The following is a 265,502-nucleotide window of genomic DNA, read 5'->3' as shown; positions in this document are numbered from 1 at the left end:
GATGCTCCACAGGGATGCTGGGCTGGAAGGTGCTCCTTCAGCATGTTTGTTTCATGGGCCCTTTGACAAGTCATATCCAAGTCCTTTTGCTGCCTTAGTGACCCAGTGTGTTCAGTAATGAAAGTGAAAGTGAGGGATACATAAATTTTACATAAATTTCTCCATGCTTTTAATTCTTGAAACTTCCCAAATTAGCTAAGCTTAAGATTCCTGTAAAAATTATGACAAAATATTCCTTCTTCAATTTAAATCAGTGAGAAATTAATATAGGCATTGACATGTGATAAACACAAACTTTCTATATTGCCTTAAGGAACAAGCATCCCATTCCACAGCACAATTGTTTGAAATGAAACAACACCTGAATTTGACAACAAAAATGTTTTTTTTCAGAGATGTCTTCTATTATTTCAAAGTAACAGAAACAAAGCTGGAAGAAAAGCTTTGTGATTGCATGTGTGTGTGTATGTGTGCATGAACATGACAATCATCCACTGGCCTCATATCTGCCTCCCCTCCCCCTGCCCCGGGTTAAGAAACTCTGCGATTCATATTGACTAATCACTGATGCTTATACAGTGTAAGGGGACATGCATTTCGAGGAGGGATAGTCAAACAATTGCAGAGAACTGTTCTGAGCAACCAGACTGAGGGACCAAGAGCTACAGTTGACATATATTTCAAACCCGGACTGGCCCATACTTCCCGCCCTTCCCACCATTTTTATGCTTTAATATTGTCCAACTCCTTGTTTATAGGTAGGGCCCTCCACTGATAACTGAGATTCCCTTTGTGACATTTGAGGAGCCCAGATTGTTAGAGCTGCGAGTTCTCCCTTCCCTCCCAAGAGTCAGTGTAGCCTCGTGGTCAAGTGAACAGATTTGGAAGTCACGTGGGCTTGAGTTTGACTCCTATTTCCACTATTCATTTTATTTCTTTAATAGATATGTGTCCTGTTTAATCCTTCTAAGGCTATTTACCTCATCTGTAAAATGAGATAGAAGGAAACGATGTATCTGTAATAAAGAGTTTGACTCCATTTTTTTTTACTTTGAGTGCCAATAGCTTTCAAGCTCCATTCTTTCAGTCCCCTTCTGCCTCACATCTGAATAAATTGATAAGAAAGCCTGACTGTTCCTTCCTTTGGTGATGGCAGGAAGTTCAAACTGGGACTTCCCTGGTGGACCAGTGGTTGAGAATCTACCTTGCATTGCGCGGGAACATGGGTTTGAGCCCCAATTGGGGAACTAAGATCCCACGTGCCACAGGGCAACTAAGCCCATGCCCCACAACTAGAGAAGCCCATGTGCTGCAACAGAGACCCAGTGTAGCCAAAAATAATAATAAAAAAAGAAATTCAAACTACACCAGCCCTGACATGTGGGCAAGAAACTACACCCCAGCCCTACCCTCAAACTACCATAAAAGCCAAACTAGCCTCCTTTCTTTACTCTCGAAGATCTCTTTGTGAAGGTTATCCAGCTCCCCAGAAAGCCTCATCATGTGGGTAATAAACCTTGTCATACCTTCTTGGGGTGTGTGTGGTGTATGAACCAAATTTGGGGTGATAGAGCTCATCCCAAGGCTTCAGGGTGACACAGGATCTCTAGACAATGACCACCACTCAGGGTCTGCCTTCACCCACGCTGACCTGCTCACCAGCTCAACTGTCTGCTGGAGAGGTTGCTTCATGAACTGCTCCTGGCCAGCCTGCTCCTGAGCTGTGCTGCTGCCTGCTGGCTAGCTCACACTGAGCTGTGCTGCAATTGCTGAGTTCTTTCAAGCTTCTGTTATATTTAACCAACTTAAAGTCAGAAATTTCAATAACTGGCATGTAGGAACAAGAGTATGACACTGGGACATGTGTCTTGGCCTGGACCCATCTGCACGTCTCCGATTGAATTGCTCATCTCAATTCCGGCTTAAGCCATGACTGTCACTAGGTTGCAAGGAATGACCCTCATCTTGTGACCACTGTATCTGTCTCCACTAGGCTTTAGTCCCCATTTAATGGAGGGCTCAGGGGAAAGACTGAGACCCTATACAATGTGCATGCCCTTTGGGTGATCACTCACATGGAAGAACAGACTATGGTCACACTCCTAAAAGCAAATGGCCCACTAGGACCCTCAAAATGCCTTTGCTGCCATCTGTGCCTTCATCATAACAAAAATTTTTATCCTCATGATTATAGGAAAAAACACTCGTGGCCCCACATGGCACAGCCAAAGGGTTTATTCAAACCTGACTTAATCAGTGAACCCTAAAACTCAATAAAGCCACCACTTTCTTGGGGGGAAGCCCCTAAACCTGATGATATTATTTTGAGGTTCTCTGGAGGAAGAAATTTTTAAATATGAGCAGGATAGAGAGGACCCCCTCCCCCAAAGTAGAGGTAGTAACCACCACCAAATAATAATAAAAACAACTCCTGGGGAGGAAGAGACAAAGAAACTGAAACAGAGATCCACAATCTGGCTCAACTGGAAACCTAAAATTCACTAAAAAAAAAAAAAAACCCTTGCACAATAAGAAGATAAACACGTGCAGTTTGGGGTCTGCAGCCATATAGCATAGGCTCTGAATTAACTGTGACACCTACTGAGATGCACTAGTTGGCCAGCCTTCACAGCCTTAATCAATATTGAGACCCAAATTATAGTTATGCCTGGGGATCCCATTTAACTTAAAGAAGGTACTCCCTATAATCTTAGGGTAGCTACTGAACCTAAAATAGAAGACAAAAAAGTGTGCCTCTTCTTAGCCCTCAGAAATACTGCCTTTCCTAAGTTCCCAATAGTCAAAGGGCCATTGCCCAAAAATATCCCATAATGGACATGGAGGTTCTGACTCAATTTGGGATAAAGTTAAGTCTTCAATATATACAATCATTTTAACAAAAATAGGAACCCATAGACCTCTCCACTGCTGGATAAAATATTTAATAAGACCCAATATAAATCAAAACAGGGCATTTGAGATTGAAACCTATTATGCAAGACTATTTAGAGAAGGGGGTGATTATCCTCACTACTACTCTGTTGAATAGGCCAATTTGGCCTTTTCTTAACCCAGGAAGGAATGAATGGCACCTCACCATGGATACTGCAATCTTAATTCCGTGATCCCACACACTGAGGCCCCCCACACCAGGTATTATTTAAATTGCTGACTTTGTCCGATCAGCAGCTCATAAACACTTTGCGGTCATAGATTTGGCTAAATCTCTTCTATTCAGGGCCTATTTTAACAGCTTCTCAGTTGCAGTTTGTCATCACCGTCAAGGAATGTGATACAGCTTTACCTGGCTACCCATGGGTATCTCAAAGCCCTGCTTTTGTGCACAGTCTTTGCAAGAAAGATCATAATCACATTGTGATGGAATGTGCTAGAAAGCTGCTGGTCTCCACTTCACTCCAGGATATCCCTGAAAAAGGATGGTACCAAGGATCAGTACCCAAGGATCAGTACCCAAGTTTAGGAACTTATCCCAGCACTGCAAGCAGCATCTGCACAATTTTATCCTCACGGACCACTGCCAGCACTCTGACTATCTGGTCTTACTGATGGCAGAAACGATTCCTTGGTATGTTTGCCCTGAATCTCTTGCCTCACAGATCCCCAAAATATATGAATGTAAGTCTTACACGCATGTGGGCTAAGTCATTTCAGGCACGTCTGACTCTTTGTGACCCTCTGAATTGTAGTCCACCAGGCTCCTCTGTCCATGGGATTCTCCGGGCAAGAATACTGGAGTGGGTGGTCATGCCCTCCTCCAGGAGATCTTCCCAACCCAGGGATCAAATCCATGTCTCTTACATCTCCTGCGTTGGCAGGTGGGTTCTTTACCACTAGTACCACCTGGGAAGCCCATGTCCCACATCTCCTTATAAACTAAAGCCAGAGTACAAGGCCTCCACAAGACACTTCTTATCTCCTTCGGAGTTTCGACCAAACTCTCATTTCACTTCTTAATACACACAATGCTGGGCTCCTTAATGAGTCATTCAGTGGAAATTTCATCTCCCTTGCTGATCTCAAGATACAGGCTCACAGACAACCACAATGGTTTAATTAAACAAGTTCAAACTCAATAAAATGAAATATAACACATTTCAGTCATTAGTCAAACATCAAGGATGAACTGTAATAAAGAGTCTGTCTCTGTTTTTGAGGTTTGATTTCTGACATATTCCAAACCCACCCCTCCCTCTTCCACTTCTGCCCCACATCTGAGCAGGCTGATAAGAAAGACTTGATGTTGTCTCTTTGGAGCCAGCATGTAATTCACAGCCTTAACCCTCACACAGATCCCTCACTCCAGTGCCACCCTCAAACCATTTTAAACACTGGCAGTCACCTTTCCCTGTCCTCAAGCCATTTTTGAACCTGCTTGGGAAACTGCCCTGCTCTCCCTAGAAAGTTTCATTATGTGTGAGCAATAAACCTTTGGCATCAGTTCAGTTCAGTTCAGTCGCTCAGTCGTGTCCGACTCTTTGCGACCCCATGAATTGCAGCACGCCAGGCCTCCCTGTCCATCACCATCTCCCAGAGATCACTCAAACTCACTTCCATCAAGTCAGTGATGCCATCCAGCCATCTCATCCTCTGTCGTCCCCTTCTCCTCCTGTCCCCAATCCCTCCCAGCATCAGAGTCTTTTCCAACGAGTCAACTCTTCACTCTTGATATCTGAACTGAATTGGGGAATGGGAGTCCCTGTCTTCTTTGTGGGATGACCACAATAATACCTACCACATTATATGTTTAGTAATTGGAAATTTGAATATTCGTTGGAAGGACTGATGCTGAAGCTGAAGCTCCAATACTTTGGCCACCTGATACAAAGAGCTGACTCACTGGAAAAGACCCTGAGGCTGGGAAAGATTAAAGGCCAAAGAAGAAGGGGACAGCAGAGGATGAGATGGTTAGATAGCATCACCGAATCAATGGACATGAATCTGAGCAAACTCCAGGTCATAGTGAAGGACAGAGGAGCTTGCATGCTGCAGTCCTTGGGGTCACAGAGTCGGACATGACTGAAAAACAGCAACAACAAAACTGAAAATTAGTGTTATTTTCATTTTCCCATTTAAATGGATGGATATATGGAAACCTGATCATTACCATATTTACGCTTGGATACAACAGAGTCAGTGTATGAATCTGTTACCCTTGATGCCAAAGATGTCAGAGACCGTCTGTGCCAATGGCAGATGCTTCATGCCCTGGGATGCTGAGAACCCAAAATTCAACGCACTGAATGAAAACTTAAAGGATAAACATCTCCAGATTGAAGGGGAAAGCTGCACATTTGGGTGTTCAATAAACATTTGTTGAATGAATAGATGAGCCCAGTGTGTGGGATTTGAGAACTGATTAGATACAAGGCAGAGAACAGGAACAAGTCAAAATATTTCAGAAATCAAGAATGAGAAAACTGCCCTGAGGTGCTCATCCCTGCACTTGGCACACTTTAGTGATTGAGAAAACAATGGTTTCCAAAAAAAAAAAAAAAAATGTTTGGGTGGTGAGACATTCAGAAAAACCTATCAATAAATAGCAAGCCTGGTCCTTTTTAAGACGCCGTGTAGAAATAATTCCAAAAAGATTAAAATCAGTGCAGAAACCAAGGAACCATTTTTTCTATATCATATTGATCATTCCAAGTGGAACTGTTAGTTATCTTAGAAAAATTGTGGTTCTGAATTGCTTTTGCCTCTTCCTCTGAACCTCTATTCCTAAAGGATTGTTTCCTAAAGGAAAACATTCAACCAGAAAATTTCAGCACATCAGAGTCTCTCTAAAGATGAAGAATTCTCTGTGAAAGACTGAATGTCTAAATTGAAAAGTTTTTGCTGTCACATTCAGGTAGAAGTGAAATAGTTCTTCATATCCCTTTCCTTTTCTGTCTGTAGTTCACCTATGACAACTTTCCTCACAGAAGTGAAATAAAATTAAAGCCCATGACACTGAGTGTCAGTCATGAAGGAACATGTGCCCAAATCTACCTTTGCTGAAGTGTTTCCAGAGACACCTGTCTCACAGCAAGCCTCCACCACACTTCTTTTCTACTCATTTTCACATAATCCAAAAGTCACGTTTCAGACTCACAGTTTCCACTGGGGTCACCTCATTAGGCCTGGCCACTTCTGTAATTCTCTGAGAAGTCTCTTATTTAAAGGTTTGTTTCCCCCTCTCCAGCCTGTGTGGGTTGAGATTTCCCCCATCTGGGTTGCTTGGAACAAAAATAACTACTTCAACACCTCGGCACTAAAGTGAGAGGAAATGGCATCCGGCTTCTCCGAACAGGATATCATTCCCCTCTGAGCTAAGGTAGGACGTTGGAGTGGCCCTCCCTCCACTGACCTTGCCACACAGTCTACCCACATCTGGCGTTTGACCTCCGGAATGCCACCTTTGAGTCCAGCAACTTCATGAGGCTAGAACACAGGAATCTGAGGCCCCAACTTAAGTGATTCCATTGGTTTCTTTTATGCAGTTCTGCTTCCACATAACCGAAAGAGGGCCTTGCAAAATGGCGGCCAAAGGGACTTGCCTGTTGGTCCAGCGGTTAAGAATCCACCTTGCAATGCAGGAGGATAAGGGTTCAATCCCTGGTCGGGGAACTAAGATCCCACATGCCGCAGAGCAACTAAGCCCAGAGGCCACAACTGCTGCGCCCACACACTCCACAGCCTGTGCTCTGCCACAGGAGTGTCTGTGCGCCAGGACAAAAGGTCCACGTGATGCAACTAAGACCAGCCGCAATAATATACGAACGATGTTTTTAATGGCGGCCACCTTTCTCAGTCATTGGTTGATCTGCATATGTAAACCTCATCTCCAGATCCAACAAAAAGTCAGCTATTGACTGTCCTTCACGGGCAAGCTCAGGTTTGGCAGCTACCTTTGGAACCCAGCACACATGGGACTGTAAGAGATGCAAGAAATCTGACTTAAAGGCTTTTCTAATCTTCTCTCTATCTTAATTCTTCATTGGAACCAAGGTAATTTTCCTGCTTAAAGAGCTATTTTCTTAGGGCAATGGGCAGGGTGCACATGCTTAACTCTGTTTTCAAACTTCCATTACATACCACCTTCACTATTGTGGCTGTGTAAATAGACGGGAGAAAATGGAAACAGTGATAAACTTTACTGTCTTGGACTCCAAAATCACTGCGGGTGGTAACTGCAGTGATGAAATTAAAAGAAGCTTGCTCCTTGGAAGAAAAGCTATGACAAACCTAGACAACATATTAAAAAGCAGAGACATCACTTTGCTGACAAAGGTCTGTAGAGTCAAAGTTATGGTTTTTCCAGTAGTCATGTACAGATATGAGAGTTGGACCATAAAGAAGGCTGAGAGCTGAAGAATTGATGCTTTTGAACTGTGGTGTCGGAGAAGACTCTTGAGCGTCCTTTGGACTACAAGGAGATCCAACAGTCAATCCTAAAGGAAATCAGTCCTGAATATTCATTGGAAGGACTGATGCTGAAGCTGAAGCTCCAATACTTTGGCCACCTGATGCAAAGAACTGACTCATTGAAAAAGTATCTAATGCTGGGAAAGATTGAAGGTGGGAGGAGAAGGGGATGATAGAGGATGAGATGGTTGTATGACATCATTAACTCAATGGACATGAGTCTGAGCAAACTCTGGGAGACAGTGAAAGACAGGGAAGGCTGGCGTGCCACAGTCCATTGGGTCACAAAGAGTCTGAGCAACATGACTGAGCGACTGAACAACTGTTTGTTTCATTATTTGCTTAGCTTTGTTCCTTAAGTCACTTGTAACTTAATCTTAAGCAATAATATCTAAGAGATAATGAATTTGATGTGTTATATATTTCTTTTCCTAATACACACTTCAGTTCAGTTCAGTCGCTCAGTCGTGTCCGACTCTTTGCGACCCCATGAATCGCAGCATGCCAGGCCTCCCTGTCTATCACCAACTCCTGGAGTTCACTCAAACTCATGTCCATAGAGTCGGTGATGCCATCCAACCTCTCATCCTCTGTCACCCCCCTTCTCCTCCTGCCCCCAATCCCTCCCAGCATCAGGGTCTTTTCCAATGAGTCAACTCTTCGCATGAGGTGACCAAAGTATTGTATACCCATGCGAATTTTTTTTTTAATGTTCAACATAGTACCATTTAAGATAATCTTATATACTATAGGTAGGGCTTCCCAGGTGGCTCAGTGGCAAATAACCCACCTGCCAATGCAGGATATGTGGGTTCAATCCTTGGGTTGGGAAGATCCTCTGAGGAAGGAAATGACAACCCACTCCAGTATTCTTGCCTGGGAAATCCCATGGACAGAGGAGCCTGGCGGGTTATAATCCATGGGGCCACAAAAGAGTCTGACATGACTTAGTGACTAAACACATACTCATTTACCATATATCACAGTCAAGAGTCAGGCAGGACAACAGAAACTGCACACGTTTATTTTATCAGAATTATTTAAACAGAGAACTAACAATGCAAAAAGGGAACACTTGAGTTAACACAGAAATAATAAATGCTGGAAGCAACTACCATCCTGAAGGAACAGAGGGGAGTGTATGGGGTTATTAGCACTTAGAGGCTTGAAGCAGAGCCCCTGAAAGCTGGAACTCAGAACTTTGAGAAGGAGCTGATGCCCAGACAGTGTTGGTGTCCGTGAAGGGGCTCCCGATTCTGGTTCTGGGAACGTGAGCGACGAAATCAGAAACTGGAACACCTGCCAGTGTGATCAACTGCCATTGCCAAGGTGTAGAATCATTACTGGAGTGATACTGGCCGGAAAAGAAAGCAAATAAGAAGGAAGGCACCCTTTCTTCTTCCTCCTTCCTTCCAGTCTCCCTGTTCACAGAGCATCCAGCGGGCAAAGGAGAAATGTGGTTCCCAGGTCCCCAGCCCCAGCATCGCAGAGTGGAGTCTAGAAGGATGGGTTAATTGAGAGACAATAGCTTAACAACCAGCACGCCACACTTGGCAAAATACTTCCATACAAAAAGAAGTGCTCAGAAGAGAAATGCCTGTTTGGGTAAACATGCTTGTGTGTTGTGAGAGAGAGACAAGTTGTAACAGGCTTTCCAGACCCCCTCGAGGCCCAACAAACAAATTACAGTTTAGACAAGTCTGGGATTCTTCGCAGCTCAGCTTGCGGTGAGGATATTAGCTTCGCAACTCCAAACAAGCTAAGCTGTCTGTGTGAAAGCCCCTCAGCAGCACCTCACTGGAAAGCCTGGAGGTGCTGAAAATGTGAAGCTTCTGTTCCTGTTTCCAGCCACAGGGGTTGAGCTGGCAGATGGATGCTGTGTCCAGCCCTGGCCCACCATCCGTGTGGTGAGACAAGACAAATTCTCAGAAGTTTCCACCGTAGTGCAGCACAGCTCACCTTGGCACGTGCCCAGTTATTGCCAGTTCCCGCTTTAAAATCTCCTGTGCCTTCCAGTCACACAAATTCCTCACTCGGTTGTGAAACCGCCCTTAATTGTGCACCCCTCCCTACATCCCGCCGTCTATCATGTGACTTTGCAGCTCCTCCCATCAGGAATTGGAACATATTTCCTCAGCCCTTGTTTGGGCTGGCTGTGTGACTTGCTTTGGCCAATAGAATGTGGCAGAAATGGTAGTGCCCGTTCTGAACAGAGGTCTTGCATGCTTCCACTTTCCTCTTAGAACCCCGCCACCAGGGGAGCAAGCCTGCCTGAGCTAGCCTAGGAGAAAGATGAGAGACCAGATGGAGGAAAGGCCAGGTGGCCCAGCCAACAGCCCACTGACCCCCAGAGGCCCCGGCGCCTGCGGGTCCTTATCTGACTGCAGATGCAAAAGGGACCTCAGCCTAGATCTCAGAAACCACGAGCTGAGTCCAACCTAAACTGTCGATCTGCTGAATCATGAACCAGTAAATGACTGCCACATCAACTCGCTACATTTTGGAGTAGTTTGAAAGGCAGCAATAGCTAACTGCGAAACATGGCCGACAAGGCAGTAGAAGAACCTCTCCTGCCACTCTCTCCAGCCACATATTTCATTTCTCTCCCCCTCATTCACTATTCTAATCCCTCTACCTAGACCACCCTTTCCTCTCCCTCATCCACCACCCAACACCAACACATTTAGATCTCAGTTTAAATATTCCTCCCTCCAAGACCTCCCTCAACCTCTAATATAAATTAGATCCATGTCTTATACACTTGCACAGAATATTCTACTTTTTCCTGCAGGGGATGCATCATGATTTGTAATTATACATCTACCTGTGGGATTCTTTGTTTAATGTCTATATCCTCCAGGCTCCTGGAAGCTTCATGAGGACCTCTCTGCACCCAGCACCTAGGCAACGCCTGGCACACACAGGAGGTGCTCCATTAATTCAGTAATGAATCATTGATGTCTTCCAAGTTAAACGGCTGAGAGCCCTTCATATCACATTCTTAAGGAAAGAAAAGAAGCCTATTTGAAGGATTAAAACAGAAAGTGGCATCTCTTCTTCCTCACTGTTTTTCCCATTCGTGTCACCAAGTCAGGCTGCTTGGAATGGATGTGACTGATGACAGGTGCAGACTTATTGCCATTCCTGAACCATGATTCTGCCAGACTCTGAACCCAACTGTCCCCAAACCCAACTGTCCCCAAACCCAACTGTCCCTCCTTCCTTTTATACTCCCCTTATGGGGTTTTAGGAGAAGTCAATGGCACCCCACTCCAGTACTCTTGCCTGGAAAATCCCATGGGCAGAGGAGCCTGGTAGGCTGCAGTCCATGGGGTCGCCAAGAATTGGGCATGACTGAGCGACTTCACTTTCACTTTTCACTTTCATGCATTGGAGAAGGCAATGGCAACCCACTCCATTGTTCTTGCTTGGAGAATCCCAGGGACAGTGGAGCCTGGTGGGCTGCCGTCTATGGGGTCGCACAGAGTCGGACACGACTGAAGCAACTTAGCATGGGGTTTTAACAGGGTGCATGGCCACCTATTTTAACTGATAGGCAGGGAGTTAGCTGAGAGCCAGGAGATACAGACCCTTCAGTTAGCCATGGAATAGCCGCCTAACTCCAACAAGCTATTTACCAGTCCTGCCCCAGTATTCCAAAAATAGTCAGTGGGCCCAGAAAAACCTGGGACTTTCCCTACTTTAGCACATGTGCACATTTCCCACTGTCCTGTATTGAGGTAACCTTTGGCAGCCATTGGACTCACTAACTGCTCATAAAGATTCTTGAATGTATACATCTAATTATAACAGACTGAATTATGGGAAAGACATGCACATTCGAACGTCTTGGTATATAACCCGCAGCAGTCAATAAAGGCTATCAATCAGTGACACCCCCTCAATGTGCAAACGACCTGCTTTAAAAGCTCTGTAACCCAGCCCTTCAGGGCTATTTGCCTCCCTGGGCGTGACCCACCTCTCTCTCAAGGTGTTTTCTCTGTTCTTTCCTCATGTGTTCTCAGGAGTGTCCAACTCTTTTCCACCTGTTCTTTCTTTCCTTATTGTTAATAAACTTTCTTGCAACAGGTATGACCTTAGATTCTTCTTTGTGTCCTTACTAAGAACAGAAGCCCGCAGGAGGAAGGGTCTCCAGACGCCCTTTCAATGTATTAGGGTTCTAATGGAATCTCAGTTCTCAGCAAGTAGGTATGACCACATGAGTAAATTCTCACCAAGGACGTTTGAGTATAAGTGATGTATCAGCAGCTTTACCATTTTACTTACAAGAAAATTATGGGTCCTCAATTTCCTCTCACCCTTCCTACGAGCTGGACCAACGATGTGGTGCTGGTGCATCAACTTTAATCACATGAATAAAGATGACACCCCAGGGGGTGACAGAGCAGTAAGACAGAAGAAGCTTGAGTTCATGGAATCAGCCTGCCTACCCAACCCTGGACCAAACTGGACCAGAATATGGAAAAGAATTGTAGGCTTTAATCACATTCTTGAGGCATTGTATTTTAGGGTTTCTTTGTTATATCAGCTTCACTGGTGGTCTAACCAATACACCTCACCAAGCCTCCGGTTCCTGGGGGACTCAGGAAAGGGAAATAGATATAAAACATCAACTCCACCAGCCTCTAGTGGGTGACCAGAGCTCAGAATCTCACAGTGTTCCTTCTCCACATCTCCCCACCTAGTTCTCGTCATCAGATAGGACAAATTCCCACTGTCTTTTTCCATCACAGATTTTATTTTAGAATAAGAGCTTAGCCTCCACTGCCTGGGTCCTCCTAAGACTCACTCAGAAAAGGAGGAAACATAAACAACACTTTATCTTGCCAAGGCTGACGGAGTTTAACAGGGGTAGGAATTAGGGCATTCTAATCATTGACTCATGATGTCTCACACCAAAAAAAAAAAAATTTAATTCATTATACATTTTAAATGAAAACATCCTTAATGTCTTAACCTAAACAGATTCTGTACCCAGGAAATTCCTTACCCAGGTGGAGGACTGGTCTCCTGAACTTTCAGAAAATCTCATCACACCAGCATCAGGATTTCCCACACTTTTCTATCCCAGTCTCCTCAAACTGCACCAGGAAGAGAATTTGAACCCAAAAATGTTTAGGGATTTAGCACAAAATAGCCCTCCACAAGCAGGAGATTTCTTTGAAGTGTTATATTTTATCTTTAAAAATTACAATGCAAATTACTTACATAGTCTGCTTGTTTTAATATGAAATAATGTTTTCTTTTGCTTGCCATCATTTTAAAGCTGTTGAAAATACATTCGACCTCACTCACAAGAAGAAAAACAAATTAAAATTACGATGACAATATTTTTCACCTATAAAATTGGGTACATTGTTAAATGTGATCATACACTCTGTTGACAAGAGTGTGAGAAAACAATTCTCTCCTTCCTGCCTGGTGGGACTGTAGGCTGGCACAGCTGGGTGGGAGGAGGGGGTGTTTAGACATTATGCATCGAAATTTTAAATACAAAATTTAAATTCAACCCCTGGGAACTCATTCTCCAGATATTCCTGCATATGCGTACAAAGACACATGTGCAAGGATTTCATTCAGCACTACCTGTAATAGCAAATAAACGTAAGCAGCCTCCATGTCAATCAGTAGAAGACTGGATACATGAGATGTGGTGTGTGGGTGGGTGTGTGGCAGTGGGTTCTAGATGGGTTCTCTGAGAAGCAGATATCCAGAGGGAGTATAAAGGGTTCATGAGGGAGTAACAGTTATAAAGGAAAGGAAATAGGATTGAGAGGGTGGGGTGCCATTAGAGCCCAATTTAGAGCTAAGAAGCTCCCCACCAGCCCAGAGAAAGCCAAGATTGACTGATAGAAAAATAGCCAGGCCCTTGTACCACCACCTTACTAAGTTCTGGGTTGGAGGCTGCCCCAAGAAGAGTGTGACCCCAGCTCGACACTGAGGAGGACCCTGAAAAAGCCCCAGCTTAAGGCTGTCAGCTCCCTCCTCCTCACAGCTAGGCAGCTAGCCCTTTCTCAAAAGCTGATCTGAGCTGCTCATCTCCAGGTCTGGCACAAGAGTCGCCGATAGAATAAAGAAGAAAGAGAGGAACTTGCACTTCCTAGTATGGAACAAGCTCCAGGATGTACCCTTGAGTGAGAAATAATAACAATAAAAAGTGAAAGAAAACACAATGTTTTGGAACTAGACAGAGGTCTTGGTTGCACATCAACATGAGTGTACTAAATGCCACTGAATTTTGTTATGTAAATTTCACCTCAATGTTTTCCTTAGAAAGAGAGGGAACGCAGGGTGCTACTATTGTGCTAATAATAAAGGGAATGCATTTATGTGCACAGATAGGCATGGACAATCTCCGGAAGGAGCTGCAAAATACTGGTGCTGAGGGGAGAGACTTAATTTTCACTGAATACCCTTGGTACCGCTTAAATTTTTACCATGTGCGTGTAATTACACCCCTTCTAAAAAGAACAGCATTAAAGAGGGCGTTTAATTGTTCTCATGAATGAATAAATGACTTGCCATCAGGAAACACCAATGAAAAATTCCCCATGAGATTCTGATTCGCAAGACCCCGTCATATTGATCTTTCCATTTCAGAAAATGCAGCCTCTGTCCAGGTACAGGGACATCAGAGCTTCAGGGTTGTCCTTTCTCTCAGGGTCAGAGAACTCCAGGAACAGAGACACAGTACATTTCTGAACCGCATGGCAAATATCAATACTGCTAGAAAAGGAGAAAAATTATATCTTGCTGAAAATTGTTCACCAGCTGCTATCCCATTCAGCACTGAGCAAATTAGCACACCGGCATGGCCTTCATTATTTTAAAACGTAATACAGTAAAATGGCCAAGCCACTGACATTTCCCCTTTCATCACACATAAAGAGCTGGCTGCCCCTGGGTCTCTCCACCAATTGCCGAAGTGCGTCTTTTGAACCCATTTGATGGCATCACTCAATACGGGCACCTTTTTCAACCTGGCTGCCTCTTTTTGACCCAAAATAATTTCAACCATTTCTACAGCTCCAGGCTCCACCAGGTTTTCTATTATTACATGTACCCTTTACAGTGATTCTAAACTGACCTTGAATGAAGAGACAAGCAATTTTTATCTGTTTGTTTGATTGTACTGCTCCAAGCCAAGACTTTGTTTTTTGAGTTGCAAAAACACAAGCACTTTGCCTCCCAAGTCACACAAGTGGTTTTCCAATGTCTCTGCAAGCCCTTTGTTTCATGCAATCAGTGCTCAGACTTTTCTCGATGGAGACATATGGTTTGGGCCCATTTTAGCATTTCCATAATAAAACCAATTATAAAAATAAGCATCTAAGAATATCTTATGCTTTTAAGATTGACACCACCACTCGCTACTCGATTGCTGGTTGTGGTTGGCAGTGCACTCAGCGTCTTTGTGGTCAAGTTCACTGGCAAACTCAGAGGCAATGTCGTATCCCAGATCAGAGACTTTGGGTTGTAGGGACATCCATCAATCCATAACACAAGTCATTGATTTTGAGTTTTTGCTTCAAACTCTTATACCTTCTAGGTGAAAGTATAGCTTTAAACATTTTGCTGTTTAAGAAAGTAAGTGGAAAATGATACTGAAAACCAAAAGCTAGAATAGTCAGCAATCCTACGTATCTTTCTTCATTCATTTATTCAAGAAGTATTTATCAAGTGCCTCTTTACATTCCAGGCACTGTATGGGAAATACAATCAACAGTGAGCAATAAAAACAAGGCCCTGATCCTGAAGCTTATGATCTAATAGGAAGACACAAATGTTAAATAAATCATCACACAAACAAATAATTACATATTGTGGAAAGTGTCCAGAGAAAAACGAACCTGTTTCAATTTGGAATGTTAGAGAAGTGATATTTTAGGTGAGACCATGTCTTAGTCTGTTTGGGTTAATAAAATACCAGACAACAACTTATAAACAATATAAATTTGTTTCTCATAGTTCTGGAGGCTGGAAATCCAAGATCCGGGTGCCGGCATGGTTGAGTTCTGATAAGAGTCCTCTTCCATGTTGTAGATGGCTGACTTCTCTTGTGTCTTCACATGGCAGAGAGCGGGGATAGAGTGCAAGCTTTCTTGTGACCCTCATAAGGGCACTAATGCCATTCATGAGGGCTCCACCCTCCTGCCTTCATCTATTTCTAGTTACCTCCCAAAGGCCCTACCTCCTAATACATACGAATGTGGGGGGATGAGTGCTGGACACGGACATTTAGTCCATACCAGACCTGAAAGATAAGTCATTTCACTGGTACAAAGTGGAAGGAAAAGTGCTTAAGCAGAAGGAACAACAAGAAGGGGAAAGAATCAGAGGATATAGTCAAGGAAATGAAGGAAGGGTCAGCATGGCTGGGGTACAACGATGGAGGTGATGATGGAGGGACCTGGCTGGGCTTTGCAGGCCACAATAAGAGTCTAGGATGCTTACAGTAACTTTAAGGGAGCCTCTGAAGGTTAAAATGAAGGGACTCACATTAGCAGATATGTATTTGTTTGAGGTGTCTCTGGCTTTTGTTGAAAGAAAACATAGTCTTATGCAGGAGGCAAAAGAGGAAGTGAGGGGATCAGGTACTGTACAGGCTGTTGGAGGAGGTGGAAAGAAGTAGAGGAACTAAAGGTATGTTTTGAAAGTGGAATAGACAATACTTGGAAAGACAGTGACTGTTCAGAGGCGGAGGAGTATGAAAGGCAGTGTTGAGAACGTCAGTAGAGCAGCTGACACATCCCCTTTTTAGAAACTGGTCTTCCTGACAGTCTCCAACATCATATCCAAGTCTCAATTTCCTCCTCTATGAAAGAGGACACCACTATTTACCTCTTCAGGTGGCTGTGCTGATCGAAGGGGATAATGCATGGACAGCACCATGCTCAAAAAATGGCTTTCTTATGATCATCCCCTTTTTGCCCTATAACTTCAACTTTGCCCTCTATAATATTGCTATTCTTCAGGTGGGCTAGATTTAGTCCTCTCTTTGCCCATGTCCCCACCTCCACCCACATTTCCTCTCTTGGAATTCCCTGGCAGTCCAGTGGTTAGGACTTCATGCTTCTACTGCAGGGGACACAGGTTCGATCCCTGGTTGGGGAACTAAGATCCCACTTGGCATGTGGCACAGCCAGAAAAATTCCTCTCTCTATTCCTTTTGTGCAATACTGAGGTTACCCCTTCTCAATCCATTGTTGTTGTTCACTCACTAAGTCATGTCCAACTCTTTGCAACCCCATGAACTGCAGCACACCAGGCTTCCCTGTCCTTCATTACCTTCCGGAGTTTGCTCAGACTTACGTCAATCCGTAAGTGCCCCCATTATCAGAGTTCATGTCCAAGGTGATATTTTTCTGGGACGCTGAGCAAAGAGTTGGGCTCTCCTTTATTATCAGCACATCCTTGAGGTTCTATGATCTATTTAACAGGGGCTTCCCAAGTGGCTCAAGTTGTAAAGAATCCACCTGCCAATGCAGAAGACAGGAGACACCAGTTTGATTCCTGGGTCAGGAAGATCTCTGGAAGAGGAAATGGCAACCCACTCCAGTATTCTTGCCTCAGAATTTCCATGGATGGAGGAGCCTGGCTGGCTACAGTCCTAAAGAGTCGGACACAGCTAAGCATGCATGCATGCGTCTTTTATTATTTTTGATGGCAAGTAGGTTAGCTAGACTTGTCCCATCATGGTTGCTAGGGCATTGATGCAACCAAATGAAGAATAAAATATCCTCCAACAAGGTATTCTGGATATGCTCCTGGCCCACACAGAGTACTCAAGGAAGAGTCCTCTCTTCCTTTTGATGAGGAAAATCACATCAGGCCCCTCACAACAAGGGGATGTCATCATGGAAATTTCTAACATATAATCTGTTTACTGTTCTCATAGAGCATAGTTGCAACTTCTCGGGCCCAGAATTACAAAGTTTGTGGTAGCTGCTTCTGGACAATACCCCAATTAAGTAATTAATCAATAAAGCTTAAAAATCAATTGGAATAGTACTAAGCCAACGTCAATTTCTTGTTTTTGACAATGTAATAGGATTATATAAATATCCCTGGGAGAAGCTGGGTGATGAATATTCAGGACATCTATAACTCTTGTACATCTTTCTTGTTTTAGTCGCTCAGTCATGTCCAACTCTATGTGACTCCAAGGACTCTAGCCTGCCAGGCTCCTCTGTCCATGGGATTTCCCAGGCAAGAATACTGGAGTGGGTTGCCATTTGCTTCCCCAGGGATTGAATCTGTGTCTCCTGCATTGGCAGGCGGGTTCTTTACCCCTGAGCCACCAGGGAAGCCCTTGTACATCTTACATTGTTTTAAAATAAGAGGTTATAATTTTAAAGATCAAATGCAGCTTAAAAAATTATACAGCAATCCAGTCTTGAAACACTCTGCCATTGTACTTCCACACACTCTGAGGAGGAATAAAATGCTTCACAGACCATCAGAGCTGCAAAAGCAGATGGAAGTCACGTGGAAAGTCAGACAGACACAAAGCAACAAAAATACCTCATTGGCAGAGTCTGAGTTTCAAGTTTATCCCAAATTCTGAGTGGTAGCAGTTGTCCCCAGGTCTGCTGGCAAAGGTTATCTTGTATCCTGGGGCTTTCAGGACCCCAACACAAGAGCCCTCCATAAGCCAGCCAGCCCCAGGGCCCTCCCCACCTTCTTCAGCCTAAATCCTGAAAAGTTCACTAAGTAGAAAGATCAACCATGAATTTATTCTCCGATAACCCTTGGTACAAACGCCCTCAGGTGTGTCTGGTAAAGCTCACTTGTGGTGCTGAGAATAATAGCAGCTAACACTGGGCACATCCAGTATCCTAATTCCTGTAATAAAATCAAGAGTGAGATCAAATAGTTAATGGGCACAATAAAGGACAGAAACGGTATGGGCCTAACAGAAGGACAAGATATTAAGAAGAGGTGCCAAGAATACACAAAAGAACAATACAAAAAAGATCTTAATGACCCAGATAACCATGACGGTGTGATCACTCACCTAGAGCCAGACATCCTGGAATATGAAGTCAAGTGGGTCTTAGGAAGCATCACTACAAACAAAGCTAGTGGAGGTGATGGAATTCCAGCTGAACTATTTCAAATCCTAAAAGATGGTGCTATGAAAGTGCTGCACTCAATACACAAGCAAATTTGGAAGACTCAGCAGTGGCCACAGGACTGGAAAAGGCCAGTTTTCATTCCAGTCCCAGAGAAAGGCAATGCCAAAGAACCTTCAGACTCCTGCACAGTTGCACTCATCTCACACACTAGCAAAGTAATGCTTAAAATTCTCCAATTTTATTTATTTAATTTATTCTCCAATTCTCAGTATGTGAACCGAGAACTTCCAGATGTTCAAGCTGGATTAGAAAAGGGAATACCATCTTACCTGCCTCCTCATAAATCTGTATGTAGGTCAAGAAGCAACAGTTAGAACTGGACATGGCACAACAGACTGGTTCCAAATTGGGAAAGGAGTACATCAAGGCTTTATATTGTCACCCTGCTTATTTAACTTATATGCAGAGTACATCATGAGAAATGCCAGGCTGGATGAAGCACAAGTTGGAATCAAGATTGCCAGGAGAAATATCAATAGCCTCAGATATGCAGATAACACTACCCTTATGGCAGAAAGCAAAGAGGAACTAAAGAGCCTCTTGATGAAGGTGAAAGAGGACCATAAAAAAGCTGGCTTAAAATTCAACATTCAAAAAATGAAGATCATGGCATCCATTCCCATCACTTCATGGCAAATAGATGGGGAAACAACAGAAATAGTGACAGACTTTATTTCCTTGGGCTCCAAAATCACTGAAGATGGTGACTGAAGCCATGAAGTTAAAAGACGCTTGCTCCTTAGAAGAAAAGCTATGAACAATCTAGATAGCATATTAAAAAGCAGAGACATTACTTTGCCGACAAAGGTCCGTCTAGTTAAAGCTATGGTTTTTCCAATAGTCGTGTATGGATGTGAGAGTTGGACCATAAACAAAGCTGAGCACCAAAGAATTGATGCTTTTGAACAGTGGTGTTGGAGAAGACTCTTGAGAGTCCCTTGGACTGCAAGGAGACCAAACCAGTTCATCCTAAAGGAAATCAGTCCTGAATATTCATTGGAAGGACCGATCTGAAGCTAAAGCTGCAATACTTCACATCTTCCTGATGTGAAGAACTGAGTCATTGGAAAAGACCCTGATGCTGGGAAAGATTGAAAGCAGTAGGAGAAGGTGAAGTCAGAGGATGAGATGGTTGGATGGCATCACCGACTCAATGGACATGAGTTTGAGCAAGCTCCGTAAGTTGGTGATGGATAGGGAAGCCTGGTGAGCAGAGTCGGACATGACTGAGCGACTGAACTGAACTGAAACCAACAATCCTTATCCTAAACCAGTGTCTTTTCCATGCAGTTTCCTGCTCCCGTGGTAATTAGGATGTGTCTCCCCACCCCCACCTTCATTTCTAACCCTTCTGGCCCCTCCTCTAATGTCAAAGAACTTGTAAGTAAAAAACACCCCACCTTTTGAGATGTGGAGTGAGGAGAGCAATCACTCTTGCTTTCAACCAAGATTATGAAAAATAAACTTAACCAAACTCGAGATAAATTTTGAATGCTTTTGAAAAGATTCATAAATCAAATAGCATTTGCTCCTCTCTCTGCTCTCTAAAATTATCATGCATGCACCTGAAGTTTAAGCAAAGAAATGCATTAAACAAACAAACCCCAAATCATAAAGATTTAGAGACTTATCCCTTCACTCTAATGAATGTCCAATTCAGAATAACATTTTGTCTTCAAAGAACCCTGAAGGTTCTTATCTTTGCTATCTTTCTGTACTGTTAGCAGAAATATTACATCTTTGAAAAGAAGAAAAACATTATTCCCATAGCTAAAACAGAAAAAGCTTTGAAGTATTTAGGGATAAATCAACTCATCGTTACCAATAAACCAAAAAGAATGAAAGAGACTATTTAAAACCAAGTGGGCCCCTCTTACATACACAGTATTCAAGTGTTAATTTCCAAATCGGCCTTAGAATATGCACATATACATTCAAATTCTGCTGAAATATCACACAAGCCCTGGTTCCATCAGATAAACAATTTAATTCTTTCTCTAAGAAAAGAAAATTCAAGTAAAGCTTCTGGACCCTGATTCAGGTAGATTGTACAGGGTTCCATCTAACCCCGTTCGCCCGGATGGCATTCTTTATAACTTATACACAAATTTACCTTAACTTCATTTAGATTTTAAAATGCTTCTCTGAGCTGTCCAAGTGGCTGAGTTTTGTAATAAGGAAGAATAGCAAGCACCCTCAGGGCCTTCAAGCACAGTTGGGCTGTGCGTGCACTTCACAAAGCATCTGACCAAGGTAATGAATGAGGTCAGAAATCAAGCCCTCCCTCGGATCACTAGGTAAGCCATCTGGCCAAGTCCAGAGGGCTTCAGCCAAAGGAAGGGATGCCTTGCGGTAACTGGTCCACTCTACCCAGCGGAGGAACTTCTTTTAATCTACCTGTATAGAAGTGGTACCTCCTTATAACTCATCTAAAGGAAATGCCGATGCCAGCTGTGGCCCTGGACTCCACGCACTGCCCCAGGTGATGCATGCACTCTTGTGGGGAGAACCAGGCTTTTGTCCACAGCCCTCCCCAGATCCAACACTTCCCTGCTATTGTCTCTCAGACTTCACCTTCATTTTTCTTTTTAACAGTTCACTAAATTTCTTTAGGCTGTGCAGCACGTGGGATTTTAGTTCCCCAACCAGGGCTCGAACTCACACCCCCTGCAGTGGAAGCACAGAATCCTAACCACTGGACCCCCCAGGGAAATCCCCCTTCACCTTTATTTTAAACTTTTAGCTTACAGTTTCATATATTCCAAGACCCATTCTTTCTGATTCTTATTTAACCTAGAATTGTTTCCTGGAATGCTCGGCCTTTGTCATGTACAGACATATAGAGTAAAACGCACAATACAATTTCAGAGGTGAAGAAAATGTCACATTACAGATGAGTGCACAAAGTAGTCTGGTGCCCAGATGGATAAACCAAAGAACCTCGGTATATGAAAATTTAAAATTAAGTTTCTGTCTTATAGGATCATGTGAAAATGGCTGGACAGATTGCCAACAAAGTTAGGGGGAATGTTTGTGATAGCTTTCATTTAAAATGTAGGAGACAGGGCACATTGGGAATACACCTCAGGGGCTGCTGGAGGATCTCAAATAAATAGATCATTATGTTCTAGAGTTTTGTGAGAGCCTTTCTGATCAGGAGGCATGGCCCATATACATCAAGATGCTGTCAATTCACACTACCATACTTAAAATGGATAATTAATAAGGACCTACTATACAGCACAGGGAATTCTGCTCAATGTTATGTGTCAGCCTGGTTGGGAATGGAGTTTGGGGAGAATGGATATATCTGTATGTATGGCTGAGTCCCTTTTCTGTCCCCCTGAAACTATCCCAACATTATTAAGCAGCTAGACTCCAAAATGAAATAAAAGTTTAAAATGCTGTCAATACAGAAAACCAGCAGACTTTCAAATAGAACTCCTCAGATGTCACCTGGTCAGCCTCTCTTTTTCTGTTCCTTTTTTGTATAATATTTTTTCCGACTTTATTAGGGTATACAAATAAGTGACAAATAAAAAGTCATATGTCTTTAAGGTGTGCAAAATTCTCCAAGCTAGGCTTCAGCAGTACGTGAACAGAGAACTCCCAGATGTTCGAGCTGGATTTAGAAAAGGCAGAGGAACCAAAGATCAAACTGCCATCATCCACTGGATCATAGAAAAAGCAAGAGAATTCCAGATAAACATCTACTTCTGCTTCATTGACTACGCTAAAGCCTTTGACTGTGTGGATCACAAAAAAACTATGGAAAATTATTAAAGAGATGGAAATACCAGACCACCTTACCTGTCTCCTGAGAAACTTGTATGCAAGTCAAGAAGCAACAGTTAGAACCAGATATGGAACAATAGACTGGTTCCATATTGGGGAAAGAGTGCGTCAAGGCTGTATATTGTCACCCTGCTTATTTAACTTATATGCAGAGTACATCATGAGAAATGCCAGGCTGGATGAAGCACAAGTTGGAATCAAGATTGCCAGGAGAAATATCAATAACCTCAGATATGCAGATGACACCACTCCAATGGCAGAAAGCAAAGAGGAACTAAAGAGCCTCTTGATGAAGGTGAAAGAAGAGCGTGAAAAAGCTGGCTTAAAATTCAACATTCAAAAACCGAAGATCATGGCATCCATTCCCATCACTTCATGGCAAATAGATGGGGAAACAGTTGAAACAGTGACAGACTATTTTCTTGGGCTCCAAAATCACTGCAGATGGTGACTGCATCATGAAATTAAAAGACACATTCTCCTTGGAAGAAAAGCTATGATCAATCTAGACAGCATATTAAAAAGCAGAGATATTACTTTGCAGACAAAGATTTGTATAGTCAAAGCTATGGTTTTTCCAAAAGTCATGTATAGATGTGAGAATTGGACCATAAAGTAGGTTGAGCGCCAAAGAACTGATGCTTTTGAACTGTGGTGTTGGAGAAGACTCTTGAGACTCTCTTGGACTCAGTCAAGACTGATCTCTTGGAGATCAGTCAATCCTAAAGGAAATCAGTCCTGAATATTCATTGGAAGGACTGATGCTGAAGCTGAAGCTCCAATATTTTGGCCCCCTGATGCAAAGAACTGACTCATTAGAAAAGACCCTGATGAATGAAATGAAAAGCAGTGTGCTTTTTATTTTATTTTTGGCTGCTCTGGGTCTTTGCTGCTGTGCATGGGCTTTCTCGAGTTGCAGTGAGTGGGGCTACTCTCTAGTTGAGTGCTCGACATTCTCATCGTGGTAGCTTCTCTTGTTGCAGAGCACAGGCTCTAAGCACACAGGCTTCAGTAGCTGCAGTGAGTAAACTTCTCATTGTGGTGGCTTCTCTGGTTGGATTTCCCCTGTGACTCAACTGGTAAAGAATCTCCCTGCCAATGCAGAAGACGCAAGGGATGCAGGTTCAATCCCTGGGTGGGAAGATCTCCTGGAGAAGGAAATGGCAACTCACTCCAGTATTCTTGCCTGGAAAATTCACAGAGGAGCCGGGTGGGCTACAGTCCATGTAGTTGCAAAGAGTCGGACATGACTAAGAGTGCACACACACACACTCTTGTTGTGGAGCATGGGCTCTAGGACACGCAGGCTTCAGTAGTTGTGGTTCACAAGCTTAGTTGCCCCGAGGCAGGTGGAATCTTCCCTGACCAGGGATCGAACCCATGTCCCATGCATTGTCAGGCAGATTCTTATCCATTATACCACCAGGGAAGTCCAACAGTATGTTTTTATAGGAGCTGGTCAGGGAGGTGGCCAAGTGGTGACGTTTGAGCAAAGACCTAAAAGAAGCGAGTACACAAGCATGCAGGCAGTGGTGTAAGCTCCTTCCAGGCAGAACAGCCAGCGCAGGTCTGGGGACTGCAGGGACCAGGAGGGAACTGAAGTGGCAGGAGAAAGGATGGGGAGCGGGAGCTTGGACAAGTCTGGGTGGGAGATAGCATGTGCCTTGTAGACAGAGTTAAGAAATCGGGGGTGGGAGAGAGCATGTGCCTTGTAGACAAAGCTAAGAAACTTAGTTTTTACTTATGTGGAAAGACACTGGAAGGTTTTGAGCAGAGAAATGTCGTGATCTGACTTACTTTTTTTTTTCCTACATCCCTGAAACAACATCCTTCTTTGGCCCCATCAGGCTCTCTACCTTTGGAAAGACTATGGTGCGTTGCTGGCTGTAAATGGGCTTATACAATGGGTGGCCATTTGTGACTGATGGCTTTCACTTAACCTAATGTTTTCAAGGTTTATCCATACTGTCGAATGTATCCGTGCTCCACTCCTCTGGATGGGTATATGATGCTTCGTTTATCCACTTATCAGTGGATGGACATTTGGTTGTTTCTCCAGTATGTTTCTCCAGTATGAACAATGCTCTGACTTACTTTTCCAAAGGATCATTCTGATTGTTGTGTTGAAAATAAACCCCAAAGGGGCAAGTCTGAGACAAGAAGAAAAGCCGGGAAGTTCTCACAGGGATCCAGGTGAGAGCTGTCAGAGCCTCACACTTTCAAAAGTGAGAAATGGCCATGTGCTGATGTATTTCTTTATAGTTTGCTCCTGAAGTTTTCCCTGTATCTTTTTCTTTTTTTAATTATTACTACTATTCCTTCACTGCATTTTTGCCAACATATTGGATCACATGTTTAAAACATTGATGTAAACACCTACATTTATCTTTCTGGCTTGAGTATATGTTAGGTATTTAGCAAGGTCTTAGCTCACCCAGGGTTTGCCTACATGAACCAACCAAATCAAAAAGTGCAAAACAGGAAATCTACAGTTTCACTATAACAATTTCACAGCCTTCGCAGTAAAGAACCCTCCTGCCAAAGCAGGACGTAAGAGACGCGGGTTCAATTCCTGGGTCGGGAAGATCCCCTGGAGGAGGGCATGGCAATCCACTCCAATATTCTTGCCTGGAGAATCCCATGGACAGAGGAGCCTGGCGGGCTACAGTCTATGGGATCACAAAGAGTCAGACACGACTGAAGCAACTTAGTACACAGTCTCTAAAACCATCTCAAGTTCAAAGAGTGTGTGTTCTGGAATTCTTTTCTAGCCCATATTTTTCCAACAATGGTACCAACTATTTTTCTGTTGCAATATTCATGTCTAACATACAAGGTGAAATGTTAAAAAGCATAGGATTTAAAAGGCTTTTCTCCAGCAGCATGTACTTCTCCTTCACATGCCACATGAGAACTTGACTCAAACAATGTCATACAGGCATTTTCTCTGTTAAATGGAAATATTGTTTGTGCATTTTTCAATAGCTTTAAGCTCTTGAATAGCAATATATGCAAAAAAAGCTAAGAGACTTATGTAACAGATATCTTTTAGATCTATAACCCACACTGCTCCCCGAGAAAGGTGGGCTGTGTTGACAGAGAGGACATTGTTCTGCTGGAAACTTGGGGGAATTTGTCAACAAGTTAGGGAGTAGAAGTTAGTAAGCAGTAAAATTCTCTGAAAAATAGAGAAAGAATTGAAAACCTTAAGTCAATGAAGCTGCTGCTGCTAAGTCGCTTCAGTCGTGTCTAACTCTGTGTGACCCCATAGACGGCAGCCCACCAGGCTCCCCCGTCCCTGGGATTCTCCAGGCAAGAGTACTGGAATGGGTTGCCATTTCCTTCTCCAATGCATGAAAGTGAAAAGTGAAAGTGAAGTCGATCAGTCGTGTCCGACTCTTAGCCACCCCATGGACTGCAGCCTCCCAGGCTCCTCCGTCCATGGGATTCTCCAGGCGAGAGTACCGGAGTGGAGTGCCATTGCCTTCTCCAATCAAGCTAGGCACTGCCAAGCTGAAGAGTGATATCAAGGGAGAGCAAGACAGAGGATCCTTCATCACTGACGGGGCTGAGGATGCAGGAAAATGCCTGCTGGACCGCTCCATTATTTGCTGTGCAATGCAAGTCCCACTTTGGCCTCTCCACTGAAATCATCAGTAAAGTTCACTGTGCTAGATGTTTAGATTAGATTACTGTGTTAGATGCTGGAGAAGACTTTTGAGAGGCCCTTGGACTGCAAAGAGATCAAACCAATCAATCCTAAAGGAAATCAACCCTGAATATTCATTGGAAGGACTGATGCTGAAGCTGAGGCTTCAATACTTCGGCCACCTGATGTGAAGAGCCGACTCATTAGAAACGACCCTGATGCTGGCAAAGATTAAAGGCAAAAGGAGAAGAGGCAGAGGATGAGATGATTAGATAGTATCACTGACTCAATAAACATGGTTTCTGCAAACTCCAGGAGATAGCAAAGGACAGGAAAGCCTGGCTGCTACAGTTCGTGGTGTCTCAAAGAGTCAGACACAACCGAGCAACTGAACAGCAGCTGTGCTAGATGTATATCACTGTGTAACAAATCATCCCAAATCTTAGCAGCTTAAGACAACACATATTTACTATCTCACGGTTTATGTGGGTCAGGAATTTGAACCTGGATTAATGGGGCCCTCTGCTTCAGGGTCTCTCACATGTTGCAATAAAGGTCTCAGCCAGGTTTTATCCTAAGGCTAGACTAGTGAAGGAGAAGGCAATGGCACCCCACTCCAGTACTCTTGCCTGGAGAATCCCAAGGATGGAGGATTCTGGTGGGCTGCAGTCCATGGGGTCGCTAAGAGTCAGACACGACTGAGCGACTTCACTGACTTTTCACTTTCATGCATTGGAGAAGGCAATGGCAACCCACTCCAGTGTTCTTGCCTGGAGAATCCCAGAGACGAGGGAGCCTGGTGGGCTGCTGTCTATGGGGTCGCACAGAGTCGGACACGACTGAAGCAACTTAGCAGCAGCAGCAGCAGCAGACTAGGGAACTCACTCACATGGTTGTTGGCAGAATTCAATTCCTCGTGAGCTGTTGGCAGAGGCTGCCCTCAGATCCCTGCCATGTGGTCCTCTCCCTAGGGGAACTTACAAGGTGGTGGCTTGATTTATCAGAGTGAGCAAGAGGGAGCATGTCAGAAAGAAGGAAATCCCAGTTTTTGTAACTTTATCTCAAGGGCAACATATCGCTACATTCTACTGATTAAAACAAGTCAGTGGACCCAACCCACACTCAGGGAAGGGGATTACACAGAGATGTGAATACCAAGAGGCAGGGGTCGTTGGGGGCTATCTTAGAAGCCGCCCACCACAGTTACCACCAGCGCCTTATGTGAATGGGTTGTCTGAGATATTTCACACCCGAGGCAATGAACGAATCAATAGTATACACGTGGGAGGATCCTGGGCTTCGCAGGTGCTGCAGTCGTAAAGAATCCGCTTGCCCGTGAGGGAGACACACAGGTTCAATCCCTGCGTCAGAAAGATCCCTTGGAGGAGGAAATGGCAGCCCATTCTGGTATTCTTGCTGGGAAATCCCATGGACAGAGGAGCCAGGTGGGCTACAGTCCGTGCGGTCACAAAGAGTCGGACACCACTGAGCACATTTTAGTCTTTTTAGGAGGACCCCAGAGGCATTGCTTCACCAGGAATTCACAGAAACCCAGATAGGGCTTTGGTTTTTCCCTGGTCATGAAACTCGGGGGCTCCTCACAGGCTGGATAGATTCAGCTGACCCCAGATTAATTTGAAAATTGTATCCAGGGTCATTAACAACAGATGCAGTGTCCAGCTAGCTATTCCTGAGTCAAATGTAACAAGGATGCATCTTCATGACATCAGTAACAAATCTGATCAGATAAAGTAGGGCAGCATTAATTGACCTGATTCATCCCTACTGGAGGTGGACAGCCACCCCAATCAAAGGGAGATTGGAGAAACTTCTTTGGGACTCCCTTTGCAGCCTTTGGAGAGTGCATTTTTTGACACTGGATGTTCTAAACGGATCAGTCTGGTCCTGGAAGGAAAGGCATAGCACACTCAAATGGGGTACTTGAAGAGAGTTCAATGAAGGGAAGATTGCAGAGTTGCAGGCAGGGTTAAGAGAAAATACGGGATGTAAATTACCCTGGAATTGTCAACAGTGGCAAGTTCTTACCACCGGGCTTAAAGGGGAATGGAGAGAGAGGCTTCTGGAATCCAGAGAGAGTTGCAGCTGTATGAAAGAGTCCCCCAAAAGAACCATGGCCTTCAAGGAGGATGGGACCCTCGGGCTGACAGAATGGGAGTCAGGACCCTCCAATCGTCTGCCACGCCCCACTGCCCAACCCAGGTGGAAACCAGAGACAGTGGAGCCTACCCAGGATCTGGGACAGAGGGGAACTGATAAGAGTGGAAGGTGGATCTGGAGGTATGAGCAGAAAAATATCCAAACAAAACACCAGGCAGCTTGTTCTGAGCTTCTAAAAAGTGCAGAAGTCAAAGCAATTCTCCTGGGAAGGAGCAGACATCAGAAGGCTCTCCACAGCTGGTATTCCAACCAACATGGAGAAACACAAGGTAGCTTTTAAAATAAAGCCAGACTGAACTGGAGGCCTTGTTGGTAAGTGTAGGACAGGCAAGAGCAGGGCTTTGAGCATGCTTCTGGATGCTGTAAGAGTGTCAGTCCTTGGGGAGCGTCGGGGAGTAAAGAACCATAATATCATGTTCCCAGGGATCCAATGAGCAGCCTTGCCTCTTAAGCTCCGTTCTTTCATTGCTACAGCCCAGTACTTGACAAGACTGGCGTGGGTGTTTGACTATGGAGACAGTCGTGGACTATACAAACAAAGAGAAAAGCCCCCCCTGTGTAAAGACCAGGGAGGCCTTTATAGGAAATCATACGAGATGCAGCTGGATGCCAGTTAGAAAATCAGACTTGCTAAGAGCAGGCTGCATGGGAGAACTAAAAGCCCCTCTTCTGTACCCAGAATTCGTGCCGTGCTTGATGCTAAATCAGGAGGAAGAAAAGCAGGAGGTGGTACTGGCTGCCTTCGGGGGACAGGAGGCACTATCCCATTGGACAAGCACATCCAGACTGGTATTTGGAGTCAGCCGGATATGACTCAGCCACCTGAGGCCAAATTCCCAACAAGGAAGGTCCCTGGAGGGTGAGAGGAGCAAATCTCCCACCTCAGATGAGTGTCACCTCCAGAACAAGACCAGGGCTCAAGGCAAAAACCTTGAACATTAAATCATTACTTTGTCATCTATGTAAAGAATAGTTTTCAAAAACAGGGCCCCTATAAACCCAACAGACACTCAGGTGCATCTGAGCCAAATTCAGAGTAAAACAAAGCTGTTAGGGGCCCTGTGAAGCCAAGATACCCATAAACAATTTGTTATAGAGGAAATGACACCTTGTGATCTGCTATACCCATAATAAAAAAACAATTTGCAGACATTTGGAAATCAAGAAAAAGAAAGAACAGAGAAGCTATTCAAACCAATTGGAAGCATCAAAAAATCCAACCCAATTTTGTTCTTGTAACTGAACGGTCCAAAGACAGACATGCAGGTATGGTTTGATCCAGGCTCCAGAAAATTCTACCAGAACCTGGGTTTTCTTACGTCATCACTCTTTTTTAAAAAAAGTTTTTGTTTGTTGTTTCTCACATCCTCTCTCAACTCTATTCTTATTCCATTTCTCAATTCCATTCCTTCATACAACCTCTCTTCTCACAATTTCAAGATGGCTGAACAGCTTGAGTCCAGAACAAAAGAACATCCCCCTTGCTTTCTCCCTCTCCTTCTCCCTCACTCTTCTAAGAGTTGAATAAAAATCCCAGACCTGGCTCTCACTGGCCCATCCCTCAATCAATTACTGTGATCTGGGAAATGGGATATGCTGATTGGTTTCAGTGCATCAGAGCCCAGCACTGGAAGTGAAGGCAGTATTGATCCCACCTAATCCATGTGAGTGAAAGTCCTAAAGGAATGTTCTCAAAGGAAATTCATAGTATTGTGGAAAAGGAGGAAATGAGGCTAAGTGAAAGTCGCTCAGTCGGGTCTCACTCTTTGCAACCCCATGGACTATATAGGCCATGGAATTCTCCAGGCCAGGATACTGGAGTGGGTAGTCTTTCCCTTCTCCAGGGGATCTTCCCAGCCCAGGGATCAAACCCAGTTCTCCCACATTGCAGCAGGATTCTTTACCAGCTGAGCCACCAAGGAAGCCCAAATGATGCTCAGTCACTGTCAATGACAAATGCAGAAAATAAACACACACACCAGGCCTCCCTCCTGCCAAGAAGTAAAAGAGGTAGAATGGCGGGGGGAGGGCGGTAGGGGGTGTTCATGCTCAAGGATATGTTTCCAGGCTAAGCTTAAATTCCAGAGCTGGTCTATTTCAACCAGAGCTGACCACTCGGCTTTCAGCTCCTCAGACACCTCAGTCACTTTGCCTCCCCTGCCTTCATTTCCCCTTATTCTGTGTCTTGGTATTCCATTGCTACAGAAGAAATTGACAGAAACGGAGTGGCTTAAATGACACACATTTATTATCTCGCAGTTCTATAGGTCAAAAGGTGCAGCTGAATTCTCTGCTCAGAATCTCACTGGGCTGAAATCATGGTGCAGCTGGGGCTGGGGTCTTGTCTGGGGCTGAGGTCCTCCTCCAGAATGGCTGGTTTTTGCAGACTTCATTCCTTCTGATCGTACGACCGAGGTCTCTGTTTTCCTGCTGGTCATCAGCCAGGGCCCTCTCTCACCTTCTTAAGTGCACCCTGGGTCCTTGCCTTGTGGTCTCCCCACATGTTCTCACATTCTGAACAGCTCTGTCATCAGGAAGGGCCTGGTTCCTTTCAAGGGCGCACCTGATCAAGTCAGTTCCACCCAGTTGACCTCCCTTTTGAGGAACTCAAAGTCAGTCGATCAGCATCCCAGTCATGGGAGTGACATCTCCCCACACGCACAGGTTCTGCCTGCACTTATGGGGAGGAGGTTACATGGGGCATGCACTCCAGGGAGTTTGGGGCCAGCTTAGCATTCTGCCTGCCATGGTTTGGTAACTGAACTCTCCTGGAATCAGCCCTCTGCTGTTTGGTCACTGTGATCTGGGGTAGGGTTTGGGGTCACCTCCTGACCTAGCCTTGGCCAGTTGGTGTACTTCACCATCTCGGCCACAGGGGTCAGCTCAGCGATGCCACCTGCCTCAGGTAGGTTTGATTAAAGTAAATCCAGGGACTTCCACTGGCGTGACCAGGAAAGACCAAAGTCTCTCTCTCTCAATAATGCTAACATGTTAGGCTATGAGTCTAAATGCTGATGGTGGCCACTGTGAAAGGGGAGCCTGCCTAGGAAAGAAGCCAGGCTTAAAGGCAGAGTCAGAAGATAGCAAGAGGGAAGCCCACTCCCGGGGATGTTGTCACAGCTCCTGGATCCAGCCAGGCCTGAATCCAGAACGTTTTCCAGCTCTCAGAAGGCATATAAGTCAAGAGGGTCCTGATACATCACCTACAGTGATGCAGAGAGACTCCTGTGGCTGACCGCTCACCTGGCTGTGTGGGGAGAAGGAGATGTGCTCTCAGGGGTCATCAGCATGGGGCGGGAGGGAAGGGTCAGGTCTCTCCCCACACCGAGGACACAGCAAGGAGCTTGGAAACAAAATCCTGAGTTAAATCTTCTAAGATTAAGATAACGCTCACCAAACTGAACTGATGCAAAGACTCCTTTACAAGGAAGCAACAGGATGAGAACTACAGGGAGTGGACAATACGTAAAGGAGGCAAGACAGAACCCACAGGAGTTCTGGAGCCACAGCCACTTTTTCTGAGTTCCCCTTGTGTCACGGCAAAAGGGCAAAGATCCCATGGGGTTCAACCTCCTTCCACTTTCCGTTCATTCAGAATCAGGAGACTAAGCCCAGTGATGCCCCCGAGGCCTTCCCTGATCTGGCCCGTCATCTCTCCAGCCTCATCTCCTGCCTTTCCCCACCCACCATGCCACCTGCTGGTCCTCAGACACCCGGAGCTTCAGTCCTGCCTCTGGGACTTCACACTTGCTCCTCTTTGCTACCCAGACCGGATACAGACAGAGATGATGACATCAATGTAGATATGGATGCCAATGTGAATATAGATGGAAATACAGGTATAAGTTTAGGTATACGCATGCCGCCCCATACCGCCTTCCAGTCTCTGCTCAATCACTATCTTTTCCATGATCACTTGATTTTTACCTAAAGCTTGTTCTCTGCCCTCACCCCCACCACCACCAGATTGACTTCTTTCCATTGTATTGATCACTATCTGATCACTGTCTGCATGTGTCTATTATGTGCCTCTTCTAGCTCCCAGCACAATGTGGCCTGCATGAGGACAGGGCTGTGTGTGTTCTGCCTCCATCATGACTAGCACAGGGGCTGGCAAAAAGTGAATTCTCAATATGCTTTTTTGTTAAATGAGTAGATTCTTATCACATCTCCTCAGCTCCCTTGGAGCTGAAGTTTACCAACACTTGCCTGACCAGAGGTCCTACTGAGTTCAGTCTGATGTGAGGGGGAAAGTACTTTCACCTACATATTCAACAAATATGCAGTGAACACCAACCATGACCCAGCCCATTGGGGACTGCTGAGCAGGAAGAATGCATCATTGAACAAGACGGTCAGGGTTTCTGCCCACGGGAACTTACATTCCAGTGGGGCTACATGCTTGTCATGTTCATTCCTCCAATTCCAAATCCTTCCTGGTGTGAGAGGTCCTGAAGCTGACTGGACACTAGTGGAAAACCACCAGCCTGCCCATCAGTCTCAGGATCCCTGACCCAAGATATCAGAGAGTGGGGTCTCAGTGGGCCTGACATGGCAAGGAACAGAAGACGACGGATGCAGCAGGCCCCCAAGGGAGAGTAGCTCAAAGTCAGACTTGTGGACCTCAGCCACTTCAGTGGGGCTTCCAGCTTCCAGTGTGAGTGGAGATGACACACACCTGGAGGAGAGCCCGATGGCTTCTCCAGCTGGGATGCTCTCCCCTGAGGATGGGCCGGTGCACCTATTCCATGCGCTATTACCTGACCTGAAAATCCATCCCTCTGGGAAACTCCAGCTAACAGAGCCTTGATGGTATCAGGGGGTAGAGCTAAGCTGCAGAGCTGGAGGCAATGATGTTGGATCGGTGAGTGCTCCAGGTGAAATAGTTCGATGAGCCATTAGATATGAAGGCTGCCATGGCAGAGCAGATGGAACAACCATGTTATGGGCAGAAGCTCTGACCCCAGAGGAGCAGTTACCTGATTTCTACGGCCCCTGGTCTTGGAAACGGGAAGTAAGCGGCAATTAGGGGCCATGGTGTTGTATCAAGAAGCACAGCATTTGACAAAGAGCTTCCCTAATGGGCACAATCTCCAGGGCAAATGATGGGAATGTGATGAAAGGGTCAGAGTGCACCACCTTCCTATCCCCAGCACATGACCAGCCCGTGCCAGGGAGGCATGTGGAAGTCATGGAGTACAAGTCAGCTTTGGCTACAGCAACCATCAACCCTAAATCTCAATGGCTTCCCTTAACAAATACATACTTCTCACGTATGAGTATTCAGGTTGGCTGTGGCTCTCCTGGGCTTGGCTGAGCTCAGCTGGGTCCTGCTGGTCTCAACTTAGCTCCTAGCTGTGCACTGGGCTCAGGTCTGCTCCATGTCTCCTCACCCACAGGTCTCCTCACACACAGAAGCAATTACCAAGAGGTCAAATCACACAAGCGCGTGTAAGACTTCTGCTGGAGGGGTGGTGTCCTGTCTGCTCAACGGCCAAAGCCAAAGTTAGCAGGTGGAGAAGCAGACTCTACCCACTGAGGTGCACATGGAAGCCACATGGCAAGAGCCTGGCTGTTGCATCCTAATAAAGGGAGTGAGCAGAAGAGTTGGGAACCACCGTCTAGCTGCCCCCAACACAGGAGTGTTCCAGAGGGTCTCGGAGACTAGAAGGAACTTCTCAGGGCCAGAGTTCTCCTGGGAAAGGACAGCCCCTTCCCCCACATTTCATCGGCAGGCATTTTGTTGGGCTCGTAAAAGGTCAGAATGAAGGTGAAGGCAAATAAGGTCTTCACCTTCTGGTGAGTTGCCAACATTTCAAGGATCAGACAAGCTATGTCCCTTTCTGAAGTAATCAGTTCCTGGGGCAGGAAAGGCAGAGAAGTGGACAACGACCCTCCTGCAGTGGTTGAGAATCCTAGGAATTGCTAGACGTCCTGGGTGGATTTGTAGCAAGGACACTCACTTCAAGAAGATTTCAAGATTTGCACTTTGAAGACATGCCACTTAGACACCGTGTGGGCTGGAGTTCTGCCAGGCCTCCCTGTTCATTACGGCAATATAGATGTGTTTAAAGGAGGCAAGGATGGATGAAGAACTTTTAAGGACAAAGAAAATACCTAATATTTAATATTAAGTTGTTTACTGCCTCTTCCATGACAGCATTTCTTCAGTAAAGCCAGGTAAACACACACTCACACATGTTCACACACGCACCAACTCACAGCCACCTTTCATTGGCAGTGGAGCCCATCCCAGCCACGGTGGCTGAACCCCCGGGTACCAGGACTAGAGGGAATAGCTTAAATCTAAGTCCCATTGGATGACAGACTGAAGGTGCAGAAAGACTCCCAGCCCCCATCAAGCTTGATGGTAGGGGATCTGTAAAAGGATCTAGCTGAGCAATGTTCAAAAATTTGAATAACCGTATGGCAAGGCTCTGACCGATCAGAGCCATAACCAGCACACCGTGACCCGCACGCCAGGGACCGTGATCTCTGCAAACAGCTGGGGGGAGTTGCAGAAGGTGGAGGCTGGGAACCCAACAGCATCGCTGACGTTGAAAAGGTGAACAGGGAGCTGTACCTGCGGTGTGACTGCTGCTTTTCTGCGTGCAGAAGGCTGCACACTTCAACCCGAGACCCCGGGGGTCCTGCAGGGCATAAGCTGGATTTGTCTTCCTGCCTGAGGCAATCACCAATTATATGAGCTGTGAGGCAAGCTGGCCTCCCGCCAGAGGAGGAGGGGAAGGGATCTACAGAACCTCTCTCTGATCTAACTCATTAGAGAAGTTCAAGAATATCCATCCAGGAGGCAGCAGAGGGCGAGACGAAAAGTCAGAATCCAAATCCTCGCTATCTGAGAGGTCTTAGACAAGAGTTCCTTCACCTTTCTCAGGTTCAGTCACCTCATCTGGAAAATGGGAACCAACAGCATCCACCTGGCGGGATCATGATGATGATGACGTGAACTAATGATACAGGTAAAGACCTCAGAGCAGCTCCTGATGCAGACTGGACCTGCAGAACGGGAGCCGTTACTGTCATCCACAATGGGAGGAACAACCCAGAAACTAACCCAAAAACAAATGATCAGAAGCGAAAGTGAGACGCAAAGCTACTTGGCGTTGGCAGCATGAAGTCTGACTCATAGGAAGTTGTGGTTGCCCAGGATAATTCAAGGCTGGAAGAAAGTGGGACTACTGAGCAAGGTCCAAGGCCTCTCTGATGGGAATCTGGGCAGACACATTCTCAGCCAGCATCCCGCTCGAAGCAGCCGGTCCCGCCCAGCTAAACTGGGGCTGGAGTTTGTAATGAGATAAATGATCTGGGCTCCAGAAGCAGCACTAGCAACCACTTCCCCACCAGGATGAAAGAAAATCAGATCAGACCCCAAGTAATACCCACAAGGCCACACCCTCCACACCCCAGTCTTTTAATTTTCTGTAATAACCACACAAAACTTCTGAAGACCCGCCAGCCTCCACAATATCTACCTGTATTAATAACCAGTACAGCACAGGTCCTGACCGATCAGAGCCATAGCCAGCACACTGACTCACACGCCAGTGACCATGATCTCTGCAAACAGCTGGGGGAGTTGCAGACGGTAGAGGCTGGGAACTCCCCCCCCCCCCAAAAAAATTGCCACCTTAAGCTATGTCGAGAGAAACAACTTTGATGGCTGAATTTGAGAAGGCATAACATCCAGGAGGTAGCAAAGCACCCCTTCCTAAGCTCTGCCTTCCTGAGCCAAAGGTCACGAACATCTTGCAAATTTCCAAAAGGACTGTGCCACTGGGTACATTTGCTTTGCTCCACCATAATCGCAGGAGTGACTGACTTACACAGTGTATTTTTCTTTTATTTCAACCCATCCCCAAAGCCCAGAGCACTTAAAACCTGGAAGAGCCACCACCTCCACCAAGAAAGGTATATTTTTGAAAGTTTAACAGCCATTCATTCAGCTGACTCCCAAGGAAGTGGAAGGTATCTGGAAAATGTATTTTTAAATTGATTTAATGTTGAGCCATGTTAAATGTTTTAATTTCCAAGCAATGCAATGCCCACCAAAAACATCAATTAGTCCCAACAATCAGGCAGGAATATCGGCGTCTATTACGGGATTCATTTATTTCAGCTCTGCTAAATATCTAAGAAGGAGAAATCCAATATGGCCTATATCTCCGAGGAAGGGAAATTAAAACCAGAAGAGAAGCCAGAGCAGGCCTTGGTGAAACTGGGGGCCTTGGCCTGCACCCATCGCTGGCTGGCATCTCCTTCTAGAGGGAGGATGTTAACTTGTACTAATGTCTTCATGGTGTTGACAGGAAATGGTCTCCCCTCCCCAGCGTCCCTGTCTCCAAGCTGGAAAACTAGGGACACTGAGATGAGGTCTCCCTGCTGAGGATGCAAGCCAGTTTAAGAAGGTGTAAGACCATATTTTAATAATTATTCTTCCTTCAGTGCCTCTTCAGTTCCAAAGTCCCAGGGTCTCCTTGCCCTCGTTGAGACTCTGAGTCGGGGTGGGGGACTCCCACCCTCTGCAGCATCCTCGGGGTCTGCAAGCGCCTTGGCCAGCTGCCTGGGCCCCAGGGCGATGCGCAAACACCACTCACCACACGAGCTTGGGCATCAGGACCAGGAGAAGGTAGCCCAGCCCAAGACCCCTGGAGACCCAGGCTCCTACAAGGAAACAAGACAAGAGTTGACAGGAGGTCTCAGCAGCCCACAGAGGGTGGGCACATCGCACCCTGCACCTCCCCCCTCTCTAGGTCTTGGCTTGCTCAACCCTAAACAAGAATAATGATCCCAAATAGCAAAGGGTGGGAGGGCAAAGTATATGAGACTGCGTGAATTAGCAAGTACCAGAACTGACTCATAGGAGTCATCTGGGGAGATGGCCAAAAATGCAAATTTGGGGATCTTCCCCTGAAAATTCTGATTCAGCAAGTCAGGTACCAGGCCAGGGGATCTGGATTTTAAGTATCACACCCAGGTGGTTCAGATAACAAAGCAAGATTAGGAAACAAGATTAAGTGCCTGGCCCCCAGGAACGGTTCACCGGGCTGCCAGGACCAGCTCAGGCCAGTGGGGTGAATGGAAGGAAAGAGGATCTAGGCTTCTCCTGCATCAGAATTTCCAGATGCACCGACCCTCTGACCCCCCCAGTCTCACTTGGAAGAGTTTACCCTGCAGATATACTTGAACAGATGCAAAGTATATAAAGTCATTTGCTGCAGCATTGATTGTAGCAGTATAAAAATAGAAACAACTGAATTATCGTCTATAGAGATCTAGTTAAAGACAGTTACAGCATAGCCAGAAAACCAAGAACTGCACGGCTCCTAGATATGGACATGGAACTGTCTCTAAGGTAAATTTTCAGGTGAAAAATGCAAGTCACAGAACAAAGTATATAATAAGCTTTTGTAAAAGTGCAGGAATAATCTATGGATATGCATGGCATATCTCTGGACAGATACACAACTGGTAACACTGGTTGCTCTGAGGAGGGGAACTGGGTGACTATGGAACAGCGGGTGGAGGGTGGATGTTTCACTTCACAGCTTTTCAGACTTCTCATATTTTAAACCATGTGCATGGTCTACTGTGTGCATTATATAAGACCCAAAACACTGCAGCATTTTCAAATAACTTTTACATGTATGCAGATTATATTTCAATGAAAAAGTTTAAAGATAGTAATAAATCAAAGGGCATGGCTCCCATCTGCAGAAATTGGGCATCCTCCCATCCCCAAGGCGGGAGGAGGAGGAGGGATACCTGGAGACGGTGAGGCCCCAGCTCTCTTTGAACTCTGGGTATTTGCATCTGCTCTTGCCTCTACCTGGGACACTCCCCACGTGGCCGGGGTATCTCTCCAGCTGGGTTTGCAGCTTAGATATCAGTCTTCAGGAGGTTTCCACCGCCGCTTCCCCTCCCCGAAGCCCAGGAAGCTGCCTCTCCCCAGCGATCCCCGTGTCCTGCGATCCCTGGGATCACAGCACCCCTCGTACTGCCTCATGGTCGCCTGGGTGCTGGGGCTTCCGTCACCCCCACCCTGGACTGGGAGCTCCACAAGGACAGAGGACACATCTGGCTTGTTCACAGCTGCCTCCCCAGAGCCGAGCACCATGCTTGGTCCAAAGACGGTGTTCACTAAAGACAGGAGTCATAAAGAAGTGTGAGGGCGAGGGGAGGGAGGGGAGACAGGCAGGGAGAAAAAAAAAAAAGCCGGGAAAGAAAGCCACCGCCACCCCCACCCCCGACTCCTCCGCTCAGCTCATTTCTTCGTCACCACCACTTCCTTCTGCTGCTTTCCTTCCCTGGTCTTAATCAGATTTGAAATCTCCTTGTTTATTAGGAGAGAGCCTCACCTGCCTTACTCACCAGCTCCTAAAGCAGGCTTAGCACATAGTAGGTGCCCAAAATATATCGACTGAATTTATTAATCCTGGACGGTGAGAAGGATGGAGGAGCAAAGGAACCACTGAAAGGGCTTAAGTCCTGAGAAATTCTGATTCAGTGGGTTCTGGGTGGGGTCCGTGGGGCTGGCAATTTTTAAGAGCTCCCCCCATCCCAAGACTTGCAAGTGCTCCAGAGTTGACCATTCTTTACATATGCTTGGTACGGACTGTGGGTTTTTCTCTGAATGCAGAATCTTCAAGGACTGTCAGAGACCCCACCCTGAATTTTAGGAGCCTTCTCGCCGTCCCATGTCAGGCGGGGCGGACCGAGAGACTAGGAAGGGGGATTGGGAGTGGGAGGTGGGGCTGGGTCCGTCCCGCTCACCTGGAGGAGAAAGAGAGGAGGGGGTCCGGGCGGGGCTGGCGCTCGGAGGCGCATCCAGCCAGGAGCGAGCCTTGGCGCCATCTATCGCCCGCTGGAGGCTCTGCAGCTGCAACATGCTGAGCTGCCGGCGCTGGGCTGGGGTCACCGCCGCCGCGTTTTCAGGGCCCAGGGAGGCGATCTGCTCCGCCGACAGCTCCTACAGGGGGGAAGGGGACAGCGCCCTCAGAGGCGCCCCTCCGAAACTTTCCCAAATCTCGGGCATCCGCCCTGGGCCCGCACAACTTTGCGGTACCCATGTATCTCTCATCTGTGCTACTCTTCAGGATTTTTCCTTAAAATCAGACCACTCTTTCACTACTAATATAGATGTATTATAAAATGAAAAAAAAAATTAATGGCAATTTCCAAAAACGGAAACAGGATGACTTGCAATAAGTACTCGTTTAAAATATGCCAGAAGAAGCAAAACAACTCTAGCTAGATCTGTTGGCCAACAATGTTTGATCCTGGGGCCTCTTTTAAATATATATATATAATATATATATATTTTTAGCTCCAAAACTGAGATTTCCTCCTTGAAGTAATCAATAGTGAAAGAGAGTTTATAAGGCGACTTAATGTGGTTTAATGCAGTGCAAGTTACCCTGCCCACAATGCTTCAAGTCCCCCACCAGAGGAACACTGAGGTGGTGGAGAAAACACACGCTTAAAGGGCAAAGCTTTTAATCTGTGTCCCAGCTCTGCCACACACTAGCTGTGTGACTTGGGCAAGTTTCACAGCCTCTCTGTGCTTTTGGACTAGATGTGGGATCGCACAGAGAACTTATATCCTATGTGGATTCTCAACTCATCGCAGGTGAGTCCGGTAAGGGTTCTACAAAGGTAACTGCAGTGATCTATTAGTGATGTGTGCCATAGACACACAGCAGTGGGAATTCTGCTCAAGGGCCCTGAACAAGATTCTTTCTGCAATCACTTCTGCCTTAGAGGACTCGGTGATTAGTTCCAGTGGGTGTGAAATGAGATGGGATGTCAGGTGCCTCTAAAGTCATCCTGCTCGTTTTCTAAGGGTCCCAAAGATTCTGAGAAAGGGGGTTCTGCTTTCTCACCCTGACTTTACTCCTTCACATTATTCTTTCTTGTCCAAGTTGGTGCTTCCCTGGAATCATGTCATTCCCTTGCTTAGAACCCTTTCTGCCCCCGTCCAGGATGCAATTCAAGCTCTTTACACAATAATAAGGCCTTCAAGCTCTGAGTCCTGCCCCCCTCTCCAGCACCCTATCCCTCACTCCTTGCTGGCACACTTCACTCCTGGAGAATGGACAGCCATATGTGTAACCCCCAGGAGGCAATACATCCTTCTGCCTGGAACACTGTCCCTCCCTCTCACCTAACTAACCTGTCCTGCAAAATTCAGCATCACCTCCTCCCTCTCACCAGACACACACACACAGCAGACATGCACTTCTGGCTTATACCTTACATCTACCATTAACACAGAGTCTGCATTATAAAAATTATGTATTCTTCCAGTGTTGCTGCTTGCAACCCCAGGTCTATTGAACTGTTTTTAAAAAATAAATTCAAAGCGGTTCCAACATTTAATTATCAGGAGATGTTACATGAAAACGAGACTTCAGGATTCTAAAAAAAAAAAAAAAAAGGACGATCTGGCAGCAATGCTAGGCCCACACAGTCACACTGCATTGCATCCTGTGCCAGAGATGAGAAGCAGCTTTCCCAGCTTTAGACTGGCTCTCCAGTTCACCTTAATCCCTACCCAGGCCACTACATTCTTTTGTTACTTTTTCAAGCCCCTGAAGGCACTGCATTATATGCCTTCACCAGTGCCATGCCATGGGAACCTAGTCTGGTACCTACACCCTAGCACCTAGGCTGAAGCCTACCACAATGTAAGTGGCCGCTAGGAATTTTCAGAAAAGGTAAGCTGCAAAGTACATTCCAAACAAGACCAGGAGAGCGTGCTCAGCAACATGCCAACTTCAAGGACCAAGCTGCCTACCCCATGCAGAGCCCCCAGAAAAGAAGCTGAATGGGCTTTAAGGACAGCTACTTGTTTATTTCCCCTAAACAGCTTTCCTGGTAGCTCAGCTGGTAAAGAATCCACCTGCAGTGCAGGAGACACCAATTTGATTACTGGGTCAGGAAGATCTTCTGGAGATGGGATATAGGCTACCCACTCCAGTATTCTTGGGCTTCCCTGGAGGCTCAGACAGAAAAGAATCCGCCTGCAATGTGAGACCTGGGTTCAATCCCTGGGTTGGGAAGATCCCTTGGAGAAAGGAACGGCTACCCACTCCAGTGTTCTGGCCTGGAGAATTCCATAGACTGTATAGTCCATGGGGTCGCAAAGAGTCAGAGAGGACTGAGCGACTCACTTTTCAAACCGCTCAAACCTGGTCTGTGCTGGGAACTGTTCTTGGTCCTGAAGTGGTTCAAGATCTGTTCTCTTGTCTTAAAAAGAACCAATGACGTGGCATCATGCAAGCTTGTCTAGCCTGGTGTGCCTTATCCAGTTTTGGTGGACAAAATATGTTTCCAAGTTACCCAAACAAGAACACCAGAGTCACTCTTCATCAGAGCAGACTCCCCCACCAAACCCGCTCCTAAACTTATACATCTGCTTCCCTATCCTCAATAGATCCACTTCAACCCTCTCAATTTTTTCCATAGCTGTTTGTGGCTTTCTTAATACTTTTCTTTAAATCAATTTAAATGTTTCATTTAAATTTATTTTAAAAGAAAATGTTAATGGAAATATCATCCCTCATCTACAATTCTGAAGTCCAAAAACAGTCTGAAACCTGTAAGTTTTTCCCAGAGTTTAAGACAAACTCATTTGCCAGCAAAATCTGACCTGAATTGATATGAAACCATTTATAGTCTCTATTTATTCCAATTAGTGTGCTTTGTCACAGATTTCTTCACAGAAATATTCATGTACTTGCTTACAAGGTGCTTCCCCCAGACACTGCTGAAGGTGTTCGGTTACAATACTGTAGATTCACAGAGTGATCTTTCTAAACTCTGGAAAATTCCAAATTCTGAAATATCCCAAGGGTTTGGGATAAGGGAATATACACCTGTCATACCATCATAAATAGAAAATTAGTGCCAGTGGCTGTGAAGAGAAGGAAACCATAAAAATAGACACAAATAAAAGATAAATTAAAAATTGAAGAAAAAACTTTAAAAACAAAAACAGCTAAAATTATGTTGTGATCCATCCATTGTTGGCACATAGCTCTCCTCTGGCCCCATTTGCAGAAGCAGGTTGTAGGTCCCTAGAATCCAACACCCACCATCTGCTTCCCTGTGTGATTTGAAATGGGGTCAGCTCCCATTCTCCTTGAAGAACTGAGTACTTACTTTGAATATCTCATCAGGAAGGCATTTGATTGCTGATGGCTGGAAATATGGCATCAAATCCTTATCAAGCATTCGGAGCTCTTCCTTAGTTAATCCAGCTGGGGAGAAAAAGGAATCAGAGGGTTTAATTCAAGCCATCAGAACTCCGTTTGTTTTATTAATGGCACTGCGTAATGTACAGATCTGCATGTTCTAGGCAAACATCATTCCTTACAAAAGGCCCTGAAAGTCACACTGGGGAATTAGGTTCCTTAATCAACTAAGGAAGAAAATATGTGGGTCACATTAGCCCTGATTGGTCTCCTACAAGGAAATTTATGCCCAGAAGGAGCTTCACTTTACACAAATTTTAAATTGTGTATAAATCTATTTTGGAGCCAATTAAATAACATTCTAAACCACTTTAGCTACACAGAATTACCAAGAGAGCTTGTTTAAAAAGCAGACTTGCAGATCCCCACCTTCTGCAACTTGAAGTCATGAAATCTAGGTTCTATCATAACCCTATGGATGTTCACTATATGTGGCCAAGGATTTTGTTTGTTTGTTTGTTTTTGTCCCCAGATTTAAGGTTGGAAAGGGAGAGAAAGGCATGCTCAAAGTACCTCTTACCTGCAATGGTCCCAAGCTCCTGCAAGACAAAGCTGGACCACTCGGTGGGCTCCCCAAACACAACTTCTGCCTTCCTCTTAAACTCTGCCAAGACCTGGGTACTGCAGAGCAGGGTCCCGATTCTGGCCACCACCACCCTGGTTACAAGGGAGGAATATAGTGTGAGCCCAGGAGACTCTCCAGTCAAAATAGATATGCAAAAGGTAGGTAGGCTCAGCATCAAGAAAGGATCCAGCTAATCTCACTCCCTATTTTATCCCAGAAAGGTTGCAAAGCAGCAGGAAGCAGAGAACAGCTTGATGAATAAATTAATGAATGAATGAACCAACAATCAATCATTTGCCACTCTGTGCACTAGTATTTTGGTTACCTGAATTCCAAGATCTTTATAAGTGAGATTTCAGTGATGTTCATGGCACACAGGGCTGCACCAAGTCCTACCAAATGGAAGCTCTTCAGATCCTGGACCCTATAGCCTGAATCCTCCAGAAACCCTTGTAGAATGGATTTAGCCTATAAAAATGTGGAAGGACAAGAAATGAACCATCCAGAGATGATCAAGACCCCAAGATCCAAGGGGATAACAGAGCCAGCCTCCTGACTGATTGCTCACGCTTCTCCTCTGGACATATTACCCATTCCAAACTATCCTAGCCACTCATCCAGGTTATCCTCCCGATGGTGCCGCTTCTACTGAGCATGTCCCCTGATCTATAAAAGCCATGAAGTTCTTGTATCCTTCAACATCAAAGACATTGGTACCTTGGGTCTGGTCTGCTGGCTTATTCCCCTCATCATTCATGACTTTCAGATAGTTTGGTCACTTAAGTTCTTCTGCATTAGGATCCAAACTTTTCCAGCCTATGTTTTCACAATTTTCTGGTAAAACCTTGTAATTTTCTGCCTTTACACCTTAACTCAAGTCAGTGCCTCAATCTGAAATGTCCTTCCTACATTCCCAACTGTTAAAATCCATCCTTTTATTTGGGAGTTCAAGTCAGATGTTACCTTCATGAAATCTACCCTGAAATACATTTGCCTCTCACTCTTCAGCTCCAGAGGGTAGTACATTAAATGCTCTGGCATTTAAAACCACACGGAAATCTTTCCAATTAGCTTTGATTTTAGGGGTTGATGCGTAGTGTAGAGTCCCCTTAATTTAACATAGTGGCTATTAATTGTTCATGACTTTCCCTGGTGAGCCAGCCCTCCCACACTCTTACTTCATCTGGTCCAACTGGAGCTAACTGCATTCTGAGTTCCAGGAGTGTTTCTGGCCAGTCAGAATGCCTCTTAGCCTGACTATAGTGATTGTTTCCAGATTGGGCATGTGGTCCAGTCAAAACCAACCAGGACTTTGGCTGGAGCAATTAGAAGAGCTGAGCCTTCTTTACTCTGGACTGGACCTTGGCAGACAAACACCTGAATCTTCTAGAACTCACCACATGGAAAGAAACTCCCTCTGAACAAAGCCAACACAGAAGAAAGCAGGGTCAAAAATGGTGAGAGACAGTCCTGACGACAGTGTTGAAGCCCCTGGATCCAGCCATACTTTAATTCCACTCTTGACATCCTCTGTGATAGGAGTCAATACACTCCATTCTTTTTAAAAAATTTTTATTGGAGTAGAGTTGATTTACAACACTGTTAGTTTCAGGTTCACAGCAAAGTGAATCAGTTATACATATATGTATATACACACACACACACACACACATATACACATATGCTAAGTCACTTCAGTCGTGTCCGACTCTGTGCGACCCCATAGACGGCAGCCCACCAGGCTCCCCCGTCCCTGGGATTCTCCAGGCAAGAACGCTGGAGTGGGTTGCCATTTCCTTCTCCAATGCATGAAAGTGAAAAGTGAAAGTGAAGTCGCTTAGTCGTGTCCGACTCTTAGCGACCTCATGGATTGCAGCCTACCAGGCTCCTCCATCCACAGGATTTTCCAGGCAAGAGTACTGGAGTGGGGTGCCATTGCCTTCTCTGATATACACATATATACACACATATATACATCTCTCTACTCTTGTTTAGATTCTTTTCCCATATAGGTCTTTACAGAGCACTGAGCAGAATTCCCTGTGCTACACAGTAAGTCCTCAGTGAAAAGTGAGTATTAGCCGCTCTGTCATGTCAGATTCTTTGTGACCCCATGGACTACAGCCCACCAGGCTCCTCTGTCCATAGGAATCTCCAAGCAAGAATACTGGAATGGGCCATTCCCTTCTTAAGGGGATCTTCCCCACCCAAGGATCGAACACAGGTCTCCTGCATTGCAGACAGATTCTCTACCATCTGAGCCATGAGGGAAGCCCGACACTAATTCCTTTCAGTTATCAATTTTATATATGGTAGTGTGTATATGTCAACCCCAGTTTCCCAGTTTACCCCTCCTCCCCTTTCCGCCTGGTAACCATAGTTTGTTTTCTACATCTGTGACTCTATTTCTGTTTTGTGAATGTGCCTTCATTTACACCATTTTTTTAGATTCCACATATAAGCGATATATTTTTCCTCCTCTGTCTGACTTATTTCACTCAGTATAACAATCTCTAGCACCATCCATGGTGCTGCAAATGGCATTACTTCACTCTTTTTATGGCTGAGTAGTATTCCATTGTATATATGTACCACACCTTCTTTATCCTTTCCTCTGTGGATGGACATTTAGGTGGCTTCTTTTTCTTGGTTATTGTAAGTAGGGCTGCAATGAACACTGGAGTGAGTGTATCTTTTTGAATTATGGTTTTCTCTGGACATATGCCCAGGAGTGGGATTGCTGGATCATATGGAAATTCATATTTAGTTTTTTAAGGAACCTCCATACTGTTCTCTATAATGCACCAATTTACATTTCCACCAACAGGGTAGGAGAGTCCCCTTTTCTCCACACCCTCTCCAGCATTTATTGTTTGTAGATTTTTTGACCAATGTCAGGTGACACCTCATTGTAGCTTTGATTTGCATTTCTCTAAGAATTAGTGATGCTGAGCATTTTTCCACGTGCTTTTTGGCCTGGTGTATGTCTTCTTTGAAGAACTGTCTATTTAGATCTTCCATTCATTTTTTATTGGGCTAACAAACTCCATTCTTGCTCAAGTCTCCTTGAGTTGGGTTTTCTGTCACTTGTAACTGGGTGAATCCTGATTAATTTCGTCTCCCTATGTTGGACTTGAGGAAGGACCCAAGTCAATCCCCTAAAGATGAGCTGCATAATAGTGTGGATTGTCAGGGATCATGGAGACAGATTATAAAGATTACAAAAAGACCAGAGCTCACAAGGCAAAGGTGGGGAGGGGACATCCAAGGATGAACATCTCCTGAGTGGGAGCGGAAGAGTCACAGTGAATCTTCCCATCTCCCTTTAATGTCAGTCCATCCTATCACACAATATGGATCACTCTAGTGTTAAGAGAAAGTGTTGGCAAACAATGTGAAACATTGCAATGCGATTCCACTTTTTAACGCAGCTGTTGCCTTTCTATCTCTCAGGTCTGTTTAAATGCTACCTGCTCAGAGAAGACTTCCCGGATTCTCCCATCCCAAGTAGCTTCCCTCCCCACTATTTCCATGAGAACCTTGTCCATCTTCTGCTTATCCCTTATCAAAATTTGTTAAATGTTTCCTCTTGATTGCTCAACTTTTTGTCTGTATCACCAAACAGAATCTCCAAAGATGAAGACCCTATCCAGATAGTTCACTACCATATTCCCAGTGCCTGGCACAATGCCTAGCCCACAGTAGGGTACATTCTGAATAATAAGTACTTTTTTAATGAATAAATGGATGAACATCTAAGTGAGTGATTTACAGAAGCCATAGGCAATATATATTCCTTTGAAATGACATCGAATTACTGCTTCTCTAATCCAATCACATGATGGATTGGCTTCAGAGAGATTTCCTACATTTCTGCAAATCAGATTGGTCAATGTCTTCATGAAGTTTCCCTCAATGATTACAAAGCTCACAGGTGCTATAAGGGAACTTCAGTTAATACTGTGCTTAGATTTAAATGTCCTTGACTGAATGGAAATGTGCATCCCAAATAATAACAGGTAATATTTACTGAAAGCTTACTGTATGCCAACACTCCTTTGACCATTTACACATACTATCTTTTCTAATCCCCACAACCCTAGGAAGTAAATATTAATATTATCTCTATTTCACAGATGCAGAAACTGAGGCACAGAGAGGTTAAGTAACTATGCCAAGGTTATGCCAAGGTAATGCCAAGTATGCCAAGATGACTTGAATGACTGGTTCTAGGATTACAACCCAGACATTCTGACTTCAAAGCATCTACTCTAAGCCAGTGAAGATGTTTGGGGATGAAGGAGAGGTAGAGATTCAAGTTAGCTTTTGAACTTTTCTTTATTAAGTCTTCATAAGCAGGTTTCACTTGTTGACTCATAGCAATCCGTGCTCCCCAACTATCAGGCATGCCCATTTTAAAATGAAAGTGCAAAAATACAATTCAAATAAAATTACTTTGAAGATGCAATATTAAATTGTTTTGCCACTGGAACCTGGAAAATGCAAGCTCAGCCTGCAAGATGATAAGCCAAAATATATTTCCTTGAATGACTGGGCCAGTGTATCTGTAATGATTCCAAGACAATTAATACCAACACTTTCAGGCAATATTAACCGCTGAAAGTGAATAGCTGTAAGATTTCAATCTCTCTGTTCATCCCTCTGGCTTCTATAATAGTTTTTTTCCTTTATATTGGTTTTTAAGCTGAACTATCTGTTAATGCAGTTCCACCAGGTCTGACTATTAATCTAGAAACATGCATTTAAGGGTTTGATTGGGAGCTAAAGTTGAGGAACTGACTGCAAATGATATATGCAAATGTTAGGTTTTCATATCCCCTTCAAACATATTGATAAATCTCACTGCCATCCATGAGAATTGAAAATTGGTACAAAGGGAAAGAAATACTGTAGTTTCTAAGTTGGAGATATTTTCCTGTTTTCTCCCAGACTGCAAGTAGAATGATTTTAATATTGGAAGTGTGATGTGGCACTTCTTAAGCCAGTCAAAACCAGTTTTAGAGTCACAGAACCCCAGGATTATAGAATGTCAGAGTGGAAGGAACTGCAGACTGGTGGGCCAGGGGGAGGTCCAACCCTCTCATCTTGCAAGCAAGGCAAATGTTAAACTGCCAGAAAGACAGAGCGTGATGATGACAATATACTGATGACAACAATGAAAACAACTGATTTTTTTGACTACTAGGTGCCAGGCATTGTTCACAGTGAAAGTGAAAGGCGCTCAGTCGTGTCTGACTCTTTGCGACCCCATGGACTGTAGCCCACCAGGCTCCTCTGTCCATGGAATTCTCCAGGCCAGAATACTGGAGTGGGTAGCCATTCCCTTCTCCAGGGGATATTCCCAACCCAGTATCTAACCCAGGTTTCCCGCATTGCAGGCAGATTCTTAATGTCTGAGCCAGCAGGCAAGCCCATTGTTCACATATTTAACATGTATTAACTTACTTCACCCTTAGGGCCAGGACCTCCATGTTGCCCAACTCCAGCGGGGTTGGGCAGTTCACCCCGTGTTCTATTTGAATGTTGCCACTCAGTCATGAGACATGGCAATCCTGATTGCAAGAAGCTCATGAGAGTAGGGGACATGCCTTGGTTTTGCCTGCCTAGTATCCACGCTCCCCTGATAACACCATGCTTTTCTCTTTTGTGAACCACCTGTATTCATTTCCTTTTGCTGCTGTAACAGATTACCACAAACTCCGTGGCCTGAAATGACACGGATACATTCTATTATAGTTCTGGGGATCTTAAGTCCTAAAATGGGTCATCAGGATGTGTTCCTTTTGAGACTCTAGATTGCATTCATTTCCTTGTCTGTTTTAGCTCCTGGAGGCTGCCTGAAGTCCTTGACTCAGAGCCCCGTCTTCGATCTTCAAACCCAGCAGTACTGCACCTTCAAATCTCTCAATGTGTCCCCCTGCCTCCACTGTCACATTGCCCTCTCTATCTAGGGCCCCCCTGCCCCCACCTCCATCACTAAGGCCCCTTGTGATTACCTTGGGCCCACGAGGATAATCTCCCACTGCAAGATTCTTAACCTAATCACATCAGCAAAGTTCCTTTTGCCACATAAGGGAAATTATTCATGGGTTCCAGCGATGAGGAAGTAGACATCTTTGGGGGTCATTACATAGCCTATCACACACGTGTTCCCCATTCTCAGTTCAGATGGTCTTGATGAGATGGATTCTACTCTCTGATGTGTGTCAGGCCAACCCACATATTCTACTTCTGACCAGATTGTTTAGGACTGGGCAATTGCATGATTGGAGGCAATGCTTGGGCTGTTTCAAAAATTAATGAGAAAGAAGCACTTTTTTCTGAGGTTGCTAATTACATGATACGTAGGCCTAGTGCTGAAAATGACAGCTGAGGGGAGGGCCGCCTGAGAACCAAGTGAACACAGAGCAGCTAAGACACCCCCTTCCAGCAATACAGTGGATTAACTTCCTACCCAACAGAAACATATTCTGGGCAGAAGTTCTTCTTTTGCCCATGAAGGATTCACTGACACAGGAATCGCCCTCTCACCATAAACTGAAAAAAGTAAATGAAATGACTCTATTTAGACACAGGACAACAGGAAGCACAAGCCTATAATGCTGAAAGAAGGAAAACAAGTCAGGTGAACCCCACAATTGCCCTTACTGTCTGCCCAGAGGCAGTTTCCGGGCTACGGAGCAGGAAAGGGAACCCAAAAAAGCCCAGTGGTCAGGCTGAGTTGAGGATACAGAGATTCAAGTCCAGAGAGGCCAGAGATGCTATAATTTGTCAAGCAAAGTACTGGAGAGGAAGAAACTGCACAGAGAGGGAACAGGGTCCATAAGTCTACAGAGAGGTTTTATCAAGCCTGGCTGAGCGCTGATCACATGCAAGGAATGGAAGTCCACATAAATATCAAAAAGGCATCAGAAAGCAGGAGGCCAAACAATTCTCAGAGCTCACACGGAGCTGGGAAGAGTTCACATTCCCACCAGCCCTAGAGAAGAGATCTTGAACTATATGGAGCATTGGATGGAGTCCTCAGAAGAATCACGTCTCAGTGATGGGGATAAATTAACCACTGAATAAAGCTCACTCTCAGTTCAGTTCAGTCGCTCAGTCGTGTCCGACTCTTTGCGACCCCATGAATCGCAGAACTCCAGGCCTCCCTGTCCATCACCAACTCCCGGAGTTCACCCAAACCCATGTCCATTGAGTCGGTGATGCCATCCAGCCATCTCATCCTCTGTCGTCCCCTTCTCCTCCTGCCCCCAATCCCTCCCAGCATCAGGGTCTTTTCTAATGAGTCAACTCTTTGCATGAGGTGGCCAAAGTATTGGAGTTTCGGCTTCAACAACAATCCTTCCAAAGAAATCCCAGGGCTGATCTCCTTCAGAATAGACTGGTTGGATCTCCTTGCAGTCCAAGGGACTCTCAAGAGTCTTCTCCAACACCACAGTTCAAAAGCATCAATTCTTCGGTGCTAAGCTTTCTTCACCATCCAACTCTCATACCCATACATGACTACTGGAAAAACCATAGGCTTGATTAGATGGACCTTTGTTGGCAAAGTAATGTCTCTGCTTTTCAATATACTATCTAGGTTGGTCATAACGTTTCCTTCCAAAGAGTAAGCATCTTTTAATTTCATGGCTGCAATCACCATCTGCAGTGATTTTGGAGCCCCCAAAAATAAAGTTTGACACTGTTTCCACTGTTTCCCCATCTATTTCCCATGAAGTGATGGGACCAGATGCCATGATCTTAGTTTTCTTAATGATGAGCTTTAAGCCAACTTTTTCACTCTCCTCCTTCACTTTCATCAAGAGGCTTTTTAGTTCCTCTTCACTGTCTGCCATAAGGCTGGTGTCATCTGCATATCTGAGATATTGATATTTCTCCTAGCAATCTTGATTCCAGTTTGTATTTCTGTGAAGTCAAGTGGGCCTTAGAAAGCATCATTACAAACAAAGCTAGTGGAGGTGATGGAATTCCAGTTGAGCTATTTCAAATCCTGAAAGACGATGCTGTGAAAGTGCTGCACTCAATATGCCAGCAATTTTGGAAAACTCAGCAGTGGCCACAGGACTGGAAAAGGTCAGTTTTCATTCCAATCCCAAAGAAAGGCAATGCCAAAGAATGCTCAAACTACTGTACAATTGCACTCATCTCACACGCTAGTGAAGTAATGCTCAAAATTCTCCAAGACAGGCTTCAGCAATATGTGAACCGTGAAATTCCAGATGTTCAAGCTGGTTTTAGAAAAGGCAGAAGAACCAGAGATCAAATTGCCAACATTCGCTGGATCATCGAAAAAGCAAGAGAGTTCCAGAAAAACATCTATTTCTGCTTTATTGACTATGCCAAAGCCTTTGACTGTGTGGATCACAATCAACTGTGGAAAATTCTTAAAGAGATGGGAATACCAGACCATCTGACCTGTCTCTTGAGAAACCTGTATGCAGGTCAGGAAGCAACAGTTAGAACTGGACATGGAACAACAGACTGGTTCCAAATAGGAAAAGGAGTACATCAAGGCTGTATATTGTCACCCTGCTTATTTAACTTCTATGCAGAGTACATCATGAGAAATGCTGGGCTGGAAGCTCACTCTAGATTCACCCTTATAATGCTCAAAGGGAACCCTCAAAATCATCAAACTGATCTAAAAGTAATTGAAGTGTGTGCCAGAACAAAGCCTAGTACTCTTCAAAGGAGAACAACTGAACTGAGTGCTCAAAGATGTAAAATTCACAATGCCCATTAGCCCATTAAAATTTTTAGACTTACAAATAAGAAAATATGACCATAATTAGGGGGAAAATTAGCTAACAAAAAGACAATGATAAACTTCCCTGGTTGTCCAACGGTTAAGAATCTACCTGCCAGTGCAGGGGACACGGGTTTGAGCCCTGGTTTGGCAAGATCCCCATATGCCGAGAAGCAACTAAGCCCGTGCACCACGACTACTTAAGTCCAAGAGCTTGAAGCCCATGTTCCGCAACAAGAGAAGCCACGGGAACGAGTAGTCCCATTCACCACAACTAGAGAAAGCCCACGAGCAACAGTGAAGATCCAGTGCAGCCAAAAATAAATAAATAGAAATGACAATGATAATGAAATTAGCAGCAAAGACTTTTATTTTTTACAGTTATTTTTTAAGTCTTTATTGAATTTGTTACAATATTGTTTCTGTTTCATGTTTTGTGTTTGTTTTTTTTTTTTTTTTTTTTTTTGCTGTTAGGCATACAGGATCTTAGCTCCCTGGCCAAGGATTGAATCCACATTTCATGCATTGAAAGTGAAGTCTTAACCACTGGACCACCAGGGAAGTCCCCAGCAGCAAAGACTTTTAAAGTTGCTATAATGACTACTGTAAGTATGCTCTAGATTGTAAAGGAAAATATACACACTATTAAGACTGAAATAGAATATTTAAGAGATCCAGCATGTCTACTTACCTGCCCTGGGGTCCACTCTGTCTGCTGGCTGAGGGAAGCCACGGTATCAATGGAGCTCAGATCCAGCTGCTCCAGCTCACTCTCATTAAGAGCCAGAGCAATGCGCCCCAGGGAAACAATATGGTACTCTCTCCAGGAAGAAGGCATGTCCCAAACCTTCAGGTGAAAAAAAAAGCCAGATTAGACTGACCCCTACTGACTGTGGTTTCCCTCATAGCTCAGTTGGTAAAGAATCCACCTGCAATGCAGGAGACCCCAGTTCAATTCCCACGTGGGGAAGATCCCCTGGAGAAGGAAAAGGCTACCAACTCTAGTATTCTAGCCTGGAAAATTCCGTGACCTGTACGGTCCATGGGGTCGCAAAGAGTCGGACATGACTGAGCAACTTTCACTTTCACTTTTACTGACTGTATTTGAAACTGACATGGGGCAAATTTCTTTAATATATAAAGTTCTCAAACAAATCAATAAGAAAATAATGACTATTTTTTTTAAACAGACAAAAACATGAATAGGAAATTCACAAGAAAAGAAACAAACGTATGAGAAAAGTTGTCTCAGTCATATTAAAGAAATGTACATTAACAACAATCAAAGAATAGTAAGTAGGCTGATCGAATTGACAAAGAGTAAAAAGAATGATCACTTATGGTATCGGAACGATATGGGATAAAGGATGCCCTCATTTGTTGATGTTAAGAATGTAAATTGGTACATGCTTTTTAGAGGGAAATTTGGCTACATGCATCAAAAGCTTTTAAAACATTTATACTCTTTGATTCAGAAATTCCACCTCTGAGAATGTAGCCTAAGTAAATAATAAGACAAGTGCCCAAAGAAATATGTATAAATATATACATGGAGGCATTAAAAAAATAAAGTCTAAAAGTCTACCAACTAGTTAAATAAATAAAGACCAACCATAAAGTAGGATATTACATAGCTCTTTAAAAGGCTGATATAGATTTATATTTCTGATATATAATAATATGTGCTGTACACTGTTCATGTGGAGAGGAAGCTATTGAAGAGTTGGAGTATGATCCTATTTTTTGTAACGTATATATGTTAGATATGTGAAATACATGTATGAAATATATAAATATATTTTACATGCATACACAGAAGTCTGGGAAGCTTCGGGTGAACATACCAAAATATTAATAGTGCTTGAAAGTGAAAGCAGTAGTCTCTCAGTCGTGTCCGACTCTTTACAACCCCGTGGACTGGAGCCTACCAGGCTCCTCTGTCCACAGAGATTCTCCAGGCAAGAATACTGGAGTGGGTTGCCATGCCCTACTCCAGGGAATCTTCCCAACCCAGGCATCGAACCCGGGTCTCCCGCTTTGCAGGTGGATTCTTTACCGTTTGAGCTACCCGGTTATCTCCAGGTAAAAGACTGACTGATTTTCTTCTTTATTATTTTCTGACTTGCCCACAATAAACTTGGATTACTCATATGAAAAACAGACTTATCATTTTAAGGAATTTAATATCTTAACCCCACAACCATAACTACATAGTCCACGACGATCTTAACAGCTGAAACAAGCCACTCAAGGGGATCTTTATAAAGATGGCAAATTACTTCCAGTTCTCTTTTTATTCCTTTCTGCTCTGTTCTCAGGTGACTTTGCAACAGATTCTGAGAAAACCTCCTGCAAGAAGCAGTGGGGTTCTCCAAGTGGAGAAAGAAAAGGCTTGATTCCTGGAAACCACCTCAGTCAGAGGCACCAGGGTATCCCCAAAATTTGATTTATGGAGCATCCTCTAGATGCCAAGACATCTCATCCCATCCTTAACAGAGCCCTGAGAGGGAGGAGCTGGAACCCTCTCAGGCTCACAGATCACAGCTTTGGCTCGGAGCGGACGCAGTGGGATTCCAACAAGATGACCCAAGTGCAAACTCCATGAGATGGGTCTGTGCACAGCAGGGCTGGGACCCTGGGCTGGGTTTCCCTCTGTGAGGGCTTCCTCCCTGACGCGGGCTTCACCTGTACTGCCTTCTCCTTCAGCTTCCTCAGCTGAGCCAGGCTGAAGCTCCTGACGGCTCCCAGCAGCTCCACGCTCCTGAGGAACGTGTCCTCCTCCAGGCAGAGCAGGTCCTCGGGGGCCCAGCAGGCATTGGCTTCGGCCAGCTTGATGATGTCATTGGAAGAGGGAGCCATGATGCCATGGCAACCTGAGGAATGGGTGACATGGAGAAGGAACAGACGAAAGGGAATTTCAGGAAATGTGAGTCTTTCCTCCTCCCCCGCCCCCCATGATCACTGGTTTCAGTAACTTTATTTTCATTTATTTATTTCTGGCTGTGAGGCCTGTGGGATCTTCATTCCCCGACTTGGGATCGAACCCAGGCCCCCTGCAATGAAAGCACAGAGTCCCAACCACTGGACTGCCAGGGAATTCCCTGAGTCTACTTCTTTATTGAAGTGAGTAATGTTCTTCTCCAAGTAGATTTACCCAAGAGAAGCGGTGTAGGGTAGAAGCTGAGCTCAGGCACCAGGGACCAGTTTGAATTAAACTTCTGCCGTGTCTTGTTAACTCTGTACAAAGCCCCACACACACAGTAGAAGCTTTGCATCCCTCTGACTGGGCAGTAGGAGCTATTCACTCTGGTGAACAGTTCTGGCTTTAGATTCAAATCCAAAGCTACTTAACCCCTCTGTGCCTCGTACTCCTAGTCTATAAAATGAGGATTAAAATTTTGAATACTTTATAGAATTTTTGCGAGGACTAAACATATCATTACATGTAAAGCCAAGTATACAGTAAGCACTCAATACATGTTAGCCATTTTTATTACTTATACTACCTGTCATAGCCACCCCATGCATATGAGTTTGCAATCCAGAGTTAGAGTTAGGGCTTCCAGAATTATGAGGAAGATGTGCTCCTATCTAAGTGTGGAAAGGGAAGATGACCCACCTGCCATAAAAGTCTTGGTAGAGGCTGTGGCCTTCCCATCCCAGGACAGACAAGAAATGGGTCTGTTACATTTTCCTTGGCAACAGGAGAAACCCATCCGTGTCAGTCTTTGAATAAGCTTAACCTTACCTAGTCAAACCATTTACTCACCAATACACAAATGAGATACTGCCTTAGCTGCCCCAGATGTGCATAGCCTAAGAGAAAACCAGGCCCCTTGTCTTAAGAAGAGTCCTGGATTTCCCATCTTAGTAGCTGACAACCCCTGATGCTCACAGACTTACCAGCACCACCCAGGGCTGGACATTTCTTGAGCCCTGTGGCCACATCCCTCTCACTGCATCTTCGATGGAAATTCATTGGACGTCAATCAAGAGGGAAAACTGCACCAGGTCAAAGGTACACGTCTGGTGCTCAAACATCTTTATCACAGCCCACTTGTAGAAGATAAAAGACCTGTCTCTCCCAGACCCCCTTGGCCCCACTTTCCAATGAAAGCAGGATCCAGTAAAAGTACGGAATTGAGGAGAAAAGAATGGTTTTAAAGTACAGCAGGGATTTGTGCTTATCACTGCTATGTTTCCAGGGCTTAGACTAGGGCCTGGCACATAGTAGGTATTCAGCAAATATTTGTTGAATGAATCAACACACACACACAAAATTTACCGAAGTGAAACCAAGTAGCAGTTCTGCTAATCCATTAGTTACTACAATCACAGCAGCAATTAATACCCAGAACCAACCAAAGAAAATGCCAACTAAGCACTGGAGGTAAGGGCCTCCTCCCCGGGTAAGAAAAGTCTTACTTTCTCATAGCCACGGACACAGGAGGAGCTTGTGACAACTGGACTGTTGGGCCGTGAGGGCCGTGGGGGCTAGTGGTGATCTTCAGCTGCTTTGGGTTCAGTTCCAAGAGCTGCCATTTACTAGCTCTGAGACTTTGGCCGAATCTCTGAGTCTCTTGAAACTTCATTTCCTTTGTTAAGAAAGTGGGAGGAACCATGCCACCCACCCCATAGGACAGAGGTGAGGACCCAAGGTGAGCATCAATCTGACCGTGATGCTGCCGTGCTTGCTGCCCCATGAAACCCTCACCTTAAGATCTCCTCTACAGGGAGACAAGGCTCCACTCCAGACACACCGCCCTTCATGTCTCCTTCCTCCCCCAGTCCTGTCCACTCCTGTCTGCAGACGCTAACTTCACATGTCCACTGGCCCCGCTCCCAACTCCCTTGAGTCTTTCCTCAAGTGTCACCTTAGTGAAACCTTCCTTAACCAATCTCCTTTCAGATTACAACCCTGCACCCCACACTCTCTGACACCTGTCCTTGCTTTAATTTCCTTCTTCTTAAAAAAATTTCATTGGAGGATAGTTACCTTACAATGCTGTGTTGGTTTCTGCTATACAGCAAAATGAATCTGAGATATATATCTGCTACATATATTTATCTCCCCTCTTTTTTTGATTTCTTTCCCACTCAGGTCACCCCAGAGCACCAAGCAGAGTTCCCTGAACTACACAGTAGGTTCTTATTAGTTACCTATTTTACACATAGTAGTGTATATATGTCAAGCCCAATCTCCCAATTCTTCCTAGCCCCTCTTTCCCCTTGGAAGCAACCTAAATGTCCATCAACAGAGGAATGGATAAAGAAGATGTGGCACATATATACAATGGAATATTAGCCATAAAAAAGGAATGAAATTGAGCCATTTGCAGAGACACAGATGGACCCAGAGACTGTCATATAGACTGAAAAAGAGAAAAACAAATATCATGTGTTAACACACATGTGTGGGATCTAGAAAAATGGTACAGAAGAACCTATTTGCAAGCAGGAATACAGACATAGATAGACATAGAGAAGAAACAAATTTTCCTTCAGGATACTTATCACACAACACACTTCATATTTCACTTATATCTGCAATTTATTGTCTGACAACCCCACCCCCACCCCGCCCCTGCCACCATTTGAAAATAAGCTCTATGACGGCAGGGATTTCTATTTTGTTCACGTAGTCAGTGCTCAAAAATTACTTGTTGCAGGAAACAAAAAGTCAGCATGGATTGTCAACTATCATTATTACAATTACTCTTGGGTCTGGTTAACTTTGTCTCCTCCTGCTGGGCACAAGTCTAAGCTTAATAGGTGTACAATAACACGTATTAATATCTAATACTTACTGAGCATTTCCTACGTGCCAGGCACTGTTGTGGACATGTTTATAGGTTTATAGGATGTTTAAGGGGCTTCCCTGGTAGCTCAGCTGGTAAAGAATCCACTTGCAATGCGGGAGATCTGGGTTTGATCCCTGGGTTGGGAAGATCCCCTAGAGAAGGGAACGGATACCCACTTCAGTGTTCTGGCCTGGAGAATTCCATGGACTGTATAGTCCATGGGGCTGCAAAGAGTCGGACACGATTGAGCAACTTCACTTTCATAGGTTTAAACCCACCAGTCTTCACAATAATCTAGTGAGGTAGGGGCTTTCATTACCCTCATTTTACAGAGGATGAAACATGAGGCACAGAGAGGTTGGGGAGTTTACCCAAAGTCACACAGCCCACAAGTAGCAGCCCCAGGGTTCAAATCCAGTCAGCCTGGTCCCAGCACAGCAACTCACAGTCACACAGACATTTTGGCCCTTAAATCAATTGTTCTGAAATGTTTGTTGCACATGTTCACCCATTAAACCTACTGGCCTAACTGATGAGAACACGATATGATTTCAAATCACTTTACAGAGATGTAATTTTTGCCCTGTGGATTTTTGCTACTCATTGTTTTGCAAACACTACATCCAGTCCCTGGGACAAGGAGTCCGCCTGATGCCAGGAACTCAGCCAAAACACCGCTGCCAGACACGGACTCAGATACTCCAGAAACACTCACCAGGACTGGGGTCAGAGCTGGGCTTCTCCGCACTGCTGTTCCGAACAGATTCAAACACAGCCTGGAGGAATTCTTTAGGGGGCAAAGTCCCGGCCATCTTGGAAGCTGTTTGTTGAAGGATGTCAGGAAACTATGTGGGCAGAAAAGATGATGGACGAGGAACGAATAATAATTAAAGCACATTAAACAGAGACTTAAATCAGAGTGTAAAGTGGAACACTGCTGTGTTGCCTCCATTGTTTTGTTTTTTCTTTATACAGGCATGCATCGTTTCATTGCACTTTTTATTGCATTGCAGTACTGCATTTTTACATGTTGAAGGTTTGTGGTAACTCTGTGATGAGCAAATCAATCACCACCATTTTGCCAACAGCATTTGTTCATTTCAAGTCTCTGTGTCACATTTTGGTAATTTTCACAATATTTCGCACTTTTTCATCATTACTATATTTGTTACGGTGATCTGTGATCCATGACCCTTGATGTTACTATTATAATTGGGGCACCACAAACCACACCTTTATCAGACAGTGACCTTGACTGATAAATGTAGTGTGTGTTCTGACTGCTCTACCAATGAGCTATTCCCATCTCTCTCCCTCTCCTCACACCTTCATATTCTCTGAGACACAACAATATTGAAATCAGGTCAGTTAGTAACCTGACGATGGCCTTTAAGTGTCAGAGTGAACAGAAGAGTCATAAGTCTCACTTTAAAACCTAGAAATGATTAAGCTTAGTAAGGAAAGCATGTCAAAAGCTGAGACAGGCTGAAAGCTAGGCCTCTTGCACCAAACAGTTAAATGAAATCGTGCATGCAAATGAAAAGTTCTTGAAGCAAATAAAAAGTCCTGCTTAGTGAACACACAGATGATAAGAAACCACAAAGTCTTATTGCTGATGTGGAAAGTTTTAGTGGTCTGGTGTATGCATGAAGTCACTTCAGTCGTGTCCGACTCTTTGCAACCCCATGGACTGTAGCCTGCCAGGCTCCTCTGTCCATGGAGATTCTCTAGGCAGGAATGCTGGAGTGGGTCACCATGCCATCCTTCCGGGAATCCTCCTGATCCAGGGATCAAACCTGCTTCTCTTATGTCTCCTGCAGTGGAAGGTGGGTTCTTTACCACTAGCGCCACCTGGAAAGCCCTTCAGTGGTCCGGATAGAAGATCAAACCAACCACAACATTCTTTTAAGCCAAAGCCTAATCCAGAGCAAAGTCCAACCTTCAATTCTATGAAGAACTGAGAGGCTGAGAGAGGTGAGGAAGTTGCGGGGGAAAGATTGAAGCTAGCAGAAGTTGGTCCATGAGGTTTAAGAAAAGAAGCCTTCTCTATGAAAGGTTGTTGCTGACCCATGCAAAAACGCCAGGATTTTTGGCCTCCGGAGGAGAAGAATTCAATCCGGGGCCAGAGACGAGGCTTGATCACTCAGAGCTTTTGTGCAATAAAGTTTTATTAAAGTATAAAGGAGATACAGAAAGCTTCTGACATAGGGATCAGAAGGGGACAGAAAGAGTACCCCCTTGCTAGTGTTAGCAATGGAGTTATAGACTCTCTAATTAGTTATTCAGTTCAGTTCAGTTCAGTCGCTCAGTCGTGTCCGACTCTTTGCGACCCCATGAATCGCAGCACGCCAGGCCTCCCTGTCCATCACCAACTCCCGGAGTTCACTCAGACTCACGTCCATCAAGTCAGTGATGCCATCCAGCCATCTCATCCCCTGTCGTCCCCTTCTCCTCCTGCCCCCAATCCCTCCCAGCATCAGGGTCTTTTCCAATGAATCAATTCTTCACGTGAGGTGGCCAAAATACTGGAGTTTCAGCTTTAGCATCATTAAACATAACTTTCCTATGCACTTGGAAACCAAAAAATAAAAAAATCCATGTGACTCAATGTATTGCAATACTCACTTGATTGTGGTGGTCAGTAACCCAACCCACAATATCTCTGTGGTGTGCTTGTAGCAGCTTCTCATATAAATTTAATTCCTAGCCCAACTAACCTAGTCTCTACAAAGAGTCATATAAAATGATATCCAACCTCAGTGCTAATCCAATACATGTTCGTATATATAGCTTTCACCCATCAGATTGTAAGAAATAAAATAAAGTGATAATACCTAATGCTAGCCAAGATGTAGGAATTATGCGTACTTATTTCTCTATGGGACTATTAGACGGTGTATCATTACCACCTGAAAATATCTATAAAAATGTATGCATGCCTGTCTCTTTTGGGGTTGTACTGTTTTTCAATTTTCATTAAAATATACATGTATAAAAGGAGGAGAAAAGAGTTATCTCTGAGTTCGAGGTAAAGACTAGCAATGAGGGGGCTTCTAGTTGCCCTAAGAAAGGTGCCATGTCTTATCCAGAGCTGATACACTTTTTCAAGACTCGGGATATTATTGGTAAATCTGTCCAAGAGTCCAGAGAATTCATCAAACTCTCCCCTGCAGTTGCGTGTGTCCCAAAAGTCACCAGGTTATATGTAGTTCCTCCTTCTATTCTAATTTTCAGAATCAGAGTTACAGTCTAAGCCAGTAGTTCCCAGTCCAGGTTGTAGGTTAGAAGCACCTGGGAAATTCACACTCAGGCCCCACCCTAGAGATTCGAGACCATTGGTCTAGGGTCGGGCCATGTATCTGTCCATTTTAGTTCCCTGGTGCTTCCCATATTGGAGAAGGAAATGGCAACCCACTCCAATGTTCTTGCCTGGAGAATCCCAGGGACGGGGGAGCCTGGTGGGCTGCCATCTCTGGGGTCACACAGAGTCGGACATGACTGAAGTGACACAGCAGCAGCTTCCCATATGCAGTTAAGGTCACGAGCGGCTGCTCTAAGATAAACAGTTAACTTTTAACAGGAGATTACACAGCAGAGTATTTTCCATTTTGTATTTTTAAAGGGAGGAGGAGGATATTTCATAAAGGATGCAGAAGAATCTAGGAAGAGCAACTACCATTGATGAGAGAGGCTGGGGACCCAGAAACACAGAGCCAGAAACTTCACATTCTGTAGCCTTTGATGTATTTGGGATTTTTCTAACCCAAGTATGTATTTCTTGTTCTATTAACACTTCAGTCATTAAAACTAAAAGTAGAATAAGACTGCTGGAAGAAATATCAACAACCTCAGATATGCAGATTATACCACCTTAATAGCAGAAAGCAAAGAGGAACTAAAGAGCTTCTTGATGAAGGTGAAAGAGAGTGAAAAAGCTGCCTTAAAACTCAACATTCACAAACCGAAGATCATGACATCCAGTCCCATCACTTCATGGCAAATACATGGGGAAAAAAATGGAAACAGTGACAGACTTTATTTTCTTGGGCTTCAAAATCACTGCAGACAGTGACTGCAGCCATGAAATTAAAAGACACTTGCTGCTTGGAAGAAAAGCTATGACAAACCTGGATAGCATATTAAAAAGCAGAGACATTACTTTGCCGACAAAGGTCCATCTAGTCAAAGCTATGGTTTTTTCAGTAGTCATGTATGGATGTGAGAGTTGGGCCATTAAGAAGGCCAAGCACCAAAAATTTGATGCTTTTGAACTATGGTGTTGGAAAAGACTTGCGAGTCCTTTGGACAGCAAGGAGATCAAATCAGTCAATCCTAAAAGAAATAAATCCTGAATATTCACTGGAAGGACTGATGCTGAAGCTGAAGCTCCAATAACTTGGTCATCTGATGTGAAGAGCCAACTCACTGGAAAAGACCCTGATGCTGGGAAAGACTGAAGGCAGGAGGAGAAGCGGATGATAGAGGATGAGATGGTCGGATGGCATCATCAACTCAATGGGCATGAGTTTGAGCAAACTCAGGAAGACAGTAAAGGACAGGGAAGCCTGGCGCGCTGCAGTTCATGGGGTCACAAAGAGTCAGACACGACTGAGTGACAGAAGAAAAACAAAAAAGAATAATACCACAAAACATCCACATGCCCACAACCCAGATTAAAAACTAAAACATCACAAATATAACCAATAGCTCATCCTAGGCCTCCCTCCTTCCCCAGAAGTAACTCTCACTGCAAATTCAGTATTTGATAATTAACCATTCTCATGCACTTTTAAACTTCTCTTACATATGGAATTGTTTTGAATGTGCTTAAAATTAATCTAACTAGTATTTATTTACTTAGTATCCTACTGTATGTATTTTTTGAAACTTTTTTTTAAATCACACATTGTGTTTCTGAGATTTTAACTATGTTGATACAAAACTTTTTCAATTTTAAAAATTGATTTTTAAAAAAGTTAGATAAGCTTATAAGACACATGCATCTGCTGCTTATGACTCTGGGTTTGGACACCCCAAGAGAAGATTTTACCGTGACTGGACACCGGAATGTTGCTGTTCTTATGTGAATCTGGGTGACATGCGAGGTATTTGGGTACCCTGAGCGAGTATGACAACGTACATCTTACGTGTGTGCGTACGGAGAATGAAAGTGTGTGGAGATGCTTTGCAGTCTATCTGACTCTTGTTCAGCACATCCCCTCCTACCCCACCCTCCACCTGCATGGAGGAAATTCCCTGCCCCACTAAGGTGGGCTTGATCATATAACTTACTTTGGCTAGTGAAATGTAACAGTTAGTAGTTACATTTCATCCAGCCCAGGCTTTAAAGAGAACTGCACTTTGCCCTCCCTTTTGTAGAGTTTCAAATTTCCACAGCAAGAAAAACAGGTTCCAGGGAGCCTAGCCCCAGAGGCAGACTCGTAGCCCCAGACCCACAGAGCAGTCAGCAAAAAAATAAATGTTTTCTGTTGCATGCCACTGAGAGTGTGCAGCTTTGTTACACAGCAGGAGATGACTAGTACGTGACAATGTGGCACGCCTCCTGGCCTTGTCGAACTCTTGGGGAGTTGCTGCGAGGATAATGTTACACCCAAAGGCAATGCTCAATTAAGATTTGGTTTGGGATCGAATATGTTTGCCCATGTGACTGCACACGCTGGACACACATGTTGTGTACATATGGTGCTGATGCGTGTAAGCCCTCCAACAGGCATGCATGTGGGAAGCACAAGGATAGCAGAGTGGCAGCCAAATGACAGCTCCCAGGTCACACACATCTGCCTAGAAGCCACGTGAAAGGCTCAGAGTTCCTTTAGCTGCTGCCTCACTGCCTTTCCCTGAACCTTGGGCACCCTGAAGTGGAGCTGGAAACATCTGAGCTCTTTGAGGCAGGGAGGAACTTTCCAGAAAGACGAACTGACAGCAAATCCAAGCGACTATAACTAACCACATTTTTCTCTTCTTCAAACTCCTTCAGCCTTCTCTAAGACAGAACATTGAGGTACCTTTGTGGCAACAGAGCTTAATTCATCTCCTGAGAAAATCACTAGAAAGGATTCCAAATCCTTCGCTGTCTCAGCTGTCCAGTTCTGGGGGAGTCTAGGAGACAGAATAAGCAGTAAATGGAAAGATCATGCTGTTGCCCTTGTCCCGCAGCATCTTTTTCTGTTAGGAAAAGGTTATCTATATACCTGGAGAAGCTGTCAATCATGTGGTCCACATCCCTAACCAAGAAAACAGACATGTGATGTAGGCTGACCAGTGAGAATCACCCTGGGACTTTTGATGGAACTATGAGAGAAGCTCTCTTTCTTCTGGTATCTCTAGCAATAAAAAGGATATTGCAGGCGAATACTATCACCAAATGGAGAAAATAAAGGCCACACCCAAGAACACAGAGCTGAGAGGTGGGAGGAACATTTTCCTGATGACATCATTCGAGCCCCTGGATCCAGCCATGCCTGAAGTCACATTCACTTCTAAACTCGATCAACTCCCATTTTTTAGTGTGAATTGAGCTCCTGAATTTCTTTCATTTGCATCAGAGTGTTTCCTTCCTCCCTTTCCTCAACAGAAAAGTAATGCTATATTTGTTCCTTTTATAATTACCATTATAAGTCTTGTCCTATAGCAAGATAAAATTTCCTCTCAAACTTGGCAGAATAAAAACTTGCCAGGATCCTGGCCCTGACCCAGGATCCACTGTTGTTCTTATGGAGACACAAATGTCTACAGGGACATACCCCACACTATCTCTAAAGGATGTCTGGTGATATCTCTAAAGGAGATCTGCCTAATTAGCAGTGATAAGCCTTCTGCTAAGACCAAGGCAAACCATCCCTGGCCAAAAAAACTCCCTTTATCTCTTTCATTAACAATAGTATCCCATTAAACTATAAGTTCCATGACAACAGGTAATAACACATGTAATAATAACAGCTGAATCTTCATTCCTTCTGATAAAGCAGTTGTCAAATACTCAGTTCTACGTGCAGGGCACCATTGTAAGTCCTTTGCATGCATTAACTCAGCTAATTGTCACAACAGCCCTGTGGGGACTCTCGCTGCCCCCATCCTGCAGATGCAAAAATAAAATGCAAAAAGACTGAGTAGCTTTTCCCAGATCACACAGGCTGTAGGTGATAGAAAAATTTAACCCAAGGACTCAGGCTCCAAGTCCCGGCTCTTAAACTCTATATAATATTAAGTGCCTGGGCCACAGTAACTACTCCAAAGACATTTGTTGTCTAACCATTAACTGATGTCTAAGCCCTACTCAAATCTGACCTAACTTCAGAAAATTCTGCATGGGAAAGGACAGCTCTGTTTTCCCCCAGGGAGTTCTCACTCACCCAGAGCTGACAGTGCCTCAGTTATTTGCATTATTATTGTTGTTGTTGTTTTAACAACAATAATAATAACACCTCCTTGCATTTGTAACGTGCCATCTTTTTTTTCAAAGTTTATTTTTTGGCTGCATCTCACAGCATGTGGGATCTTAGTTCCCCAACCAGGGATTGAACCCACTCCCCCTGCCTTCAAAGCATGGTACTAGGCCACCAGAGAAGTCCCATAAAGTGCCATCTTTTTTGAGACTCCTTCCCTTTCCATAAGCCAAGATGTATTGGTGACAACCAGGTGAGGCCTGCAGAGGAGCTATCATTCTCACTTTACAGGGAATCTAAGTCCAAAAGAAGAAAGGTCGAGTTTCCAGAATAAATCCCAGGATCTAACCTCATCACAAGTTAGAGACTCCGCTTTGAGGCGGAAGAGCCAGGGCCGAGGGCCCCTCTGCCAGCAGCCCCACCCCAGCCCCGGAGCCGAGCCTGGGGCCCTCCTCACCCATGCTGTTCCAGGAGCCTCAGCCTCAGCGCCGCCTTCTGCTGGGGGCTGAGGTCCAGGCAGTCTCTGAGGCCACGCAGGGCGGTGGCCCAGGCTCTGGGGGACAACCCACGGCGGATGACGGCTGCTGGCAGGTGACAGAGCAAGTTCCCCAGGATGTCCACGGTGTACTCGTCAGCAATGGTGTGGCTCTGAAATTGACAAGTGGAGCTGGTGGAAAGGCCCAGTGGGTTCCAGATCGTGATCCCATAAAACACTTCCTGACCCCAAACCTCACCAAGGTTTCAGGATCTGAACCACCTACCCTACCATGGACTTACACAAGGCCTAATTTCACTCCAAGGGAGTAGGCCTCAGAAGTCTGGGCGACCACACGGAGTGCGGGGTGGGTGTGGGCAGAAGACTTGTCCATCGGGAGCACTCATTCACTGAGGCTGTGGTCACTGTCACTGTTACTGCTCTGGGGACACCCCATTGTTCAGTACCCATTATGATGAGAGTACAGCAGTAACAGTACTTTCAAGTTTGTAGGCCCTTGAAAGCCTCCAAAGCTCTTTCTCAAAATGCCAAAAATAGCTAACATTTATTCAGTGCTTACTATGTGCTCGGCACTGTTTTAAGTGTTTCCAGATCTTACTCTCTTCATCTTCAAAGTAACTAACTGTACAAGTACTAATATCATCCACTTTTTCAAGATAAATAAACTGCCAGCTTGGCCCTTTGAGCCTTTGCATTAAACAATATATTACCTATTTCACGTCCTCGAGAGCTCTAGGAACAAAGTGCTACTGTACCCATTTTACAGATGAGGAGACTGAGGTTCAAGGATGGGAAGTGACCTGCCCAAAGCCACAAAACCAATCACTGGCAGAGACTTGTCCAGAGCCCAGACTCTGTGTACTGTGCTCTTTCCAGTCCTCCAGGGCGGCCTCCCCTCATTCAGGCCCCAGAATGGAAGTCCCCAGAACCAGAGGCCAAGAGTGTCCCACCCAGTGGTTTCAGAGCCAGCTTTGAGACCCACAAATCAGACTTCTGGCCCTCATATCAGACCTGAGAACCCAGCCAGCTCCTCTGAGGACTCCCCAGGATGCCCACAGGCCCCAGAGGGGAAGGGACACGAGTCAAAGTGTCACCCAGGAAGAGTTTCCTTACCAGGCACTGCTGCACTTTCTTGAGGATGGAATTTTTTTTGTGGGAATCCAAAACCAAGGAGTCCAACTGACTCTTCCCCAGGCTGATCAGGAAGGGCACACACTGAGAAGCTGGGATGGAAGCCAGGTAGCGAGCCCTGGAGAGAGATGGGAGAATGAGGGAAGGAAAACAGGGGCTGCTCTCTATTTGCCCAAGAGCTTATCACAGAGCTGATCCTTAAGTATTGGTTCTCCCCAGTGATGTCCTGGCTCCTCTGAGCAGAGAGCAAGCCTCCCACCCATTATTTTTCTTTTTTACTGGCAGGAAAAAACTTCCCATAATGCTCTTCTCTCACAGGTGGAAACAAGTTTCCCATCATGCTCCTCTTCCCTGATCCAACAGCAGGATATGAGAACAGGCTCTCCATAGACAAAAGCTGCCTGCTGGACTGGTTGAGGGGAGATATGAAGAAAGGAAATGAAAAACCAGAAGAAGAAAGAGACAAAGAGGAGGCAAAAATGAAATAGAAAGTGGAGGGAAAAATATGAGGAGAGAGTGGGGAGAGAAATGACTCCCAATTCTGTCAACCCCAGGATTCTCTAGGGCAAAGAGACCAGTTAATAACACAGATTATTTCAGCTAGTAATGGATGGAAAGAAGAAAATTAAATGGCTCTATAATGAAGGATGATGTGGGGACCACCCAGGGAAGCCCCTCTGAAGGGAGTACTGTTTGAGTTTAGAACTCTCCTCCAAGCTCTTGACCTTATATTCTCAAGAGGAGCAATATTTCCCCCAATGGGGAGAAACTGGTTCAGGGAGAGGGAGGGAATGAGGGTGGGAAATATTCGTTATAGCAGTGATTTGTGACCTGCCAAAGCTCAACCCTACCCAACACAATTTTACTCCTTATAATTTCTCTCATTATGGAGAAATTAAATTTTTCTCCTTTGGGAGGCAATAATGAAATAAAGGTTGAGAAAGACCCATGTGGCATCACTGCCACCTCACTATTCCAATACCAAATTCAACCTCCTCCTTTCAAACATGTTCTGCCTTCTCTCTGCCATCCAAGACTCCTTCATCTCTTTATCCCTAAATCTTTCTTTGCTGGCTCCTCAGTAATACTCAAATCTGTTCTTGTCTCTCCATTCCTAATGTCACTGTCTTATTTATTTTTTCATTCATTCAATCAGAGGGCTTCCCTGTTGGCTCAGACAGTAAAGAATCTGCTTGCAATGCGAGATACACGGATTCGATCCCTGGGTTGGGAAAATACCCTGGAGAAGGGAATGGCAACCCACTCCAGTATTCTCGCCTGGATAATTCCATGGACAGAGGAGCCTGGCAGGCTACAGTTCATGGGGTCACAAAGCGTCGGACATGACTGTGCGACTAACACTTTCACTTTCACACTTCACTTTCATTCATTCAGCAAATAAATAGAGCATCTGCGGCATGCCAGGACTTCCCAGGTGGCACTAGTGGTAAAGAGCCTGCTTGCCAACACAGAAGATGTAAAGAGACATGGGTTCAATCCCTGGATCAGGAAGATCCCCTGGAGGAGGGCACTGCAACTCACTCCAGTCTTCTTGCCTGGAGAATCTCATGGACAGAGGAGCCTAGTGGGCTACAGTCCATAGGTTAGCAAAGAGCTGGACACAACTGAAGTAACTTAGCATACATGCATGCTGCCAAGCACTGTGCTGGGCACCAACTACCAACATGAATAAGACATGTGCAGCAGGTCCCTACCCTCAGGATTCTCTAGGGGGAAGAAACACAGAAACCAATTAATAAAACAGATTATTTCAGCTAGTAATGAATGGAAGGAAGAAAATTCAATGGCTCTATCATGGAGGATGATCTGGGGACAGCTAGGGGAACCCCTCTGAAGGGAGTACTGTTTGAGCTGAGACATGGATATGTGGAATAACATATCCATGCCATATGTGGAATAACAACCATGCCAAGGTCAAGTTTATAGAAATAAGCCTCCACTGTCTCTCTCCTTCCAGCCAGGCTCCCTGCACTCCATCCTCTCTATGGACCGTGATGATGATCTCTCTGAAACATAAACCTGTGCCCAGAATGCAAAACATCCCAGAGTGTCACACAAGCCCTCCCTGACCTCTCTGGCCTTCTCATTTGAGCCCCTGGATCCAGCTATGCCTGAAGTCCACACCTGGATTTTCCTGAACACAAAATTACCTTTTATTGCCTAAGCCAGTTTGAGTTAAGGTTCTGTTACTTTCAATTAAATATCAACTTGATATTATAGTTAGCTTAACACTTGTCTGTTTTTCCTCCATGAGAATGTAGGCTTTTATAAGGGGAAAATTAACTTACCTCTTAGAACTTAGTATGTAGTAAGTACTCAACAAATATTTTTAATTCAGTGAAGACAATGGCAGCAAGAGAAGGAAGAGGGAAATAAATAGAAAAAGAGAGAAACTGTGTCCAGACCATATTTAAAAAGCAGGGCTGCCCCCCAAGACCTGAACACCCACTCATCTTAGAAATCCGACTGTTCACATTAGTCCTGATTCCCCTGCCCAGACCCAGCTATGAGGCCAGCTCAGATGTGACCTGCTTCACTGGCATTCACTCATTCAAGCTCAGGTTGCCTTGGCTTTGGTTTTTAAATAACAAGAAAAAGCAAGAGAGTCTGCCTGAAACATCAACGTGGGGCTCAGAATTTATTTGCTGGATCTCAAGGATTTAACAGTCGAAGGCACTCCCTACTTGCCTCCAGTTCATCACCAACATCCAGGCAAAGAGAATCACTTTGGCTTTGGGGACACCCACCAATCATACTGCCGAAAAGGGGGACTTGATGTTCACTTACGGAAGTGCAGCCAAGAGGAAGGGTGGCATAGAGGACCTGGAAACCTCCCAGTATTTCCACGCCAAACAGTTAACCTGAAAGATGAAAGCAGTTCTAGGAATTGAGTCCAATAAGACCAAACACAGATTGTGCTTTCTGTGGGTCAGACACTGTTCTAAGTGCTTTGAATGCATTCACTTATTAACTTATACATTCACTTTAACAGCCTAAGATGTAGGTAACACTATTACACCAAGTTTATGGATGAGGAAACTGGGACAAGAACATGATGCCCACAAAAATTTAAGTCTGAGAATGCTCACCACAGTTTCTTTTATAACTATAAACAAGACGTGACCTTAAGATACATCACTAGGGGACTGACTAAGTAAATTATGGTATAGTCATATGGTGGAATACTACGCAACTATTTTGTTTCCATATGGTAGATTTATGTGTGCGTGTATCATATACATTTAAACAGAACGTTGTGTATGGCATGAGCTTATTTGTGTTTTTTAAATTACATGTAGATATGTTTTAGATATACCAAAAATTCTCCAAGTCAATAGCAAACTTCCTCTGTAGTTATACCTCTGAAGCCACATGACTGACATTTGAGGCAGGATAAATCCATGTTGCAGGAACTGTCCTCAGGATCATGGGATGGTTAAGTAGCATCCCTGGCGTCTACCTCCTAGATGCCAGTAGCATCTCCCCCAGGTGTGATGAAAAAAGGTGTTTCCAGATATGTCCAAATGGTCCCTTGTTGGAAACTATGCTCTAGGAGAAATTTTACTTTCTCTCTATTGTTTTGTTTTATAAGAATTATGTGTTTTCAGCAAAAAGATAAACAATAAAGGCAAATTTTCTAATTACTGGTATCTGAAGGTTCTTAGAACTGGGCAGAGTCAGGTAAGGAGGTTTATGGAGACATCTCTTCCTATTTGAAGGTGCAGGTCTTCCTCAAAGCGGGCCTGAACTCTATCCATTGCATCAGTTGGATAAGTGGAAGGAGACAGCCACGCCAAGGTCCAGGTTAAAGAAATTACCTGCTTCCCACCCTACCTGGGTAAGGCTTTTTGTAGATTTCAGTGGTTCTTACCAGGGAACTGTCAAAATGAAAGGTATCAGGCTTCGTACCTGATACCTTTGTACCTGGAGCCCCAGGGAAACTCTGCAAGTGGGGCTCTGTATTTTTCAAGTTTTGCTGAGGTATAATCGATATGCAGAGAATTACACATATTTAATGCATACTCTTTGATGAGACGAGCACAGGCAAACATCCGTGATGGCAGGCATCACCACAGTCGGGGTAATAGGCGTGCCCAGCATCTCCCAAAGTGTCCTTCTGTCCCTTTGCTTTGGTTCTTTAGAAAGTGCACATAACTTGAGAGCAACCCTCTTAGCAAATTGTGAAGTGCAGATACCATATTGTGAACTGCAGGTGCTGTGCGGTACTGCTAACTGCTGCTGCTAAGTCGCTTCAGTCGTGTCCGACTCTGTGCGACCCCATAGACGGCAGCCCACCAGACTCCCCTGTCCCTGGGATTCGCCAGGCAAGAACACTGGAGTGGGTTGCCATTCCCTTCTTCAATGTATGAAAGTGAAAAGTGAAAGTGAAGTCGCTCAGTCGTGTCTGACTCTTAGCGACCCCATGGACTGCAGCCCACCAGGCTCCTCCGCCCATGGGATTTTCCAGGCAAGAGTACTGGAGTGGGGTGCCACTGCCTTCTCCGCTGTGTGGAACAGCACATCACAACTCGCTCATCCAGCAAAACTGAAACTTGCTGCACAGCAAACAAGCCTTCCAGGCAGTGCTGATGCAAGCTCGGCTTTGAGAACCACTGACAGAATAAACAATCCGAGGGAATGACAGGCTTCATTAAAATTTTGCACATTATTCTAATGATTTCAAAGGATTATATAGTTGGCTTTACCCTTCCTGGCTCTTGGGGAGAAAATTCTCTTTTCATTTTTGTTCTGTTGCAAATATTTTCAAATTTTCCTTGTTATGGCTGCTTAGATACACCCATCATTTAAAAGTGGGACATTTAACTTCCAACTACATGGGTGTTTTTTAAGTATCCTTGATATTAATTTTCTCATTTAAATGCTTTCTTCTCTGCAATCACCCTCTTTGTTTTTTCAGTCTTTTAACTTTATTGAGGTTTTCAATGGCTAAGTCAAAGAGCTTTCTCAGTAAATGTTACATTGCACGTGAAAATATGTGGATTATTTTCAAATATCTTCTAATATTGATCTCTAACACAATTCCACAGTGATAAGAGAACAAACCCTGTATGGCTTCAATGCCTTTAGACCAGGAAATGTTTGCACCTTGTTTTATGGCCCTGGATATGTTCCAGTGTCTCCTGGTTTATAGTCTACAAGAACTTGAATAGAATCTATATCCTGCTGTTGTGTGAAAATTGTATAAATCTTAATTACGTTGAATTGGTTCATAATGCTTTTCAGGTCTACTATAAACTTTCTGCCTATTCATTCTATTAATATTTGAGAGTTTGATATAGAAACTCCAATCTGAAATTATCTACTTAAAAAAATAATTGTAATATATAGTGGAACTCTGTGTGACTTTGTTCAGTATTTTTCAAGTCTCCTTGGAAATGTGTTATCATACTTCCATTATTTAAAAAAGAAAAAGAAAAAATAAAAGATTTTTTAAAATAATAAAAAATAAAAATATATAGAAGTGGGGGGAAAAAAAAAGAAAATGTTATTGCTTGGAAACATTTCATTCAGATCTGAAATGCACAGGCCACGTGCTCACCCTCTCAGACACTATACAGCTCACTGCTTACACTCCAAGTCCAAACGCTGCTTTCCCAGGCCTGTTTTCACTTATTTAGATATAGTGAAAATCAGGCACTGCTTCTGGTCTCCCCAAAGAGTTAAAGAGTCTCCTTAACTGTTTGGAAAGTGAAGTTCTAAATGAAAAATTAAATTCTCCCAGAGGACTGTTCCCATGCCAGGCTACCCCTGGCAAGAATAGAAAGGTAGATGAGGGTGTGACTAGCACTCCCAGGAGAACATAGTTGTAAACGTGCAAAAATGGTCTACTTGCCAGCTGAAATCTGAGGTTCACACCTGGGTATAGAATAGCCCGTCTGCTGAGACTCTGGCTGCAGAGGCATGGGTATGTGGAGCTTTTAAAACAGAAATTAGAGAAAAGCTGGCTCAATACTTGGCCCCATATCATCACCTGCATCAGTAATCCTGGCACGAGTATCTTAAGACACCACAGTTAATCCACCCGGTGACCGGGGTAGGGAGAGAGAATGAGAAGCAGGGAAGGGCTTTGATGGTACCTGATATGGTGAAAGCAGAGAGAAGTTGTTCTCGAAATACTGGAAATGAGCCAGAAAGGAGTCGGCGCTCATAGCGTCAATGTGGGGGCACGTCACACCTTTGAGCAGCTGCCCTGCACTAGAAAATTAGACAAGGGGGCCCAGGAGAAAGGGGCAGCAGGGAGGAGGAAAGAAGGAGCAAGAGCAGGCAGATCCGATCCGACACCCACTGCGGGCAGGATGTCCGACTCTCCCTCCGGGGGAATTAGGCTCCTGGAGAAGGAGACTGCAGAGGGCTCGTCAGCCCCAGGCTCACCTCAGGAGCTCCTCAGGTCTCCTGGTCGTCTTTGACAGAAGCTCAAACAGGAACAAGGCCTGAGGGAAAAGAATGATTGCCACATTGATGGACCACTCATGGGCCATCGTCCTGAGTCCTATGCTCCCATTTCACAGATGGGAAAATGGAAGCTTTGTTATTTACCTAGAACCACACACTTGCGGGAATTCCCTGGTGGCTCAGAGTCTGCCTGCAATGCGGGAGGCTCGAGTTCCATCCCTGGGTCAGGAAGACCCTCTGGAGAAAGAAATGGCAACCCACTCCAGTATTCTCGCCTGGAAAATCCCATGAATGGAGGAGCCTGGAAGCAGCATTCCAAAAAGTCAGACACGACTAAGCGTCACTTTCACTTTCACTTTCACACAGTCGCTAAGCGGCTGAGCTGGGATCTGAGCTGGTGTCCTGTGATTGCAGAGCCCATGCTCTCACACCCCAGGTGGTCCAGGAGGTGAACGAGGAGCCAAGTCAAGGCAGTGAGGTGGGAGGTTTACTTCCTGTGCTCAGAGAAGCCGCTGCCCAGTTGAGGACCCCCTGCAGCCCCTATTTCATGCCCACCTGCTGGTTCCCGAACACACACCATTCCAGGAAGTAAAACTGACGATGACTAGACCAGGATGGGCTAGAAAGTTCCATAGATGAAGAATCTCCTGGGTCTTCCCTGGTGGTCCAGGAGTCAAGACTCCACGCTCCCAGTGCAGGGTGCCTGGGTTCAATCCCTGATCAGGGAACTAGATCCTACATGCTGTAGGTAAGAATTCATGGCCCCTTCAACCTCTCTGCGCTCAGGAAGTCGCCTGTCTAAACAGCTCACTCCCCACCCCCTAGAACCCCTGCCTCCTCCCCTGGCTTACTGTCTCCTTAGCACTCATCAGCATCTATCATCTAACAGGGCACACATTTATTCCCTGGAGTACCAGTGGTTAGGATGCCACGCTGTCATTGCCAAAGACCCAGGTTCGATCCCTGGTTGGGGAACTTACATCCCACAAGCCTTGCAGAGGGACCAAAAAAAAAAAGAAGAAGAAGAGGCAACAGGTATCAGTGCATACATTTAACTACTGATCTTCTGTACTGTCTCCCTTATTAGGAAGGAAGCTCCCTTCACTTCCGTGTCCCCAGGACCATGAACAGCACCTGGCACCTGAGAGGGCAGAGAAGTGGCCAGGGGCTCCATAAACACTATGAACGAATGAATGAATGCAAGTGAGAGGGCGTTCAAGGGCCTCCACAGCACAACGCTCCCCAGGCAGCCCCAGTAGTAACCGCTCTCATGTGCAGTGCATGCCCAGCAGAGTCTCATGAGGAATGAGCCCCATTTTGCAGATGAGAAAACTGAGGCCATGGGAGGAGAAGCAGTGACCCCAAAGTTAATCAACAGTAGCCCGGGAATTCACACTTGGGTTTCATCTAACTTAACACAAAAAAGATCTTCACGACCCCGATAATCACGATGGTGTGATCACTGACCTAGAGCCAGACATCCTGGAATATGAAGTCAAGTGGGCCTTAGAAAGCATCACTACGAACAAAGCTAGTGGAGGTGACGGAATTCCAGTTGAGCTCTTTCAAATCCTGAAAGACGATGCTGTGAAAGTGCTGCACTCAATATGCCAGCAAATTTGGAAAACTCAGCAGTGGCCACAGGACTGGAAAAGGTCAGTTTTCATTCCAATCCCAAAGAAAGGCAATGCCAAAGAATGCTCAAACTACCACACAATTGCACTCATCTCACATGCTAGTAAAGTAATGCTCAAAATTCTCCAAGCCAGGCTTCAGCAATATGTGAACTGTGAACTTCCAGATGTTCAAGCTGGTTTTAGAAAAGGCAGAGGAACCAGAGATCAAATTGCCAACATCCGCTGGATCATAGAAAAAGCAAGAGAGTTCCAGAAAAACATCTATTTCTGCTTTATTGACTATGCCAAAGCCTTTGACTGTGTGGATCACAATAAACTGGAAAATTCTGAAAGAGATGGGAATACCAGACCACCTGATCTGCCTCTTGAGAAATCTGTATGCAGATTAGGAAGCAACATTTAGAACTGGACATGGAACAACAGACTGGTTCCAAATAGGAAAAGGAGTACGTCAAGGCTGTATATTGTTATCCTGCTTATTTAACTTATATGCAGAGTACATCATGAGAAACGCTGGACTGGAAGAAACACAAGCTGGAATCAAGATTGCCGGGAGAAATATCAATAAGCTCAGATATGCAGATGACACCACCCTTATGGCAGAAAGTGAAGAGGAACTAAAAAGCCTCTTGATGAAAGTGAAAGAGGAGAGTGAAAAAGTTGGCTTAAAGCTCAACATTCAGAAAACAAAGATCATGGCATCCGGTCCCACCACTTCATGGGAAATAGATGCGGAAACAGTGGAAACAGTGTCAGACTTTATTTTTTTGGGCTTCAAAATCACTGCAGATGGTGACTGCAGCCATGAAATTAAAAAACGCTTATTCCTTGGAAGGAAAGTTATGACCAACCTAAATAGCATATTCAAAAGCAGAGACATTACTTTGCCAACAAAAGTCCATCTAGTCAAGGCTATAGTTTTTCCTGTGGTCATGTATAGATGTGAGAGTTGGACTGTGAAGAAGGCTGAGCGCTGAAGAATTGATGCTTTTGAACTGAGGTGTTGGAGAAGACTCTTGAGAGTCCCTTGGACTGCAAGGAGATCCAACCAGTCCATTCTGAAGGAGATCCCTGGGATTTCTTTGGAAGGAATGATGCTAAAGCTGAAACTCCAGTACTTTGGCCACCTCATGCGAAGAGTTGACTCATTGGAAAAGACTCTGATGCTGGGAGGGATTGGGGGCAGGAGGAAAAGGGGACGACAGAGGATGAGATGGCTGGATGGCATCACTGACTCGATGGACGTGAGTCTGGGTGAACTTCGGGAGTTGGTGATGGACAGGGAGGCCTGGCGTGCTGCGATTCATGGGGTTGCAAAGAGTTGGACACTACTGAGCGACTGAACTGAACACTATTCTGCCTCCTGAGTTTGTTGCTGTTGTTCAGTCACCAAGTCATGTCTGACTCTTCCCAAGCCCATGACCACAGCACACCGGGCTTCCCTGTCCCTTACCACCATCTCCCGGAGTATGCCCAAGTTCATGAGTTTAATCACACAGAAATAAGTTTGTTTTACCAAGTACCAAGTTAACCTTAGAACAGACCTTTCCCACAAGACAATCAGAAGTCCAGGCACCACCTCTGGGCGTTGCAGTCGTACCTGACTCCTCCGGATCTCCTTTTCCTTCAGGACTGTGGAGTTGAATCCAGGTTCCCTCCATAAATCAAAGAGAGACACTTCCTTAAAGAAAGCGCCCTGTATTTTGACAATGCCAGAGGCAGTATCTCCTGCTTCCATCACCTGTCAAAAGTGAGAAGAAACATAATAACAACTTTGCAGAGAATGGACTGAGTGTTGGGTGAGGGCCAGGGGCTGCATCAGTTGGGTGCTTCACGGGCAATAAGTCCCACCAGATCTGCTCAGCAACCCAATGAGGTGGGGACAGTCCTTATCCCCATTTTACAGGTAAGAAAACCAAAGCTTAATGAGTAATTGGCTGAAAGTTGATAATGTGAGATTCAAGCCCAATTCTGTCGTATTCCAAAACCCACACCCTTTAACCACAAGAGCTACAGCTAGCTATCTGCAAGGTATTGGTATTTTAGGCCCAACCCTTTGAGTTTCTTTCTTAGCAGACTGTGCAATTAGACATGGCAGGTCCAACAGGATATGATGCCCAGAAGACCCACTGCAAGTGAGAGCGAGAAATGTGGACATGGCTTTGGAACAGGAAAGGGGGGCCTTTCTGAAGCACTAGGGGAATTCAGGATTCATTTCCACATTTGAAAACCAAACCCCTAAAACATTATGACAGCAAGAAATCCAACTGAAGAAAAGTGTTTCGGATTCAGCTGGCTGGGGACAGCACCAGGGTCTGGGGAGAATCAGGTTCAACCCAGAGGCACTTTCTGGAAAGGAGGGGAGGTGGGCATCAGAAGAAGGCATTCTCCAGGCTTAGAACAACCCCACCCAAAGACAGAGCCCCCTCACAAAGTCCCAAAACCACACGCCTGAGAGCCCCAGGGGTTGCGGACCAGACATCTTCCTCTCACCTTGCTCAGGACAGCGTGCTGCTGGGCAGGTGACAAGTCGGACACGTGCAGGGAGGTGGCGCTTCTCAGGAGCTGCATGAGGTCCCTGCGGTCCATGGCGTGGAAGGCCTGCGTGCCGACCCCAGCCAGCAGCACGCCCATCTGACTGATGTTGTAGAAGGACAGCACCTGGGGGCGCCGGCAAGGGAGGGTGAGGACCAGCCTCGGGGCTGCACCTCAAGGGCGTGTACCAGGCCCCACTGCAGGCTGGGTGTCGGGAGGGGCGCTGGGGCACCACTGTGAGCAAGACACAAGCTGCCCTCCCAGACCCTCCTCCTTCTATCAGGAAAGAGACTTAAGTATCAAAACACAACACACAGGTAACCGTGCCGCTGGGGTAATCACTATGCCATCCGAGGCCACAGCAGAATTAATAAAAAGCAGTGGAGGAGGGCAAGGCAGCCCACTCCAGTATTCTTGCCTGGAGAAACCCCATGGACAGAGGAGCCTGGTGGGCTGCAGTCCATGGGGTCATGAAGAGTTGGACATGACTGAGCGACTAAGCACAGCACAGTGACCCATATGCCACCTTTGACCAGGCAATGGGCTCTCTGGTGTAATCTGATCTAGCTGACGAGATTTAAAAATTGGGGGGATCCTATAAAAATCCAAATTAGTGTTTCTGCTTTATTTAAAAAAAAAAAAAAAAAAACACACCTGAACATCAGGCAGTACCCACAGTGGCAGCAATGGGCAAGAACCTTGGGGTGGGTCACGGCGTCTCTGTCTGCCCTGCCCACCCCTCTCATGGGACCAGGAGAAGCCTGCTGCCCTCCGTATGTCACCCATCAGGCAACTGACACAGCAAAGCCCCGCACTCATCTATCTTCACGTGGCAGCTTTGAGGTGAATTAAAGAAGCATTTTAGGATGTGAATCTGATATTTTATATATATTAAAAAAAATATGACCGTAGCTGGACACCTTAACAGAAATCATGCCTGTTTCCCAACCCCTCCTTTGGAGTAAAGAGGCTAAATGTAATATAATCAGAAAATTTTATTGGTTTTAAAAAAAAAAAAACCAGTTGAGTGGTTTCCTTGAGCTATTCCATGTAGAATGAACAGCCTCTTACTGTCCTGAAGGAGAGCAGACTTTTGAGCACTTGGCTTCTTAGCAAAAGTCACCTCATTCCTCTGTAAGAAGAGTTGGATGCCAGGAAAGGGAAAAGCCACTCGGTCCAGGGCTGGGAGGAACAAGACTGTCTCCCTCAGCGCTCTAAAATCACATTCACAGAGTGGACTTAGGTGGCCCCAGTCAAAACAGAAGGTCTGCAAAGCCTTCAAACTAAAGTCACCAGAAGTCTTGAAGGGACAAGATGGATGGTCTACCCTTAGCCTTGAGTCAGAAAGGAGAATGAGTGGGCAGTGGTCATGGCGCCATGATAGAGGCAGTCAGCATGGGAATGAAACAAGTGGGCTCTGAAGCCAGATGCCCTGGGTTCAATCCCAGCCCTGTCCCTCTCATGTGGCCTTGGCAATTCCCTTATACGCTCTGTGCCTCATATGAATGGCCTAGAAAATGGAGGTTATAACATTACTGACCTAATAGGGTTGTTGGGAAGGTTAAATGATTAACTCAGTGATAGCTAACACTCACGAGCTTGGACTCTAGGTCACGTGTTGTCCAACCTCTTCCTGTGTACTGACTCACATAAACCTATGGTATAGGAGCTACTGTTATCCCCATGTTACAAAGAGGGAAAGTGAGGCAAGGAGAAGTTGTCAGTTTCCCACTGTCACGCAGCAGACACTGTCACACAGCAGACACTGTCACACATGGGAGACCAAGGATTGGCACCCAGGTAGCCTTCTTCGGCACCGTCTTCTTACCAATTGGCTGTCCCTGCTGCAGGTCTATAACCAGCCCTTCGGTCTTGGGCCATTAAAACAGAGTCCAAAGCTCCAACTGACCTTCTGGTGGGCCAGGTATTTGGCAGACAAGATGATGACCTGGCTCCTGGCCCAGCCCGAGACCTGGTTGAGGGTTGAGATGGCACTGTGCACAGCCTCAGGGGAGAGGGATTCCAGCTGACTGTGGGTCAAGCCCACGACCGCATCTGACAAAGAGCCCAGAGTCTCATTGAGGGTCTGGTTCTCCGTGGCAATTTCCAGGAGCTCAGCTTTGAGCTAGAAAGGGAGCAAGCCAGGGTGAGAGTCGACAGCAAGCAGGAAGGCGGCTCCTTCAGACTACACCCCAGCGTGCACCCTCCCCCTCCCTGCTCATCCAAAGGAAGGGGGCTCCTGCTGAGGCCAGACCATGAGTCACCCCGCTGAAAGTGCCACCTCCTCTGGCCTTGACCTTCCTATGCTCAAATTCACTCTATGCTTCATTTAAATATTAATTTGTTATTAAATCAACCTTAAAGCATGGCAGAAGGAAATTTTGTTCACTCATAACTCCACCACATTCCTGTAGCATCTACATTTTTTTTTGTGACCTTGAACTCTACATCCTGTCTATATGGCCGCTTTTCTTTTATGAAATATCCAGGGAAGCTTTATGATAATATATAAATGTGTAAAAATAATTCTCAACAGTAAAAGTCTCCTGAAAACTCTACCTCAAAAAAAGTACTATGGTTAGTAATTGGGTGTTTATGTTAACAAAATTTATTATGCCTATATAAATAAACTATGGTATCTAGTCTTTATATAGGTGTAACAGGAACAGAAATGCAACTTTCTACTCTATTTAAAATTTTTCATTTAAAATTATGTCTTACAAGTTTTCACGTTTTTGTGATTCCCTTATTTTTTATAACATGCCTGTCCAGTTATAGTCAAGTGTGTTTCCCAACTGCTTTCAGTAAAGAAGGTGATCAATTTATCTGTTGTAATGTGACCTCTATACAAAAACAACAACAACAACAGAACGGTTTGTGTTTTAACACCTGAATTTGCATGAATCACGTAGTCATGTCAGAGGCGTGTACGCAAGTATTCCAGATGGCCACTGGGGGGCAGCAGAGTAAAGTGAAAGAGACAGCTATCACAGCTGGTTTTCTCCAAACTCAGCAGCTCCCCTCCCCTAGAGATCAGCTTCCACATCTGCAAAAGGCCTACAGCAGTGGCTCCCAACGTGTGGGGCTTAACCAGTAGTTTCAGCATCACCTGGAGAGTTGGAAATGCAACATCTCAGGTTCCACCCCAGCCCTCCTGAGTCAGGTATTTATTAAGCTGTTTCTAACAAGCCCTCCAGCTGATTCTGATGCACCCTCGGGGTAAGAACTATTGATCCAAATGAGACAAAGGGTTCTCTCATATCTAATTGCACCGAACTTTCTTCTTGGTCACAACTGTCCCTGTGGCCCTAAATTACACCTATTTTCTTATTTTTGCTTGAGCTTACTTGGGAAGGATTCTTTTCCTGGAAAACAAAAATATGCACTGACCAACAAAATGCCTATAGTGTCAAATGTCAAATGGGACTGAGGATTTGGTGATGTGTGAAAAACTGCTGTGGAATAACTGATGATGTTACCAAAATTTTCTTGAATATTGCTCTCATGTCATCTTTCCCATTTAGAAAATGAGAAACACAAAAAGAAGTGAGAAAGGGGCTTCCCTGGTGGCTCAGTGGTAAAGAATCCTCCTACCAATGCAGGAGACTAGGGTTCAATCCCTGGTCGGGGCAGATCCTACACGCTGCAGAGCAACTAAGCCCATGTGCTACAACTACTGAGCTTTGCTCTAGAGCCTGGCAGCCGCAACTTCTGAGCCCACAGGCCTAGAACCCGTCCTCCACATCAAGAGAGCCACAGCTATGAGAAGCCTGCACATCACAACTAGAGAGAAAGCCCATTCAGCAATAAAGACCCAGCATGGCCATAAACAAATAAAATCTTTTTAAAAAAAGGAAGAAGTGAGAGGAGCCAGGCAGAATTAAGACTTCAAGGGAAGAAAGGAGAGAAAGAGATGGAGTCAGGAGGGAAATGAGATAGTCCCCATGTCCCAATTTGCCCAAAATCTTGGTCTAGGAATTCAGTAACCCCCCTGGCTACATCGGAATCATCTGAGTAGCTTTGAAGACCTACCATACCCAGGCCAAACCCCAGACCAATAACTTGAGAATCTCTGAGGGCAGAGCCTGGGGAAGGGACATGACACTAGTAGAACCAGATTTGAGTTCTTTTATTTCCTCTCTATTCCAAGCACAGTCACCAGCCAAGCAGCTTCAACATCGCCTGGAAGCTTGTCAGAAACGCAGAGTCTCAGGCCCCACCCAGACCTTAAATCTGCATTTAAGATCCCCAAATAACCTCACGCACATTCAAGTCTGAGGTGGACACTCTGATTGAACTTTGATCTATTCAAGCTTGTCCTACAGTTTTTTGTTGTTTCTCCCTACTTTAAGCTCATCCCGGTGTTTCTGCTGTGGCTGGACTTAGATCTGATTCACACTTTCTTGCAAAGGGCAGACAAGACTGTTCCTCCCATTTCTCTGGCTAGTGAAACTGAGGCCAAGGGTGCGGGGCCTCACAGCACTTCTGCACCTTCTGAACACCAGCCTGGAAGCCCCTCAGGTGGCTGCATTTGATCATCTGGTGAAGGAGGACTTGGGCCACAGCAGCGTCCAGCAGCTCCAGGTCATCGTAGAAACAAACCAGCAGCCCCAGCCTGCGTGAAAAGATAAGGGATGCTGGTGGAGGGCGGAGAGGAGGGGGGCCACAACCAAGACTCCACTCCAGTTAGAACCAAGAGGTCACAATCGTAGCAGCTGCTGAGCACCAGGAACCGTGTTGAGCCCTTTGTATCTCATCACAACCCTGCAAGGTGAGTGCTCTCATTAGCCCCATTTCACAGAAGGGTAAACTGAGACTCAGACAGATTAAGGCAAGTGGTGCCGGGCCTTAAATCTAGATCCATCCAACTACGCTGTCTCTCCTCCTGGGGCATTAAGGGATACAAGGAAAGCATTCCTTATCCACACAGAGATAAGAGATTTGCCCACCCCGAGGGATTCTCTGAGGCAGAAGTTTATTTCCAGGATGCTTTACAACCAACACCCCTAGATGATGAGGCTTCAGAAGAAAATAAAAAGACATGAGTCAGAACACTGTAGGAGCAGAGATGAGATCTGAACCCTGGTCTAGCTGGAAGCGCTGCATCTATTGGTTAAGAACGTAACTTCACCCCAACTGGAATTTGAAGCTCAGCTCTGTGAGACACCTGACCTCCAGCAAGTTACTTCTCTGCAAGTTACTTCTCTACACACGGTGTGCAGCCCACTCTCTACTATAACCCTGCAGCACACACTCTACTATAACCCTGCCTCTCTAAGCGTTTAATGGGGAGGTTTCCTTTGCCCATCATAGCACGTCATAATAAATATGATGAATGAAGGAATGAGGAGTACTGTGGGAGTTAAATGAGAAGATGCATACCAACTGATTAGCATACTTCCTGGTAGATGCTAAGCACTTATTCTGAAATGGATGCTCTTAGCATTAGTATCGGAGAAGGCAATGGCACCCCACTCCAGTACTCTTGCCTGGAAAATCCCATGGACAGAGGAGCCTGGTGGGCTGCAGTCCATGGGGTCGCTAAGAGTCGGACACGACTGAGCGACTTCACTTTCACTTTTCACTTTCATGCATTGGAGAAGGAAATGGCAACCCACTCCAGTGTTCTTGCCTGGAGAATCCCAGGGACGGGGGAGCCTGGTGGGCTGCCGTCTATGGGGTCGCACAGAGCTGGACATGACTGAAGTGACTTAGCAGCAGAAGCAGCAGCATTAGAATGGAATCTACTTGACTTAGCATGGTTGGAGCACCTAGTTGACCATGATCAAACACTGACACTCTCAGACATGTCCCCAGGAAAGCAACCAGCTCAGGGAAAGGATTTTAAAGTGTGTCTAAGGAGAAAAAAAATACTCAGTGGAAGTGAAGACCAAATATTAATAACCATATTAAGAATAACTAATCTTTATTGAGCACTTTCTGTGTGCAAATGTGCTTAATCCTTACAAGGGTCTTAATGAAATAGGCAGCTTATTAGCTCCCATTTCACAGATGGGGAAGTAGAGACACAGGGAGGTGCAGATCACACAACTTGTAAGTGGCAGAGCCAGGATCAAACCCAGGACTTCTGGCTCCAGGCCCCATGTTCTTAATCACTAAACTATTTTTTGTGTAAGATTGAAGGCGGGAGGAGAAGGGGACAACAGAGGATGAGATGGTTCGATGGCATCACCGACTCGATGGACGTGAGTTTGAGTAAACTCCGGGAGGCCTGGCGTGCTGCTGTCCATGGGGTCGCAAAGAGTCAGACACGACTGAGCAACTGACTAAACTGACTAGAAAATATAGGGCCCATGCTATTGAGTGAAAATTACTAAGGACAGGGGAAGAGGTTGTAAGAGTTTTAAATGAGAATATTCTCTGCAGGTGACTTTGGAAAATGTAAGGTCATGTGATGCTGTCAGAGGAAGGTCTGTGACAGTAAGACCCTGGGAGATGGAGAAAGGATGGTGAACGGTGCCCACCACCCCTCCTCACTGCACAATTACCCCCCACATTCAAACCCTTTCTGGGGTCACCAGGTACACAGCTCCTGGCCCTTCCCTGCTGGAAATGGTTCCAGTTCCTGGGAATCAGGTTACAATCACTAAATTCTAGAGCTGACCTCACTCCAGGGCTCCCTGCCTGAGGGTCTAGGATACAACCGGTTCACAAATATGAGGCCCGTGAGCTAGCTATTTCCAATACTCGACCTAACCAATTATAAATGACACATTTACAACTTGGAATGGAGGGAATACCAAGAATGTAAAAAGTTCCATTTCTGTGCTTAGAGCTGGAATCTTAGCACTTGATAGATAAGGCTGTATAAAATGTTAGCACATAGGAGATGCCTTCAAAGCATTTTGTTTTCTTCTCCACTTCATAACCTCTTTAAAGGGATCTCTTTGGGGAAACACCTCCCTCACATGCACAGAGACATGGGACGATTCAAAGAGATGGATCAGCCACCTCCCTCCCCCTCCCCGGCTCTTTTGCTGCTCAGAGGAAGCTGATGCTTAGATGGGAAACAGCTCCGGGGGCCCGGCACCCACGCCCCTTGCCTGTGGATGGTAGAGGTATTCCTCATGTCAAAGTTGGAGGAGCTGATCCTCTCCAGAAACGCCTGGGCCAGTTCAGGTGTGACGTCATAAACCGTGTCCAGCTGCTTGGTGGCGTTGTCATAGCTGATAAACAGCCCAATCTGGTGGAGGAGGCCAGGAACATCAGTGAGGGGCTGCAGGAGCCCTGTGAAGTCCCGCCCCGGTGGCCTGTGCTGCGCCCCACCCCCAGACACCTGGAGATGCCCATTCCTCATTTTCATTGATTTCTTTTTTTTTTTTCTGTAATAGTTTATTACAAGATATTGAATATAGTTCCCTGTGCTATACAGTAGGACCTTGTGGTTTATCTTTTTTATATATAGAGGCATGGACCTGCTAATCCCAAACTCCTAATCGATCGATCCCTCATCCCATTTCCTCTTTGGTAACTGTAAGTGACGTGGATTTCCTAATGGTCTGTTAACTGCTGCTTCAGTTTCTTCTACAATCCAACTGTTATTTAGGAAAGTTTTCCTTTTTTAATATATGAGCAGTTGAACTTTTTTCAAGCTAATATTTGCACATTTATTTCTAGATTTGTTTTATTGAGGTCAGAGAATGTGGTCCACAGATTGTTTGCTTTGGGGAATCAGAATTTTTTAATAGATAAATCAGTTTGCAAATGACCCACAGGTGATTTAAAAAAAGAATGTGTGTTCTCTCGGTAAGATATAAAGTTGGATATATGTATACAATATGTGTGTAAATACCTGTTTACATAATATTTAACACACATTTATTATGTAAATATATACATAATGCATTCAAGTTTATTAAATATACTCTTCAGGTTCTTCTATTATTGTTCACTTTTTGCCTGTGTGTCCCAGAGTGTCGCACTGAGGTCTCCTATATTTTGAGGCACTGTTACTCTTCGCTTAAAGATTTCATAAAGCTGTCTCTCCCTCACAGATTGTGGTCTTCATCCATAAGAAATTCCCTCTGAGTGTTGGTACCCTGTGGCTTCACCTCCCTTCTCCACATGTTTAGAAGATGAAGAAATGTTGAGAACAGCCCCTGGATCTCAAGAAGTCCCTGCTAGGGGGCCCAGCTTCCTGAGAATTTAACCTCTATCGACTTTCTGAAATTCACTCTACTTTGAAAAAGTAAAATGGAGGTCTAATCCATTTTATAACTGAGGGTTATGAGACTGAGAGACATCTGTAATATTCCCAGCCTGTCAGGTAAAAAGAAGAACCTAGGGACTTCCCTCATGGTCCAGTGGCTAAGACTCCATGATCCCAATGCAGGGGGCTCAGGTTCAAAACCTGGTCAGGGAACTAGATCCACGTGCCACAACTGAGGATCCTCCATACTGCAACCAAGACCTGGCACAGCCAAATTAGGAAATAATTTTTTTTAAAGAAAGAGGAACCTAGTTCTGCCTCTGGTTTCATAATAACCAGACATGGTTGGGTGAGTCAGTTCTTGAACAGGCCAGTCATTTGCTGCACACACTTCTTTCACTGGCCAGGATAAAGTTAGGGCACACAGGGTAAAAACTGGTGGCAAGCCCCACACTCTTTATGAAAGCCTCCCTGTCGGCAGCATTCCTTGGAGGCTGAGTTCTAGAATCATGCCTCCCAAGGGATTTTAGTATCATCAGACCAACATCAGGAAAAGGAGAGTAATTCCTGAGCAGTGAGTTAAGCACCATGAATATGTACACTTCTCACTGTAAACTTTAAAGTCCAATCATCGCTCATGCTGAAGTAGCTATCAATAGAAGTAGCCATAAATAGAAGCAGCAATTGATCCATGTTGCTTTTGACTTGGGTTTGTGCTTCCAATGGCTGTAAACTCTATAGCTACAATCCTTGGCATTTCTTGAGTTCAAAAATACCCTTAAATGACCTTTGGTTCATAGCCAGCCTTCTCTTTAGATCATGTTGTTGACATCAGAACTGTCTTAGTTGTCCACAATTCTTTTTGTTTTCTTAGCTCTTCTATACTAGAACACAATCCAGCAACTGACTGCTTGAGGCCTTATTCAAGGAGTTTTCTTTAGATGCTCAAGTTATATTGAGCTAAGGTGAGTGGTCAATTTCCAGGGCACCTTGACTGGCTGGCTGAACATGAGAGGTTTAGAACACACCTTTGTGCACATGCTAAGTTGATTCAGTCGTGTCCGACTCTTTGTGATTTAATGGACTGTAGCCCTCCAGGATCCTCTGTCCATGGGATTCTCCAGGCAAGAATACTGGAGTGGGTTGCATCGCCCTCCCCTCCAGGGGATCTTCCCAACCCAGGGATCGAACCCACGTCTCTTAGGTCTCCTGCATTGGCAGGCAGGTTCTTTACCACTAGCACTTAGGAAGTCCAGAACACACCTTACTTCAGATGTGTTGGTGATGGAGACATGTAAATGTATTTTTCAAACTTACTTCCATGGGACTAATTCTCATAATTTCTTCAAAGGGTAGGTGAACCATGTATCTGCCCAAAATCCATAAGTTTTCTGCACTAACCCATGAAAAAGAATCATCTGCAAAAAAGACAAAACACAGATTAAAAAGTAAATAAATAAAAGCCTATGCACTGGCAAATGATTGTCAAAAATATCTTTGATATCAGGACCTCTTTTTGCATCCATTAATTCATTCAACAGCCAATTTTTGAGAGCCCTCTGCTTACGAGATGCTACACTATACATAGGCAGGGACGGACGTCCACCACTTCGTTATTCATAGTGCGGCTCCTTGGACCAGCAGCCTCAGCACCACTTAGGAACTAGTCAGACATGCAGATTATTTTGTAATACTAAGACCACAAAATATAGTTTCATTTTTAGTTACTAATTTGAAATATATTTGATTATTTTATTACTGCCAGTAACAAATCTTATCTTCCTTATTGATTATTACTGAGTACATGAGCCAACCCAAACCATTTGCCCTTTCTTGAATGCACCCCTAATGGTCTCCAAATCTTTCCTCTCTTGGGACTTTCCCAACAGCCAGACTGCCTTTCCCCTAACCCTTCTGCTTCCAAACCCAGCCTTAAAAACTGAGCTCAAATATTTCCTCTTCCTTGAAGCCCTCTCTCATCTCCTCAGCCAGCAGTATAATTTCTCTCTTCTCTGAATTCCCAGAGAACTTTATCACTCTGTTCAGACATTTGAAATTCCCCATCAGCAAAATGTCAGTGGGATTTTAGGAACAATCATGGTCAGGATCCAAATTCAAATTTCAGTGAACTGGGACTTCTCTGGTGGTCCAGTGGTTAAGAATTCACTTTTCAATACAAAGGGCAAGGGTTCAATCGCTGGTTGGGGAACTAAGGCCCCCACAGGCTGTGAAAAGGTAAAAGTGAAAGTGTTAAGTCATTTAGTCTTGTCTGACTCTTTGTGACCCCATGGACTGTAACCCACCAGGCTCCTCTGTCCCTGGAATTCTCCAGGCAGGAATACTGGAGTAGGTAGCCATTCCCTTCTCCAAGAGATCTTCCCAACTGTGGGGTGTGGCCAAAAAAAAAATTTTTTTTAAGTTTCAGTGAACTAGAATTGGCTGCCATTGCCTAATCCTCCACCTCCAGTAAAAGATTTACAAAGTAAACATTGCATTGGCAGCATTTGAGGGAACTGAAAAAAGCAGGGAGCATTTTTAGGGTGCCATGAATCAGCCACCAAAAGCTATTGCAAGAAGCCATGGGCAACGGCTGATGCCCAGAGGAGATGGTGAGGCCAGCTGATCTGTGGACCATATCACAAGAACCAGAGGGTGCCTCCCCAACCCAAGAATCACAGCTGTTGCTGTGAGCACGGGTAAACATCCTCTAGATGGGAACTCTGAACCCTGACTTGGTTATTAGAAGAAAGGGTGGCCCTGAAGGCGAGATAATTCTGGGGGGAAGCCACTAAATTCACCAAGAACTAAGCTGAGATGTCCATTTTTAATTCATTATTAAGCATGAACTATATTTCTGCAGATCAATGATCCCCAAACTCGGGATATTTTTGACACCCAAAGCATTTCCAGTTACCTCAAGGAGCTTCATGAAAAAGAAGTTTAAAGTCCAAATAGAATTCATTTTAATTCACTTTAGTTTAATAATGGGATTTTATTATTAACATAGGGATTTTATTATTAACATAGGGATTTTAGGAGAGTCTGTCCCTAATTACATTCTGGCAACAAGGACTTAAGGGAAGTCTACAGTCTAGAACTGTGGTGCTGGAGAAGACTCTTGAGAGTCCCATGGACAACAAGGAGATCAAACCAGTCAATCCTAAAGGAAATCAACCCTGAATATTCATTGGAAGGACTGATACCGAAGCTAAAACTCCAATACTATGGCCACCTGATGTGAAGAGTCGACACCCTGATGCTGGGAAAGATTGAGGGCAGGAGGAGAAGGGGTCAAAGGATAAGGATAAGGTCATTGGATGGTGTCAGCAACTCCATGGACATGAATTTGAGCAAACTGCAGGCGATAGTGAAGGACAGGGAAGCCTGGCATGCTGCAGACTATGGGGTCACAAAGACTTGAACATGACCTACCAACCAAACAGTAAGAATCTAGTGGGTGAGTTGAGTGAATTTCCCAGGTTACATAGTGTGAGATTTCCCAGAGGTCACAATTATGCACCAGGCAGAGGGAATTCTGCTGAGCATGGAAGACATTTATTATTCCACTGTTTAATGCTTTTTTTTTTTTTTTTCTCTTTACCCATGCTTTTTTTTACACAAATGTTTAATGCTTTTTTATACACAAATCTCAGAGATGAATTCCAGGAAAAGGACTGGCTGGCACTCCCTCCACTTCCACCCACTGGCTCTCTCTGTCTCCCCCATATACATAGGCTCACTTCCACCTCAGGGCCTTTTATCTGCTGCTTCCCCTGCCTGGAATACTTTTCCTCCAGAGCCTCACACGTCTGATTCCATTTCTCATTTTGGTTTCAAACCAAATGTCGCATACGCAAAGAGCTCTTCTCTGACTCCTTAATCTGGGGGTCAGAAACTACAGCCTGTGGGCCAAACCCACCCAGCATCTCTTTTTGCACAGACTTTAGCTTGGCTTTTTCATTTTTTAATGGTTGCTGCTGCTACTGCTAGTGCTAAGTCGCTTCAGTAGTGTCTGACTCTGTGCAACCCCATAGACAGCAGCCCACCAGGCATCCCCGTCCGGGAAAATCAAAAGAAGAATATTTTGTGACACTTGAAAATTACATGAAATTCACACGTCAGTATCGGTAAATAAGGCTTTCTTTGGTTACAGCTACACCTACTTACTTGCTGTCTAAGGCTGCTTTTCTGTTACACCCACAAAGCCTAAAACATTTACTCTGGCCCTTTACAGAAAACCGTGGCCAAGTCCTGTTCTAGTCTAAAGCAGTAACCCTCTCCATGGCATTGACCGATTTTATTTTCTGCAGAGCTGTTACTCGTATCAGTATTCTCTCTCTCTCCCTCTATTCTTTTTATTTACTTGCCTAAAAGTTTTCTCCACCTTCTCACCCACAATAAAACTATAGCTCCGTAAAGCAAAGACCTGTCTTCTGTTCCTCTGTATCTCCAGTGGCTGACACATAGTAGGCTTTTTTTTTTTAATAAATGTGATTTTTAAAAAAATCACACCCTATCGCATCCATTGGCCACACCCTATGGCATGTGCAATCTTCGTTCCCTGACCAAGAAATGAACCTGTGCCTCCTGCGCTGGAAGGTGGAATCCCAACCACCGGACCACCAGGTAAGTCCAATGGGCTCTTTTTAGGTGTTGAGTTTATTCTGTGTACATTACTAACATTAAAGATTCAACAAGTTGACATTACCTGTGAAACTGTTTGCATTACTAATCTGCATCGCTCTTCTTGTCTTCTTTTTTTTTTTCAATTGTAGTAAAATACACATAACATAAAATTTACCATCTGAATCATTTTTAAGTACACAGTTCAGTGCCATTAAGTACATTCACTTTGCTGGGCAACCAGCACCACCATCCATTTCCAGAACTTTTTCATCTTGCAAAACTGGAACTCTGTACCCATTAAACAGCAACTCTGGGAATTCCCTGGTGGTCCAGTGGCTAGGACTCGGCACTGTCACTGCCGTGGGCCTGGGGTTCAATCCCTGGTCAGGGAACTAAGATCCCACAAGCCACTCGACACAGCCAATAAACAAAATGGAATAAATAAAATAAATAGTAACTCTCCATACTCTTCATTCCTTCCTCTCCCAACCCCTGGCAACCACCACTCTACTTTCCATCTCTATGAATTTGACTATTCCAGAAAATAGTAGGTTTTTAATAAACATCTGTTAGTACACCCATGGCTGATTCATGTCAATGTATGGCAAAAACCACTACAATATTGTAAAGGAATTAGCCTCCAATTAGAATTAATTAATTAATTTACAAAAAAAATAAACATCTGTCAAATAAATCCTGGCCTATTTCTGCTTTGGTTGCCAGGAAGCTTAGTGCTGAATTTCTGGGCTTTACTATCTAGATTTTCTTTAAAAGAACTATATTGTCCCATTTTGATACAGATTTTTAACACAGATTTTGAACTTGTAAACTTGTTATTATTTCCTAAGAACCTAGGACACATCTTTGATTCTAAGATACAGATGATTGTTACTTCAGAGACTTCAACATGTGAAAAATGCACTGATGAGATGGGGTATGTGTGTTTTCCCACAAGCCACATCACGTTCTTTTTGGAAGCCTAGAGAGGTAAACGTCTTAAGCGACAATGAAATCAAATCCCTATTTATAGAGATGAAGCACCACCATGCTTAAGGATGGACTCCGCCTAAAAAGTGCTCCCACCTCAAGGCCTGGGCTCACCAGTCACATTGGAGGATGTCTTCAGAACCCCAGTCATCCAGCAGTAGACAGCCCTCTGGGCGTGGGCCGAGGTCTGGTCATAGAGATCTTTGAACAACGCAGACCTAAACGATGCAAACACGGGTATCAGTTAAGGAACAAACAGATGCAGGCCTGCAGGCAGGGTCCAAACAGCAAATGCACACAAAGCCGTCATCGGTTAAAAGCCTTTCCCGCTCCCCTTGCTATCTGTAGCTGTTTTCCCATTTTCCTCTTTCCATCACATTTAAATATCTGCCAAAGACTGATCTCCATTTCCCAACCACCTGGTCATTTTTTTTTAATAACAGTTTCATTAAGCTGTAATTTGTGTACCATACAATTTGTCCATTTAAAGTACACAACTCAGTGATTTTCAATATATTCATGGACTTGTACAACCATCACTACAATCCATTTTAGAACCCATTTAGTGCCTCAGAAAGGAATCCTGTACTCTTATCTATCACCCCTGAATCTCCAGTGACCCCATCTCTTAGAAACCACTAATCTACTTTCTGTCTCTATAGATTTTCCTCTTCTGGATATTTCAGATAAATGCAGTCATACAATATGTCACACTTGTATCTGGCCTCTTTCACATGGCATGATGTTTTCAAGGTTCATGCACGTTGGGACATGTATCAGTACTTTGTTTGATGGTCAAATTGTATTCTGTTGTACAAATATACCAAATTTCCTTTATCTGCTCATCAGTTGGGCTATTTCCACCTTTTGCTTATTATGAATAATGCTGCTATAATTATTCATGTACAAGTGTTTATGTAACATGCTTCATTTTCCTTGGGTGTAGACCTAGAAGTGGAATTTCTGGGTCAAATCACAACTTTATACTTAGTCTTTTGAGGAACTGCCAGACTGCTTTCCAAAGTAGCTACACTGTTTTACTTTCTCACCAACAGTGTCTGAAGGTTCTGATTTCTCCACCTCCTTGTCAACACTTGTTAGTATCTGACATTTCAGTTTCAGACATCCTGTGGCTATAAAGTGTCTTGGTCACTTTTTAAGTCATGGTCATCTGGTTTCCCCACTGCCACATTACTCCCTGTGGCCCAAATCCCAAATGACCTCCTTGTCACCGCAGCCAGCAGTTCCATTTGGTCCAATCTGAGTTGACCTTTCAGCATTTGGCACTGATCACCCCTCTGGTTCATCCTGGCAAAACAGTTGAGTCTCTTCATCTCGGAAGACTTTGCTCAATTCCACCCACCACTGAAAATCAATTCACCAAATGAGCAATTCGCCAACCTTTCCTAAGCTTAAGGTTGGTCCCTGCCACTCTCCCAGTCACTTCACATGTGAAGAGGCAAACTTTCAATCCATCGTAGGGTCTTCTCTCTGTATCTTTCTTTTCTTCTTTTTCTCCTCACCCTTCCTCCTCCTCCTCCTTCTTGTTTTTCTTCCTCTTTCTCCTCTTATTCCGGTTCTTCCTCTTCCTCTTCTTTCTCTCTTTCTCTTTCAGTTGTTGTTTTGATTTTCATAACAGCAGCGGGGGTGAAAGGGACAGGAGATAGCTATATTCAGTAATTCTGAAAAAATGACAACCATCATTTAAGGGAAAGCTTGCCCATTTGTAACAATGCTCTATCATGATCTAGGTCAAGTTATTCAATCTCACTGTGCCTCAGTTTTCCCATTTGAAAAATGGGAATGGGGTTAATGACATCATCCTCACAAGCAGAAAGGCAGAGTAAGAAGAAGGCAAAACTGAGGTTCAGGAGAACTGGCTTGAGTTCAGATTAAGTGAAGCCCTATGGGGTCACTTCAGGTATACCGTCCCCTTGTTGGGCCTCAGTTTCTTCATCTGTGAAAGAAGAGGTTGGATTAAATGATGCTCATCGGGAAACAGGAAATGGCATATTCTGGACTCCCCAGTGATGATGAGAACCTGCTGTCATGCAGCGTTATACCTGTATTGTTCTGTTGTCTTTCTCTCTATAGGGCCTGAAATCTTTCCCCAGGCTCTTATTCTGGCTTTCTGTTTCTGTGCTGGACATCTGGGTTTTGACTGTCAAGCATCCACCCCCTCTCTTGTCATAACAGCACCTCAGTTTTTCTTGGGAAAATGATGTTTCTCTCACATCCATGTGGTTTGGGTGGAACTGTGAGCCACATGCAAGCCATTCATCTCACCAGATCCCATTGGCCACAGTCATCGGCTCAAGAATGGGCACATGACCTAGTCTGGACCAATGAGAATCAGGTCTAGGACTCTGCTTGGAACTGCTGGGAAAGTCCTCTGGACCAGGCACGCTGAGGAGGGGCCTGGAACTACCCACATTCCGTTGTGGAGAGAGCTTGCCTGGGAGCAAGGCCAACGCAGAGGAGGGCAGAGCTGAGAGATTAAAAAACCGAGACGTTGCTGATGGTGTAATTTGAGCTCCTGGATCCAACCGTGTTCGGTCAGTCTGCTGCCTCTCAAGGAGAAAGTCTCAATTTAGCGCTAGGGAGTCTTCAACACACACTCAGCTCCTTTTTTACCTGAGAACAGGTCCCAAGCTCAGAGCAACATATCCAGCTAAGATTTAATGACACTTTTAAAATTGCTGTTGTATTTATTTTTATGATTCCTTACATGACAGCGATTAAACAACAACAAATACAAATGATACTGGTTTCCCATTTACAGTAACTATACCATATTTACTTTTTAAAAATTTATTTAATTTTATTCAAGTATAGTTGATTTAAAATGTTACCTTAGTTTCAAGTGTACAGCAAAGTGATTCAGTTATACATACATATATATCTATTTTTTTCAGATTCATTCCCCTTATAGATTGTTACCAAATTTGAATCTAGTTCTCTGTGCTATACAGTAGGTCCTTGTTGGTTATTTCTTTTATATACAGCAGCATGTATCATTTTTTACTTTTAATATAGATATTTTAAGCGAATAGAATGAATCACTATTTTTTAAATACATGAAATAAATAATAATACAGGCAGTATACAAATATGGCAAAAATTATGAGGATGATACCAGAATGACTAAAACGTGGGAGACTGTTTTAATTGAGCCATCTCTAAGCTGAACTTGAATATTAACCTGTCCTCACCTGCCTTCTCCCCTCCCTCATGTGTTATCTCCTTGACCTCAGGATAGACTCTGAGGGGCAGTGAGTGGAGTCAGCGGGTTGCGGGGAGGATACTCACAGGTTCTTGAAGGCATCTTCACGCAGGTCGCGTGGGAGCATCCCTGTGATGTCCGGCTGGAGAAAGCGGCCTGAGGACCCCCTCAGCACCCTGCCCAGGATCTCCACACAGTCCAGGGGGTTCAGCACCTGGAAACACCTCTCCAGTGTGATGAGAAACAGGCTGCGGTTCACACCTGGGCTCTGCAAGGCTTGTTTCCGAACCTCTCCCAAGTCAATAATGATGTCGTCCAGCTCCTAAAGCAGTGACAGAAGTCAGCGTTGCCTCTCAATCTGGAAACACTGGGAGGGACCATGCTTAGCAGCAGAGGTGAAATTCAGGACCACTATTAAGCACTATGCTGCTATGTCAAATATGCTAGACTTTTCTGTCACCTGCAGAATACCTTGTCCTTCTCCAGATACATCATGACTGTCACACCTCAGGCCCTTGCTCTCGCTGGAATCCCCACCTCTTTGTCTCAGTGAATTCCAACTCATTCTTTCAGGTCAAGGTCAGTCATCACTGAATCAGTGAAGTATTCTCTGATGTCCTACTTTGGTCAAATCAAACCTCCCTCCACTCTGGGCTTCCAAGAGCATCCTGAACCACACTCCGTGATTAGAAATGCTTACAAACCTATCTTTCCTCCAAGCTAGTGGACCTCAACCCTGGCTGTACATAAGAACGACTAGGGAGATGATCCCCAGCATCACCATAAAGCCTGCTTTCACTGGGCTCTGGCGGAGCCCTGGCATCTGATTTCAGTGTATAGATGAGGCTGAGCCAGGAAAGTGCTGAGGCCCATGCCATGTGCCCAGTGGGATTCCTGGTACGCAGAAGATGTTGAGAAATAACCTGATAGGATGAATGAATGAATCCTTTGGACCGTAGACCCCAGGAACGCTGACAGAGTTTAAGCAAAATTTGACTGTTCACAACTCTGTCCTTCACCCAACATACCTTCCAAAAATAACCACAATTTACTGAGTATGGACTACATGCCAGGCACTGTGCCAAGCATGGAGCAGCCATGTATAGTCTCCTGTTATTCTCACAACAGTCTTATAGATTGAGACTCACAGGTCTGAGGGTCAGATATTCCTAGGTTCAAAACCCAGGCCCTTGACTTATATGTGTGTGTCCCTGCGTAAGTCACTTATCCTTTTTAAGTCTCGGTGTCTTCCTCTCGAATGAAGATAAAAATCAGTGCCTATCTCCTAGATTTACAAAAACCAAATGAGATTTAATGAATGGAGAGTGCTTGGTACCTAGTGAACGCTCAGCAAACATTACATGCTATAATTAACTCACTATCACAGGTGACAAGAAGCGAGATTAGACAACCTGCCCAAAGGCGCACAAAGCTGGGATCTGAAACAAGGGTACTGAATCCAAGCCCACTCATCTAACCATGTTTACAAGTTTCCTAACTTCCGCCATTGCCAACTGGGGCCTAACAGTGCAATGGTGACGAGTGTAACTTGGGGGTTCTGAGGCAGGGGTCTGTGGAGAGTATTAGGGGTGGGGAGTGGAGGGAATCGCATCCTCCCTTTCACGGCTGTGGAACTGACCCCCACCGTCTCCTTCAAGGATGAACATAGGCAGTGACCCAGCAAGGTGGCTTTGAACCAGCAAGAAGCATTGATGTATCATCACTAAAAATCACAAACACTTTCATAACTCACTACCGTTGTTGCAAATGACTGGAAATCTCGCTTACACTCAACATTTCCTCAAAATTACAGAAGCTATTAGACCAACCACTAAACCTTACTATTGAAAGTATTCAAGAATTACTGACCCCCAACTTAGTCTTACGTATTTTGATAAATGTCTTTCAATAGAATCAACTTCCTTGATCATCCTTTGTATTTCATTGTATAGATGTTAACACCTTATTCTGAGAAGGAGCCTGCGGGCCTTGCCACGGGCTCACAGCTAAGAGTCAGGAACCCAGGTTCTTACCTCAGATTTGCCACTTTCAAGCTGTGTAACCTGAAGTTACTTACTCAACCTCTCCAAGCCTGTTTCCTCATCTGAATATTGAAATGGTAAGATTCTAGTTATCCTTATTTCAGAAGGTCCTGGCTTGTTAAACCTTTAGAAGAGTGTTGGCAAATATGGCCCACAGGCCCAATTCAGCCTACCGCCTGTTCCTGTAAATAAAGTTTTATAGGCACACGTCCAGATCCATTCATTTACCTGTCATCTACTTTGACACTACAACCACAGAGTTTAGTAGTTGTGACAGAGACTGTAAGGCCTACAAAGCCTGAAATATTTCTTATCAGGCCCTCTACAGAAACAGCTCACTCATCATTCCCTCAGGATAATACCTGACACATGGTAAATCCTCAATAAACATTAATCCAGACCATTTTCATAGGCCACCATCCTCATTTTTGCTGTATCTTTCATCACCTTTACAATTATTTAGTTTATTTTTTACTTTAAACTGACTTCTTAAAACTTAAATTCATTTCAAAAGGAAAAATTACATCTCCATCAAACTCACAGTTTTGATGTGTGTTTTAATAACAGATATTGAAATTAATTTATGATTAGTAAAATGTTTAAATGCTTCAATTCCCTTAGGAAAATGCTGCTCCACTTTCAACTGTCTCTGAAAAACTCTAAACCTCACCTTTCTGATTCCCAGTGACTCTCTGTGTCTCAGAGGCCTTGCTTTGCTCTTACATAGCCAACCTTATTTTGTGAAAATTACCTGTTTCTGTTTTTGTCTCCTCTGTACCATAAGCTCCTTGAGGGCAGAGACAGTCTTTCATCTCAGAACCCAGTGTCTCCTGGTACATAGTAATCATTCATGGGTATTTATGAAGCCAAATTATTGGGACTCCTCAGTACCCCTCATTTCTTCGTGTGTGTGTGTGTTGTGTAGCCTTTTGTTAATAACTAAAATAGAAGGTACCTGTTGTACAACATAGGTAGTAATTGAATATAACTGGAGATTTTTATATTCTAATACTGCTGCTAAGTCGCTTCAGTCGTGTCCAACTCTGTGTGACCCCATGACGACAGCCCATCAGGCTCCGCCGTCCCTGGGATTCTCCAGGCAAGAACACTGGAGTGGGTTGCCATTTCCTTCTCCAATGCATGAAAGTGAAAAGTGAAAGTGAAGTCGCTCAGTCGTGTCCGACTCCTAGCGACCCCATGGACTGGAGCCCACCAGGCTCCTCCGTCCATGGGATCTTCCAGGCAAGAGTACTGGAGTGGGGTGCCATTGCCTTCTCCGATATTCTAATACAGATCATTTATAAATGCAATATCTATATTAAAAAGCTTCCTCCTTTTTGTGTATAATTTGCAAATTTATTCTGAAAGCAGAGCATATGTGCACAAGTCTGCAAAGAGTGCAAATTTAGGATATGGTAAATGCTTCACAAGTTACTTTCAAAAAGCTGACTGCCACAACTGTGCCTTTACAATACTTTTTTTTTTATCAAAATATTTTTATACCAGTTTCCTCAGACTGCTTTTAACTACAAAGCATTTTTTTACAGAGCTGAAATTGAGGAAGGACTATACCTACTAGAAAAGAAGAAAGTTCTGTTCATTTGAGGTTTCAGAATCCCCCCAAACCAGGACCAGTATCTTGGTAAGGCTTAGGCCAGGATCCTGGACAGAGTGTGACTGTGTGCAGGTGGCATTCCTGAGGGTTCAGACCTGCAGTGAGCTGGGAGAGCTCCAGCTGCACAGCCCACTGAGCTGTCTTGCCAGTTTCTACACTGGCTGGTCTGGGCACCCCTCATTTCTTAGTACTTATAAAGTGTCAGTTTCTCAGTCATGTCCAACTCTTTATGACCCCATTGACTGTAGCCCACCAGGCTCCTCTGTTCACAGGCTTCTCCAGACAAGAATACTGGATTGGGTTGCCTTTCCCTTCTCCAAGGGATCTGCCCAACCCTGGGATCGAACCCAAGTCTCCTGTATAGCAGGTGGATTCTTTACCATCTGAGTTACCATAAGAATATGAATTATAAGGCACTTCATTTGAACTCTGGAGGAAGTAAGACAGAAAATCTAGGTCCCAAGGAGTTTTCAGGGAGGAAATGAAGAAAGGCCAGAATGAGGCTCAATTACATTCAACTTGACAAGCACCAAGTTGAATGCCCTGGACTTGCCCCACTCCCAGGATGCCAAGAAAGCCTCACCAGACGGTCCTTCTTGTCTTCTAAGAGGTATTTCATGGCGGTGTGGAACTGTTGAGCATCTGTCCCCCTCAGGTCCTCCAGCAGCTTCTGGGGCTGGTACAAACGCTGCTCCAGGAGGTTTTCCATGGCTGCCTGGACATGGAATGCTGGGCGAGTCAGTGAGGACAGGACAGGAGCACACCGCCAGCACCCAGCCAAGCCACCTAATTCCCTGCAGGGACTGCAAGCTGGCAGCCTGCACGAGTTTGGCTGAGTTGGCTCCAAAATTTTTAATGAGCTGCCAACATTTAAAATTCAGGAAATTCCTCACAAAAATCCACAAAGATGTGGCAATGCTGGATACATATCCCCTTCTGTGTAATAATCAACAGGCCAAGGGGCAGTCGCTCACTGTAATTACTCTTCCTGATCACCACCCTCCAGGTAGCCGATTATCCTATAGCTGCCTGGTCCCTGCAGGCAATTGAGGTTTCAAGTCCAGAGCAGCTGACCTCTACCCAGATATTTTACTATGCCCAGATGGTCACTGCTCAAACCCCCTGCCATGCTTCAAACCCTCTGCCATGCTCCAAACCCTCTGCACAGGAGCAACATTCAGGCAGCATGAACTGGCTATGCCTCCCCTCCAGGGTAAGGAGCAGAGGCCAGCAGTTTCTCCTAGAGGAGATTTCCTCTGCTATCTGGGGAGCTATTTTCTAAATCTTCCTTAAATAAAAATGCTCTGGAAAGGCAGCAAAGCATCATGGACAAAAGGTAAGCTCTAGAACCAGACAGTTCAGGACATGGAACAACAGACTGGTTCCAAATAGGAAAAGGAGTATGTCAAGGCTGTATATTGTCACCCTGCTTATTTAACTTATATGCAGAGTACATCATGAGAAACGCTGGGCCGGATGAAGCACAAGCTGGAATCAAGATTGCCGGGAGAAATATCAGTAACCTCAGATATGCAGATGACACCACCCTTATGGCAGAACCAGACAACCCACGTGCAAATCCCCACCTTGACACTTACCAGTTGTGCAGCCTCACGCAAGTTCCTTAACTAGGATTGCTAGATAAAATACAGGATGCCCGGCTACATTTGAATTAAAGATAAACAACTAATAATTTTTAGCATAAGTATATCCCAAATATCGCATGGGACGTACTTATACTAAAAATGTATTTGTTATTAATCTGCAAGTCAAATTTAACTGAGATTCCTGAGTTTTGACAAATGGGCAACAGTATCTCCAGGTCTCAGTTTTCTCAGCTGAAAAGTAGGGACAAGAGTCAAACTTACTATGTAAGTAAGGATTAATCCTATATCACAAGGAGTAAATGAGTATGTAAAGTGTTCTCAGTCAGCGCCAGCCATTATCCTCTGTCTTGAATGAGTTGAAGAACTGTTTACTCAATGTCTCTCCCTCTAGAATGAAAAGCCCACATGGGTGGTAAGGTGACTGCCTGTTCTGAGTCTCCAGTGTCTACAACTGTGCCTGGCAGAGACTAGAGGCTGAATGAGTAGGTACTGAACGAATAAATGAATATACAAACAGGAAGAGAGGGAGTATAGCTCAAATCAGGTTAAAATATACACATTTCATGAGGAGCCCTACTGCTAGAGAGAAAAGGGCAAGCACCACTTCTTTATAGATTACACAGACTGATGAACAAGACGAAGAAAGCAGATGCCGTGAGGCCACCAGCCACCTCCATCTAGTGGCTGTAAGTGGTTAACAACCAGCAATCTCAGCGTAGCTCTCACATGAATGTTCATCTTCACCATAAAGTCAGTAAAAGTTGAAACAACAAAGACGTATGTCGGAACTTCATTCATAAGTGATGTGGCCTCTTTGCCGAATCAGGTTACAGTCTTTGAATTTGGAAAGAATGTTCTTTTGGTTTTCTGTGCTCTTCACAGAGTATTGGTAAAGGCACAACATTGCACCCCGTCTACTAATTACGCTAATGAGGTACAGGCTGGCCAGCTCACTGCAGTTCCTACCATGCCCTGCTGCTGCTGCTGCTGCTAAGTCGCTTCAGTCGTGTCCGACTCTGTGCAACCCCATGGACTGCAGCCCACCAGGCTCCCCTGTCCCTGGGATTCTCCAGGCAAGAACACTGGAGTGGGTTGCCATTTCCTTCTCCAATGCATGAAAGTGAAAAGTCAAAGTGAAGTTGCTCAGTCGTGTCCGACTTAGTGACCCCATGGACTGCAGCCTACCAGGCTCCTCCATCCATGGGGTTTTCCAGGCAAGAGTACTGGAGTGGGGTGCCATTCCCTTCTCCACCATGCCCTATTGTTCTCTAATGTAAATATCCATCACCATCTATTTACACACTTGCGCTACTGTTTTTCTTATGGTCGAATTTAAAGGGAAGAAAAATATTTCCTGGACCTGCGGTTGAGAGACTGATAATTATACCCAAAGATCCACTCTCTTGTAATTCCTTTTAGCAACAGAAGCCCACAAGTTTTATCCGGGTACATGGCCTCTCATCTTACTCCTCTGCAGTAAGATGTGACTGTGGACTGTGAGCCAATGAAATGTGAGCAGGAGGAAGTATGCAACCTGCAGGTCACATCCTTAAAGAGAGGCTGTTGACCCTTCACTTCCTCTTTCCCACGGCGCCCTCTCTGGGTTGGAGAATGGATATGTTATTTCAACCACACAAGCAACAACTCCCTAGATGATGATAAAGCAGCAAGACAGAAGGAACCTGGGTCCCCCGGTGGCCTTTTGTGGTAGAGTTGCCTCTCCTCGCTGGACTTCCCACCTGGCCCTGGACTATCACATATAATAGAAATAAGCTAAATTGTTTCCGTTCAGTTCAGTTCAGTCACTCAGTCGTGTCTGACTCTTTGCAATCCCATGAATTGCAGCACGCCAGGCTTCCCTGTCCATCAACAACTCCCGAAGTTCACCCAAACTCATGTCCATCGAGTCGGTGATGCCATCCAGCCATCTCATCCTCTGTCATCCCCTTTTCCTCCTGCCCCCAATCCCTCTCAGCATCAGGGTCTTTTCCAGTGAGTCAACTCTTTGCATGAGGTGGCCAAAGTATTGCAGTTTCAGCTTCAGCATGACTCCTTCCAATGAACACCCAGGACTGATCTCCTTTAGGATATCCTGGCAGTCCAAGGGACTCTCAAGAGCCTTCTCCAACACCACAGTTCAAAAGCATCAATTCTTCGGCGCTCAGCTTTCTTCACAGTCCAACTCTCACATCCATACATGACCACTGGAAAAACCATAGCCTTGACTAGACGGACCTTTGTTGGCAAAGTAATGTCTCTGCTTTTTAATATGCTGTCTAGGTTGGCCATAACTTTCCTTCCAAGGAGTAAGCATCTTTTACTTTCATGGCTGAACTGCTGTAATTTGAGGGGGCTTTGCTGAGAGACAGCAGCTAAGCCTATACCCTATACAGACACCACGTCTCCAACAAAAGTAGAAAAACGAAAGACAGAAGAGCTTATAGCACGTTTCAAAATAAAATGGACAGAACACGTTTCTTTGTGGAAGTGAAGACTAGCTCTCCACCAGTTCTCCAACTCATCTGGCTCCTGAGTTTGCAATCCCTGTGCACTGAGAGCGGAACACAGGGGTGGGTCTCAGATACATACCTTCAGGCTGGGGATGGTGAAGGCAACGTTCCGTGAGTTCAGATAGGCCAGGACTCTGTGGGACAGGTCTGACGTCCACACCTGGGAGCTTCAGTCAAAGACAGACAGAGAAGGTCATGATGACAGGTTCCACTAAGATGGGTAGTCCCCCTACTAGCTGAGAGCTCAGGGGACCGAAGTTCAGAGAGGACAGTGGGAGTGGGCCAGGATGCTAGGAACTCTGTGCTTGGAGGAAGGCGATGTGTTGCCCTGGCACAGTGTGGGGGAGTTTCCAGTATTAGGAACCCACCCAAACACCAGCCTCTCAAAGACAATAATCAGTTTCAGAGCTGTGTGCTATATTCTAAATCCTGTAACAATCCACTCAGATTAACAATCCAAACAGATGGACTTGGACAGGTGTCCCTCCTCCAGGGGATCTTCCCAACCCAGGGATCAAACCCAGGTCTCCCTCACTGCGGGTGGATTCTTTACCAGCTGAGCCACCAGGGAAGCCCCCTGACTATGTTAAATTTACAAAACAAACTCTGTGTATACCATGGGAGGCTGGAACAGCATAGTTAAGACTGTTGGCTCAAAACCTGGATCTGAATCCTGGCTCTACCACTCAACTGTGTGGACTCAGGCAATTTATTGAGTTTTCCTGTGCCCCAGTTTCCCTTTCTATGTAATATAGCTGTTGCTAACTCACTTCAGTCGTGTCCAACTCCGTGTGATCCCATAGACGGAAGCCAACCAGGCTACCCCATCCCTGGGATTCTCCAGGCAAGAGTATTGGAGTGGGTTGCCATTTCCTTCTCCAATGCATGAAAGTGAAAAGTGAAAGTGAAGTCACTCAGCCATGTCCGACTCTTAGTGACCTCATGGACTGCAGACTACCAGGCTCCGCTGCCCATGGGATTTTCCAGGCAAGAGTACTGGAGTGGGGTGCCATTGCCTTCTCCGATGTAATATAGCTAACTGTGAGAATTAAATTTGTCCACACATGTAAAGTGCTAAAACATTGCCAAACACACAGAAAATGCACACCTTCATTCGTAACAGTCAAAAATTGAAAACAACTCAGATGTCCAACAACAGGTGGTAATACCCATTCAATGGAATGCCACTCACTCAGAAAAGGGGAAAGAGTGGGACTTTTGCTTCCAGCTCTTATGGAGTAGCTGGCAGTGGATAAATTCTCCTGCCTTAAACAATTAGAAGGCCTTTTATAACCACATTCTTGTTATAGATAGATAGATAGGCGCTGCTAGATAGATGGATAGAGACAGATAAAAAATTTTAGCCTGCAAGAATATATTCAATACTGTCAACTGGAGTTACCTTAGGGAGAAGAGTGTTTATGGGGTCTTTCACTTTAATATGATTGAGTGCTCCTGTCATGGGGCCCCAAGTCTCCCATCTGTCCTTCATAGCACTTGTTATATTAGAATTGTCTGTTAATGTTTACCTTGCCACAACACTACGTAGTGCCCTGCTCCACAGGGTGGCATCTAACAGTACATAAAGGGACAGTGAGGGACTTTCCTGGTGGTCCAGTGGTTAAGACTCCCATCGCAGGTGGCACCAGTTCGATTCGTGGTCAGGGAACTAAGATCCCACATGCCACATGGTGTGGCCAAATAAAATAAAATGATAGAGCAGTCTAAAAAAATAAAGTGACAGTGAGCCCTGGGGCCAGGCTGCTGGATACACACCCCAGCTTCACCACTTCCCAGCTGAGTGACCTTAAATCACCTCCTTGGGCCTCAGTTTCATTATTCTATCCAATGAGATAACAAAAGGACCTACCTGGGTGGGAGGAGGCTGAGGTTTGTGAGGATTATATGTGTATTCTATGCATAAAGCACTTATAAGAGTACCTGCTACATAGTAAGCACTCAGTAAATGTTAGCTCTTGTGTTACAGCTGCTGCTGCTGCTGCAGCTAAGTCGCTTCAGTCGTGTCCGACTCTGTGCAACCCCATAGACGGCAGCCCACCAGGCTCCCCCATCCCTAGCAGAGGGGGCCAAAACTGTATGGAACAAATGTATCTATTCTAAAACACTTGTGCATTGGATGAATTTTGGATAAACTGGATAAACGAGTATATAGTAGTTTTTACAGTTAAGGGACTTCCATTAAGAAAATCTATTCCATCCCTCCCCCTCCCCTTTAGGATGAGTTACCTTTGGAACTGTATGAGATCCAGCAATGCTACAATGGAAATAAAATGAAAAGACAACTTTAAAAGGAATCATTCCAGAGAGATCACAGGCACCTCCTGTTTGAAATTCTTAGACACAACAAGCAGGGACGGGGGAACATTACCATTCAGGTAGCTTCCATCTATTATTTCTTCCTAAAAGGCAAAGAGATAACATCAAGTTTAACATCCATGAGTTGGCAGTTTCAGCAGAGGGGATGTTGTTTAGAAGAAAATGGAATACTCACCGCCATCTTTTGCAACAATGGGTGCAAATCTGCAACAAAGCCATTGAATATAAAAACGGAATTGAATGGGATGACCTTCACAAATACAGATGGTTAAGAAAAGAGCCCCCAAAAAAGGTTACTCATGAAGGAAATTTTTAGTGAATTTTTATTATACTTGTGCCAGTGTGAGGAAATCTTGGTTTAAGAAACCCTTTTAGAATAACCCTGAAAATTCTACACATACAGGCACATACAGGGCAACAGGCATGCACACATCCCAGAACACTCCATAGCACCACATACCTGAACTGACCTAACCCCACTCCATCCCCTGAGATGTGTGGAAACCGTGACAGATGACTCCTCCCTCGGGACTTACCCTGGGAGTCTGGAACGCTATAACTTGCCACTCCATGGCTCAGGAAAAGGAACAGCCAAAGAGAGCATCTCCAAGGTTCCTGAGACATTCTCCTGCAGTTAATTCAAGCAGACATAATTCAGGGTTGTATATTTTAGACATATTTAAGAATAATCAGAAGACACGGGAAAAACAGATAGACCCAGAATCCCTTAAAGATTTTTTTTTAATTCCATCCACCTTGCTCCATCTAAACTTCTTTGCTGGTGTAAAACACAATCATCTCTCTCCTCAGTTATAATGGCCTGTTTATATTCTTACAACCACCTCTCATACCCCTCAATTGAACAAAGAGGAGTGGGTAAAAGCTATCTGCTATAGTTGACAAGGGACTTACATCTAGAAAATAAAAAGAACTCATACAATTCAGTAAGTAGAAGATGAACAAGCCAAGAGGGAAAAAATATGAACCTGAACTTCATTTTTAAAAAATACAAATGGCCAATAAGCATGTAAAGGACTATCAGTGTCATTCAGTTCAGTTCAGTCGCTCAGTCGTGTCCAACTCTTTGCAACCCCATGGACTGCAGCACGCCAGGCAAATATTAGTTTTCAAGAACATGCTGTTGATAACTAATGAGATACTGTAAGTGAGCCAGACCCTGTGGAGTCTTCCCAGAACGGACCCCCCACTCCCACCATGTCCTCTGCCTGCCTCTTGTGTAAAGAAAGACCCATCCCCAGGTTCCAAAGAGTAAATTCAGAGAAGTGAGAAAATGCAGAAAGGAAGGGAAACAGACAAGCAAGACAAAATAATAATACTTTAGCCATTAAGCCATTAAAAAGTGTCAAGGACCTTTAGTTTCCTTTTAGTTTCTCCTCAAAGACTGAAGATAATATTCTGAGCCACGTCATTTGAGCTGTTTTATAGATACTAAAGCCCCCAATAGGTGGAAGAAGTTAACTGTATTCTCCCCTGCGTGTGTGCACCTCAGTCACTTCAGTCGTGTCCGACTCTTTGTGACCCCATGGATTGTAGTCAGCCAGGCTCCTTTGTCCATGGGATTTCCCAGGCAAGAATATTGGAGCGGATTGCCATGCCTTCCTCCAGGGAATCTTCCCGACCCAGGGACTGAACCCAGGTCTCCTGCGTCTTCTGCATCACAGGCAGTTTGTTTACCGCTGAGCCCCCGGGGAAGCCAGTATGCTGCCCACAAGCACATAAACCCCAGACCAGTTGGAACCAGATGGTCACTCCTGATTACCTCACCAGTAACCAATCAGAAGAATGTCCATGAGCTGATCACCCCAAGTCCCTCCTCTGCCTTCACCCTGTCTTTAAAAATCTTTCCCTGAAAGACTTTGAAGAGTTGGGGGAGACTTTTAAGCACCAGTTGCCCTGGACTCTTTGGTTTGTGCCCTGCAATAAACACAACACTTTCCTTCACCATAACCTGGCGTCTGTAGATTGGCTGTACCCTGTGCAGGCTGCTGCTGCTGCTGCTAAGTCGCATCAGTCGTGGCCGACTCTGTGCGACCCCATAGACAGCAGCACACCAGGCTCCCCCGTCCCTGGGATTCTCGAGGCAAGAACACTGGAATGGGTTGCCATTTCCTTCTCCAATGCATGAAAGTGAAAACTGAAAGTGAAGTTGCTCAGTCGTGTCCAACTCTTTGCAACCCCATGGACTGCAGCCCACCAGGCTCCTCCATGGGATTTTCCAGGCAAGAGTACTGGAGTGGGGTGCCATCGCCTTCTCCGTACAGGGCTCCTACGTCCTTGCAAATTCTTAAGTGATAAGAGAACTAGGAGCTGTGCAGCCACTCTGGAGAACAGTGTGGAGGTTCCTTAAAAACAAATAGAGCTACCATAGATGACTAATAAGGACCTACTGTGTAGCACAGGGAACAGCAGTCCTACTCGTGGGCATATACCCACAGAAAACCATAACAGGAAAAGATAACATGCATCCCATTGTTCATTGGAGCACTATTTACATTCCATCCAGGACATGGAAGCAACCTAAGTCTCCATCAACAGATGAATGGATAAAGAAGATGCAGTACATACATATAATGGAAAATTACTCAGCCATAAACAAAAAGAATGAAATGCCATTTGCAACAACGCGGATTGACCTAGAGACTGTTATACTGAGTGAAGTAAGACAGACAAATATCACATGATATCATTTATATGTGGAATCTTTAAAAAGACTACAAAAGAACTTATCTAGAAAACAGAAGCAGAGTTACAGATATAGAAAATAAACTTATGGTTATGGGACAGGGGAGGGGGAGGGGTAAATTGGAAGATTGGGATTGACATTTACACACTACTGTGTATAAGATAGATACTAATAAGGACCTACTATATAGCACAGGGAACTCTACTCAATACTCTGTAATGATGTATACAGGAAAAGAATCTGAAAAAGAGAAGATAAGGGCTTCCTTGGTACCTACCTCATAGCATCATATGAGGATAAAATTAGCTAATGAAGTAAATCACTTAGAACAATGCTTGGCATGAAGAAAGCCCTACATATGGGTTTAGGAAATAAACAAGCCAAACTGATGTTTTCAAAATTCAAATAATGGGAAAGTGTGGAGAAAGAATGTTCCAGAAAAAGGGAATCAGAAGTGCAAAGGCTGTGACGTTAGGAATGCAACTGACATGTTCAATAAATCACACAAAGATGACAGCAGTAGGTGATATTAGGTCATCGTAAGCACCTTGACTCCTACTTGGAGGGAGACAGGAGCCATTGAGGGATATTAGAATGAGAGCGGGCTTCGCCGGTAGCTCAGCAGTAAAGACTCTGCCCGCAATGCAGGAGACGCAGGAGACCTGGGTTCGATCCCTGGGTTGGAAAGATCCCCTGGAGAAAGAAATGGCAACCCACTCCAGTATACTTCCCAGGAAAATCCCAAGGACAGACGAGCCTGGTGGGTTATAGTCCATGGGGTCACAAAGAGTCAGACACGACTGAAGTGACTGAGCACAGCACAGCCTGAGTGTCAAAGCCATGCTCTGACTTGTAAAATACTAGCTCTATAACCCCAGTTGCTTGTTGAGAATACTCTGAACAAGGGCAACAGGTAAAGCAAAGAGACCAGTAAGAGATGAATAGTGATGACTTAGTCACAGATGGCAGGGAGGCTGGTAAGAAGTGGTTGGGGATATTTTGAAGGGTTGCTGTTGTTCAGTCACTCAGTCACGTCTAACTCTTTGCAATCCCATGGACTGCAGCACTCCAGGCCTTCACCTGTCCTTCCCTGTCCTTCACCATCGTCCAGAGCCTGCTCAAACTTATGTCCATTGAGTCAGTGATGCCATCCAACCATCCTGTCCTCTATCATCCCCTTCTCCTCCTGCCTTCAATCTTGCCCAGCATCAGGGTCTTCTCTAATGAGTCAGCTCTTGGCATCAGGTGGCCAAAATACTGGAGCTTCAGCTTCAGCATCAGTCCTTCCAATTAATATTCAGGATCAATTTCCTTTAGGATTGACTGGTTTGATCTCCTTGCAATCCAAGGGACTCTTAAGAGTCTTCTCCAACACCACAGTTCAAAAGCATCAATTCTTTGACACTTGGACTTCTTTATGGTACAACTCTCACATCCATATGTGACTACTAGGAAAACCATAGCTTTGACTATACAGACCTTTGTAGGCAAAGTGATGTCTCTGCTTTTTAATATGCTGTCTAGGTTTGTTATAAGGAGCAAGCGTCTTTTCATTTTACGGTTGAAGTCACCATCTGCAGTGATTTTGGAGCCCAAGAAAATAAAGCCTGTCACTGTTTCCATTGTTTCTCCATCTATTTGCCATTAAGTGATGGGCTCGGATGTCATGATCTTCATTTTTTGAATATTGAGTTTTAAGCCAGCTTTTTCACTCTCCTCTTTCACCTTCATCAAGAGGCTCTTTAATTCCTCTTTGCTTTCTGCTATAAGGGTGGTGGCATCTGTATCTGAGGTTGCTGATTTTTTGAAGGGTAGAGCCAATAAACTGAATGTGAGGAATAAAAGGCAAGTCACAGACACCTCCAAGGATTTGGGCCTGAGCATTCAGAGAGATGGGAAATAGGAAAAAACCGTAGGAGTTGCAGATTTGAGGAAGATGCCCTGGAGATGTGGACAAGCTAAGCTTGAGATGACCATAAAATATCCAAGTGGACAAAGCAAGTAGGCAGTTTGGCGTTTGAGTCTGCAGTTAGAGCAGGGCTCAGACTGGAGTTATCTACACAGAGCATCCAGCAGATACTTGAACCCAGGCCACTGGATGAGATCACCAAGAAAATGAGCACAAGGGAGAACGTGGGTGAGCTTTAAGGACTGAGACCCAGGTGTTCCTTTGTTAAAATGTTAGGTAGACCAGGTGCAATCAGCAAACTCAACTGTAGGAAACTCCCCAGAATCAACGACCTAGTTTCTTCAGCAAATACACTGCAAATAGAGAGACAGACATAGACACACACACACACACATACACAGACACACACACATACACACAGAGGAAGGAACTAGGAACTTAAAAAACTTAGGAGCTATAACAATTATTCGTAGCATATAGACTTTCTTTGGATCCTAATTGAAGCAAACCATGAAAAACAAAAACTATGGGGCAACTGTGGAAACTTGCTCCCTGTCTGGATATTTGAACATTTTAAAGAATTGCTGTTAACGTTTTTGATAACAGAAATGTGGCTATATTTTTAAAGGAGTACTTATCTTTTAAAGGAGGGATGTTGGTTCACAATCTTGCCCCCATACAGGTAGGGTAAGGAGAAACTGGAGAAAGCAGCAGCCCCTCCAGATTGGTAGATGGCAGGTGTACTAAGCAAGGACACTTACTTACAATGCTTGCCTTTTTTCTTGTTGTTGCTGTTATATTTTTTTAAATAATTTTAAAATTTGTTTATTTTTTATTGTGCTCGGTTTTCATTGCTGCCCGGGCTTTTCTTTAGTTGCCATTACAGGGACTACTCTTCCTTCCAGTATTCCAGCTTCTCAATGGGGTGACTTCTCTTCTTGCAGAGCACTGGCTCTGCAGGCTTCAGTAGTTGCTGCTCAAGGGCTCAATAGTTTTGGTTTCCAGGCAATACAGCACAAATTCAATAGTATGGCTTACTTGTTTCATGGCATGTGGGATCTTCCCAGACCAGGGATCGAACCCACATCTCTTGCACTGGCAGGTGGATTCTTTACCACTGAGCCACCAGGGAAGCCTGCTGTTAAATGTTTTAATGAGGATTTTGTTTTGTTAATTTTTTATTTTCTATTGTATAGTTGACTTATAATTGTCAGGTTGGTTCTTCTTCCATGTTATTGTCTTGTCATGCATGCATGCATGCATGCTAAGTCGTTTCAGTCATGTCCAACTCTGTGTGACCCTATGGAGAGCAGCGCACCAGGCTGTCCATGGGATTCTCTAGGCAAGAATACTGGAGTGGGTTGCCATTTCCTTCTCCCATGTCTTGTCATAGTAAAGAGTTGAAAGGACAGACCAGTAACGCCTCAAACAGGCAAGATTTACTGGGCATGCGGTAAGCAGTACAATCTCCAAGCATAATAACGGACCAACACCTGCCCCGCCTTGGAGTGACCCTGTCCCATTTTGGCTCCCCTCGTTTATATCCCTTGTTCCCGCCCCTGGGCAGGTTCCTGGGCCCTGATTGGCTATACCCTATGCAAATAGAGAAATTGTATTGTTCCTGGGGTCTGATTGGTTACATGCAAGACCAATCAGAGAAGAGGGTGTGTTTTCCCACCGGAGGTTCTTAGTCCCTTGGGAAGTTTCCTCGTTTTGTTTTTTTTCCAGCAGCTGCTTCCTCTGACTGACATCTTGGGCCCTGTTTCCCTATTCTAACTACCTAGCAGAATGTGTTAGTTTCAGGTGTACAGCAAAGTAATTCAGTTATACATATACATATATCCATTCTTTTTCAGATTCTCTTCTCATAAAAGTTATTACACGATATTGAGTAGAGTTCCCTGTGCTATACAGTAGGCTTGTCTTGAGAGGCCCCAAGATGAATAGATCTCTACCCTCGCCTCCCCAGAATCTGGAAAGTTTACATAGAGGACTTAACAGATCTTGGTCAAGTCCAGGTGGTCTCAGCAACACATTGCTCTCTCAAGGTTAGGTCCCTGAAAAAGCGCTCCCCTGGTGGGAACAGTGGGCAGAACATACATTCCAAGGATGGGGAAGGGGTGAGGAGTCTCTGATTGCTCTGGTCCAGCTTGAAGGTCAATGGTGGTCACATCCTCTCCATGACCTCCTTCAAGGGGTCAGCTAACTACAACCCAAGGACCAAATTCACAGGTTACCTGGTTTTGCATGGCTCACGAGATAAAAATGGTTTTTACGTTTTTAAACAGTTTCAAAAAATCAAAAGAACAATATGTCTGGACACATGAAAATTTCATGTATGCAATTTAAATATTAGTGTCCATAAATACAGTTGTATTAGACGACAACCACTCCACTCACTTAAGTATCGTCTATGGCTGCCTTCACGCTACAATGGCAGAGCTGGGAAGTTGCAACAGAGGCTGTGTGGCCCCATAAAGCTGAAAATACTCTCTGTTCCTTTACTGAAAGAGTTTGCCAAGCCTGCTCTAGAGCAACATTCTTATATACTTAACAGAAGAAATGTGATGTTTGAGATGGTTTCAACATAATACAGGAGGGAGGAAATAAGTATGGAGGGAACAAGTTGAGAACTGAAGCTGAAGCCCATTATATTCCTGTATCTACCTTTGTATGGGTTCGAAATTTTCCGCATACAAAACATAAATTATTTTTTAAAAGAAAAACAAAATGAAAGAAACTGTTTTTATTTTTAAAAAAAGCTTGGAGAGATGTGGAGGAACTGGGAAAGGGTTCTGAAAGGAGGGACCAGAGGTCTGATAGGAAAACAGGTGACTCCCAGGCAGCTCACAACCCAATCCCCAGATGCCACCCTCTCAGGAATTTAAAAGGAGCCCCGTAGTGCACATCTATGGTTTCTTGAGATTACTTTATAGGCGCCCCAGCATCCTCTAATACAGATTTCCCTGCTATTGTCTGGCTTGTTATGCAAATAGATTCTCTATCCCCCCAAGGGGACTTCCACAACCGGCTTTGGGAACAGTTAACGCTCATTTTACTGCTCAGGGCAAAAACAAACTGAAATTTTGGAAACCTCCAGACGCAGAAGGCAGAGCATTCTAACAGATTCTGAGTGAACCTGATCTCAATGCACTTGGTAGACGCCTTCTGCTCCATCAATCCCACCCCGCAGGTGGGGATGTTCAGCTCGCCTAAGAGCTCTTACTGGCTTTGGGACTTTGGGGAACCTCTGGCCTTTTTTTTCTCCCTTCCCTTTGGTCAGCTGCCCTGGGGCATTGGCCTCATTCACAATTCTCCAGTTTCCCAGACAATGAGGCTTCTTGTGCTTATTGCTGCAGTCTCCCTATTAATTCTACAAGGGGTTTACAATTACTGAAATAGAAGCTCCACTTTCTGCTGCACATTAAGTCTTCGTTCCAACGAAATCCCAGTCCAAAGCCAGGATGGGATTTGGTTTTAATTAAAAGTCCCTCAGGTCACTCTCTTTCAGGAGCTTGGCCAAGAGGATTAAAAGGACTGAGCTGGGCAATGGTGATTTGGGGGTCAATAGGTTTCTCCATGCATCCAACCCCCTCCCCACCCAAAGGCCTGCAGATGAGCGAAAATCAGGCAGGCAAGGACTACTTTGAAGGAACTCAAAATGAAACCAGTAACAATAACCACAAACCTGAACTGAACGTGGGTTCCTAAAAACCTTGACCATAGGGGTTTCCTGGGACTGAGGGATTTTGCTTTAAGACCTGGAAAGTTGCAGGCCAACTGGGATGAGCTAGTCATTCAATGCATGAGAGACATTTTGCAAAGATGCTGGGAGGTTCCCCCAATGCTGGGGCATCCCATCCCAGACAGAAACCAACAATTCACAATTACATGGAGTTTTACTGTCTGCAAAGCAGTGCCATTTAAGGTCCATATCATGGATACAAAGATACAGGTCTACAGATACTAACCTGGAGATTTTCTACTGAAAGCAAAAAAAAATAACCCCACAAGACCATTTTCATTAGTATTAATGCAAAGTGGTCTAACTTGTCTAGTTTGTAGGCTGCCAGGCTATTTGAACTGGATTTGGATTTCATTTCAAACTGTGGTATTAGAACAGCCCCATCCCTTGAGTTCTACTCAAGGGAATGTGTGCTTTCTTTTTAGACTAGAGGCATCTGGCCTGAGTGCTGCTCCCAGCTCTGTCCCTAACAGTGAGACTGGCCTGTCATTCTCCTCCCTGTCTTTGAGTCTCAGGAGAGCAAAACGGAAGGCTTGGGATTCTGTGATAGAAGGAGAGAGAGGAGGATGCTGTCTCACTGGGCATCCTCTGCCTGCTGAGCCAATACATTTGCTCCATCCACCAGCCCTGAAGGTTTACTTGGTCTCACAGGTGAGTTCAGCAGACACACAGAACTCAAAAAGTGAGCAAATGGCAGAAGCGGGGCCCAGATGCAGGGCCACCTGGCTGTCTAGGAATCATAATTGTAGCGACCACTGAATTGAGTGAGAACGAAGCCCTCACCCCTCTACACACACTGCCTCATGTAGTCCTTGCAGAATCTTTGAGGCAAATGTTAACTGCAATTTCTATTTCACAGACAAGGAAATGGGTTTTAAAAGGTCGAGTGGCCTGCCGAGGATCACATAACTATTAGGTGGCAGGGCCAGGTCCCAAGCCCTGAGCTAAATGATTCCAAACACTGAGTAGCTCTGCTCTCCAGCCTCTGCTTAGTGGCCCTGAACCTGAACTCCAGATGGCCAGTGCCATCTCGGGGCTAGAAGCCCCAGTTTTCATTTAGACCACTGATTACTAGCTGTGTGCTCTTCAACAAACTCTTTGACTTCTTAGGGCTTACGTTCCCTTCTTTGTACAATGCGGATGGTGATAATACCTCACAAAGACAGGGGCTTCCCTGGTGGCTCAGATGGTAAAGAATCTGCCTGCAGTGCAGGAGACCCCAGTTCCATCCCTGGATGGGGAAGAGCCCCAGGAGGAGGGCATGGCAACCTGCTTCCGTATTCTTGCCTGGAGAATCCCATGGACAGAGGAGCTTGGCAGACTTCAGTCCATGGGGTCCCAAAGAGTTGGACATGATTGAAACCCCTAAGCAGGCACAAAGACTGTGTAAATGTTATTTTATAGTTCATCAATTTATCCAATGTGTAACGGTTTGCTCTGCCTGAATATTCTCATTTCTTGCTCACAACAGCCATGAAATATAATTGGAAAAATATGTAAAGAAATTTGCTTGTATGTAAAATATGTAAAAAAAAAAAATCTGACCCCAGCACTGGCACATATAAACACTGGACAAATAGTAGCTATTATTATTGATGTTTCTGTTGTTGCTATTGATATCATGACAAAGTCCTTGCCTTCATGGCTGCTTTTATTAAGGGGGTTCGGATCCCTTTCTTAGAAATTTCCTCCCCTCACCACCCATGGACGCCCCCTCCCCACGAGCCCTTCAAGGCGCCGAATCTCCCTCTACCCACTCTCCTTTCTCCCTCTGGCCTCCGCCGCCCCCCTTGTAGCTTGCGCCCCTTTTCCAGGCAGACCCCACGGCGAGTCCCTGGCCCTCGCGCCCCCAAGCGCCTGAGCAGCGGCCGCCCGCGTCCCCTGCGACGGGCCCTGCGGGGACCTTGTCCCCGCCGCCCGAGCCTCACCTGCCGTGCCCGGCGCCGCTGCTCCGAGTCCAACGCGGGCGGTCCCTGCGGCGGCCGGAGTGGAGACCCGGGCACCGAGCGCCGTGGGGGTCACAGTCCCGCAGGTGCAAGATGCCAACAAAAGCGCGCTCTCTCCCTCGCCCCTTTCCGAAAGACCGGTGAGGAAAGAGGCTGAAGGGCTCTCCAAACACATCCACCAATTGCGTGTAGGAACTTTATTTGGATCTGAATTCAAACAAACTATTTAAAAAATGATGGAACAATTGGAGCAATGTGGTCGCTGGAGGCTTACTGGTTAGTTTTTTCACGTGTGACAACTGCAATATGGCTCTTTTTTTAGAGTCCTTATATTTTGCAGATACATATTTACAAAGCTGAAACATGATGTCTGGGACTTGCTTGGAAATAACGGGGACCAAGGAGGGGCAGGAATCTGGGTGAAACAATCTGGGTCCCTGTTGATACTAGCTGCCTCCCGAGCAGGGGTTATTATTATCTATTTTCTTCTTTTTCATGTGCTTGGAATTTTCCATAATACAATGGTAAAAAAACAAACAAAAGAACTGTAAAGATATTCAGACACCTTGGTCAGTAAATGTGACCAAATTTATATAAAGGGGAAAAAAATCCTCAGAAGTAAAAAAAAGTTTTTTTTTTTTTAAAAAAGTAAAAAAAAGTGCACCAAAAAAAAAAGTAAAAAAAAGTGTACCAAAATATTTAATGCAGCAGCACTGCATATAAATGCAATAGGAGACTCAGGTGGGAAAAGATTCAACTCGGGTTGCCATTAAGGAAATGGTTACATAAACTATACTACATCAACTTCATGGGTTATACAGCTATTTAAATGGGTATGAACAAAGACTGTGTAATAAATACACAAGGAAATAATTTTATATCTAAAAAAGTCAAACATGAAGTCATATGTGTTTATGTAAGGGCTTCCTAGGTGGCTCAGTGAAAAAGAATCCGCCTGCCAATGCAGGAGACATAGATTCCATCCCTGGGTTGGTAGATTCCCTGGAGGAGGAAATGGCAACCCACACCAGCAGTCTGGCCTGGAAAATTCCAGGGACAGAGAAGCCTCGAAGGCTACAGTCCATGGGGTTGCAAAGAGTTAGACACAACTGAGTTGCTTTTGAACTGTGGTGTTGGAGAAGACTCTTGAGAGTCCCTTGGACTGCAAGGAGATCCAATAAGTCCATTCTGAAGGAGATCAGCCCTTGGATGTCTTTGGAAGGAATAATGCTAAAGCTGAAACTCCAGTACTTTGGCCATCTCATGCGAAGAGTTGACTCATTGGAAAAGACTGATGCTGGGACGGATTGGGGGCAGGAGGAGAAGGGGAAGACAGAGGATGAGATGGCTGGATGGCATCACTAACTCGATGCACGAGAGTCTGAATGAAGTCCGGCAGTTGGTAATGGACAGGGAGGCCTGGCGTGCTGCGATTCATGGGGTTGCAAAGAGTCGGATACGACTGAGCGACTGAACTGAACTGAACTGAACTGAGCATGCACACATGCAACATATATGCACTTGTATTAAAACAGGAAATACATTGAAGTGTTAAGTGTGCATGATGGAATTATCCATAACTATCTTTTCTATCTTTTCTAAGCTCTATACAGTCAACAAAAAGAAGGACCAGGAGCTGACAGTGGCTCAGATCTTGAACTCCTTATTGCAAAATCAGACTTACATTGAAGAAAGTAGGGAAAACCACTAGGCCATTCAGGTATGGCCTAAATCAAATCCCTTACAATTATACAGTGTAAGTGACAAATAGATTCAAGGGATTAGATCTGATGGACACAGTGCCTGAAGAGCTATGGACAGAAGTTCGTAACATTGTACAGGAGGCAGTGATCAAAACCATCCCCAAGGAGAAGAAATGCACAAAGGCAATAATGGCTGTCTGAGGAGGGCTTACAAATAGCTGAGAAAAGAAGAGAAGCAAAAGGCAAAGGAGAAAAGGAAAGACATACCTATCCGAATGCAGAGTTCCAAAGAATAGCAAGGAGCGATAAGAAAGCCTTCCTCAGTGATCAATGCAAAGAAATAGAGGAAAACAATAGAATGGTAAAGACTAGAGATCTCTTCAAGAAAATTAGAGATACCAAGGCAACATTTCATGCAAAGATGGGCACAATAAAGGACAGAAATGGTATGGACCTAATAGAAGCTGAAGATATTAAGAAGAGATGGCAAGAATACACAGAAGAACTATACAAAAAAAGATCTTAATGACCCAGATAACCACGATGGTGTGATAACTCATCTAGAGCCAGACATCCTGGAATGCAAAGTCAAGTGGGCCTTAGGAAGCATCACTCCAGACAAAACTAGTGGAGGTGATGGAATTCCAGTTGAGCTATTTCACATCCACAGAGATGATGCTGTGAAAGTGCTGCACTCAATATGCCAGAAAATTTGGAAAACTCGGCAGTGGCCACAGGACTGGAAATGGTCAGTTTTCATTCCAATCCCAAACAAAGGCAATGCCAAAGAATCTTCAAACTACCCCACAATTGCACTCATTTCACATGCTAGCAAAATAATGCTCAAAATTCTCCAAGCCAGGCTTCAACAGTACATCAACCGAGAATTTCCAAATGTTCAAGCTGGATTCAGAAAGACAGAGGAACCAGAAATCAAACTGCCAACATTCACTGGGTCACAGAAAAAGCAAGAGAATTCCAGAAAAACATCCACTTTTGCTTCACTGACTATGCTAAAGCCTTTGACTGTGTGGATCACAACAAACTGTGGAAAATTCAAGAGATGGGAATACCAGACCACCTTACCTGCCTCCTGTGAAACCTGTATGCAGATCAGGAATCAACAGATAGAACTGGACATGGAACAATGGACTGATTCCAAATTGGGAAAGGATAACATCAAGGCTGTATATTGAAACCCTGCTTATTTAACTTATATGCTGAGTACATGATGTGAAATGCTGGGCTGGACAAGCTAGAATCAAGACTGCCAAGAAAAATATCAATAACCTCAGATATACCGATGACACCATCCTTATGACAGAAAGCGAAGAGGAATTAAAGAGCCTCTTGACAAAGGTGCCTTTTCATACTGTTCATAGGGTTCTCAAGGCAAGAATACTAAAGTGATTTGCCACTCCCTTCTCCCATCACTTCATGGCAAATAGATGGGGAAACAGTGGAAACAGTGACAGACTTTATTTTTCAGGGCTCCAAAATCACTGCAGCCATGAAATTAAAAGACACTTACTCCTTGGAAGAAAAGTTATGACCAAATTAGACAGCTTATTAAAAAGCAGAGATACTACTTTGCCAACAAAGGTCTGTCTAGTCAAAGCTATGGTTTTTCCAGTGGTCACATATGGATGTGAGAGTAGGGCCATAAAGAAGGCTGAGTACTGAAGAATTGATGCTTTTGAACTGTGGTGTTGGAGAAGCCTCTTGAGAGTTCCTTGGACTGCAAGGAGATCAAACCAGTCAATACTAAAGGAAATCAGTCCTGAATATTAATTGGAAGGACTGATGCTGAAACTGAAGCTCCAATACTTTGGCCACCTGATGTGAACAACTGACTCACTGGAAAAGACCCTGATGCTGGGAACAACTGAAGGCAGGAGAAGGGTATGACAGAGGATGAGATGGTTGGATGGCATCGCTGACTCGATTGACATGAGTTTGAGCAAGCTCTGGGAGTTGGTGATGGACAGGAAAGCCTGGCGTGCTACATAGAGTCCATGGGGTCCGCAAAGAGTCGGACAAAACTGAGCAACTGAACAACACATATAATTGTGAACTCTAGAGATTTTCTTGCAATCCTTTACATTTAATGAAACACATCTCAATGCCTGAAATTTTTTAAAAACTGAAATGTATAATGCTGACATTACTTTGTTGGTGGCAGAATTACATATACTCTTCAAAAATGATCGACTCTGCTGCTGTTGCTCAGTTGATGGTTATTTATAAATATTTATTAATGTTATTTATAAATAGTTATAATATTTATCAGCATCCTTAAAAACATCCTTTTATTCCTAGGCTCCTGGTTTAATCCTTCAAACAAGCAGCTTACTGTCAAGCACTAGATGATAGAAAATGTCTTCCATCTTTTGTCAATTTTTGATTTAGAAAATAGGTGTGTATGAGTTTCACATGATTCATCTTGGAAGCATAAAGGTATCTTTTATTGTCAAAATTTTTAATGTTAGAAATTTATAAATGTGTATGTGTGGGCACATACAGGTATGTAAAAAAGTCCAGAAGGGTATATACCAAAATGTTAATCGTGGTCCTCTAAGGGTTATGGTTCAGCTAAAATCTACTTGCATATTCTTTACACCTGTCTGTATTTTCCACTTTTTCTATAACAAACATGCTACTTATAATGCCAAAACCAGAAGTGCTTTATGATCAGTCACAGCCACCTTATAAATAATAAATAATAAAAACAAGAGGGCAACATCAAGTGTAGGGAAAACTGTTTTGTTCGGGTGAGTATAAAACGGACTGCCAACATATTCTCAAACATTTCAACTCTACCATTTGAAAAGCATTGAGGGTTCCAAGTTTAAAAGCAGCGTTCTGCATCTTGGTTCCTGGGTTTCCACACCAAAAAAAAAAAAACACAAAAAAACCAAAAACGACGAGAACAAACTTATGGTTGCCAATACACAATGCTCTATATAAAACGGGTAACCAGCAAAGACCTACCGTACAGTACATGGAACCCAGCTCATTGTTCTGCGGCAACCTGAACGGGAGTTTGGGGAGAATGGATACATGTATATGTTTGGCTGAGTCCCTTCACTGTTCACCTGAAACTAACACATTGTTAATTGGCTATTTGTTGTTGTTATTCAGTCTCTAACTCGTGTCTGACCCTTTGTGATCCCATGGACTCCATGGACTGCAGCACACCAGGCTTCCTTGTCCTTCATTATCTCCCAGTTTGCTCAAACTCATGTCCATTGAGTGGGTGTACTGGCTATACCTGAATACAAAATAGTTTTAAAAAGTGAAAAAAGATGAAAATATAAAACCAATGTACTGTGTTGATTCCTGAACAGGATAGAAGAAAATAGCATTTGGACATCATCAGATCAGATCAGTCGCTCAGTCGTATCCGACTCTTCGCGACCCCATGAATCGCAGCACACCAGGCCTCCCTGTCCATCACCAACTCCTGGAGTTCACTCAGACTCACGTCCATCGAGTCAGTGATGCCATCCAGCCATCTCATTCTCTGTCGTCCCCTTCTCCTCTTGCCCCCAATCCCTCCCAGCATCAGTCTTTTCCAATGAATCAACTCTTCGCATGAGATGGCCAAAGTACTGGAGCTTCAGCTTTGGCATCATTCCTTCCAAAGACATCCCAGGGCTGATCTCCTTCAGAATGGACTGGTTGGATCTCCTTGCAGTCCAAGGGACTCTCAAGAGTCTTTTCCACCACGGTTCAAAAGCATCAATTCTTCGGTGCTCAGCCTTCTTCACAGTCCAACTCTCACATCCATACATGACCACAGGAAAAACCATAACCTTGACTAGACGAACCTTTGTTGGCAAAATAATGTCTCTGCTTTTGAATATGCTATCTAGGTTGGTCATAACTTTCAAGGAGTAAGTGTCTTTTAATTTCATGGCTGCAGTCACCATTTATAGTGATTTTGGAGCCCAGAAAAATAAAGTCTGACACTGTTTCCACTGTTTCCCCATCTATTTCCCATGAAGTGGTGGGACAAGATGCCATGATCTTCGTTTTCTGAATGTTGAGCTTTAAGCCAACTTTTTCACTCTCCACTTTCACTTTCATCAAGAGGCTTTTGAGTTCCCCTTCACTTTCTGCCATAAGGGTGGTGTCATCTGTATATCTGAGGTTATTGATCTTTCTCCCGGCAATCTTGATTTCAGTTTGTGTTTCTTCCAGTCCAGCATTTCTCATGATGTACTCTGCATATAAGTTAAATAAACAGGGTGACAATATACAGCCTTGACGATTTGTTCTTAGTTATTTTCCACAACTTAAGAAATGCAGGTGTATAAACATTCCAGATTTACATGGTCATTTATTTGGGGGTGTAAAGAGGGGATCTTTACTTTTCATTTTATACTTACTGAAAGTAATTTTCAAATGGTCCTGCACTTTCATGCACTGAAGAAGGAAATGGCAACCCACTCCAGTGTTCTTGCCTGGAGAATCCCAGGGATGGGGGAGCCTGGTGGGCTGCTGTCTATGGGGTCACACAGAGTCGGACACGACTGAAGCAACTTAGCAGCAGCAGCAGCAGCACAAAAAATAGACTAGTATTTACTTCATGTGAATACAGCATATTGACTCTAAAATCCAGAGGGAAATCTTAAGTTCTAGTTATGGAATAATAATTCTAATTCTCCAGAAGTATGAAATTTCTTAATGAAAAAGTACTTTGGTATCAGTGTACCGTGATTCCAATTCTTTGGTATCAATATGGATCAGATCAGATCAGATCAGTCGCTCAGTCGTGTCCGACTCTTTGCGACCGCATGAATCGCAGCACTCCAGGCCTCCCTGTCCATCACCAACTCCCGGAGTTCACTCAGACTCACGTCCATCGAGTCAGTGATGCCATCCAGCCATCTCATCCTCTGTCGCCCCCTTCTCCTCCTGCCCCCAATCCCTCCCAGCATCAGAGTCTTTTCCAATGAGTCAACTCTTCGCATGAGGTGGCCAAAGCAAGCTACAAAGTACAGGTTACTAGTAAATGAAACGCAATGCCATATAAGTTGTAGTATAAAAACAAATCACCAGAGAAATGGAAATCAAACCCACTGTATACCACCTCACATTCATTGAACGGCTACTATCAAGAAAAACACAAAATAACAAATGTTAGGGAGGATGTGGAGAAATTAGAACCCTTGTGCACTGTTAGTGGGAATGGAAAATGGTGCAGCCACTGAGAAAAACAACACGGCAATTCCTCAACAAACTAAACACAGAATTCGTGTCTGATCCAGAAATTCCACTTCTGGGTATAGATCCCGAAGAAGTGAAAACAGCAACTCAAAACAGATTGTTCATAGTTGCATTACTCTCAATAACAAATACCAGTAATGCAGGTGTCCACTGACAGATGAATGGACAAGCAAAAGACACAATGAAATATTACTCAGCATTAAAAAGGGAAGAAACTTTGACACATTTTATAACATGGATGGACTTTGAGATCATTGTGCTCAAATAAGCCAGTCACACACAAAATAATATTGTATGATTCTACTTATATGAGGTACCTAGAATAGCCAAATTCAAAGAGAGTAGAATGGTGATCGCCAGGACTGGGGTGGGGGAAGGGGGAAAGGAATAGGGAGTTAGTGTTAATGGCTACCGAGTCCCAGTTTTGCCAAATGTGAAAACAGTAAAAATGGATTATGGTGATGGTTACACAATTTGCATGTACTAAATACCACTGAATTGAACACCTAAACATGGTTAAGATGGGAAATTTCATATGATTTTACAATAAAAATTTGGAAGAAAAATATAAATAATGGTACTGTGTCAATAAACACTAAGCAATTTGAAACGTAAGCAACTAAATGGGATGTAGTATGCCGAATTGGCTCCTGGAACAGAGAAAAAGGTCAATGATGGAAAAATGGGCAAAACTGCAGCACTCAGTAGTTTACTTACTAATAGGGTACCGATGTTAATTTCTCAGTTTCGACACATAACGTGGCTACTATGCAAGACAATGTTAGGGGGTTAAGGGTATACAGGAACTCTCTGTACTATCTTTGCAAGGTTTCTCGAAATCTAACATTATTCCAAAATAAAAGTAACAACTAAAAAGAAGTTAGAATCAACTCCTACATAGAAGATATGAGTGCATATGTGCTCAGTTGTGTCTGACTCTTCACGACTGTATGGACTGTCGCCCTCCAGGCTCCTCTGTCCATGGGACTTCCCGGGCAAGAACACTGGAGTGGGTTGCCACTTCCTCCTGCAGGGGATCTTCCCAACCCAGTGATCGAAACCATGTCTCCTGCCTCTCCTGCATTGGCAGGTGGGTTTTTTACCACTGAGCCAGCTGGGAAGCCCACACAGAAGACAAAGACAATACAAATATATTAGAATTGATAAAGTAGATACCAAAATATGAACACCTATACAAATAGCTACAGGAGATGTGAAATTATTTTTATTGTGTTGTTCACTGTTGCCTAGCTACTGTCTTATCAAACAATTGCAAAAGGGCAGGCTATTGAATTTTTTATTGTGGTAATATTTCCTTCATGATACAGGGTGCATTTTTTCACTTAGATCTTGGCATGGATAGTGTGATCTTCCTTCTGCCAATTCATGATTTTATATCTTTGATAATTTGTTACTTGGTGAGCATCCTGGTTGTTTCAAGTCAATGACAAGCCCAGTTTTGTGTTCAGCGGATTCCTACGCAGCACAACTCAACCTGGACAGCCCTGGCTGTCCATTTTACTAGCCCTGGCTCAGTGCACTGGCTTCCAGCTGTAACATAGGTGCATTGGATATAAGCCTATTTGAGGAGTGCTTAGGTATCTGCACAAACATGCTAAGTCACTTTAGCCACTGGAAGCCCATGTGGACAGACGGTACTGTAGCTTTTAGAGAAAAAAGGTCATGAAATGCTTTTATCAGTAATTAAGCAGCAGCAAGCAGTAGGAAACAACTGGTAAAAACATCTTGCTTCATTATGAGTCTGCTTGAATATGCTGCTCTGAGGAGTAGATTTCAAAGTTAATGAAACATGTTGGAGCAGAACTAAGTGAAAACAAAGCTTTACTCAGAAAGATGACTTGAAACAACTAAGTTTTACTTTATTTCCCAGCCCAACCGCTTTTCTGTTAAAGGTCAATTATGTAAAAACTGATGTGACATAAGAGAAGGGTAGAAAATACACTGTCTCTCTTAACAGCTCTGCACAAGGGAGAAATGACCAAGGCTATTATGTCTTCTTCCCTTCCACTCTCTGACATCAGTGGTCTAAACACTCCAGAGGCTTACAGCTGCAGGTGCAAAGAGCTTTGCCTCACAGGTGCAGCTTACATTTCCTTTCTCTGTGACCTTTAAGGTCAACTGGCTAGCTTGCTTTGACTGCAAATAGAGGTCTTCTTAATTCCTCCAGTACAACCTTAACTTGATATGAAACACTTACACAAGGAATGGTGCAGACAAGAAGGCAGTTTATTGTATCAATACTTTGGGGAGAAAAAAAGAAAAAACATGATTCCATTTAAGGGGAAATAAAGTCATTGACGCTCAGTAAGCAACACTGCCATCTAGTGGAATGATGATATACCACCAAGACTTTCAAGACCAGGCGTGAAATGTGAGCGGATTTGTTGGTTTAAATTTTCACCAAAAAACGGCACTTTTGAGAAGCTGATTTTCAGAGAACCTCAGATTTTGAGAAAGTATTTGTCTTTAAAATGCATAAATGTATGTGCTTTCTCTGATTTTGGGGGGAAAAGAAGGAGGTTTGTTTCTTTTTTTTTCCAAATAGACTATCAAATTAATTCTCAAAGTTAATGAAACACTTTGCAACAACCTGCCTCTGAGCATCTGTCACTCGTGCACTCTTGTTCAGCAGTCTAAACAGCAACCCCTGATGATGACAGCTTATAAAGAAGCAAAACTCAACTGTACAAGAACTACATTAAATTTACTCATTTCCTCTATTTTTACAATCTAAGGTGCCAAGTATTTGCACTTCACTTATTTGAATTCCTGGGGGGGAAAAAAGCATTTGAAAGCACCAATAACGCTTTTGCAAAAATCACATAACCCAACTCTTATTACGACTACACAATAACGGTGGAAGATACTGGTGTCAGGACGTGGGAATGCTGTTCTTACTGAATAATAAAGTCATTCTTCTCAAGGCTTTAATTCTCCTTTATGCCCAGGTGCTGCAGTAAATGTGCTGATTTGATGACTTCTATGAGCATATAGATGAGAATAGTTAATGTAACACCTGGCTGACAAAAGCAAGTTGTGAGAATAACATATTGTTAATAGGCATGATCTCAAATTGGCATCTCTATGATTACTGAGATTTTAGATTTTGGGTTAAGTGCTCTGCTCTTTGGAACATCCACAATGGTTATCGATCTTGGTAATGAGCTCGTTGCAACCTTTCTGGATATATGGTTGGAGGCCCTCACGGATTCTAGAATGCATGAGTCTGACATGGTTTTCTCAAACCATACTCCTGGCAAACTATAAACTCAGTTAAGGATTTCGAGAAGAGCCAAGTTCTGTGAAAGAGGTATATACAAGGACAGAGTTAAGAAGCTGAATTGAAAGAATATTAGGTGGTGTTCTTGTCAGTAGACAAAACTGAATGTTCCAATTCTGAGAACCTGAGATTGTCCAGAAAAGCAAAATTCTGAGTGTAGGACACAAGTTACCACAAAGTCAGAACCCACTGCTCTGAATTTCAAAAAAAACACAAACATATATATATGAGTTGGGGAGTGAGGGTAGTCCCTGAAGTACATCTGAATGAGGCTGTTCTTTTGAGAGTTAGTCTGGGTTGCTTGTGTTCATCACAATTTGCAGTAATCACCCCACCCCCAAGTCTAAAGCGTTCCTTTACCATATATTCTCATCTACTTCATCTTTCTTTCATATATGCTACTACTTGGGCACACCTGAAGCAAAGCAATTAAAGATGCTTGGGAAGCCTTATAGTAACTCCAACATGATGCCAAAGTCACCTCCAAAAAAAGTTTATTAGCATGATTAAAAACATTTTCTGGAATAATGACAGAATTTCTAAACATGAAAGAGGATCAGTGGCTATACTTTATAACCAATATTTGCAACTGGAAAGACAGCTTTATTGCCCAGTCTTCATTTTATTACAAACAACCCACATTTACTGGTTCCCTGTGAAGTCATGACTATTGCTTTGGGAATGAGTCCCTACTGCAATTAAGTATAAAAAATATTTTCCATAATCGGAGTGTGACCTGCATTACTGAGTAAAGAGTTGATAAAAATCCTCAAAGAGTTGGTTTTTTGTTTTTTTAAAAAACATTCCTTTTACACACTACAAAGCAATAATTAGTAATTTGGCTTTTAAAATTCCTACATGATATTTAGAATGGCAGTCCCCAAAGGTCCTCCCTTCACATAACTGAACTTGCAGATCCTCTTCCGGAGTGTACATTCTTGGGCTGGACTCTGAAGACCCCAACCTCCACTTGTTTATACGGGTTTGAGAACAAAGACAGCATCATCCAGAACGTAGTAGTCATTATACATGTCACCTTCACACAGGTATGGCAGTCTGGTGAAAGCTTCGATAACAAAACCAGCTTTTCTGAAAACTTCAGGCAGACTATTCACTTGTTCTTCCCAATTCTGTCCCTTGATTTCCAAAATTTCCGATGGTTTATCCCACTTGCCACCTACTAAAACAAAAACATGAAGTTAAATTCTTGAACAAACAGATTACTCAAAAGAGAGAAGAGGGGAAGAACAATATCTGCTAAGGACTTGGTGTGTGCCAAGCACTGGGTGCTTTGATGAATGATTTCCCGGGTGACCCAGCGGTAGGACAAAGAGGAAGTAGAGACAGGAAGACTGAAGAACGTGCCCCAGCTTGCAAGGTTAATGAACACTGGGACAGAAGTGTAATCCCTCATTAAACCAGACCCAAAGCCCACACTACTACTTGCTCTGACAGTTTCTTGATATCACCCTCCCTTAGACTGACTGGTGTGTAATGGTTAATAGGTTTGGAAAACTGCTTATTAAATATTGAGGCAGAGTGTAACAAAGTTTGAAAGAGTGCTTTGGATAAATGTAAGAAAACGCCACTAGTGTAGTAAAATCATGCCACATATTAACTAGAGGGGTTTATCAGGCTGAAAGTAAAAATAGGTTAACGGAGGGTTTTAATTTCTAAAAAGAGATCATTTGGTGTGCTTTTCAAGGGAGGTCAATCCACTCTCTAACTTTGCAGAAGAATTTCACACAAGTTAACCTCCAGAACCAGAGAGAGGATAACATACTAGAATGGATGAATCAACCTAGCATTTCTTGGAACAGTGACTCAAGTCTGTGTTAACATTAGTCATTTCCAAACCCATGAGCGTCAGATGCCCAGGTACTAGGGGGCTAGAAAAAGTCTTCAGTTCACATACATACCAAGCACTGACTACAGACACACACACACAAACACACACAGTGGTATATATAAAATCTGGGGGGTGCTTTCAGACGCAACTATGATGTAAAAAAAAAAATACACAGTAATGCTAAAAGTATTACTAAATACAGATTGAGAATAACTTTCTGTAAATGACAAAATATATAATCAACAGGTGCCAAGCATACACACAGTACAGTGGAGAGGGTTTCATTCTTTCCGGCAGCGAGCACCCCTCTTCCCCGTGGAAGGCAAAGCCTGGGGAAGCAGCTTCCCCCTCCTCTTTCTCGCAGCTCAGGCACTGGTTCATGACCTCAGGTCAGAAACACTCCCCTGAGACCTGGAATGAGGAGCAAGTGGCCCAGAGGTGGGGACGTGAGGCTCCTTCTCTGGGAAGGCGGAGCAGTGGTGTGAGTCCAGGCAGCTCGGGCAGCACGGAGCAGTACCACTGACAGGCTGTGGGCCACGCCAAGGCAGCAGTGCTTGCCGGTTGGCAGTGCTCTTCAGATCAGCTTTACAGCAGACTTCGGGGCATGTGTCTTGTATGTAGACCGCAACACATGATTCTCCAGTCCTCCCAGGGACTCACTGTGCTACCCTCAAATCCTTTCAATAAACTCCCTTTTGCTTATTAAGTCAGCCCAAGTCACTTTCTGCTGTTTACAAATAACCTGATTGATGAAGCCCCCGAGGGACTAGGATGGGGTTCTGGATGACAAAGATTCCACACATTTATTTCACAATAAAAGTGGTCACACAAAACTGGGCACAAGGGCTTCCCAGGTGACTTAGTGGTAAAGAATCTGCCAATGCAGGAGATGCAGATTCGAACCCTGGGTTGGGAAGATCCCCCAGAGAAGGAAATGGTAACCCACTCCTGTATTCTTGCCTGGGAAATTCCAGGGACAGAGGCGCCTGGCAGGTTATAGTCCATGGGGTCGCAAAGAGTTGGACATGACTTAGTGACTAAACAAAACTGGGGTACAATTAGTTAATGGCACCCAACTTATTTATTCATTGTTCACTGATTTTTCTCTTGTCTCTACATGAAGATGGACTTCCCAGGTGGCGCTAGTGGTAAAGAACCCATCTGCCAATGCAGAAAATGGAAGACATGTGAGTTCAGTCCCTGGGTTGGGAAGATCCCCTGGAGGAGGGCGTGACAACCCACTCCAGTACTCTTGCCTGGAGAATCCCATGGGCAGAGGAGCCTGGTGGGCTACAGTGCACAGGGTCGCAGAGAGTCGGACACGACTGAAGTGACTTAGCACACTACATGAAGATATTTCCTCCTGCTTCTCCTTGATTTCCAGCAGTTATCAGCCCAGCACCAAGAACAAATTAGATGCCCAAGAGCAGAGACTGAACTGCTCTAGAAAATTTAAGTATGAGTTATCTGTCAAACAATACTTTCTAGGAATATGCACCAAGGTAAATCAAAATCTCACCCAAAACATCTAACATCTTTGAGGATTTGTAAAACCCAAGAAAAATGTGACCATATGAACATTTAGAAATGTGCTCTAGGCTAAAATCTCAACTTTAAATGGTGAAACTGGATTACAAACAATCTTTACACAATTTCAAAAAGTTCCCAATTATGCTTCCTCAATAAGAGTTCCTCTCTTTGTTTCTTCCTTACTTAGAGAAAAAAAAAAAAAAGCCAAAACTCTCTTCAAATACACTCCCCACACCTCATACATACACACAGAAATGGAGACCGTGAACAGAGGAAAGATCATTCTCGGTCTGGAATTCAATCTGATTCTGTTTTATGTCGGTAAGGTTCTTTTATTTTCCCTCCATTTTATTTAAATCAATTGCTACTTTTCATCTAAAAATTCATTTATATTTTAAGCCCCTACAGATTTTTAAATGTATAACATTATGGAAACTGTCTAAAGTGACAAATTTCCTTTTTTCTCAGAGAAATAGGTAATAAAAAAACAGCTGAGAAAAAAAATTAATATTAACATTGAAAACTTCCTTTGCTATCATGCTGCTTTAGAGAAGAGTACCTCACCAAACAAAGGCTTGAAAATATTCATAAAATCACATTAATCATTAACAATTCAGTTCCCATACAGGCAAACTGACTCTGAATTAAATACTTAAATATTTTTAAAGAACAGTCTTTCAGAAAAAGCCGAATTTCTATAAATTGAAGTACCTGTCATTTTAAAAAACTGCAATGGCTCCTTCCTTGAAAAATAACCATATCACAAATATATGGATACTTTTGCCTGTTTTTTCTCTATGAGAGAGTTTCCTGTATCACAGTTCTAATAATTTCATCATTGTTCTAAAAAATCTCATAATCTCATATTTGCTCACAAAGTTTGGGGTCATAGGCCAGGAAAGGGAACAAAAGCTCTTATTTTTTCTCATCTGTAAAGAAATATTTTTAAATGTTAACAGTGATTTGGTGGGGGCAGAGCGGTGAAAGGACTATGGGTGATGTTTTTGCTTCTACTTTCAGTAATAAGTCTATTTATTTCCTAATAAGTGTATATATATTACTTTTATAGAGTAGTCTAATTAGTATTATTTTTCAAAAGAATTATCTTTCAAAGACATATCTGAAAGATGTGCAGACAAATTATCTGGAATTTGCCCTAAAATAACACGAGATAAAGGCACAAGTAGGGAGAAGAGCTGAAACGAGACTGGGCTGAAGTCAGGTGATGGCGGAGAAGTTACTGTGCTGGTCAACTACTGCGTATGTTCGAGATTTTCCATAAAGGCGTTTTTTAGAAAGTTCGGAAATTACTTTTCTATGTATTTTGTAGCTTGGTTTTCAAAAACAGTAATCTTTTTTTATTCCCTCCACTAAGAAGATAAACTTTCAACCTTTCCAGAGGGTACTGTGTTTAAAAGAACCCCTACAGGATATGAGAGCTCTTAAAGTGCAGCTCTTCAGAGTGGGCTGCAGGCTGACACAGTATCCAAACTTCCCTTTTGCACTAAGCTGCCGCCTCATTCATGGCGCGGGGCTGCGGGGGGAGCAGCCGTCTCCTCACAGCCTGGGCTCTCACAGGAAACCACTGCACCCGGTTTTCTCCCTTCTGAGGTGGTCACGAGCAGAGATATGAAACTTCTAAGTTGCAAGTATTTATTTTACCCTGGAACACTAGTTCTCCAAGAAAAATGTTAAAAGGTAGCTTCCCTTTTAAAAACTACCTCATGGAGGAGTTGACACTGGGACCTTGCTGATTAACCTCACGACTCTGGCAGGCCCACTTCAAGTTCCCACACTTTAACGATTACTACACCTTATAAAGCCGTTTCCACCAGCCTTAGGAGAGAGGCTAAGCCCCTTGGCTGAAGACGCAGGAAGCCTGGTCTTCTCCAGTGACTTGACTTTACCCGCTCATCTGGTTTACCTTTACCAGGTTGCTAAAAAGCTCCCAGCTCATCTCCAATTGCACAAATAACAAAAATTACAACATGGTGAGAAGAGATCTGGGTCACAAATACCATGATTCTAGTTTTAATTCTTCTGCTCTGGGTCAGGACCTATAAGAAAAATGTTAAGTGACAAAAAGCCCATATGAAACTTGTATCAGACAACTTGGATTATTTTTTAATTTTGTGTACAACAGCAAAGGGAAAAGTCAGACAAATAAGACCATGTAGAAACATGTAACCACACAAAGTCAGAGTGAAAACATGCACAAATTCCACTTTGCCTCAACCAACAGTATTTCACATACAGCCTCCCTTGCCCCCAAAATGGCTGAGGGCAGGTCTTCCCAGTAATAAATAACTGAGCAGCTTTCCAGCTTCACGAACCTGGGATTAGATAGAAGGCCACATAGGGACCCACCCCCATGACAGGGAAGCAGCATGATGTGGCGGCGGGGAGAGCACTGGATGGGGCGTCTAGTCTCGGCCCTGCTGACATGACGCTGTGAAGTGAAAGTCGCTTGGTCATGTCCGACTCTTTGCGACCCCATGGACTATACTATACAGTCCATGGAATTCTCCAGGCCAGAATACTGGAGTCGGTAGCCTTTCCCTTCTCCAGGGGACCTTCCCAACCCAGGGATCATACCCAGGTCTCCTGCATTGCGGGTGGATTCTCTACCAGCTGAGCCACCAGGGAAGCGCAAGAATTCTGGAGTGGGTAGCCTATCCCTTCTTCAGCGGATTTTCCCGACCCAGGAATTGAACCAGGGTCTCTTGCATTGCAGGTGGATTCTTTATCAGCTGGGCTCTCTCTCTTTAGAGCTCTATTTAGAGCTATATCTAAAATGGGCATATGATCCTGTGGAGACAGGAGTGGCCATGGCAGCAGAAATAGCTCCTTTCATTAAATACTTACTTAGACCCAGGTAAGTAAATACTCCTTGTGCACTGATGGCCTCCATGAAACTTCCTGCTAACCTCATGATACTCAACACTATCCCCCTTTTGCTAATGAGGAAACAGACCAGAGAGCTAGGAACTAGCAAGAGCTAGGATCCAAACTCAAATGTCTACTCCTAATCACAATACTGCTCAAGTAAATTAAAGCTACAAGAGGCTACAAAGCAGCACACACGAGCCAGGAAAGAAACTAACCTGCTGGGCAGTGGCATGGCCAGCTCATCAGGCCTCTGCTCAACAACGAAAGGCTGGCTGAGCCAGGGCTACAATTTCCCAGATGTACACACTGCCTTTTACAATGTTTCCCTTTGGGACAACTAGACTCCCTGAAGAACAACTGTAAACTGTCATGAATTCCTAGCAATCACAACCTTAAAAGGCAGGAAAAAAAAATCCCTGCTGCTCATGTGCTTTGATACCTATTGCTACACTGAATGCAATACTCCTATGAGTCCAGGGGTTCAGATAAGGAAACAAGCTCCTAGAGAGCAATTGATTTGCACAGGGAGATCAACGGACAGCTCCTAAGTACACCACGAGTGTACATGTGGACCCCGACCTTCTAACTCAGATCTGCTGTCACCTCCAGCAAAGGAGATCCCCACCCCACCCCCAGGGCTGCCCTTTAAGTACCAGACATCACTGTGCTCCAGCAGCCTGAGGTCAGGAAACTCAGAGGGTCAAGAAAAGTAAGGAACACCAGCGTCTACCTTTTTTTTAAGTCTTAATTTTTTGGATTGAAGTAGCTACCATCTATGGGGTCACAAAGAGTCGGACATGACTGAAGCGACTTATCAGCAGCAGCAGCAAAGTTAATGTACAAGTTAAAAAAAAGTTAAGGGTGTACCGTAACTTTATAATAGTGATTCACAATTTTAAAGGTTATACTCCATTTATAGTTATCATAAAATATTGGCACCAGTGTCTACTTTTATAGTCTTGTCTGTGCTGAGAGTGAGGTAAAAACAAGAAAGCCATGGTTTTCAGTGGATTCTTCAAAAATGTCGATAAAACAGGAGCACAGGACAAAGGGAGGTGAGACGCCCACTGATCAAGCTCCTCTGCTTCCTCCCACAGGGGTCGCGGATGACTGCACCGTCTCAGTGTCTCAACCACCTGAACTTCAAGTGGACTACATGCAAAAGGTCGTAACCTTGCCCTGCTCCTTCTCCACAGTGGGGTGCCCTGCAGAGCAACCAAAATGCCTGTGGTTTCGCTACGGGACTCATGAGTCTAAGAACCTGTGCTTGAATGGATGCAGAAGTAAGACAGACAAATACACACTTGAGAATCCGGCACAAAACCAGGTTTCCCTCACTGTGAACAGGCTGACTTTCAATGACAGTGCAATCTACGTCTGTGGAATAGCCTTTCCCAACTCAAAGCAACCGAGAGCTAAGCAAACGGGAAGAGGGACTGTGCTTGTGGTAAGAGGTCAGTCAAAGCTTTATTCCCGTACAGTGTGTTCTGCTTGGTCCCTTAAATGCATCACTTACTTCTATGCAGAGATTAGGAGATACATCTGATAACTTAATAGCTCAGCCAGTGAACAGTGTGACCCTCACACTAGCCAACATGCAGTTTGGACTGATGAACTACTCCAATCCCATCTCTCGGCCTCCGCGGACACAGTCAGGGTTATGTCAGGTGCTATACTCTCTATGTCCTCTCTATGTCCAGACTTCACTGGCAAAGGCTGACCAGCTACGTCCTCTTTTCTCCATGTTACACAGATTGAAATATGACGTTTAACGGAGAGCCCTCTTAGGATCTCGCCTGGTATTGCACCATCTAGAACAAAACACTAAAGAAGCAGAAGCAATCAATAAATTGAACCCATAAAAAAATATGCATTATGAAGAATAAACACAAAGTTTAGGTAAAGCCACTGGGGGACCCCTGACCTTATCCCCTTGTGCACAGATAATGAACAGAAAAAGGGTCAGTGTGGTTTCCTTAGATTTACTAAAATCCATGACAATCTCCTCATGCAGGTGAGGACACTGAGCCTAGCTAAGACCTATAAATTATGAAATTGTGAGGAAAAGCTTCACATGATTCTGGAGAAAGGAAGAGAAGAACAGTAACTCCATGCTTTTCTCAGACCTCTCCCCTTTAAAGAAACTAGTACGATGAGCTCTGAGATCATTAAAACATAAACTCAAATTGATCAGGCTTTTGGTTTTAACACAGGACTTCGAGGAGCCCAGATTGTCCTATATTACAATTCTTACTTTGGTGTTCTAATGAACTTTTGCTATTTCACCATCATTTAATGTTAGTTTATGCTCACTTGTAGGGGTAAATTATAAATGAGTTAATGCACATAAAGCACTTTTAATGGTGCCTGGTTTATATCAAATAATTAATGTCAGCTAAGGAAATCAACTCTGAATATTCATTGGAAGGAGTGATGCAGAAGCTCCAATACTTTGGCCACCTGATGTGAAGAGCCGACTCTCTGGAAATGACCCTGATGCTGGGAAAGATTGAAGGCAGGAGGAGAAGGGGGCAACAGAGGATGAGATGGGTGGATGGCATCCCGGACTCAATGGACTTGAGTTTGAGCAAACTCCGGGAGATGGTGAAGGACAGGGAAGCCAGGCGCACTGCAGTCTATGGGACCTGAAAGGGTCGGACACGACTAAACAACAGATATTAACACAAACACACAACAGCCGTGGCAATTTTTATCTCTCACTGCATGCATGTGTCTTCTATAAAAAACAACAGCCAGAAGAAAAATGGTTTGTAAAGAAGGAGGTCTCAAACCTGCAGGTTCATGTGATGAAACACCCTTCTTAAGAGTAGGAATGAAAATACGATTAAGACAGAAACAGCGATTTCCTACCTTTTTAACAGAGCCTCTAATTTCACACTTGAAACTTTTTTAAGTTTTACAGATATAGTTGATTTGTTAAGTTTCACAAGAAAAATGTATGTTGTATAAACTGAGTTCACAGGATAAGCATCTACGGGCTTATTTAGTTGAAAAGCACAAGTTATTCAGATAACAATTACAAATTTAATTGGATTCTGTACTTCAAATAATTGCGTACTTGAAGATGTGGTGTGTTACTTCATCAATACCTAGAGAACAGGACACTTACTGCAGCGAGGGAGAAATTCAGAATGTACAAATGGATTCAATAATTCTACTTCCAGCTTTATTAGAAAGAAGAGACACACAACACCACTGAACATACAAGCGTTCAGTGAGCACCATAATCATAGTGTATGGCCTGCTTACCTATGTGTACAGTTCAAGGTCATAAACATATGTGGGAAAGAATTTTAACTCCATAGACTCTTGGTGACACTTGTATCTACTAAAAGAAACTTAAAACGCCCTTGAACAACCTGTCTTGAAATGTTTATCTCACTTTAAGCAACAATTTACATAAAAAGTGATTCTTAGCATATGACAAATAATTGAATTTATTAAAATTTTAAGTTTTAAAAATGAGTAACATTTTGGGCATAATACACTTAAAGAACTAATGAACTGGCTTTAACTATCATATACTTGTTGTTGCTGCTGCTGCTAGGTCACTTCAGTCATGTCCGACTCTGTGTGACCCCATAGACGGCAGCCCACCAGGCTCCCCCGTCCCTGGGATTCTCCAGGCAAGAACACTGGAGTGGGTTGCCATTTCCTTCTCCAACGCATGAAAGTGAAAAGTGAAAATGAAGTCGCTCAGTCGTGTCCGACTCTTAGTGACCCCATGGACTGCAGCCTACCAGGTTCCTCCGCCCATGGGATTTTCCAGGCAAGAGTACTGGAGTGGGGTGCCATTGCCTTCTCTGATCATATACTTGAGCGCCTTCTAAATCAAGAGCCCCTGAATAAATTTTTATATGAATAGCCAAATAGCATAAGCTCATGTGTCCCCCTTAACATTTAGTTTCAATTACACTTTATACATATATTTGCAATAATATGTTTCAATAGTGACTGTCTCTTTCTCTGTCTGTAATTCACAAAGAGATGAAGGTTCTCAGCAAGGAACTGCAGTCCGCCCTGATAGCCCTCTTAGTCCTGTTCTCTATCTACATCACCAGTGTGCTCGTGATCCTCATCGTCCTCACCAAAGTAAGTCAAACATCTTGCATTAGATGTCCCTATGGCCTTGAAAATTATCCTAAGGAAATAATTTCCATCTTTCCACATGTTGGGAGCCTCAGAAATAGCTCACCTAATTAACATATCCCTTTGCATCTGCAGGAAATACCTACTGCAGAAGAGGTCTGCAGAAAAAAGCAAAAAGTTTTCATCACTGAAAATTATTAACCAGAGTACACAATTTATATGGTTTTCTTTCCATAAATGGGATTAAGAGATCCTTCTTTATAACCATCAGACACATGCTACTTTTCCACTGGTGGGGAAGGTATGAAAGGCCTAAGAACAATCTTTAAGAGTGAAAAAGGTTAACGAAAGAGACTGGAGGGACTTCCCCGGTGGTACAGTGGCTAGGACTCCATGTTCCCAATGCAGGGTGCCCAGATTCAATCCCTGATCAGGGAACTAGACCCCACACGATACTTCTAAAAGTCCTGCATGATGCAATTAAGACCCGGAACAGCTAAATAAATATTTTAAAAAGAGAGAGAGAGATTAGACACTGCCTTAAAATATCTTTAAGAGGCCTAAAGTTTTTGAGAAAGACTATACTTCTCATTGTTCACATGCTATAAGAGGGGATATGTATGCGTTATATTAAGATTACCATAAATCCTATTATCAATATCAGCTTGAGCTATTAATAAAAACACCTCAGAAGTGACATGAAAATTACTCTTACTGCATATTACTTAAATATTAAGTTCGTTTAACCTTATTATGGTATGAGATATCTGCCATGATTGTTCTGAGTACATAACATGTCTTGTAAGACTTTCCTTTTCTTCCTGACAGGCAAAATCTAACACTCAAAGAAAGAACGAAACAGAAGAATCACAAAAGGTACACCCCAATGCTGGTAAAACATCTTCAGAATTGTGGTTATTAACTATTTTACATTGAAAATAATTTAAGAAACAGAACATCATCACAGAACAACTTTCGTACTGTTTCCTATTGTTGGTAAAAATTATATTCTCAAGTGGTAGAATATATGGCAAATTGACAGGTCTCAATCATAAATTCTACTTAATATACTCAAAATACAAGAGTTAACTGTAGGTACAGATGTGTTGGGTGGGGTAGTTTCTAAGACTGGTGGCCAATAAAGAAAGAAAAGGCTCAGATAACGTGCAATAATCATTGCTTTTCATCATAAGACAACATTTTTTTTTCTTATTTGTATTTATAGAAAAAGAGTGCTCGGCGTATTTTTCAGGAAATTGCTCAAGAGCTATATAGCAAGAGACAACAAACAAGCCAACAAACTGTAAGTGTAAAATATCAAAAAGATGTAAGGCGAAAAAGCATGCTTAACTAAAAAGATATAAAGCATGTTTAACTAAAAAAACTTGGCTGCCAGCAAGCTGTCAATAATCAAGTTTTTCTTTAAAAAGAGTCTGAAAGAGGACTTTCATAAAATGCATTTGTTTTGATAAATACGTAACAAAGGACATCTGATGCAATATCAAATAGACACCAGGCTGGCATCTTAGTGACATGAAATCTTTCTGAAACACACTGGATACAGGTAATGTTTTCAATACAGACAAGGATGCTTTTGTGGGTTGAAAGCTTCTTTGGACTGTATCTTGCATCAGTAGTAACCATTAAGCAAATGTTGCAAACATCTGTGGATCAAATTATACAGAAAACTTACTTGCTCACATTAGAAAAGACAGATAATAAGAATAAAAGATGAGTATTTCTTCAGCCTTTGATGTTTAGTGATAGGAAGAATGTATATATTGACTATAATACATTCTGATAGTCCTTACACAGTCTTAAAGTCCTATAAAAACAGGTTTTTTCAAACAAGACATTGTTTTACAGCTAGTAGAGCAGACAGTTTCCACGATACCTGATCAGACTTTTCAGATTTAAATTAAAATATATACAAAATAAAGAACTTATACACTAGCAGAGATGTTTTCTTAAACAGCAGCCATGAGGGCAAATGAAACAGAATTCTGATACGAGATGTGGTTTTTTTAAATCTGATTTCTAAAAAGGATTTTCATCCAGGAAATAGTATCATCTAAATAGTCACTTCTCCTTCAATGTATATAGAAGTACATAAAGAAGTGATTTAATTATAAATACCTAAGATGCCACTCTGAATAATTACAAATGCATGTTCACACTCTTCTTTTATTGACACAGGCACCTTTCAGCAGAGAGGCCAAATTAAATGGCTAGAAGACAAGCCTGGAAGTAGGAATTTTAAAGCCCTCAGTCAGGGCTTTGACAATGGCATGTAAACAAGAAAGTTATTCTTTAGTTCCCACATCTTACTCCAAATAAAGGCAAAGTGGAAACTGGACCTTTATGGTTACTGGAGAATGCAAGACAGCACTGTAATTAATATGTCGCTCTTAGTGTGGTGTTATTGGTTACAAAACTTAAAATGTGTCTTGTTATTTTACTATTGCAGGAAAAAGACAACACTTATGAAAACAGAGCAGCGCTTTCTAACTATGAAAGACCATAGAAGTCTTCTGACTTTCAATGAAGTCACTGAAAATCCCACTCCAGACATTATGAAAGTATTAGTAGATATACACCCATCAGGTTTTTTTTAGAAAACAATTTAAGGTAAATGGAAAAGTCAACTAGCTACAAGAAGGATGCCAGAGAATATAAGGAAACTATTACTAATGGAAATTACCAAAATACTAAAACCCAACAAAATGCAACTGAAAAATACTTTCCTAATTTGCTAGGTAGGAGAATTCTAAGTAGTCAAGCATCTTCAAAAACTTCCAATTAAAGCATATGTCCTTCTGTATTTGCTCCATTCGACATAACCACACGATAACTGATACCCTGAAGATGATCTGAAGTCACACCAAGTGCCTCAGTCTTGCCCGGAAGAACTGTCTTTATGGTTTCTAGATGTGGTGGGCCAACTAGACCAAGTTGGCAGGGAAAGAGGAACGGAGAGAGGAAGGAATGTGTCAAAATCTGAGTTAGAGAAAAATTATCTTGAACAGTATTTTGCAGCAAGTATTATTTCCGCTAGTGTTGCAATGGGCCAGTGGCACAGGACACATTTTCCTGCCAGGGTATGCAAAATGACTTACATCCTGCTACCAACAAAAAGTGAGGGCACAACAGAACACAGCAACATTTTAGTTATTTTAACAAAAAATCCAAAGCAGAAGGTTCAGCCAGAGAAAACCTCAGAATAAATAAGCTACAATGGACTCTAGGTGTCAGTCTTGCGCCAAATAACAGCACCAGGGAAGGCTTTGGCAAAGCACTGGAACTGAGCAAGCCTTTGCCATATATTTTTTTCTCTTTTAGTAAGTCATTGTATTACACACACACATACACACAAAAATATACCTATGTACACACACACATTTATACAAGCCTACACTTTATACATAGTTGGGATCATACAGAGTATAGTTTTGTATTACGCATTGCAGTGTGATTTTTAACCAACTAAGAAGGGAAATGCAGGACAAGGGGCAGTGTCTAGCAAGGAGGCTTATGGTACTTACTACCATCTCACTAAGAAAACATGTTAGAGAATCGCTCTCTGAAAGTTACTTCTGTGTAACAAAAAAATCTATTTAAAGTACCTGCAAGTATATATCTGCTATTAAACCTGAATTACAACCTACTATGTTTATTTAAAGTGTTCCTCTTAAACTGGTATAAAATGAGATCGATTCTTATTTTTAAACCCCAGATTAAATTTTCAAATATTTTAAGATCTCTTTAAAAGCATTTTGTACTGATGGCTTAAATCAGGGACCTCTAACCTTTCCATCTGGGTTGGGGGGGCACATAACCTCATTTTGTGTGTAAATGTATGTGAAAACACATGTGAGTACACATATGCTTTGTGTAGTTTATGCATATACATGTATGTGTGTATATGTGTATACACAAAAACAGAAATTAAACAATGGGCATTCAAAGCAATATAAATAAAAATGTTAACATTTCCCTCCTGTACCCCAACATAAACAGTCTTGCATACTCCCTCAACTTTGAGACCACTGGCCTGACTGAAATAAATGAACTTCTAAACCAGATGGCAGAAAAGGTTAAGTGCTACCACCATCTAGGTGAATAGAAGGGATCTGATCATTTCCTTTTGATTTCTGAAAGTCATTACCTTTGGTCCTTTCAGGGATGAAAATATATCATTCTTCATGTAACTAATGAGGAAACAAAATCCCTAAGACAAACTTGTATTTGATTCAGAATATACTTTTCCCAATAAAAGCAAGGACTGTGTTTAAGAGACTAATTTTTAAGCTAAATTTTGGAACATATTTTCCCAAGTAGTTATATTCCTTGAGGTCATATATGAGTGCCTGAAATATATATATTATTCATTCTTTTATTCATCCAACTAGCCAACAATACTGACTGACCGCTATACTGTTATACAACCAAAGGCTTCTTTTGCACGCCATCCTTGGGTCTCACTGAACTGGGAACCCCACCTGGGAACCCCACCTTGCTCCCATCTTACTGCTGTTGCGTGTGCATACAGTAAAACACGCCATAGATGCAAACACACGTCAAATGTCACCCACACGAAAACCTCCCTAACTCCTCCAGCAGTTAATGGAACTTTCCTTCTCTAAACTCATGGAACTTCATGTTTCTTTTCAGATTATCCTGCCACTGTCTGTTTACATCTTCTGAACTAGTCTCTAAGTATCTTAAAACTAGAAGCACTTGTCTCATTTCTGTTTACTTCTACTGCTTAGCACTGCCTGGTACATAAAAGTCTTTTAAATACCCTTACATGAATGCAACTGAACAATGTTTCTACAGAAAAATATTTTTTCAGCCCTTCAACTGAGATACGAAGCACACTTCACTCCTTAGCCACTGACCCTCACGCCTTGTCATAAGGACCACTCACTGAATCCCTAACATTAATTTTCCTGAGCATCCAGAATTTCCACTGAAAAGGACTAAGCAAGCTACAGCTTTCTGTTGAAATTTACACTTTCCAAGACAATCAAGAGAGAATAAACTGAAAACAGCTTGGAGATGAAAAAGAACAGACATGGTTCTAGTGTCTACACACTCTCCCCTCTAGTCCAGAGCAGTGACACCACATACCAACAGGTGTTAATGAAAGTTTCAGAGTAAGTCATACCTTTCTCTCTACTATATTAGTGCTAAGAGAGTTTGAAAGCCTGGGCTAATAGGCATCTAGTTCAGTGTCTATGGAGTCGAGTCACATAAACTGATGCTTAAGGCACAGAATTTGAGACCAAGCTAAAATGCAAAAATATTGACAAATACTTCAAAGTGAAGGACTGTGAACAAATCTTATCTAAGAAGCCACAAATAAAAATAAAGGAACAGAACAGGACGGAATGAAGCAAATCTAACATGTATCAAACACCAATAGAGACAGACATGGTTGGGCACTATCCTATACACTATATTATTTCATCTTCACAACAAACCTCAAGGTAAAATCAGCCCCATTTTTACAGATAAAACACTAAGCTTCATGAGAAGCTCAGGCAATAAGGGCTGACCCATATTTCAAACGGAGAAGGCAATGGCACCCCACTCCAGTACTCTTGCCTGGAAAATCCCATGGATGGAGGAGCCTCAAAGGCTGCAGTCCATGGGGTCGCTAAGAGTAGGACACGACTGAGCGAATTCACTTTCACTTTTCACTTTCAATCACTGAAGGAAATGGCAATCCACTCCAGTGTTCTTGCCTGGAGAATCCCAGGGACGAGGGAGCCTGGTGGGCTGCCGTCTATGGGGTCACACAGAGTCGGACACGACTGAAGTGACTTAGCAGCATATTTCAAAACAGGTTAGCCCTCAAAAGCCCATACTCTTTCCCCAAAGCATCTTGCCAGAGTCTTGCTTATTTCTATTAAGACTGGGGAACTTTAAGACTGAACATGTCTAGTTTAACCCAAACAATCACCCTGGAAGAAAGTGAGAAAGTTGCCAAGGGTTACAGAATGTACAGGTTTATTTAGCTGGTTTCAGAGAATTCTACCAAATCTTCAAAAACAGTAACCACAATGCTATTTAAACTGTTCCAGAGCATTAGAAGGAATTCAGAAATTATTTTTTACAAAATCAGCAGAACATGAGAAAGATAACATCTTCCAAATGAAAGATTAGATCAGACCATCATTTGAGTAATATTAATGTTAATATTTTTATTTAGTTATTATAAATACAATCTAGTGATACAAAGAAGACTATCCTACATAAGCACAGAGATATGTGAGTGAATATGTATTAGAAAAGTACCATTGATTTAATAAGACAACAGAGAAAAAACCACAGAGGCTGAAAACAAAGGTGACAGAATTCAACACTGACCCCTGACTTTTTTAAGCTCTTAATAAAACAGGATTTTTGAAAAATATTCTATCTCTAGCCAAACATCCATCTCAGGCCCAAAGGCAGAATCATATTTTTCATTAAAGTAAAAACCAAAGGTTTCCACCATTTTTTAAAACATTTTCTGGAAGTAACTACAAATTCACTCGGACCAAAAAAAAAGGCTAAAAATAAGAAGTAGCAAAACCATTTGCAGATGTTATAACTGTCTTTTTAAAAACCCCAAGAGAATCAATGGAGGAAACTACTGGAAATACTAAAATAATCCAATAAGGTAAACAGTTACAAAACTGGTACAAACACAAACACACACAAAAAGCTGCTTTTCTTGTGTTACGCAGAATATCTGGAGGGCCATTTGAGACAACATGGATAAAACCACAGGACATTGTGCTACGTGAAATAAACTAGGTACAGAAAAAGAAATACTACAGGATCTCACTTATACTTGGAACTGAAACAAGTCAAACTTGTAAAACCAGAGAACAGAATGGTGGCTGTCAGGAGCTGGTGGGTGGGGGAACTCAGATGTTGGTCAAAGGATACAAGCTTTCAGGTGTAAGAGGAACAAATTCAGAGGACCTAGTGTACAACCTGGTGGCTAGAGTTAATAATGCTAAACTGTACACTTCAAATTTGCTACAAGAATACATCTTAAGCATTCTTCAGACACACACACAAAGGTAACTCTGTGAGGTAATGAGTGTGCTAACTGACTGCAGTCATCATTTCGCAATGTACGTGTATACCAAATCATCATGCTGAACACCTTAAGGACAAAACACTTGTCAATTATACAAAGCCAGGAGGTTTTTATAGTTTAAACAATGAAGAAAAATCCTATTTATAACATCACACACACCATTAGAATAAATCTAACAAAGCTTGTGTAGGATCTCTATGAAGAAAATTTTGTTATGAAAGAACATAACTGAACAAATTAAAAGACATACTATTATCAGCTAGAAGACCTGATACTCCGTAAATTAACCTATAAATATAATATAGGGGAACTAGGCAAGCTAGTGCTAAAGTTGATCTGCTAAATAAATAAGCCAAGAAAAATCTAAGAGGAACTGATTAGGAAAGACTAGTACTGTGATATTAACATGCATGATGCAGTTACAGTAATTAAAATAGTTTGATATTGGCACACATATAGAAGTATAAATTTTAAGAGAATAGAGACCAACATAGGACTTCATGATCAAAGGGCTTCCCAGGTGGCACTGAGGTAAAGCACCTACCTGCCAATAGAGCAGACATAAGAGGCCTGCCAATGCAGCAAATGTGAGAGATGTGGGTTCGATCCCTGGGTCAGGAAGATCCCCTGGAGGAGGGCACAGCAACCCACGCCAGTATTCCTGCCTGAAGAATCCCACGGACAGAGGAGCATCGTGGGCTACCATTCATAGGTCGCAAAGAGTTGGACACAACTGAAGTGACTTAACACAGAATATACATGATAAAGGCGGCATTTCAAAGCATTAGGGAAAGATTATTATTCAATAAATGGTATTAGGATCACAGAGTAGCTATTTGGAAAACTAACTCTTTAACAAGGAGTTCCACTCCTAGAAATGTATCATCCAGACAACCTTAAACATTATGTCCTTCAGCCTTTTCCCTACATCACCCTCTCAGTGAAGTCTTTCCCTGAGCATCCTCTTTAAAATTACAGCACCTAAACCCAACTCCCAATCCCAAGAAGCCCGTTTCTTAAATTTATTATTTTTCTTCGTAACACTTATCACCAACAACATGCTATTTGTTTACCATCTGTCTTCCTCATTAGAACTAAGCTCCATGAAGACAAAAATACTTGCATGTTTTTCGCTCACTTATCTCCAGCATCACTCAGTAAACACTTTTTAAATGATATTCTGTGGAACAGAAGTATCCCTTCCACCTTCACTGCAAGTTCAGTGCCCAAGAGCATGCTCAATCACACAGTCGTGTCCAATTCTTTGAGACCCCGTGGACTATATAGTCTGCCGGGCTCCTCTGTCCGTGGAATTTTCCAAGAAAGAATACTGGAGTGGGTTGCCATTTCCTACTCCAAGGGTTCTTCCTGGCCCAGGGACTAATGGGACCTAAAGTGTGATGTACCAGAGAGATTTCTGGAAAAGGTTTCCCTCACTTAAAAAAAAAAAAACCTTTGGGAGAAAATGCTTCTTTCTTTCCAAGGCTCGGTCATGCCTACACACGATGCTTGGCGCTGCTTCAGCCATTTTGTAACTGCGGGGGATGTCAACACACGGAAGATGAAGAAATGAAAGCAAGTTCTGAACTTCAATGGGTGCTTTCATCACTGAATTAACCAACCTTGGAATCACTCTTCTAAAATAAACTCTTATTTTTCAGTTGCTCCTTCTGTTTCTTGAAACAGATAACATCCCTATACCTACTTACACATGTGCGCAAGACCTCCCTAAGAACATTCATTTCACTTGTCTTTACAAAGCAAACTGCCAGTATCTGTAAGTACATCAACAGAGGCCTCATCAAGCAAAGTTACCAATGCCCAGCGGTGTACTGGTAAATGTTTACCAATGAGCTAGAAGGGAGAGTCTATTTGTAGAGTTTGCCCGTTTCCATGGTGTAAGTACTCGCATAGAAGTCAACTTCAATAATGGCCAAGTTTAACAACCAGCTCACTAAATTCCTGCCAATGCAACAATCAGCTCTCCTGAGCCCGTAAAACCAGCTCCAGCACACCAACGCTTACACGCAGACAAGGACACAGACACTTACACGTAATTTCCTAGATATATACTTATGTGAAAAAGGGCAACAAAACTATTTATCATGGGCTTGGATTATAGAATCAATTTTTTTCATGTCCAAGCATAGTTGCATAGACTATCTTTAGAAAAATAGTCAAGAAACCTGAACAAGATTGTGAAACTGGAGTGGATGAGAAAATTCATTATATACTCTCTAGGAAGCTGCTTAACACTTTTTTTTTTTTACCATGAATTACCTTTTCATAAAAATCACAATTTTAAAAAATTAAACATTACTAAATTTTCAGTTTTGCAATATAAGTTTCCTTTTCTTGATTACATACTTTCCCCCTTTCTGATGTTTGAAACAATTCTATTGAGAAGTAACCCCTAACCAGAACTGGGTCAGTACACCAAACAAACCGAAATTAGAAAGATGTATCTTGCATTTTTCCCCTAAATTAATCTAAGCAATAAAATTGCTGTTGTTCAACGTTAAGACCAATCAAAAAAACTACACCAGTAATTACTTCATCTACAATTGCTTTTGTTAAAATAAACTGAGTCAAGAATGCAAAATACACTCAGATATCCTTAAACCAGTCCTGTATTCATGAACTCACACAGCAAGATCACTTTGTACCTCATGAGTCTTCACATGGGGTCACACGGAAATCATTAGGATCTAACTCAGAGAAAAGGAAGCAATAACAGAGTACCACAAGCAGTCTACAAAACTTATAGGTCACTAAAGGTCACCCACAGCAACAAGGCTCTGCATCTCAGGTTTGCTCTATGTCACACACCAGACCCCTTGAATTCAACAGGCAACTCGGCGCATCCACAAGCAAGGAGTCTGTTTTCAGTCCTTTACTAGAGTCTGCCCTCTTGTCCAGTTTAACTTCCTCTCAATTTTTAGTGTCAGAAACACAAGGAAATAGATTTCATGTTTAGACTGACGTTTCTTCCCCTGCTTGAGTCCACCTCCTGCTATGCCAGGAAATAGCATTAAAGTTCCATCGTGTGGTTGCCCAACAGGACACAGGAAGCCCAGACCTGCCAGCTGATGACTAGTGACGGCAATGCAGCGAGATGGAGCCGTGGCATACTCACAGAGGGAACAGCACTGAAACAGGTCAGGCCACTGAACTATCAGGATGACATTAACCAGGCTTTTCCCTACCCCACAAACATAGGCGTGGTGTGGCACTCTGTACACGTTCAAGCAGTTTTTTCTTTGCTGTGACAAAATGGCTCAACAAAGGAATGTAAAAATGGACATGCTAGATGGGGGCGGGGGCGGGGGGAAACACATCTATTCTATCTATTCTGTTCCTACCTTCCTATGTCTAAAGAATTCTCCATTTTCCCCACTATCAACAACAGATCCACAAACATTTGGTAAATGTTAAAGACAAGCACTGAATTAGAAGGGACTAAGACCTGATGGGGCAAAAAAATAAGAACAAGAAGAAACAAAGGAGCAAGTGAGTGGCAACACAAATCCACGGTTATAAGCAAACTTAAGCATTATTCCTTAGGATGAAGATTTTTACAGGTATTTGATAACTATGATGCTAGCAAAATATTACTGGACTTCTCAAGAATGCCAACAAGTTCTTAAAGAGTTTTTTGAACCCAAAGTTGAACAAGGTAGTAAAAGAAGAAAAGATTTTCAAATATTAACATGTGTTACTTACATAATAAATAAATTTTAATTATTGTACAATAACTTACAAAAATGCAAACAAGGCTTAAAGTCAAAACTTTGAACATGATCTAAAATGCAAATCACATAAGCTAAAGCCAAGTGTGAATTAATGTGACTATGGCCAAAAGTCATAGTAAATATGAGGCAGTATAAAATCTAACCATTTCTTCTGAGATATTCTTCATTCAATATTGTTAAAGAGTAAGACCATGCGACTGAAAAACCAAACGTCAAAGAAATGATACGCGTTGGGACACAAATGGTCTTCAAAAGGGAAAATGGATAACAATAGCATTTATCATTTTAGGGACAAGAGATGTAAAATACAAGATAGCTATGACATTCAACAAGTATATTCAGGTAGACTAAAAGGCATCATTTACTGCTTGACTCAGCTCAAAAGGCTATTAACTTAGTGGTGAAGGCTCCATTTAAAAGCATTTTAGGCTTTTAATCTTGAGCAGGCAAATCCAGCTCAGTATTATTACCACTGCAAAGAGAGTACAAAGAAAGCACTATAAAATCCACATGAAGACAAACGTTACCTGAGGCGATATGTTACACGGGTTAACTGTACTTTGTTAAATACCAGGGTATTCTAAGAAATACCAGATCACGTCTAATTGTGATTGCACAGAATCACAAACACCAATGCTGGATAATAGGCCTACTAAGTGGGTGTCCACACTTACCGTTCTCCACATAGGGATGAAAAGGCAAGACCAGAGCAAGGATGACCCTGCCTCTGGTTGGCTCCAAGACACTTCTGATATCTTTTAACAAAGTCAGAGGCTGATCACAGCGGTCCAGCAAATTTAAGCAGCTGATGACATCATACTGGAACCCTGTCTTCTGCCATTCATTTATACCAAGCACTCTGGAAAAATCAGAAAGATACAAAACCCTTAAAGACCTCTTTAGAAATATTTAGATGCCAGAAAAGACTTTAATTTTGTCTTCCAAATCAAAGTAAGTTCAAAATTTTCATTTATAATATATATTTGCAGTAATAAAATGGCCATGCAAAAGTAGACAACCATACTTCTTTAAATTTAGCATTTTATCTATTTCCAAAACATACAAAGTTTCCTTTGTACGAATTAGTATGTTGAATAAGTACGAAGATATAGATGATAAAAATGGTTATGAAACTAGGGCATCAAATTCTTGAACATCAATTAATGAATGAAGAATTCAACTTTTACATTCACTGGGATGTAATATACACCATATAATCATGTTTTTTATTCCTAGGGTGCCTCCTATTTTAACAATGGTTAGGGTGATATAAGATAATTTCCATTTACAACCTATGATCTTTTGCACACATCGCAATGGCACCCCACTCCAGTACTCTTGCCTAGAAAATCCCATGGACGGAGGAGCCTGTTAGGCTGCAATCCATGGGGTCGCTAAGAGTCGGACACAACTGAGTGACTTCACTTTCACTTTTCACTTTCATGCATTGGAGAAGGAAATGGCAACCCACTCCAGTGTTCTTGCCTGGAGAATCCCAGGGACGGGGGGCCTGGTGGGCTGCCGTCTATGGGGTCGCACAGAGTCGGACACGACTGAAGTGACTTAGCATAGCATGTTCTAGGAGAGAGATACTATTTCATACTCTAGAATCTTCATATCTAAATAACTGTAGAAAAAACAAAGCACAGGACATCCTGCTAAAACAGTAAGTGAAGACCATGGTTAACACACCTCTCTCAGCGCTCAGTATCTCATGCACACGTAGTCACTCTCTCTCCCGCTCCTTCACTCTCTCCCCTCCCTGCCTCCTGCGCCCTAAGAACACTTTCTAGTCCTTCACAATGTTTTACTCACAGAGGGTAGGAGTCCTTATATCAAGAGTCTTTGTTTGTCAATGTTACGGCAATTCTACTAATTACTCACTCCTGCCTGGTTATATTAATCAGAATGTGGTAGGTGAGGCATGTTATGACAGAGACAGGGAGCAAAAGGAAACAAGAAAAAGGACCTTTTAAACAAGTCTTTGATCACACTGAGCAGATATTTTATGACATTTCAGAACATTTTTGCATAGCAGAATAAAAAGAAATACAAACTACTCAGACGTATCTTCTTTTCAATCTATATTTTTAAAAAAACTAAAGCCTCCTCCAAAACAACACTCTGACGAACTTCAAGGAGCTAGTCAGATTTCTGTCACTTGAAATAAGCAGGGCATTACAGCTCCAAAATCACTTTTAAAGGCTATTTGTATATCAATACCTTAGCCAAACAGCCAGTTTAAATTCATAAACTTGCAGAAGACAAACTACATATCTGATTCAAAAAAACAAACACATAAACTTAGACCTGATTACAACAAAGCAGAAGCCAAACATCACTGGCATGTTTTAATCTAGAATAATCTCACCAAATCCATCTCAGAATCACTTGAAGATAGGTAGTTTCCATGTTGGTTATTTTGAAAGATAGAAACACACGTTTATAACAGAAAATCAAAATCCTGATAGCCTTAAAACCAGGACAGTTAAAACTATATTTATAGAAGTCCAACTTCATCTTTACTTCTGTTTTGTGATTTCTACTTGTAAACTCAGTTCCACTGATAAAGACAAATTTACCAGCCCCACTCAAATTGCATGCTAGCCCAGGAATCCTAACAAGATGTTTGAATTTTCCTCTTATAAGACGAAATTTCCTCTTATAAGAAAAATGAAAGAAGTGACTTGTCCAGGCTCTTGTAAAGCACAAGCAGAGTAGATATTACAGCTTGGAAACTCTTCTAGTAGGTTATTCAAGACAATGAACCTGCTCTCTCCATATAGGTGAGAAAGAACCTAACAATTAATCTTTGTATAAATGCTTCCACGGTGGTGGGTTGAGAATGAATGGCTATCCATTCAGTTTCCAGTATCTTTCCGTTTAAAAAAAGAAGAGTCTGAACTTAAGGAATAGAATTAATTACAATATTTTCCTTCCTTTTTAAGAAAGATCCTTAACCTATAGATAATGCATTAAAGTCAAGCATCTTTAAAGTTTAAAGATCTTTGTTCTCTGGTGTCAAAAATGTACACACAACTCCTTTTGAACTACCCATGTATGACCTACCCGTGCAGATGCAATTCCAAGCCCATCCCCACTACCACTCTTCACCCTGCCATACGCTGGTATCCTCCACCATCTACGAAACACCATTCAGATCACATAAACTAACATTCACATTAACTTTCGGTAAAAGCAGTCTGAGGAACTAACCACGCTGCCAAAATTATTTTCCTGCCGAAGAACAGTTTTTATTTACTGTCATTTGAATTGTGGAATTCTTTGTTAGTGTACATAATCAAAATGTTATTAGGTTGGTTCAAAAGTAATTGCAGGTTTTCACTGCTGAACTCTGCCATTTGATATTGGAATACATTCTTAAATAAATGTGGTTATGTTATACATCATTTTAATGTGCACTTCTCACTTTATGTTTTTTTTGCTAATGACTTATTACTTGCTGTTTATATTTATTTTAGATTGTAGAAATGGTGTTAGAAAGCAAATTCAAGTGATTTTTTTATTCATCATAAACCAGCAGAGACAATTTGCAACATCAACAACGCATCTGGCCCAGCAACTGCTCATGAACATACAGTGCAGTGCTGGTTCAAGAAGTTTTGCAAAGGAGACGAGAGCCTTGAAGATGAGGAGTGCAGTGGCCGCCAGTGAGGATCAATGACCAGCTGAGAGGATCACTGAAGCTGATCCTCTTACAACTACACAAGAAGTTGCCGAAGAACTCGACACAGACTATTCTAGTCATTCACCATTTGAAGCAAATTGGAAAGGTGAAAAAGCTCGATAAGGGGATGCCTCATGAGCTGACCGAAAATTTTAAAAAATCGTCCTTTTGAAGTGTCTTCTGTTATTGTACGCAAGAACAATGAACCATTTCTCAGACTGTGATGTTTGACGAACAGTGGATTTTACATGACAACCAGCTGTGACCAGATCAGTGGCTGGACTGAGAAGAAGCCCCAAAGCACTTCCCAAAGCCAAACTTGCACCAAAAAACAGGTCATGGTCACTGGTGGTCTGCTGCCAGTCTGATCCACTATAGTTTTCTGAATCCCAGCAAAACCATTACATCTGAGAAGTATGCTCAGCAAATCAATGAGATGCACTGAAAACTGCAACCCCGCAGCCGGCACTGGTCAACAGAATGGGCCCAACTCTTCTCCACACCAACGCCCACCTGTGTGTCACACAACCAACACGTGGAAAGTTGAAAGAACTGGGCTACAAAGTTGTGCCTCATCTGCCATATTCACCTGACCTCTTGCCAACCAACAACCGCTCCTTTCAGCATCTCGACAACTTTTTGCAGGGAAAAGGCTTCCACAATCAGGAGGTAGAAAATGCTTTTCAAAAGTTTATCAAATCCTGAAGCACAGATATTTTATGCTACAGGAATAAACTTATTTTTTCATTGGCAAAAATGTGTTGATTGCAATGGTTCCTTTCTGATTAATAAAGATGTGTTTGAGCTCAGTTATAATGATTTAAAATCCACAGTCCAAAACCGCAATTACTTTTATACCAACCTGATAACTGTAGAGGACTTCCCTGGCGATGCAGTGGATAAGAATCCGCCTGTCAATGCAGGGACACAGGTTCTATCCCTGCTCCTGGAAGATTCCACATACTGCAGGGCAACTAAGCCCGTGCACAACTCCTGGAGCCCGTGGGGTGTGCACTCTAGAGCCCACAAGCTGCCATTACTAAGTCTGTGTACCCTAACTACTGAAGCCTGCTCACCTAGAGCCTGTGCTCCCCAACAAAAGAAGCCACCACGATGAGAAGCCCACACACCGCAACGAAGAGGAGCCCCTGCTCGCTGCAACCAGAGAAAGTCTGCGTAAAGCAATAAAGACTCAGCGAAGGCAAACATAAATTTTTTTTAAAAATTAAACTTAAAAAAGTAATTGTATAATCCATTCCTAAATATCTATGGCTCTTACAAAACAGCATTTCTAACCCAAGAAGCAAGGTATCTGTTCACAGGGTTATTATTTTCAAGAAAATGAGTTACGTAACAGTTTGCCTTCCAGGAGGATTTAAAGTACACCTTCCTTGGAGAAGTAACAAAGCAATCAGTATTGTGATAAATCCTAAATAAAAAACCAAAACACCAACAATGTAAAGAAAAGTTTTATTTTTGTTTTAAAAATCAAAACCACATCCTTAAATTTTACGATCAGGCTTTCTGGCATAAACAATAGTCAATGCAGAGGGGAAATCTGGCCATTTTCTGTTTTATTGATTTATTTCAAAAATGAAATCCAGAACCTTTATTAGAAAGCCAGGTTTTTGTGGGCCCATATACTGAAGAGAAACAAAAAATAGCTACCTCCAAAAAAAGAAAGAAAGAAAGAAACCACGGAAGTAAGCTAAAAGTCTGCCCGGCCATCATGGATTAGGCAAACCCTACCACTTGTCTTATAAACCTCAAACTGCACCAAAAGTTGCCACTTTTGTGAATATGCTTTTATTTCATAGTAACAACATCATGGAGGGAGTGTCAACCAGTATGAATTCCCTATCTAGGTCAAACTGCAAAAAGATTTTGGCATGTGTATTAGGGGAACAAGGTCAGCTTTTGTTGTTTCGTTTTGTTTTTGGCTGCTCCATGCAGCTTGTGGTATCTTAGATCCCTGATCAGGGGTTGAACCTGGATCACAGCAGTGAAAAAATATGTTGAGTCCTAACCACTGGACTGCCAGGGAATTCTCCTAAATTAAGTATTTTTTACATGGTGTACAAGTTTATCAGGTAACATAACATGTAAACTCTACATGTACTGACTCACTTAATGTGAACATCTGAAGTCTCACTTAAAATTCCATTTGGCCACTTAAGTCTCTAGAAGGGTTTAAATGGCAGGCAAGCAAGCAAAGACATGGCTCAGGGTAGGTGGGAGAAAAATCACTTGAAGACATATTTCTAATATCTTCCTCCCCATATTCACTTCAAAACATGGAAGAGAGTCAAATTAGGAATTAAGCATGATTTAAGTCACCATTATAACAAAGGTCAAAGCCTTGACATGGTGAATTAATTTCTAATTGAAGGAATGTATTTCAAGTGCCACCACACAGACCCACAAGGATCTAATCTGAGCAGACTACTGGATCTTACAAATCAACCTCACACAGATAAGTCTGCTATAACGTCCCTAAGAGCCACTTAAACACTGACAGTGACAAGGACTTGAATGCTCAAGCTCTTAGGAAGGTCAATCTCCCTTACCTTTAACTCAACTTCTCAGGCTCTGTTGTGCTTGATTACACCACAGACTATACCCTCTTCCTCCTTCCATTTGGTAAGGAACCTGCCTGCCAGTGCAGGAGACATGATATAATCCCTGGGCCAAGAAGATTCCCTGAAGGAGGAAATGGCAAACGACTCCAATATTCTTGCCAGGAGCATTCCCATGGACAGAGGAGCCTGACGTTCATACGATTGCAAAGAGCTGGACACCACTGAAGCAACTTAGCACGCAAAACCCCACTTACAGTAACCCTTCCCCCTCCTTCCTATTGGTATTCTCTTCCTCAGGCTAAAAAAATCTATGTTTTTTCCAAAGTTTAAAACTAATCCTGCTCCAAGAGCTATGCTAATATATTCTGTCTCTAGGGTTAGTCTGTTCCTAAATTAATCTCTTACTTATAAACTTAGATGGTAGGAAAGTGAGGAGTGTATAATTGAACTTTCTAGGTCTAAGGCCGGCTTCCAAAATATCAAAGGCGGCAGGTTATATACCTCTACCTCTCACATTCTATACTCGGCACCTTCTTCTTCCACTCAAAAGAATCCATACTGAATAAAGAATGACTTTCTTCCTAAGTCTCTCAAGCAGCGGATGGTCTGAAAACCAAGATTTCTCACTTCATGTCCATTTGGAAGAATATTATAAAAAAAAAAAGATCAGAAAACAACAAGTATGGCAAAGATGTCGAGAAACTAAAACCCTTGTACACTGCAAGTGGGATGTAAAATGGTGCAGCTGCTGTGGAAAGGTATGGCAAGTCATCAAAAAATTAACCACCAACTTACCATATGATCAAGCAACTCCACTTCCGGGTATGCACCCCAAAGAAGGGAAAGCGGTGACTCTAACAGCTGTCTGTACACCCATGTTCAGAGCAGCATTATTCACAATAGCTAAAGATAGAAGCAACCCAAGTGTCTATTGACGAATGGATAAACAAAATCTGGTATATACATACAATGGAATATTACTTGGGCTTAAAAAGAAAGGAGATTTTGACACATGCTACCACATGGATGAACTTTAAGACATTATGCTCACTGAATTAAGCCAGTCACAAAAGGACAAATATTGTACAATTCTTCAAGGTTTCTAGAGTAGTCAAATTCATAGAGACAGAAAGTACAATGGTGTCTTCTAGGGGCCAGGGGGACAAAAGACTGGGGAATCAGTTTAATGAGTATAAAGTTTTAGTTGGGAAAGATAAAAAGGCTCTACAGATGAATGGTGATAGTGGTTATACTGCAATGCAAATATACTTAATACTACTGTACACTTGAAAATTGCTAAAGTGGTAAATTTTTTGTTACATATTTTTACCACAAATTTTTTGAAGTTTTTTTAATTAAAAAAATAAACAAAAAACAAGATTTGAGAATGTCAGGTTCAAATTAGGGAACAAGTCCCTACATTTGATCTCTCTTTTCCAACTGCCTCTCACCTGCCTTTTCCTCCCTGTGTGTTCTGTGTCAGTCACTTAGTCACGTCCAGCTCTTGGCGACCCCGTGGACTGCAGCCCGCCAGGCCTTGCTGTCCATGGAATTCTCCAGGCAAGATACTGGAGGGAGTAGCTGTGGCCTTCTCCAGGGGATCTTCCCCACCCAGGCACTGAACCTGGGTCTCCTGCATTGCAGGCAGATGCTTTACCATCTGAGCCACCAGGGAAGCCCTTTTCTTCCCTACAGTGCCAAAATCTCAAGTTCAGAAAAACACTGCCACGGAAAGATGATTTCTCTCTCAATTTCCACTTAATTGTAAGTTGACCCTTGAACAATGTGGTTTTGAACTGCCTGGATCCACTTACACATGACCCATATTTTTCAAAGGTAAATACTACAATACTACATGGTCTGGTGCTGGCTGAATCCACGGACGTGCAGGAACTGCAGATACAGAGGGCTGACTATAATACGTGAATTAACCCCTGCGCTGTTTAAGGGTCAGCTGTAACATGGAAAGATTTTTTTAAAATTCCTCCTCATGAAAATTGTTTCTGATTTGTATCATTTAAATAAAATAATACTAAGAAGAAACACATCTAAAACCAAGAAATATACTCTAAAACATGTCTAAAAACTATACCTGTATTTCTTCTTCTGCAGCTGCCATATCATAGTTTCAGACAGCTCAGTGGCATAAATTTCTTCAAAATGAGGGCTCATGATTTTTGTGACTTCTCCATCGCCAGCACCTAAATCAAGAAGTCTATGGGTTTTCCAGTCTGGATTAATTTTAAGCAGTCTCTGAAACTGATCTGGTGAAAACACAAACATTGAGCCTCTTCCTAGCAACCTGGAAAAGAGAAAAAAGACAAAAATGGATGACTGTGTACAAAACAAGCCCTCCCACCCAACATCCACACAGAACAGTGACATGGCACCAAGAGCCTTCTGAATTTACAAAATGCTTATAAGAGTATATGATTAAAATAGACATCGTCTATATGATTCATGGTTAAAAAGCAAAGGTAACAAAATAAGAAAACACCTCCAAATATCATCATCTGTCTCTGAGGCTGCAAACAGTACACCCAAAAGAGTGGGGACAGGGAGAGGAATAAAAGGTGCGAAGGCAGGAAGAAAAATATAAGAAAATAAAAGATGACTGTGAAAAATTAAAGTCAAAATAGGAAGGAGTAATAGAAAACATGTATATCAGTTTAAAAAAATGTCAGGCCAACAGAATCAGACTACAACACTAGCCAATAACACTGAGCAGAAAAAGCAAATGGTGGGGGGGGGGCCATTTACAATATGAAACTGAACAATGAGTATCAAAAATAGGTCTAGATAATAGATTTTTAAGAGACACTGGAGAAAAGAGGAAGAGTGGTCCTTGTGATATCAGTTAATTTGCATTTAAAAGTAGATTCATACTTGGGGGTCAGTTTGTATGTTATACAATTGGCTAGGTCCTGTTAATTCTAAAAATCCTAAAAAACCTCTAAAACTTTGTAATGTCTTTGAAAATAGAGGAGTTAAAATAGAAATCAAAGAGTGCTCTAAGAAAAGCAGCTACAGATCACACCAAGTCTCAAGGAAGCACTGTCTCGGGAAATAAAATGTGTCCCTACTCAGAACTTGTTTTCTAGCTCTGCAATCCCAGTCTGTCTAGGGCAGGGATCCAAACTTCCCGTAAACAGCAGGAGCATTTCTTTAAACGAAGCAGATGTTACTCAGACAAGGTAAACTGTAACAGGAGAGTGGAGGGCGCCGGCGCTGCTGCCAGCACTTCTACCCTTCCTCTGCAGCCTGAAGAAGCTCCTAAGGCGCCTCCTCTTCAGGCCCAGGACAAGTCTGAAAACCACTGGTCTAGGAGGTGGCAGGGAAATCTGTACTGTTCTGCTGCTTTGTGGAAACAATCATAAGGCACAATAAGCTTGTTATGCAGTGACGAAGGATGTGTGCAACTGGGTGTTCCTGGTAAGACTGGTTTCAGAAAAAAATTAAAATTATGGAGCGAGTTCCTCCTCTCCTTTCCCTTAGGAAAGGTCAACCAAACCTAACAATGTGTTTGCAGTAAATCTTCTGTCCCACAGAAATGTTAAAAAAATGGGAGAGGGAAACCCTCAGAGATATTCACCAATACAACCACCTCCCAGAGAAAACTTCATCCCCTAAACTTTGTCTTCAACTCTCAATTGCTCCTATCTTCTAATGGGAAAACAGGATGAAAACGGAACTGAACTTTCTGAAATAGCTACATAAAACTTCACGGAGGAACCACAATCAGAACAAGAAGAGGTAAGAGAGGTTACAAGCTTGGGGGAGCTTGGGGGATGCATGTTTCAAATGTTGGTGCCCACCTGCCATAGCACCAAAAGTAAACTGCAAAATAGTTACATGGCTTAAGCTTTCCCAATTATAAAATAACACACTTCCCTAGCCATATCTTTTGGAATCTAAGGACCCATGATATGATAATCATAAAATTCTAGAGCTAGAGGTCACCTGAGGTCAAAGTTCATGTCAAAAGGGCACCAGAGAAAGAAGCATTGTGCTATATCCAAAGATCATGAGCAACAGAGGCTACACCAAAAGATTTAAATAAAATCTCACAACAAAAAATTCTAAATTCATCGAGCCCAAATGACCTTTGCCCTCTAGGGAGCACTAGGTGGGAAGAGTTTTGGGTGGTCACAGTGACTTGAGGGTGCCGCTGTGATTTAGTGGGCAAGGTCAGAAAAGTCAGACTTCCTGAAATGTGCGGGGCAGTTCCAGACACTGAAGAATTATCCCACTTAAAATACCAAGACAATGACTTTGCTCAATACAAGGTTTCCCGCAAACACATACCATGGAAAGGTATGGCTCTCTAATTTGTCCTTAAGTCCCAAAGTTAGTGATGTCCACATATGCGTGTGTGTGTGTGTGTGTGTGTGTGTGTGTGTGTGTGATAACCATTCTACATTCTCTGGCCTAAGCTCTCTCTAGATTTGGAATCTACAGAGGAAGTATGCCTCTCTCCCAACTCATACCCCCACCCCATCCCAGTCCACATGCCTCAGTTATGTCTCACTCTTGTGATCCCATGGATTGTAGCCAACCAGGCTCCTTTGTCCATGGATTTCCCAGGTAGGAATACTGGAGTGGGTTGCCATCTCCTACCTCAGGGGATCTTCCTGACCCAGCCATCGAATACCATGTCTCCTGTGTCTCCTGTATTGCAGGTGGATTCTTCACCACTGAGCCCTCAGGGAAGCCCACAGAGGAGGTATACCTCCTTACAAATATCTTTATAAAAGAACACAGCTATCAAGTCTCTCCTTTCTTGGTTTTCCCCTTTCCCACATAAAGGAAGTCCAATATGTATCTTACTTTTTAATTCAAGAAGGTTACCATACTAATTATTTCTGTAAGAGATAGCCACTCATGGTAATAAGCTACCACCGCCATGGAGAGAAAGTACCAATGGGCTCAAAATTAAGCTTTCAGCTGAGAACAGGGTGCAGGGCAGGAGATGTTTTTGTTTTATTGCGGGAGGGGGCACTGAGGGTGGATGGAAGGGGTGAGGACGGGGGTTATTAAAAAAAAAAAAAGCAGAAGCGCTATAGATAAGGGAAGCCAAAGGGGACTTAGTATTGGCCCTCTGACCAAAATGTGAAATCCCTGAGCACAGAATCTTAACCAGGGCCAATAGGGTAGAGGCAGGAGGAAGGGTTAGAGCTTGAAATCTCCCCAAATTATAAGCAAAGTGTTGAATGTAAGGACTATTTGAACAGAAAATTTCTACCTCACATTACTTTCAAAGAGGTACAGAATCCCAAAAAGGCTAAAAATCACTGCTGTGGTGACAAGCCTGGTCCTCTCCCCCAACAAAAAAGGCACAGAACAGAAATTCAATGCAGTGAATTTTAGAAACAAAATGGCAGACCAAGTTGTATAAACTCAACCACGAACACAAAAATAACAACTGTTTGCTGAAGCCAATTAAGGCAACTTCATATAAACAATGAAGAAAGTCAAGGAAGAAATCTTGAGAAATGGCTCGTGGTGCCTGAAAACATATTTAAGGACCAGATGACAGCCTGGGATCCAGACAAGACATTCAGTAGGAGCTGGCTCCAAACCTGAAGAGAAGAAAAAGTGGGCCCAGCCAGCAGCTGTAAGTGGTCCCACAGGCTTTTCAAGCACTGAGCCCTGCCACTTCTCTCTTTAGAGCTCTGGATTCTTAGGCTTTGGGGTTTGAAAAGTTGGCTGACAAAGGATAAAAATACTCCTACAGTGTTGTCCATAGATTTAGTTGAGAGAACCACTCGAGGGACAGAGAATTTTGTAAGTTTACAAAATCCTGGTGAGTCTAGACATTACATAAGAACAGAGGGAGAATCCATCACTCGAGCAAGCCACCATTTACTGCTGGGCTGAAGTAGATTAGATCCTTCCCCAGAACACCTGCTTCTGGGAAGTGTGCTTATGGCAAAGCACACTTTGCCTATAGCTTGGTTCCAAGTATCCTGTTCCTCTCTAATAGATCAGCAGCAGGATAGGCATTACCTGGGAATGGGTTAAAAATTGGGACCACACTACAGACCTACTGACTCAGACTCTGTACTTTAACCAGATGCCCAGATGATTTCTGTGAACATCAAAATTAGGAAGCACTGTAACTCCCACCACAGAAATACAGAACAATGAGGCTGTTTATCAAGTTATACGGAATTTTAAAAGCAACCTGCCAAGGCTGGGCCAAGGATTTTGACTACAAGTGTTGTAGCTGTGGAGACGGTCAACACCTCAACGAGGTAACTTTTCTTTCTCCTAGACCTAAGGATAAAGAAAAAATTATCCAAGATTCACTTACCCATTGATAGATGTTCTAGACATAAACAGGCTAAAAACAGATGACACGAAAGAGTGATATAATTGGATAAATAGCCAGCCCGATTTCTCAATGCTGTTGTTTAAGAAGATCTGTGTTCCTTGATCAAGGTAACTCTGAACAAAGACAGCCTGGAGTGACTCGCATAATTTCTCTCTGTTGCACACATACCACTAAAAAGAAAGAAGAATGAGAAAAATGAAAACACAGAACTGAAGCATCATCTAAAAAATCCGAAAACGAAAAACAGAAGACTAAATTGAATCTAAGATTTCCAAATACCATAAATCTCATGGCACTTTAAGAGTAATCATCTCTTATACGACCTATAAGGTATAAAATACTTCCTCCTACCTAGTTTCTGGTTTAACTCATTACTTTCAGGGGCAGGTAAGAGAGTGGAGGAAGGGTGAAGAGGCTTGTGAGTCATGCAGCTTGGGAGGTGACAGAGCCAGGCAAGTACACTGACTCCTGGCCCCAAACTTCTAGCACTATGGCCCACTGTACCCCGAGATTAAGAAAGCTCTGTTGGCCTCTCCTTCATGGAGATTCAAGGCAAGAAGGCAGTAACTACCAACATTAACCTTGTTTTCTATCTAAAAACACTCAATGCAGTGATTTAACTCGAAGCCACCAAACAAATCAATAAGTAGCAGGATTTAATATTCCAGTGACCAGGGACTTCCCTGTAGTCCAGTGGCTAAGACTCCATGTTCCCAACGCAGGGGGTCCTGGTTCGATCCCTGGTCAGGCAACTAGATCCCACATGCTGCATCTGAGAGTTCGCGTGATGCTATGAAGATTCAAGATGCCGAGTGCTGCAACTATGACCTGGTGCAGCCAAATAAATAAAATAATTTAAAAAAAAAAAAAAAATCCAGTGACCTGATTTAGCTACCCTTTTCGTTGTGGGCTATAAAGAGACCTGTAGAAATACTGGTGTGCTTTACCAAATCATTTAACACTGTTTAACAGACAGGAGCCAAATGTGCTTGAAAAGATTAAGATCTTAAGGTCATATGCAAACAATAAGAAGACAAAGTAATACCACACTAAGAAGCAGATTACCGGGAACAGGCTCTATCCAGAACAAACATTTTAGAACAAAATTCAAGGACCTCAGTTGTGGCTGAAGTGTGATCTTGTGTAATAAAGGTTTCCCATCTTCACTTAGAGTTAGTACACCAAGAGGAGAAGCAGCCTGTGGGACGCAGCTTCAGAGTGAGCCCACCATCAAGTCCCGGCTCAGCCATTCCTGTGTGCGAGCTCACACAATCACTTAAATTTCTGAGACTCTGTAAATTCATCACTGGTTTCTGTCTATCCTGGTAGGTTACTCTGAGGATTAAACAAGTTAATGCAGGCTTATCCTCAATACAGGGCCAGACACATGAGACTCCTATAATAATAGCAATGAGATAAGGGTCCTCTAACATGGCCTGATAAATAAAAGTCAGTCCATTAAGTATATGATGAAACTGCTGAGTAGATCAGTTACTATTAATCTCTTATCAACTAAGAAACAATTTCCCCCAATGAAGAGACAAAAGTAACCTGCTTACCCTGACAAGTATGACCACTCATCAGCAGTAGGTGTCCCGTAACTGCTTACATAACCGATCGACCAATTTAACAGTCATCCTAAGCTTGCTAAATATTTAAAGAAATCTTGGGTAACACTGCCAACACTAACGCTGATATAACCAAACAAGCACATTAAAGTTTCAGAGATTAACTAATATTTTTTACAAACTCTGTGCCCTGACTTGATAAACCAAATCTTTCAAACAGCTAATGGTTTTGTGTTAATTCACCATTAAACACTTTTACCAAAACTGCTTGAACTTGATACTCTTTATGTTTCCCACTATATGACAAGCTATGAAGCTTCTTACATTCACTGCCTACACTTTTTATCTTGGTCTGAAAATGTTCCTGCTTAACCATTAACTAATTCTTAATACTCATTGTGCCTGAAGTTACGCCCCAGTGCAGGTCATAAATCATTTTTTATTATACTCCTGACCTCCTGGTTCACATTCTAAACTCTGTAATACTGAAGCCATTCTAACTTTTATTTTCTCTTAATTCTCTGAAATGACTAATCAAGATGAAAGCCATCACCTGGGTAATAGGCAATCAGGTACATTCTATTACTGTGGACAAGAAGTCATTCACGTGGAACAGAGTAGCTAAGAATTCCTTGGCACCCACTTGTAAATGGACAACCAGAACAATAACGGACTCTGACTTCCAGAACTAAGCAAGAACGGGCACCATTAACTGCAAATAATGCTTACAAATGCCGACCCCCCCAAAAAAGCCTCAAGTTTTTAACAGCATTTCTCTCATCAATATTAACACATGTGGTTGAACCTTTACTGCCAGACAAATCTTTCAGAAAAGAAAATACTTCCTGATCAGAATATGCTACAGAATAAAAAGGAGTAATGCCCTTCTCTTTAAAGATGAAGGCTGAAACACATGTTCCTCCTGACAATTTGTATGGAACAAATGTCAGTTCCACGGCAGCATTATTCATAATTACCAAAAAGTGGAACAATCCCAGTGTCCATCAGCTGATGAATGGATAAACAAGATGTAATTGATCCATACAACAGAATATCAATCAAACATAGGAAGGAATGAGGCACTGATTCCTGAGATGTGAACTATGAATATTATGCTAAGTGAAATAAGCCAGTCACAAAAGGCCACAGATTACATGATTTCATTTACACAAATTGTCCAGAATGGGCAGATTCAGAGACAGAAAGTAGATCGTGGTTGCCAAGGGTTTGGGGAGAGGAGATAATGGGGAGTGTCTTCATGCTAATGTATATGGGATTTCTTTATCAAGTGATGAAAATGTTCTAAAATTAAGAGAGTGGTGATGGCTGTACAACTTTGTGAAGTCTACTATAACCACTGTTTACTTCAAAAGATGAATTTTACAGTCATGAATTATATCTTGATAAAACTTTAAAAAAAATACACAAACATTAAAGTGTAGGTGGCTTCCAGAAATTAAAAATGGTTTGAAAATTTAAGGAACTAAGCATTTCTCTGAAACTGCAAATTTTTAAATGCAAATCTTATGATGTCACAACCCTGCTTCACAGAAGTTATGTTAAAATAATATTCAAAATACTTAATATGGCTTACAAGGCCCTACAAGATTTGTCCATTCTGTATCCACAGCCTCACCTCATGACACTCCCTATCAGCCCATAACACCCAGCCACTCACTGTGTCACAACACTGCACCCTTCTTTCGTTTTCTGGAAGGCTCATTTCCCAAAGCTGTTTCACCTGGTATTTGCTGTCTCCTACATTTCCCACTACCCCAAGTGACCTAAGCCTAAATATGTCCTTTGAACTTCCAGACTAAGATGGATCCCCTGTTCTAATACTCTCTCACGTCTCATGTCTCCTCAGTAACATTTATAACCACTGACCTGAATCAGTTCAGTTCAGTTCAGTCACTCAGTCGTGTCTGACTCTTTGCAACCCCATGGACTGAAGCACACCAGAACTCCCTGTCCATCACCAACTGTCAGAGTTTACTCAAACTCATGTTCATTGAGTCGGTGATGCCATCCAACCATCTCATCCTGTCGTCCCCTTCTCCTCCCGCCTTCAATCTTTCCCAGCATCAGGGTCTTTTCAAATGAGTCAGTTCTTTGCATCAGGTGGCCAAAGTATTAGAGTTTCAGCTTCAGCATCAGCCCTTCCAATGAATATTCAGGGCTGATCTCCTTCAGGATGGACTGGTTGGATCTCCCTGCAGTCCAAGGGACTCTCAAGAGTCTTCTCCAACACCACAGTTCAAAAGCATCAATTCTTTGGTGCTCAGCTTTCTTCCCAGTCCAACTCTCACATCCGTACATGACTACTGGAAAAACCATAGCCTTGACTAGACGGACCTTTGTTGGCAAAGTAATGTCTCTGCTTTTTAATATGTTGTCTAAGTTGGTCATAACTTTTCTTACAAGGAGTAAGCATCTTTTAATTTCATGGCTGCAGTCACCATCTGCAGTGATTTTGGAGCCCAGAAAAATACAGTCTGTCATTGTTTCCACTGTTTCCCCATCTATTTGTCATGAAGTGATGCCACCAGATGCTATCTTAGTTTTCTGAATGTTGAGTTTTAAGCCAACTTTTTCCCTGTCCTCTTTCACTTTCATCAAGAGGCTCTTTAGTTCCTCTTTGCTTTCTGCCATAAGGGTGGTGTCATCTGCGTATCTGAGGTTATTGATATTTCTTCCGGCAATCTTGATTCCAGATTGTGCTTCATCCAGCCCAGCATTTCTCAGGATGCACTCTGCATATAAGTTAAATAAGCAGGGTGACAATATATAGCCTTGGCGTACTCCTTTCCCGATTTGGAAACAGTCTGTTGTTCCATGTCCAGTTCTAACTGTTGCTTCCTGAACTGCACACAGATTTCTCAAAAGGCAGGTCAGGTGGTCTGGTATTCCCATCTCTTTCAGAATTTTCCAGTTTGTTGTGATCCACGCAGTCAAAGGCTTTGGTACAGTGAATAAAGCAGAAGTAGATGTTTTTCTGGAACTCTCTTGCTTTTTCCATGATCCAGCAGATGTTGGCAATTTGTTCTCTGGTTCCTCTGCCTTTTCTAAATCCAGCTTCAACATCTGGAAGTTCACGGTTCATATACTGTTAAAGCCTGGCTTGGAGAATTTTGAGCATTACTTTACTAGTGTGAGAGGTGAGTGCAATTGTGCGGTAGTTTGAGCATTCTTTGGCATTGCCTTTCTTTGGGATTGAAATGAAAACTGACCTTTTCTAGTCCTGTGGCCACTGCTGAGTCTTCCAAATTTGCTGGCATATGGAGTACAGCACTTTCACAGCATCATCTTTCAGGATTTGAAATAGCGCACCTGGAATACCTGTTTATAAATTGCATGTTCAGGGTCTGTCTTCCCAGGCAGACACAAAGCTCCATAAAAGGTCAGGGACAATGACTGACTTCAGTGCCTGGTACAGTTACAGATGAACAACAAAATGTTCATCTATTTAACAATAATTGTTAAAAAATCACAGGCAGTCTAACAGATAGAAGTTAGTGTTTCTAGTAAAATCCTGAAGAGAACACAAGGATAACCATGGAGACAGCTGTCACTGGGTTTTGTCAGTTTCTAAAACTTTAAGGTTTTTGTAAGGCCTTGCTTAAACCCAATTCTGCAAATAGTGGTTAAGCTACCCACCCACCACAGAACTACATTAGTACAGCAAGCAGTGAAGGAAGACACAGAACGTCTACCTTATCCCAGGCACCTGGCAAAGCACTGCATGTTTCATTTCCCACCTTACAGTGCCAAATGAATGGGCTGCTGAGCACTCCCAACTGATTCAAACTCCTGTTCAGGGGCATGTGGTTTTTCAGAAGTTTTTTTTCAAAGAAGCTTCTCTTTGCTTTGTTCTTTCCAGTGTGCCTGTCTGTGAGATTCAATTCTAGAAAAGAAAGCAGGACTATTCTGCCCAATTAAGACTGGATAAATGGGTCTAAAGATAATCTGATCTAGATAGTAACAGAATTACACTAAGCCAGCGTTTTTCAACCTCAGCACCATTGACATTTGGAGCCGGATAATCCTTGATCTGGGCTGTGGGATGTTTAACAGCATCCCAAGCCAGTGCCCATCAGATGCCAGCAACACTTCCCCAGCCCCCAGTCATGACAAACTAAAATGTCCCAGACATTGTCAAGTTTCTCTGAGGGTGCAAAATCACCATGGCTTAAGAACCCCTACATGGGCTTACCCAATTCCTTTAAAGTAGAAATGCAATGTTCCTATAAAATTATATTTGCTTATCAGACTGAAGGATAGAGTTAAAAGTTTTTCTGAACTTACTTGGAGTTCCTCAACTAGTCAGATACATGGCATATAATAATCTTTTCTTCCAAAATACAAAAGACTTGAGCCCATTAGGAAAATTAAAATTAGAAAATTATTTTAGAAAATGAACTTTATGATTTTAGGTAATGTCAGCTGAGCGTAGATGATTGACGCTTTTAAATTGTGGTGTTGGAGAAGACTCTTGAGAGTCCCTTGAACTGCAAGGAGATCCAACCAATCCATCCTAAAGGAGATGAGTCCTGGGTTTTCATTGGAAGGACCGATGTTGTAGCTGAAACTCCAATACTTTGGTCACCTGATGCGAAGAGCTGACTCATTGGAAAAGACCCTGATGCTGGGAAAGATTCAGGGCAGGAGAAGAAGGGGACGACAGAGGATGAGATTGGCTGGATGGCATCACCGGCTCAATGGACATGGGTTTGGGTGGACTTTGGGAGTTGGTGATGGACAGGGAGGCCTGGCGTGCTCCGGTTCATGGGGTTGCAAAGAGTTGGACGTGACTGAGCAACTGAACTGAACTGAATCGTATACACGTTTGTATATACATTTGTCAGTCGCTCAGTCGTGTCCGACTCTTTGCAAGTTTCTTGGGTAATGTGGTTCAATAATAAATAAACATTTGGTTTTTATCCCAAGTTCCCAACACAGAGCACCTAAAACCTTGAGGAAACTCCAGAGTGAGTGTATGGTCATGTGATGACCAGGAGGGCAAGATGGAACTTTCAGTCCCACCTCTAATATCCAGGGAGGAGACAGAAGCTAGAGATTGAGTTTAACTAACACTGGTCAAAGATTTCATCAATCACACCTTGGTAACGAAACCTCCATAAACCCCTAAAAGACAGGGTTCTGGGTGCTCCCAGGTAGCTGAACACACGGACATGCTGGGAGGATGGCTTACCTGGACAGGGCTTAGGAGCTCTGTGACACCCTCTGCCTTCCCCCGCCAGTCCCTTGCCCTATGCCTCTGTTCCATTTGGCTGTTCCCAAGTTGTATCCTCTATAACAAACTGTAAACAGAAACCAAGTGTTTTCCTAAGCTCTGTAAATCGTTATCTAATTTGACGAGGGGTTGTGGAAACCCCAGAATTTGTAACCAAATCAGACAAAAGCATGGGTAGGCTATGGACCCTCAATCTGTAGCTGGCATGTGAGACACACGTGAGGACAGTCTTGCAGGAGGGAGCCCTTACATCTCTGGGCTGTTAACTCTGGGTAGTGTCAAATAGAAGTGAATCACAGAACACCTAGCTGGTGTCAGAGAATTGGTTGGTGTCACAAGAAAGACACCACAGTAAGACCTCTCCCCCCGCATTGTTAAACGTGACCAAAGCATGCACAAACTGGATAAAGGCCAGAACTTCAAGCACTTGTTTTCATCTTTATCTGCTCACAAACAGCAAAAACAACTTGGATTGTTACATAATTTCATAGTCTACACAGAGCTCCACTAGAGTGGGTACAGCTTGCTATTAAGAAGGCAACCTATTTTCACAGCCCCTCAGGCAACAAGGCTTTGTAAGAGGGACACCGTGAAACAGTGGGGAAAGCCTGGGCCTTGAAACCAGACAGAGCAGGATTCAAAATTCCAACTCTGCTATCTATTAACTGTGCTCTTAAGCAAGTTTCATCGCTCTTAGCCTCTGTTTGTAAAATGGGGATGTACCACCTACCTCCAAGAATTGTTATAAGGATTAGAGAGGATAATATATACACACAGTGCCTGACACTTAATAGAAGCCCAATAACTTGATTTTCTTTCCCTTCCTGTTCAAGGTTCACAAAAGCCAGTCGAGAACTGAGGTTCAAGGGAATCCCCAAACCACACTGTACGTCTGGGCACTCTGCCATTCTCAAAAGAAGTGAGTAACCAAAGACCTGAGGTATTCAATACCACTAAAGGCAACCAGAAAGGCTCCACTAAAGGAGTACAGGAGAATCTTAGCTACTGCAGTGAGTGGTAAGACCAACCTGAAGACACTGACCTTGACAGCTAAGGATTCAAAAACCACATTCTAAGCTCTACAATGCAATCATATCAGTCCAGACATTTAATCACTTGTGTATCAGACTGCCTTGTGTATCAGATTCACTGATACCTTGTACAAGGGCTTCCCTAGTAGCTCAGACAGTAAAGTAACCGCCTGCAATGCAAGAGAGCCGGATTTGATCCCTACGTCGGGAAGATCCCTAGGAGAAGGGAACGGCAACCCACTCCAATATTCTTGCCTGAAGAACTACATGGACAGAGGAGCCTGGCGGGCTATAATCCATGGGGTGGCAAAGAGTCAAACACAACTGAGCAACTAACACACACACACCTTGTAGATATGCACAGCACAGGTGTAAATATTCAAATCATTCATTCTTTTCCTACAAATGATACAAACCTAAACCAACAACCTCTTTATAGGAGACTTGAAAGTGCAGAGTAACAAGACACCCTCACTTCCATGCAGGGAAAGATTAGATTAAATCACTTCAATTTTGATTTAATAAACAAATTATTGGCAATCTTCATTTCAAATACTTACTAGCTGTTAGTAGTTTATAATCCCAAGACTTTAACAAAGCTTCAGAGGATCTGAAACAGTCTTTGACAGGAAGTATCAGGGTCCCAAGGGCACCTTCACAGGGGAACATAAAGGCCTCTGGTACACCCCAAAGAAGGGACCTTCCTTGTTCTCTAAAACTGAACCTAACACTTGTTTAGGGTTTCAACACAGGTTATTAGGAAGGAAAGAAACTCTTTTCAAAATCTCTTTGGTATTCCACTGAAAAAGCCTCCAGACTTTCCAAGGCACTTCAGAGGACACAAACCTATCTATCAGCATCTGTCTGGCTAGCTGGCTGACCCCTCTGGGCACTGTTAACTCATGCCTAACTTTGGTCCACCTCCACAAGCCAGCTGGGTAGTGAGAAGCAGGAGATGGAACCTGTATTTAGCACAACCTTTGACCTCTGGCTGTGATGTCCATGTACTATTTTTTCATCTGAAAGAAAATCCAAATTATTTCAATTCTATCTTAAATCCATCATTGCTTATGGCAGAGCACATTTCTGAGTTTACATAAGAAGGCAAAAAGAAAAACTCAGATATACACATATTTGCAATTTTAAGTTACCTTATATATTTATTACTTTTTATTGAAGGATAATTGCTTTACACAATTTTGCTGTTTTCTGTCAAACCTCAACAAGAATCAGCCATAGGTATACATATATCCCCTCCCTTTTGAAACTCCCTCCCATCTCCCTCCCCAAGTTACCTTATTAATTCCAGATAATGTTATCTGTGCTCTTAAAAAACCTGGCAGTGTATCAACTGGAGAAACAGTCCTGGCCTGGTTCCAGGGAGTTCTATAACAATTCTTTTGTCACTCCATCAATTGAGAAGCTGCTGAATGACTCTTATTATCAAGAACCTAGTTAGTGTGGCCTAAGAGTTCTTTCAAGTTTCAATAGCTCTTTAACAGTTGCCTTAACTAGCAGGTGCAATGCCTCAAAAAAACTAGATTCAAAGTTACTGTCGTTATTACTTTCTTTTTAAGTTCTGGGTCAGCCAATGTTGAAAAGTCACATATCTAGTTTCTCACTGCTGCTACTGCTAAGTCGCTTCAGTCATGTCTGACTCTGTGCGACCCCATTGCCGGCAGCCCACCAGGCTTCCCCGTCCCTGAGATTCTCCAGGCAAGAACACTGGAGTGGGTTGCCATTTCCTTCTCCAACCTGCCTCACTTTCTTCCAAGTAAGTCAAAGTACCCAGCTTTCAATCTGTGATTAAGAATGTGATGCTGATTAAGAAAACTGGAAATTTTCTCTGAAGCAAACTTCTTAAAAAAAATTTTTTTCCCCTCACTTTACAGTCTGTACAAAAAAGTCAGTGGTGCCTGTTTGGCCGGCAAGCCATATCGATCTGTGCTGAGAAACCCCTTCCCTTCCTTCTCACTTGCCCCAAATGAAACACAAATCCCAGCTATGAAACTAGCACACCAAGCACACCAAACCAAGGTATTAAAATGGTGCTGTGACTATGGTTTAGAGCTGCTTTAGCCCAAAGGAGCCTTGCCTCTCCAGGATTCAGAAGTAAATAGCTATTTTTAATGAACAAACTGCCTAAGATCTCTCTTTTAAACACAGAATCCACCACCATAATTTCTTAATCAAACATAAGGAAAACTTGTAAGTATAGTTCAATCAAATCCATAACCCTACTTCCATGCAACTGCAAAAGATCCAGATGGCTGGCTATGGAACCCACATACCCAAATGAACACCAGAAGACCTGGTATAAACTATTAACTTGAAGGGAGGGAAAGCATTTAGAGTTAAGTTACTTCATAAGCAACAAAGTTTATAAGGATCCTGGAACATAAAGCAGATAACAAATCATCAACTCAGCCAGGGCAGAGAGAACAGTCTCCTATTTCATTTATCTCACTGTGGTTTCCATAAACATCTCTTTTGTTCACTTTAATCTTTTATTCATGGACAATATTTTCATAATGTGAATGCATCAACTCAAAATAATGTCTTGAGTGACTGTTCTAAGGAAAAGAGCCAATCTTCCCCCTTCTACTCAATATTCAAAAAGCACCAGATCAGTCTTCATTTGGAGAAACTAGCTGCCCAAATTGTTATGTTCAACTGGTTAAAACACACACTTATTACACATACTTGAGTATCTTAGAAACATAATGAAGCAAAGGAGGTACTGGAAACCAGTATTAATTTTCCTTAGAACCTGACAGATCCAACTTTTAAAAAGTATACAACTGAAGACATTCTGAGATGTCTTGTTAGGCCATCGTCTGAGGCTGTCTGCAGCTATAATTCTACCTAGGCCCCATAAAAATCAAGTGACTTAAACAGTTTTTCAGTTTTTATAATATGTCCATTTCTTTTATGAGCACTGAAAACATCAAGTATACTGAAGTATCAGTAATCTCAAGTGTTATAATAAATATCTATAGTCAAGAGACTCTACTATAATTCCATGTCAATGGAAATAAGCCTTTTTATCCTACCCAGAACTTTATTTCTACCAGCTGTTAAAGATGACATTTCTACTCACTGTTTTACATCATTATCCATGTTACTTCGAGATATATATATATCTTAGTAACCAAACATTATCACTACAGTACAACTCTAAAAATGACTAATCCATTGCAGAGAATGTGGTTTTACAGGTTAAGGTCACCTAGTAAGTTTATGTACACTCCTAACAATATTTCTTTGAAAGGAATGATGCTAAAGCTGAAATTCCAGTACTTTGGCCACCTCATGCGAAGAGTTGACTCATTGGAAAAGACTGATGCTGGGAGGGATTGGGGGCAGGAAGAGAAGGGGACGACAGAGGATGAGACGGCTGGATGGCATCATTGACTCGATGGACGTGAGTCTTAGTGAACTCCGGGAGTTGGTGATGGACAGGGAGGCCTGGTGTGCTGCGATTCATGGGGTCGCAAAGAGTCGGACACGACTCAGCGACTGAACTGAACTGAACTGAACAATATCATTGGAGTGATTAACAAAGTATTAGTACAATAGCTGTGGGATTACAAAAAAATTCTATAGACATTTATAATTTCCTTTAAAAATAGAAAAAGCCCACTACAAATATTTTCTAAATAAAAACTAAACACTATTTCTCTGAATGGATTGTTTTATCTCCTTAGATAATTCTTCAGTTTCATTAGAACACATGAAATCAACTTCAGGGTAAACACTTGGCATCGTAGGAAAAGTAATCTATGAAAATGATGACACAAGATGGGGAGTAATTAGCTACCGCTCTCTGGGAAAGCAAAATGTACTATAACTGCTAGCTATTATAAACCAACACTCCGGCAGAGTTCAAAAGCCAAGAGGCTTTCTTCTCAATGTCATGTTAACCGCAAACTACATTATAATCAAACACGAAAGACCTCACTCTTAATTCTGCAAATGCACAAGGGGCACAAAACTAAGATAATGAAAAAGACTATCCAGCCAGCCACATCGTCATCGTTCACGGTGCACAACTACAACTCTTTTAAAGAATTCGCTCCTGCCCAGTTCTAATAACCCTTCCAGTGAAAGCTTGCATCACCTTTCTTGTTACCACATCTCTCCGGTCAGATACCAAAATCAAAGTTTGAAGGAGATAATCTCTCTCTTAGGTAGGAGGGGAAGAAGGTTCGACAGGAGAGGAGTGACGACTTATCAAACACATTTTTAAGTGCTTAGGGAAAATGTCACCCAAACGAGCCCAGAGAGTTAAATGGCTCACGCTGCAAGGCTAAATTTCTTTATGGCACCTTTGTACGTTCAGAGATTCACCAGACAAAAAGAGGGACCGGCTTTTCGGCGTGATACTCGGGGCTGATGGAAGCTGTCGGGGATAATGGGTTTGGTCGGGTCATTCAGTTCTCAGGCCTCGGTGCCAGATGGGTCCCCAGATGGGTCGCCACGCGCCGGCCCGAAAGTTCCTCCGGCCGGCCGCCAGGAGCGGACGCCGAAGTGGCCGAGCGTCTGCAATCACCGGCCGGGACCCGGGAACAATGCGGGGCTCCCGGGCGCTCGCGCCGGGGCCCGGGAGGGAAACCGGAGGTCGTCCTCCTCGCGATCCGCCGAACAAAAGGAGCCGCGGGGCGCGGACCGGGCGCCCGGCCCAGAAGACGGTGGGGGGGAAACTTTGCGAGGGGCCGGGGCGGCGGGGCGAGGCCCGGGGGTGCCTCACGCCGCAACACCCCGCACAATAGCCGGGCCGAGCGCGGGAAGGCTGGCCGCCCCGCCCCCGCCCCGCCGGGCCCGGTTCGGGTTCGGCTCCATACCTGGTGGTTCTCCTTCCTGCCGCCCGCGGCCGCCGCCGGCCCGCCCGGGCCGCTCGTCATGTTCACGTACAGGGAGCGGGTGAGCGGGCTCCGCAGGGTCCACATCCTCCGCGCCAGCCACACGGACGCCAGGCTCAGGCACAGCCAGCCCGCGAGCAGTCTCATCGGGGGCCTGCGGCCGCTCGCTCCGATCACCGCCGGGGCGAGGAGGAGGACGCGCCGCCGCCTCCAGCCGCTGCCGCCGCCGCCGCCCAGGCTCGAGCCATCGCGCCCGACTCGCCGCCCATCCAGCCCCTTCAGGGCCGAGGCAGGGGGTGGGGAGGAGCGGGCGGCGCTCAACCTTCCCGCCTACCCGGTCCTCTCCGCCCCCGGAACGCCGCCGCCGCGGAAGGCAGTTTCCACCCGGAGCACAAACGCAACGCCTGCGGCGCGTTCTCTCCAAAGCGCGTTCCCTCGGCCTAAAGAGCCAGCCGGCCGGGAGGTGGGACAAAGGGAGCGCGCATCCGCCTGGCGCGCGTCCCCGCCTCCCGTCTGGTTGCGGCTCCTTACAATGGCCTAAATGATTTTAATATTAATACTTCTAGGCCAGGGGTGATCGTTCCGAAGGCGGTAACTGAAGCCTCCCCGTCCCTCCAAGGTAGTGTCTGCAGTTCTTCTGGTCTCTCGTCGCCTTAGTCTTTGCCCCTGGGCCCCTCATCCACCCCTGGGCGGGACTTTTCTCCAGGTTGTGCAGATTGACCCCTGGGTGACCCTCATCCCCTTCGTACATTCATACAGCGAAGTCCTTGCCAGAGACAGAGATTGCCAGTTTTAACATAATTGCCAAGCTACATGGCTTCCTATTCACATTTACAGCCAACCAGCCAGACCTCCACCCCAAGGACCTACACCCTGCTTCGCAAGAGCTGCACAGTAGACGTAAATCTAAGTGCAAAATGTTACCGCCAACTCCTCCCCACCTCCCCACCCAGTTCCTCAAGCCTGGCAGGTTGCTGGCTACCTGTTTCTAAGAGGCATCGGCGAAAACTCTGCCTCTGTTGGAAGCTTCTGCAGTTGGGGCACCTGCAAGTTATGTTCTGGTGTATTGATGACCCTGTCCAAGAATGAAAACCCCTAATTCGAGTCCCTGCGTGCTCGTTTCCTTGAATTAACAAACGGAAGTTGGATCCAGTACTCGTCAAGCCAACTAAGATTTGCAAGCAATATTTACCCAGATGTGTCTTTGATCATTTATAGCACAGGAAGACCTAGCAACGTTTCAAAACTGAAAGGTTACACTGTGTTCCTGTGTCTGAAGCTCTTCCTGCTGCCACCAAAGCTACAAGTAAGGAGTCAAACATTTCATGGGGCCTATCCCTTTAACACCTTGTAGGTTTGTTTAGAAAATGCTTCTAATTTAAATGCACTAGACATCATGTAATACATTTTATTTTAATTCAAAACAAAAGAAGCCTTTCTGTTAACTCCATTTGTGCACTTCAGAGATGGTTATTTAAAAGTGTCATGGTGATCACTGATGAGGAACAAAACCCTTCCTTATCCACAAACATTTTTATTAGCTTCTAAGAACCTCAGCTTGGCACCTTTCACTAACAGGAACATCTTGTTGCCTAATGTAACACAGGCTATAACAAACAAACAAACCAAAAAGGCAGAGAGGAGGAGAGTACTTTGTGTTCTCTTTCCAGCATACTCCCTAACTGCTTCCTGCCAAAATCCCAAAGAGCCTGCACCTTTAAATCTAGTTCAAACCTCTAGTGGTCCTGACCCAAATCATCAAAAAGGAACTATAGTAGCAAGCTCAGATAATTCAGTTTTCGATGTCATCTCTCTCCACTGCCTCTTAGGATCAGTGTCACAGGTACAGCAACTCTGTGCCAAAGAAAGCCTTCATCTTTTTAGAGGAGGTGAGACGGGTTGGGCAGGGGGCTGTAAAAGCAGCATGAATGTATAGAATGACATATTTCATTTCTGCAAACAAAGGAGACCACAAAATAAGCCCCTCAACTATAGAGTAAGCCTGATGAACTGAGAAGCAGCAACTAGATGGCTGCTGTTGTCTGAAGGGTTTAGGGTCATTTGACTGCCACGAAGCCCAGCATCTCAAAGAAGCAGATTTTCACTTCAGACCTGAGCAGGTGGCCTGGAAAAAATAAATCAGTCTCACATTTAAATACTCTATAATAATCACAGAATATTCAACTACATGTTGTTTACACTTAGCAAGCACAGGATGAAACCAAAGCACAGCATGATCAAATGATTTGCCTAAAGGTAGCAGAACAAATTCAATACCAGACCTTTTCATAGAACCTGGTATCCCAGCTCACAGTCCTTCGATCCATCTAAGAAGCCTTGCTGTCTCTCCCTTCTCAGAGAGCCTCCTGAATTACAAGTGAGGAGGAAGGAAAACAGCAAGAGTAAATATACTAAGCAGAAGTTCAGATTGCCCTCAGGGACTGCCCCTTTCCTACATCGACTAGAATGTCACTGGCTGTATATTAAAACCTCAGTCATCCATCACAGAGAGGGGAAGAGGCATAGATAACACAAAAAGCCAGCTAAGAGCCAGTATTCTTTCTGACCTTGAAATGCAGTGATATTCAAAGGACACATAAATGACACCTTCTGTGCTGGGCTTTGCTCAGTGTTCCCCTGACCAGGAATCAGGTGTCTGGCTTGGGTCACAGCTCTGTGCATAGGTCCCAAATCTTGACTGGATCACTTTCCTATCTAGAACTCTAGGCAGGGCGCTCTTGGTTGTAATTGTTCTTATCGGCTGCAATTTACGGCATTTTCATGTTCTCTTTTCAATTAGGAAGAGAACCTATATAGAGAGAGCTGGATCTGTAGAGAAACACAGAATGTGCTGCCATTGTTGCTCATTGTCATCTTGTTGAAGAGATAATGATCTAAAAAGAGTATAATCACATGTTTTCATGGGCTTAGATTGTGTTTATGCTTCTTAATATTTTGCAGAGTATAAGAAAGGTGCAAGTTTCCCCCCGTGTATTCAGTGGATGTTCCTTGTGGTTATTAAGCAATGAGTACCTCTAAAAAAATGAAATTAGTAAATGTATTCAATAAATTTTTTTTATATTAGTAAATGTAACGGATTCTTATCTGAACTTTGTTGATATGATGTCAGGCATATGCAATGACGTCACTGTGGCCTCTGATAAAGTGTAAGCTAAGGCGAAAGTGCAAACAGAGAAAAACAAATATATTAACACGTACAGATTCTGAAAAAAATGGTACTGATGAACATATCTGCAGGGCAAGAATAGAGACACAGGCATTGAGAACAGACTTTGGACACAGTGGGGAAAGGCGAGGATGGGACAAATTGAGAGAGTAGCAGTGAAACCTACACATTACCGTGTGTAAAGCGGATAGCTAGTGGGGGGTTGCTGTGTAACTCAGTAAGCTCCACCGGGGGCTCTGTGACCACCTGGAGGGGTGGGATGGGGTGGGAGGGAGGTTCAGGAGGGAGGGGACATATGTATACCTATGACTGAGTCACGTTGTTGTACTGCAGAAACCAACACAATTTTGTAAAGCAATTATCCTCCAATTAAAAGTAAAAAAGTTATATAGAGTGTTTAGTGTAGTGCCTCAGGACATAGTAAGTTCTCCAAAAATGTTAATTTTCTCTTGCTTTCACTATAACTTGGATAATTCACCCTCTCCTGAACCTCCCTTTCCTCATCTGTAAACTGGGGCCATGATTTTGAGAGCTTCCCCAGTGACTCAGTGGTAAAGAATCCACCTGCCAATGCATGAGGTGCAGGAAATGCGGGTTTGATCCCTGGCTTGGGAAGATCCCCTGGAGGAGGAAATGGGAACCCACTCCAGTATTCTTGCCTGAAAAATCCCATGGACAGAGGAGCCTGGCGGGCTGTGGTCCACGGGGTCGCAAAGAGTCAGACACGACTGAGCGTGCACACACACACACACACACACACACACACGTGATTCTGAACCACTTAGTCCACAACACATCTGTGAGAATCAGATGATCTGAATGCCTTGTAAACTGTAAAAACTCAACCAAGGTTATCATAATAACGATGCTTATTCCCAATGTGACTGATCTCTGCAAAGCTACCCTCCATAAGACATTCCCTTAGAGCCCAGGATGTTAGCTCCTCCTCCTCTGTCTATTCCCAGACCTCTTCCTGAGACTAAACTAAGAGAGTGAGGATGAAAGTGTCCGAAAGGAATATGAAACACAAAACTGCTTAACATTCAAGCCTAAGAATCCAAAAATCAGGCAGCAAACTCAAGTTTATGTACTTATCAGGCGTGCCTACCTTCTTAGTAGGAAAACCTTTGCCCCTCTTCCCAGCTGGCTCGTTTGCATCACCTCTGTGCCAGCCACAGCACTTCACCTACTTAGAACCTTCTGGACCCCACAGCCTCCCTCCCATGGCAGTCTCATACCTGTTTCAATTGATGTCAGGGATAAAGTTGGAAAGACCAAGAACTGCCACTTTCACATTGGCAAGAAGATTTATTGAGTAGACGCAAGGCATGAGGCACTGGACTAAATGGAGAGGAAAGCAAAAGAAACACAATGACATCCTCAGAGCTTACTATTTAAGAGGGAGGATTACTTTGTGGGTGCAAGTAATCACAAAATGAATAGTTCACTACAGTCTGCTGTGTGCTACAAAAGAAGTGTACATGGTTAGAAAAATGAAAGCTGTCCAGAGGAAGTGTGGCTTTGCAGCCCTCGTTTTGACATCTCCTTGCTAAGCCTGAGAGCTTCCGAGTTGCCCAAGTTCCTCTGGACTACAGGTATACCAGTAATTGTGGGATAAAAACGTGAGGTACCTCTAAGAGTCCTCTGGGCTGCGAACATCAGAGTAAGCCACCTGTGTACTTAGGTTGTAAATGTATGCTACTGCTTCTAGGATCCCTAAAAGAAATTTGCCCGTGTAATAGTTTGATCCACTTAAAGGAAAAATATGTTATTTCTTTAAATGTATATTTCAACCCAGCAAGGTCTTTCCAGCAGCAGGTCTGAGTCGGAGCTCTGATAAAAGAGAAGACTTGTTTTCCTTCACTTTCTGGGGCATTTTCAAAGGTTCAGAACTCTTCTTTCATCTTGTTTTACATGTATTTTCAAGACATCCCTATCCTTGGCCTCTTAATTGCAGTCTTCTGCATGTGTGTGGGTTTGATCCTGTGAAAGGCTGCTTCCTCTCCACCCAACTCACCCCGTAACTTCATGCCACTGTGTTTTCATAGTCTGATTTTGAAAATATAAAGCCTTCTTATTTTGTGGCTCTAAAATATTCAAACATATGGTCTATATGAAATACATGAAAAAATTGCATGGTATGTTAAGAAAGCTTTTAAAGCTTTAAATATTTTATAGTAGACAAGGCGTGTATGTACGTATGTACATAAACATGTGCTAAGTCACTTCAGTCATGTCCGACTTTGTGAGACCCTATGGACTATAGCCCCGCCAGGCTCCTCTGTCCATGGGCTTCTCCAGGCAAGAATACTGAAGTGGTTTGCCCTGCCCTCCTCCAGGGGATCTTCCTGACCCGGGATGGAAGCCATGTCTCTTATGTCTCCTGCATTGGCAGGTGGGTTCTTTCCCACTAGCACCCTCTGGGAAGCCTGTACATAAACCTAAGTATCTTAAATAGTTTGTATAACATACCCCAAAACCACATCTCTGCTGACATGAGAGAAGACCACTATTTTATCTTGCACAACCACAAACTGGTCTAAAAAATGAAAAAGAATACGTTTATGAAAGTTAATACTTGAGCAATCAATCAGCCTGAAAATCAAACAGAACCATCTCCCTTCTCTGTGAAAACTGTGATTGATTTGCTAGTAGCCACAACTAATGTGAGTTTGTCTTACGACTTAGCCTGGGATCTTCCTTAAACATACTGTGTGCACAAATCATTAAATCCAGGCGAAAGGCATTCAGTTATTAGATAACCAAAACCTTAGATTTTGAGAACCCTGCAATTGTTCCATATACTTCCCTAAAATTGACAAAGTAGATACTGAAAGCAGCTCTTAAGCTCTTCTACAATTGTTGTTGTGTTAGATGCTCAGTTGTGTCTGACTCTTTGCGATCCCATGGAATGTAGCCTACCAGACTCTTTTGTCCATGGGATTTCCCACGGAAGGATACAGGAGTGGGTTGCCATTCCCTTCTCCAGGGGATCTTCCCGACCCAGGGATTGAACCGGATCTCCCGCATTGCACACAGATTCTTTACCATCTGAGCCATCAGGGAATAAACTTTATTTCCATGTTCATTAGCTTTCTATGCTCAAGTCTTTAAAAAAAAAAAAAAAAAAGTTTTACATATGACAGCAGCCTTTCCTCCACCACAGAGACTTGTTCTGAGCCAACAGAACTCAAATCCCACCTTCCCCTCTTGCCTCCCACACCAGGCCCGAGAGGAAGTGGGGTGGGGCAGGGGGCTCTGGGAGAAGCCAGTTTTGCTCAAGAAGCTCACTAAAGTGAAGTTTGGTATCTATGAATATAGAACAGGCTGTTCTTCCTCCAAGAATGATCTGTTTCATAACCAAAACTATAAATGATACTGGAGCCAAGTTTGTTACTTTTCAGACATCTTAACAATGTAAACAAATTGCCTTGGTTTTGTGAAATCTTTTTTTGCTTTCATTAGGAGACATTTATAGATTATTTTCACCACATCTACAATGCTCATCATGATTATTCAGTAGAGTAAGTCTTCAGGAAAATAAATCTGGGTTATTCCTGTAGGGTTTGATAGTACGATAGATTCATTTTTAGAATCTCCAACCCTTTGTTTGATTCATGGACTGGAATTTCTCCACTGTTGTCTATAAATAGCAGCCCATGTCTGTAAGTACATGACTGTATTTTCATCTTGACACTTGGTAACTCATGTCATATTTGAGGACATCTAACATTTGTTAGCTTTTTTAATTTGGAACTTGTGTGTCTGTTTGGACACAAGCATCAGGAATAAGTTATTTTTTGACATATGTTTAAGGATGTTTCAAGAAAAAACTGTCAGATTTTTTTTTTTTACATGGTTGGTGGTACATGGAGTCAATCATAAAATTGCATTCAAAAATTCTGGAAACTGGAAAATAAAATTGCTGAGAATCACAAATTGGGTTATGTGCTCTAACCCAATACACACAACAGGTTAGAGCAAAGTGATGCAAAGTCACGTTTAAAAAGGCAGGTCCCCAAGCCAAGACTTGACTGCACATTGACTGAAGGAGGGTAATAACATACTAAGAATTAACAGCTCGTTGTGGGTGGAAGATGGAGAGGATTGGATCAGCCTTAGGAAGTGGAAAGGCAGGTGGATTTCGCAGTGGCTCTCCACCATAAGCCCAGGAGACCAAAGTCAGGTCTGCTTTGCTCCAAGCAGCAGGTACCACTCTGTGTAGCTGGAGATGGGCGCATTCATTGTCTCAAGCACCATGACTTCATCCATTAACATCATCCTGAACTGCCATGTCCCTCATTCCCACATGTTGTATTCCTTATAGAGCATGAAAATGTGCTGATGGGGATAAATACCCATCTATCCCATGATAGTTTTGTGTCAGAATATAAATTAATAAATAGGTTTGGGGCTTTTTTTTCTGCATTGGTCTGTGAGTTTTATTCATGCTAACTTCCTGTTAGAGATGATTCCATTCTCAATGTAGCAATGTATTAAGTTTCTATAACAATAAAACCTCAGACAGTGATGAATTTACCTACATCATACTGCTTACTTGCCTCCTGTGAAGCCTGTATGCAGGTCAAGAAGCAACAGTTGGAACTGGACATGGAACAGTGGACTGGTTCCTAATTGGGAAAGGAGCACATCAAGGCTGTATATTGTCACCCTGCTTATTTAACTTATCATGAGAAATGCCGGGCTGGATGAAGCACAAGGTGGAATTAAGATTGCTGGGAGAAATATCAATAACCTCAGATATGCAGATGACACCACTTTTATGGCAGAAAGCAAAGAGGACCTAAAGAGCCTCTTGATGAAGGGGAAAGAGGAGAATGAAAAAGCTGGCTTGAAACTCAACATTCAAAAAACAAAGATCTCGGCATACAGTTCCATCACCTCATGGCATATAGATGGCGAAACAATGGAAACAGTGACAGACTTTATTTTCTTGCGCTCCAAAATCACTGCAGATGGTGACTGCAGCCATGAAATTAAAAGATACTTGTTCTTGGAAGAAAAGCAATGACAAACCTAGACAACATATTAAAAATCAGAGATATTACTTTGCCTACAAAGGTCTTTATAGTCAAAGCTGTGGTTTTTCCAGAAGTCATGTATGGCTGTGAGAGCTAGACAATAAAAAAGGCTGAGGGCCAAAGAACTGATGCCTTCAAACTGTGATGCTAGAGAAGTCCCTTGAGCTGCAAGGAGATCAAGTCAGCCAGTCCTAAAGGAAATCAACCCTGAATATTCATTGGAAGGACTGATGCTGAAGCTGAAGCTCCAATACTTTGGCCACCCAATGCAAAGAACTGACTCATTGGAAAAGACCTGATGCTGGGAAAGATTGAAGGCAGGAGGAGAAGGGGACTATAGGGGATGAGATGGTTGGATAGAATCACTGACTCAATGGACATGAATTTGTGCAAACTCCAGGAGATGGTGAAGTACAGGGAAGCCTGGCGTGCTGCAGTCCATGAGGTCACAGAGTCGGACACAACTGAGTGACTGAACAACAGCATACTCCTTATGGGAATGATGATGACCAGTCAGCCTTCCCTCACCCAACAAATATCAGCCCTCACTTGCCTGAAACACACAGTGTATGGGAATGAGGCTTTCTCAGATGCCTATGGTTCTTATTCAAAGCCTTTTCTGTCCCACCACAGACTCCCTCCCAGTCCCTCGTCCCCGTATCAGTTTGTTCAGCCCTCATCTTTACCATCAAAAACAGGATGAATATTTACTGCAGGAGGCAGGAAGTTAAAATTCTAGTTACAATCCTGATACTTTCTGTGTGACGTTGGAAAATCGTATAACCTTAATCATTTTGTCTGTAAAATTGGAGATTAATAAAGACTACCCGTACGTAAGGTCACGGACTTGGATCAGAGACTCTTAAAGTCTCTGCCAGTTACAGGATCTGCTACTTTGCTTACTTTCTTTTGTGAATTATCAATTCTGTGGATTTTTCCCAAAGGCTAATATAAACATATCTGTACTTACATAGTATACAAGAGGAGTGGTATAATTTTCTGTGTTTACTTACATAGTATACAAGAGGAGTGGTATAATTTTCTGTGTTTCCCCCCACACTTTAAAAACAGATCTCATAAATTCAGAGTTGCGTAACACTCTATAAGATAAATGACAAACAGTGTCCTTCAAATAGTACATAACTGTGACAAAGTTTAGAAATGGAGATATTTTTTGTTTTGAGAGTGATGTGTTTGACTAATTGTCAGCTCCTTATGACCTGAAACCAAAGTCCTTGCACTTCTGACTCCTCCCACCCCGTATCCATCACCCTCTCCTTTACCTCGACCTGCTGTTTCACTGTGTGAGGCTTCCCTAGTCGCCTAGAAAGTACCTGGAGGAAAAGCACTCTGAAACTGTGGTAGAACCACATGAAATTCTCCGTCTGAACCTCAGCCTCACTGTTCCAGAAATGGAGCCTCCTACAACAGCACTGCCGGAGTATCACACGTGCTGCTAACAGGACAGCATGTGCCAGACACCAGGCTTTGTGCTAACACTTTTAATCCTCACTACAATTTAATAAGGTTGATACTACTGTTATCTTTTTTTTTTTTCTTACAGAAAAGAATCTAAGGCACAGAAAGCTTCCATTGCACAGCAAACGAGCAACTGAAGCATGGCTTGAAAGCAGGCAGTCGGATCTGAGAACCCACTTTCTTCACACAAAGCTCTACTGCCTCCTAGCGGTAATTAACCATCCTTAGACCACAAGTTTCAGACTCCCTGGTGATGCTGATTAAATGCAGTTTCTTGGGCCATTCCAGGTGTTGATTCAGAATCCTGCTGTAAATAGAGAGTTTTCAACATGCTTCACCAGGGAGAAGTCAAAGATGAGATCCTTAGCAGAAGCAATATGCACCTTAATTAAAAGTATTCGAAAGTCATGATATTTAATTTTTGACTGCATTGGGTCTTCATTGCTGCACGTTGGCTTTCTTTGTTTGTGGCAAGCAGGGACCACTCTCTAGTCGTGGTGTGTTGGCTCAGTAGTTAGGGCACACAGGCTTAGTTGCTCCACAACATGTGAGATCTTCCCAAACCAGGGATCAAACCCATGTCACCTGCATTGACAGGCAGATTCTTAACCACTAGGCCACCAGGGAAGTCCATGAAATTATCCTTTAATGAAGCAGTTATTTTTTTAAATGTGCAGATAACCCAAAAGAGGAAAATAGCATTTCTAAATAGCAAGTTAAATGGTATTTGTGTAATTGCTTTAGGACAATCTTCCCAAAATAAAATGAAAACAAATGTTATAGTCTGTAAATGTTTTCCAGTCGCCCTATGTAGTGTACAATTTATGAGTCTTGACAAATGCATAACAACTCTGTGTGTGTGTTAGTCGCTCAGTTGTGTCTCACTCTGCGATCCCATGGACTGTAGCCCACCAGGCTCCTCTGTCCATGGAATTCTCCAGGCAAGAATACTGGAGTGGGTAGCTATCCCCTTCTCCAGGGGATATTCCCAACCCAGGGATCGAACCTGGGTCGCCTGCACTGCAGGCAGATTCTTTACCGTCTGAGCCACCAGGGAAGCCCACCTGCTGTTGTTCTTTAGTTACTAAGTCGTGTCCAGCTCTTTGCAACCCTGTGGACTGTAGCCCGCCAGGTTCCTCTGTCCACGGGATTTCCCAGGCAAGAACACTGGAGTGGGTAGCTATTTCCTTCTCCAGGGGATCTTCCCAACCCAGAAATCGAACCTGAGTCTCCTGCTTCACAGGCGGATTATTTACCTCTGAGCCCCCCAGAAGCGTCACTTAGAATATAACACATCCTTTTTCACCAGGAAATGCTAGTTCTGGGTGTGGGGATCAGGGAGGGTCTGGAGGCCACCAGTTCTGGTCAGAGGTTTGGTTAGGTAGCCAAGGTAGAAGGGAAACAGGCAGCTCATCTCACATATTCCAAGCTCTTGAATACAGTGACCTCAACTGTACTAACAGAAGCAATTTCAACATTCGGCTAGGCTAAGGCTCGTTAGAAATCAATGATTTGAAAAAGCAAAACATAAAAACTAATGAATTCAGTCTACAATTTTTTATTTTTTTACAATTGCCCTTGTGTACCCTTTCATTGTATTAACTGACACTTCATTGCATTTAACAAAGGTAATCCCAGGTAAATTTCGTGTTGATGCTTATTTTTCCAAATTCTCAACTTTTCCAGCATTTGTAGAAAAAGCAAGAGAATTCCAGAAAAACATCTATTTCTGCTTCATGGACTACACTAAAGCCTTTGACTGTGTGGATCACAACAAACTGGAAAAGTCTTAAAGAGATGGGCATACCAGACCACCTCCTGACAAACCTGTATTCAGGTCAAGAAGCAACACTTAGAACCAGACATGGAACAACAGAGTGGATCCAAATTGGGAAAGGAGTACGTCAAGGCTGTATATTGTCACCCTGCTTATTTAACTTACATGCAGAGTACATCATGAGAAAAGCTGGGCTGGATGAAGCACAAGGTGGAATCAAGATTGCCGGGAGAAATATCAATAACCTCAGATAGGCAGATGACACCACCCTTATGGCAGAAAGCAAAGAGGAACTAAAGAGCCTCTTGATGAAGGTGAAAGAGGAGAATGAAAAACCTGGCTTAAAACTCAGCATTCAAAAAACTAAGATCTTGGCATCCAGCGCATTCACTTCATGGCAAATAAATGGGGAAACAATGGAAACAGTGACAGACTTTATTTTCTTGGGCTCCAAAATCACTGCAGATGATGACTGCAGCCATGAAATTAAAAGATGCTTGCTCCATGGAAGAAAAGCAATGACCATATTAAAAAACAGAGCATTACTAGACAGCATATTAAAAAACAGAGACATTACTTTGCCTACAAGGGTTGTAATAGTAAGTTATGGTTTTTCCAGTAGTCATGTATGGATGTGAGAGTTGGACCATAAAGAAGGCTGAGAGGGGTAGGGGAAAAAAAAAAAAAAAACGGCTGAGCACCAAAGATTTGATGCTTTTGAACTGTAGTTGGAGAAGACCCTTGAGAGTCCCTTGGACTGCAAGCAGATCAAATCAGCCCATCTTAAAGGAAATCGATCCTGAATGTTCATTGGAAGCACTGATGCTGAAGCTGAAGTTCCAATACTTTGGCCACCTGATGCGAAGAGCCGACTCATTGGAAAAGACCCTGATGCTGGGAAAAATTGAAGGCAGGAGGAGAAGAGACGACAGAGGATGACATGGTTGGATGGCATCACCGACTCAATGGACATGAATTTGAGCAAAGTCCAGGAGATGGTGAAGGACAGGGAAGCCTGGTGTGCTGCAGTCCATGGGGTGGCCAAGAGTCTGACACAGCTGAGCAACAACCAACATTTATAACCTTTAAACAAGTTTTCAGTTTGGTATCACTGAAGTTCTGTAAATAATGAAGTTCAAGAAACATTTTATCTCAATTAAAAAGTATTCTGAACTCTACTTGAAGTTGTCTCAAATACCTCGGCAAGGACTCATTTCAGTGTATTCTCTGGGGCCTAATCAGAACTGAGCTTCTGCAAGCTTCACTTCAGTCATGCCACTGCTGGGCTTAGCAGGATGTGGCCTCTCTGACGCTGGATCAGTGTTGCTCTCTGCCTATAGCCTTCCCACAATATTTATCTGTATAGGATTTTTCCTCAGAGTGGACTCTCTTGTGTTTATTGAGATTTGAAGCTGAAGGCTTGCCCACATGCAGAACATTCAAAAGGTTTCTCTAGTGTGTGGATTTTGAGATGATGAATAAGACCTGACTTCTGACTGAAGGCTTTGCCACACTCTTTCTGAACATCAGGGAATTCATAACAAGGAGAAGCATTCACTGATGTTCAGAAAGATGTTCTCCGCTTGTGAAGGGGCTTCCCCAGTGGCTCAGTAGTTAAAGAATCTTGCTGCAATGCAGGAGACCTGGGTTCCATCACTGGGTTGTGAAGATCCCCTGGAGGAGGGCATGGCAACCCACTCTAGTATTCTTGCCTGCAGAATCCCATGGACAGAGGAGCCTGGTGGGCTATAGTCCATAGGGTCCCAAATATATCAGACATGACTGAGTGAATAACATCCACATATACCCTTGTGACAGCCTTGCCACATTCAGGACATCGGTAGGTCTTATCCCCCATGTGGATTCTTTTGTGATTTCTCAGGCCAGTTAATTGTGTGAAGGTCTCCCCACACTCATCACACATATGTTTTCTTGGTTTAGAAGGTTTCCATGCTTCCCTCCTAACTTGTGTTAAGCCTGAGTGCTGACTGAGGGCTTCACTACACTCATCACATTTATAGGGCTTCTCCCCAGTGTGACTTCTCTGAGGAATGATCAGGGTTGAGTTCAATCGAAAGTTTTTTCCATACTCACCACATTCGTAAGGTTTTTCCCCTGAGTGAATTCTGTGATATATTACAGGTTCTGAGCTCTGACTAAAAGTTCACCCGCATACAGATCATCATTCAAAAAGTTTCTCTCCAGTGTGGATTCTCCAGAGTTGGTTAAGTCCTGCATACTGAGTGAAGGCTTTTGCACATACTTTACATTCATAGAGTTTTTACTGTGAATTCCCTGATGTTTAGTAAGATTTGAACATTGCCACCACAATCAAAATGCAGGGTATTTCCATTGCCTAAAATCCCTGTGTCCCTTTGTAGCCAAGCTGTCTCCCCGCCTTCGGGCCCTGGCAACCACTCAGGTGTTTGCTGCCCTGATAGTTTTGCCTTCTCCAGAATGTGATGTAAATGGAATCGTACAGTAGATAATCTTTAAGTCTAACTTCTTTCACTTAGCATAATGCATCTGACAGTCCTTTATGCTGTCGTTGGTATCAGCAGTATCGCTTTTGCACTGACGCGTAGCATTCCACTGAGTAGACGTCCCACACCTTGTGCGCCAGCTGACCAACTGGAGGACACTTGTTTCTAGTTTGGAGGGGGGTAATTATAAAGCCATAAACAAATGTGTACATATTTGGAGCAAACATTGTTTTTCTTTCTTCTGAGCAAATAGCTTGCAGTGGGAATTCTGCGGTACATGTCAAGTGTATGTTTAAATTTATAAGAAGCTGCCAAAACCCAGAGCAGCTGGACCATTTTAATTCTACCAGGAAGCATGAGTGTTTCTGGGTGCTCCACCATCTTGTCAACATGCAGTATTATTAGCTTGTATTTTAAAATTCTGTTCATTGAAATATGGATTTTCTTTTTTTTTTTTTCCATGCCATGCAGCTTGCAGGATCCTATTCCCTGACCAGGGATCAAACCCAGGCCCACAGTGGTGAAAGTACAGAGTCCTAACCACTGGACTGCCAGGGAATTCTCATATTATTAGCTTTTGTTTTAGCCATTCTAATAGTTACATAGTGATATCTCATTGTGGTTTTTAATTTGGATTTTCCTAATGACCAACAATGTTAAACATCTTTTCTTGTACTTGTTTTCCATCTGTGTATCTTCTTTGGTGGGATGTCTGTTCAAGTATTTGTCCATTTTTAAAATTGGGTTGTTTGTTATCTGTTCATTAGTTGTGAGAGTTATTATTCTACCTGCAAGTCCTTTAAAAAAGATGAACTTTGAAAATGTTTTTCCCCAGTCTATGGCTCATCGTTTCTTTTTCTTAACAGTATCTTTCAGTGGGGCCTCTCTGGTGGCTCAGTGATGAAGAATCTGCCCACCAATGCAGGAGATGTGGGTTCAGTTCCTGGATAGGGAAGATTCCCTGCGGAAGGGCATGGCAACACACTTCAGTATTCTTGCCTGGCAAGTTCCATGAACAGAGGAGCCGGGCAGGTTACAGTCCATAGGATCACAAAGAGTCAGACACAACTGAAGCAACTTAGCATAAATGCATGCATCTGGAGGTTTGTACCTTTTGACCACCTTCATCCAATCCCCACTTCCCCTTCCCCTCCACCATCTCCGACAACCACAAATCTGATCTCTTTTTCCATGAGGTTGTTTGTTGCTTTTGAATTATACTTGATATGCAACACTATGTCAGTTCCTGGTATACAGCATAGTGATTCTATATTTCTATACACTTCAAAATGATCACCATGATAAATCTAATTACCATCTGTCACCATGCAAAGATATTACATAATTATTGACTTATGTTCCCCACACTGTACATTTCATATCCAACACTAATTTATTTTGTAATTGAAAGTTTATAAGTTTATATCTTTCAGCCTCCACCTATTTCTCTTCTCCTCCATCTCCCCCCTCTGGCAACCACCCATAGATTGTTTTGACTATTCAGGGTCTTGTGTGTTTTCATACAAATTTTAGAATTATTTGTTCTAACTCTGTGGAACATACCATTGGTATTTTGATAGGGATTGCAATGAATCTTGATAACTTTGGTTTGGTCATTTTAACAATATTAATTCTTCTAAGCTATGAACGTGGTATATCTTTCAACTGTGTGCATTTTCCTCTTTTTCTGGATGCTCTTAAGTTGAGTAATTCTTATTATTGTATCTCCACTATTGGTTTTTATTTGTGCCTCACTTTAAAAATATGTGTTTAATAATTGCCCTAGAGTTTAGAATTAAAATCTTTAATTAATTAGATTCTACCTTAAAATATTGTATCTCTTCCCACCTAGCGTAAGAATCTTATGACACCCCATTCCTCCCATATTCTAGGGTATTTTTTCCTACATTTTATTTTTGCATATTCTGTGATTCTATAATACATTATATACATGACTGCTCTTTTACTTCAGATGGTCAATCACCTTTTATTGAAAATTTTATTGAAGTAATTGTGGATTCACATGCGGTAAGAAATGATACAGAGATTCGTGTCCCTTAACCCTGTTTACTCTAATGGTAACATCTTGCAAGCTGTAGTATAATATCACAACCAGAATCGACACTGATAGTAATACAATCTACTGATCTCATTCTGATTCCCAGCCTTACTTTATGTCTGTGTGTGTGTTTAGCTCCATACAGTTTTGCCACATATAGGTTTACGTATTCGCCACCACGGTCAAGATTCAGAGCAGTTTCATCACCACAAAGATTGCTCACATTATCCTTTCGTAACCACGCCGATTTCTCTACCTCCTCACCCTGTCCCAAACCCCCAAAGACCATAAATCTGTTCTCCGTTTCTAAGACTCTGTTATTTTAAAAACTGTTACATAAACTAGTCATACAGTATGCAACATTTTGTGACTGGCTTTTTTCGCTCAGTATAATTCCCTGGAGAGTCATCCAAGTTGTACCATTTTTACTGTAGAATAGTATTTGATGGGTTGTGTGTATCACAGTTTATTTAACTATTTTCCTGTTGGAGGACATCAGAGCTGTTCAGTTTGGGGCTATTGTGAATAAAGCTGCTATGAATAGTCATTCACAGGTTATTGTCTAAACATAAGGTTTTTGTTTCTCTGGGATAAATGCGCAAGAGTGCAATTGCTGGTTTGCGTGACAATTGCACGTTTAGTTTTAATAAGAAACCGCAAAACTGTATTCCAGACTGGCATTACCACTTTCCAGTGGTATGTAAACATATGAGGGATCCTCATTTACCTTTTAAAGTGATTGAAAATAAGAAAAAAATGTCTTTTATACTTATCTTCATTTTAATCACTTTCAGAGATTTTTATTTCTTAGTAAAGATCCAGGATTCTACCTGGTAACTTTCTTGAGCATTTCATATAATGCAGGTCTGTTGGTACTGAATTCTCTCAGCTTTTGTTTGTCTGAAAAGTCTTTATTTCCCCTTGACTTTTAAAGACATTTACACTGTGTATAAAATTCTGGGTTAACAGATTTTTTTCTTTCAAAATTTTCAAGATATTATTCCATTGTCTTAAGTCTTAATAGTTTCTGACTTACAGTGTGCGGTTATTAATTCTGATTTTTGTTCCTCTGTATGTAACATGTCTTACTTATCTAGCTGCCTTCAATAATTCATCCTTATCTTTGGTTTTTATCAGTTTGATAAAATGATCAAATGTGTCCCTCATATTGATGTGTCCATCATATGATATGGTTTTGCCTTATAAGTTTGTTTGTATATTCTTCCTGGTATTTTATTTATCCTGGTTCTCTGAGCTACTTGGATCTTGAGTTTCTTGGTTTGCTGTCTTTTATTATGTGAAAACAACAAACAAACAAATAACAAACTCTTGATTATTGTTTCTTTAAACATTTCTTGTGACCTGGTCTCTTTTTCTTCTTCTTTTCTTTGGCATTTCATTCAAATGTATGTTTGACTGCTCCATATTGTCCCAAATATCTTGGGTATTCTATTTTCTCTGTCTCCTCTTTCTTGTGTGTGTTTCAGCTTGAATACAGGTATGTCTTGGCGATCTTGTGATTTAGTTCCAGATCACCATAATAATGTGAATACCACATGAATTTTTTGGTTCCCCAGTGAATCTAGAAGTTGTGTCTACAGTATGTGAAAGTGAAAGTGTTAATCACTCAGTCATGTCCGACTCTTGGTGACCCGGTGGACTGAAGCCTTCCAGGCTCCTCTGTCCATGGAATTCTCTAAACAAGAATACTGGAGTGGTTGCCATTTCTTTCTTCAGGGCATCTTCCCAACCCAGGGATTGAACCAAGGTCTTCTGCATTGCAGGCAGATTTTTTACTGTCGAACTACCAGGGACGCGTACTATACTGTAGTCTGTTAAATGTGCAATAACGTTATGTCAAAAACTCAGTGTACACACTACTATATATAAAATAGATAACTAATAAGAACCTACTGTATTACAGAGAGAACTCTACTCAATACTCTGTAATGACCTATATGGGAAAAGAATCTAAACAAGAGTGGATATATATAACTGATTCACTTCACTGTACACCTGAAACTAACACAACATTGTAAATCAACTGTATGCACGCGTGCTAAGTCACTTCAGTCGTGTCCGACTGTTTGCGGCCCTATCTACTATAGCCTCCCAGGATCCTCTGTCCATGGGATTCTCCAGACAAGAATACTGGACTGGGTTGCCATGCCCTCCTCTGTAAGTCAACTATACTCCAATACAAATTTTTAAAAAACCCTATGTACATAATTTTAAAACACTTTGTTGCTTAAAAAATGCTGACCATTATCTGAGGCTTCAGAGAATTGTAATGTTTTTGCATAGTAACATCAGAGATCACGGATCACAGATCACTATAACAAATATAATAATGAAAATTTTAGAAATACGGTAAGAATTACCAAGAAGTGAGAAAATGCTTCTGGGAAAATGATGCTGATAGACTTGCTTGTCTCAGGGTTGCCACAAAACTTCAATTTATAAAAAGAGCAGTGTCTGTGGAGTGCAATAAAGTGAAGCACAGTAGACTGAGGTATGCCTCTAATTTCCATTGATGTATCTTCAAGTTCACTGATTCTCTCCTCACAGGATATGCTGCACATTACAGTTTACACAAATACAAATTTCTTCACAATCTTTAGCTTCCCTTTTAAGATTAAGTGTGTGAATTTATGATTAACAGATCTTGCTGGAAGATAATGCCATCAACATCACCATCTCTGGCCTTCCCCGTCTCCAGGCCCTGATAGAACTTTGCTGATTTCAGGGAAAGCAAAAAGAAAACAAATTCAGGAACTGTACCATTTTGCACTCTCTTACTGCAAAGGCCTGGCTTGAATCAGAGAACTCAGAATATGAATCAGGTCTATTCCACCTACACCCCTTACACTTCTTATTGAACATGCCCACCCACAGACCAAGTAGCAGCAACACAGACAGTCCTTTTGTGAAGTACACCCAGTGGTAAGCTAGCTGGTGAGAGCCATTGCTAACTTTTCAGGAATTCTCAAGCTAGATTTTTAAAAGGCCATTATTTTAAAATTATATATAAACTTATGCATGGATGCATGCTTAGTCACTCAGACATGTCCAACTCTTTGCAACCCCATGGACTGTAGCCTCCCAGGCTCCTCTGTCCATGGAATTCTCCAGGCAAGAATAGTAGAATGGGTAGCCATATCCTTCTCCAGAGGATCTTGTCAACCCAGGGATCAAACTCTGGTCTCCTGCATTGCAGACAGATTCTTTACTGGCTGAGCCAACAGGGAAGTCCATATATACATATTGATGTTCAGTAGCTCAACTGTGTCCGTCTCTTTGTGACCCCATGGACTGCAGCATGCCAGGTTTCCCTGTCCTTCAGTACCTCCCAGAGCTTGCTCAAACCCATGTCCATTGAGTAGATGATGCCATCCAACCATCTCATCTTCTGTTGCCCCCTTCTCCTCCTGCCCTCAATCTTTCCCAGCAGCAGGGTCTTTTCCAGTGAGTCAGCTCTTGGCATCAGGTGACCAAAGTACTGGAGCTTCAGCTTCAGCATCAGTCCTTCCAATGAATATTCAGGGTTGATTTCCTTTAGGATTGACTGGTCTCCTTACAGTCCAAGGGACTCTCAAGAGTCTTCTCCAGCACCACAATTAGAAAACATCAATTCTTTAGCACTCAGCCTTCTTTATGGTCCAACCTTCACATCCATACATGACTACTGGAAAAAACCATAGCTTTGACGATATGGACCTTGGTTGGCAAAGTAATGTCTCTGCTGTTTAATAAGATGTCTAGGTTTGTCATAGCTTTCCTTCCAAGGAGCAAGCATCTTTTAATTTCATGGCTGCAGTCACCATCCACAGTGATTTTATATATATATATATATATATATAAAATCATATATATACATTATATTAAATGTATATACATATGTGTGTGTATATATATATACACATTATATTAAAAACAGAGGTGAGAGCTCAAAACACTATTCATTTTTTATTTTTATTCTTTATTTTTTTCGCCATACCTTGCAGCACGTGAGATCTTAGTTCCCCAGCTAGGGACTGAACCCACACTCCCTGCAGTGGAAGCATGGAGTCTTAACCACTGGACCACCAAGGAAGTCTCTCTGTAATGTTATTAATGTCTATTCTATATGTGATAGAATGTGTATATGTGATATGACATGTGTATATGGAATTATGATTTTTGTTTTGCTTTCTAATTTTACAATGGTATGCTACTTAGCACTTCTCAAATCTGTGTTCACTGATATTACATTTGTAGCTTGAAATTAGCCATGTTAGATGTATTAACACCATGAAAATTAGTGTAAACTTCTGCTTTGTTTTGTTGATTGTCTAATCCAGGGGTCAGCAAACTTTTTTGGTGAAGAGCCAAAGAGTATTTTAAGCTTTGCAACCACATGCAGTTTCTGTTGCATAGTTTTAATTATAAGCCTTTAAAATGTAAAAATTATGCTTAGATCTCATGCGTGCATGTGTGCTCAGTCATGGCCAACTCTTTGCAACCCCATGGGCTATAGCCTGCCAGGCTCTTCTGCTCATGGAATTTTTCCAGGCAAGAATACTAGAGTAGAATACCATTTTCCTACTCCAAGGGATCTTCCTGATCCAGAGATCAAACCCGCATCTCTTTTGTCTCCTGCATTAGCAGGAAGATTCTGTATCACTGCACCACTGGGGAAGCCTGTTACTGTACAAAAATGGGCCAAAGGTTGGATTTGGCCCAGGAGTGATAGTTTGCCGACCCCTGGACTAGATTTAAGGAAGCAATAAAATGTTAATAATGCAGATTAACCCAAAATAATGCAGATTAAACTCAAAACTGTCATGTCTGTAGCTGGTACACTGTGGAAAATATGAGAAATTCAGAACTATTCTTTCCAGTACTAAAAACCTATCATTCAATTAATCAAAGAGGTTGCTCATGTCGTGGCTGACTGAGTGCAGTTCTGAAGTGTGTCTTCATTATTTGTTTTGTCTTACTCATTAACATAAACAAAATATAAAACAATATTTAGGTTGGAACTACACTCCTTGGTTAATGACATGGGTGACTTTTTTTGGAATTGAATGATAATCAAGCATTTATCCATAGTTTTGATTTCATGATTTTTGTTGCCAATTATAGAAACTTCTAATGGAATATGGAATTTGAAAGAAATAGCAAGTTATGGGACTTCCCTAACAGTGCAGTGGTTCAGCCTCGGTTCTTCCATTGCAGGCAATACAGGTTCAATCCCTGGTGAGGGAGCCGAAATCCTGCATGACTCACCCTGTGGCCAAAAAATTAGGAAAAAGAAAAAGAAATAGCAAGTCATGCTGAAATTATAGGTAGATGGAATTTCCAAAAAAGGAGTCATGTTTTATTATGATTTGTAAGTCATATACTGTACATATTTTTATCAGTAAAATTTATAATAAAATGACATATGTATATATGCTTACTTTTTTCCCATAGAGCCAATCATTAAGCATTTCTATCACATCAGTGTGTCCCAATGTCTCATGCTGGATGTGTCTTATCACTCCTGGATGAGAGAATCTAGACAGGCGCACAGAGTTCGAGTCAGTTAGATGAAGGTGGGTGACTGAACTGAAATTTCTGGTTCTCAGCCAGTTGAGAGAGAGAAGAGAAGACAGAGAGACAATGAGAGAGAAAAGACTGAAGGTGACAGAAACAATCAAAGGCACCCTGACTCTCCCCTCTAGTCCTGTTTTATTTCCTGTCCCAGATGCCCATGAATTTATCTACTGCATCCTTACCGGAAACCTCTCTTTAAGACAGCTGAATTCCTGCCTCTTCACAACCAAAAGCTCTGCAACCAAGACAGTGAACCACATAAATCTGGACTATATGAGTCCTCTAATCCTGGTCCCTGAGTTTCCCAAATCTGATGACTATTAATCACAGGAAATCTACAGACAATGGTGATAAAGTATTACTTAATGAAAACGGGGGGCATGTATCACTAATAAAATCAGTCAAATAAGCAATATGGGGCTTTAAAAAAAAATAAAAGAAAGTGGCACACATAGTCAGGTAAGTTCTGGGAGACCCAAAGCAACTCATATAGCAATTCAGGGGTAAGGAGTGAAAGGTTGTGTTCAGGCAGTTAGACCACTTGGAAACAGCCAACTTAATTCATATTTAACGTTCTTTTAAAAATATTTATTTATTTATTTGGCTATGCTGGGTCTTAGTTGTGGCATGCAAAATTTTTTAGTTGTGGCATGTGGAATCTTAAGTCGCAGGACATAGAATCTACTTCCCTGACCAGGGATCGAACCCAGGCCCCCTGCATTGGGAGCACAGAGTCTTAGCCAATGGACCACCAGGGAAGTCCCCATATTTAACATTCTTATTATGGAGTCAAAAACTTCTACATTTGATGGACTTTTATTTGTTTGTTTGTTTTATTTTTTTCCTAAACAAATCAGAGGTTATAAAGAACAGTTTTGCCCTCTGGCATAATGTAACTCTATGAAAACAAGCAACTGAAGTTCATTTGACTCTTGTAATGGCTGGTGTCACCCTCAGAAGGCCCCTGTGTAGTCTGTCTTCTTCCTGATGGAGAATGGGCTCCAAACCAGGATCTGAATTGCTGCGATGCCCAGTGGGACCAGGCAAATCAAATTAAACATGGCCTCATGAAGATCTAAGATTGTACTGAGAGGGAAAAAAATATTGAAACACAGTTAGTTTCTCCAGTGGCTTCTTTTCTTATTAACTCAAAGCTATACAACAAGAAGTTTCAGAGAAGTTTTGATATCTATTGAGTCCATTTAAAAAGTAAATGTAACTTTTTATCAAATAATTTTGATTCTTTCAAATAACTGAATAAGTAAATAATCCCTACCTTCCGGTGGGTTATACCAGGGGAGGCTGATACGTACTCCTTTGATCACAATGCCTGCGGAGTAGTGCTGTGGCCACAGTGAAGGGCCCCACACTGGGCGCAGGAGGACAGAGGTGGAGGTGGTACAATGCATATGTGTATCTACATACTCATATCACTTTCGTCTTGAAATCACCATCCAGAGAGTTTCAAAGAGGCAGGAGCTGGGCATTCATTTTTATTACTAAACTGACTTCCCTTCTACACAATTTGAGATTATGAGAGGAAACCAGGCTTAATAATAATATTAAGAAATGACACAACTTTTTCTGCCAAGAACTTCATTAAGCCCAAGATGCCTATGGTTCTCATCATTTATTAAGCCCAATATGCCTATTATATTTAGTAGATCATACTTTTTCATTCAAATCATACACAGCAAAAGAGGCCTCCTGGTTATTTGGGGGCTGATTATATGGTTTGCAGCTTCTCTTTGGTTACTTGGGCTATCTAAAACAGCACCTCATTAATTCAGCCAATTGAGGAGATAAGTGGAAAGGTCAAACTATATGGTACAAGAAAAGGAGGTGGTTTGTTATATTTCATACCAGAATCAGTTGATATTACCAGAACCTATTGATATTACCAGAACCTATGTATCATTCACTCATTTAAAAAATAGGTATTGTGTGATTATTAATGTGCTAGGCATTGGGTTCAGGACTGGTTATCCAATGGTGCAAAACTGAGTTTCTACTTCATGGAGCCCACCTCCCAGTTCTGTAGATAGACCTTAATCAAGTCATCATAAATAAGATTGACTTACCCATGATTACAAATGAAGAAAAAATGCTGAGATGAAAAAAAGCAAAGTATTAGATAGGAGCTCATAGTCAGAGCATTTGCAGGTAGAGTCTGGAGAAGTTTCTCCCAGGGAAGTGGGATTTGAGCTGAGTCCTGAAGAATAAGTAGATATTAACTAGAAGACCTCTGAGTAGAATCATGGGAAAACATCCAAGCATTGCTACCTCCACCTCTAAAGGCCACAGGCAGGAAAGTTGGGCGCTCTGGACTGGATTGTGTTTGCTTCCTATTACTGCTTCACAAAACCACTCTTCACCTTGAGTCCTACTCAATCCAAGAATTGATGACTATGACTTTCCCATTCTTTGCTCCTCTGCTGTTACTTTCTGGGCTCTGAGACAATCACAAAGACATGGGCCATCAACTGGACTTCCCAACACATGCTGACTGTAGCCTCTAGAAGTAACAGAGGAGTCCATAATGCTGTCAGGATGCAGTTACATTTCTGCTCCACCCAGACTATCGATGGAAAGCTTCATTTCTAGGTGCACATGGTGTTTTGTCTTCCTAGCATTTCTTCCTTTAAGAAAAATCTTCTGCCCTCTTCCACAGTAAGCCTGTTTCAGTCCTGAAGATTCATTGGACGTCGACTACCCTGCTCCCACCCCAATGTCAGGCATACACCGAGACCTGGTCAGAGTCAGGCTATAGCTACTGTCTCAGGAATGCACATGTGACTCATGCAAAGCCTTTCAGGGTCCAGCTCGGAGCTTCTGCTGTGCTACTGGGACAAATGTTTCCTCTAGGATCTGAGTCTGTAAGCCCATGTAAACCTGGGGTTACCTTGCTGCCACGTGGTAAAAGTTTGCACTCAACACAGAGGGAAAGTCACGGGCAGAGAAACAGATTCCTAACATCATTTGAGTACTACTTACACAAAGCCCAGATCTGTCTGACTTTTCAATTATATGAGCTGGTAAGTTCCTTTTTCATTTGATCTTACTTCCACTGAGTTTCTGTCAGTTGCAGCTAAACTGGCCTGAAAATTGTATCTTTACCATTGGCACGTATGTCCAAATTACCATAATTTGGCCTCCGACCACTATAGGGACGGGATTCAGTAATTTCTAATTGGTCATTGCTAAGAAAGACACAGGAGGTTTGAAAGACTGATCACAGATTTCGAGAATGAGAAGACAAGGTCATGACGATACTTTTGAACTTGATGTAGATATGTAGAAACATGATGCTTCTCTCCCCACCTTTGACTACTCACTGACTGGAACCACAAGACAGACCAGATCGGGGGACTGGGTCAACAGTGGGTGCAAGATGCCAAAAAGTAAGGGAAAATCAGGTTCCACGTTGTTAGTATTGCTGTTCAGTCACTAAGTCATGTCTGCCTCTTTTCAACTCCATGGACTATAGCCAGCCAGGCTCCTCTATCCGTAAGATTTCCCAAGCAAGAATATTGGAGTGGGTTGCCATTTGCTTCACCAAGGGAATCTTCCAGAACCAGGAATTGAACTTGCATCTTCTGCCTTGGCAGATTCTTTACCACTGAAGCCACCAGGGAAGACCAAGTTCCACTTTGTCACAGGCTAAATCACACACTTCTTAAACACAGAGAAAAAGAAAGGAAGTGGCCTAATCAAGACCTTTAGTGAACAAAAAAACCACAGAACCATGACCATGAACTGCTAGTCAAGGAATTATACAGTATGTGCTCAAAGCCCAGTGTTTCATGAAAAGACTGGTTTCTGCTTGGCTGAGGCACCTGTGTGCTTTTTATCTGAGTGCTTAACAATAGGACCCATTGTCCTTCTGCATTCTCTAGTTATAGCAGATTCCAGTTTCAGAAATATCAAGAAATTAGACTCCAGCTGATATGGGTTCTCTCTGGGAGATTTCTGATCTTAAAGACAGAATTGTCTTTTTCTCTTTTTTTCCAGGGTGAGAGGAGGCGTAGAGAACATCTGTGATAATCTGCAGGCACAAAGCCTCCAGTGAGTGTGCTGACAACATTACAGGGAGAGAGCTGTAGGCTGGAAGTTCAAGGGAAGGCAGCAGAATGAACATTTAAATGACTAAGGTAGTTTGATAAATACCATGTTGTAGTCTAACCCCCAGTGCTTTCAAGGCTGACACCATTATTACTGAAGCTGCAACCATTTTCATTTCCATATTACTTCACTGAATCACTTGATGCTCTTCAAAAATTTCCTTGATCTTCCTGCTCTTTTCTTAAGATTTCCTCTTTCTTTTAAGATGTTATTCTAATCTGGGAGAGATGCCCATGATTTAGAGAATTTCTTTTCCTCTTTCACATTGCATACCCTCTACTGGGATACGGATGAACTTAGAGAATAGCAAGGAGAGATAAGAAGGGCTTCTTAAGCCAATACAAAGAAATAGAGGGGAACAATAGAATGGGGGGAAAAAGAGATCTCTTCAAGAAAATTGAAGATTCCAAGGGAATATTTCATGCAAGGATAGCACCATAAAGGATGGAAACAGTAAGGACCTAATAGACGAGGAAGAGATTAAGAAGAGGTGGCAAGAATACACAGAACTATACAAAAAAGGTTTTAGTGACCCGGATAACCACAATGGTGTGGTCATTCATCTAGAGTCCAGATATCCTCGAATGTGAAGTCAAATGGGCCTTTAGGAAGCATTACCATGAACAAAGCCAGTGGACATGATGGAATTCTAGCTGAACTATTTCAAATCCTAAATGATGATGCTTTTAAACTGCTGCCCTCAATATGCCAGCAAATTTGGAAAACTCAGCAGTGGCCACAGGACTGGAAAAGATCAGTTTTCATTCCAACTCCAAGGAAGGGCAATTCCAAAGGATGTTCAAACTACCATACAACTGTGCTCATTTCACATGCTAGCAAGGTAATGCTCAAAATCCTTCAAGCTAGGCTTCAACAGTATGCGAGCCAAGAACTTCAGATGTTCAAGCTGGATTTAGAAAGGGCAGAGGAACCAGAGATCAAATTGCCAAGGGAAAGCAAAGGAATTCCAGAAAAATATCTACTCTTCCTTCGTTAATTATGCTAAAGCCTTTGACTGTGTGGATCACAACAAACTGGAAAATTCTTAAAGAGATGAGAATATCAAACCACCTTACCTGTCTCCTGAGAAGCCTGTATGCAGGACAAGAAACAACAGTTAGAACCAGATTTGGAACAATGGACTGCTCCAAAATTGGGAAAGGAGCACATCAAGACTATATTGTCACCCTGCTTATTTAACATATATGCAGAGCTCATCATTCGAAATACCAAGCTGGATGAATCACAAGCTGGAATCAAGGTTGCTGGAAGAAATATCAACAACCTCAGATATGCAGATGATAGCACTCTAATGGCAGAAAGTAAGGAGGAAAGAGCCTCTTGATGAAAATGAAAGAGGAGAGGGGAAAAGCTGGCTTAAAACTCAGCATTCAAAAAACTAAGATCATGACATCTGGTCCTATCACTTCATGGCAAATTTTTGAAGGGGAAAAAGTTGAAACAAAGACAAATTTTTATTTTCCTGGACTCCAAAGAAGGCTGATGGTGACTGCAGACAGTGACTGCAGCCTTGAAATTAAAAGACACTTTCTCCTTGGAGGGAAAGCTATGACAAACCTGAAAGTGAAAATTATTCTCACAGCCGTGTCCGACTCTTTACCACCCCATGGACTGTAGCCCACCGGGCTCCTCTCTGTCCATGGAGTTCTCCATGGCAAGAATACTGGAGTGGGTTGCCATTTCCTTCTCCAGAGGATCTTCCCGACCCAGGGATCGAACCTGGCTCTCCTGCATTGGAGGCAGATTCTTTACCAACTGAGCTACTAGGGAAACCTAGACAGTGTATTGAAAACAGAGATATCACTTTGCCGACAGCAGTCTGTATAGTCAAAGCTATGGTTTTTCCAGTAGTCATGTACGGATGTGAGAGTTGGACAATAAAGAAGGCTGAGTGCTGAAGAACTGATGCTTTCAAATTGTAGTGCTGAAGAAGACTCTTGGGAAGGAGATCAAACCAGTAAATCCTAAAGGAAATCAACCCTGAATATTCATTACGACTGATGCTGAAGCTGAAGCTCCAGTACTTTGGCCACCTGATGCAAAGAGCTGACTCAGTAGAAAAGACCCTGCTGCTGGGAAAGACTGAGGGCAGGAGGAGAAGGGGACGACAGAAGATGAGATGGTTAGATGGCATCACTGACTCAATGGGCATGAGTTTGAGCAAACTCTGGGAGATAGTGATGGACAGAGAAGCCTGGCATGCTGCCGTTTATGGGGTTGCAAAGAGTCAGACATGACTTAGTGACTCAACAGCAGCAGAGTGACCAGTTGGCCTTTTTATGCTTTCAGAAAGTCAGTTCCAGCCTTAACATTTTTAAATGAATCTCTGGTAGAAAAATAATACTGAAGCTCTGCTTATAATTTCATTCACTCAAATATTTATTGCTCACTTATTGATTTAGGTTCTTACAATGTAGAGTAAATAAATCAATAATGATTCTTACTTTCAACAAAGTTTATGTTCTAGTGGAGGCAAAGAGACGATAAATATATTTATCTTATAATAAGAACCTTTGCTTATGGCAAAATGTTTGCACCCAATTTTCTCTCACAATGACCTACTTTTGAAAGAAAAATATCTACCTGCAGCTTATGACATTCTAAAATATTACTGTCTGGTATCTTAGCTTACTTTCTTAGCTTAGCTTTCCTTGCTAAACAATTTGTAAATTCAGCTCTGTAGGTAAAGGGGTCCACAAAAGTCATCCTGTCACCTCCAAACCTATCACACTGGGGCTCTTCCACATCTGAAAACTAAAGCAAAGTGGGCCTCCTTTCCACTCTCCTTTTCTGCTATCAATATAAGCTCAAAAATGTATACAATTAGAAATGTTGCTTCCCAATTGGATCAATGAAATATGTTGATGGCTAGTAGTGTAGAAATAAACATCTCTTGTTAAAGAAGTTTATATCAAAAGCAGTGTTGTGAGTGCTCCTACAAAGAAGTAGGAGCCCAGGATGGAAAAGCCCAAAGAAACCTAACTATGGTTTCTGTGGCCATACAGTCTTTTGAATTAGGGTCCAGAATACCTGAGTCCACGTGAGCTATTACTTCCTCAAGAAGAAATTTCTCCTTTCTAGGGTGATTCATAGGGTCTCAAAGAGTCAGACACAACTGAAGCAGCTTAGCACACTCACAGGGTCAGCCTGATGAGCCCCTTGTAAGAAGAGTGAGGGCATAACACGCAGGGCAGACGTTCTGTGTGCCAGGCCCTGTTTGTCATTTTTCTCTTATTGCTACTGGTTTTCACAATAACCCTGAAGAAGACACTAAGGCTTAGCCAGGTTTATTACATCACCCAACATTCCACAGCTGTTTGGAGCTGAGATTTTTTATCTAGATTTAAACTAAAAATCTCTCCAGGGGAAAAAAAAAAGGTATTTATAATATAAATTTATTATAAGGGAAAAAACCCCTCATTTTTGAAGGAGAAAGTCATATACTCTCTGCAGAAATGAATTCAGAAAGTCTTGTGAAGAGACAACCGTCTACAACAAATATCAAGAACAAGAAAGAATAGCTTGAGAAGGACTTCCCTGGTGGTTCAGTGGTTAAGAATCTGCCTTCCAATGCAAGGGACGCAGGTTCAATCCCTGGTTGGGTGACTAAGATCCCACATGCCGTGGGGCAGCTAAGCCCATGCACTGCAACTGGAGAAGCCAGTGTGCTGCAGCTACTCAAACGACTGAGCCTGTGTGCTCTAGAGCCCACGCTCCACAGGAGAAGCCCAGGGACCACACGGGGGAAAGTCAAGCACTGCCACAAGAAGCCCTTGAGTCACGACAACAGAAGCCCACGTGCCACAGCCAGAGAAAGCCTGTGCACAACAAAGACCCACTACAGCCAAACGGTTAGAAAGAGGAACTTGGTGGATCACACCAGTCAGAATGGCTGCTATCCCAAAGTCTACAAGCAGTAAGTGCTGGAGAGGGTGTGGAGAAAAGGGAACCCTCTTACCCTGTTCGTGGGAATGCAAACTAGTACAGCCACTATGGAGAACAGTGTGGAGATTCCTTAAAAAACTGGAAATAGAACTGCCTTATGACCCAGCGATCCCACTGCTGGGCATATACACGGAGTAAATCAGAATTGAAAGAGACACGCATACCCCAATGTTCATCGCAGCACTGTTTATAATAGCCAGGACATGGAAGCAACCTAGATGTCCATCAGCAGATGAATGGATAAGAAAGCTGTGGTACATATACACAATGGAGTATTACTCAGCCATTAAAAAGAATACATTTGAATCAGTTCTAATGAGGTGGATGAAACTGGAGCCTCTTATACAGAGTGAAGTAAGCCAGAAAGAAAAACACCAATACAGTATACTAACACATACATATGGAATTTAGAAAGAAGGTAACGATAATCCTGTATGTGAGACAGCAAAAGAGACACAGATGTATAGAACAGTCTTTTGGACTCTGTGGGAGAGGGCGAGGGCGGGATGATATGGGAAAATGGCACTGAAACATGTATAATATCATATATGAAACGAATCACCAGTACAGGTTCGATGCATGATACAGGATGCTCGGGGCTGGTGCACTGGGATGACCCAGAGGGATGGTATGGGGAGGGAGGTGGAAGGGGGGTTTAGGATGGGGAACACGTGTACACCCATGGTGGATTCATGCTGATGTATGGCAAAACCAATACAATATTATAAAGTAATTAGCCTCCAATTAAAATAAATAAATTTATATTAAAAAAAAAGGATTTAACTTCTGATACACCTGTTTTTCTTTCCCAGAGGTTGGAGGCTATTGTTAACGTTTCCAACTATAAAGACTAAATGGAAAAAAATAAGATCATAATATTTCTCCAAAGAAAAATCTTTAGTTTTGGTTATATCCTCCTTAGGACATAATCTTGTCCTCAGGCGGTCCCTTTGCAATGAAACATTATGACCCTTATTTATAGAGGAAGAGAAGTAAGCCATAGGGAAAAAAATCAACACAACATTGATAATTCTGTGGCAAAACACAGGATATATATTATTATGATCCTATGAAATTCCAGATAGAAATTTCCTACACAAAAATTTTCACATCACAGCCTCATTTCTGACACTATTAATAAAGTTTTTCAGCTTCAATTAGAATCTTTTGGGCAAAATATTACAAATAATTTAGAATGCTACAAGTGCTCACATGTTCATCACAGTTGGAATATGGACTTACTATAAGAAGCTTGTTAAAAACTGATTATCCCAGGACTTCCCTGGTGGTCCAGTGGCTAAGACTCTGCACTCTCAATGCAGGGGAGCCAGATGTGATCCCTGGTAAGGGAACTAGATTCCACATGCCGCAAGTAAAAGGTGTTCCTACATGCTGCTTCAAAGATCCCATATGTAGCACGTAATACCTGGTGCAGCCAAATAATAAACATTTCTTAAATTCTAAAAAAAAAAAGACTTATTATCCCAATATTCATTCTAGCAACCCCAACGAACATACATGCTTATATGTGCGTGCATGCTCAGTCATGTCTGACTCTTAGCAACCCCACGACTGTAGCCCACCAGGCTCCTCTGTCCATGGGATTATCCTGGCAAGAATACTGGAGTGGGTTGCCATTTCCTTTTCCAGGGGATCTTCCCAAGCCAGGGATCGAACCCACATCTCCTGCAGCTCCTACATTGCCAGGTGGATTCTTTACCACTGAGCCACTTGGGAAGCCCATATCCTTATATGTACACAGTTCATATCCACAACTGTAAGATATTTTGTATATATTTTAATCTTTTGTTCCCAAACAGACAGTGATGGGGAAGGTGAAAGTCATGTCTCACCAAAGTACAAAATTTGAGGCTCTGAACACATGGAGCGTTCTAAATTGCTGAGTATTTCTAGCTCTCCTAGTGATACTATAGCAAGATGCATAAACTCCTCAGAGAAAGGGCTATTTTTTTTTCCTTTTTAATCCTCTATGCTTCATCAATAGCTTCATAAAGCAAGAATATGTAAAACTTTAATAAATTCACAATAAGCATATTATAACTACAACAGAATCAACAGTATAACATAGTTTTGATACTTTAAGAGAACAAAATCCACCAGAACCAAGTATAATACATAAGACTAGTTCATTTCTACCCTAGGTAACTTAATCTTTAACACTAAATAAGACTACTGATTTCATCCTAATATGAAACAGAAATCAGGAGAGATTCATGCCCAAGGATCTCCAGGCTGTCACTATGGTAAATCTCTATGGCAAGTATTTGTTTTCAAAAAACAGTTTTAAAATTGATTCTAATGATTAACTACATATAGTTAAATACCAAGAATGCTTTTGTTATTTAAAAAACATAGGGTTGAGACGCAGATATAGAGAACAGACTTGTGGCCATAGTGGGGGAAGGAGAGAGTGAGACGAGTGGAGAAAGTAGCATAGACATATATACACTAGCATGTGTCAAACAGATAGCTTGTGAGAAGCTGCTGTGTAACACAGGGAGCCCAGCCAGATGCTTTCTGATGATCTAAGGGTGGGCTGGTGGGAGGGGAGGGAGGCTCAAGAGGGAGGTGGCATATGTATAATTATGGCTGATTTGCCCTGTTGTCTGGCAGAAACCATGACAACACTGTAAAGCAATTTTCCAGCAATTAAAATTTGTTTTTTAAAAAAGCAAGAGTTGAGGTTTTTTTTTTTTTTTTTTGTCAGATATTCACCCTGAAGCAACTCATCTTGGTTCTGCTTCTTTACTAGAGTTGAAGACAGTATTGTTTACTCTGTTATTAAGAGAAAAGTCATTTCCTGAACTTTTGTTGCAAGTATAATTTGGGAAGTATCTATTGTGAGGCTTCCAGAACAAAAGACAAGAAAAAGGAAGGCTGCATATATAATATTTAAAAACACATTTGTATGTATGGCAGATTGATCTAGAAGACTCTATTTGGGTATGTGAAGGATCTTATTTACATTTCCTGTAAAGTGTTTACAGATGACACTGTAATTCAGCAAGGAAATTGACAGACTTTGACCATTGGGAAAATGTATGTTTCTATTGCAGAATATGCAGCAAGCGGCAGGAATTTGGCCAGGGCTAAAAGACAGTGCTACCACATGGAGTCAGCCCAGGGCTGAGCCCCCGAGGGCCAAGTCTGTGCTCCTCCTGCACGGTGTGCGCCTCTTAACCTTGGACTTGGCTCATTGCCCTGGACTTTCCGGTCTGCCTCCCCCACTAACACCACGTGAACGACTAAAAGGAGAAAAGGCAGCATGTCGTACAACTCCTTTATCTCGGCTTCCAGCTCAGTGCTAACATCCAGTAGGTACCCCGCAAATGTTTGCTAATAAAAGCATGCAAGCATAATTAATTGACCAAATGGACAGAGTAGTCCTTTTTCTATAATACACTAGAATTTCACTGTTGTTTATTTTGTATGAAAAGTGTGGACTTTCTTGCAATTTTTAAATAGAAACTGCATGTATAAACTAATCAGGCAATCAATTTCTAATATTACTACATGAAATACCTTATCCCCTATAATTAGAAGAGAATACATGTTGCTTTTCTTGCCTAAGTACCTCTCTTATGAATCTCCAATAATAACAAGTTGAACCATTACATTTACAGGTTACTGCATAGATTTACTAAACTTCGAAAAACAATCTACCCCCTGCAGAACAAACATTTCTCTAACTATAACAAAGAGTCACAGACCATCTTTCAAAATTCACAGTTGGAGAGAATAATATCCCTGAACCAAATAGCTCTGTATACTGTAATAGTAAAATATTAATCAGAAAACTCACTTGCAAGGAGGAAATTTACTTCAAATAGACATTTTTGCTAACTTTGTCACACTGGTGACTCTCATAGCACTCTCTGATCATCAGCCCATATCCTGCTAAGTATACAGTTGCCTCTGGACTTCAGTCGGACCCTTTCAGATTGGCAATAACTATGTGAGGCCACGAGATGCCAAACGTCAAATTATCAAAGATAAATGATACTTGAGTGCCCTGAACAAGTTGATAACTCTAAAAAATGCTTATGATATCACAAGACTAGCCTGCCAGCGTGTCTGGTTGTCAACATATCTATGCCTGAGTCAACAAAAATTAGTCTCCAGGGCCTCTGTTTTCAAGGAAGTCAGTCTGTAGGTCCTCCACATCGGCTGCACACTAGAACAAGCGAGGGAGCTTTTAGAAGTACTGATGCCCAGATCTCACCCCCAGAGAGTCCAGTTTCACTGGTCAAAGGTGTCACCTGGGTATCAGGGCTTTTTCAGACTCCAGGTGATTCCAGTGCGCAACGTGCTTGAGAACCATTGCTTTAGAGCTTGTGTTTCTCAAAGAAGATTTGGAGGAGCACCAAGTAAGTGCACTCTTTTTCTCTCCATTGCTCTCACATCCACCAGCAAATGAGCTTTGAGTCCTTTCTACCCCAGAGTCTGTTCCTCTCCCCTTTTATTAATAGTCACCATGGTTTTCTTCTGCAACATGGTTTGAGGCTTTTAAGGCTACTGGGATTTCAAGCAGCTTCCCTATTGGAGGTAGAAAACATTCACTTGCTAGATGGAGAAGCTAAGACTGAGAGTTTCTTCAAGTTCTACCAAAAAATGTGTTCCAGAACAGTCCACATACAATTCTTTCATATACGCCACTCATTGCTTAACACACAGTTACCCAATTATCAGTCATGCCTCCAAATCCAAGGATTACTAAATTCTGTTGATTCTGATGCCCTAATCTCTCTAGGGTCGGGCTTCTCCTCACCTTCCACATGAAAGTGCTTTAGCTCAGGCCTTCATCAGCATTTCTCATATAAAACCAACTCTGGCCTTCAAATTATTCTTTCTCTAAGATTTGGCTAACCTCACTTCAAACCATTCTCCACATCTCCAGGGTGATGTATTCAAAGGCAAGTATAACATTATTACCCCTTGGTTTAACAACAATAATAGTTCATTCCTTTAAGGAGCAAATCCACACTTCTCAAACTCTGCTGAACCATGTGCAGTTCCTCCAAGCATGTCACGTGGCCTCTCTGTACTTGCACAGACTCCTGCTACATTTTCACAGTTCATCTGAGATCATTTCCTTGCTACCCAGTCTGAAATATGTGCTCAGATAATGTGTGCTTCCACAGCATCCCACACTTACTTATATCGATAACACCTAACACATAGCATTATGATTTTCACTATCATTAACTGTGAGCTTACTCAGAGAAGGGTCTGCATCTCGTCTCTATGTTCTTTGGGCTCAGCACAGGAGCTGGTATACAGGTAAGTTCAGTAAATATTTGTTGAATGAATGCCCCATCATTTCACATGTCCATGCTTTGCAATATTCATTCTCTTCCCCGGTTACTTCCAGTCTTCATTTATAGTATTAATGTCTTCATTATAGTATTACTGTCTCCCCTGAAATGACTGAAGCATCTTTTCCTGTGTACAGCTTTCCCGGACTTGGTTTCTGAAGCAGTGTCTATCACACCCACATTTTAGCCACTGTTACATGTTGTATGTACTTCTAATTATGGCACCTACCACTCTGTTCTGAAATTGCCTGTCCTTATAATCTATCACCTTTACTAGACTGTAGGCTCCTCAGTGGCAGCAACCTATTTATCTTTGTATCCTGAGCACTTTTTCTATAATAGGTGACCAGTAACTAGGGTTTAATTCTCTCCCCCCTCCAGTCCTTTATAGAATACTTTAAAACAAAATTCAGATTATGTCTTGCCCAGGTTTAAAAGTCTTCAATGACTTCCTTTACCTCCAGTAGTCTTTCCCAAAGTACAGTGTCTGTACTCGTGGTAGTACATGTGATAATTTGCAGATGATACACAATAGTTCTTTTTATTTTAAGAACTTAAATTTGTTAAGAAAATGAAACCCACCAAATAAATGATTCCATGTATACTTTTTAAGTAATTTAATTTAATTTTTATTCAAGTATAGTTGACTTACGATGTTGTGTTAGTTTCAGGTATATAGCAAAATGATTCAGTTTTACATATATATCATGTATACTTTTGCTTATGATTTTTAAGTTTATGATTTAAAATAAATTTAAAGAAAAATGTTAAGTAAATAATAGTACATAGAGTACTCACATAACAGAAGTTTAAAAGTCATCACATTTGGGACACGCTGATGAATATGACTGAGAGACTGTAAAAGCAGCCTCAGCCCCCGACCTTTCCAGTCTCACCTCCCTCCAGCTGCCATCAAGCACAATAATATATCATGTGTTATTAAACTTCAGGTTTCCCATGTCTCACTCCTCTCATTCACCTATTTCTCACAGCAGCCAGAAGGATGCTATTAAACGGTAAGTCCAATCAGGTCATTACGGTGCTCAAAACTCTTCAAGCAAGATGCTTTTATTTTTAGGACGTGTAAGCTAAACTATAAGATGTACATAAGCTATAAGATATATGACATGCTACTCCATTTGCAACTTAACCAAATACATGTTATGCATATATACATGCTATATCGCTTTAGTTATGTCTGACTCTGTGCAACCCTATGGACTATAACCTGCCAGGCTCCTCTGTCTATTGGATTCTCCAGGCAAGAATACTGGAGTGGGTTGCCATGCCTTTCTCCAGAAATACATATTATATACACATAAACACAGATAAAGCTGATAGGGCACAGTTCAAAACTGTTGAATCTAAGGAGTGGGTGCCTGGATTTTCTCAATATTTTTATTTCAATTTTTGTTTAAAATTTTTCATAATAAAAAGTTATGAAGAAAAACAGGGGAGGGAGATAGGGAGTAAGTTCAAAAGGGAGGGGATATATGTATACCTATGGCTGATTCATGTTTAGGTTTGACAAAACAAAATTCTGTGAAGCAATTATCCTCAATTAAAAAATAAATAAAATTTTTTAAAAGTTCTGAAGAAAAACAAAATGACCTGATATATATAGGTAAAAGGATGGATACTTTTATCTGTATGTGCCAAAATCGATATAGTAAGATATAGTTGAATTTAGGTGGTGAGTATATGTTTTCACTGTACAACTTTTTCAACCTTTTTGTATATTTGAAAATATTTGTAATAGAGATATGAGGGGTATAAGGAAAACTTTAAAAAATCAATTCCTGTCTGTAGAAAATCCAAAAGAACCAACAACTCAAAACAAAAAAGCAATCTCTGAAACAAACAAGCATTTATAGCAAGGTTGCAAGTTAAAAGGTTAACATACAAAAATCAATTGCTTTCCTGGTTCCCTGGTGGTTCTGAGGGTAAAGAATCTGCCTGCAATGCAGGAGACCTCGGTTCAAACCCTCAGTTGGGAAGATCCCCTGGAGAAGGAAATGGCAACCCACTCCAGTATTCTTCCCTCGAGAATTCCATAGACAGAGGATCCTGGTGGACTACAGTTCATGGAGTCACAAAGAGTCAGACTCTACTGAGTGGCTAACATTTTCACTTTTCACTTTCATACCAGCAATGAAACTTAAAACTAAAAGTACTATACCATTTACATTAGCACCCCCCAAAATGAAATACTTAGATATAAATCTAACAAAATATGAAAGAAATCAAAGATAAACTAAATAAACAGATATTCCATGTTCATGGATAGGGAAAACTCAGTGCTGTCAAGATGTTAGTTCTTCCTAACTTGATCTATAGGTTCAACACAAGCTGTAACAAAATTCCAGAAGATTATTTTGTGGGTATCAACAAACTGATCATAAGTTTTATATGAGAAAGATGAAAAATAGCCAATGCAGTACTGAAAAGGAATAAAGTCAATGGATTGGTATTACTTGACATCATGACTTATTATAAATCTACAGTAATAAGACACTGTTATGTCTATCAATATATGAGATGATGGATATTCATGAAACTTGTGACAGTCATTTCCTGTTGTATGTAAGACAAATCAGGCTTTGCACCTTAAACTTATTCAGCTGTATGTCAATTATATTTCAGTAAAACTGGAAGAGAAAAAATATACTGTGATATTGACAGAAGAGTAGATAATCAGATCAGTGGAGTAGAGTGGAGAGGCCAGAAATAGTCCCACATAAATACAATCAACTGATCTTTGACAAAGGAGCAAATAAAATGAGGAACAGGTTCAACAAATGATATTAGACATCTACATGCCAAAAATTAACCTAGAAGTAGATCTTTTACCTTTTACAAAAATTAACTCAGAACAGATCACAGGGCTAAACGTAAAATGCAAAACTATTTAAATTCCTTGAAGAATAGAAAATCTATGTGGCAATGACTTTTTAGATACATCATGAAAAGCATAGTACATGAACGAGTCATTGATAGGCTAGACTTCATTAAAATTAAAAACTTCTGTTTTGCCAAGACACTGTCAAGAGAATGGGAAGACAAGTCATACATGGGAGAAAATATTTGCAAAAGGCATATCAAACAAAGGATTGATACCCAAAACGTACAAAGAGATCTTAAAACTCAGCAATAAGAAAACTAACAACCTGATTTAAATATGGGCCAAAGACCCGAACAGATACCTCACCAAAGACATACAGTTGGCAAATAACTATGTGAAAAGATGTTCCAGATAATGTGTCATTAGCGAATTGCAGATTAAAATGAGATACCACTATACACCTATTGGGATGGCCAAAATCCAGAACACTGTCAATACCAAATGTTGATAAGGATGTGGAGAAACAAGAACTCCCGGTTCCTTGCCAGTGAGAAATTAAAATGGTATAGTCACTTTGGAAAACAGGTTGGCAGTTTCTTAGAAAATGAAACATATGTTTATAATATTACCTAGCAATTGTGTTCCTTGGTCTTGACCCAAAGGAGTTGAAAACTTGTGTCCACACAAAAACCTGCGCATGATGTTTATAGCTGCTTTCTTTACAATTGCCAAAACCTGGGAAGAACTAAGATGTCTTTCAGTAGGTGAATGAATAAACAAACTAGGGTACATCTACACAGTGGGATATTTATTCAGTGCGAAAAAGAAATTAGGGCTTCCCTGGTGGCTCGGGCAGTAAAAAATCTACCTGCAATACAGGAGACCCAGGTTCGATCAGCTATCAAACCATGAAAAGAAATGGAGGGATCTTAGATGTGTACTACTAAGTGAAAGAAGCCAATAGGAAAAGTATGATCCCAACTGTATGACATTCTGGAAAAGGCAAAACTATGGAGACAGTAAAAAGATCAGTGGCTATCAGTGTTGGGGGCAAGGAGGGATGGATATACAGATCACAGAGGATTTTTAGGGCAGTAAAACTATTCTGTATAATACTGTAATGGTAGATACATGTCACTGTCCATATGTCATTATTCTATGAGTTATTTGTCAAAATCCATAGAGTATGTAACACCAAGCACAAACTCTAATGTAAACTATGGACCTTGGCGATAAGGATGTAGGCTCGTGGATTATGTACCACTCCGGTTGGGGATGCTGATAGTGGAGGAAGCTGTTTGTGTCGGAGGGCAGAGAATTTATAGGAACTCTGTGTACTTTCTGCCTAATGTTGCTGTGACCCTAAAACTGCTCTAGGACTTCCATGGTGGTGCAGAGTATAAGAATCTGCCTGCCAATGCAGGGGACTCGGAATCGATTCCTAGTCCGGGAAGATTCCACATGCCAAAGAGCAACTGAGCCTGTGCTCCACAACTGCTAAACCAGTGCTCTAGAGCCTGTGAGCCGTAACTACTGAAGCTGAGGAGCCCTAGAGCCCACACGCGGCAATGGTGGAAGCCGGAGCAGCCTAGAGCCTGTGCTCCACAACCAGAGAAGCCACCACAATGAGAAGCCTGTGTACTACAAGGAATAGTAGCCCACGCTCACTGCAACTGGAGAAAGGCCAAACAAAAGCAAAGAAGACCCAGCGCAGCCAATAATAATAATCAAAGTGAAAAGTGAAGTCGCTCAGTCATGACCAACTCTTTTTATCCATGGACTGTAGCCTACCAGGTTCCTCCATCCATGGGATTCTCCAGGCAAGAATACTGGAGTGGGTTGGCATTTCCTTCTCCAGGGGATTTTCCCAACCCAGGGATCAAACCCGGGTCTCCCGCATTGTGGGCAGACGCTTTACCCTCAGAGCCATCAGGGAAGCCCAATAATAATAAAGAATCCTTTTTAAAAAAACTGCTCTAAAAAATGTCAGATAAACAAATGAATAAATCCTCCACTACCTCACCATCACCATTTACCTCGTAGTGAAACCAGAGCAATAAGGAAGGGCTGCAAAGACCAGCGGATTTGGTCTCCACCTGCTCACTCTGCTCCAGCCACACAGGGAGCCTCCTCATCAGGCCGAGTGCCAGGCCTGCTGCACTTCAGCGCTTCTGCACTCACTGTTCTTTCTGCCGGGAACACTCCTACTGGAGAGCACCCCGCTTCCCTCCCACCTTCCTTCAGGTCTTTATTCAAATGTCACCTACTTGGCAGTGAGACTTCCCCATCACCTTATGTAAAAATGCAGCTTTCCCCAAGCCTTCCTGTTCTTCTTGTTTTATTTTTCACCAGAGGACTTCTCACCAACTAACACACTATGTATTTTGCTTAGCTAATTTCTTGTCTGCCTTCCTCACGCTAGAACATAAGCTCTGGGAGGGCAGAGGCTTCTGTTGTTTTGTTCCCTGCTGTTCACTGCCTTATCACGGAGCCTAGGATGTGGCAGGCTATGGACCGTGTTTGTCAACTGAATACATGAATACCTTCGTGAGCATTCTCTCATGCTTCCAAACACTTGCCACGCTGTTTTCTCTGCCTGGAATGACATTCCTCTGGGTTCAGAAGAGAAAATCCACCCAACCTCCAAAATTCAGCTCAAGAAACCTTTCTTTTGCAAAGGGCTCCCTGACTTTAGGCAGATAGAAGTAGGTAGGAACCTCTTCACTGCATTGCCACAGTGTCCTGTTATCACCAAAGGCTGGTGGGGCCTTAGACAGTGTTTTGCAAGCTGTGGGGCTCCATGGAGACTCCTTATTTATCGTGTATCCCCAGCACCTTTGAACCTGGCAGATAACAGCAGGCCCTCAGAAACATTTGTGGAATGGAATGATAAATGAGTGAATGACATAGAAAAGCAATCCGTATGTAGTTTAGTGTGAATTATGTTGACATTTGTAGCATACATAATTTAAAGAATACCCTTAAAGGCTTCCCTGATAGTTCAGTTGGTAAAGAATCCGCCTGCAGTGCAGGAGACCCTGTTTTGATTCCTGGGTCAGGAAGATCCGCTGGAGAAAGAATAGGCTACCCACTCCAGTATTCTTGGGCTTCCCTTGTGGCTCAGCTAGTAAAGAATCTGCCTGCAATGCGGGAGACCTAGGTTCAGTCCCTGGGTTGGGAAGATCTCCTGGAGAAGGGAAAGGCTACCCACTCCAGTATTCTGGCCTGGAGAATTCCATAGACTATACAGTCCATGGGGTCCCAAAGAGTCAGATGCAACTGAGCAACTTTCACTTTACTTCACTTCAAAGGTATCCCTACTGAAGTTTGTTTGACATTAATATTTTTTATTATAATTTACTCACAACCTGTAAGTTAATGACTTATACTGTCCAAAGTCTGAGATCTCACCCAGTCATCAGTGTAAAAGGTTGAGTTTGCATTCATATTTCTATTACATTATTCCAAAGTGTTTTTTTACTCTACCTTTTGTTTGGGTTTCCGTATCCAAACTGGTTTAGCCTTGAGAGTATCACCATGGGAGCTAAAGACTGAGCAGGTTTGGTAAATAAAGCATTGATGCCAAAGACCATGGAGGAAAGGGGTGACCTGGAACAGAAAGAAGTAGCATAAGTCTACATCACACACAAACTACATGGATGTATATATGTAAGTGTATATACACTATGTATGTATATGTATACAAGTATCAAGGACCTTTCAGACTATTAAGTCCTCTTTGAGCCTAAATAGACAATAATAGAAACAATCTATAAAATGCTGACCATCATCTGATAATGCACAGTTGTCATAAACCTGCATTGAACAAGCCTGTTTTTCCAACAGAATTTTCTCACTTTCTGCCTCTGAGTCACATTTTGGTAATTCTTGCCATATATCAAACGTTATCATTATTATTCTATTTGTTACAGTGATCTGTAATCAATGATCTCTGATGTTACTACTGTAGTTTGGACATTTCATTTTTTAGCAAGAAAGAATTTCTAGATTAAGGTATGTACATTTTTAGACACAATGCTATTGCATACTTAAAAAACTACCGTATAGTATAAACATAACTTTTATATGCATTGGAAAAGCAAGAAATTTGTCACTTGCCTTAGTGCCATATTTGCTTTATTGCACTGGTCTGCAACTGAACCCACAATACTTCCAGCAACAACATGTATTATTTCACAGAAGCCCCACAATCTTGTGAGGAAGGTATCATCACTTCTGTTGTAGGGCTGGGGGACAGACTAGGTTCTGCACAGACACGCAGCTAGCAACTAATAGACCTGGGATTCACACCGAAGTCTTCCTCCTCAAATTTTCTAAAGGATTACTTTAATACATTCTCAGTGAGAATCCTGCCATATCATTTTGTGATAATTAAGTTACATCATATAAAATAAATCAAGGGCATTGCCTGAATAAACGGAAATTTTGTCCATGTTTCAACCAATGATGGAAAACTTGCAACTAAGGAAGAAGGAGAGAAGAAACGGGGGAGGTGAAGAAAGGGAAGAAAAAAGAAAAGGAAAGAGAAAAGATGAGGCCAAGAGAACTGGAAGAAGATGGATCTGACCATAAGACCTTGAGTTTCATCCCTAGTTCTTCAATCTGTGCTTACATTACCCTGGGAAAGTTAACGCCTCAAGAGTTTTAGCTTTGTAAAAATGAGGATAATTATGATTTCATGATAATATAAGAAGATAACTGTCGTCAGTAGATGACTGATGTAGATAACTGCCTCCACTAGACCATCAGAGTCACAAGGGCAGGGGTTATACCTGCTTTGGCTCTCTAAGTTCTTATCCGACATGATCAGGACAACAGTTGACTGAAGCAAAAAAAAATCATTTTCAGAAGATGAGACATTGACCATTCTATTTCAACTTAACTATATTCATTCTCTTATCTTTTTTTTTTTTTTTGAGTACAGGTCCACGGATGAAAGTGCTGTGCTATCTTTCTGGCACATACACTATCCGTACAACAGGATCTATGGTTTCTACCATCAATTATAGAGAGAACCTACAGTTGTTTACAAGGCATTCTGAATACAGAATACTTTTAGATTTTTCTATTTCCCTAAACATTTAAAGTTCTCAAGATATCAGGTTTGATAGTAATTTTTTTATACTTTATCAAGTCGTTCTAAAGCATTTAACTTAGTTTTCATAGAAGTGCTTAATTTCATACATATATTTCCTAAGTTTATAAAATATAAATGTAACTACATGTAATTATAGGGCTTTCCAGGTGTAGCTAGTGGTAAAGAATCTGACTGCCAATGCAGGAGACATAAGAGACCTGGGATCGATCCCTGGGTTGGGAAGGTCCCCTGGAGGAGGAAATGGCAACCCACTCCAGTATTCTTGCCTGGAAAATTCCACGGACAGAGGAGCCTGGCAGGCTCCAGTCCATAGGGTCACAAAGATCTGGACACGACTGAAGCAACTTAGCACAGCACAAATGGAATTATAATAACAATTGCATCTGACATTAACCAATTTGAAACAAAAAGTACTGACTCTTAGTAAGGATACAACTTATGGGAGCAGAAAAGCATATGTCTCTTCAAGAATAGCCATTCAGTCAGAAGCATCCAGCATGTGCATAGGAGAGTATGTTTTTAGAAGGGATTTGCTACTACAAAACCTGCTGTATTGTACCCCTAGCATTGACCACAGGGCCTGACATACAGGAGGCAATCAATAAATATTTTTTGAGTCAATAATATCCACCACACACAGCTGGTATGAGACTTGAATGAGCAAAAGCCATACAGTGCTTGTACACACTGGCATTTGGTAAATATTGGTGCCCTTCCCTTTCCAACTGTTTGAGGCATTTTATTCGTTAGTACCCAGTTTCATTCAAAAAGAATTTGAGTGTTAAAAGATGTTTACTGACATTTCTTCCTGTTAATTTATTTTTTTTAAACTGATTTAAGTCTGTCATTTTTCTAGGCATCAGGGACATAGTTCTGAAACATAAGGAGCTCACCTTCTTGCTCATCACTCCAAATATGACTTAGCAACAAACTCTGAAACATGGAAGAAATTATTTAAAGAAGAAATCACCAAGTTGGGTTGGCAAAGCTTCCTTCAATTTAAGTTACATTAAGAGACATTACTTTGTCAACAAAGGTCCATCTAGTCTATGGTTTTTCCAGTAGTCATGTATGGATGTGAGGGTTGGACTGTAAAGAAAGCTGAGCACTGAAGAATTGATGCTTTTGAACTGTGGTGTTGGAGAACATTCTTGAGAGTCCCTTGGACTGCAAGAAGATCCAACCAGTCCATCCTAAGGAAATCAGTCCTGGGTGTTCATTGGAAGGACTGATGTTGAAGCTGACACTCCAATATTTTGGCCACCTGATGCGAAGAGCTGACTCATTTGAAAAGACTCTGATGTTGGGAAAGATTGAAGGCAGGAGGAGAAGGGTACAACAGAGGATGAGATGGTTAGATGGCATCACCGACTCGATGGACATGAGTTTGGGTAAACTTGGGAGTTGGTGATGGACAGGGAGGCCTGGCGTGCTGCGGTTCATGGGGTCTCAAAGAGTTGGACACGACTGGGCGACTGAACTAAACTGAACAAAAAAAAAAGGCCATGCAGTTTCTACAAAGCTAATAAAGACTGTGCTGGTCTTAAAATAATACATTCCTCTCTATTCCATAAAATAGAGCACATATCAGAAAATATGTGCCAATCAAGTGAATTTTATGGCTGATCTAAAGCGTTTATAATAACCATACCGAAGAACAAAACCTCTCATCATCAGCTTATACTTTTTCAAGTAAAAAAAGGATAAGATGGACCTTGATTTTCAGTTTCAATTCTTGTGATGCTACAGAGTAAAGGTCACTTTGCCTGATAATCCAGTGCAGTACAGTAAGTCCCCTACGTATGAATGAACTGTGTTCCAAGAATGCATTCATAAGTCCAACAAACCTAGGTACCCAACTAACACAGTTGGTTATATAATACTGTACTATAATCGTTTATAATACCTTTCACACAAATAATACATAAAAAAACAAACACAAAACATAAAGAAAGCATTTTTAATCTTATAGTACATTACCTTAAAGTACAACAGCTGGCATTGAGTGAACAGACAAGAAGAGTTACTAACTGGAGAAGGAAGAAGAGATGAGACAAGGTAGAGCTGAAGGATTGTCAGCAGTAGGAGGGCAAGCTGAAATTTCACTTAGCCTGAAGTTGATGGAATCCATGCACATCTTTGAAAGTTCACAACCTGAAGGTTCGTATGTAGGGGACTTTCTATATTATAAAATAAAGCTATCTGAGATTTCACTTTGGTTTCTGAGATTTAACCTTGTAGCACCAGCCGTATGAAGCTTTGGGATGAAAAATTACCATGTCCTTTCAAAAACAGGGAAAAGTTGCCTGGGGTGAACAATTATGAATATCTTATTATGTTCTGCTCTCTGATTTCCAGTGCTGCTTCTTATGACCCTCTCTCAGTTACGTGATTTGTAGTGGCAATATAACTGAGATTCGGAGATACTAATATGTTCTCCTTCCCTGTGATATCTGTATAGCTAATATTTGAAAAATATACTTACTGCCGATTGAACTTCAGTAAGTCTGCATTGACCATGTCAGCCAGTGGCAAGTTAAATAAGCAAAAAGAAGCTTGCACAATCACCCTAGAAACAATTTTAAAGTACACATATGAAAATTCTATAACTAGGAGACACAAATTTGTTTAAAAATAAAACGACAAAGTTGACATTTGGTTTGCAGAAAAGGAAAAGTGAAATAATATGCTATAAAAATAAAAATATATTAGGTACACACTTCTATCCTCCCAGAATGTATCTATGAATATATAATTCTCTTTTAAAAATAAATACATTTTGAAAATTTTACTATGCTTTTTACTCATTCTCAGTTGACTACCTGTTCATTAAATCTGCTTAAATTATGGATAGGTTCTAAAGAACAAAACATGCCACGGAAATTCATTACTTTTCTCCTTATTGTTCCTTTTTCCCCTCCTTTCCCCCCCTTTTTTCCCTATAGTTGATCACTGCCTTAATAAATATGAACTTTAGCTTCATGAGTATGGTAATAATGACATGGAGTTTTGGTGTATATTTTAAACAGAATAAATATTTTGTAAACTGTGCAATAAAACAAGAAGTGAGAATCCACTTTCTCACATTCACATTAATATATAATTTAAAAAATTATCTTTGATAACAGAAGTTAAGTACAGGAGATATTTTAGACTTTTTCTCAGTTTAACTTTAAAATCTACTGCTTATGTTTGCTAATTGTTTTTTTTTTTTTTTTTTGCTAATTGTTTATCATAAGCTAAGGAAAAGTATTTTATCTTCTTTTATTTCTTTTGCACAATCTTTGTCCCATGCAAAAAAACAATGAGCTAACTAAAATATTGCATATGTAGTATTTAATAACATAAATTCCAGAGCTTCCCTGGTGGCTCAGTGGTAAAGAATCCTCCTGCCAATGCAGGAGACCAGGGTTCAATCCCTGGTCTGGGAAGATCCCACATGCCACACAGAGCGGCCAAGCCTGTGCACCACAACTATTGAACCTGTACTCTAGAGCCCGGGAGCCACAACGACTGAGTCCCCGCACTGCAACTACTGGAGCCTGAGAGCCCTAGAGCCTGTGCCCTGCAACAGGAGAAACCACCGCAATGAGAGGCCCATGTACAGCAGGTAAGAGTAGCCCCCGCTTGCCGGAACTAGAGAAAAGCCTGCGAAGCAACAAAGACTCAGCACAGCCCCAAATAAATAAATAAATATAAATATATTTATATTTATAAATTCCGGAGAAGGCAATGGCACCCCACTCCAGTACTCTTGCCTGGAAAATCCCATGGACGGAGGAGCCTGGTGGGCTGCAGTCCATGGGGTCGCTAAGAGTCAGACATGACTGAGCGACTTTACTTTCACTTTTCAGTTTCATGCATTGGAGAAGGAAATGGCAACCCACTCCAGTTTTCTTGCCTGGAGAATCCCAGGGATGGGGGAGCCTGGTGGGCTGCCGTCTCTGGGGTCACACAGAGTCAGACATGACTGAAGTGACTTAGCAGCAGCAGCAGCAGCATATATAAATTCCAATATATTTTAACTGGAGAAGCATTTAGAAAATCTTCTAGTTCAACATCACACCCAATACAGAAATCTTTTGGTATAAAGAGGAAAATTAAGAACTACTAAGGGACATAAAACATTTTAATTATGACAGAAGAAAGAAAATGGGGGAATGGTTGAAGTAAAAAAAAAAAAAAGCAAACAAACATTTTCATTCTAAAAATCACTACAAAAATGTCTTTTAAATATGACATAACCAGAGCTACCACTGTAGATTTACAGAATAGTTATCTATCAGATCAGATCAGATCAGTCGCTCAGTCATGTCCGACTCTTTGCAACCCCATGAATCGCAGCACACCAGGCCTCCCTGTCCCTCACCAACTCCCAGAGTTCACTCAGACTCACGTCCATTGAGTCAGTGATGCCATCCAGCTATCTCATCCTCTGTTGTCCCCTTCTCCTCCTGCCCCCAATCCCTCCCAGCATCAGGGTCTTTTCCAATGAGTCAACTCTTCCCATGAGGTGGCCAAAGTACTGGAGTTTCAGTTTTAGCATCATTCCTTCCAAAGAAATCCCAGGGCTGATCTCCTTCAGAATGGACTGGTTGGATCTCCTCAGGTTTTACAGAGATCAATACTTTGAGTTAATTACTATATTTGCCACTTCTGATTTACTCAAAATGCAGTTAAGTCTTCATGAAAATTTTCTCAAATTGTTCCAATAGGGACCTGGAGTTAGATTTATTAGTTCGTTCACCCCAAACACATTTTCTAAGGACCAACTATTTGCAGGAACTGTAGTAGATGATGGGGCCACAGTAATAAGAAACTAGACTTTATTCGTAATAAAGCTCAGTCCAGTGGGGGCCAAAGACAGTCACAGACAGAAGGATCAATGCTACAGCAGAGATAAGCATGGGGCATCGGGGTCATGTAGGAGGGACACCTCCCCACTCCAGTACTCCTGCCTGGAAAATCCCATGGACGGAGGAGCCTGGAAGGCTGCAGTCCATGGGGTTGCTGAGGGTTGGACACAACTGAGCGACTTCACTTTCACTTTTCACTTTCATGCATTGGAGAAGGAAATGGCAACCCACTCCAGTGTCCTTGCCTGGAGAATCCCAGGGACGGGGGAGCCTGGTGGGCTGCCGTCTATGGGGTCACACAGAGTCAGACATGACTGAAGTGACTTAGCAGCAGCAGCAGCAGGAGGGACACCTAATCCAGGTGAGCAAATTGCAGAAGGCTTTCCAGAAAGCACATCCCTGAGCTGCAGCCTAAAGGAACAGTAGGAGAGAGCCAGGTAAGAATGGTGAAAGCTTTTCAGGCATAGAATGCTGCATGTTAGACATGGAAGTGTTTGAACCTGGCACTGCAAAGTGTTTCTCTAGGGCAGGAGTTCGTTGTAAGCGGAGGAGTAACAAGAAATGAAGATGTCAAGGTAAACAGGGCCAGTATAACAAAGGACCTCATATGTTATCATTTTGCACTATATCCTGAAAGCAGAGAGAAGCCACTTAAAAGATTGTTAAGCAAAGGAATGACACGCTCTTCTAGAAGCAACTGGGGACTAGGGACAAGGGGACCATGTAGGAAGTTATATGGAAATCCAGGTAAGAGATGACGAAGACCTGAGCTAAAGGAATGGCAATGGGAACACAGAAGGGATGGATTCAGGACATATTAAGGAGCTAAAACTACTAATAATTGGTAGCTTATTAGATGTAGGAGACAAGAAAGGGATGACAAAGACAACTTCTCAGTCTCCGACCTGGGCAACTAGATAGATGGTAGAGCCATTTCCCAAGATGGCAAAGACCATCTTTTGGGGATAAGATCTTTATTTGGCAGCAGGATTTACTAAACGATGCACTTTAACAGGTTAGAAAGAGGAACTTAACTTTACTACAAAACTTGGCATTAGAAATCTCTGCAAAAATGAAAACAGAAAGGTGGGCTTCCCTGGTGGCGCGGTGGTTAAGTCTTCACCTTCCAGGGCAGGAGGTGTGGGTTCAATCACTGATCAGGGAGCTAAGATTCCCATATACTTCCTGGCCAAAAAAACCCAAAACATAAAACAGAAGCAATATTGTAACAAATTCAACAAAGACTATGTTTGGTTAAAAAAGAAAAAAAAAAAAGACTCCACATTAAAAAAAAAATCACCCCCAAAATAAGAAGACAGAAAAGTGTAATGACTGCCTAGAAATGAATACTAAACACATTTCAGATCTAAGATGTTTCATTGCTTAAAAGGAAATGGCAAGATCTACGGTAATTTTGGGATTGACACTGGCATTTACTCACATGATAACGGTGAGATACAGAGCCAAAAAGTAATAGTACTGCTGTCCAAGAAGCAACATGACAATGGAGGCTGTTCCTTCTAGGTAGAATGAAAATAAGATAATTTTATAGTAACCAAACTTCCTCAGCCAGGACTGGCTGATAAGTACAAGGCACTGAAATGGAAACAGATGGGCATAACGTTAAGATGGAATCCAGTGAAATAGGTTTACTCTTCCTGACAACAAAACAAACATTCTCAGCAAAAAATAAATTTGCTTCTGTATCATAATATCAGCTGAAACACACAACAATACTATCTATCATGGTTAGAAGTGTTATTATCCATTTATACCCATAAGAGTTGACTAATATACTGCAAAAAAACAGCTATTATTTCCTATAAAATGGACAAAGTGGGAAGTAGTTTCATACATTTTTATTTTCACACTAACAAGAGGAGGTTTAACTAAAACCAACTATGAAAGAACCATCACTGAAACAACGAGCATTGCTTTATTGTAATGTGAAAAGACCAACTCAAATCCAAAATATATTCAGATTTTAAAATTTGGGATTAAAGCCCAGAATTCACCTCGCACACAGTAGTGAATAGTAAAATAAATATTTTACTATTCTTCTTTGTAAGAATTCCAGATATATCTGAAATGTACTTTTTTATCCTAAAATCAAGCACCAGAAATTAGCAATAGTTTATGATTGTATCGACATTTCTTCTGTTTGTGTTTCCTGTCCAATCTTATATATTTTCATCTTTCTAACAGATTCATGTTGAGAGTTCAATCACATTTTTTCCTGCATTTCTTGCTAGCAATGAAAAAGTTTATTGCTCTAGACCAAAAAGTTAGTGCTAAATATACATATGTACATTAACAAAGATTAGAAGATACTCTTTGTTTTCAATAAAAAAGCACATTGTTTAGCCCTGAATCATTTTCACTACCTAAATGTACATACAATTAGAAGAGAATTTTTAATGATGTAAGTATAATAACAATATTGTTTAACAAATATAAGGGTTTCCCCCTCTGACTAATTTTTTGGTTTACTTCTCTACTTTCAAGAAACAAGAGCGCTTTTTTTCTGGATAGTAAAATGGTGATTGAGAGGATCCATGCCATTTCTCAGAGTTCTATAAGATAAAGTATGTAAAACAGACCAAGTCCCCTTATATTCCTATATGTAATAATAACACTATAAATTTACACAGTTCCACATTTTGAAATGAAGCTTCTTGTTCTCAATCTCCAACCCATAAAATACTACACAAGATATGAGAGTAATACTCTAAGAAACGTGCGACAAAGTGGAAAGTGCAAGATTTTGAAACCAGATTCCCTAGTGTCAACCACAAACGGGCACTTGCCATGGGTGCTGCCATCTGCCTCTAAAAGGATTAAATCAGGTTCTGTGGAAGCTGCTGACCTCCAACACCCCCCGAAAGGTTTAGAGTGGAGAGCAGAAATGAGGCACTCTGTGCTCCCAGGAAACTGGCAGGACAAGTCTTCAGTAGATGGACATTCTCAGGAGCTGACTTTATGAGTCAAATTCTTATATCTCCTCATACCTAGAAGAGCACTAAAATCCTTCACAGTGATGACTGTTTTTTGTGACCAGCAGAAACTTTCTAAATAATAAACATGCTTGATTGCATGTACTCCCCTTTTACCAAAGTCACATACATACTGTCCTCTACCTCTTTGGAGCAGTTTCTCAGAGAGCTACCTGAGTTGTTGTCTCCCGGGCAGCAGTCCTCATATTGCCCAAATAAATTAACTCGCAACTCTCATATGGTGCATTTTTCTTAAAGTCGACACTGGGTTGAAATTCCAGCTCTGCCACTTTACCAGCTTACTTTACCTAGGAAGCATTTCCTCCCTCTGGCACTCCCCCTCTGTCTCTGTCTCTCTCATCATACAAAGTACTTAATAATTGGTAGCTGTTTTAATTCTGTCCAGTGTAAAAATATATGAGCCAATGACGGGTAATATAGCAACAAAAAACAGGCTACTTTTGCTTGTACTAAAATACAGCCTTCTACAGACTGAGGATTTTGGCTCTCCATCCATGTGTTTATTAAGTAGAAGCTCATGAATAATGTGTCCCAGCACAAGTGTTGGCAAACAGATGCCAAAGGAGCTTAAATCAAAACAAAGATAAAGGCAGTGTTGTGTTTACAGTGAACATTTAATAAATATTTGCTGTACTGAGATTTAATAATAAAAGTTAACATTTCTAGAGTGTTTATTTTGTGCCAGGAACTGTTTCAAGAACTTTGCATGCCTTACAAAGTTAATTCATTTAATTCTCATTATAATCTTCAGGCACTATTTTTATTTCCATTTTTACAGAGAAGGAAACTGAAACACAGACAGCTTCAATAACTTGGCCAGGGTCACAGAGCTAATAAGAGGGGAGGCAGATTTCTCCCTGGCAGTCTCCATGCTTCTAACCCATTTACTATTCTGCCTCTTGGAGATGAGTGGGATGTGGAAGAGTCCCAAGCCTATTAAAACAGTTATTACAGAGAAAGAACACTTCCTCATTCTTCTTTCCTTTCATTTATTCAACTCCTTAAAAGAAAACTATGGGGAAAACACTCTGAGAAAATGAAAATGCAGCGCCTAGCCTTCATTACCAGAACCAACAGGCAGCGTTGTTAAAGTGACCTAGCCAAATAAATAACAGCAAATTCCAAAGAGCTGTCTTTTTTTGCCCCCAATAATTTATAGGTGTCACTTTTTGAGAAATCAAGAATAAAATTTAAGGCAATTTTGGATTTCCATTTTATAATGATTTTTTATTGAGATCAACAGAAACACATATGTTAGTATGAAGGTTTGAGAAAAAGAATCATTGAAATCTTTTGGCTATACTTCTCTTAAAATTTAGTAGCCAAGAGAGACTGGAAGAAAATATTGCTGAACATACATCTAAAAAAGCACTTTTACTGAGACTACATAATATATCGAATATATAAAGTACTCTTACAATTCAACATTATACAATTCAATTTTAAAAAATTTGAACAAATAATTTATCAAAAAGATATATGCGTGGCAAGTAAGCACATTAAAAGATACTCAACATCATTATCAGTCATCGGAAAATACAAATCAAAACCACAGTAACATACTGCTGCCTCAAGCCTACTAACATGGCCAAAACTAAATGGCCTGATATAGTACTGATGAGAATGTGGAACAATTGGAAAACTTTACATTATTGGGAGGAATGTAAAATGGTACAATCACTTTGGAAAACCGGTTGTCAGTGTCTTCCATAAACATACACCAACCCTGGAGTCCAACCATTCTGCTTCAAGGGGTTTACCCAAGAGAAAGAAAGAAATACGTCCATACAAAGACATGAATGTTCACAGCAGCTTTGTTTATAATAGCCAAAAACTGGAAACAACCCAAATGCCCATCAAAAAGTGAACAGGTAAACAAACTGTTGTATACCCATACAATGGAATATTATTCAGCAATAAAAAGGAGTGAGATATTGATACCACAACAATGCGACAGAAGAATCCAGACCAAACAATAGTACATATTATATTATTCCATGTATATAAAAATCTAGAAAATAGATAGAATTAAAGGGACGGATTACAAAGAGGCACAAAGACAATTTGGAGAGCAATGGGTATGTCCACTACTTTGATTGTGGTGATAGCTTCATGGTGCAGACATAGGTCAAAATGTACCAAGTCACACAGTTTAAATACATGTAATTTACTGAGAGTCAATCACACCTCAGAAAAACCATAACCAAAAAACTACCTTGTTTCAACTCATACATATTTATTTTCTAAAAAATGAAATGTGCTAAAGTTGACTGCAATGGGCGTTTCGTGGTGCCCTAGTGGTGAGGATTTCAGGCTTTCACGGCTGCGATCTGGGTCCAGTCTGGTTGCTGCTGCTGCTGCTGCTAAGTCGCTTCAGTCGTGTCCGACTCTGTGCAACCCCATAGACGGCAGCCCAACAGGCTCCCCCATCCCTGGGATTCTCCAGGCAAGAACACTGGAGTGGGTTGCCATTTCCTTCTCCAATGCATGAAAGTGAAAAAATAAAGTGAAGTCGCTCAGTCGTGTCCGACTCCTAGCGACCCCATGGACTGCAGCCCACCAGGCCCCTCCGTCCATGGGATTTTCCAGGCAAGAGTACTGGAGTGGGGTGCCACCGCCTTCTCCGCCAGTCTCTGGTTAGGGAACTGAAATCCTGCAAGTTGCACAGCACCACCAAAAAGTTTAAAATTTTTTTAAAAAGTAAAACTGACTGTGGTAATAACTGTACATGTCTGTGAATATATTAAAACCCACTGAATTGTATACTTCAAGTGGATGAACTAATAAGTATGGTATGTGAGTTACACCTGAACGAAGCTGCTTAAAAATACCCATGTGTGTGTGCTCAGTCGCTCAGTCCTGATTTTTGTGACCCTATGGACTATAGCTCGCCAGGCTCCTCTGTCCATGGGATTCTCCAGGCAAGAATACTGGAGTGGGGTGCCATTTCCTTATGCAGGGGATCTTCTTCTCAGGGATCTAACCCATGTCTCTTGTGTCTCCTGAACTGGCAGGCAGATTCTTTACCACTGTGACATCTGGGAAGCCTCCAAATACCTATCTACTCTTTAAAAAAAAAAAAAAACTTAGGTAAGAGTTTAACAAACTTGTTTTTGCCTGGAGAAGAGGAGATACTATAGGCAAGTACATGATTAAAAGTGAGAATGTATATATAGCCTAGAATCTGACATAACACATAGAGACAAGAATTCAAACAGCTCCCCATTCTGGGTCATTGAACACAGCAACAAACAGCTTGAAAACTCTCAAACTGCCATTAAGGGAGAGTATCATTATATTATTACACACAGTACCTGGGACTATATCGATAAACCAAAACTGATACTCTGTTTGGTAACCTCTGCTAAACAGACCATGACAGAATCTTAACAGGCACAACTTTAAAGGCCTCTGAGCCTCTTTTTTTTCATTTGGAAGGTCTTTCTCTAGAAGGTAGTTGTCAGGATTACACAAGAAAATGGTAGTTAGGATTACACGAGATAATGTATATGATGTACTTGGCATAGTCCATGGCACACAGTAGCACTCAAAAAATGTGAGTTCTCAGTATTATGGTATATACAGTAACCAAACTATAATAAAGACCTTGAGCTAATGGCAGAAAGGCAAATTCTATCCCATATACTTTGCTTAAGAAAGTCTGGCAACACTTAGAACATTTCAGAACTATTTCTATTCCACAGGGCTTAAATCTTTGTAAAAGTTTGTAAATAGTAAAAACTCTTCTATCTAAGTTATTCAACTTACTCTCTGAAAGAGTATAGATGACATATTTTAATTGAGAAAACAGGAAAAATCCATATCATAGGCTAGGTCAAGTCATATTTTTGGAGGATAGATTTAGGTTAAGGGAAGCAATTTTATTCATGAGTTCTCCAAATTGTGTAAAAAACAACCAGCTGATATATTTTTTGAAGGAGGACACACCCTCCACAATAATGGTCATGGCCATGGAATTTTACTAACACTCTGGAATTCTAGGACTTAAGTTTTTTAGCCAAGTGCTTTTGAAACCTGGCTTCAGGAATCCATGATCAAATAACTCTTCTTCCTTCTAACAGTCACAGGAATCTTAAATATCAGGATAAAGCAAAATGACATGCTCACAGGAAGCCATGCATTTTCTTCCATAGCTCTGCAGAGGTTTAAATGAGGAAGCTCAAGAGGACAAAATTCAAAAGCTAAAATAGTAAAAATATCACAGAGCTCCGCTTTTATTGGGTTCTCCTCCTTTTCTTCTTTGCATCTCTTGTTTCCATCATTTTCCTACTGAATCTTATCTAATGTAGGGAATCTGAATCTTTGGGCCTCTTAATAAATCTGAATCATTTTTTCATTACTGATACAATCAGGTTTTTAATTCTCAGCCAGGTAAGTTCTTGTTTAGTTGCTAGGTCATGTCTGACTCTTTTGCGATCCCATGGACTGTAGCCCACCAGGCTCCTCTGTTCATAAGATTTCCTGGGCAAGAGTACTGGAGTGGGTGACCTGAAAATTGCCATTTCCTCCTCCAGGGGAATCTTCCTGACCCAAGGATTGAATCTGCATCTCCTGAAATGGCAGGTGGATCCTCTACCACTGAGCCACCAGGGAAGGCCCTAGCCCAGGTAAGAGTTATATCTTTAATCCCTGTAGGAAGATACATGAAGAATCATCACATACCTGTGGGCAGATAAAGCCTGCCCCATACATGATGCTCCTTATGGAAGAAGGAAGAACATCCGTGGGAATGAGGTTATCAACAAATATCATCATGAAGTTACTGAAGAAGGTTAAATGGAAGACTTGGAAGAAATTCACTATCAGAAAAAGGCGAAAGTTTTTCTGGGTCAAGATTTGTCTCATCAATGAGATGACGGAGGTCCAGGGGAGATCCTGTACAGTTTCTGAGAAAAGGTTTTCCTCGGGGCTTCTTTTAGGTTCTAAGTGACTTATGTGGCACATGCCAGCATAAAGGCTGGCAGTAGCCAAAATGGCAACAACAACAGCGATGACCTGAAAATTGAGCAAAATTTCCATGTTATCAGAGATGAGGCCACAGAAAAGGATACTGGTAGATCCTACCAGTGATGCCACTTGGTTGATTTTAATAAGCTGAAGCCGACTTTCGTATCTAGTGAAAATTTCTGCAAACAGCACACACTGGGCTTGCTGAACAAAGGTAAGTGTGCTATCAAAAGCACATAATGATACCACCAGGTGAAGCCCACTAAGCCAGTCACCTTCATGATAGTATTTCCAGGGGAACCAAGGAAGCAGGAAGGCTGCTGCATACAAAGGGGCGCCATACAAAACAGAACTGTGACGACTGGAACAGCAGTCAGCCTTAGAGTTGTTGTGAAAATACCCCGTCAGGTCGTTAAGAGCATTCCAGATCATTAAAATCATCTAGAAAAGAAATAACACAGGATTATTTTAGTGTAGTTTATACTGATGAAAGTAACTTGAATTTTTAACTAATATGAAGTGACCAAATTTGATCAGTTGGGAAAAAAAAAAAAAAAAGTCACTGCTTCCAGAATCAGCAGGAAGTATACATACTGAAATAATAATGACAGCTAATACTACCCCAAAACCAGAGTGCATTCACTTTGTGTTTAGGCAATGAACAAGTTTTTACATGAATTATTTCACTAAATCCTTAAAACAACCCTATGAAGTAGGTACTATTCTTACCGCTTCTTTATGAGGAAACTGAGGGTCAGAGAAGTTAAGTAACTTTCTCGGCTAATAAATGACTGAACCAGGGCCTGAGCCAAGGCAGATGACCCTGGAGTCCGCGCTTTCAATCATTATGCTCCGCTGTCTCCCCACAAGGCATATGGCCATGCCTTTGCAAAGAATGATGGCCTGTTTACAGACCATGGCACAGTTTTACATAATTTCATTAGGAAAGGTTAAAATATTAGCGTTTGCTATCTCAAAATGGAAAAAAACACTTATTAGATCAAGGATGTTGTTGTTAGCAATGAACAAGTAACATTATAAACCATATGGGTTTTTAAGACCATGAACTCTATCCATCCTGACCACCTAATTGGTAATGAGTTACAATACAATTTGTAAATATATGGGCCATTTCAAAACACATGATATCTTAATAATAATTCTTATTTTTCCACATAAGGAATTTTTCCAGATAACCAAAAATGTACCCATTAAACTCCAAGCTGTCACTATTTATTATACTTGGGATATAGTTGCTTTACAATGTTGTGTTAGTTTCTGCTGTACAAGGAAATGTATCAGCTATATGTATACATATATTCCCTCCCTCTTATCCACCTCCATCCCACCCATATAAGTCACCAGAGAGCACTGAGCTGAGTTCCCTGTGCTATACAGCAGGTTCCCATTGGTTATCTGTTTTACACATGGCAGTGCACATCTGTTCAGTTCAGTTCAGTTCAGTCGCTCAGTCGTGTCCGACTCTTTGTGACCCAATGAACTGCAGCACGCCAGGCCTCCCTGTCCATCACCAACTCCCAGAGTTCACTCAAACTCACGTCCATTGAGTTGGTGAAGCCATCCAGCCATCTCATCCTCTATCGTCCCCTTCTCCTCCTGCCCTCAATCCCTCCCAGCATCAGGGTCTTTTCCATTGAGTCAGCTCTTCGCATGAGGTGGCCAAAGTACTGGAGTTTCAGCTTTAGCATCATTCCTTCCAAAGACATCCCAGGGCTGATCTCCTTCAGAATGGACTGGTTGGATCTCCTTGCAGTTCAAGGGACTCTCAAGAGTCTTCTCCAGCACCACAGTTCAAAAGCATCAATTCTTCGGTGCTCAGCTTTCTTCACAATTCAACTCTCACCTCCATACATGACCACTGGAAAAACCATAGCCTTGACTAGACGCACATACGTCAACCTAAATCTTCCGATTCATCCCAACGCCCACCCCCACATCGTGTCTACACGTCTGTTCTCTACATCTGCATCTCTACTCCTGCCCTGCAAAAAGGTTCATTTGTATCATTTTTCTAGATTTAATATATATGCATTAAAGCTGTTATAAGTGACCATCATTTTAAAAGTCTCTTTGCCCTTAAACAGAAGATCTTGGACATGGATAACCTTTTCTTGCTAACTCTTTCAACTTGTGAAGAATCAGCTTTTTGGAAAATCATGAGGCACAACTAGAAGGAGAAGCTTTTCTAAGGTAAAAGAACAACAAGGGCTTCATCTCACCTGTGCTTGATAAAAAGCCACTTCTGAAACCTTGTACAGATGTAAAAAAAGCTTTACATAGTAGAAACTGAAGACAGAATTGAGCATTTCAGTCCCTAATGTTGTTAGAGAGAATGCCCAAGCAATGGGTTTGATGTTTAAAAATGTCATTTTCCATGCAGAGGAATTCTTCTTCCTTTAGTTTAAGAAAAAAAGAAATGGTTAACATTCACTACTTGTGTACAAAAGCTGATTCAGCTCATGGGTGACAAAATTCCACCAGATACTAGTTAACTTTAGTTAAATAAAAGTCCAAAAGCATTAGCTGTGAATATGCAACCAAATTTAACACTTTACTTTCTTAATCCACTTACTCAACAATTTTTGAGATGTTGCCAGGAACACTAGTTTGCATAGAGTGTGGCTTTACTTGAATATATATTTTAATATCTCTTCTAACTTATAAAAGTGAAACATATCAAAGTGTTTGCTGCTGCTGCTAAGTCGCTTCAGTCGTGTCCGTCTCTGTGCAACCCCATAGATGGTAGCCCACCAGGCTCCCCCATCCCTGGGATTCTCCAGGCAAGAACACTGGAGTGGGTTGCCATTTCCTTCTCCAATGCATGAAAGTGAAAAGTGAAGTCACTCAGTCATGTCCGACCCTCAGCGACCCCATGGACTGCAGCCTACCAGGCTCCTCCGTCCATGGGATTTTCCAAGGCAAGAGTACTGAAAAGGGTTGCCATTGCCTTCTCCAATCAAAGAGTTTAGACGCATTTAACTAGTGACCAGGGAGATGTGTTTATGGCATTATTATCTTCCCTACTTGGGAAGGCACAACAGAAATGAAACAATGAGGTGACATCCTTAAGTAGTGTCTGAGAGAAAGAATAGAAGCAAGCCTTTCATCTTAGTATAAAGTTGTCCATTCAGTAGTACAGACTTGCATTGGGAGATTCATTTTTTATCTTCTCTTGTTGATCTTTTGATTCTCTTTTGATCTTATAGCCTATGTAACTTTGGCCCAAAGGACACAGCTAAGAGGGGTATAGAAAGAACCCATTTGATCCTTGCTGTCATGTAAACCTTCCTCTTAAATCTGGCCTATTGTTTTACCCATCCACGGACTTGATTTATCCAACTGGAAAGCAGGGAAAGGTTAACCAAGCAAGAGGTAGGTATAGACTCATCTTGCTTTTTTAATCTTGACTATGGTTTTAAGATAACAACAGAATTTTCCTGTTTTATAATGGTGTGTGCGTGCTAAGTCACTTCAGTCATGTCCGACTCTGTGCAACCCTATGGACTGCAACCTGCCAGGCTCCTTCGCCTGTGGGATTCTCCAGGCAAGAATACTGGAATGGGATCCCTTCTCCGGGGGATCTTCCCAACCCAGGGATGGAACCCATGTCTCTTATGTCTACCTGCATTGGCAGGCGCGTTCTTTAATAGGCACTTCTCCAAAATCTTACTCAAGCAGAAAACACAAATATTCAGATAATTCGAGAGATGCTACTTGCTTAAACAGTCCCTGGGAATTAAGCAGGCACCTCAGTCTATGCTACCCAATTACGTGTGGATGCGGAGAGCAAGTTATAAGGGGGAAGTGGACATTTGGCTCAAATGATCAAATTACCTAAGTCCCTGAGCTTCATCTTGCATCATGTAGATGCAAGAATGATTTTAATTCTATAGGAAGTAGAGAATTATCAAAAAGGGTTAATAATTCCATTTGTAGATCAAGCATTGTCTATAAACAAAATACAGACTATCTGCCCGTTTGTGTACTCAGTTCAGTGCAGTTGCCCAGTCGTGTCTGACTCTTTGAGACCCCACGGACTGCAGCACACCAGGCTTCCCTGTCCATCACCAACTCCCAGAGCCTGCTCAAACTCATGTCCCTTGTACTCACTTGTGTACTAGCTTTCTTAAAATGTCTATAGATTCTGCTGTAATGATAAACAAAAAACATATATATGAACTTCTTTGTTACTATGCATGCTCAAACCTTTAAAAATACAAGTACTAAAATGTGGAGATGAACCAACATTTTTGACTATGGAGGTAATTCTCCAGTTAGAAAAACCTGGGAACTACCGCTGAAGACCTCACTCTCGGGACTTACTTTTGGCGTAAGTGAGAATGAAGACTGAAGCCGAGGCCACTGGTTACTAAGAGAGCCAAAAACAAGGAGATCAGGAGAACCAAAAGCCAAGATACAAATTTGTTGTTGTTTAGTCACTAAGTTGTGTCCAACTCTTTTGTGATCCCATGGACTGTTGCCTGCCAGGTTCCTCTGTCCATGGGATTTCCCAGGGAAGAACAGTGGAATGGTTTCCATTGCCTTCTCCAGGAGATCTTCTCAACCCAGGGGCCGAACCTGCGTCTCCTGAAGTGTCAGGCGGATTCTTTACCATTGAGCACCAGAGAAGCCCTAAGACACAAAATTAGCCCACCAAAATCCAGGCACTCTTCTTGTTCTTAGTTTTATTTCAGGCATGCTAAAACAAGAAGCGTGCCACACCTTCTAAACTGATCTATCATTAAGTCAGAAGGCAGGTATTTATAAACTCAGAATTTTGCAAGGAATCATAAGCTTGCTTAGCTGAGTTCAAATTTTTTAAAAAGACTTTGAGTTAAGCACCCATCTTGTCTGAAACATAAAGTTAATGTCACGTATATATACACATATATGGACTTCCCTGGTGGCTAAGAAGGTAAAGCCTCTGTCTACAATGCGAGAGACCTGGGTTTGATCCCTGGGTTGGGAAGATTCCCTGGAGAAGGAAATGGCAACCCACTCCAGTGCTCTTGCCTTGAAAATCCCGTGGATGGAGGAGCTTGGTGCAGGCTACTGTCCATGGGGTTGCAAAGAGTCGGGCACGACTGAGCGACTTCACTTCATATGTATATATACGGTGGATACAAAGTTTTGATAACATTATAAAAAATTCCATAGCCTGAACTTCTGTTTATGACCAAAAAAAGTAAAAATCTTTCTTATTTCCATCTGCAAAAAGAACTATTGATATTTTGCTTTAGATTATTTTCATTATAATAAACACTTATTTTAGTAGGTATCAAACTGAAAACCACCACTTACAATCACTTTAAAGTCAACACTACTTAAAACTCTCACTTGACTTACTATAGCAATAAAACACCAAAGAACATGAATAGTAAGTGTATCTTTACAAGCAGGAACAAAGGATTTCTGAACCTGGTTCTTCTTTAATACAAAATGTTTTATATAGAAGAGTTTAAAAGTAGCAGAATGGTGTAATGATTAGGCTGGGAACATGCACTAAATACTGGTAAATTATTAAATGAAAACCCAAAAGCCTTCTTTCAGAATCAACTTGGGTTGTTATTGTTAACCTATCGCTAAACCAAATAATAATGTTGCAGAAGAGGCTGCTTATGATTGCTTCTCAGCTATGACTGCTGCTGCTGCTAAGTCGCTTCAGTCGTGTCCAACTCTGTGCGACCCCATAGACGGCAGCCCACCAGGCTCCCCCGTCCCTGGGATTCTCCAGGCAAGAACACTGGAGTGGGTTGCCATTTACTTCTCCAAGGCATCAAAGTGAAAAATGAAAGTGAAGTCGCTCAGTCGTGTCCGACTCTTCGCGACCCCATGCACTGCAGCCTACCAGGCTCCTCCATGGGATTTTCTAGGCAAGAGTACTGGAGTGGGGTGCCATCGCCTTCTCCTACATGGACTCTAAATAATGATGGGGACCCCTTGAAAGCAGGGCGTTTAGCACTGAAAGCTAACTTGTCTTTTTCAGTGCAATTTTTGTTCAAGCTTTTCCGGGGCGGGGGTGGGGGTGGAGGAGAAGTTCCCCCAGTGTCCTTAAAAAGAACACACTAATACTAAAAGACATAAAGTCTGGTGTGTTGGGTTTTGTGTGGACTTTTTTGCCATGTAAAATCATCAGTAACTTTAATTCTTCAGATCGTTCTTTTTTGTTGTTTTGCCATTGTTTTTTGAAGAACGCTAAAGAACATTTCAATACAGTCTCCCATTTGATTTGGAGTCAAAATAAGCTTTTGCCATGGAGAAAGGGTTAGCACTTTCAGTTACTAGTGGCTATGAAAGATGAGTTTCTTGAAGGTCAGAGGCATGATTCCGGCCCTTCAGCTTCAACAAATCACCATCAGCAAATCCTAAATCCAATCATCTCTCTTTCCAAAGAGCTTTATCTGTAGTGACTTGTAAATTAAGATAGTTTTAGTTATTTTCTTTTGGCTGTGGACTAGTAATACCTCTACCAGAATAAGGGCAGTTAGGGCAGAATAGTAAACCTAGTTTCTTTCTTAACCTAAGAATAAAAACAGATCAGTAACATTTTACTTGTTAGTGTCCCTGGATTTAGAAGACAAGGATTTGTGAGTTTACCATTCCTCTTTTATCACCTCTGAAACGACTGTTCCTTCTAAGATTATTGGCTGACATTCTAACATAGCTGTCTTCTGTCAGCTGTACCTTTACCATTACATCAAGGCTAAGAACACTGACTTTCTGATCTGTCACCTTAATTTAGAATTTTTGTGTTCTGTCTGCACGAAGATGGTAAAAGCCACAACCTACGAGCAGTATTTATTTTGTTGTGTGCAGAAACCAGCTTTCACTGTCCTGGCCATCAAGGGCGAGGGCTGCATTCTCCTCTCTCCAGGTGTAACGTCATGACTCCAGATGCTTAACTTGTGATCTCTCTTTTTTAAAAAAGTATGAAAAAACGCTTGCAGTTTTTTTCTCAGGAGTCGCTTCAACTGCACCTTCAGGTGGGTCTGAGGCCCACCGTTTCAGGGGCAGTACAAATTCTCAGCAATTTGGAGGTGAGGACTCAGATATCAAGAAGAAAACAGTTAACTGCCCTGAACTTCCGACCGATCCTCGATTTCCCAGCATCAAGCAGAGCAAATCTGGGAGTCAGGACCAGCAAGGGTCGGTGGGGCAGCAGACCTCAGGGTCCCGGCACGCCTCGCGCCTCCCGCCCGCAACCGTCCGCTGCTCGTAGACCGTACTTCTGACCCTCACGCCCACTTAGCCCGTCCACCGGCCAGGCAGCCGGCCACCCACCACAGGGGCAGCGGAGGCCACCACCTCCTCACCCAAGCTCGCCGAATGCACGGCCAGAAGCGTTTCGAAGAGAGGAGAGGGCGGGACCCTCGACCGCACCCCTTGTCCTTTTCCCGCCTTCTTTGTTTCCTTCGGAGTCACCATTGGCTGCCTGCCTCTGATACCGGGCGAACCGCGGGCCTGCGGCGAGACGCGATTGGACGACGTCGCCGCCGCTCGGCCGGCGGTCTGCTCGCGATTGGCCGAGCGGCCGCCGGGGGTTTGAATCGCAGCCCCGGTCGGGGAGGGTTCTGCCAAAGTGCCACGTTGGGCCCGGCTGCGGCGTGAGGAGCCGGCTCCGAGAGCCGACTCAGGAGCTCGCGCCGGGGCGCCGGCCGTTGGGGCGGTTGGGCGGCGCGAGAGAACCCAGTCCGCGGCGTGCGCTGCGGGCCGCCGTGCGGCGGCGCCGGAGGCGGTAGCGGGCGGCTGTGGTCCGGCGTCGCGGTGGAGCCTGGGCGGCGGCGCGTCCCGCCCGAGGGCGGCTCTGGCTGAGGGCGGAGGGGCCGGGGGAGAGCCCGGGGCAGCGGCTGAGGCGGGCCGGCGGCGGCGGGGGCCGCTGCCCCCGGAAGAGCCGGCCGAAATGCTGGCGGAAAACCTGGTGGAGGAGTTTGAGATGAAGGAGGACGAGCCGTGGTACGACCACCAGGACCTCCAGCAAGGTGAGGGTGCGGTCGCCAGGCGGGGCCTGGCCAGAGCTGGGCGGCTGCCAGCTCGAGGCTTCACCTCCTGGCCGTGAAACTGTTAAAAAGTTGATTTCGCTCGGGGCCCACCGACGCCAGTATCGGGGAAGATCTGGCGCTCACCTGGCGTTGGGACTGTCGCGTCTGCTGGTCCCGCGCGGGAGGACTCCGCTGCGCGGGCCCGGGCTCTTGCGCGGTAATCAGCATCCCCCGTCGTCCCAGCCACTACTGCGTGTCAGGAGCTGACCGGGCTCCAGGCACCGTTTGGAGCTCTCTCCGGGGATTAACTGATTTAATCCCCACGGTGTTCCTCGGAGCGGAGAGGGGTGGCCCCTTACCGGGCTGTCCGCGTCGGGGAGGAACCACAGCCGGTGCTCACAGCCGGCGAGTGTGAGCTGCTGCAGGTGGTGGACCCGGGGTGGCAGTGCCGTGTGGCAGGAATCGCGCACACATTTGATCCTCACAATAACTCCGTTAAGAGAGTAACTCATATTGTTCCCCTTTTCCAAATGGGTAACGCGGATGCTAAAGCGGCCAAGTGACTTCCCTCAAATGTGGAAGCAAGTCGGTTTTTTTTTTTTTTTTTGACTGATTTTTATTGGAGTTTAGTTGATTTACAATACTGTGTTTCTGCCGTAGAGCAAAGCATTTTTGAACCCGCACACTCAGAATGAGGAGTCGTCCTAGTCACTGCTCAAACCCCTATCTCTTCTGCTCCACCTGGTTTACAGCTCTTACAGTTGGCGTTAGACGGGGTGAGAGGGGGGCTACTTAGGCGTGGTTTACCAGATGCCAAGTGAATGACTTGAGGGCACTTCTACCTCAGCTGCTTCCTTCACTTTGCCCCCTAGCTTTTTCACAAGAGGCATTCCCATCTTGGCCTGTCCTGGATTTCCTGTCTCCTGAGAAATTTTTTTCAGGCATCTTCTGTTTCAGCAATTCTGTGTAAATCAACTTTTTCATCTCTCAACTGGCATAAAAAGTTACCATCTCATTTAGTTGAATATTAATTGACCATGGTGTTTGTTCATGCTAACCGTTGAACTTAGGGGAGAGAGAATGTAGGCTTAAAAGACTCATACTTTAAAAAGAAAAAAAAAAGACTCAGAAAAGAAACATAAGGAACTCTTGGGGGAAGGTGATTTCTTAAATCAATATGTCACAGCCTGTCGCTTAAATCAGATTTTATATAGTCTTTATATAAGTCAAAGTTTATGTAAGTAATTATGCTTACATAGTCTAACCTATTCAGTGGCTGCAGTGCAGTATCTGCCATCATATTCACAGCATCCACAAGGCAGATTGTCTTACGTTTTAACCTGTTTTCAGAATGCCCCAAAAGGATTGATGGCCTAGTTTGATACTTTCTCCAGAATTTATGAGGCAACCATTTTGCAATTGCAACCTTTCCCTATAAAGAAATGAAGCAGTTTGCCCTATAATCAAAACTATATATTTTTCCTTACTGTATTTAGAAAGTGTAGCTCTGTACAGGTTTTTTTTTTTTTTTTTAATCTATCTAGCACAATACTTAGCACATAATAGAAACTCAATTTTAACACTTGTTGACCTGAACTGAGGCACTCACACAAGATTATTGTTTTCATGGCTCTCTTCCACCAGGCAAGTTAGTCTATACTGCACTTTCCCCCTGTGGGAGGTTGTTAGGAACAACCACTTGTAATATTTCAACTTACTGAGGAGCAAATGCAACATATTGAGGTTAGACGTGGAACTCTCTAACCTCTGATTGAAATCAAGTCATCAGGTGTGCAAATGCATGAAATCTTGAAGCGCACAGGTCCAAACTTCCTAGTGCCAGTTTCCGTTTGGAATTTGGTCTGTTCTTTTCAGAGGACTTTTACATCTATTATCACGATGGACTTTGACATAACCCTGTGTGTCATAACCAAGTGTGTGGGGTAGGAATAGATGTGAAATTCCAACAGTTACAACTGTGAATTTGGCCTGTGAAAGAATGAAGGCCACAGTGTGAATAAAAGGGTCTCTTTGTCCCATTCTCATTACATTATATGTTCACTCATAAGCTTCTAATGGATCTTTTGTTAATTTTTCAAAAATTGTATTTATTCCGTCCCAGGTGTTCATTGAGGCACTAGGACTACAGTGCCTGTCCACAGGACAGACAGGATCCTGCTCATTTACTAGGGATCTGTTGACTGGAGGTGCTGCCTCCTGGGGCGCCCACTATAGTGCTAGGCAGTGGGTGGGCCCTCACTAGATAATTTTGCTGCTGAGTAAGGTTTGGGAGCAAGTCTGTCCTCTTAGGCTGATAAGCAGATCTAGTGGGATTTTATCAAGTGCAGACACATGTCTGTTCATTTTTTAACATCCTCATTATTAATTTTACTGAGAGCCTTATTTGAACAGAGTTGCTAAAACAGTTTTCTAAGATCCTGTGCTCAGTCATAGAACTACAATTTTTTTTTTTCTTTAACAATAGAAGCATTACTTAAGTATATTGAATCTCTTTACCAAAGTTTGCTTGGGGCATTCTTTGTAAAAATTAAAATTGTTGAAAGTTTCTAACCTCAGAAGGCAGTGGTCTACCATTCATACCTTGTTAGAAACATGTGAAACTGTGCAGGCAGAAGAAGAAAACCCATTGCTTTTATAAAACACTTTGAAGAGAGTGTCTTTTGTCAGAGGGCTGAGTTGACAAAGTAAGAATACTGACTGTGATCTCTGTGAGTAAGATCCTTTCTGGGACAGCAGGAGCCTTCTCTGTAGGTAATGATGGTGATTGCTTTGAAATGTGCCCCTGAGAACAAGGTGGAAAGACTTCAGAGACTGGGTTTTCTTTTAGACCAGCTGCTGTTGTAATTGTCATTTGGCGAGCTGTGCAAGCTTAGAATAAGGATTTGGGTTTCTACTGTAAAGATCAGCAAATGAAATCTTAGTTTAAATTAAGACTTCTACTTTTTAAGATGAGTACGTTTTCCACATGAGCAACGAATTTGCTGAATCACTGTTTGGAGGGTCATTAAAACTGACACCGTCATTTTTCTTGATGTTTATATTCAGATTTTTTGCTTTCCCAATTATAGTAACATCGGCTACAGGAGTTACACAGAAGCATCACCAGATGACGCATTTGGTTTTGTAATAGGAAAAACTTTCAGCCTTAACGTTATTGAATGAATGCTAGAGACTACAGCTAACATGGGAATATGTCATCCTCTTTAAAGAAAAAAAACTAAAGAAAAATGTAATAGCAGTGAAATTTAAAGATTTCGGAATTCTGGAAGGAAGATCTTTTTTAAAAATCACCTGACTACTAGAGTTAATTTTTTACCTAGGGCATAGGGCTGAGTAGACTATCTGTTTAAAGCTAATAGTTTATATTGTTAAAATAGATTATTGTCACTTGCAAAGACTGATTAGTGGAAGGATATTAAACATGAAGTTATTGAAAGTTGCAGTTCTCAAGCCTGCAGTAAATCTGTGGTATTTTTAGTGTTTGCCTACGCCAGTTCAATAGGATTTAGAAAAGACAACCTCTTAATGAAAATCCTTTTTGTAAAGTGAGATGAACAGGTGTATAAGGCTTCAAAACTATATTGTTTCCTTTTCTTTTGTGTGTTAAGTAAGAATAAAGGACATTGAATATTCTCTCATTCCCTCCACAAATTATTTAGAAAACCTTCTTGGGCTTACTGCCAGCTTTTGGCTCCTTTTGGTAATGGAAGCCAGATGCTACACAACAGGAAATAAACTTCTTTTTTTTTTTTTTTTAAAGACCAAGAAAGACTTTTGTCTTTAAACTAACAGATGAAGTAATATCCTATTATACAGTGTGACTTCACAGATGCTTTCTTGTAGTTGAGACTTGTTTCGCCAGAATTCTATCCTACACATCCAATGAAATATTTAGAAGACTGAGACTTCAGGTTACTGAGCCAGGCTTGGGTTTTGTTTAACTCAAAATAAGGATTGCGATAAGGACAAGTCTCAAATTCTTCTCTGTTGGATGTTTACTGCAAGAGTGCTATACTTGGCGTCTCTTCTGCGGCAGCAGGAACAGGAAAGGTGCTCCCGGCTGACATTAAGTAACATGGGTAGTTTCCTAACTGAAAGAAATAGCTGTAGATGGTCTCAAATTAGTCTTGCTTCTGAAAGAGGTTTTGGCTCAGCTTTTGGTTGCTGGATAAGAATATCTTTGGTAAGTCTCTGGTCTTTCCCAGTGAGGAGTTACTCACCACTTTATAGCAGGCCAGGAGAGACTTAAGTAATGTCTAGGTAATGTTTGCTTTGTCCTTAATAATTCAGCATAGTGGTTCCTTTATGGGGCTGTGTATACACATTACACACGCTATGAGTGTAAAATAATTATTTCTGGAAATCTCAGCTGTACGTAGTTCCTTTTTCATTTACTGAAAACAAGATAGCAACTTGCCTGGGGTTGTATATGCTTTCCCTGGCAGCACAGGCAGTAAAAGCCAAAGAGCTCAACTCTAGTTTCTCATTGTCATCTAGGAAAACAAGCAGACTGAGGTACTCTGTACCTTAGACAAAGATGTGGACATCCCTGTCAAGAAAATTAAAAGTGTGTGGATGTGGATAATGGAGAATCGTGATGAGGGTGAAAGTTAGAATCTGTTGACAGTGGTTTCTCATTTGCTTATTATGACTCACCACGTGGAATTGGTCAGATCACTTCTTAGCATCTTTCTGCTTCTCATTTGAAAATCTGGGTTAACTACCTTGAAAAGATACAAAAAATTAATTTCAAATGTTTGAACAGTTTGTAAAGGGTTTGATGTCTTGTGAATACAAGATATTATTTCATAGACTTGGTATATGAAGTCTTAAGTACATTAATAGACATTGTTAATATTTAAATCACAAGAGAATGTATTTTGACACTGATCTACCAACAGTATACTGTTTTATTTTAAATGGGTGTAAAATGTTTTAAAATGAGCTGGAGTGGTGTTTCGTGGGTTTTGCTGCCTTGTTTTTTTCCTTCTGAGGGAAAACTAACCAACCACAATGTTAATTATGCCCTCAAATGGCCGCTACCAGGTAACAAAAGTTGCTTTCCAGTTACCACTTATTCTAGGTTAAGCTGTAATATTGGTTTAATGAATTAAATGTTAAACCTTGTTTGTCAACCTCTAAAAATTGTTTTAAAATCATATGTGGTGAGGTTCCCTCTTTTGATAATAAGTGTAATAAGTATATTTTTCGACACTGGGTGAAATGACTTTCCAACATACTTAGAATAAAACCTAAACTTTCCTTACCATGGCCGATTTCTGTAGTCTGAACCATACCTACTCCTCCAGCTCCCGTACCACTCTCCCCAGTGAGCTTCTGTCACACTGGCTTTATGTTGGGCTGCTGTTGTTCAGTCACTCAGTCATGTCCAACTCTTTGTGACCCCGTGGACAGCAGCACGCCAGGCTTCCCTGTCCATCACCAACTCCCGAGCTTGCTCAAATTCATGTCCATCAAGTTAGTGATGCCATCCAACCATCTCATCCTCTGTCATTCCCTTCTCCTCGCACCTTCAGTCTTTCCCAGCATTAGGGTCTTTTCAAATGAGTCAGTTCTTCGCATCACGTGGCCAAAGTATTGGAGTTTCAGCTTCAGCATCAGTCATTCTATTGAGTATTCAGGACTAATTTCCTTTAGAATGGACTGGTTGGATATCCTTGCAGACCAAGGGACTCTCAAGAGTCTTCCCTAACACCGTAGTTCAAAACCATCAATTCTTCGGTGCTCAGCTTTCTTTATAGTCCAACTTTCTCATGCATACATGACTACTGGAAAAACCATAGCCTTGACTAGACGGACCTTTGTTGGCAAAGTAATGTCTCTGCTTTTTAGTAAGCTGTCTGGGTTGGTCATAACTTTTTTTCCAAGGAGTAAACGTCTTAATTTCATGGCTGCAGTCACCATCTGCAGTGATTTCGAACCTAAAAAAATAGTCTCTCACTGTTTCCCAATCTATTTGCCATGCAGTGATGGGACCGGATGCCATGATCTTAGTTTTCTGAATGTTGAGCTTTAAGTCAACTTTTTCACTCTCCTTTTTCACTTTCATCAAGACGCTCTTTAGTTCTTCCTCGCTTTCTGTCATAAGGGTGGTGTCTGCATATCTGAGGTTATTGATATTTCTCCCAGCGATCTTGATTCCAGCTTTGTGCTTCATCCAGTCCAGCATTTCTCATGGTGTACTCTGCATATACGTTAAATAAGCAGGGTGACAATATACAGCCTGGACGTACTCCTTTCCCGATTTGGAACCAGTCTACTGTTGCTTCTTGATCTGCATACAGGTTTCTCAAGAGGCAGGTCAGGTGGTCTGGTATTCCCATCTCTTTCAGAATTTTCCAGTTTTTTGTGATCCACACAGTCAAAGGCTTTGGCATAGTCAATAAAGCAAAAGTAGGTGTTTTTCTGGAACTCTCTTGCTTTTTCAGTGATCCAGTGGATGTTGGCAATATGATCCTGGTTCCTCTGCCTTTTCTAAATCCAGCTTGAACATCTGGAATTTCACAGTTCACGTACTGTTGAAGCCTGGCTTGGAGAATTTTGAGCATTACTTTGCTAGCGTGTGAGATGAGTGCAATTGTGCGGTAGTTTGAATATTCTTTGCCATTGCCTTTCTTGTGGAATGCAATGAAAACTGACCTTTTCCAGTCCTGTGGCCACTGCTGAGTTTTCCAAATTTGCTGGCATATTGAGTGCAGCACTTTCACAGCATCGTCTTTTAGGAGTTGAAATAGCTCAACTGGAATTCCATCACCTCCACCAGCTTTGTTCATAGTGATGCTTCCTAAGATCCATTTGACTTTGCACTGCAAGATGTCTGGCTCTAGGTGAGTGATCACACCATCGTGATTATCTGGATCATGAAGATCTTTTTTGTATAGTCCTCTGTGTATTCTGGCCACCTCTGCTTAATATCTTCTGCTTCTGTTAGGTCCACACCATTTCTGTCCTTTATTGAGCTCGTCTTTGCATGAAATGTTCCCTTGGTATCTCTAATTTTCTTGAAGAGATCTCTGGTCTTTCCCATTCTATTGCTTTCCTATATTTCTTTGCATTGATCATTGAGGAAGGCTTTCTTATCTCTCCTTGCTATTCTTTAGAACTCTGTATTCAAATGGATATATCTTTCCTTTTCTCCTTTGCCTTTTGCCTCTTTTCTCAGCTATTTGTAAGGCCTCCTCAGATCACGATTTTGCCTTTTTGCATTTCTTTTTCTTGGGGATGGCCTTGATCACTGCCTCCTGTACAATGTCACGATTCTCCGTCCATAGTTCTTTAGGCACTCTGTCTATCAGATCTAATCCCTTGAATCTGTTTGTTACTTCCACTGTATAATCGTAAGGGATTTGATTTAGGTCATACCTGAATGGCCTAGTGGTTTTCCCTACTTTTTTCTATTTAAGTCTGAATTTGGCAATAAGGAGTTCATGGTCTGAGCCACAGTCAGCTGCTGGTCTTATTTTTGCTGACTGTATAGAGCTTCTCCATCTTTGGCTGCAAAGAATATAATCAATCTGATTTTGGTATTGATTATCTGGTGATACCCATGGGTAGAATCTTCTCTTGTGTTGTTGGAAGAGGGTGTTTGCTATAACCAGTGCATTCTCTTGACAAAACTGTTATTAGCCTTTGCCCTGCTTCATTCTGTACTCCAAGGCCAAATTTGCCTGTTACTCCAGGTATCTCTTGACTTCCTACTTTTGCATTCCAGTCCCCTATCATGAAAAGGACATCTTTTTTTGGTGTTAGTGCTAGAAGGTCTTATAGGTCTTCATAGAACCGTTCAACTTCAGCTTCTTCAGCATTACTGGCCAGGGCATGGACTTGGATTACTGTGATATTGAATGGTTTGCCTTGCAAATGAGCAGAGATCATTCTGTCATTTTTGAGATTGCATCTAAGTACTGCGTTTCAGACTCCTGTTGACTATGAGGGCTACTCCATTTCTTGTAAGGGATTCTTGCCCACAGTAGTAGATATAATGGTAACCTGAGCTAAATTCACCCATTCCAGTCCATTTTATTTCACTGATTCCTAAAATGTCGAATTCCTAAATTGCCATCTCCTGTTTGACCATGTCCAATTTTGATTCATAGACCTAACATTCCATGTTCCTATGCAATATTGCTCTTTACAGCATCAGACTTTACTTCCTTCAGCAGTCACATCCACAATTGGGTGTTGTTTTTGCTTTGGTTCCATCTCTTCATTCTTTCTGGAGTTATTTCTCCACTGTTCTTCAGTAGCATGTTGGGCACCTGCCGACCTGGGGGGTTCATCTTTCAGTGTCCTATCTTTCTGCCTTTTCATACTGTTCATGGGGTTCTCAAGGCAAGAATACTGAAGTGTTTTTGCCAGTCCCTTCTCCAGTGGGCCACGTTTTGTCCACTCTATTGTTCCAGTTCTGTTGTTTTCCTCTGTTTCTTTGCATTGATCTCAGAGGAAGGCTTTCTTATCTCTCCTTGCTATTCTTTAGAACTCTCCATTCAGATGTGTTTATCTTTCCTTTTCTCCTTTGCCTTTTGCTTCTCTTCTTTTCTCAGTTATTTGTAAGGCGGCCTAAGGCAAAATGGTTGTCTGAAAATCTGTTTCTTTTTCTTGATGGTTTTGATCACTGCCTCCCGTGTAGTGTTACAAACCTTCATCCTTAGTTCTTCAGGCACTCAGTCTGTCAGATCTAATCCCTTGAATCTATTTGTCACTTCCATTGTATAACTGTAAGGGATTTGATTTAGGTCATACCTGCATGGCCTAGTGATTTTGCCTACTTCAATTTAAGTCTCAATTTGGCAATAATTGTTCATGATCTGAGCCACTGTCAGCTCTTGGTCTTGTTTTTCCTGACTGCATCGAGCTTCTCCATCTTCAGCTGCAAAGAATATAATTAGTCTGATTTTGGTATTGACCATCTAGTGATGTCCATGTGTAAAGTCATCTCTTGTGTTGCTTTAAGACAATGTTTGCTATGTCCAGTGTGTTCTTTTGATACAATTCTGTTAGCCTTTCCCCCTGTTTCATTTTGTACTCCATGACCAAACTTGCCTGTTACTCCAGGTATCTCTTGACTTCCTACTTTTGCATTCCAGTGCCCTATGATGAAAAGGACATCTATTTTGGGTGTTCATTCTAGAAGGTCTTGTAGGTCTTCATAGAACTGTTCAGCTTCTTTGGCATTAGTGGTTGGGGCATAGACTTGGATTACTGTGATATTGAATGGCTTGCCTTGGAAATGAACAGAGATCATTCTGTCGTTTTTGAGACTGCATCCAAGTACTGCATTTCGGACATGAAACTATGAGCCATGTTGGGCCGTACAGTGTGCCAGTTTCTTTCCCGTCTTAGGGCCTCTTCCTGGCGTTTATGTGTTAAGATCTTCCCTCTCAAGCTTTAGCTAAAACGTCTTCTAAGAGAGACTTCCATCATGACCTCCTTTCTAAAGTAGAAAATCCTTTGTGCCTTATCACAAAACCTGGAGGGTTTTTTTTCTTCTCTGTCACATAGCACATCCAATTGATTAACAAATCCTTTTAGCTCTACTTTCAAAACACATCCAGTATTTGACACCTCTGCTCATCTCCATCTCTGCCACTCTAGTCTAAGCCACCACAATCGCTCACCCAGTGACTGCAGTATCCCTGTCACCCTGCCGCCACCTTAACCCTTTTGGCCAACTTAACCCAACAGCCTGAGTGGAGCTGATCAAAAGCCTTCACGTGGTTCCATTTCACTCAGTGAAAACCAGCATCTTGATCTCCGTAGTTTGGCTTTAACAGCTGGCCATCCTTGGAAGCCCTCTTTGTCTCCTGCTGCCCCAGCCACAGAACGCACACAGACACACGCAGTGTGCTCAAGCCTCATCGGCTGCAGTCCTTATTATCGCCACTCATGCTTCCTCCCAGGGTCTTTGCTCTTCTTCTGCCTCTGCCTCGAATGCTGGTCTCCTCGGTAGATCTATGTGAGGCACCTATTCCGTCCTTCACATCTGGAGTCTAATATCCCCCTTGTTGCCTGTTCTTAAATTTCAACCTCCCATATCCATACTCTTCCTTCCTTTTTTTTTTTAAAGCATTTTTTTGCTATCTAGTATATATTTTCTCATGCTGTTTCTCCCATGAGAGTATAAGCTCCATGAGGGCAGGGAGTTAGCTGAGTTCATTTGTAGATCCCCAGAATGATGTTTGGTATTATTGAATATATGCATACATGTATGGATGAATAGTGTTTATAACAGTTTTCAAGTTTATTTACTTATTTGCTGTCTGACTTCCCCTGTACATCTGGGAGTGTCAGGAAAGCAGGAACTTGATCCGTTTATTCAGCATTCTAGCCAAATCTTAGCATGGTGTCTAGCAACAAAGCAGCAGTATAGTTTGTGTGGTAACTCAGTCATAGCTCACACTTTCATTGCGCTTATGGCAGTCAGCAACAGTCATTGACTTGTGAATCAATGAATAATAATAACTTTGCCTGTGTACTGCTGCTTAGTTTGTGAAGTACTTCCTTGTGTACTATTTCATTTGATTTTCACAATCATTGACAGGACAGTCATCTCTCTACACAAGAATACTAAATGTAGGGATGTTTAAAGTCACTCTGTTTAAAGCGTTCACTTGGTAAATGGCAGTCAGAACTGAACTCCAGATTTTCCTACTCAGTTCAGTGCATTTTCCACTGTTATCAAAGGACCTCTCCAACTTACTATGCAGAAAAGTGTTTCAGGTACCTATGTTACAACTATTGTCCTTTTTTGTATCAGTGAATTTTTGTTTCTGGGATTGTGTGTAACAAAACTCATGCTGTCGTATATGCACATATGCCTAAAGAGTGTTGAAAAGCGAGGTTTAAAATGGAAATATGGTTCTGTGTTAAATGAAAGTCTGAGCTATGACTGAGTTACCACACAAACTGTTCTGCTGCTTTGCTTATCTAGGTTGGTCATCTTGAAGAAGGAATGAAAAGTAATAGAAAAAATGAGAGAGACCTGTGGTAGTGTTCTTATCACTGATGTCATTTTCCTTTTTTTGGCTTAAGTTTTAGTGCACTGAGAGGGCCAGGGTCTGTCACACACTTGCTTTGACAGTTGTATTCATAGCAGCCAAACTCATGGGACTTGAGGTTTGCCTGTACTTTGGCAGCTAATTATGATCTGAGGTGTCACAATGCTGAATGATCATTCCTAAACAAACGAATACACCTCCATAAAGTGCACCACTATTCTTGACGTCTTGTAAGAGTACATCGAGAGTACCGTACCTGGTAAAAGGCCCCATTGTCACTGAACTTAAGTAGAATCTGGGTTTCCTTCTGTGCCATTCCATCTTCCCCTGGGATCTAACTCAAACTTTATACATTGGGTTGGGTTTTAGTTCATTCTTATTTGAAGCCCTGGTTTATGTAAAATGTTGAAATGAGATCATTTGCACTACCTTAATAAGATTTGCTTGTTGTGCTAGATCTCCAACTTGCTGCTGAGCTTGGGAAGACATTACTGGATCGAAACACAGAGTTGGAGGATTCTCTTCAGCAGATGTACACAACCAATCAGGAGCAGTTACAGGAAATCGAGGTAATTTACTTAATGGGGGAGTTACTTTTGAGGTATTGGCTGTCTCTGCTCTTAAACCAATTGTATTCTACTAAAGTAACACTTGCAATTAAAAGTAATGTTTAATTTATAATGTGGACTTTTTTAGTATAAAGAACCATGGAAAGTGTATAGAGGTTGATTTTTACTGTCTTTAAGCTTTCTCAGTACATAAATCTGCTATGATGAAAGACATTTCTCTCTACCCCCTTGGTGAAGTAAACTTAGAAGTAAATGGTCCAGTATTTACCAATATGTGAAGCAAAGTAAAGCTGTGAATACTATATTTAGTTTTTTATTTTTTTCTTTTAAAAATGAACTATGTAATATTTAAGATTTGCAAAGAGGTACAAGAGAAAAATACAGTGGGTATCCTTATACCCACCAACCAGACTGAGAAAGAAAATTGTCTGTTGAGACTCCCTCTGTAAACCCTGCTTGGCTGCATCCCCTCCCCTTAACCAAACACCATCCTAAATTTGATGAAAATTTTTAAAATTGTAGTACCTGATTTCATAATATGAAAGATGCTAGCTTAAGGCTTTAAAATGGAAGTGCTATCTTGTAAATGGTCCCATTAATGTAGCCCAGCTCTGTGTAGGCCAGGTGACTGTAAAGATGATAGATATGGATATTAACCAAACAGTTGTCCATCAGAACATTGCATGCCCCAAACTACCCTCCCACCTTAAAAAAGTCTTGCGCTTAAATTGTAACTCCTTCCCCTCAAATTGATACAGTAGAACCAGGACTCTTATAAGTCTATGTGCAGGAAAATGTAGAAGACCTTAGAACACAGAAACCATTCGTCATGGTCAGAACTTACTAGGCTCTGATTATATACTGAAGCAGGTGCTAGAAATGCAAAGTAGAATGACATAGCCCTTGACTTCAGCCGAAATTACAGATTTCCGTTTTTGAATATGAATAAACCTGTCGTTAAAACAAAGACAAATTTATCATCTCAGTATTCTTACTTTTACATGGTGATCATAATTAAGATGCATACAGTAGATTCCCCTCCCCCGTCTCAGGATTTATGAATTTAGCCCATGATGTGACAAAATATGCTTTTATAATTCTAGAAAGGTGTACCTTGTAATGGTATTGAAGTCATCAGCTATCATTTTAAGTATATTCTATATCAGAAGAGCATAGAACTTCCCATACCTAAAGTTGAATTTATTACTCATAGAATTGGGCAGAAAACTAACAATGCAGGAAAACCAAGCATTTTTAAACTGTGATATCCAAGTGTCATACATGGTCAAGAAACTCATTCCTGTTTTGTTTCATGGGCTTTGTTTTTCAACTGATTGGAAGATTTCATAGAGTGGTCCCAGGGCATATACCTGAAGATTATCATATACTGTGTGGTACATTAATTTGAATTTGGGTAGAAACATAGTCTTAATACCTTGTATTGGTGTTTTCCATGTAAGCACTTACAAATCACCATAACTGAATACTGTAGTGAATACTTATTTTAGCACATCTGCCAAATACAGATTTAAAAAGTCCAAATATTTGTACAATTAGAGAATGATGCCTATTTGTTACTGTAAGGATTACAAACACAATTGCTTTATGATCTAAGTTTCCTGTCTTTCTACTTTTGTTTTCTGTGGTTATTGAAGATGATTAAACAATTAAAAGAGATCATTGACATTCTGAAAAAAATCCAAAGATCTTTGAGATTCTCCAAATCTATAAATAACACTCCACTAATGTCTTTTGTAAGATTTTTTTTTTCCTTAAAAAATGTCTGTATTCAAGCTTTCACACAGATGTGGTACTGTGGCCCCAGCAGTCACCTCTCCCCAACCCCTGATTCTTATAAGATATTGAAAAGGATAATAGAAATGTAAGTATCCAGGTCAGACCTTAATGATTAAATAAATATACAATGAACTATATGTGTTAATATAAAGCTAATTGAGTAAGTTTAGCCTGGAGTACTTCTAGAAACACTTCCATAGATCTCGTTTCTGTAGTGGAGCACACGGGTCCAGTGGTTCATAGACCAAGTATTGTAGTGTTCAACATTTTACTCTTTATCCAAACCTATTTTTTGAGTAAGAACAAAGATTTCTTCTCTGCCATTATGGTTGACTTTTTTCTTTCTTTCTCTTTATAAATGGCTTCCTGAAAGTCAGTAAGGAGTGGGATGAAATGGAGATGAAATGACAATTCTGTCTAAACCCACTTACCAGCCAGGGGCCTCCTACAGACTAGACTTACTGCCTGCTCGATTTATACCTGTGTCCAGGCAGACTTGCAGATCACGACAGACTTCCAAGATCTCTGTCCAATAGTCTATACCACGGGTGGCCTGAACACTCGTAAAAGTAACCAGGCAGCTGAAGAACCTAATTCTCTACTACATGATGACCCATGCAGTGTGTATAGTGTCTCTTATCATTGTACCCTTGGAGAGCCCCCTAAACTTTATAAGGACTCTTCCTTTCATTCAAACCTGATGTCTTTTTTTCTCTTTTAAGTAAACTTTAGAAAAAAATATGCATACAGAAAAAAACACAAATGCTAAGTCAGATAATTTTCATAAACATACCCTTGCAGCCAACACCCAGATGAGAAATGAGAAAGTGGGCTTCCTTGGTGGCTCAATGGTAAAGAATCTGCGTGCCGGTCCGGGAAGATCCCACATACCGTGGAGTAGCCAAGCCCTGTGCCACAGCTATTGAGCCTGCGCTCTAGAGCCCAGATGCCACAACTGCTAAAGCCCACTTGCCTGGAGCTTCTTGTGCTCTGCAACAAGAGAAGCCACCACAATGAGAAACCCATGCATTACTGCTCTCTGCAGCTAGAGAAAAGCCTGTGCAGCAATGAAGACCCAAGACAGCCAAAAATTTAAAAAATAAAACAATTAGAAAAAAAAGAAATAAGGACATTATCAGCTCTTCCAGTCACCACCCCCACTAAGCACCACTCTAATACCCTTGTATTAGTTTAGCCTATCTTTGAACTTTACATAAATGGAGTCACTTGTACAAGTTTTAAACTAACTTTTTAGAATGTTCATTGGAAATTTTCCTGATTTGAAAAGTAATACATGATCATATTTTAAATTTAGAAAATATATTGAAAACCAAAAAGGAACCTCTGTACCAACCCAGAGAAATTTTAAATCAGCCAGAAAATAGTCCTGGAACAAACTACTCAAGAGTGGATGAAGAATGATGAGGAACTGGTGAAAATACTAGGATAAAATCCCCAAAACTGTGACTCATTATGGAAATAGACAACTAGGAAACTGGCAAAGGATATTTTCTCAGTAGAACTACAAGTATGCTCTCAAAAGCTGTTCGTGGCTTTCAAACAGTGCTCATAAAAATTGATCAGTATTTTGTTAGGCATTGTGTCTTTTAAAAAAAAAATAACCTTTGAAACTAATGATTGGCTCCAGAGATGCCTATGTAGCCTGTGTGGCTTTTATTCAGCAACTAATTTTTCAAGATTCCAGAGCAAGTTTTTTTTTTCTTGGCTGAAGAGAAGGAGAGAAGCTTTGGAGAATAATGAGATCTGACACCATCAAACACATTTGGATTCTCTTAAAGTTTCTGACAGTTGTGTGAGCAGCCTACAGCCTTGAGTAAACTGCTGGAAACCTGCTTGGAAACCTGCATTATCCCCACAGGAGTCAAAGGAGCCTGGCCTTAGGGGCCCTTATTTCAAGAGCTCATGTCTTCCTTGAAAATTTTAAAGCATTTTGTGCTTCCCCTACTACATTTATCAATATTCTACTGTGTATTATACTTATTTCTTGATTTGTTCTATTCTCCTTCTCTCCCCGCCCCCCTTACCTAACCATTTTCCACTGCAACTTTGAAGGCTGTTGCTGTGTTTATTCATGGTCTTTCAAACATAGTAGATGATAAATGAGTACTTGTTCAAATCAGTATCTTAACAGAGGACAGATAAGCAGTTTACAAAGCACTTCCAATAATTCCTAAATGTTTCCACCTCTGGAGATTTTGAAAGGAAGTGGAAGGAGCTCTGACCTCAGTGTTAGAAGATTCAGACCTAAACCCTCAATTCCATACCAAATAGCTAGACTTTCAATTCAGTTCAGTCCAGTCACTCAGTCATGTCCGACTCTTTGTGATGCCATGGACTGCAGCACGCCAGACTTCCCTGTCCATCACTAACTCCCGAAGCTGGCTCAAACTCATGTCCATCGTGTCGGTGATGCCATCCAACCATCTCATCCTCTGTCGTCCCCTTCTCCTCCCGCCTTCAGTCTTTCCCAGCATCAGGGTCTTTTCAAATGAGTCAATTCTTCACATCAGGTGGCCAAAGTATTGGAGTTTCAGCTTCAGCATCAGTCCTTCCAATGAATATTCAGGGCTGATCTCCTTTAGGATGGACTGGTTGGACCTCCTTGCAGTCCAAGGGACTCTCAAGAGTCTTCTCCAACACCACAGTTCACAAGCATCAATTCTTTGGCACTCAAGTTTCTTTATAGTTGAACTTGCACATGCATACATGACTACTATGGAAAAACCATAGCTTTAACTAGATGGACCTTTGTTGACAAAGTAATGTCTCTACCTTTTAGTAAGCTGTCTGAGTTCGTCCTGACTTTTCTTCCAAGGAGTAAGTGTCTTTTAATTTCATGGCTGCAGTCACCATCTGCAGTGATTTTGGAGACTAAAAAAATAAAGTCTGTCACTGTTTCCACTGTTTCCCCATCTATTTGCCATGAAGTGATGGGACCAGATGCCATGATCTTAGTTTTCTGAATGCTGAGCTTTAAGCCAACTTTTTCATTCTTCTTTTTCACTTTCATCAAGAGGCTCTTTAGTTCTTCTTTGCTTTCTGCCATAAGGGTGGTGTCATCTGCATATCTGAGGTTATTGATATTTCTCCCAGCAATCTTGATTTCAGCTTGTGCTTCATCCAGTCCAGTGTTTCTCATGATGTACTCTGCATATAAGTGAAATAAGCAGGGTGACAATATACAGCCTTGACATACTCCTTTCCCGGTTCGGAACCAGTCTGTTCTGGTTCCAATCAGACTCCTTTGTTATTCCATGTCCAGGTCTAACTGTTGCTTCTTGACCTGCATGCAGATTTCTCAAGAGGTAGGTCAGATGGTCTGGTATTCCCATCTCTTGATGAATTTTCCACAGTTTGTTGTGATCCACATAGTCAAAGGCTTTGGCATAGTCAGTAAAGCAGAAGTAGATGTTTTTCTGAAACTCTCTTGCTTTTTTGATGTTCCAATGGATGTTGGCAATTTGATATCCTTTTCTAAATCCAGCTTGAACATCTGGAAGTTCACGGTTCACATACTATTGAAGCCTGGCTTAGAGAAGTTTGAACATTACTTTGCTAGCATGTGAGATGAGTGCAATTGTGCAGTAGTTTGAGCATTCTTTGGCTAGATTTTAGGCCAGTGAATTACCTCTCAGATCCTGTTTGCTCTGCTGTGTAATGGTGATAAGAACGCTTGCACGACATTAGCACAGGGCTGTTGTGAGGTGATGAAATGATATATACACTTATATATATGTAAGTGTATATATTTTGGACAGTATGAATTGTTGCCCTGTTGATCCGTGTTTCAAGAATTTTAGTAATGAAAGAATCTTAATTCTGAAAAAAATAAATCCTTTTCAATTACTGGAAAGTAGATCTAAAGTAGAACAAGCAAAGCTTTTTATAATGAGATTATAAGTGGTTTTTATTTTCATATTTCATACTTTTTAACTTTTTCCTAAATTTCCTCCAAGGGAAATGTAATATTTTAATTAGGGAAGAGAGGCTTTTCAAAGGTAGTGGAAAACATTTCTTCAGTGTTACAGAATGTCATTTTGATACTAAGTTCAGAGGAGTTGGGCTGTAATCTTTAATATAAGGATAATCCCAACACTACATAAAAGCCAAATTTCCATTCCATTCCTTATGAGTGTTTGGCTGTGTCTATCTTTTCCAGCATTCCAGGTCAGGTTCTACAGTTGCAGATAGGTGTTAATATAATCCTTCTGGCCTTTTTCAAAAGTTTGCCTCAATTGTAAAGGCAGCCTACTTATAGCTTTTTCCTATAACCTGAACCTTATACTCCTGAAATGCGTATACTCCTTGAGGTGACATTTTGTACATATTCTAAGACGTTTGGGAGACAACCCACGGAACTTAAACTTTGATACTCTTGCCTTTAAGTTGACATTTTGCCTATGATTTTGCTACCCCCATGTTCCCCTTCTGCCACTGTTTTGCTTAAATATCCCCTCATCACTCTCCCCTGTTTAATATGGCAAATACTTGCGTACTCAAGCTCTTTTTGGCACTTGGATTTTAGGATCTCTGCAGTCCAGGCAGATTCATTTGAGGCTGTGATCAAAGATTCTGAATTGAAAAAACCAAAACATAGGAAGCATAGCCATGCCTTTAAATGAAGGGTAGAAAATAAGGGTAGAAATAACCCATTTCCTTGTAGAATTGGAAAAATTTCATTAAATACTAATTTGACGTTTTAGAGGCCAACCTTAAAGCAATGTCTGACTACGTGGATTCTGATTCTCTGGTCTCATATCACTTGTTGCTGAGAGGGCTCAACATTTTTCTTAGAAGTTGCTGACCAGTTTAGGCAGACTCCCTTGTTAGGTAATCTATCACAGAGTCTTGGAGAAGTGAAGGGCTTTTCTGATTAGCTTTGATTTAATAATAATAATAAGATTAAACTCCTACTACATGAAAACAAGCTCCCTGCCAGTCTTCAGATTGTTCTTAAAGCCAAGTCACCTAAAACCAAAATATCACAAGTTCTTCCCAAACGGTTTCATTGTGTTTTCCCACCACCCACAGATTTTTATATATCAAATAAGGGGGACCTACTGTAGTTTTCTAAACAGCCTCTTTGTACTTATTTACATACTGAATTGCTTCCTTTATCCTGGCCACAAATCTAATTTGAACATTGTATCTTTAAAAAGGTTAAATATCTTGGGGCCCATGTAAGAGAGACTTGTTAAAAAAAAGTCTGTTTCAGATTGGTGGAGCATAGCTGTGCCATGGGGAATAAACACAGAGAAATTATCTGTAAATAGAACTGGGGGGAAGAATTAGTAAATAACCAGGGCCTCTTCCCAAAAGGGCTATAGCCAAAGCTCTTCTTAGCCTCTCTGAATGATCCTCTCAACATCCAGCAGTCTGAGTTGTGGTACCAGGCGTGATAAGCTATTGTGAAGAGAGGTCTAGAAATTGTCAGTTACCAATATTTTTTTAGTCCCTATTGTGGATCAAGAATTGTGCTAAATGGACTAGATATATAAGAGGCTTCCCTTCTTCAAGGAGGATTAGAAAGACATGTTAACAAGTAAGCAGTTTGGTGGTTTATTAAGTGCAAAGTGTTTTGAGAGAAATTATTCCATAACATCTTACGGAAAAACCCAAACAAACTTTTTGGCCAACCCAACGATAGCGTCCTTTGGGAGTGGTACCACTTTAAATGGGGTGGCCTAGAAAGGCTTCTGAAGCCTTTATGTTTGCATGGAGGCCTAAAGGATAATTTTTTAAGTCTTAGCCATCTTTATGCTATGGATCCTTTTGGCTTTCTAATGACTCTTTGATGACCCTCTTAAAATACATAAAATACACAGAATTACAAAGGGAATTGGTTATATTGAAATGACTATAAAAATACTGAAAAAATAAATTTCTGATATATTAACATGTGTTTATTAATACATTAAATATCAAAATCAAATGGTAATCTAAAAATTGTAATTTCAAATAGTGATGAAATGAATCAGGATTTCTGCAACCACTGTCATGTGATAACTGTGGTTTCTGGAGGTGATGAACTCCTAAGGATTCCTCATACTACTGGTGGTTTGTTGCTTCCATTCCTAATTGAAGAAAATGCTAAATTTCAGTTAGAAGTTAGTGAAAATGAAGGTATAACTTTTCTTCCAACCAAGTTCTTGGATCCTCTCAATTCTACCCAGGGACCTCAGGTCAAGAACTGCTGGATTAGATGAAGCCAGCCAGGAAAAGTGAGGCCCTGGGAGAGGGGAGAGGAGGATGACAAAGGCCCTAAAAGGAAGAGCGAGCTTTCCTTAGCGTGAGACAACTCCACAATTTCAAGATAAAGTTAGCCCCTGAGTGTGAAATAAGGACTACAAATGAAACTAGAAAAACCATTAAGAGACAGGCAAATGTTAATGCTGAAACATAACAGATGATATTAAGGCATTGTTGGGGTTTTTAAAGGTATGATTTGAATTGTGGTTAAAATGAAGTCTTATCACTTAGAGATATATAAATATGTATATTTAAGCTGTCTTGGATTTGCTTTAAATTGACTGGGGCTTGGGGGAATAGAAGAGATGAAACAAGACTGTGTACTGACAGTTGTTGAAATTGGATGATGTGATGACGGTTTGTTAGACCATTTTTTCTGCATTTATTGTATGTTTGAAGTTATCCATTTAAAGTTTTTAAAAATGCAGTAGATAAGCCATCTGTAGAGAGTATTTGTGTGGACTGAAAATTTAGGAAGGAGCACTCACAATTAAGTAGTATATGAGGGCTTTCCTGGTGGCTCAGACAGTAAAGAATCCACCTGCAATGCAGAAGACCCAAGTTCGATCTCTGGGTTGGGAAGATCCTCCTGGAGAAGGGCATGGCATCCCACTCCAGTATTCTTGCCTGGAGAATTCCATGGACAGAGGAGCCTGACAGGCTACAGTCCATGGGGTCGAAAAGAGTTGATTTCAAGGAATTATGACTGTAGGAACATGTCACAGTATAACATGATAAAGAATGGTGTTGTGATGCAGTTAAAATACAGCCTAATTTTATTGAATAATTGCAAGTTGTTCATTGTTGATCCAAGTGAATGTTTATGTCTCCTAGACCCATGAGAAAGAGACATTGGTTTGGAGGAGGGGAGGCTTCCAGGATTTTCCATTTCTGAGATCAACATTTTTCTAATAAGTGTGATCCACAGACCACTTACACTAACATCATCTGGGGTTTTTACTAAAAATGCAGAATCCTGGTTCAATCCCAGTCTCATGGACTCAATTTTAGGGGAAAGGGGCCCAGGTTCTTATACTTTTATAAATCCCCTAGATGAATTTTAGCACATGAAAAGTTTGAAAACTTAACTGTAAATAAGAATGAAATAGCTGCTCTTATTGAGCAGTTTTACATTTGCAAGATGGCATGCTGAACCCTTCCCCAGGTGATGAAGAAATTTCACCTTAGAAAAACTGAGTTACTTATAGGAGTCATCCAACTGGAAATGGCAAAGTGGGACTCCAAACCAAATTCCAACCCCACAGCCTGTGCTCTTAGCTACTCTACTGCTGCCTCCCGTCAGGCCATCTCTCTCCTCTGGTCCTCTGTCCACCAAGACTTCCATGGGCACTGGCCTCCCACCTGCTCTTTAGGGGCAGATCCTAAGGAGGATGTGAATAATCCAGTTACTGGGCAGTTATATCTCTTGTTGTAAATTAATAATTAGTGTCTGGTCTATGCTGCCTGCAATGCAGGAGTTGCAGGTTCGATCCCTGGGTCTGGAAGATCCCCTGGAGAAGGAAATGGCAACCCACTCCAGTATTCTTGCCTGGGAAATGCCATGGACAGAGGAGCCTGGTGGGCTACGGTGCAGTGGGTCGCAAAAGAGTCAGACATGACTTAGTGACTAAACACACACTCGCTGTGTATTAGACTTAGATTTTTGTGAATTGTCCCAAAGAATACTTGAAACCTTTGTTGTTTAGTCGCTAAGTCATGTCTGACTCTTTGTGACCCCGTGGACTCAGCACACCAGACTCCTCTGTCCTCCTCTGTCACCCGGAGTTTGCTTAAGTTCGTGTCTATTGAGTCAGTGATGCTATCTTAATGATCTCATACTCTGGTGCTCTCTTCTGCTTTTGCCTTCAGTCTTTCCCAGCATCAGGGTCTTTTCCAATAAGTCTGCTCTTCGCATCAGGTGGCCAAACTATGCTTCAGCTTTAGCATCAGTCCTTCCAATGAATATTCAGGGTTGATTTTCTTTGGGATTGACTGGTTTGATGTCCTTGCAGTCCAAGGGATTCTCAAGAGTCTTTTCCAGCACAATTTGAAAGCATCAATTCTTTGGCGCTCAGCTTTCTTTATGGTCCAACTCTTACATCTGAACAGGACTACTGGAAAAAACCATAGATTGACTATACAGATCTTTGTTGGCAAAGTGATGTCTCTGCTTTTTAATATGCTTTCTAGATTTGTCATAGTTTCCTTCCTCAGTCATGTCCAACTCTTTGTGACCTCATGGACTATAACCCACCAGGCTACTCTTTCCATGGAATTTTCCTGGCAAGAATACTGGAGTGGGTTGCTATTTCTTTCTGCAAGGGATCTTCCCAACCCAGGGATCAAACCCAAGTCTCCCACATCTCCTGCATTGCAGGCAGATTTTTTATTGCTGAGCCACAGAGGAAGCTCTACTTGAGAGCTTATAATTGACATAAAGCAGCCTGCAGCATGTCTGCAGCTGTTAAACACATTTCTATATTGTAAATCTTTTTTCCACTCCAGTGTTCTGAAGAGATTGAACACATTCCCTCAGTGACGGGAACCCACCAGGACATTGCCAGCCAGAGGGAAGGGTTAAGGGCACACCTCTAGGAGAGACTGGTGGGGATTGAGGGAGTGGAGTGAACAGGCTTTCACAGGGGCTATGCCTTGTGCTCATTCCCTCTCATTTAATACTTTCAGTCCTACAAAGTGAAAGTCGCTCAGCTTTGTCTGACTCTTTGAGACTCCATGGACTCTACAGTCCATGGAATTCTCTAGGCCAGAATACTGGAGTGCATAGCCTTTCCCTTCTCCAGGGGATCTTCCCAACCCAGGGATCAAACCCAGGTCTCCCACATTGTATGTGGATTCTTGACCAGCTGAGCCACAAGGGAAGCCCAAGAATACTGGAGTGGGTAGCCTATCCCTGCTCCAGCGGATCTTCCCGATCCAGGTTGAGTCAACCGGGGTCTCCTGCATTGCAGGCGGATTCTTTACCAACTGAGCTATGAGGGAGGCCCCTTCAGTCCTACAAGGTAGGTACTAACTGATCCACAATTCATTTTAAATTCGGAACCTAAAAAGCTCTATAAAAACAAGGTTTTTTTTGCCCAAGTGCAGCAAATTCATTTGACAGCAAACCTTCACCTCAACTTGCATGAGGCTTCCTGTAACCTTCACTCATACTCTCTGAGGAGAGCATTACATCTTGATGATAGGGCTTTGCCCAGCCCTCACTGAGGATGGTATAAAGTGTGTGTTGTCTTCCTAAAATTCAAAGAATTTTCCCAAGCATTCTCAGCCAAGAGTTTCAGGGGTATGAAAAGATATGAGAATGAAGTGTTTTCTCAACACATTGCTACTGACCTGTGTAAATAGGTTTGAAAAAAGACCTCAAATACTTTTTCAACCCTGCCACACTGGCATTTAAAGAGCCCATTGAAAGTCATGTAGCCTGTTCTTTGAAAGAAGTCCATTAGCTTTGCAAATACTTAACAGATGTGTCTGAAGATCCTCCGGAAAGTATTTTTAAAGTTGTGTCTTCGGTTTGTTACCATTTGGTCATTGGTAATGCTTCAGACTTAGCTTTTGCCTCTTTCTGGTTGTGCCCCCAGAGAAATATTATGACTGTTTCATTTGGAATAGATACAGTGTTTCATGGTCTTCAAGTGGAGTCCAGTGGCAGGGGGAGTCAGGGAGATGTGGGGGGTAGGGAATCAAGGTAATGTGGCAGCGAGGCGTTAAAATTGTGATTATTCTCCTTTATCCTCGGCCAGTTGGAAAGCACCCTTAGCAAAATAAATAATCTGGCAGATTTCTCACAAATAAGGAGGATTATGGTGACAACATTCTCACAGAATTAAAAATATTGTTGAATAATACTAAGTTAAAGTATCTTTTTCTGGTTAAGTCAATATTTTTTTCCCCTATTCTTTGTCCAGAATATCTCACCTAGAAGAAAGAAATCAAATATTTTTCAAGCAAAAATCATCTAAAATCCTCCCTCTTAGGCTTTCCTTATTTCTGTAAAATATATTTTTGCTTAAACTTTGATGATGTGTTCCAAGCTTTTTCTCTTGGGGATTGTCATGTCTTGCCTGGATTTTCCTGTCAAATATTAATTTTATGTGTGTTTTGTGCTTTATAAGAGTAGGCCAGCCTAAAGTGTATTTGGTGAGCTTTAGGGGAATGAAACATAAAGGACGGCCTGTACTCCGCTCCTTTTAAGAAAAGTAGTTCAATTGAGATTTTAAGTTCTTCATTTCGTAAAATAAACTTGTGGTGTTGTGGTATAATGAAAACTATATATTTGACCTTTATCCCCATGTCCTGAATCCCTTGGCATTTCCTGAATGATAGAATGAGACTGGTTGCCAGAGGAGCCGACCACATGATTAGAGGGTTAGAACTTTCAGCCCCGTCGCCAGCCTCTACAGAGGGGTCAGGGACTGGAATCAAGTTTGTTCACCAGTGGCCCATGATTTAATTAATCATGCCTATGCCATGAAGCTTCAGTAAAACTCTGAAAGAAGACTAAGGGGTTTCCAGGGAGGGTGGTGCCTCTGAGAAGAATAAAGCTGTAAGTAAATCCCCTTCCCAAGCTCTCTTGTTGTTTTAGCAGATTATTGAACCTGAGGGGAGGTCATGGGAATTCCCAAATTTATAGCTATTTGGTCGAAAGGACGGGTGGTCCCTAGGACTTACCTCTGGTACCTGAATTGGGGGCAGTTTTGCTGAACCGAGCCCTTATCACTCCAGGTAGTGTCAGAATTGAATTGCAGGATACATTCTGTATTATACCTGCATACTGCAGGTATCCTACGTGTTTAATGTGTAACCTGGTCACGATTATCTCTTCCAGTATCTGACCAAGCAGGTGGAGCTTCTGCGGCAGATGAATGAACAGCACGCAAAGGTTTATGAGCAATTAGATGTCACAGCGAGGGAACTGGAGGAAACAAATCAAAAGCTCGTTGCTGACAGCAAGGCCTCACAGCAAAAGATTCTGAGGTATATTTTTTAGAATCCATTGAAGAAGCCCTAGGGGAAGTCATTTAGTATAAACTAGAATAGAACATGGCTGTAGTGGGTTCAGGTCAGTATGGGGTAAGCTTTAATTTAATTCTCTATGGAGAATAGAGATTAAATAGAAGTCTTTTCCAATTACAAAAGCCCAGTTTGAGTGGTTGCCAGCTAAGCTCTCCTCACTGCTTATGCTTTTAATTTAATATGACAAGCTGCAATTGGCTTCTGTCTGTTCCTCACAGTCTGACTGAAACAATTGAATGCCTGCAAATGAACATTGATCACCTCCAGAGCCAAGTGGAGGAGCTGAAATCATCTAGCCAAAGGAGAAGGAGCCAGGGGAGGCATGACCAGGAGAAATCGGCCCCCAGCTTCTCGTCTTTGAAAGAGCTGTATGACCTCCGCCAGTAAGAGCCCACCTTCCATTTGCAAGCAGGAGAACATCTCGTGTCATTGGCACATTCTGGATCCCAGTAGATTAAAAGTGCCCTTTGAGGAAATGCCACTTGGCTGTCAGGCCGCCAGTGGTTTGAACAAAACCACTTACACATACAAGTGATAGTTGCTGCTGTTGTTGTTGTTTAGTCCAGTTGAAATTTCAGTAAAACAAAATCCAGGCAAGCAGAAGGCTTGTTTTTTTTCTTGCCTGCAGAAAAGCCTTTTACAATTTAGACTTTGGAGATTGAATCTTCATTTAAGAACTATTTCTTGAATACCTGTGGTAAGGCAGGTGCTATGCCAGATGTGAGGAGTGGTGAGCAAAACAGACATAGTTCCTGCCCTCATGGAGCTTTCGGTCTCAGGAAGAGGCAGGTAGCACATAAGTATAGTTACAAGTTGCCCAGGACTCTGACCAGGCGAGAGACCAGCTCGTGCATTTGGAGGGCCTCAGCCTGACTGTTCATCAGATCGCCATCAGGCCTAATCAGAATCTCTAGGTGTGAGTAAAAGGCTATTCAGGTGATTCTGATGTATGTTCTTGGTTTAAAATCACTGCAGCAATGGTTCTCAATCTTAGCTGCATATTATGACTCATAGGAAGAGCTTTAAAAAATACAAACCCTCTAGTCCATGTGGCAGACCAGCTAGGTCAGAATCTGTGGGGGTGGGACCCAGGCGTCAACTGTTTTAGGACTGCCCAGGTGATTCTAATCTGCAGCCAAGACTGAGCACCACTGGCTGTTGTGATCTCCTTGAACAGTCTCAATCATACTACTGGTCTTTGGGAATGGATGTTCTGTAGCATTTTTAATGTTTTAAAAAAAATTAATTACAAAAGTTGTGTTTTCTTCCATGTGTTGTCAGTCTCACACATTCATTTTAGCCACTGCTCTAGGGTGGAATAGGCAAAAAATCAGTCATATCACAGCTCCTCAAAAATACGTAGTTGGAAAAAAATCATCAGCCTCCCTCTTTGCATTCTCAGTCGGCCTGTGTAAGAGTCTTTCAATATTTCCCCCAGGCACTTCGTGTACGATCATGTGTTTGCCGAGAAGATCACTTCCTTACCAAGTCAGCAAAGCCCCGATGAGGAAGAAAATGAGCATTTGAAGAAAACAGTGACAATGCTGCAGGCCCAGCTGAGCCTGGAGCGGCAGAAGCGGGTGACCATGGAGGAGGAATACGGGCTGGTGCTGAAGGAGAACAGCGAGCTGGAGCAGCAGCTGGGGGCCACGGACGCCTACCGAGCCCGCGCGCTGGAGCTGGAGGCGGAGGTGGCCGAGATGCGGCAGATGTTGCAGGCGGAGCATCCTTTTGTGAACGGGGTGGAGAAGCTGGTGCCGGACTCTCTGTTTGTCCCTTTCAAAGAGCCCGGCCAGAGCCTGCTGGACGAGATGCTCCTGACGGTGCCCGAAGCGCACAGGAAGCCCCTCAAGCGTAGTAGCAGCGAGACGGTGCTGAGCAGCCTGGCGGGCAGCGACATCGTGAGGGGCCACGAGGAGACCTGCATCCGCCGGGCCCAGGCGGTGAAGCAGAGGGGCATCTCCCTTCTGCACGAGGTGGACACACAGTACAGCGCCCTGAAGGCGAAGTACGAGGAGCTGCTGAAGAAGTGCCAGCAGGAGGAGGACAGCCTGTCCCACAAGGCTGTGCAGACCTCCCGGGCTCCAGCCAAGGACCTGGCTGCCCTGAACGCCCAGCGCACGCCCAGCACCCTCAGCTGGGTCCCAGCCTCTGTCACCCCAGAGCCCATCAGCTCCCCCACCACCTCGACGCCGCCAGAATACAAAGCGCTTTTTAAGGAGATCTTTAGTTGCATCAAGAAAACTAAACAGGAAATAGATGAACAGAGAACCAAATACCGATCTCTCTCCTCTCATTCCTAAGTGAACCACCGGCTCCAGGACTAACTGGCCTGCTTCCTGTTACCTCTCTCTCCCACTCACACAGTTTGTGTCGACCCCAAAGCCTGATGTTGCTCCTGATGTTGGCCTCGTTGCTTTGCTTATTTATTAGCAAATGTATAGAGTGAGGAAGGAAGGTGCTCCCTGGTGGCAGGTGTATAATCCAGTTCGTTTAAGCTCCTCAGGAAATCCCATGACAGACTGGCCTCTGGCTAGCGCGATGATTAGGTTGCAGTTCCTTGAAAAGCCGCAGGGCCAGTGGAGGGAGGGTCTGTGCCCCTGGAGAAGCAGGCCTGGAGTAACTGTAGTATATAGTATATATAATATAGTGTATATTATATAGGGGAAATGGCAGAGGTGAAACAACGCCAATGCAGTTCCTGCTGCCTTCTTGCTTAACTTCTCGAAACTATGTAGAAGTTAGACGGCTGCCACATGAAAAGGTCTTTCACAAACACTTGGATACTGTGAATTCATGAAGAAGAATGTTCAGGAGAAAGCAGGGGTCCCATCCAAAGCAAATGGCATTAACAAATACTCCAAGCCTTTGAGTTCATTACATCTGCTACCAGTGGAACTGTGACTGACGGGTAATCCTAATGTATCTCAGTCCAGCTGAATACCAAATTGAAAGGGCAGGCTCTGGTTGGCCCAGTTAGCTTGTTAGCAGAGCCCTGGAGGGCCTTCTCCCCACATTCAAATGTTTGTACTCAAAAGCTATAGTGGCTAGGATAGGCAAATCATTCTTTTCTTAAATTCACAGTAAAGGGGCAAGATGGAACCCTCACCCCCACTGTGCTGTCTGAGCTGGCTAGCCCACTGGTCTCAAGCTGCTCCTACTCACTTCCTACCATTCCTGTACATGTTTGTGACTTGCTGCAGAAATGCCTATCTGCCACTTTATATTAAACAGTGTTGATGTCCTGACTGTGGAAATACACTTGTTCTCTCACTTGCATACTTTTAATTTAAAACTATTTAAGAAAACTGAGTTCCATTTATTGTATATATTTTTCTAAAAACCAAATAAAATTACCTATGAAAATGAACAAATGGATCAATTCCTTGTTATTTCAATCTTAAGCCATTTCACTGTTATTACCAACTGTTTACTTTTCTTCTTCCAACAGAATCTCTCTGGGAAGAATTGATAGTGATTTTTTTTCCATTTCCATTTTTCCCATTCTTTGGGATTGTGTAGTAGCACAAATTCTGCTCATATTGATGTTCATTAAAATTACTATATGATTTAAAAAATTATATGCTGTATATAATTTTCACTATTTTAGAAATGTCAGACTTGGTTCTAAATTAATAGCATTTTGGCTAGTTGATTCTTAAAATAATTCAGTTATAGGAAAGACACTTTAGAGAGTTCAGATGTTAAAATGAGCATTGAATCTAATTTTGCACAATGGCAAAGCTGGATTAATGGGTAAAACATTATTTCTTCAAACAGTATAAGGAGTTTATAGTGAGTTGGCTCATCTTCCCTGACCTTCTGACCTTCCAGTCCTTGTCCTGTCCAGTTACCAGTTTATTGGTATATCATTCCAAACTATTCTGTGCTTAGACTAGTACATGAATGTGCTTCTATCACCCCATAGTTTAAAGTGAGTGTATCTTGCCTTTTTACTGAACCATGCATCTTTAAACCGTGTATTTTTTTTTTAATTAAGTGTAGTTGATTTGCAGTGTTGTGTTAGCTTCTGGTGTACAGCAAAGTGATTCAGTTATACACGTACATAGTTTTATATTCTTTTCCATTATGGTTTATTACAGGATATTAAATATGGTTCCCTGTGCTATACAGTAGGACCTTGCTGTTGATGCATTCTGTATATAATAGTTTGCATCTGCTACCAAACTCCTTATCAGCCATCCCTCCCCCACCCCCCACCTCCTTGGCAACCACAAGTCTGTTCTCTGTCTGTGAATCTGTATCGTAGGTAAGGTCCTTTGTGCCATATTTTAGATTTCATGTATAAGGTGATATCATGTCTTTCTCTTTGTGATTTGGTTCATTTAGTATGATCTAGGTTCATCCAGGTTGCTGCAAATAGCATTGTTTCATTCATTTTATGGCTGGCTAGTATTCTGTTGTTTGTATATGTACACCACACCTTCTTTACCCATTCATCTGTTGATAGGCGTTTGTGTCTTGGCTATGGTAAATAGTGTTGCAGTGAACACAGGGTACACGGATCTTTCCAAGTTCGCGTCTTCTCCAGGAGTGGCACTGCTGCATCATATGGCAACTCTGTTTTTAGTTTTTGTGGAGCCTCCATAGTGACGGCACCAGTTTACATTCCCACCACCAATATAGGAAGGTTCCCTTTTCTCCACACCCTCGCTAGCATTTATTTGTCGGCTTTTTAATGGTGGGCATTCTGACCCGTGTGAGGTGGTAGCTTATTGTAGTTCTGATTTGCATTTCTCTAATAATTACCAATGCTGAGCCTCTTTTTCATGTGCTTGTTGCCATACCAATAAACTTTATGACCCGTGCCAAACTAATAGAGGAAAAATGGTATTTTCCTTATTGTTTAGTTTTGCATTTATTAATAAGATTGAATAGCGTTTAATCTGTTCAAAGCCATTTTTGCATTGCCCTTTGCCTATTAAAGAGCTCTAGTATTTAGGAAATTCACTTTTGCAATTAGATATTACATGCTATTTATCTTTTTACCTTGTTACTGGAATTTTGCAAAGTAAGATTTTTGTGTAGTTATATTAATCTTTAAATACTTTATTTCTTTTTGTGCTTGACAGTTTGAACCATCTGAATTTCAAGTTTTCTGGGTTTTTTATTGTGGTAAAAATACACATAATTAAAATCTGAACCACTTTTAAGTGTACAGTTCAAACGTGTTAAATACATTCACATTGCTGTGCAACCATCAGCCACCATCCATCCCCATAATTCTTACTCTTTAAACCTGAAACTCAGACTCCGCCTGCCACTGCAGGTGACATGGGTTCAATCCATGGTCCAGGAAGATTCCACGTGCCTCGGGCAGCTGAGCCAGTGCCGCAGCTGCTGAAACCTGCGCCCTAGCGCCCACATGCCGCGACTACTGGGCCCATGTGCCTAGAGCCCGTGTTCCACAACAGAAGCTACCACAATGAGGAGCCCGTGCACAACTAGAGAGTAGCCCTGCTTGCTGTAACTAGAGAAAGTCCATGTG

General features: G+C 42.5%; 5 protein-coding genes and 1 non-coding gene across 13 annotated transcripts; 3 read left to right on the top strand and 3 right to left on the bottom strand.

The window, feature by feature from the left end:
* Positions 1-36,317: 36,317 nt before the first annotated feature.
* Positions 36,318-115,787, bottom strand: OTOA (otoancorin). Its single transcript, XM_070779794.1, has 29 exons — positions 114,662-115,787; positions 104,912-105,003; positions 104,551-104,579; positions 104,428-104,458; positions 104,286-104,313; positions 102,118-102,205; positions 98,505-98,636; positions 94,351-94,586; positions 91,156-91,259; positions 86,746-86,846; positions 84,323-84,462; positions 81,750-81,873; positions 79,168-79,383; positions 77,217-77,384; positions 76,324-76,464; positions 73,066-73,124; positions 72,771-72,888; positions 69,460-69,533; positions 66,634-66,769; positions 65,482-65,672; positions 63,645-63,738; positions 58,334-58,463; positions 54,503-54,690; positions 52,509-52,664; positions 43,370-43,512; positions 43,000-43,136; positions 42,388-42,485; positions 38,998-39,193; positions 36,318-36,888 (listed from the first exon to the last, which is right to left on the bottom strand). Exons 2-29 carry the CDS (start codon positions 104,997-104,999, stop codon positions 36,818-36,820), a joined length of 3,417 nt encoding a protein of 1,138 aa, XP_070635895.1. The 5' UTR covers positions 105,000-105,003; positions 114,662-115,787; the 3' UTR covers positions 36,318-36,817.
* TRNAD-GUC (transfer RNA aspartic acid (anticodon GUC)) lies at positions 90,373-90,446 on the top strand. Its single transcript has one exon. It is a non-coding gene; the product is annotated as a tRNA-Asp (tRNA).
* Positions 115,788-123,840: 8,053 nt separating the features above from the next.
* On the bottom strand, positions 123,841-173,799 carry METTL9 (methyltransferase 9, His-X-His N1(pi)-histidine). Of its 3 annotated transcripts, none has more exons than XM_019987745.2 (5): positions 173,740-173,799; positions 158,722-158,912; positions 154,501-154,710; positions 146,816-147,000; positions 123,841-126,095 (listed from the first exon to the last, which is right to left on the bottom strand). In XM_019987745.2, exons 1-5 carry the CDS (start codon positions 173,782-173,784, stop codon positions 125,890-125,892), a joined length of 837 nt encoding a protein of 278 aa, XP_019843304.1. In that variant the 5' UTR covers positions 173,785-173,799; the 3' UTR covers positions 123,841-125,889. The 3 variants fall into 3 exon arrangements, with proteins under 3 accessions (XP_019843304.1, XP_070635894.1, XP_070635893.1); XM_070779793.1 differs by lacking the exon at positions 173,740-173,799 and adding an exon at positions 171,440-171,857 and having other exon boundaries at positions 123,841-126,092; XM_070779792.1 differs by lacking the exon at positions 173,740-173,799 and adding an exon at positions 171,440-171,850.
* Positions 128,523-143,888, top strand: IGSF6 (immunoglobulin superfamily member 6). 2 transcript variants are annotated; one of them, XM_019987748.2, is made up of 6 exons: positions 128,523-128,615; positions 132,281-132,637; positions 135,190-135,296; positions 136,122-136,169; positions 136,519-136,596; positions 137,761-143,888. In XM_019987748.2, the coding sequence occupies exons 1-6, from the start codon at positions 128,549-128,551 to the stop codon at positions 137,815-137,817; spliced, it is 714 nt and encodes a 237-aa protein (XP_019843307.2). In that variant the 5' UTR covers positions 128,523-128,548; the 3' UTR covers positions 137,818-143,888. The 2 variants fall into 2 exon arrangements, with proteins under 2 accessions (XP_019843307.2, XP_019843306.1); XM_019987747.2 differs by having other exon boundaries at positions 128,565-132,637.
* A 17,681-nt stretch (positions 173,800-191,480) lies between the features above and the next one.
* On the bottom strand, positions 191,481-234,873 carry LOC109578495 (transmembrane protein 180-like). 5 transcript variants are annotated; one of them, XM_070779791.1, is made up of 8 exons: positions 234,095-234,580; positions 229,525-229,699; positions 228,844-229,163; positions 227,000-227,725; positions 220,744-220,898; positions 216,932-217,015; positions 212,814-212,936; positions 191,481-194,147 (listed from the first exon to the last, which is right to left on the bottom strand). In XM_070779791.1, the coding sequence occupies exons 3-8, from the start codon at positions 228,877-228,879 to the stop codon at positions 194,015-194,017; spliced, it is 1,257 nt and encodes a 418-aa protein (XP_070635892.1). In that variant the 5' UTR covers positions 228,880-229,163; positions 229,525-229,699; positions 234,095-234,580; the 3' UTR covers positions 191,481-194,014. The 5 variants fall into 5 exon arrangements, with proteins under 5 accessions (XP_070635892.1, XP_070635891.1, XP_070635890.1 ...); XM_070779790.1 differs by lacking the exons at positions 228,844-229,163; positions 234,095-234,580 and adding an exon at positions 234,587-234,873; XM_070779789.1 differs by lacking the exons at positions 228,844-229,163; positions 234,095-234,580 and adding an exon at positions 234,619-234,873.
* Positions 234,874-235,025: 152 nt separating this feature from the next.
* On the top strand, positions 235,026-263,367 carry CDR2 (cerebellar degeneration related protein 2). Its single transcript, XM_019988220.2, has 5 exons — positions 235,026-235,284; positions 246,780-246,892; positions 259,806-259,954; positions 260,212-260,376; positions 261,432-263,367. The coding sequence occupies exons 1-5, from the start codon at positions 235,206-235,208 to the stop codon at positions 262,294-262,296; spliced, it is 1,371 nt and encodes a 456-aa protein (XP_019843779.2). The 5' UTR covers positions 235,026-235,205; the 3' UTR covers positions 262,297-263,367.
* The last annotated feature ends 2,135 nt before the right edge of the window (positions 263,368-265,502 follow it).

The sequence above is a fragment of the Bos indicus genome, chromosome 25 (assembly GCF_029378745.1).
Source record: "Bos indicus isolate NIAB-ARS_2022 breed Sahiwal x Tharparkar chromosome 25, NIAB-ARS_B.indTharparkar_mat_pri_1.0, whole genome shotgun sequence".
In the NCBI taxonomy this organism is placed as follows: domain Eukaryota; kingdom Metazoa; phylum Chordata; class Mammalia; order Artiodactyla; family Bovidae; genus Bos; species Bos indicus.
Note: the sequence above shows the minus strand (reverse complement) of the source record. Positions and strands in the feature narration are given on the sequence as shown.

What these genes read in the sequence shown, in the direction of transcription:
- OTOA (XM_070779794.1), bottom strand. Translation starts at nt 104,999, where the DNA reads ATGTCTCAGGAACCTTGGAGATGCTCTCTTTGGCTGTTCCTTTTCCTG. An exon ending in CATTGTTGCAAAAGATGGCG is followed by an intron (nt 104,459 to 104,550) that starts GTGAGTATTCCA and finishes TTTGCCTTTTAG; the next exon opens with GAAGAAATAATAGATGGAAG. An exon ending in GGAGCTTGGGACCATTGCAG is followed by an intron (nt 42,486 to 42,999) that starts GTAAGAGGTACT and finishes TTTTCTCCCCAG; the next exon opens with CTGGATTAACTAAGGAAGAG.
- IGSF6 (XM_019987747.2), top strand. Translation starts at nt 132,205, where the DNA reads ATGTCGATAAAACAGGAGCACAGGACAAAGGGAGGTGAGACGCCCACT. An exon ending in GACTGTGCTTGTGGTAAGAG is followed by an intron (nt 132,638 to 135,189) that starts GTCAGTCAAAGC and finishes TAATTCACAAAG; the next exon opens with AGATGAAGGTTCTCAGCAAG. An exon ending in AACAAACAAGCCAACAAACT is followed by an intron (nt 136,597 to 137,760) that starts GTAAGTGTAAAA and finishes TTACTATTGCAG; the next exon opens with GAAAAAGACAACACTTATGA.
- METTL9 (XM_070779792.1), bottom strand. Translation starts at nt 171,604, where the DNA reads ATGAGACTGCTCGCGGGCTGGCTGTGCCTGAGCCTGGCGTCCGTGTGG. An exon ending in CTGCAGAAGAAGAAATACAG is followed by an intron (nt 147,001 to 154,500) that starts GTATAGTTTTTA and finishes TGATTTTTCCAG; the next exon opens with AGTGCTTGGTATAAATGAAT. An exon ending in TCATCCCTATGTGGAGAACG is followed by an intron (nt 126,096 to 146,815) that starts GTAAGTGTGGAC and finishes TTTTTGTTTTAG; the next exon opens with TAGGTGGCAAGTGGGATAAA.
- LOC109578495 (XM_070779787.1), bottom strand. Translation starts at nt 234,165, where the DNA reads ATGCAGCCCTCGCCCTTGATGGCCAGGACAGTGAAAGCTGGTTTCTGC. An exon ending in CAACAAAATAAATACTGCTC is followed by an intron (nt 229,700 to 234,094) that starts GTAGGTTGTGGC and finishes CTTAAACTAAAG; the next exon opens with GAAGAAGAATTCCTCTGCAT. An exon ending in TGGCTTTTTATCAAGCACAG is followed by an intron (nt 227,726 to 229,524) that starts GTGAGATGAAGC and finishes TTTCTTTTCTAG; the next exon opens with ATGATTTTAATGATCTGGAA.
- CDR2 (XM_019988220.2), top strand. Translation starts at nt 235,206, where the DNA reads ATGCTGGCGGAAAACCTGGTGGAGGAGTTTGAGATGAAGGAGGACGAG. An exon ending in CCACCAGGACCTCCAGCAAG is followed by an intron (nt 235,285 to 246,779) that starts GTGAGGGTGCGG and finishes TTGTTGTGCTAG; the next exon opens with ATCTCCAACTTGCTGCTGAG. An exon ending in AGCAGTTACAGGAAATCGAG is followed by an intron (nt 246,893 to 259,805) that starts GTAATTTACTTA and finishes TATCTCTTCCAG; the next exon opens with TATCTGACCAAGCAGGTGGA.